This window comes from Bos mutus, chromosome 6 (assembly GCF_027580195.1).
Source record: "Bos mutus isolate GX-2022 chromosome 6, NWIPB_WYAK_1.1, whole genome shotgun sequence".
Classification (NCBI taxonomy): Eukaryota; Metazoa; Chordata; class Mammalia; order Artiodactyla; family Bovidae; genus Bos; species Bos mutus.
Window position 1 is genome coordinate 46,207,214 of NC_091622.1, and position 288,358 is coordinate 46,495,571.

At 40.0% G+C, this 288,358-nt stretch overlaps 1 protein-coding gene and 1 long non-coding RNA gene across 3 annotated transcripts; one reads left to right on the forward strand and one right to left on the reverse strand.

Annotated features, from left to right (window-relative positions):
- The first annotated feature begins 28,121 nt into the window (after nucleotides 1–28,121).
- Nucleotides 28,122–209,689, forward strand: STIM2 (stromal interaction molecule 2). Of its 2 annotated transcripts, XM_070372242.1 has the most exons (13): nucleotides 28,122–28,670; nucleotides 100,552–100,682; nucleotides 146,399–146,513; nucleotides 176,278–176,389; nucleotides 180,171–180,286; nucleotides 183,409–183,586; nucleotides 184,108–184,285; nucleotides 189,921–190,088; nucleotides 190,355–190,378; nucleotides 190,781–190,881; nucleotides 191,177–191,415; nucleotides 203,085–203,358; nucleotides 208,009–209,689. In XM_070372242.1, exons 1-13 carry the CDS (start codon nucleotides 28,259–28,261, stop codon nucleotides 208,484–208,486), a joined length of 2,526 nt encoding a protein of 841 aa, XP_070228343.1. In that variant the 5' UTR covers nucleotides 28,122–28,258; the 3' UTR covers nucleotides 208,487–209,689. The 2 variants fall into 2 exon arrangements, with proteins under 2 accessions (XP_070228343.1, XP_070228344.1); XM_070372243.1 differs by lacking the exon at nucleotides 190,355–190,378.
- Nucleotides 209,690–211,041: 1,352 nt separating this feature from the next.
- Nucleotides 211,042–222,065, reverse strand: LOC138988300 (uncharacterized). The gene is made up of 3 exons (XR_011464615.1): nucleotides 221,858–222,065; nucleotides 214,069–214,302; nucleotides 211,042–213,884 (listed from the first exon to the last, which is right to left on the reverse strand). It is a non-coding gene; the product is annotated as an uncharacterized lncRNA (long non-coding RNA).
- Nucleotides 222,066–288,358: the final 66,293 nt, after the last annotated feature.

Here is a 288,358-nt window from a genome sequence, read left to right on the forward strand (position 1 = left end):
TAAAGAAGATATACATATATACACACACAATCAGAAAAAAGAATGAAATTTTGCCATTTGCAACAATGCAGAAGGACCTGGAAATTATTTTGCTAAGTGAAAGAAGTCATACATGTTGGTGTACATGATATCACTTATGTATAGAATCTAAAACACAAAACGAATGAATATAACAGAATAGAAATGGACTTCCAAATATAGAAAACAAACTACTGGTTACCGGGGAGGAGTGGGAAGAGGGGAGGAACAAGATAGCGGTAGGGGATTAAAAGGTACAAATTACTGTGCATAAAATAAAGAAGCTACAAGGATATATTATATGGCTCAGGGAATATAGCTAATATTTTATTAAAACTTTAAATAAAGTAGAATCTATAAAAATATTGAACCATCACATTGGACACCTGAAACCAATATAACATGGTACATCAATTACACTTCAATTAAAAAATAAGATAAATAAAAGACAAAGCTTAAAAAGACCAAAAGATTTAGACATGCCTGATTTTTCCAGGGCATAAGACGAAAATAAAACTGGATTCTTTAAACCATGATTTGTCTCCATGCACCTCAAGGAAATTGTATTTTTGGCAAATGATGACAGTAAAATAACCCTTTTACCCTCAGACCTCACTCCAGGTGGGAAATCCCTCCCTGATCCTCCACAGGTAGACTTTTGTTTTTTCTAGAAACCTGATATCCTTTAGAATCACAGGCTTTTGGCATCACAAACGCAAGCAGGCAGCGCCTGCCAGGCTTCAGGCTGCTGCTTGTCCAACAGGGGAGAAAAGAAATCCTTGTGATGCTCCCAAAGTCTGCAGTTTCTTTCTTTTCTAAAGCAAGATGACAGAAACCCTGGACCTCTTTTTACTTTCTGCATTCGAAATAATGAGTCATTTTATCTTCCTGTTTAATATTTAGTTTTGTATGCTGTCTGGTTAGAACATTTCATATCTGCACAGTATCAGATTGTGAGGTTTGAACAAATGCGCTAAGAGGTTAAGGGAAAGGGCCAGAATGGGCACCAAATGAATCAGAGACAAGTCAATCCAAAGACCATCACAGAGCTCAACAAAACTGAAATCACTCTCTGGAAAACAGACTCCCTCAGAACGAGTGAGTGCTAACTGACCTACAGGAAAAACAGCCCAAATGTATGTAAGCTCTGCCCACTGTCTGCAGGAGCAAACAGCAGTTGCAAACACACAAAGAGACAAACAAGGGATGATTTTACAGTGCTGTGCTGTGCTTAGTCTCTTGGCCATGTCAGACTCTTTTCGACCCCATGGACTGTAGCCTGACAGGCTCCTCTGTCCATGGGAAGTCTCTAGGCCAGAATACTGGAGTGAGTTGCCATTCCCTTCTCCAGGGACCTTCTCAACCCAGGGACTGAACCCAGGTCTCCCGTGTTACAGGTGGATTCTTTACTGTTTGAGCCACCAGGGAAGCCCGATTTTTACAATACATTGCCCAATAACAGATTTAAACTGAAATGAGTAGCCAGATTTCACACATGCCAAAGTAGGAGGGGGTACAAGAGAGAAATTAGGGGTGCAATTCAGGTGCAAGAGTCAGTAGGAAGGAAAGATTTTTTTAAGTTAAGCTTATTAAAGCATAATTTACAAGCAGTTAAATCACCCTCTTGAGAGTACAATTCTTTGAGTTTTGACAAACGCATACAATCAGGAAACAGGATTTCCATCACCATAAAATATTCTCTTGTGCCCTTCATAGTCAACCCCTCTGGGGACTCCCAGCCCCTCCCAAACACTGACTTGATTTGTGTCCCTACATATATATGGGGTCTCTGTTTTTGCCTTTTCCACAATATCAAATAAATGGAAACATCCAGTGGGTAGCAGAAAAAGTGAGATTTTAATCTCAAGCAAAGAGGAGTGTTTTAGAGATCAAATGTCTATAAAGCATCTTAAGACAGACAGGGCAGTTGGTAAAGGTGGCCTGTGCCATAAAATCTGCCATGGATAACGGAACTTCTGCAGGCATGTTATTTCCACACAAACTTCCTAAAATGAATACCACCATAATGGTTTCCCATTGTCTTTTAAGATAAAATCCAGATTCTAGAATGTAGCTTACCAGGCCTTCCTCGAGAATGACATTTGTTGCCTCCTCCAGCCCTGTCTTTCCCCATTCTCCTCTTTCCCATTCTCCACTCTGCCCACACACTGGTTCTTTCGCTCACAGTCCACTCTCTCTCATCTCTGGACCTTTGTACGTGAGTTTCTTTCTATCAAGTGCCTTTTCCCCTGACCCCTATCTCTTTGGCTTCAGACTTTGGCTTCCTCTAGAAGGACTTCCTGACCCTCCCAGTTTGCTTTAAACCCCATTCTTGTGTGGGCTCCCACACTTGGACTTTCCCTATCTTAGTGCTCATCAAGCTACACTGTATGATAGTGAAAGTGAAAGTCGCTCAGTCGAGCCCGACTCTTTGCGACCCCATGGACTGTACAGTCCATGAAATTCTCTAGGCCAGAATACTGGACTAGGTAGCCTTTCCCTTCTCCAGGGGATCTTCCCGACCCAGGAATCAAACTGGGGTTTCCTGCATTGCATGCGGATTCTTTGCCAACTGAGTTATCAGGAAAGCCCACATTGATAAGTGCATATTTAATGGTGTGTCTCCCCAGTGAGACGTTACATTCCATGGAGCTTCAGGGGAACCGAAGTGCAGGCTGTCCTACTCATAGCTGTATCTTCAGCACCTAGCATGGTGCCTGGCACAAAGTGGTTTCTCAATAGACATACTTTAAATTGAGTCAAAGAGACAAATACAATGCAGACAAGATTCAGAAGAGGGAGTGTTTCTTTTAGCTAGGGATGGTGAAGGGGCAGGGAGGTAGGAATTAAGAACTCCTTTAGGAAATGCATGGAGTTTGCACAGGGCTCTTGTCAAGTTATTGCCTGTGGTCTCACAGCCCCATTCTGCTCTGGAGAGGTAAGTTTGAGTGCCTGAAAATTATATTTCCTAGACTCTTTTGTGAGCAGGGCCCAGAAGGGAACCAAAGACAGGAGAGAGAGGAGTCCTGCTGTAGATCTGAGAGTGAGGTGGTTGTTGGGGTCACTGCAGGGATGCGGGTCCAGACCGTGGCAGCCCAGACGAAGGCAGCGTCATTTCAGCAGTTCCAGACTGGTCCAGGCAGCACCCCTTTGGCAAACCCGGAACTGACAAGCAGCACAGGAGCAGGTGTGGACTGAGGGGTTTAGACCAAGGGTGCCTAGTTGTGGCTTCTCTTCCATTCCTTCGGCTTCTCCCGCCTCACCTTTTGCTTTTCCACCACTTTCAGCATTTTTGCCACCAATTCCCTGTATTAAAATTCCTTGTGTTTGAAATACCTAGAGTAGTTTCCATTCTCCTTCCTGGATCCAGACCAATATTGTCGAAAAATCAGAATAAAGGTGAAGACAGAAAGGTAATCTGTTGGGAGAGATTTGCATGAGCAAAAGTCCAGAGTTGAAAGAGTTTGGAGGAACTTTTGGAGAACACAAAATAGTCCAGTTTGGCTGAGGTATAGCTCAGCTGGTAAAGAATCCACCTGTAATGCAGGAGACACCGGTTTGATTCCTGGGTTGGGAAGATCCGCTAGAGAAGGGATAGGCTACCCACTCCAGTATTTTGGGGCTTCCCTGGTGGCTCAGCCGGTAAAGAATCTGCCTGCAATGCGGGAGACCTGGGTTCGATCCCTGGGTTGGAAAGATCCCCTGGAGAAGGGAACGGCTCCCCACTCCAGTATTCTGGCCTAGAGAGTTCCATGGACTGTACAGTCCATAGAGTCACAAAGAGTCAGACATGACTGAGCGACTCTCACTTCTTTTGGCTGAGGTATAGTGATTAAATGGGAGAATGGCAAGGAGAAAAGCCACAGAGGCATACAAAGCCTGTGGTGTGGAAGAACTCAGATACTGGTAGAAACGTCTGCACTGGGTTTGGTGAACAAGGAGATTCACTGAGGCTTTGAGTCAAGTGCTCTGATTGGAGATGGGCATAAGACAACTGTTCTGCTTAGTGGTGGGTGGGATGAGTTGGAAAGAAGGGAAAGATGCAAAAACTGGCATCCTCTAAATACTATTAGTATTAGTATTATTAAATAGTATTTAGAGGCTGAGAGGCTTTGTTGGATGAGGTGAACAAGAGAGGAAAAACCAAATGGTACCACAATTTCCCCCTATTTAATTAAGAGAAAAGTAGAGGTATTAGGTGAGTCAAGAAGACAGAATTAAAGTGACTGGGAAGCTGCGGAAGGCAGAAAATGACAAGTGGCATCTGTAAAGCAGTTTGAGTTTTCACCTGTGATCACATTTGGTTTCACTTCCAGTTTCCTTGCTTTTCATTATACTGCTTGTTGATCTTAGGGTACAGCTTGACAAAGAGGTTGGGTTTACATGACATGACTCGATAGTCATTTGCACAGAAGACAGAATCAAAAACCTAATGCTGGATGAGATCACTAAAGATGAGAGTGGAGAAGCCAGCCCCACAAGGATGCCTGTGGGCAGGTGGGTAGGAGAATGAAGTGCTGGATGTGAGAGAAGCGAGGTAGAGAAATAGTTAGCATGTAGGTGGCAGGAGGACCAAGGCAGTTTTGTGCCACGCAAGTTAAGAAAGAAGACGGCTTGATGAAAAATGGAACTTGCCAAGACTGTCACCTCCTGCAAAGTGTTCAAAAGCATAAAGGTTGAAGAAAAATCCTTGGGATTTGCACATATCAGTTTGAGTCATGTAGCAGGGACAGAATCTAGGTTTCTAATGGCTGTGTGTGTGCTAAGTCGATTTAGTCACGTCCCACTCTCTGCAACCCATGGACTGTAGCCCACCAGCTTCTCTATCTGTGGGATTCTCCAGGCAAGAGTACTGGAGTGGGTTGCCATGCCCTGCTCCAGCGGATTTCCCAACCCAGGGATCAAAACCGCATCTCCTGCGATTCCTGCATTTCAGGTGGATTCTTTTTCACTGAGCCACTGGGAAAGCCCACTTCTAATGGTGAGAGTGGTTGAATAATGAGGAAGTAAGACAGTAAGAATGTGTATTTACCATCCTCCTGACCCCTTCTGCATCCATTTTCTCTGTCTACCACAAAACCAGTCTCTCTCACACCTCAGCCCCTTGCCCACAACTCCCCACACCACCTTCATCCAAGTCTAGGATGGGTCCACTGTAGGAATTATGCATACAAAGCCAGCTCGCTGACTTTCAACTTTGAACTTCATGTAGATAGTACCAGCTTATTGTGGAGGCCAAAGCTATTTATTGGGCTTCCCTCATAGCCCAGTTGGTAAAGAATCTGCATTCAATGCAGGAGACTCAGGTCGGAAAGATCCCCTGGAGAAGGAAATGGCAACCAACTCCAGTATCCTTGTCTGGAGAATCCCATGGATAGAGGAGCCTAGCAGGCTCCATGGGGTCGGAAGAGTCAGACACAACTTAGCGACTAAATCACCACCACCAAAGCTATTTATTAGCATCAAAGAATGGTGCTCAAAGCTGAAGATTAATGACCCTTAAAATTATGCTTAGGGGTTTTTCCTAGAGATAACTAATAGTTTATCAAATAAAGGCTCGTTGCCTTCTACAACTTCATTAAAAACAAACAGAAGAATTATGCAGCTCTCCCCTCCCCTCCTTTGTTTTTTGAATTAAGTGTAGCTTGTCTCATATACTTGACATCCACTTAAAATCACAAAAATCTCATCAATACACACTTTTAAGTGCTGAAAGCTGCCTGTGTACAAGACCCAGCTGAACTCTGAAGAATACACTCTAAATACTTGGTGAGAGGAGGCCACAGAGGGAGTGAGCAGGCTTCCTGTATTTTGAGACTAGCGGAAGCCAAGGTTAAAATCTGATTACTTTGCAAGGATTCCAAAACTTGACGTAAATCACCTCGTACAAGTTCATTAACAAATCAGAGCATCTCCAGTAACACTGAGCCAGAGGTATTCAACTCTCATGATTCTGGTTAAGTTCCGCTTTGGGGGTAAAGTATACTTGCCCAAGTTAGACCTTTCATAAAATGTAGAACCCACTAAATACAAACCTAACTAGTTCATGGTAAAATATCAGCCTGTAAGACTCATTCTGTATAGAAAAACAAGCCTGCAAAATATCCCAACAATGGTGCAGTAGGTGGAAACAGATGTCATCATTTATTTTAAGATTAGTTTATTCAACAATTGAAAGGGAGAATGTTGCTTATTCTACATAACAGCTTAAGATTTGAGTAGTTTACTTGTTTTTTAAATTTCTAATACAGGACTATCAAATAGTTTTCTAGATTTTTTAAAACAGTGCCTAAATGTTAGACTCTGTGTTGTCCTGCCATATTAAAAAGAAAATCAGGTTTTTCCATACAATACTATGTTGCCATAGGATAAAATATTTTAAAGTAACTTAAAAAAAAAAAAACAACCTCTGCCTTCCTCTCGAATGGCCTAACTTTATTTTTTCTAACTGCCAATATGAAGCAATAAATTGGTATCTTTGAGGATGACATTTTAACATTGAGCAGTGAAATCTCAGTTAATTTCCACTTATGGTCTTGAAGTGATTTTTTTTCCCCCCAAGTGTAAAATTTCAAACAGAGATCTTGCTTCATGTCATGTTGCTTTCCTTCTTTATTTAGATATAGAGAGTGTGTGGGAAGGAGGAGGAGGGAGGGATACAGAGAGCTGGGTGGGTTCAAACTACTTTTCTATCACCCTTCTTTATGACAAAAAAAAAAAAAAAAAGTGCTTGAAAAATGAGTCCTTAGCCTTGCTGACTCAACTTCATCACCTCCCATTCACTTCACAACCCACTGCCATCTGGCTCCCATCCCGTGGCCCCATTCAGACTGCTCTGATGCAGATGTCACTAGCGGCTTCCTACTTGCCGAATCCAGTGACCCATTTTTAGGCCCCCTCCTACCTGACCTTTCTGCACATTGGACAGGCTGTGGGAGCCGAGGTTCTGATCTCAGCGCCCACGGTGATTGGTCGGGAGAAGGGGTCCTGGCAAGGCTGCACAGGTTAGAGCCCAGTGAGTCGCCGGAGGGTGGTTCAGCTCATCGTTGATTGATTTTGGCTATGGTGGAGTGTAATCACGGTGTTGTTAAAGCTCTACATTTGTTAAAGAAAAACTTGTTTGTTATGAATGCTTCCCATTTCTAAATATTGGCTCAAAATTTTAAAATGAGTGTGGGACAAGCAACCATATCAGTAGACCTCCCGGGAGAAGCCTCCGCGGAGATGGTCCTCTGCTGCTCCTGGCATCTGCGCTTGCCTCTCTCTCCTTGTTTATCTCTTCCTTGTTCCCGCTTTCGTTTCTGTGTCTGATTTTCATCTACTCTCTCATGTCAGGGCTCCCCAGTCTTCCTTCTTGGCTCTCTTCTATTTTCTCATCCTCTTGGGTGATACCACAGGCCTAGGGCTGGCTCTACAGGTTTGTAATTATTAATAGTAAAGTTCAAAGAGTTCCCCACTTGGGGTTTCATACTACTCTGAGAATCTTATAACGTTTTTGAATTTGGGTTTGGGAGTGAATCTGATGGGACAACGGGAGCTTGTGCTGAAGGCTTGGCATCTCAGTTTAGGTGCCTTCTCTCCTCCTCTGCCTCCCTAGGAAGGGCTCCTGGCCCCCGGCTCCCTACCCTTGAACCCTGGGTCCTGCCTGCTCTCCTCTTCCTCCACTTTCCCCCAAACTGCTACTGCCTTCCGCCCTGGCAGGGATCTGAGCACAGGTGTAAGAGGGTTGGGGTCACAACCAGTGGCATCTCGGAGGTACAGCCTGGCTGGTGTCTCTGCCCACCTCAGGTTGACAACCCTGCAGCTCCTTCAGTGGATAATTGGCCAGAGCCAACCTCTGGCCATCCGTAATTCAAATACCCAGCATATCCTGACACAAAGGCCGTGGTACCCTGGGGGTTGTCTCTCTGCCGTGGCTTGGTCTGTGGAAATGGGAGATGCCTGACTTGATTTCCCAGCTCCCTATTGAGGTATGGCCTTTAAGCAGGGGGATGGGAGGGTCCACTGGTGGAAGGGGGAATATGGTAGCCATGACGCAGAACTTTCCAGTACCAAGGCAGAATCCCTAGGACCTTTGAGGCACTGAACTTACCCTTCAAGTACCTCCAGATTCTTAGGGCCCACACTGTGCTGGGGGAACCTTTTCTTCTTAACTTTCCTGAATCTGGCTAGTATTTATTTTTTTCTGAGCAGCTTGAGGCACCCTCCAGGGTCCAGCCAGAAATATACATTGCATAATTTCAGTGATTCCATGTAAGCTAAACATTCTGATATCTACATTTAGAACTGGTGTTGCACAATATAAAGATGAATGGTAAAATTCATGCCAATGATTTAAAATTTTTATTTATTTAGAAGAACATTAAATAGCAAATAAAAACCACCATGACATGCTAAGAGACTGGAAAAAAGAAAATGCTTTGTGTTTTCAGTTCAGTTCAGTTCAGTTCAGTTGATCAGTCGTGTCCGACTCTTTGCGACCACATGAATCGCAGCACACCAGGCCTCTCTGTCCATCACCAACTCCCGGAGTTCACTCAAACTCATGTCCATAGAGTCGGTGATGCCATCCAGACATCTCATCCTCTGTCGTCCCCTTTTCCTCCTGCCCCAAATCCCTCCCAGCATCAGAGTCTTTTCCAATGAGTCAACTCTTCGCCTGAGGTGGCCAAAGTACTGGAGTTTCAGCTTTAGCATCATTCTTTCCAAAGAACACCCAGGACTGATCTCCTTTAGAACAGACTGGTTGGATCTCCTTGCAGTCCAAGGGACTCTCAAGAGTCTAAGTACAAGTTTATTTAATACCTTTAATGGCACCCTTTCCCTGCTTTGTGAACAAGGAGGCCCACGTTTTCATTTTCACCAGGCCCCACAAATCGTAAATCTGGTCCTGTCCAGGCCTTCATTTGCTGATGGCTCCCACCCTGTGTCTTCAGCCTGGGCATCCCTCCTCCTCTCAGACCCACATTTCTGAGGGCACAGTTGGTCACTGCACCTGGAGGGTTTGCGGGCAACTCAAATTCAACATATTCTCATCTGATCTCACTCCCTTAAACTGCTTCTCCCCTTACATTTCCTTTTTCTGTTAATGAAATATCATCCACTCATTCTCTTATAACAGAGGAGGTAATAAAATTTTTTTGAGGTATTTATTTATTTCGGCTGGGCTGGGTCTTCATTTCTATGGGCACGGACTCTAGTTGTGGCGAGCAGGGTCTACTCTTTGCTGGGGTGTGCAGGCTTCCCATTCTGGTGGCTTCTCTTGTAGCGGAGCATAGGGTCTAGGCAAAAGGGCTTGGTAGGTGTGATGCATGGGCTTAGTTGCTCTGCAGCATGTGGAATCTTCCCAGACCAGGGATTGGCAGGTGGATTCTTATCCACTGCACCACCAAGGAAGCCCTAAAATTGTTAAATGAATGAATAAAATCTTAGAAGCATTTTCAATTCTCTCATTTCTCTCAGTTTCCAATATCCCATTGGTCATCAAGTTCTATCAGTTCAACCAAACATTCCATTCCCTCTCATGTCTCTGTGCCTACATATGGTACATGCTGCCCACAATATCTGTTTAATTCTGGTTCAAAATCCAGATCATATATCACCTTCTCCAAGAAGCCTTTTCATAACCATCCAGGAAGAATCAGTCATTCCTTTTTCTGTAATCCTATAGCTTGCTTTTACTTTTATTATGCTGTATTATGATTATTTGTGCATATATATGTGTCTCCCTTACTGGAGTGGGAGCAAGCCAAAGACAGAATATATTTATTTACCCCTAAATTCCCAAGTGGTGCTAGTGATAAAGAATCTACCTGCCAATGTAGGAGATGCAAGAGACTTAGGTTCTATCCCTGGGTTGGGAAGATAACCTGGAGTAGAAAATGGCGACTGACTCCAGTAGTCTTGCCTGCAAAATTCCATGGACAAAGGAGCCTGGTGGGCTATAGTCCATGGGATCAGAAAGAGTTGGACACAACTGAGCAGACACATATACACACACACACACATACTTTTTATATCTGGCATAGTATATTGAACACTCTCAGTAAATTATTAGATGGTGCAGCAAAAATATGACAGAATTTATGGGTGCCAGAAAAAGCAGAATATTATACAGAATAAAGCTATTCTCTAGGAATACCTGGGCCTCGGTACAGAAGATGGAGGCAGACCCCATATCTGCATAGCTAAAGGTTCATTCCAATCACAGACTTGTCATGAAGAAGAAAAAGCAAAAAAGCAGGAAAAAAGTTTGTTACTTGCAAAAGCATTCAGTTCAGTTCAGTTCAGTCCAGTCACTCAGTCGTGTCCGACTCTTTGTGACCCCATGGACAGCAGCATGCCAAGCTTCCCTGGCCATCACTGACTCCCTGAGCTTGCTCAGACTCATGTTGGTCAAATTGGTAATGCCATCCAATCATCTCATCCTCTGTCGCCACCCTTCTCCTGCCTTTAATCTTTCCCAGCATCAGTCTTTTCTAGTGAGTCAGTTCTTCCCATTAGGTGGCCAAAGTATTGGAGTTTCAGCTTCAGCATTAGTCCTTCCAATGGATATTCAGGACTGATTTCCTTTAAGATTGACTGATTTGACCTCCTTGCAGTTCAAGGGACTCTCAAGAGTCTTCTCCAACACCACAGTTCAAAAGCATCAGTTATTCAGCATTCAGTTTTCTTTATGGTCCAACTCTCTCATCCATACATGACTACTGGAAAAACCATAGCTTTGACTAGATGGACCTTTGTTGGTAAAGTCATAGTTTCTGCTTTTTAATATGTTGTCTAAGTTTGTCATAGCTTTTCTTCCAAGGAGCAAGCGTCTTTTAATTTCATGGCTGTAGTCACCATCTGCAGTGATTTTGGAGCCCAAGAAAATAAAGTCTGTCACTGTTTCCATTGTTTCCCCATCTATTTGCTGTGAAGTGATGGGCATTATATAATGAAAATTAATGAGTAATGAAATAATTCCCATATTAAATTTTTTGGAAAGCATATCATGTTAATATGACATTTAAAAAATTTTAATATAGAGAACGCTGTACATAATTAATGTATACAACTTGATGGGTTTGGAGATAAGTATATATCTGTGATGGAGAAGAGTACGGCAACCCACTCCAGTATTCTTGCCTGGAGAATCCCATGGACATATGAGCCTGGCAGGCTACCATCCGTAGGTTCACAAAGAGTTGGACATGACTGAAGTGACTGAGCACGAATGCATATATCCATAAAACCATCACCATGATCTGTGCATTAACACGTCCCTTACCTTGAAAAGTATTTATTACTACTGTAATAATCTCATCACACTATTACTATGTGATGAGAACACCAGATATAAGATCTACCTTCTCAGCAAAATTTGAAGTATGCAGTATAATATAGTTAACCCTAGGTATTATGCTGTACAGGAGGTCTCTAGGACTGATTCATCTGTATAACTGAAACTTTATACCCTTTGGCTAATACCTCCCTGTTTCTCTGGCAAACTTCATTCTACTCTCTGTTTCTAAGAGTTTGACTATTTTATATTTATCTCATAATTGCTATCGTGACACTTAAAGCTTCATGCTTATTTAAAGTCCACACAAGGGAAAAATATCAATGCCATGTACATCTCATGATGTGCTCCGCATACATCTGTACCCTGTCAGAATGGCTATCCTCAAAAAAAGAAACAAAAAACAGAAATAACAATTGTTGGCATGGGTGCAGAGAAAAGGGAACCCTCGTACATTGTTGGTGGGAATGTAAATTGGTAAAGCCACTATGGAAAATTATGTATGGCAGTTTCTGAAAACACTAAAAATAAAAGCACCATTTGACCCAGCAATTCCACTCCTGGATATATATATATATATATATATATATATATGAAAAAACAAAACACTAACTTGAAAAGATACATGCTGCTCAGTGCTCACAACAGCATTATTTACAATTGTCCAGATAGGAAGCAACTTCAGCATCCATCAACTGATAAATGGCTAAAGAATATGTGGTGTGTGTATATATATATACACACACACACACAATGGAATACTACTTAACCATAAAAAGTAGGACATTTTGCCATTTGCAGAACATGCATGGACTTGGAGGGTGTTATGCTAAGTGAAATAAGTCAGAGAAAGACAAGTACTGTATGAAATCACTTATGTGTGCATGCCTGCTCAGTTGCTCATTCATGTCTGACTCTGCGATCCCATGTACTGTAGCCCACCAGGCTCCTCTGTCCATGGAACTTTCCAGGCAAGAATACTGGAGTGGGTGGCCATTTTCTTCTCCAGTGTATCTTCCTGACCCAGGGATCAAACCCACATCTCCTGTGTCTCCTGCGTAGGCAGGTGCATTCTTTACCACTGAGCCGCCTGGGAAGCCTGATGTCACTTGTATGTGGAATCAAAAAAAAAAAAAAAACACCACAAACTAGAGAATAAAGCAAAAAAGAAATAGATTCACAGATATGGAGAACAAACTTATAGTTCCCAGTAGGAAGAAGGAAGTGGGGAAAGGCAATATAGGGGTAGGGGGTTAAGAAGTACAAACTATGGTGTATAAAATAAGCTATAAAAATATTATACAACACAGGGAATAAAGCCAATATTTTATAGTAACTATAAGTGGAATATAATCTTTAAAACTGTGAATCAATATATTGTACACCTGTAACTTATATAGTATTGTACATCAACTGTACTTCAGTTAGCAGAACCCAGAATTATAAATTCTGCACTATAAACTAAAGGCAGTGCAAATGTGATCCTCAACTGCCTTAAAAAATGCAGCCAGTTATTCTGGGTAGGTTCAGTTCAGTTCAGTTCAGTCGCTCAGTTGTATCCGACTCTTTGTGACCCCACATGAATTGTAGCACGCCAGGCCTCCCTGTCCATCACCAACTCCCGGAGTCTAGCCAAACCCATGTCCATTGAGTTGGTGATGCCATCCAACCACCTCATCCTCTGTTGTCCCCTTCTCCTGCCCTCAATCTTTCCCAGCATCAGGGTCTTTTCAAATGAGTCAGCCCTCCACATCAGGTAGCCAAAGTATTGGAGTTTCAGCTTCAACATCAGTCCTTCCAATGAATACCCAGGACTGATCTCCTTTAGGATGGACTGGTTGGATCTCTTTGCAGTCCAAGGGACTCTCAAGAGTCTTCTCCAGCACCACAGTTCAAAAGCATCAATTCTTCTGCGCTCAGCTTTCTTCACAGTCCAACTCTCACATCTATATATGACCACTGGAAAAACCATAGTACTTTCCTTCAATCTAACAAGTGATGTTTTCTACCTCTTCTTGTGTAGAGCAGCAAGCATTGATATGTTCTCAGCTGGAGGTCTGATAAAGTGGAGAACTCACTAGTAATTCCTTAGCTAAGTCTTCATAGCTTGATTTCACTGCTTCAGGATGTCCAGACCACATCATCTGAAGTGTCTGTTAGAAATGCCAGTACTTAAGTTCCATCCTAGACTTGCTAAATTAGAATCTTTGGAGGAAGGACTGAGAACACTGCCTTTTTAACAAGCCCTCCCCACCATCTCAAGTGATCATTAGACACTCCAGATTTTAGGAAAACCCAATTTCCAACATAAACACAAGAATTTTAAATTGTCAAATAAAATAAATTTTCTTTTCTCTTTAACAATATTGGGGAAATGAGAAGTTCCAGCTGAGTTTCTCAAAAGAATTTAATTTCAGTTTACCCCCAAAAGTTTCACTGTTTTAAACATTTTAATGAAAATCCTTCTAAACTGTGTTATATAATGCACCATCTTCTCAAACAGAATATATTATACACATTAGGCAGCGTTATGGATGACTCAGGATCATTATTACAAATATCCATTATTATAAGAATAGCTTAAAAATTATGAAGTCTATAAAACTGTCTGATCCTGCCCTAAACTCTACAGCCAGCTGTGTTTTTATGATACTACATTTACTTTTTTGTGCTTTGTTTAGATTTTTTTTTCAGTTTTCTTCCTTGCCTGTAGGTAACTTTTATTAATGGTACCATTACTTTTTTTACTTTCCACATCACTCTTTAATAAGCTCTGGGAAAGCATGAGGAATTCTAGATGAGTAAAGTTCTTGTGTGGGTGTAAAGATCCGCTGGAATGCTTTCAGGTGTCATAAAAAGCCCCAACTCAGATTGACTTAAACAATAGGGGAATTCATTATCTCACATAACAAGAATCTTTGTTTTTGCATAGTCCAAATCAAATTGTATATACAAGTTTTACTCTGCCTTTTTTCACTTATTATATCACACCGTTTCCTTTCAGGGTCTGGTATATATGTGTTGAGCTTTCTGTGGTAAATGCATATGTTAGACATCATGTTAACTACTTCTAAATGTACAATTTAGTGGTATTAGATACATGCACAGTGTTGTAAAACCATCATCACTAACCATTTCCAGAGCCTTTCATCATCCCAAACTGAAACTACTCATGAAATGATAATCTCCTACTCTTTTCTCCCCAGACATTGGTAAGCACCATTCTGCTTTCTGTCTCTGTGAATTTGACTATTCTAGGTACTTTGTATATGTGGAATCGTATAATATTTGTCCTTTTATGTCTGGCTTGTTTCACTTAGCATAATGTTTTCAAAATTCATTCACAATATCAGTTCAGTTCAGTTGAGTCGCTCAGTCGTGTCTGACTCTTTGCGACCCCATGAATTGCAGCTCGCCAGGCCTCCCTGTCCATCACCAACTCCCGGAGTCCACCTAAACCCATGTCCATTGAGTTGGTGATGCCATCCAACCATCTCATCCTCTGTCGTCCCCTTCTCCTCCTGCCCCCAATCCCTCCCAGCATCAGAGTCTTTTCCAATGAGTCAGCTCTTCAAATCAGGTGGCCCAAGTATTGGAGTTTCAGCTTCAACATTAGTCCTTCCAATGAACACCCAGGACTGATCTCCTTTAGAATTGACTGGTTGGATCTCTTTGCAGTCCAAGGGACTCTCAAGAGTCTTCCCCAACACCACAGTTCAAAAGCATCAATTCTTCTGTGCTCAGCTTTCTTTATAGTCCAACTCTCACATCCATACATGACCACTGGAAAAACCAGAGCCTTGACTAGATGGACCTTTGTTGGCAAAGTAATTCACAATATAGCAGTATCAAATTTCCTTTTTAAAGCTAAATAATATTTCATTGTGTATATATACCATATTTTGTTTATTCCTTCATCTGTTGATGGACACTTCGATTGCTTCTACCTTTTGGCTATTGTGTATATCTCATTTTCTTTTTAAATTTCATTCTAAAATAAATTATACCTGGTTAGGTCCATTGACAGTATATAAGTAATTTTTTTCACAGCTTAGTTGCCATAATATTTTAAAACTCTGTTAATTAATCGGAGAAAAATGTCTTAGCATTGTTTTAATTGATATTTCTCCATTAGTTGGTCAAGTAGAGCATTTTCAATTGTTTATATTTCCACTTTTGTGAAATGTCTGTTCATGTTTTTCACCCATATATTTATATATATTAGAATCTTAAGATTTTTCTAACTGGAACAGTTTTTTACACTTAAAAATATTTCCCCAGTGTCAAATTTACTGTATATATTTTCTCAGTTTATTTTAGCCTTTTAATTTTGTTTAGGCTTGTTTTTGATACTGAAAATATTTTTTATTTTATTGTAGTCAAATTAATCATTTAGTACATTTGTAAATTATATAACTTATTTTAAGCTTAGAGAAGTCTTCCCCATCAAGAGCATATTTCTTCACTGATTTTTTTCATTCAACATTTTATCCATCTGGAGTTGGATATATGATGTAAGATGATCTAAGCAATTTTCTCGGACACTTTTTATGGCCACTCTTACTTATCTTTCTGCTACATTGGCTGCTAATCACTCTTTCTGAAACTATGTCTACAATTTACTGCTCACTGTTTTCCTGGTTCTTCCACATTCTTGCTGTTGGTTTTCAGGCTCTTTCCCTGCACCTTTTGCCTACCTGTTCCTAGGATTGATTTCAATCATTTGTTCTTCTCATGCTGTACATGCTATCTGAGTAATTAGCCCCTTGGACCCATATGTCAATGATACCCTCTCCCTATTTTTTAAAATCTTTGGCAGAAACTCTAGCCCAGATCTGTAAGTTCAGTCATTAGGTCATTTAATATTCACCAAATATTGCTTGAACATTTACTCTACCAGGCACTTTTTTAGGCTCAGGAGATAAAATACCTACTCTCACGGAACTTATAAGGGAGAGACTGACAATAGTCTAAGTACATACAATATACAGTATTTAAGGGCTATAGAGAACTGATGCAAGCAAGGAAGTTCAAAAGTGCCCATGGGTGAATGTGAGGGTTGCAATTTTAAACTGAGTGGTCCTGGAAGGCCTGGCTAAGAAGGGGACATATATGCAAGGAGCTGAAGGAGACAGATGAGGGAACAGCCATTGAGGACATTTGTTAGAAGAACATTCCAGGCAGAAGGAAAAGCAAATGCAAAAGTCTGAAGCATGTTGTACTTAGTTTGTTCCAGAAGGAGTGAGGGAAATTAAAGGCTTATGCAGATTGAATCAGGAGGAAGGCAAAAGAAAATGAGGGCAGAGATGCAATTGGGGCCAAATCATGCTGGGACCTGTCAGTCATTTATTGTCTTTACTCCAAGGAAAATTGTCTGTTTGAGAGTTTTAAGGAGAGAAATAACATGATCTCTGGCAGATGTGTCGAGAATAGACTTTAGGAGAGCATCGGCAAAGCAAGGAAGCCAGTTAAGAGTTGGTTGCAATAATCTAGGCGAGAGGTGATGATTGCTTGGACCAGAGTGGTAACTGTAGAGGCGATGAGAAATTGGCAGGGTCAACAGGATTTACTGAGTGCTTAGATGTGGGAGTATGAGGAAGGATCTCAGTTACTGACTAAGCTAGGGACTAGAGAGAAGCAGGACTGGGCAGAATGTCAGGAGCATGGGTTTTGAACATGTGGACTGGAGATGCTAATTAGAGATCCAAGTGGAGATGTCAGTATGAGTCTGGAGTTTACAAGACAGCTCTGAGCTGGAGAAATTTGGGATTCATTAAAATATGATGGCATTTAAAGCTATGAGACTAGATGAAATTATTAAAGAATGAATATAGCTAGAGAAGCGTTCTGTGCACTGAGCTCCAGGCACTCTGTATATGTATAAAATCACAATTTTCATAGAACAGAGGAATAAAAACTGAGAGGAAACAGCAAGCTGTTATATAGGTTTAAGTTTCTATATGATTATTGAAATTTCACAGCACATTTCGCTTTGAGCTTCCTGGCAGCCAAGGAATAACACTGCTCATCAAATTCTCATAAGTCTTATTGCCATTATTACTTCTTTTACCTTGCAATGATAAGCCACTAACTTTTCTAAAGATCTTCTCCCACTCATTTCTGCTCCAGTGGGTGTACATGACTGTGGTTTTCATTGCTTATTAGGCAGAAATAAACTTTTAGGTTTAGATCTTTCCATTTAAAATGTGGTATTCTAAGAACTTCCCAAGTTGCTCAGTATTAAAATATGCGTGTGTGTGTGTGTGTGTGTGCGTGTGCGCATCATGGATCTGAGGCATCATGATGTCAAAATCTATTATTCAGTTATTTACATGCTAATGTTGAGTGAAATGGTTCTCCAAAAAGTGCATATTTACTCTTCTATAAGGAAGTTTTTACTTAGCTGCTAGTACTTCTGTTTGGAATGTCTTCTCCTTCCTTTTCATCTTGTTACCCTTAGATGGTATGGTAACAGCTTCTTGACCTTCAAAATCATTTCAATTGTTGTCTCTTTTAGGACAATTGTCCCTCTGTTGTATTTTTTTAGTGCCCTAATTGGACTGTGGTTATACAGCATTCTCTTCTTACACCTATTACTACATTGTTATCCCTGTTATCACTTTTTACTATAAATCTTTATTCATATGTCTCCATCATTAGATAGGAAGTTTCTTTGTAGCAGGCAGTCTCTTTTTAACCTCTGATACTCAGCTAGGATCACAGTGACTGGCCTTAGTAATCAGTGAATACAAATATGGTGACAAAATTAAGGCCCTTTGCAAATGAAAGAGCTTAATGACTGCACAGAAAAATAAAGTTCTCTTGTTGTTGGGTGGGCTTCTAAATCATTATCCAAGTTTTACAGTAACCTAACACACTTATTGGAGAAGGCAATGGCACCCCACTCCAGTACTCTTGCCTGGAAAATCCCGTGGATGGAGGAGCCTGGTAGGCTGCGGTCCATGGGGTTGCTAAGAGTTGAACACGACTGAGCGACTTCACTTTCACTTTTCACTTTCATGCATTGGAGAAGGAAATGGCAACCCACTCCAGTGTTCTTGCCTGGAGAATCCCAGGGACGGGGGAGCCTGGTGGGCTGCCGTCTCAGGGGTTGCACAGAGTCGGACATGACTGAAGTGACTTAGCAGCAGCAGCAACACACTTACAGATGCAACTATTGGTTGGATCTGAAGGAGAGTGACATTTTCATTATTTTTAAAGCCAGCTCATGTCTGTTACTATGCTAATTGTTGTCTGTTGTTTAGTCGTGTCTGAATCTTTGCGACCTCGTGACTGCAGCCTGCCAGTTTCCTCTGTCCATGGGATTCTCCAGGCAAAAACACTGGAGTGGGTTGCCATTTCCTTCTCCAGGGGATCTTCCCAACCCAGGGATTGAACCTGTGTCTCCTGCATTGGCAGGAGGTTTCTTTGCCACTGAGCCACCAAGGAAACCTGGACTATGTTAATAGTACGGGTGTGTGTGTGTGTGTGTGTGTTTAAGGGATCGTACTTAAGTCAGTATTGTTTGCCAAACTGTATTTTCTGTTACCTGACAATATTTGATAGCCTACTATATGCCAGTTACTGTATCAGATACCGGACTTATTTAAACTTCAAGATAGTATCACAACCTAGATTTATTATTTTCACAGTCACTGCTCTGGGTTGAACTGTGTCCTCCTCCTAGTCCATATGGTGAAGTCCTAACGCCCGGTACCTCAGAATGTGATGTTATTTGGAGATAAGTCTTTACAGAGGTCATCAGGTTAAAGTGAGGTTACTGGATGGGCTCTAATCCAGTATAACTGGTGTCCTTATAAAAGGGGGATATTTGGAGATAGACATGCACGGACAGAAGGCAACATGAAAAGACATGTAGAGAAAATGTCCCTCCACAATCAATGAGAGAGGACTGGCCAGATCTTTCTCTCACAGTCCTCAAAATGAACCAGCCCTACTGACGCCTTGGTTTTGGACTTCTAGAACTCTGAGAATTCTTTCCCAGAACTCATATTTCTGTTTTTTAAGCCAGTGTGGTACTTTGTTATAGTAGCCCAAGTAAACAAATACAGAAATGTATTTATTTTCTCAATGACAATCAGAGTAGTTTCAAAGACTTTTTCTTTTATTGTGAAATATACTCCTTGGCATTTCAAACTTTGGGTGAGTGGTGCAAGAATATAAACCTCATTTGCTGAATTTTCTTTATAAGCTCACTTTGGACCATTTGGCCATTAATTTAACAAAGTCTTTGCAGTTATTTAGTACTTATTTCATACAGCTTCTAAGGGCAGTACAGTCTATAAATGAGTTCCTTGCTGCAATAAGTAATTTTTCCTTGATTTGTACCTGTTTAATGCACATACACAAAAAAGACAGGATGGATGTATTTTGGTCAAGTGTGTGTGGATAATCTCACAGTTTTATAGTCAACCCATGTGCTGATGACCACTAAAGGTAGGTCTCTGAACTCCAGGTCTGTATATCCAACTACTCTTTGGTGTTTCTATTGAGATACCTAGTAGCATCTCAAATTGAACCGATCCAAAACTGAGCTCCTTATCTTTTCCAACACATACCATCTGATCTTCAAATAGTCTTCGCCATCTTGGCTGATGACAACTCTACTCTTCTCATTGCTTAAGGCAGAAATGTCGGTGTCAATGTCAATGTCAAAGATAACTTTGACTTTGTTGTCACACATTTTTTTCAGTTGGTTCAATAATGCCAGCTGATTCTACTTTCAAAATGTACCAATAATTTCACCATTTTTACCACCACGTCTGCCTCTGTCTTGGCCCAAACTGCCATCACATCTTGTCTGGGCTGTTGGAGGAGACTCCAAACTATTGTTCCTGCTCTTGCCATGAAGCAACTGGCGTGATCCTATAAAAGTGTATGTTGGATCTCATCATGCTATTCAAAACCTTCCACTCATTTCTGAACTCATTCACAGGGAAAAGCTAAAATTCTTACTATGACCAGAGACCCTGCATTTTCTGGCTCCTATTACTTCTCTTACATCTTCTACTATTCTCTTCCTATGTCTACTCTACCACACTTGTGTGTGCATGCATGCATGCTCAGTCATGTCCAATTCTTTTCAATTGTATGGACTGTAGCCTGCCAGACTCATCTGTCCATGGGATTTCCCAGGCAAGAATACTGGAGTGGGTTGCCACTTTCTTCTGAGGATCTTCCCAACACGGGATTGCATTTGTGTCTCCTGTGTCTCCTGCATTAGCAGGTGGATCCTTTGCCACTGAGCCACCTGGGAAGCCCACTCTACCACAGTTATGTCCTTGTTATTCCTGGAACAAGCCACACGTATCGTTTTCCCTCAAACTGTCCTGCTTCAGGATCCTCTCTCCCCAGATATCTGTGTGGTTATTTCACCTTGTTTGAGACGTCACTCAAAAATCTTTCACTTTTTTCCCCCATCTTTATTACTTATTAGCATCTAACACTGGACATGTCCTTATTTATCTCACATATTGTCAGCTTCCCCAGCTAGAACATACTTCCCACGAGGTGTGTTTTTCTTTTCCTCTTACATTTCAAGGACTCAATAAAGTTTGGACAAACAGCACTAATTTGTCCTGTTTAGAGAGATAACACTGAACTCTCATTTTCTTCCTTCTGGATTTGCAATAATGCTATGAGAACGTGTTCCTTCATAATCTGAACCTCCACGTCTCAGGCTGTTTTCATTCTTTTCCATGTCAGGCGGCTTGTTCCCAAACTCTGCTTTTATCATTCCACTCACCTGATTGCAAACACATTCTGGAACACCTTTGTGTAAACATTAAAACATTCAGACAAATGCCTAATTTTCCAGTTCCTGGCAGTTGTATTATGTAAAGTATGAGATCATTCATAAACTCACTTGATATTAATTTTTTGGGGGAAGAACATTAAAAACAAATTGTTTTCTTGGAAGTTTTAGCCACACCAGATAATGTAGAACCAGCATTTAATGATGGCAGATATTATTAAACAGTTAACAAAGCATGAATAAATGAATGAAAAATCTATTTTTTATTGCTGCTATGTGGCTGTGAGCTCCTTCAGTCCTGGACCTAAGGATTATTTTATTCATCTTTGATTCTATCACCTAATTTATCATCTAACGCCTAAAATAAATTCAGTGTTTGATGCCTGAATCATGAAGGGCTTCTGTTAGTTCATATTGCCTTTTAAGCCTTGGTCCTCCTATGTTTCTGCCATTACTATTATGTCTAATCCAGGTTATGTGCCTCCTTGAGTTTGCTTGGCTAAAGTGTTCTGTTTGATGCTATGCTTACCATCCAGTAACATGACTCCACTATAGAGCACTCTTCTAGGTTGCAAAAGGGATGTTTCAGTCTTCCTTGGAAGGAGGCTTGTTGAAATCTGTGGCTGCCTTGGTGATAGTGGCCAAGATACTCTGATGCTCTGCTTGCTCAGGTTCCTCATGTTGCTTTTGGACATGACTTAGTAACATTTTACTTAATACCTTGAAAACCCAGCCTTTTTTCCTGGAACTTCTCTGTTGCTACAGTGGTGGTAGGCACTGCTGGAAGCTGCAGGCTGCGGGTGGACAGCTGGGGAGTGCTCTTGGCTCTCATTCACTTGCGAGCTCAGCTCATGCATGGATAATGCCACTGCTGTTCAGAGTCTCACTTCCCTAGAGCTGCCTGGAGAGGCAGGAGGCATGATTCAGAAATATGGGGTAGTCCACAGCTCCTGCAGTAACCTGTGCCCAAAGGGAGCTCCATTGTTCTCTCTTCCTCTGTTCCAAAACAGTGTAGTTTCCCAGGTCTGCCATGGAGAAATCACATGAGACTGAGCAGCCAGACCTCTTTGTGGCCATCTCAGTTCATCACCTTGGTTATCTTTCTTTTTTTTTTTTTTTAACCTCCTTGCCTGCCTCATTTCCCCTTTCCCTTTACTCTTGCTTTCCTGGGGTTGCACTCCCTAAGGAATTGTCATACAAGCCCTTACCTCAGGTTCTGTTTTCTAGACAACCAGGATTCAAATATCACCATTGAACATCTCCTCAAGCATAGGCCTTGTAAAGATTTTTGTGTGTTTACTTTTGTGGTATGTGCTCTCATATATGTTTCTTGTGTTCTTTCTTTCCATGTTCCTCTTTTGCACAATTCAAGTGAAAACAAGTTCTTATCCTTAACACCCTTAAGGGCTTAGATCACCCTTAAGGGCTTAGATCACTGACTGGTAGTGGTCTGTGGCTTGTTAGGAACCAGGCTGCACAATAGGAGGTAAGTAGCAGCAAGTGAGCAAGCTTCATCTGTATTACAGCTGCACCCCATCACTCTCATTCCTGCCTGAACTCCTCCTTTTAGATCAACAGTGGCATTGGATTCTTGGAGGAGCACAATGAATGTAATGTGCTTGAGTCATCCCCAACCATCCTCCCACCCTGGTTTGAGGAAAAACTGTCTTCCTCAAAACAGGTCTCTGGTGCCAAAAAAGTTGGGGACCACTGGCCTAGATAATAACAGCTAATTATGCACCAGGCACCTTTACGACCATTTTTATCTCTAAACAGCTCTGTCTAGGTACTAGCATTATGACTTTTTTTTTTTTAAACAAAAGAGGAAACTGAGATTAAGGTGTTTAGTGACTTGGTCAAAGCCGCACAGTTAGTAAATGGCTATGTGAACTCCAGAATTCATATTCTTAAAGACATCATAGCTCAAAGAAGCCTCCAGTAAGGACCTGGCTTTCCTGGAACCAAGATAAAGGAGCTTCTCTCTTTACAAAGAGTTTAGATTCCAAATGGCTATACTTATGGCCATGGCTTTAATTCATTCAAACTTAACACGAAGGGGTTTACATTTCCAGTCTCCAGATGAATTTCCCACAAAAGGAAAGGGAGATGGGCAACCCTTTTAAAAGATGTCTACTTTTCTCATCTTTGCTCATATATGTCCTATGGCATCTCTTTCTTTTTTTCTGGCCACTCCATGTGGCAAGCAGGATCTTAGTTCCCCAACCAGGGATTGAACCCATGCCCTCTGCAGTAAGAGCAAGGAGTCAACCACTGGACCACCAGGGAAATACAATAGTGTCTCTTTCTAAAGGAGACATGTTTTCTATACTTTGAAATTGAGGGTAGGTAATTCCCTCCTAGATAATCTCTTCAAGTGTGAAGAGGAACTGTTTAGCAGCTTTGTGCCCACATATATTTTGAATATTTGATTAGTGCTTTGAGCCTATGGAACCACATTTTGCCCCAAAACACAAATTTTACCGTCTTAAACTTTAGTTCTAGAACCAATACTTGGTCTTAACTAACTCCAGATTAGGTTAGTAAGCATCTGACTTAGAAGCTTATCTCTTGGATTATACTCCAAGGTTTTTCCATTCCATCAATCACTTTCCCAGTCTCCTACTGTCAAGAGCATAGGCATATCATGTTTTACCTGTTGCATGATTTGCTTTTCACCTTCAGAATTGTCAGTACTATCCAAGGAGTCATCTGTGTGCAAATGAAGCAATTCTCATTCTCATCAGTTTCAATCGCAAATATCTCCTCTTTTATCTCCATCACAATTCTATTCCTCTTTTTTACAGGACCTATCAGCACTCCTACTGCTTTTGTATCAATCAGATACTATGTGATCATTATTATTCATGTAGCGCCTCAAATTAAGCAGTAGCAGAGCAAACATCTTTAATAAAAAATGACTCCAGAGCCCGCTGACTCCCAGGACTTTGGTGGGGAAAGATGACTTGCTTTTGCTCTGATTCAGTTCAGTTCAGTCGCTCAGTCCTGTCCGACTCCTTGCTACCCCACAAAAACTGCAGCGGGCCAGCCCTCCCTGTCCATCACCAACTCCCAGAGTTTACTCTTAAACTCATGTCAGTGATGCCATCCAACCATCTCATCCTCTGTCGTCCCTTTGCTCTGATGGGTGGCTTTTAAAAATGTTAATAAATTAACAGTTCTTAGTTTTTGATTTTTCTACTCTGGATGCTTGACATCTTTTAGGAGGCTTCCTTCTTCCACTCAAGGAGAAAGATGTAATAAGGTTACCGCGTTCATTGAACTAGTTGAGTAATACTCCATGCCTTATTGGCTTATTGACTTTAGAAAGAAAGGATCTTGCTAACTAGTTACCTCCCTTTTTTATAGTGCTTTAATTTATTGATCAATTTGAAGCCCATGTTTATATGCGGAGGCGTCACTGATCAGATCCTGGGGCCATCACATAAGCAGTATCACTTTGGACATGTTTCCAAAGTTCTCAGGACATCGAGTCCCTTGCAAGCTAGTGTGGGGAGTCGGTGGGAAAACATAAAAAGAGTTGTTATGCAAAAGGGTTGCCACCAACGGAAACTCTTTGAATTTCTCTGAGGGGCTTAAACAGGATGAGCAAGTGAAGCAAGATCTCGTATGATGTTCAGTCAGTCCCCGATATTCCAGGGACAGGGAATAGAAGCTGAGAAATCCAGATCACAGGCGGACGGGATAAATTCCGTGCGTGGAATGAGTCGCAAGACTAAGCCCCGCTGGGTGAACCACAGGCTGGAGCGCCCCACTTCTCCACCTCCATCCCTGTTCTCGCTCCACGCCCACCCACAGCCCGCCAGCATCGGAACGTCATCGCCGGGCAGCCGGGTGCCGGGTCGCGCGGCCCAAGGCGTGGGAGCCGGAAGCCGAGCCATCAGGCGCGCGGCGTCCCGGAACCGCGGGAGCCTGAGAGCTCGAGCACCTGGGGAAAACCGGCAGGAGACAGCGGGCATGCGCGAGGCTGCCGGGCGGCGCAGGCGCGCTGGTGGCCTCGCGCGAGGGACTAGATCTGGTTCTCCGGGTTGGAGTGCTTGGGGGCGTCGTGGGTTGTCCTGGCTGCGGGGGAAGAAGGGGGAGAAAAAGGAGATGCGGTTGGAGCCGGACTCTTGAGACGGGCGGATTTGCTTCTATGATGGGGAAGGGCCGAGTGGACGGATCCTAGTGTGCGTCTGTGCTGGACGCACACTACAGAGTTAGGGATTTATCGGAAGATGAAATCAAACTGTTCTGCAAAGTGCGATGAGATTTTCCTAAGCCAGGAACACGCTCAGATTCACGCCCAGATCCTGGGGATAGTGCTCCTTCGGGGTGACTCTGTATCTGTGTGCCGGCACCGCGCGAAAGCTGTCCTGTTATTTCAGTCTCTTGTCACCAACGACTGCAGGGCTGGCTTTATTACATTACTCCTCAGTTTCCCTTCTGGAAACCTAAGACAGATAAAAGTTGTCTATAGGTCGCACAGCTGAAGTCATGGAGTTGCTCTTTCCACCAGGTTTGTCTCCAAAGCCCACCTGCTGCCTATTAGACGGTTGGAAGTCGTGAAGTGAAGTCGCTCAGTCGTGTCTTTGCGACCCCATGGACTGTAGCCTACCAGTTCATGGGATTTTCCAGGCAAGAGTCATGAATAGGTGATAATTAGACAAGAAAGACATTCTGTAAATAAGTGGTAAATCGTGAGGTTTGAACGTTAAAAGGTATAAATCAGGCTGTAGGAATAGGTAGGTGTCAGGGTAAAGGGGTCACAGTGGATTTTGAATAGAATTTGGCTGGAAGTAAGGAAAGGGAAAGCAGAAACTTGGAGGTGCAACCGGAAACCGGAAAAGAAAAGGAAAGAATTGCCTCAACTGAAACCTTGTGTTGGCTTGCAAATTATATCATCTGTAATTCTAGAGATTCTTCCAAAGCAGTGGACTATCTCTTTTCTGTACCTAGATTTATGCTAGATGCATAGTGCTAACTATTCCTCTGTTCAGCCAGAAGATGCATTACGGCCACCCATTTAACAGTCGGAAACTTTGGTACCCATCACAAAAATAATAGGAGATGGAGGGTTTCTTGCTGAACTCTGACCTGCCTTACAGAGGTCTCTTTAACGCTTGCAGGTTTTCTAACTCCGTAACTCTTTTGTGGCTCCAGTAAGAGGAATAAATAATCATAACTCCCAATCTAGTATCATCTCAGTGCCAACATCTATTTTTAAAGACAGGAAGAAGCCCATATCATCTTTGTTTAAAGAAGCTTGGAACCAGTGATTTGTTAATTTGTTCGTGGTTTCATACTGCTGTTATTGCTCTAACAGCTTGCTCTGCCCAATTTAACAACTGATTACTACCTTGTCTTAACCTCTCATTGTTTAATGGGTATAAATTTTATCTCCCAAGCGAGACTGTAAGATTCCCCAGGCAGGAACGGTGTTTTCTATCTTATATCTGAATACTGACTTTGACTTTGCCTTTCGTTCCCACTACTGAGCATACGCGAGGCACTCAGTTAATAATGAATGAAACGTTGCCTTCTGAAGAGCAGGAAACAAGCCTGTTATGTCTTTATATTTTGCTGGCCCTCTAGCAGAACTATCTCCTTTTGGAGGACATTCAGCAAGTATGTGACTTGACTGCTGTGCCTTTCAGCAGAGGAAATATAATCTCCCTGTTGCCCTATAAAGAATTGGCACCTAAACACCATGTTCCCAAGAAGTCTGTCAAGAAATCATTGTTGATAAATTGATTAGCCTCAGAGAAATTCTTAATTCCTTTCTGAAGTGTGCATCTGCTCTTCCACAGTGAAATTCATGGTCAGGCTGCCCAAGAAATTCTTTGGGAGACTGTGTAATTTGAGTATCTTCTTGATTGAGAAAATAAATAAACCAATAAAAACCCCAACCCAACAACGGAAACCCAATACCAAACAAGACCTTTGTGCTTAAGAACCTCATCTGCAAATCAAACAACTTCGTGCGGCTGGGGTGGGGGAAGGGTGCTGGGGGGGGGGGGGGAGGAGAGTGGGGCGGGGATGCGGGGGAGAGAGTTGGGGGAGCTGGGAGGGAGAGAGTAGGGGGTCGGCGCGGGGAGAGAGAGAGTGCATGTGTGTGTGTGTCTCGTGCTTCATTTGAGGTAGCAGAAGCCAAGAAAAATCTGAAACACCGTTTTTCTGTTAGCCTATTCAACTGACAGCAAAGACTCCATGGGGTGGGGGTTAGGGAGGCGATGAGTTCAGGTAATGTTTGAGCACAGGAGAGTCAGAGGCTAGACCAAATCCTTTTCAATATTTACATCCAGTGGCGCTAAATCTGGCCCTTTCTCCCATTTATTAGCTGTGGAAATTGGGAACATTTCTGAGCCGTAGTTTCCTCTTTTGTAAAATGGGCATGAAAACGATACCACCATTTAAATTTTGTCCTCACAATGTGTAAATTTGTAAAGCGCTCAGGATAGTCCCTGGCACACTAGTACTTAGCAAGAGCTTTAAGTAAGTAAAAGGCGATGACCTCGACTTCCACACTGCTAGCCTCCTGTAAACCCCACCTGTACCAAAATACTGGAGACGCCGCAGTTTCGGATTACAAGGTTTTCTGACCCACGCAATTATTTGTGTGCTGTCTGCTCGGCTAAAACTCGCTCAAACGATTTGGGATGTTGGTACTCTCCTCCTCGCCTCCATGGTTCCCGCTCCCAGTTCCTTGCCGTCTCTATCGCGGTGGGGGCGTGAACGGGGGAGGAGGACATGTGGGTCTTCCTCCCCACCCCCAATCTTCGCGGCTCTGCGAAAGCCTTGGAAACCACTCCGCGGCCCTCTTCCTCCCTGGAACGCCCCAGGGGCGGGGCTCGGGGGCCGCGCAGGCCCAGTGCAGCCGCTCCGCGCCTGCGCAGCGGAGCAGCTGAAGGAGGCGGGGGATTGGTATCCGAGCGAATGTGTGAGGGGAGGAGGCGTCCGGGCCGAGCGTGGTACTACGACGGGCGCGGGCCGGAGGGGGCGGGGGGATGCGCCGCGGCGGTGGCGGCGGCGGCGGCGGCGCGGGCGCCGGGACTGGTGTTTGGAGGCGCCAGAGCAGCGGATCCCGGTCTCGCTGCCGCAGCAGCGCGGGTGTCGCGCGCGGCCTGAAGACGCCGTACCTTTTTGCTCCTCACCTTTTTTTTTTTTTTTTAAAATAACCGGAACCAATGAACGCAGCCGGGACCCAAGCTCCAGAGGCCGCCGGTGCCGACGGGACCAGACTGGCGCCCGGCAGGAGCTCGCGTCTGGGGTGGCGGGGGCGGCCCGAGGAATCACAGGCGGCGGCGGCGCCTCTCGAAGCGGGCGAGTGGCCGGCGGCCGGGGCGCTGCCGCGCTTTCCCCCCGCTCCTCCTCCTTCTCGTCCTCATCCCGCCACGACGTCTGGTCCGGCCTCGGGCTGGCTGCGGCGGCGGCTCTGGGCTCCGCTGCTGTTGCTCGGGCTGCTGGTGGCCGGCGCGGCGGACGGATGCGAGCTGGTGCCCAGACACCTCCCCGGACGGCGGGCGGCGGGCTCTGCTGCGGCGGCCGCCTCCCCTGCCGCGGCGGCGGCGGCGGGCGACAGCTCGGTGCTCATGACAGGTGAGGGCCCGGAGGGCGGCGGGCGGGGCTCTGCCTGGCACTGTGGGACCCCCATCTTCAGGAGGGGCCCGCGCCGCTCCCCGACGCCTGCAGTTCGACGGCCCGGGTCAGTGTGTGATGCCCGGACGCCAGCGCCCTGGTCGCTGCTGGGTCGCAGTCTCCTGCACTCCGGATGCCTTCCCTCTCCCCCCTGACACCCCGCCCTCGCCAGAGCCTCCCGACGGCATTCGCTTCCCCGCCCTTAAGTCTGCTCCCCGGTGTTCCACGCTGAGCAATGCAGTGGTTTCTCTTCCGTGCTGCAGAAAGAGCCAGCAGGGTCTGCAGGGTACTGGGCTGATTCTTTTTTTTTTTTTTTTTGAAGCTGCTAGAAGTAGTCAGCCACAGCAATGCGGTATGGAGTTCGCCTCTGGTGCTGCTTTTGCAAAGGCAGCTGGCAGCGAGTCTCACCGGTTCAAAGCCCCGCTGAGCAAAATGTCCCAGGGGAGACTGCTAGAGCGGATTCTTTGAGAGCCATAATACCTAGTGGTATTAGTGGTTCCTTGTTAGTATGGCAAACCTCTAGTCTAATGTGGGTTTCTTTTCTTTTTTTTTTTCTTTTTGAGTGGGAGGAAGACCCTTTTGAAGGATGGATAGATAGTATTTGCCGGTGGGATCTTAACAGTGCAAAGAGTGCAGAAAGCTCAGCAGCTAACCAGCAAGATACCGAAAATTTACCAGTGCAGGATATTCGGTGCTTGTATTTGAGCAGCATAGTCCTTACAGACTGCAATAGCACCTTTTAGAAATATGGAACGTTCTTGAAATTTGCGAACATATATGGTGAGGTGAGGTACAAAATTAAATCCTTTAAAGCTTTCCTTTTTCGTGTGCTACTGATAGGTTGTGGTTTAAGTAATGATGTAAGGATCTTGAAATGCTTTCTTTTGGAAAAGTAATGGCGTTAAAGTGAGCTTTTTTGTGTGTGTGTGAACTTTATTTTTAAAAGTAATTTGTAGGTTTTATATATAATTGCAGGACTAAAAAGGAAACAGTCAAGTGTAACAATATGACCCATCATTAATTTAACCAAAGAGATAGTCGAGCAGGCGTATGAAAGTTACTAACAGCTGCTGTGAGTGGTGCTCAGGAGGTAGAGTTCAGAGCAAAGCAGCTATTCTCTGGGTTCTATGACAGGATGTTTACTATTCTAAAGAGGAGGGTGTTGGTAAACTTTCCAAGCTCTTTGGAAGTTTTATGAAACATAATGATCGGAATATTTAACTTGCTTTCCCTAAAGCTTATCAGGCCCTTTAAATGGAACTTGAAACATTAGATCTCCATGGTTTGATAAAAAGATTACAGAATGGTCAGTATTAGGAGTGTAATAGAGTTTGAGTGAGAGAATAGATTGGATACTTTTATGCTTGAATAGTCTTAGTAATTATTAAGAAGGTAGCAAGATAAAACTAGAATGTGGAGTGTTAATGCCTCATGCAGGAAGGGAGGGGGTGAAACTCCTTGGGTTTCTAGAAGCTATAGGAGTGTGACTCTTAGTTTCTTGAGTAGAAAAGTTTGTTTAATAAATAATTGACTACTGTTTTATCAATATGTAGTTGGTAGAAAGGCATATGATTGAGAAAATTTAGAATTAACCGCTAATGTTGTGTGTCATGTAGATTACATCAGGAAAATTACTTAAGGTGGGATTTTATTTTAATAAGCAGTTAATAATCCTTCCTTTTGAAGACTTAAGTTCCTCTGAGTTATTTATGGCATTGTGAAAAAGGCAAGGTGATTTGTACTGGATGAAAAGTATGATATATCACATAAAATGAGTTTGAGTGGTAGTGCTTTAAGTTTACTAAAATAATATTAACCCTGAAATTTGTTTTTAATATCCTTTCCCTTTGTTAGAATATTAGTTTTGAAAAGTTGGACATTTCTGTTTAAACTTTAAGATAATCAAACTACACAATGCACAAGTTAAATTGTCATTTTAATAAGTATGTAAATACAGTCAACAGAACTGGTAGCTGGGAAAAGGTAAATTGAAAGTCCACAAGAAGGTTAGAGAATATTGAAAATTTCACTGGTTTATATGGTCTGTATGGGGCTCCTTCCTATTCTTCTGATTGTATGAATAGTGCTGTCTTTTATGGTTTCCGTTTGTAAATGTTGTGCTAAACTCAGAACATAATTATTGCTATTGTACACTTCAGGAAGTAGAACCATAGACTGAACCAAAAAAATACAGCATTATCATAATCTAGTCAGTGTTAATGGATAGAAATGGAGTAGAGAGTTTCAGTAGTAAAACTTAAGTTTTATGTAACTTTTGAAAAGTGGAAAATTCTTGTAAGAATTTGGAGACAGTTGTTCTGTCTGACTCTGTATGAATGATGTCATGTAACAGTGAATTCTTAGTAGATCTGAAAATGACAATCAGAGTCACTATCTTCTTTTCCTCTTCAGATTAGTATTTTAAATACTTAGCTTTAGCAACACCATGAGTTTTTCTCTTACTAATAAAATCTAGAGAGCGTTCTATTCCACTGAAGTTTTCCTCTCAAGAGTTTTACTTTAGAGGTTTAGTGTATTTTGAGAATAAATTGCCTTTCAATCATCTATTGCATGCTGAGTTTTGAGTAAGCAGATGTTCTTTTAAAGAGACTGTGTGTGCACGTGTGCTCAGTTGCTTCAGTGGTGTCTGACTATTTGCAACCCCGTAGACTGTAGCCCACCAGGCTCTGCTGTCCATGGAATTTTCCAAGCAAAAGTACTGGAATAGGTTGCCATGTCCTCCTCCAGAGGATCTTCCCGACCCAGGGATCGAACCCCCATCTCCTGCTTTGCAGGCGGATTCTTTACTGCTGAGCCACTGGGGAAGCCCTTGAAAGAGAGAGACTATGTCAAATCATCAGGATAAACAGACCCATTGTCGTAAGAATATTGATTTTTCTTTTCTTTTTTTATATTACTGTTTTAGGATTTAGTGTGTGCAAATTTTTGATAAGATGAAACCATTAAATGTTTACAATGCTTTGTAGTAAGGGTTTAAGTTGTATATGTATATATGTATATGTGTATATGTATATACATATGTGTATATATATATGAATACATATGTATATATGTATATGTATATGTACACACATATAACTTAAACCCTTACTACAAAGCATTGTAAACATTTAATGGTTATGTATATAAGATTTTAATAATAATTTTAACTTAATAACTGGATGTATACTTAGGGTTCTTTGAAAGCAATTTTGAAATTTAAAGCAATTTAGGGATGCACTTGTTGATTATAATCTAAAGCAGTGCTTGAATAATTTAAAATATCATGTTTTTTTCTCTTTTGCCTAACAGATTCACAGTCAATGACTTGATGTCAATCAAGTCTGAGTGATGGATCTCATCCAGATATGGTCTCTGAGGAACAGTTTATGAAAGGGCATTGACAGAGGGCATATACATATATATATACACATATATGTATGTTTGTGTGTGCATAATGTACATACATAAACATATTGCATGTATATAGAACACAATTATTCTGGCAAAATATGCAGAACAATTGAAATATTAGAACATTTTCAGAGTCTTTTAAAACAAATTTTATCTTAAAAAAATTTGCATCTATCATTATTTTATGAATTAATGTAACCCTTTTTAGTGTTTATATAAAGGTTTTAACTGTAATACTTTTCACTAGTTTGGCATACTAGTAAAAATATAAAATTCATATTTTTAAACACGTCTTTTGGAAGTATTAACATTTCATTGAAAATGTAAAGTGTTCTTTTTTGAAAGTATAATACCATTTAGAAGAGCTACCACTACTTTCTAGTGTTAAACGTATCTGTATTGTAGGGCTTGCACTTAGATGAAAATACCTCACATGAGCATGATTGTCTTTGGGAAAACATTAAACTTCACTTTTTTCACCTTGCCTCCCTAACATTTACCCCAGCAAATGCTGTCACTTTTTTGAAAATTAGCAGTTGGCTTGAGTGTAGTGTGTGTATATATATATATATTACTCTGAGTAATATTTTGTGAATTTACACGTGTCAGTGGTTTCATTGTGACAGTAGTTAAATTCATAGTGTAGCTCACATAGTAATAGAAAGTGTTTTTACTCCTTTCGTGAAGTTACTCTTTTTGGATTTAGGATTTCATGAAACCACCTTTTGATGGCTAGCTCTTCTGCTGTATCCTTTTTTTCCTTTCCCATGGTTAACATTTACCAATCCCTTTCTTTACTAGTCTTTGGCCATAGCTCTAGGTTGTTTTTTTCTTTTCCCTGATTGCAGAATTAAAGAATATACTCATATCCCTTTGATCTAGTGTATTCTGACCATTTAAGAATTGGTAGTAATATCATTGATCTGGAAACACTGCATCCCTTGGTGCTCTTTGAGAATACTGTGGCAGAACTGATTGGTCTCTGTTGGGAATCCCCTGGTACAGGAAAAACTCCGAGGGCCAGCTGGAATAGTTCAGGATTTAGCTTAATTTTAACAGTAGGAGGATCCACACAAAAATTGTTTAATTTGCTAAAGGCTTGCTTTGTGACTGGATACATGCTGATATTTTTAGATTAATTAAGACTTTGGAGTAACTATATCAAGCATTTTAGATATTGCCCTGCTCATTGATAATAATGCAGCATGGAACACTTTGTGTATATGGTAGCTAAAGTATGAACTCATTAAGCTAATGTTAAAATTAACAACTAATAATATGATTAGCTGATTAGCAAGCCATTTTTGATTTTTGCCAGAATTTGGACCTTACCTGATTAAGACCTACCTAGGAGATTACTTCGGAATTGATCAGATTTCATCAACCAAGCAATTATCAAGCATATGCAGAATATCACAGGGTCGCTAAGTCGTGCCCAATTCTTTTGCAGCTCCATGGACTGTAGCCCTCCAGGCTCCTCTATTAATGGCATTTCCCAGGCAAGAATACTGGAGTGGATTGCTATTTCCTTCTCCAGGGAATCTTCCTGACCCAGGAATTGAACCTGCGTCTCCTGAATTGGCATGTGGATTCTTTACCACTGAGCCACCAGGGAAGCCCACCAGGTAGTAGGAATGGGAAAAAATAGAAAAGAGAGTAAGACGTGGGTTTGCCCATTGGGAATAATACTATTATTTGGTGGTCAGTATTTTGCTGAGTGCTTTATGTATATCACTGTTTTTGATTGTGAAATTAATTCTGTTAGGTAATTGCTTTCTTCAAATAAAAGATGAGAAAATTGAAGCAGGATGATCTTAAGTAAGTAACTTGTCCAAAATCCCAGTAAGTAGCAGAGTTAGACATTGATGTGGGTTTCTCTGACTCCAGAGCTTTGTTTCTTAACTGATATGTTGTATGCATCATTATATACTCAAGTAGACATAATAATAGACTGTGATTAACTGTAACAGAACCCACTCCAGTGTTCTTTCCTGGAGAATCCCAGGGATCGGGGAGCCTGGTGGGCTGCTGTCTATGGGGTCACACAGAGTCGGACACGACTGAAGCGACTTAGCAGCAGCAGTAGCAGCAACTGTAACAGACTTCAAAATGTTGGAGAAAGTAAGGCTACTGGAGACTGTGCCTTGGAGCAGGGTTAGATTTGAGCTTGACCTTGATGTATTATAGATAGGACTTCTTGTGGAGATGAGTGAAAAGGCTTTCAAGAGGGAGGTGTATACAAGAATAACTAATAAGTGAAATAGTTTTCTTTAATGTTTAAGCATGACTCAGACAGTAAAGAATCTGCCTGTGATGCCGGAGACCCAGTCCTGGGTGGGGAAGATCCCATGGAGGAGGAAATGGCAACCTATTCCAGTATTCTTGCCTGAAAAATCCCATGGACAGAGGAGCCTGGTGGGCTACAGTCCATGGGATCGCAGAGTCAGACGCGAATGAGTGACTAAAACTGATAGGGTGTGTGTAGAATAGTAGAAATGCTGGGAGAAAGAAGGTTTGCCAAATTACCAAGGACTTTAATATTCCCTTACGTCAGGACTTCCCTGATAACTCAGTTGGTAAAGAATCCCCCTGCAATGCAAGAGATACCAGTTTAATTCCTGGGTCGGGAAGATCCACTGGAGAAGGAAAAGGCTACCCATTCCAGTATTCTTGGGCTTCCCTTGGTAAAAAACTCACCTGCAATACAGGAGACTGGGTTTGATCCCTGGGTTGGGAAAATCCCCTGGAGAACAGAAAGGCTATCCACTCCAGTATTCTGGCCTAGAGAATTCCATGGACGGTATAGTCCGTGGGGTCACAAAGAGTTGGACACAACTGAGCAACTTTCACTTAATATTCTCTAGTTTATTCCCTGGCTACTGAAATGTCAAGACATCTAAAACTGGGGTATGCAGCCATGTACGTGGGGAGTATGGAAAGCTGCAGGGAAGTTTTGATACATTTTCTTGGTATATTCATTTTACTAATATTTTGAAAACAAACATTAAATATTTAATAGTAATTTAAAACATTTAACAATACTAAACGTGTAGGTTATGGAAAAAATAGGTTTATTATAAATTTTGAGGTTGAACAAAAGGCTTAAAAATGTATCTTGAACTTTCAGAATGTTTTGTTCATGAACTGAGTTCTAAATCTATCATCTTGTCAGGGGTTGAGAAGCTCTGTGGTTTTTAAACATGGAAGTGAGATGACCTCAGTGTTTGAAAAGCTAAATATGGGTGGATGGAAGTGGGGAGATAAGAGAGATAAAGAGGCCAATTAGTAAGCTATATAGAAGTGGAGGTCTTGAGAGTTTAAATGATGCAGTGGCTATGAAAATGTTTAAAGGAAATTTTATAAAATTTAATGTTAGATTAGAAAGGAATCTATTTATAGGAGGTCTGAGAAATAAGTTACCTTTAATCTTTTAACTCCTAGAGCTTGTAGAATGATTTAAATTGGTACAAGTCCTTGAAAGTTGGGCAAGAAGAAACACTTGGTTGTAGAGGGTCTTCTTTATTTCAAATATGCCTTTATTTTTGTATATGATTGGAGTTATGTGTTGATTTCCTAAGTATTTATATGAAACTTTTTAGTATTCTGTATTTAGAAATGAATGTCTGTTCCTTAACAAAGGATATAGATTGAACTAACATTACAATGCTTCAGAGTTGGACCTACCCCCCCCCCCCCCCCCCCCCCGCCACGCCACCCTTCTTTGAATGAATAACAGTGCCTCAGAGTGCTGACATATTGTTTCAGAATTAATTTTTGAGTTTCATTGTGTGAATTACACATTTGATCACATGCCAAATCTAAATGATTTGTTTTTTTTCTGTATTCTTCCAGATCTTTATATTAGTAGGTATTAGCTATTCAATCCTTCTTGACACTTGCTAATCCTACCTTCAGCAACTATTCTTGACTGGTTTTACTGTTGCAGATTTAAGGGTGGTTCTCTCCTAAGCCTGAGTGCCCAGTCCTGTGTTCCTCTGGTCTAGCTGAACATTTCCTCCTCAGAGAACTTCATTACTAGGAAAGTTCTAAATTGGGGGTGGGGAACCCCAAGCCAATGATTGATTTGACTTTTGACTTTATTTCATTTGGCCCTTGAGGTGATACTGCACAGTTATCATAGTTGCAGTCCTGAGAGTAATTTCCTTTTCTGCTAGGCTTCATCAACCATCTGGTTGAAATGAAACAACTTTTAGGATTAAGACTAAGATTAGTTGTAGAACAGTGCCTTTTCAGTGTTTTCTTAAGATAGTGGCAACTTCCCCACCCCAGGACCAGGGAGCTAGAGTATGACAAAGAGAGTTTACTTGGACTGATTCATTTCAAAACCAAGTGCCTGTATCTGTCCCAGTATTTCTTTCTAATGAATTTGTGTTGTTGTGTTCTTCTGGATCTTAGCTTCTGTAATTTGCAATTTACTTTTTTCCTCTAGTCATTTTCACTTTCTGTACCTCTCTTTGATTTCCCTAAATGTGACATTATATGGAACTGAAAATGTTGAAGACATTTTACAGAATTAAATAAAATTAAAATTTAAAACTATTTGAATTGACTATCTTATGTTTAATTAAAAAATACTGAGAAACCTCATCACAAACCCCCACATTAATAAAGATGATTCATAATTGTTTTTTAAGCTATTCTCAATAATTGAAAAGGTTTTTAAATCCTGATTTGATTTTTTTCCCCTGCTATTCACAATGTACATGTTATTGCACTCATGTTTTCTTTACACTGTTGTTTTTCTTTCCTTTCAAAAATATACGATGTTGTGTAATAGATAATCTTAGTTCCCCTCCTTTTTTATTCCTCTTCTCCAGCAATAAATCTTTTAACTTTTCCATTCGTGACAAATACATTATTTTCCCCATGTTTTCCTGTTCTCTGTCATCTTCAGCTGTTTCTACTTTGTCACACAACTTCAGGCTATATTAATCCTTGATGTTTCCTCCTTCTGTGTTTCTGGGTCTAAATTAAAAAAAGAAAACAAAAGACTACTCGAAATCTTTGTCCAACTGTGGTATAGGTATGCTTTGCTGTTTCTTGGCTGCTGTGAATGTAGGATCCTAGATCCCTGATGAGCGATGGTACCCTCATGCCTTGGAAGCACGAGGTCTTAACCACTGGACTGCCAGGGAACTCCCCTCCTTTGCTGTTTCTTGAATTTGCTTTTTAAAATATACCTTGTGCTATGCATCCAGTGTTTGGTTCTAGTTCTGTCAAAATGGATTCTGAAAAAACCCATAGAGGCTAAAAATGAGAAAATCAGATTTCAGTGAATGTGTGTGTTCACGTAAGTTTTGAACATTTTTAAGTGACTGTTTTGTGCCAGACATGATACAAAGAACTGGGGATATAAAATTTGACCATTTTTATTGTTGCAAAAACAATGTAAACTTGAAAATTGCCAAAGTGTTGCATAATTTTAAAAAAATGTTATAAATGTTATATCATTCTTTAAAATTGAGGTATAGATGTACAATAGTATATAAGTTTCAGGTGTACAGCACAGTGATTCACAATTTTTAAAGGTTATACTCCATTTATAGTTACTGTAAAATATTAACTATGTTCCCTTTGTATCCTTGTAGCTTATTTACTTTATGCCTAGTAGTGTGTACCTCTTAATTCCTCACCCCTTTCTTGCCCCTCCCCACTTCTGTCTCCCCATTGGTAACCATTAGTTCTCTATATCTGTGAGTCTGCTGCTTTTTTTTTTTTGTAATATTCACTAGTTTGTTTTGTTTTTTAAAATTCCACAAATAAGTGATACCATACAGTATTTGTCTTTCTCTGTCTGACTTATTTCACTTAGCATAATACCCTCCAAGTGGCAAAATTTTGTTCTTTTTTGTGGCTGAGTAGTATTCCGGTATGTATGTATGTTTGTGTGTGTGTGTATACATGCCACATCTTCTTTATTCATTCATCTGTTGGTGGACACTTAAGTTGCTTCATATCTTGACAATTGTAAATAATGCTGCTGTGAACATTGGGGTGGATATATCTATTTGAATTAGTGGTTTTTTTTTTTTTTTAAATGTATATAGGTGTGAAATTCCTAGATCATATGGTAGTTCTAGTTTTAGTTTCTGAAAAATCTCCATACTGTTTTCTACAGTACCCGCACCAGTGTGCATTCCCACCAACAGTGTAAGAGGGTTCCCTTTTCTCCACATCCTTGCCAGCATTTGTTATTTGTATTCTTTTTGATGATAGCCATTCTTAATAGATACCTCATTCATAATGAGGTGATATCTCATTATAGCTTTAATTTGCATTTCTCTGATGATTAATGATGTTGAGGATCTTGCCATATGCCCATTGGCCATCTGCCTGTCTTCTGAAAGAATGTCTATTCAGGTCTTCTGCCTGTTTTTTAATTGGGTTGTTTGCTTTCTTGATATTGAGTTTTATGAGCTGTTTATATTGGATGTTCACCCATTATTGGTCATAGCATTTGCAGATATTTTCTCTCATTTAGTAGGTTGTCTTTTTCTTTAGTTGATGGTTTCCTTTTTTGGGCAAAAGCTTTTAAGTTTAGTTTGGAACCATTTGATTATTTTTGGTTTTATTTCTTTTGCTTTAGAGGACAGAGCCAGAAATTATTGCTATAATTTATGACAAATTCTTCTAGGAATTTTATGATTCCTGGTCATACACTTTGATCTTTAATCTACTTTGAATTTATTTTGTATATGGTGTTAGGGAATGTTCCAATTTCAGTCTTTTCGCTTGTAGCTGTCTGGTTTTCCTAGCACCACTTATTGTAGAGACTGTCTTTTCTCTCTTGCGTGTTCTTGCCTCCTTTGTTGTAGATTGACCATAAGTGTGTGGATTTATTTCTGGACTCCCAGTTCTGTTTAGTTGATCTGTGTGTCTGTTTTTAATGCCAGTACCATACTGTTTTGGTTACTATAGCTCTGTAGTATAATCTGAAGTCAGATTCCTCTAGCTCTGTTCTTTCTCAAGATTGTTTTGTCTATTTGGGATCTTTTATATGTCCATACACATTTTAAAACTACTTGTTCTAATTCTGTGAAAAATGCCTTTGGTGTCTTGATAGAGATTGCAGTGAATTTGTAGATTGCCTTGGGTAGTATAGTCATTTTAATAGTATTAATTCATCTAATCTAATCCATGAACACAGTGTATCTTACCATTTATTTGTGTTGTCTTCAGTTTTCTTTCATCAGTCTCTCACAGTTTTTTGAGTACAATTCTTTTACTTCCACGGGTAGATTTCATCCTAGGTATTTTATTTTTTTGATGCTATTGTGAATGGGATTGCCTCCTTAATTTCTCTTTCTGATAGTGTTTTGTTAGTCTGTAGAAATGCAACAGATGTCTATTTGTTTTTTAAAAGGAAATGACTATATATACTAGCTTATTTAGTAGCATGCCTGTATTTATTAAAAATATCAGAATATTTGTTACAGGTGTCTGTTATACATTTGCAGTATTAAGAATAAGTCTCCCCTTTCTTTGGGAAAAGTTATATAAAAATAAATGTTCTTTTTTGTTTACTCTTTTTTGTGTTACTTTTATCCTTTATTAACAAAGAAACTAAAAAATGCAAGCAAACAAAAAGCTTCAGTGAGTTTTATGTGCTACTCACCAAGGATTAATAAACTATCAATCCTTCCTGTTTTTCCAGGAGGGGATATACCCACTGAAAAAGTGATGCTCCACTGTGATGGAGGTATTTGAACATTCGGCTATGTACTATATTTAATAGAATTACAAAGATGGAGTTCCTAACTTTGATTTGGTGAGGTGAGTTATTAATGAAGGTGTTCCTGCTTCTCCACAGTAGAGGTATACCCTTACTGAGAATATATGAGAGTTTACCAGATAGGGAAATTTACAGTGGTGTGAGAGGCATAAGCTGGTGGAGGGGGAAATGACTCTGGTCATGAACATTGGCATTTGAGAATGCTACATGGAGCTTGTGAATTACCAGATACCCAAGATGGCAGAGTCAGTTGTGAGCCAGCTTGTAGTGTATCAACATTTGTATTTGAATGTGAGATTTAAATTTATACCTGGCATTTGTGTATTTTATCTCACTTAAACTTTACAGAAGCCTTGTGAAATTATGGTCTTCTCTATGATAATTATTCCACATAATGGAGAGATTTAGGATTGCTGTCCAATAGTTTATACATTAAAAATCCTCCAGTGTGAAGGATTTTTATGATAAAGCCCAGGGTGTGATTAGAAGTGAATTAGAAAATGAGGCTGGAGAAGTAGTAGAATTAAACTTTTTGATTAATGTTAAATTCTAGATCTTTATTGTTTGAGGAATTTTATAAATTCCTTCTTCATTTATGTTTTGTTCGGTTCGGTTCAGTCACTGAGTCATGTCCAACTCTTTGCAACCCCATGAACTGCAGCACGCCAGGCTTCCTTGTCCATCACCAACTCCCAGAGCCTACTCAAACTCATGTCCATTGCGTTGGTGATGCCATCCAACCATCTCTTCCTCTGTTGCCCCCCTTCTCCCTTCTCTTCCTGCCTTCAGTCTTTCTCAGCATCAGGGTCTTTTCCAATGAGTTGGTTCTTCTCATCAGGTGGCCAAAGTATTGGAGTTTGAGCTTCAGCATCATTCCTTCCAAAGAACATTTGGGACTGATTTCTGTTAGGATAGCTTCCCTGGTGGCTCAGACGGTAAAGCGTCTGTCTACAATGCGGGAGACCCGGGTTTGATCCCTGGGTTGGGAAGATCCCCTGGAGAATGAAATGGCAATCCACTCCAGGACTATTGACTGGAAAATCCCATGGACATAGGAGCCTGGTAGGCTACAGACCATGGGGTTGCAAAGAGTCGGACACGACTGAGTGACTTCACTCACACTTTCCTTTAGGATAGACTGGTTGGATCTCCTTGTAGTCCAAGGAACTCTCAAGAGTCTTCTCCAACACCACAGTTAAAAAGCATCCATTCTTTGGCGCTCAGCTTTCTTTATAGTCCAACTCTCTTCTATACATGACTACTGGAAAAACCATAACTTTGACTAGATGGACCTTTGTTGGTAAAGTAATGTCTCTGCTTTTTAATATGCTGTCTAAGTTGGTGATAGCTTTTCTTCCAAGGAGCAAGCATCTTTTCATTTCATGGTTGCAGTCACCATCTGCAGTGATTCTGGAGCCCCCCAAAATAGTCTGTCACTGTTTCCATTGTTTCCCCATCTATTTGCCATGAAGTGATGGGACTGGATGCCATGATCTTAGTTTTCTGAATGTTGAGTTTTAAGCCAATTTTTTCATTCTCCTGTTTCACTTTCATCAAGAGGCTCTTTAGTTCTTCTTCGCTTTCTGCCATAAGGGTCGTGTCACCTGCATATCTGAGGTTATTGATATTTCTCCTGGCAATCTTGATTCCAGCTTGTGCTTCATCCAGCCCAGCATTTTGCATGATGTACTTTGCGTATAAGTTAAATAAACAGAGTGACAATATACAGCCTTGACGTACTCCTTTTCTGATTTGGAATCAGTCTGTTGTTCCATGTCCAGTTCTAACTTGCTTCTTGACCTGCATACAGATTTCTCAGGAGGCAGGTCAGGAGGTCTGGTATTCCCATCTCTTGAAAAGTTTTCCAGTTTATTGTGATCCACACAGTCAAAGGCTTTGGCGTTATCTTTGGTAAATAACCAATTTTTCCTTCCTTAAAGTTTTGCTATTAAATATTCTGAGCTCTTAAAAATGCTCATTTAAAATGTACATTTCTGGGGCTTAAGACAAACAACTTTAAAAAAAATTGGTATTCTCAATAAGTGGGTAATTCCTGTTTGTGCTTTGTTTTCATGGCTATTTAAGGATGAAATGTAATTTTTAAGAAACATAGCATTTTATATCTTGAATTTTTATTTGGGCCATAAGTCAGTTCCAGCTTTTGTGAAGAGTAATTAAGAGCATAGTCTCTAGACTACAGCATGATTTCCTGGGCTTGAGTCCCAGACTGACAGTGGTATTGTAATTTAGGGTAGATGGTTTAACCTATTAGTACCTAAATTTCCTTATCTCTAAAATGGGTTTTCAAGTACAAATGAGTTAATCTATGTAGAAGAATGCTTAGAGTATGGCAAGTGTAAGTGTTCAGTTATTGTTGATTTTTTTTTTAATCAATAGAGATGTAGGAAAGTTGTAGAAATGTGCAGTGATATATTACATATTGTTAAGATGTTTTACATACATTTAGAAAAGTAAGAAGACATAATTTGAGTCACTTCTGTAATCTCAACAACCATTAACGGCCTGTTGTTGTTCCATCGCTAAGTCATGTCCAACTCTGCAACCCCGTGAACTGCAGCATGCCGGGCTTCTTGTCCTTCATGGCCTGAGATTAGTTAAAACTTTGTCTAAATAGAAAACTAAGTATAGACAGAGATTGAGGAGTACTATGGTATTTTTAAGAAGTTGGTTGTATTGTTAACTTGAGTTGTTCTTTACCTTTATTTTATATAATTAAAAGATGCATGTAACAGCTGAAATATTAGTCTTAAAAATCTTAAATTTCCGAGTGTAAAGATTTATTACAGGAAATTCAGAGCATGTTGAAAATTATAGTTAATGTATCTACCTCAATAACTAGAAATAATAATTGTAGCATCAGTTACACCCTTTTAAAGATCTGTATGTATGTTTAATAACAGGCTCATAGAATGATTTTTTCCTTAATGTGGAATTAATAAGTATTTAAATGTTAAGTATACAACAGGCATATGATAAATATTAGGGACATAATGATGAACAAGACTGATGAGGTCCTTGTCCTGATGGAGCCTGCATTTTGTTTGGGAAGATAGGGGGAAAAAATAGTTAATTAGAAATGCCATCAAGGAATGAAAGAGACAGAAGACAGAAAATAATGTGGATGGTGTGGGGACACCTATTAATTTAGGTAAGCTGGTTAGGGAAGGCTTCTGAGAAGGTCACATTTAAGGTGACATCTGAAGGATGATGGAGAGCCAAGACTGTGAAGGATTAGGGATGAGCATTCCGCACAAGGGCAATAGAATGGACAAAGACCTTGAGGCAAGAAAGGATCTGAATTGTCTGAAGTGAGAGAGTATTATTTTGACTGAGCATCTTGAAGGGAGGAGGAGAGTAGCGTGTGATCTGGCTGTATAAGCAAGAAGCACCAGATGGTACAGAGCCTCATAGACCTTGTTTGAAGTTTATCAGTGGGTGATAGGAAGCAGCTGAAGGATTTTAAGAGTTAAGTGATAGGATTTATTTTTGTTTGGCCTGATGTGTGTGTATTTTATACTGTGAAAAGAATGCTTCACATAAAATTTGTCATCTTAACCGTTTTTAAGTGTACAGTTGAGAAGTGTTAAATACATTTACTACCATTCTACCTATTTCTGTGAATTTGACTACTTTTGATAGGCCCTGTAAGTGAAATTATGTAGTATTTGTCTTACTGTGACTAGCTTATGTCACTTAAAATAGGGTCCTCACGGTTCGTTCTTTTTGTATATAATACAGAATTTTCTTTAATCTGAAGGCTGAATAATATTCCAGCGTATGTTTATACTGCACTTTCTTTTTTTTTTATACTGCACTTTCTAAAAAGAGATTTATTTTATTTTTTGGCTGTGGGTGGGTCGTCATTGCTGCACATGGGCTTTCTCTAGATGCGGCCCGCGGGGGCTACTCTTCACTGGGGTGTGCGTGCTTCTCTTGTTGGGGAGCATGGGCTGTATGTGCCTGGCTTCAGTAGCTACAGTGTGTGGGATCAGTAGTTGGCGGCTTGTGGGCTTAGTGCTCTGTGGCATGTAGGATCTTCCTGGGTTAGGGATTGAACTGGTGTCCCTTGCATTGCAAGGTGAATTCTTATCCAGAGAAGCCCTCTACTGCGTGTTTTTTTTTTTAATGTCCTTTCATCTGTTGGTTTTACCTCTTGGCTATTATGAATAGTGCTGTTCTGAATGTTGGTATGCAAATACCTCTTTGAGACTCTGGTTTCAATTTTTTTGGATGTGTGTATATATATACATAAATATATATATATGTATATATTAGTGTTTTGAGGAAACTAAACTTTTTTTCGTTTCTATGGTGGTTTCTTTTTGTTTGTACTCTTTTCTATGGTGGTTGGACCATTTTACAATCCTAGCAGCAGAGCATGTGTTCAGTTGCTCCATGATTTATATTTTAAAGATTTCTTTGGCTGCTCTTCGGGGAATGAATTGTTGGGAGCAGGAGTGTCCACAGGGAGATTGACTAGGAGAGTAATTATTAGAGTCCATTTGAGAGTTAATAAAGGCCTGGAATAGGATGATAGGAGAAAAGGGTTCATGAGATATTTTGGAACTAGAATTGATTTGACTTGGTGATGGATTGGAAAGCAGGGATAACTGTTAGATTGGTAGCTTCAATATCCGAAATGCTAATGCAGGTAGAAAAGTTCCCCAGAGCCCTCAACGTATTTCTTCTCATGCCTCATAGGTCAGGCCTGGGTTATTGGACAATGGAAATAGGATTTCCTTTGTTTAGAACAATCAGGATTCATTGTCCCTGGGCTAGGCGAGTGGCCCACCTTCCTGAGCACATTGCTGGCCCATATTTGAACAAAATGGAGGTTGTCTTAGGAAGGAAGAAGAGAGGGAGTGACACATAAGTAATTAGCTTTGTGAGTTTTGGGGAAGCCTCTTGACCTCTTTGCTCCATTTGTAAAATGGGAGTATAACTATCTCACAGAGATGTTTTGAAGACTAAATAAATGGTGTATTTGAAATGTTTAACACGGAGTAAATTCTCAACAAACATCATTTTCTTTATGTGATTCTTCCTCCCACCCCCACCATCTTGTTTTGGACTTTGTATTTCCTTAAATTATCCTACTGTTTTTTGATCAGCCAAACTCAAATTCTTAGAATTACATTTCACCTTTCCCCCACTCCTTTCGTTCTTATTGCTACCACAGTGGTTCTGAACTAAATCGTTTGTGTTAGAGGAGGGAATAATCTTATAACTCATCTTGTATTCTCTTATATTCTAGTTTCATTCATAAAACTTATTATTATTTTTGGTTATACCAAATTAAGTTTAAACGTTTTGAAATTCATAGTGGACACAAACTCCTCCTGATCTTCTGCACGTTATAAATATACGCCACCAAAATTAGGCTAATTCTTGTTCTTTGAAACACATCGTTATTTCCTCCTTTATTCTTTTCCTTACACATTTCCCTCATGCTAGAGTGTCCTCTCAGTCTCTCAAGGTCCATTTTAAATGTTGTGTATTCAGTCAGTAAATATTACAATATTCTGTGTTCAGTGCACTGTTTTAAGAGTTGGAGATACAGTGGTAGGCAAAAATTGACGTGGTTCCTGCTCTTCTGCGTTTATTTAGTCATAAAGTATTTTCAGAGTCATCGTCAATTTGAAGACATGACTTCTACCTTCAAACTTTGTTAGCATTCTTTATACCCTTCTTATTGCAATTCTTGCAGGCAATATCTGTCTGCTTACATTGTGTTAGAGTGGTTTTTCTTTCTTTTTTACTCAGTTGAGAGGCATCTGTTCTGGTATCTTTCTCTTAAAAGTTGTATCATAGTCTTGTAAATGCTTTTTGACTTGAAGCTTTGTCTTTGTAATCTGTTATAGTTGATTCTTTACATCTGTATAGTGATTTATGGTTTATAAATATCACTTTGCTACATTGTGGTCTAACACTTTAAAATATATGCATAGTTTGGAATACTGTATGATTTAATCATTGACACCTGATCTAACATGTATTTGTTGATATTGAAAGTTTTGTGTATCAGGTATTTTTGGGCAGAATTATAGCACATCTTTATTTATGCCTGTAATTTCTAGTGGAAAAACGTTAACAGGATTAACTTTGCTTTTCACTTTAAAAAACTGAGCAGTTATAATTAATATGTTACTCAGTTGTCTTAACACTTGAACTCTTTAATTGATAATTTCACATCTTTTTGAAAGTGTTTAGGGGAATTAAAATGATGTGGTTATTAAAAGGAATGGAATTTATTCAGTTTATAATCTTACAGACTTTAAAAACTTTTAAAAAGTGCTGATTAGTATGAAATTAAGTATTCGGCAGGGACTTACAGTGTGTTACTTAATTGGGGAGCATATTCAGCAGATGTTTGAATGCCTACTTCAAACTACTAGACATGTTTTACATGCCAGAGGAGTATAGAAAATAAACAAATGAAGTCTCTGGTCTCATGATTTCACTTGTCATGAAGCTGTAGTTTCGCTGTGTACAGTATCTGATCCTTGAACAGATTGACATTTTCCTCATTTTGTGATTGCCACTGATCCCAGTGTTCACTGGTTTCCACACTCCTTTGTAATCGAAGCTGGGTGGCACATTGATTTTATTTGTGCTCATTTATAATATCAGTTATACAAGTCATAATAAATCTCTTTGAGTTTTATGCAAAGCATGTATAAATATATGTTTTCTGAAGTCTAATATAATATAATAGATCTAGAACTGGAATTAAAAATCTATTAATTCCTGGTTCTGTGTTTTTTTTTGCCATATGCCATATCATATTTCTTTATGGGACCTATTTTTTCTCATTGTCCTTGGCTCTCCCCACCCTCCATCCCTCTGCTCCCTCCTGCTACAGTGCACCCCTTGCTTGATGCTGCCTCCTCTGCCTGACTTGCCCCCAGTTGCTCTCTTCGTGCCTGCTCCTGCCCTCAGCTCATGCTTCTGCCTTGTTTAAAGGTGTGTACTAACTTCACTCTTGATGCCTCCTTGGGAGCCTTTTTCTGGGTAGTGCCAACTGTGTGTAAGCCTCAGGGCATCCACTTTTCTGAGCCTATCTTTGTCAATTTTTGTGTTTTTATTTGCAGCTCTTGGAGTTTACTTATAGATCTTTTTTTTTTTTTTAAAGCTTGCATTAAGCTTTTTTTGTATTTGTATGTTTGTCACCATTTGTAAAATCTTAAAAATAACCAAAACAAAAATTCTTAACGTGTATTTTAAAAATTTTACGTTTTAAAACTTTTAACCCCTAGAAACATGTAGATATGTTGGCCCTTTGAATTTAGTCGAAACACATATGAACATCTCTGAAGTTTTTTAAACTTGTTTATAAAATTATCAACTGGCTTTTATAGTGTATTAAAATTTAGTTTTACATTTTGAAGTCTAAAAATTTTGTTTTTAGGTAGGTGGCTGGTGATTATGATATATTCATCATAAGCCTTGAATATTGAACTGTTAGTAATTAGGACTTTTTTCTTCATATTCTAGATTAGTAAAGGGATAAAAAATTGTTATATTCTAGGACCTCTAATTTATAATGAAATGACATGGGAATAGACTCTGCTTAGGAAATAAAAGATAAGTCATTTTTTGTCTTTAGTCAGTGTTTCAAGATTTCCAGATAAATAGCAGCTGCTTTTGGTTAAATACAAATTCCAAAGCAAGACATGGTATGTTTATAGATAATTCTTTTCTAATGATGCTGAAGATGGTCCTGAGAAGTCTTAACCCTAGCACAATTTGAAATTGAAGAACTAAAATCTTATAGGAAAAGTGGGCTTTGAAGTGAGGATCAATAGACACGTCAAAGTCTATTAGTATTTATGTTTGCTGAAAGAAAATACCGTAGTGAAGAGTCATTGCATGTTCTGACTTGGTAATTGAGGAAAGTGTCTTCCTTGGAGGCTCAGATGGTAAAGCCTCTGCCTACAATGCGGGAGATGCAGGTTCGATCCCTGGGTCGGGAAGATCTCCTGGAGAAGGAAATGGCAACCCACTCTAGTACTCTTGCTTGGAAAATCGCATGGACGGAGGAGCCTGGTACGCTACAGTCCATGGGGTCGCAGAGTCAGACACGACTGAGCAATTGTCTTGAACACCTTGAATTTCCATTTATCATCTTTTCATTATGAGGAAGGGTTCAGAATTTCCTTCTGTAGCTTGTGAGGTGCTTGAAAACTCATTTTAAGTTATAGTAGACTATCTGGTAGTTTGTGTCACTAGTTGAGCTGGGTGTGGCTTTCAATGTCACCTTCAGTGCACCACAGACCTGAAATTTCCCCAGTGGAGTATTGCTGTTACTTGGTGTTCTGTGTGGCCTGAATAATGTTCCTGCTTCACTGGCAACTGTCTGCAGCACGACTGTGCTGTAGAGGGGGCCCTCTGTGTGTGCTGGGTTTGCGGTAGGAATGGAGGAATTCTTGATTCTCCTGAGGGCCCTTCAGCTTTAGGTAGGGCTTGTGAGCCTGGGCCTTGGTAGTGGGTCTTTCTAAGTCTTCTCCCCTTTCTCCTAGTGGAAGCTAAACTCTGCCTTGTGTCTGAGGGAGTACTTAGGCTAGAGAGAGCTTCCTGTCTTTTGCCCAGTGGTAGCTTACTGCTTGGTTGCAGCATGGGATCCTGGGCCAAGTGGGTTTCTTGTCTTTCTCCTAAGGTAGTGGGATTTTACTACTGCTCTGTCTTAGGAGCAGTGAATCTGCCTGGGCCCTGGGGATGGGAGGATTTCTCAACTATCCTGCTGGTAGATACCTACTTCTCCCAGTCTATGCTTATCTCTCAGACTCTGACCAATAGTGGTTTTTGGTATATGTATCTGTGCATCTGTGCTAATTCTTTGCTTCCAGGTTTTGGATTCTGTTCTCTTATCCTGGTACTCACTTGTCTTCCCTCTCTATGTCCTGACTTCCTATTGATAATTTTTTGCTGTCCAGACCCTCATGGTCTAACTAAATTCCTAGTCTTGTGCTTCCTCTGCAGTGTCTTCAGGTTGAGTCATCAACATTACTGAAGTACTTACTGAAAAGCCAGGAAATGTTTCAGTTAATTTTGTGATTCAGAAATTGCCAGTTATTCTATAGTTAATCCACTTGACTGTGTATTATACTTAGCCCTCTGGACCTTGGACTTTTGTGTAATTTGTACCAAAAAGTCTCTAATGAGGATTCCATCCATTCTCCTTAGTTGATTTCACAATCTAACAGTTGTTACAGGTTTTATTCTTCATTGCTCACCTGTGGTATAGAGTGTATGGTTTTGTAGAGTTTGAGTCAGATGACCTGGGTTTAAATTCCTGTTTCACCATTTCTTTTATCTGCCTGTCTGTCTATCTATAAAATATTTATTGACTACCTTCTTTATTCTGGGTGCAGAGTCATTACTGTGACTTCTGGCAACTTTAACTTATTGAGCATAGTCATTATGTTAAGTGCTTTTTATAGGTTCACATTTAATTTTCCAACAGCTCTATAACAGCAGTAGTTTTTTTTTTTTTTGTAGTAGTAGTAATTATTTGAGGATTTTTTTTGTAGTAGTAGTAGTAATTATTTGAGGAAATATTGAGTAATTAATTTTAGGAAACTCAAGGCTCAAATAGTTAAGAATCATGCCTACTGCCTCTGGATAGTAAGAGAAAGCAAACCTTCCACAAACATTAGTAATGTTTATCTGATGGAGTCTTTCATAATATACTTAACTCTTCCTCTATTAGAAACACGCTGTTAAGTTTTAGTTTTGTAAATAATGATTCAGCCAGACTTCTAGGAGCTGTACTTGATTGTTCTGATTTCTCATTTCCCACATCCTGACCATCTGTCAGTAATACTATGGGTTCTGACTACCCACATAAGTTTTGAGTTTCTCCACTTTTCTCTGTTCCCGTTGCCGTCACTCTAGTCCAGGCCATCATTACCCCTCGCTGGGGTTCCTGCAGTAGCTTCCTAACTTCTGGTTATTGCTCTTAACCTTCGACAGTCTCTCCTCTCTGAAGCCTGTAAAAATGCACATAAGATCATTTCCTTCCCATTTCAGTGGCTTTCCTTTGCAATTACAATAAAATAGCAACTTTTTACCCTGGCCTGTAAATCCCTGCTTGTTCTGATTTCCTTTCTGCTGCTAAATATGCCAAACTCTTTCCCTGTTTCTGAGTCTTAGTACTTGAGGTTTTCTGCCTGTTGCTCATCAGCTTTTTTTTTTTAAGTTTTATTTTAATTGGAGGCTAATTACAATATTGTAGTGGTTTTTGCCATACATTGACAGTCAGCCACGGGCGCACATGTGTTCCCCATCCAGAACCCCTCCTCCCCATCCCATCCCCCAGGGTCATCAGTGCACCAGCCCTGAGCACCCTGTCTCAGGCATCCAACCTGGATCATCAGCTTTTTGCATGGCTGACTTTAGTGTTTTGTTTTGTTTCTTTTTCGGTGACCACCTGTAGGATCAGCCTGTTTCCTTCCTCTCTTCAGTATATACACAAATCACTTAATAGTTTGATACACTTATAACTAGAAATTATATCTTAATATATTTATTAATTTGCAGTCTGTACTTGCCGATAGAAATGTAAGTTTCTAAAGAATTGGACCCTTGTCTGTCTTATTTGTATCCTAAGTAATGTCTAGTATGTTGTCGGTAATCTATAAAACTTTCTGGATGATGAATGTCATGATTCATGCCTTTTGTGCATAAGTCTTTTTCTGTATTTTGATCTTTTCCCTTTCTGACGCTAGAAAGCCAAAGTAGAATTAAGCTAAGGGAAATGTTTAATGTATTTTTGTAACTGTATATGCTAATTTAAACATTCAGTAATAATTTCCTTTCTGTTTAGATCTTATGATACTTAAAATGGGTGCTGTATTATCTCAGTTTTCATTCTTCCTTTATACAGTTTTTTTATTATGTACTTGAGACAAGTGTAGCAAAGAAAATAAATTTCACGCTCAGAACCACTTTGTTACTGTTCTTTTTAAATGTACGCAGTTACATTTATATATATATAGTTGCAATTCTTTTAGATGCAATTTTGCATCTTGCTTTTAAAAGTCTAACATATTCTGAGCTTTTCCTAACTGTTAAATGAAATAGAAGATATATTTGCTTGTTCTTATTGTCGGATAGTTTCCCATTTTTAAGTAGACTCTCTTCAGTTTTTCCATTAAATATATTGTTACAAACATTTATGTGCATAAAGCATTTTGGCATTTTGGGTATTAAGGGTGAGTTCCCAAAGGCATACTATTAGATTAAAAGGTATGAATGTTTTAAGATTTAAAAAATATATATTACTGGCAGTAATTACTGGCATATTTTTGCCTAATGCATATATTACTGCCAAATTGCATTTCGGAAGGATTGTGTTTTTGAGTGCCCATTGGTGTTTTCTGAAACTCCAATACTTTGGCTACCAGATCCGAAGAACTGACTCATTGGAAAAGACGCTGATGCTGGGAAAGATTGAAGGCAGGAGGAGAAGGGGTCGACAGAGGATGAGGTGGTTGGATGGCATCACTGACTTGATAGACATGAGTTTAAGTTCTGGGAGTTGGTGATGGACAGGGAAGCCTGGCGTGCTGCAGTCCATCAGGTCCCAAAGAGTCGGACACGACTGAGGGACTGAACTGAATTGAACTGATTGGTGTTTGCAGTGAAAAAGAATCTTTGCTATTTGGGGTGAAATATCATGTTTCGTTTCTATAATTACTAGAGTTTGAATGTTCCCCCATGATGTATTGTTTAACACTTTGTCCCTTGTGAGGGCTGGGGGGTGGATTAGAGTGGTCCTGACAGCAGATCTCTTATCTTAAACTAATGAGAGGATGAAGCTTGATTCTTTCCTGACATTCCATTATTGTGATTTTTGTAACAGTGTGATGTTAAAAAGGCTGAGCTTTCCCATAGATTATTTATGCTTCTTTTCTCCAATTTTGTTGACGTTTGAGCTGTTGGTAGTTTTTTTCCCCTCTTAATTCACATTTAATCCAGCAATTTAGTTTCTTGAATTTATTGAATTTAACAACTTAAATTTCTTACCAGTAAGATCAGATCAGTCACTCAGTTATGTCCGACTCTTTGCGACCCCATGAATCGCAGCACGCCAGGCCTCCCTGTCCATCACCAACTCCCGGAGTTCACCCAGATTCATGTCCATCGAGTCAGTGATGCCATCCAGCCATCTCATCCTCTGGCGTCCCCTTCTCCTCCTGCCCCCAATCCCTACCAGCATCAGAGTCTTTTCCAATGAGTTAACTCTTCACATGAGGTGGCCAAAGTACTGGAGTTTCAGCTTTAGCATCATTCCTTCCAAAGAAATCCCAGGGCTGATCTCCTTTAGAATGGACTGGTTGGATCTCCTTGCAGTCCAAAGGACTCTCGAGTCTTCTCCAACACCACAGTTCAAAAGCATCAGTTCTTCAGCGCTCAGCCTTCTTCACAGTCCAACTCTCACATCCATACATGACCACAGGAAAAACCATAGCCTTGAGTAGACGAACCTTTGTTGGCAGAGTAGTGTCTCTGCTTTTGAATATGCTATCTAGGTTGGTCATAACTTTCCTTCCAAGGAGTAAGCGTCTTTTAATTTCATGGCTGCAGTCACCATCTGTAGTGATTTTGGAGCCCAGAAAAATAAAGTCTGACACTGTTTCCACTGTTTCCCCATCTATTTCCCATGAAGTGGTGGGACCGGATGCCATGATCTTCGTTTTCTGAATGTTGAGCTTTAAGCCAACTTTTTCACTCTCCTCTTTCACTTTCATCAAGAGGCTTTGAGTTTCTCTTCCCTTTCTGCCATAAGGGTGGTGTCATCTGCATATCTGAGGTGATTGAGATTTCTCCCGGCAATCTTGATTCCAGCTTGTGTTTCTTCCAGTTCCAGCGTTTCTCATGATGTACTCTGCATATAAGTTAAATAAGCAGGGTGACAATATATAGCCTTGACGAACTCCTTTTCCTATTTGGAACCAGTCTGTTGTTCCACGTCCAGTTCTAACTGTTGCTTCCTGACCTGCATATAGATTTCTCAAGAGGCAGGTCAGGTGGTTTGGTATTCCCATCTCTTTCAGAATTTTCCACAGTTGATTGTGATCCACACAGTCAAAGGCTTTGGCATAGTCAAGAAAGCAGAAATAGATGTTTTTCTTGAACTCTCTTGCTTTTTCCATGATCCAGTGGATGTTGGCAATTTGATCTCTGATTCCTCTGCCTTTTCTAAAACCAGCTTGAACATCAGGAAGTTCACGGTTCACATATTGCTGAAGCCTGGCTTGGAGAATTTTGAGCATTATTTTCCTAGCGTGTGAGATGAGTGCAATTGTGGGGTAGTTTGAGCATTCTTTGGCATTGCCTTTCTTTGGGATTGGAATGAAAACTGACCTTTTCCAGTCCTGTGGCCACTGCTGAGTTTTCCAAATTTGCTGGCATATTGAGTGCAGCACTTTCATAGCATCATCTTTTAGGATTTGGAATGCACTGGTCATAACAAACACCCTCTTCCAACAACGCAAGAGAAGACTCTTACCAGTAAGTTACCATGAATATTATAAATGTTGATTGCCTTTATTTTCTGTTGGAAATTCCCCTTGATTGTTGACTTTTCTCCAGGTGGTTATGTCCATAGTACCTAACTGCATAGTCTGAAGTTTGTGTTATTCATCTCTTTTTATGGCTTGAAATATAATATGTAAGTCTGGGAACTGTGTGTCTCTTTCACCATGGGAACTGGTGATGAGAGAAAATTGCAGAGTGAGAAACAGGGAGGGTAGGAAGTGAAGACAGGCTTGGAATAAAGGAACAGCTACTGTTTACAGTAATGTAAACCTGCGTTTTAATTGTGTCCCATTTACTGATTTGAAGCTTCTGTGCCTCAGTTTCTTTCTTGGGGAGAAAAGGAGATGATGATTTCTATCTTAAGGTCACATTAAGGATTAAATTTTACACACACACAGCATGTATATTCCTGTGCTGTATAGTATGTTATGGCATTCAGTAAATAGCTGTTTTTTCCCCTTGGGAAATAGAGGGAGTGTCATGATGTCTGGGAAGAACATATTGTTCAAACACAGGTGTGAGTTGTATGAGCATATGTTAAGACATTGTCTCAGATTCCGAACATATGCAGTAAGTTACATTGTGGTGAGCAAAACTCTTGAGCAGGTTTGTTCTCTGTAACCAAGCTGTAGTGGAAATAGAATTGTATACTTAAAATAGGGTATGAAAAAAATTTTAAACTTCAATTTAAAATGAAAACTTCCTGCTACATTTGTTAATTTTTTTGGAAGAAGACTTAATGTTTTATCAAATAATGCTCTTTTTATAATTGAAGAAAGCAAGCAGCATGTGGGATACTGGAATACTGTCGCCTTATGGTGAGTCATATAAATCTGCAAGATTGTGTCTTTTGATAGGATGTTGGTAATTTGATAGTGGATGCCCATCAGATGGATCCTCAGGATTTATCTTATTCTCTGAAAAGTAGTTGTTAAAATAGGATTATCAGATTGTCACCTGAATTAGCAATTGGCAAATGGATTGCCTTCTCAGTGAGCCAAAAGCCTTACTGTATCTCCAGTGGAATTGGGATAATGGGATGAGATACCTGAGTTCTTTATATTCCTCTGGAAGAAAAGGTGCTGCTGTGGAGTTCACTTACATGCAGTTGGGCTTAAGAGTTACAGCTTCTCACCTTGTAATGAGCCAGTTCCTGGAGAGTACCCCCCAGTCCCTTCTTTGTGCTATTTTCTGTACCAGCTCTGGGAATGGGGAAAGTGAAAGTCACTCAGTCATGTCTGACTCTTTGTGACCCCATGGACTACACAGTCTATGGAATTCTGCAGGCCAGAATACTGGAGTGGGTAGCCTTTCCCTTCTCCAGGGGATCTTCCCAACCCAGGAGGATTCTTTACCAGCTGAGCTACCAGGGGAGCCCAAAAGTACAGGAGTTGGTAGGCTATCCCTTCTCCAGGGGATCATCCTGACCCAGGAATTGAATCCATGTCTCCTGCATTTCAGGTGTATTATTTACAGGTGAGCTACCAGGAGAGCCCTGGGAATGAGTTGTTGAGGTATTTATAACCTAGTGAGGAAGAGTGGATATAACTATGAGACACTGTGATTGATTAACAGAGGTATATATAAAAAGATTTTTGAGAAAAAAAAAATTGTGAGAGTAAAGTGAAGGAGATAAATGTAATAACATGGGCTCTGAAATAAAATGGACTTAGGAGAAGGCAATGGCACTCCACTCCAGTACTCTTGCCTGGAAAATCCCATGGATGGGGGAGCCTGGTGGGCTACAGTCCACGGGGTTGCTAAGAGTTGGACACGACTGAGCGACTTCACTTTCACTTTTCACTCTCATGCATTGGAGAAGGAAATGGCAACCTACTCCAGTGTTCTTGCCTTGAAAATCCCAGGGACGGGGGAGCCTGGTGGGCTGCCGTCTATGGGGTCACACAGAGTCGGACACGACTGAAGCGACTTAGCAGCAGCAGCAGGCTGTTTTAATTAGGATGAATAAAAATAAAATGGTCTTGTGCCATTTTATTTAATGGAATTGTTTTGAATAAATGAGAGCAGTATAGGAAAAATGTTTGACATAGTGTTTGCCATATAGTGACTTTTATAAAGTGTTAGCTGTTAGTATTACTTTAAATTCATTTTTTAAAAATAATATAAATTTATTTATTTTAATTGGAGGCTAATTACTTTATAATATTGTATTGGTTTTGCCATACATTGACATGAATCTGCCGTGGGTGTACATGTGTTTCCCATCCAGAACCCCCCTCTCATCTTCCTCCCCATCCCATCCCTCTGGGTCATCCCAGTGCACCAGCCCCGAGCATCCTGTATCATGCATCAAACCTGGACTGGTGATTCGTTTCACATAATGATATTATACATGTTTCAATGCCATTCTCCCAAATCATCCCACCCTTGCCCTCTCCCATAGAGTCCAAAAGACTGTTCTATACATCTTTGTCTCTTTTGCTGTCTCGCATACAGGGTTATTGTTACCATTTTTCTAAATTCCATATATATGCATTATTATACTGTATTGGTTTTTTCTTTCTGGCTTACTTCACTCTGTATAATAGGCTCCAGTTTCATCCACTTCATTAGAATTGATTCAAATGTATTCTTTTTAATGGCTGAGTAATACTCCATTGTGTATATGTACCACAGCTTTCTTTTCCATTTTTCCAGGCAGTAGTACTGGAGTGGATTGCCATTTCCTTCTCCAGGGGATCTTCCCGACCCAGGGGTTGAACCCCGGTCTCCTGCATTGTAGACAGATACTTTACCGTCTGAGCCACCAGGGAAGTCTGCTGATGGGCATCTAGGTTGCTTCCATGTCCTGGCTATTATAAACGGTGCTTCGATGAACATTGGGGTACACGTGTCTCTTTCAGTTCTGGTTTCCTCCGTGTGTAATTCCTGTTGTTTCTTTCTGTGATGATGCATCTTAAAGCTATTTGGAGTAGAGAATTAAAAAAGTACTGGAATGGGACCGGAGTGTGATTTGTTGCTACTATCCCAGCTTCTTTAGGAAATTCAAATACAAGGAAAGCTAACAGTTAATAATCCTGTGTTTTAGAAGGGCTTCACTGGTAGTTCAGCTGGTAAAGAATCTGCTTGCGATGCAGGAGACCCCGGTTCAATTCCTAGGTCAAAGATCCCCTGCAGAAGACATAGGTTACCCATTCCAGTATTCTTGGGCTTCCCTGGTGGCTCAGGTGGTAAAGAATCTGCCTGCAATGCAGGAGACCTGGGTTCAATCCCTGGGTTGGGAAGATCCCCTGGAGAAGGAAATGGTAACCCACTCCAGTATTCTTGCCTGGAGAATCTGCATGGACAAGAGGAGCCTGGTAGGCTATAGTCCATGGGGTCACAAAGAGTTGGACACGACTAATCACAGCTTTTTAGAAAGAGTACAGTGCATGCTATTTTAAGAAGGGGCTTTTTGTTGTATTCTAGCCCCCATCTGTCATTTGACTGTGGTGGAAACACCCTGTTTATTTAGCATCATTGGAAGATTAAGTATGCCACTCGAGTGAAAAGCCAGAATTTATTGAGTATGCACTGTGTGTCGGGTGTAGTTCTGAATGCTCTACATAGGGTACTTCATTTAGTCTTCACTGCAGGATTGCGAGGTAGAGCTCCATTTCACAGGTGACGTAATGGAGACCCAGAGAGGTTAGAAAAACATTCATAGGGCTTCCCTGGTGGCTCAGTGGCAAAGAATTTGCCGGCAAATGTAGAAGCCACAGGTTCGATCCCTGGTCAGGGAAAATCCCACATGCAACGGAGCAACTAAGCCCGTGGGCCACAACTGCTAGCCTGTGCTTTGGAGCCTGGGAGCCGCACCTGCCGAAGCTGCGCACTCTAGAGTGTGTGCTCCGCAGCAAGAGAAGCCTGCGCACCACAGTTAGAGAGTAGCCCCACTCACTGCAACTGGAGAAAAGCCCAAACAGCAATGAAGATCCAGCACAGACATAAATAAATAAGTGAAAAAGAAAACATTCACAGGGCTGCTAAATGGTAGAGACAGGATTCTACCAACAGCACTCCTATCCTTAATCAATCCTCTTTTGATTCTTGAATAATTAATTGTACTTTAACTCTTTTGAATTATAAACTTCCTTTATTTCAAGTGTTTTGGAAGCAGATTATTTCTCAAATTTGTTACTTCTCTGCCTTGTACTGAATGTAAATTAACAGGTACATTGTTAGTGCTCACGCAGAAGCACAGGTATTTTTCAGGACTGTTGATCTGTATAGATTTGTTCAACTTTATCTTTCATGGCTTTGAACTGCTGTAGTATTTATTTCTTCATAAGCTTTTTACTAAAGTAGAACAGTACAGAAAATGGCACAAAATCATTAGTGCAATTATTTTTCACAAAGTGAATGCTCCCATATTACCAATACCTAGAACAAGAAAACACGGTATTGCCTTCACTCATGCCCCTCATGCCCCTTATAGTCACTGTCTGCCTCTGCCCGTGGTTAACTGCTCCTGTCATTAATTCAGTACTGTAGGGTAGCTTTCCTGCTTTTGAATGTAAAATAAAGGTAGACCTGTCAAAATAGATTATAATCACGGTTTATTAATTGTACAGCTGTATTTAAATTTTTTTTTGTTTGTTTGTTAGCTGCTTAGGCTGGAATGCAAAAGGAGAAAGGAGTGGCAGAAGGTGAGATGGTTCACTGACTCAGTGGACATGAATCTGAGCAAATTCTGGGAGTTAGGACAAACCTGAATCTGAGCAAACTCTGGGAGTAGAGGACAGAGGAGTTAGAGTCCATGAGGTTGCAAAGAGTCGAAGGTGACTTACCGACTGAACAACAACAACAACGGCCGGAAGATGGGTGTCTAAAAGCTTGAGTGGTCATAACTATTGGTAGTGTAAGGGATCCTCCTTTGAGTAAAGGCTGTAGTTTTTAACGTGTGATATTTGTGATATCTTTTTCATTTCTGAGGATATATTTGTAGTTTTTCAGGTTTATCTGTGTTTTGCCTAGGTGAAGTCAGAAGGAAGCTTTCATATAATTCTGCTTATAAGACTAAGGAGTTTAGGAGCAGAGAAATGCAAAATCTGTAAGGTTCACTGTTACTTGCATTATGAGAATGTACCTAAAATTATCACCTCAGATTATAGATAAGGTGTACATATATGTAATATATATATATTACAGTGTTGACTTATCCTAAGTACTGAGAGATTTCATGATAATTTATTGAAAAATTCATTTGAACTTTGCTTCATACCTGATATTTAGATGCTAGATTTTTAGAAACTGATTACCGTGGGCCAGTTCCTCTTATTTGACAAATAAGGAAGTTGGGACACTGAAAGCCCATAATTTGTGGTTAAGTGGAAAAGAAGAGAAATATGACAGGTGGAACATTTCGCTATCTTTTTATGTTCATTGTGAAACCAAATCGGTAAGAAGAATGGAAGGAGAGCTAGGAAAGTATATCAGATTTTCCTGCTTAAAACTTTTATTATCTAACAGCATGTTCACATAATTGAGAAGATTGTTTTAAATTTTAATTTAAGGCTAATGTATTAAATCAACATATATTTATTGAGCATTTATAGACATTGTTCTAGGCTCTAGAGCAATTAATAAAAGAGAATAAAACAATGAGCTTACCTTTAAGTGGGTAAGACATAGTAAAGAAGTAGACAAACAAGTGTGTATTAAGTCAGTTCAGTTCAGTTCAGTTGCTCAGTTGTGTCCGACTCTTTGTGACCCCATGGACTGCAGCATGCCAGGCTTCCCTGTCTATTACCAATTCCCGGAGCTTACTCAAACTCAAGTCCATTGAGTCAGTGATGCCATCCAACCATCTCATCCTCTGTCGTCCACTTCTCCTTCTGCCTTCAATCTTTCCCAGCATCAGGGTCTTTTCCAGTGAGTCAGTTCTTCGCATCAGGTGGCCAAAGTATTGGAGTTTCAGCTTCAGCATCAGTCCTTCCAGTGAATATTCAGGACTGATTTCCTTTAGGATGGACTGGTTGGATATCCTTGCAGTCCAAGGGACTCTCAAGAGTCTTCTCCAACACCACAGTTCAAAAGCATCTGTTCTTTGGCACTCAGCTTTCTTTATAGTTCAACTCTCACATCCATACATGACTACTGGAAAAACCATAGCTTTGACTAGACAGACTTTTGTTGGCAAAGTAATGTCTCTGCTTATTTTAATTAGCTGTCTAGATTGGTCATAGCTTTTCTTCCAAGGAGCAAGCATCTTTTAATTTCATGGCTGCATTCACCATCTGCAGAGATTTTGGGGCCCCCCAGAATAAAATCTCTTACTGTTTCTGTTATTTCCCCATCTATTTGCCGTGAAGTGATGGGACCAGATGCCATGATTTTAGTTTTCTGAATGTTGAAAACTAAATATTAAGTCAAGCAGTATTAAATTCTTTGGAGGAAAATTAAGTACAGGGAATGAAGAATGCCAGGGCAAAGTCTAAGTGTATTTGCTGTTTTGTATACAGTGGTCAGAGAAAGCTTGGGTGACATTTGAAAAGAGGGAAGAGAGGGACAGAGTGATGTGAGTCCTACTTAGGTGGAGGGAACAAGCAGGTACCATGGGCCCTGAAGTGGATGGAGTGTGTTTGGATGTTGCAGAAACTTCCAAGGAGATCTCTGGACTGGTGGGTGGAGTAAGATATATAGAGAGGAGTAAGAGATTAAGTTGGAGAGGTAGATGAATCTAGAATGTTTAGAGTCTTATAGATTGATGTAGGGGTGTTGGTTTTTCTCTGAGATGGGGACCACCGCAGGATTTGAGGAAAGTTGTGACATGGTCTAATTTGTGTATTAAAAGCATCCCTTTAGTTACTTCATTGAGATTAGACTGTAGAAGATCCTAGTCTCAGGGAGCAGCGAGACCAGTTAGGAGGCTTTTGTCCTTGTGGGAGGGAGTGGTGTCGCTCTAGTGCTAGCTGTGGAGTTGGTGGGGGTTTGCTATGTTGCTGCTGCTGCTGCTAAGTCGCTTCAGTCATGTCCGACTCTTTGTGACCCCATAGACGGCAGCCCACCAGGCTCCACCATCCCTGGGATTCTCCAGGCAAAAACACTGGAGTGGGTTGCCATTTCCTTCTCCAATGCATGAAAGTGAAAAGTGAAAGTGAAGTCGCTGAGTCGTGTCCAACTCTTAGCGACCCCATGGACTGCAGCCTACCAGGCTCCTCCGTCCCTGGGATTTTCCAGGCAAGACTACTGGAGTGGGTTGCCATTACCTTCTCCAGGGATTGCTATAGGTGGTTCTATATGCAGATACTAAATGCAGTGAAAGCCTTTGTGTTCTCTGGCCCTCAAAATCAAGTTCATGTAACATAATATTGTGATGTAAAAACATGAAAGCTGCTGCTGCTGCTGCTGCTGCTGCTGCTAAGTCGCTTCAGTCTTGTCCAACTCTGTGCAACCACATAGATGGCAGCCCACCAGGCTTCCCCATCCCTGGGATTCTCCAGGCAAGAACACTGAAGTGGGTTGCCATTTCCTTCTCCAATGCATGAAAGTGAAAAGTGAAAGTGAAGTGAAAATACATAACTGAAGGAATTAAGAGATTGCAACAAACTTTGTAGTTTTTCAAATGTTGTATATTAGCATTAATACCAAGCCAAATAAACTTTTTTTTTTTTTACTGCTCTCTATGTCCTTGATTCCTTTAAAACATAGTCTATTGTAGTTTTTCCCGTTACTTTTTATGTTGATATTGCTTTCATTTCTGTTGTTTCTGATTTTTAGCTTTCCTCTTCTGTGGTGATGTAATTACAAATACCTCATCTCTTTTATTTATCCATACTTTAACCAGTATTCCTGTGGTAGTTTATTAGATTTTTGATTTTTCTTTCTTGATTTGGATGATCTTTTAAATTCTCTTGAACTTACATCATTGTCTCTGTTACCTAACCTGAAGTTATTTTGCTTGATCATATAATTGGAGTTTTTTGAATTCTGAAAAGGCGGTAGAGAGATAAATGTACGAAGTAAATGCTCAATATTATTTTGCTTGTTCACTCTGTTAGTTGCTTGTTATTTGGTTCATGGTCTACTTATCTGTTGCAAACTGTATTCATTATGTCATGAACACACTTAAAAATTTATACATATGCCTATTTCAGTAATTATAGTCCATGGTAAGTATCCAGGCTTTGCAGTCAGGCCAGTATGAGTTAGAATCTCGGTTCTGCTGCTTATTAGACTTGCAGGGTATGCTAGGCCCTTCTTATACTTAGCTGTGAATGGGGAACACAGTGTCTTCTTCCAAGAATATGAAATGCATAACTGTGTCTGGCAGTACTAATAATAGTCCTTCAAGTGGTTATTGCCTCTTTTTTCTTTATAAGCCATTGCTGTTGCTTAGTCTCTAAGTTGTATTTGACTCTTGTGATAGAATGGACTATTGCCTGCCAGGCTCCATGGGATTTCCCAGGCAGGAGAACTGGAGGTTGCCATTTCTTTCTCCAGGAAATCTTCCTGGATCAGGGATTGAACCAGCGTCTCCTGCATTGTCAGGCGGATTCTTTACCACTGAGCCACTGAGGAAGCCCTTATAAACCACTGGGGTAATTTTTAAAGAGTTAACAAGTGATAAATATGAAGTGTTTTTTGTTTTTGTTTTTGTTTTTTTTTAATTTTCTTTAAGCTGGAATTCCCTTTGCCTTCTTTCTTCTTTCCTTTTCTTTGTTCTTACCCCAGTGCATAGTCATCTTGCTAAAAGGCTGTGGATCCTTTTGGGAATGGCTGGGACAAAGATAAATAGAATGAAATTTTTGCTGTGTAGGAAGGTTTTTCCTCAAGGGGACCTATTCTCCCCTTCAGCCAAGAGGTTCTAAGTCTGTAAGCTGGGAGGGCCTTGACTCTATTTTGGTAATTCAAGTTAGTCTTGTGTTCACTTGACCTAGAGCTCTTTAGTGCATATGGATCAAATAAGAATTTAGTAGACAGCTGATATGTTTCTCTTTTACAGGTACCATGATCAACTGGCAAAGGCCATATACAGTTTTCTGAGTCAGACTGTTGTGATTTCTGTTTTCACCCTGCTGTGCATTGTGGTAACCAAGTCCACTTTGTCTTCGGTGATTAAATACTGTGTAGGCCCCTGCCTCCCAGGATCCACTTTTGTCCATTGCATTTGGGGAGCCCAGTTCAGTGGTAGTAGTTCCCACTGTAATTTCTGACCTACAGAGAAGAGCAACCATGGAGTTCTTCAGTGATGCTAAGGCTCACCTCACACATTTATTTCTGACAGTTGTCCAGAAAGGTATGTCTTCTGGACTATCCTGGGGTGGTTCAGTATGTTTTACATGATAAACCATTTTAAATGTTTCAGGTTCTCACAGCCTTTGAATACCACCTTCTACATTATACTGGTATTCTACCATATTATTATTATTCTACCAGTTGAGCTATTTCAAATCCTGAAAGATGATGCTGTAAAAGTGCTGCACTCAATATGCCAGCAAATTTGGAAAACTCAGCAGTGGCCACAGGACTGGAAAAGGTCAGTTTTCATTCCAATCCCAAAGAAAGGCAATGCCAAAGAATGCTCAAACTACCGCACAATTGTACTCATCTCACACACTAATAAAGTGATGCTCAAAATTCTCCAAGCTAGGCTTCAGCAACATGTGAACTGTGAGCTTCCAGATGTTCAAGCTTGTTTTAGAAAAGGCAGAGGAACCAGAGATCAAATTGCCAACATCCATTGGATCATGGAAAAAGCAAGAGTTCAAGAAAAACATCTATTTCTGCTTTATTGACTATGCCAAAGCCTTTGACTCTGTGGATCACAATAAACTGTGGAAAATTCTGAAAGAGATGGGAGTACCAGACCACCTGATCTGCCTCTTGAGAAACCTGTATGCAGGTCAGGAAGCAACAGTTAGAACTGGACATGGAACAACAGACTGGTTCCAAATAGGAAAAGGAGTACATTAAGGCTATATATTGTCACCCTGCTTGTTTAACTTATATGCAGAGTACATCATGAGAAACGCTGGACTGGATGAAGCACAAGCTGGCATCAAGATTGCCGGGAGAAATATCAATAACCTCAGATATGCAGATGATACCACCCTTATGGCAGAAAGTGAAGAACTAAAAAGCCTCTTGATGAAAGTGAAAGTGGAGAGTGAAAAAGTTGGCTTAAAGCTCAACATTCAGAAAACTAAGATCATGGCATCCAGTCCCATCACTTCATGGCAAATAGATGGGAAAACAGTGTCAGACTTTATTTTTTGGGGCTCCAAAATCACTGCAGATGGTGACTGCAGCCATGTAATTAAAAGACGCTTACTCCTTGGAAGGAAAGTTATGACCAACGTAGACAGCATATTAAAAAGCAGAGACATTACTTTGCCAGCAAAGGTCCGTCTAGTCCAGGCTGTGATTTTTCTAGTAGTCATGTATGGATGTGAGAGTTGGACTATAAAGAAAGCTGAGTACCAAAAAATTGATGCTTTTGAACTGTGGTGTTGGAGAAGACTCTTGAGAGTCCCTTGGACTGCAAGGACATCCAACCAGTCCATCCAAAAGGAGAAGAGTCCTGGGTGTTAATTGGAAGGACTGATGTTGAAGCTGAAACTCCAATACTTTGGCCATCTGATGCGAAGAACTGACTCATATGAAAAGACCCTGATGCTGGGAAAGATTGAAGGCAGGAGGAGAAGGGAACGACAGAGGATGAGATGGTTGGGTGGCATCACCGACTTAATGGACATGGGTTTGGGTGGACTCTGGGAGTTGGTGATGGACAGGGAGGCCTGGCATGCTGCAGTCCATGGGGTTGCAAAGAGTCAGACACGACTGAGTGACTGAACTGAACTGAACCGTATTATATTGAGGCAGTCCTGGCATTTCAAGTTCTGTTAGTGTATACTTCTTTTTAGTACATATTTTATCCCATTGAACCAGAGCCTTTTCTAACCAGCCCCTTGAGGTACAATATTGAATCTAGAATAGCCATTTGGTTAGTCTCATAACAACAAATTCTCCTCATACAAGTTTGTCTTGTCCATATTAGCCCACATCCATAATATTAAATCCCACATGTATTACTCAGGTTTTTATCTGTGTATATTGGAAAAATCATACTGTTCTTTTGAATTATAGTACTAGGGGCGTAGACCTAGAGGTCACTCCTTGCATCACACCTTTCAGGGCCAAGGGCCAGTTGGGACTTTTGGGTCTAGAAGGAAAGGGTCTGTGTAGATCCTGAAGAGAATTAGCTGTGTCTGGCAAGGCACCTACCTAAGGGGAAGTTATTACAGAGTGTTCATGCAAACCAGAGTTCACCTCTGTCAAGGGTCTGTGTCTTATAGCAAAGAAGACCCAGCAAAATTTAGAGGTTCAGTGTCCCCAGCTTCATTGAGATTTGTGTACATGTTGTCACTCCAGTTTGCAAGGCCCCATTTCTTCCTAGCCAGTGCCCTTTAAAAGACAGTATCTTGTGAGGTCGAGAATTCAATTTGTGTTGGAATTCAGCCACTCACCGGATGACTCTGGGTTTGGTTTACAGAAATCTCAGCTCTGAGGCTTCAGTAGATAAGGGTTTCTTTCAGGGAAGACAAGAAACTTTCAGGTCATTTATATAGCATTTGAGCTAGGCATGTGAAGTGCTGAGCTTATCCTTTTACTTCCCCACTTTACCCAGCACAGGAGTCACCGCTAATCTCATTGTAATTTTTAGTTTGACACATGTTGTAAGGTATCAATTGCATGTTCACCTAGAACCTTGATTTCTGTAAGTATTTGACTAAGAGTATCCAGTGGTTATATATCTTTTTCTGTACATCTCTTTTGCTGTGTCACTCTATGGATTGGCAGTGCCTTCTTTGCCTGTCCACTGGAAATGGAGTCAGTGCCTTTAAATTTAATCAGAGTAGAGAACCAATTTCATAAACCCCAGAACAAATTCAGAAAACTCATGTTTAAGCATCTGTTCTTATAGAACTACTTTTGATACCCAAGTCAGTATCAGGTAGGGTTCTTTAGAGAAACAGAACAAGTGTATATGTGCACACACATGTACAGATGACTTCCATGGTAATAATTTTCTTCCTTTTGTTAAGCAATATTACTTAGTTTTGTCTTGAAGTATGTATAGAATCATGTACCTTTTGTCTCTCTTGCCAGTGCTGAGAAGTATATTTTGTTCATTTATTGTATGTAACTTCATTTTATTTCGTATTGTATTCCAGGTGTGAATACTCCACAGTTTAACTTTTTAAATGAACATTTTTTCTTTCCAGTTTCTGCCCTTTTGTGAGCAGTGCTTCTGTGAATATCCTTTTATTTACATCTATGTGAATTTTTCAGGGTGATGTAATCAAGGAGTTTGCTGGGTCAGATAGTATCATCTTTACTTGTTTATACCTAATTATTTGCCAAAAGAGGAAATGTTAGTTTATTTTCCCAGCATCACCAATATTGATATTATATACACTTAAAAAAAGTTTCTGGGGTGGATGTGAAAAATGGTATCTCTTTGTGTATTTAATTTGTTCATTACTGTTGAATGTTAGTTGCTCAGTCCTATCTGACTCTTTGTGACCCCATGGATGGTTGCTCGCCAGGCTCCTCTGTCCATGGAATTCTCCAGGCAAGAATACTGGAGTGGGTTGTCATTTCCTTCTCCAGGGGAACTTCTTGACCCAGGGGTGTAACCTAGGTCTCTTGCATTACAGGTAGATTCTTTACTGTCTGAGACACCAGAAAAATTAAGCATTATTTCATATTGCCGGTTATTTCAATTTCTTCTGTTGGAGATTGTCTATTCAGGCCTTCTTTATTTTTTTCTATTGGGTTGTTGTTTTTTTTTTTTTTTAATAATGTTTTGGAATTCTTTATATTTCTATCCTTTTTTACAAACTATTTTGTAATTCTTTGTATTTCTATCCTTCGGTTACAACTGCAGTATTTCTTTTCAGTTTATGGCTTGTCTATTTACTTATGGTGGGCTTAATATTAGTTCTTATAGTTAGTATTGTCAAATTAACTGGGCTTTTCTTTTATTGTTAAATGCTTTTTGTGTCTTAGTTAAGAAATTCTTGCTCGCTCTGATATATAATCTTACATTATCTTCTCAAAGCTGTGTAATTTGTATTTCAGTTGAGGATTTTAATTTGCCAAGAATTGACTTTTGTGTATTTTGTGAGAATCCAGTCTGATTTTCTTTTCTTTTTTTTCTGTATGTAGATCCTCAGCTAATTCCAGAACCATTTATTTTACAAGTTTCAGTTTTCCTCACCAATTTGTATTGCTCATTCTGCCATTTATCAAGTGTCTATATACATGTGTGGATCTGTTTCTGAGCTCTTTATTTCTTCCACTGATTTGTTTGTCTGTTACTTTGACAATACAGTTTTTTAAGTTACTGTCATCTTAAGTATAGCAGGTTTCCTCATTTTTTTCCCCAAACTGGCTATTCATTGTCATTTTGCATATTCATATTCATTTTATAATCAGCTTGTTCAGCTCTAGCAGGGGAGAAAAAACTGTTGGGTTTTGACTGGAATTGCAAATTGATTTGGGGATAGTTGACATCTTTATAACATTGAGTCTTCCAATCTGAAATTTTGGTATATATCTCTATTTTAATGGCTCTCATAAAGCTTTATAGTTTTTTGCCTTAGAGGTCTTACATGTTGTTTTAATTATTCCTAGGTAGTTTGTTTCATTCTCCCTCTTTTAAAAAAATATTCTAGTATCTATTTTAAAAATGTAATTGTCAAAAAAAAATGTAATTGTCAGTTCTCCTGCTGTAGGATAGCAAATATTATGGATTCGTGGTTGTCTTGAGTTGGTTGTTTTTTTATTTCAAGAAGCATGAACTTGTAAATTTTCTCTTTTCCTGAAATTTTTTAGCATGGGTAGGAAAAGGCAAGAGTTAGGCCTTAAATTGGGTTTTGGAAACCCTTTGTGTATGAGAAATGTGAAAAAACAGAAATTTGACTCTAACCAAATTTCATCAGTTTAAAGTCTTCATCTTGCTCTGTTGTTCAGAGGGTCAACTGAAGTTGTAATCCCAACTAAGTAACTCCTTGGATAATTTCTTCTTATGAAACTTTCAGCTAGGACATGAGGGCCTAAGGTTCAGACAAATTTTGAATTAGTTTGAAAAAGTAAGTGAGTCTATTTTAGGCTTTATCCACTCCTCAAAGTAATAGTCTTTTTAAGCACTTTTGAGGAATAATTGTCAAACTCAGTGTATTATCTGTATTGCTGCATCATACATTACTACAAACTCATCTATTTAAAACATGTGAATTCATTATCTTAGAGTTTCTCTTGGTCAGGTATCTTGGCGTAGGTTAACTGGAGTCTCTGCTCAGTCTCCCAAGGTTGAAATCAAGGTGTTTGTTGGGCCACATTCTCACCTGGAGCTTGGAGTTCTCTTCCAGGCTCATTCAGTGTTGGCAGAATTCAGGTCCTTGTGGTTATAGTACCAAGGACCTTGATTTCCTGATGTCTTTTGGCCCTTTGTTATTCTCTCCACAGCATGATGGTTTGCTCCTTCTAGGTCAATCTTTTTTACATGTTGTGTCTTTTTGACCTTTTTTTTTTTTAATGGGCCTTTTTAATGTGATGAGGTTATTCCCACCCTGGATAAAATCTCTTTTAAAGTGAAGTAAAAGTCAACTGATTGACTTAACCTTAAAGACATCTACCAAATCTTTTCTGCCAGGTAATATAACAAATCACACTAGGGATATCTCATCATGTTCATAATTCCTCACATTTGAGAGAAATGGATTATGTAGGTTGTATACACCAGCGAGACAGCTTAGAATTATGCCTGTCACAGTCTGACTCATACAAGAAGTTTCCAGTTTCTCATATCTAATGATACCTTGATTGTTGTTCATACATGATTTATGTTCACACATAAAGCTTTTTTTAAAATGTGCTTTTATTTTGAACTAACTATAGACTCAAGTTGCAGAATTTTTACAAAGAGGTTCTCTGTATCCATTCTGATAAACTGAATCTTCCAATCTAAAAATTGAAAAAATTTCCCCAGTGGTGATACCTTACATAAATACAGTACATTATCAAACTCAGGAAACTGATACTGGCATAGTATGAATAAGTAGACTACAGACTTTACTCCAGTTTCAACAGTTTTTATGTCATGAATTTTTAAATTTTGGTATGTCTTTGTGCATAAATATATGTATAGATTCTTAATAACAATCTCATTCAGGACAGAAGTGCTCTGTCATCAGAAAGGAATTTCCTTGTGCTCTAGGCATATAGCAACACATTACTTCTGAATCCCTGGCAGCTGTTCTGTTCTCCACTTTGATACTTTTGTCATTACAAGAATGTTATATAAATGAAAATTTAGATTATGTAATTTCCTGAGATTGATGCTCTTCACTCAGCATAATACCCTTAAAGGTCATTCAAATTGCCGAATGTATCAATAGTTGATTTCTTTTTTATGGCTGAGTAGTATTCCACTGTATGGATATACCACAGCTTGTTTAGCCATTCATACCCATTAAAGGAAATACGTGTTTCCAGTTTGGCCCTGTTAACAAATAAAGTTCCTACAAATATTTCTGTTCAGGATTTTGTATAAACATGTTTCTGTTTCTCCAGAATAAGTGTCTAGGGATGCAGTTGACCGGAGAAGGCAATGGCAACCCACTCCACTACTCTTGCCTGGAAAATCCCATGGGCAGAGGAACCTGGTAGGCTGCAGTCCATGGGGTTGCGAAGAGTCAGACATGACTGAGCAACTTCATTTTCACTTTCGTGCATTGGAGAAGGAAATGGCAGCCCACTCCAATGTTCTTGCCTGGAGAATCTCAGGGATGGGGTGCTTGATGGGCTGCCGTCAAGCGACTTAGCAGCAATGCAGTTGATGGACTATATGACAAGTATGTGTTTAACTTTTTAAGAAACTGCCAGACTGATTTTCAGAGTAATTTCTGTACTGATTTCCAGAGTTCAATTTTACATTCTCAGCAGCAAAGAATAAGTGATACAGTTTCTCTGCATCCTTGCCAGTATTTAGTTCTATTGGTATTTTTTATTTTGAGTGTCCTAATAGATGTATGGTGGTATTCCATTGTGATTTTAATTTGCCTTTTTCTGATTGCTAACAGGGTTCAACACCTTTTCACGTGTTTATCTGCCATCTCTATGTTCTTGTCTTTGCTCACTTTCTAACTGGATTTTGGTTGTTTTTCACTGTGGATCTTTTCAAATAAAGTGGAGACAGTAGTATAACGAATCCCTATTATCGAGTTTCAGCAGTTATTGCATTTTGTTCTTTTGAATATGTCAAAGCAAATCAGGTATGTAAGTTTCATGTCATTTCACTTGTCTTAGTATCTAATACTAATGCCTAATTGTATTAGTGTATACCTATTATATATTGTTGCTGCTAAGTTGTTTCAGTTGTGTCTGACTCTGTGCGACCCCATAGACGGCAGCCCACCAGGCTCCGCCATCCCTGGGATTCTCCAGGCAAAAACACTGGAGTGGGTTGCCATTTCCTTCTCCAGTGCAGGAAAGTGAAAAGTGAAAGTGACGTCGCTCAGTCCTGTCCGACTCCTCGAGACCCCATGGACTTCAGCCCACAAGGCTCCTCCGTCCCTGGGATTTTCCAGGCAAGAGTACTGGAGTGGGGTGCCATTGCCTTCTCCAATTATATATTAGTAATAGTATATATTAGTAGTTAGTATATACTTAGGATATTTCAGTAATATATGTATCTAATACCTAATATTTAGTCCATGTTTACATTTTTCTGTTTCAAAGATGTATTTTTAAAAATGGTGAGTCTGAATCAGAATTCAAGTAAGATCATTTAATTATATATTCTTTTTTGATCACTCTCCTTGCTTTTTTTCCCTCAAGCATTAGATTTGTTGGAAAAGATGGGTCATTTGTCTTCTAGACCAATTTGGATTTGGCTGATTTCTTTCTCTTTGTGTTAATTAACTTGTCTTATCCCCAGTTTCCTCTAAATTGACAGTAAAATTTAGTGTATTCGTTAGATACTGGTTCAGATTTTTAGACAAGAGTACTTCACAGGGCTATGGCATACTCCCCATTGTATCACATCACAAGACACATAACGTTTGATTGTTCCGCTTTTCAGACTGCTAAGTTCGATCATTTCAGGCATTGTCAGCCTCATGCCTCCATTTAAGCACTTCTCGTTTATCTTTTACTTAACGGTTATGGCTTCCATTGAGGACTCTTGTCAGTATTTCATGTGGGGTTACAAAGTGATGATTTTCCAATTCAGTTGTTTTTGCATTTGTTTGCTGGATTGTTGAGAACTTTTATCAACTTTTTGATTTTCATGAAATACATTCATACAGGAAAGGTAGTAAAAAAAATGCTCAATTCCCCCCACTCCTCTTTAATTATCAGTTCTCAGAGTAATGACTTGTTGTCCAAGTCATCTACAGAAGACACCAATGAGGTGTTTCCCTTCCTGTCATTTTCTTTGTGTGTCATTTTGAATTTGTAGTTTTTAAAAAAAGTATTTTATACTTTTCAATGACATTTTCTTTAAAATTTTACTTTCTAACCATAGATGTTTAGAAGTGCAATTGATTTTTGTACACTGATCCTTTTAATCCAGGAACCTTGCTAAGTTCTTGTTCATTTAAATTTATTTTTAGATTTATAATTACAAGTTTTTTATTCTGCTTTTCACATCTTTATACCATTTTTTGTTCCTTACTGTGGTAGTATAATACTCTATTATTGTTTGAATAGAAATGGAAAATATAACCCTTCTGTTATTCCTTACATCAGGGGCAACATTTTAAATATTTTATTATTAAGAATGTGTTTTGCTATAGATTCTTTATCTGATTAAGGATGTTCCCTTATATACCTATTCATTTTCTCATGTACTAGTGTCTAATTTTGTGAAATGTTTTACTGTATTTGTGATTCTACGAGTTTTCTGCCTTTAATCTGTTAATGTTAATATATTAATTGATTTTCATTAATGTTCAGCCTTCTCCAGTGGACCACATTTTGTCAGAACTCTCCACCGTGACCCATCCATCTTGGGTGTCCCTACACGGCATGGCTGTTTCCTTGAGTTAGACAAGGCTGTGGTCCATGTGATTAGCTTGGTTAGTTTTCTGTGACTGTGGTTTCAGTCTGTCTGCCCTCTGATACCCTCTTTAAGTGCCTACTGTGTTCCTGGGGATTCTCTTACCTTGGATGTGGGGTATCTCTTCACAATGCTCCAGCAAAGCTCAGCCGCTGCTCCTTTCGTTGGATGTAGGTTATCTCCTTAGGGCTGCTACTGACCTTGGACCTGGAGTATCTAACAGAAGAGGAAGATATTAAGAAGAGGTGGCAAGAATACACAGAAGAACTGTACAAAAAAGATCTTCATGACCCAGATAATCACAGTGGTGTGATCACTCACCTAGAGCCTGGTATCCTGGAAGGTGAAGTCAAGTAGGCCTTAGTAAGCATCCCTGTGAACAAAGCTAGCGGAGGTGATGGAATTTCAGTTGAGCTATTTCAAATCCTAAAAGATGTTGCTATGAAAGTGCTGAACTCACTATGCCAGCAAATTTGGAAAACTCAGCAGTGGCCACAGGACTGGAAAAGGTCAGTTTTCATTCCAATCCCAAAGAAAGGCAATGCCAAAGAATGCTCAAACTACCACACAATTGCACTCATCTCACACACTAGTAAAGTAATGCTCAAAATTCTCCAAGCCAGACTTCAATAGTATGTAAACCGTGAACTTCCAGATGTTCAAGCTGGATTTAAAAAGGCAGGGGAACTGGAGATCAAATTGCCAACATCCACTGGATCATCAAAAAAGCAAGAGAGTTCCAGAAAAACATCTATTTCTGCTTTATTGACTATGCCAAAGCCTTTGACTGTGTGGATCACAATAGACTGTGAAAAATTCTTCAAGGATTGGGAATACCAGACCACCTGACCTGCCTCTTGAGAAACCTGTATGCAGGTCAGGAAGCAACAGTTAGAACTGGACATGGAACAACAGACTGGTTCCAAATAGGAAAAGGAGTATGTTAAGGCTATATATTGTCACCCTGCTTGTTTAACTTAAATGCAGAGTACATCATGAGAAACGCTGGACTGGATGAAGCACAAGCTGGAATCAAGACTGCCGGGAGAAATATCAATAACCTCAGATATGCAGATGACATCACCCTAATGGCAGAAAGTGAAGAAGAACTAAAGAGCCTCTTGATGAAAGTGGAAGAGGAGAGAGAAAAAGTTGGTTTAAAACTTAACATGTAGACGACTAAGATCATGACATCTGGTCCCATCACTTCTTGGGAAATAGATGGGGAAACAGTGGAAACAGTGGCAGGCTTTATTTTTATGGGCTCCAAAATCACTGCAGATGGTGACCGCAGCCATTAAATTAAAAGATGCTTACTCCTTGGAAGGAAAGTTATGACCAACGTAGACAGCATATTAAAAAGCAGAGACATACTTTGCCAACAAAGGTCTGTCTCATCAAACTATGGTTTTTCTAGTAGTCATGTGTGGATGTGAGAGTTAGACTATAAAGAAAGGTGAGTGCCGAAGAATTGATGCTTTTGAGCTGTGGTGTTGGAGAACACTCTTGAGAGTCCCTTGGACTGCAAGGATATCCAACCAGTCCATCCTAAAGGAGATCAGTCCTGGGTGTTCATTGGAAGGACTGATGTTGAAACTGAAACTCCAATACTTTGGCCACCTGATGCGAAGAACTGACTTATTTGAAAAGACCCTGATGCTGGGAAAGATTGAGGGCAGGAGGAGAAGGGGACAACAGAGGATGAGATGGTTGGATGGCATCACCGACTCAATGGACATGGGTTTGGGTGGACTCCAGGAGTTGGTGATGGACAGGGAGGCCTGGGGTCCATGGGGTCACAAAGAGTCAGACACTACTGAGCGACTGAACTGAACTGAATGTTCAACCAGTCTTCCATCCCTGGTATAAACTCTGGTTTGTCATGATGTATTATTATCCCTTTTCTGTAGTTTGCTTAATTTGCTAATATTTTTAGATTTTTATGTTTTAAGTGAGGCTGGATTGTAATTTTCAGTTTTAGTACTGTTTTCTTGGCTTTGGTACTGGTGTTCAGCTATCCTCATAAAATGAGTTAAGGAAGTTTCTGTTTTCTTTTTGTGTTAAAAGTAGGATTCCTTTTTCCTTGATTATTGTTAAAACTCAAAAATGAAAACAACTGGGCTTGGATTTTCTTTGTGGGAAAAGTTCCTAGGTAGTTTAGTTTTTGATTCTTGGAAGACTGTAAGGTTAAAGTAGTGTCTTTCTGTAGTGATAAGCTAGTAGTTAAAAGTGAAAAATTCCGTATTTTTATTTTAGGAGTTATTAGGCTTCCCTGATAGCTCAGTTGGCAAAGAATCTGCCTTCATTGCTGGAGACCCTGGTTCAATTTTCGAGTCGGGAAGACCTGCTGGAGAAGGGATAGACTACCCACTCCTGTATCCTTGGCTTCCCTTGTGGCTCAGCTGGCAAAGAATCTGCCTGCAGTGCGGGAAACCGGGGTTTGATCCCTGGGTTGGGAAGATCCCCTGGAGAAGGGAAAGGCTACCCACTCCAGTATTCTGGCCTGGAGAATTCCACGGACTGTATAGTCCATGGGGTCACAAAGAGTCGGATTCAACTGAGCGTTTTTCACTTTCCCTTTTTTATGTATATATGTATTTATTTAGCCTCCGTAGAGTCTGCCTGCAGTGCAGGAGATGTGGGTTTGATCCCTGGATTGGAAATATCCCCTGGAGAAGGAAATGGCAACCCGCTCCAGTATTCTTGCCTGGGATATCTCGTGGACAGAGAAGCCTGGTGATTTACACTCCAGTTATATATTTATTTAAATTGTGGCATAGATGATCTACAGTGTATTAGTTTCAGATGTTTGAAAGTGAAAGTGTTAGTTGCTCAGTTGTGTCCATCTCTTTGCCACCCCATGGACAGACCCCATCTAAGCCCGCCAGATGTATAGCAAAGTGATTCAGTTAAACACACACACACACACACACACAGAGTAGGTCTTTAATGGTTATCTATTTTATATGTAGTAGAGTGTATGTGTTAATGCCAAACCCCTGCTTTATCTGTTCCCTCCTTCACCTTTGATAAACATGTTTGTTTACTTTGTCTCTGGGTCTAGTTCTGATAAGTTTTTTTCATTTTTAAAGATTCTTTTTTTAGATTCAACATTCTTTAATTAATGGTTTGAGATGAGCTATTTTGTCTCCATTTTTTGAGGTATTGCTTGCATGCTTTTTGTCTGTAAGTAACAGTTATTTTAAATAAAATTACATTAAAATTGATTATCTAGTATATTGTGCTTTAATATAGTTTCAGTTCAGTTCAGTAGCTCACTCGTGTCCGACTCTTTGAGACCCCATGAATCGCAGCACGCCAGGCCTCCCTGTCCATCACCAACTCCCGGAGTTCACTCAGACTCATGTCCATCGAGTCAGTGATGCCATCCAGCCATCTCGTCCTCTGTCGTCCCCTTCTCCTCCTGCCCCCAATCCCTCCCAGCATCAGTGTTTTCCAATGAGTCAGCTCTTTGCATGAGGTGGCCAAAGTACTGGAGTTTCAGCTTTAGCATCATTTCTTCCAAAGAAATCCCAGGGCTGATCTCCTTTAGAATGGACCAGCTGGATCTCCTTGCAGTCCAAGGGACTCTCAAGAGTCTTCTCCAACACCACAGTTCAAAAGCATCAACTCTTCGACACTCACCTTTCTTTATAGTCCAGCTCTCACATCCATACATGACCACAGGAAAAACCATAGCCTTGACTAGACAGACCTTTGTTGGCAAAGTAATGTCTCTGCTTTTGAATATGCTATCTAGGTTGGTCATAACTTTCCTTCCAAGGAGTAAGCATCTTTTAATTTCATGGCTGCATTCATCATCTGCAGTGATTTTGGAGCCCCCCAAAATAAAGTCTGACACTGTTTCCACTGTTTCCCCATCTATTTCCCATGAAGTGATGGGACCAGATGCCATGATCTTCGTTTTCTGAATGTTGAGCTTTAAGCCAACTTTTTCACTCTCCTCTTTCACTTTCATCAAGAGGCTTTGAGTTTCTCTTCCCTTTCTGCCATAAGGGTGGTGTCATCTGCATATCTGAGGTGATTGAGATTTCTCCCGGCAATCTTGATGCCAGCTTGTGCTTCTTCCAGCCCAGCGTTTCTCATGATGTACTCTGCATATAAGTTAAATAAACAGGGTGACAATATACAGCCTTGACGTACTCCTTTTCCTATTTGGAACCAGTCTGTTGTTCCATGTCCAGTTTTAACTGTTGCTTCCTGACCTGCATACAAATTTCTCAAGAGGCAGATCAGATGGTCTGGTATTCCCATCTCTTTCAGAATTTTCCACAGTTTATTGTCATCCACACAGTCAAAGGCTTTGGCATAGTCAATAAAGCAGAAATTGATGTTTTTCTGGAACTCTCTTGCTTTTTCCATGATTCAGCAGATGTTTGCAATTTGATCTCTGGTTCCTCTGCCTTTTTTAAAACCAGCTTGAACATCAGGAAGTTCACGGTTCATGTATTGCTGAAGCCTGGCTTCGAGAGTTTTGAGCATTACTTTCCTAGCATGTGAGATGAGTGCAATTGTGGGGTAGTTTGAGCATTTTTTGGCATTGCCTTTCTTTGGGATTGGAATGACAACTGACCTTTTCCAGTCCTGTGGCCACTGCTGAGTTTTCCAAATTTGCTGGCATATTGAGTGCAGCACTTTCACAGCATCATGTTTCAGGATTTGGAATAGCTCAACTGGAATTCCATCACTTCCACTAGTTTTGTTCGTAGTGATGCTTCCTAAGGCCCACTTGACTTCACATTTCAGGATGTCTGGCTCTAGGTCAGTGATCACACCATCGTGATTATCTGGGTCATGAAGATCTTTTTTGTACAGTTCTGTGTGTTCTTGCCGTCTCTTCTTAATATCTTCTGCTTCTGTTAGGTCCATACCATTTCTGTCCTTTATTGAACCCATCTTTGCATGAAATGTTTCCTTGGTATCTCTAATTTTCTTGAAGAGATCTCTAGTCTTTCCCATTCTGTTGTTTTCCTCTATTTCTTTGCACTGATCGCTGAAGAAAGCTTTCTTATCTCTTCTTGCTATTCTTTGAAACTCTGCATTCAGATGCTTTTATCTTTCCTTTTCTCCTTTGCTTTTTGCTTCTCTTCTTTTCACAGCTATTTGTAAGGCCTCCCCAGACAACCATTTTGCTTTTTTGCATTTCTTTTCCATGGGGATGGTCTTGATCCCTGTCTTGTGTACAGTGTCACGAATCTCATTCCATAGTTCATCAGGCACTCTATAAGATCTAGGCCCTTAAATCTATTTCTCACTTCCATTGTATAATCATAAGGGATTAGATTTAGGTCATACCTGAATGGTCTAGTGGTTTTCCCTACTTTCTTCAATTTAAGTCTGAATTTGGCAATAAGGAGTTCATGATCTGAGCCACAGTCAGCTCCTGGTCTTGTTTTTGCTGGCTGTATAGAGCTTCTCCATCTTTGGCTGCAAAGAATATAATCAATCTGATTTTGGTATTGACTGTCTGGCAATGTCCATGTGTAGAGTCTTCTCTTGTGTTGTTGGAAGAGGGTGTTTGTTATGACCAGTGCATTTTCTTGGCAAAACTCTTATTAGTCTTTGCCCTGCTTCATTCCGTATTCCAAGGCCAAATTTGCCTGTTACCCCAGGTGTTTCTTGACTTCCTACTTTTGCATTCCAGTCCCCTATAATGAAAAGGACATCTTTTTTGGGTGTTAGTTCTAAAAGGTCTTGTAGGTCTTCATAGAATTGTTCAGCTTCTTCAGTGTTACTTGTTGGGGCATAGACTTGGATTACTGTGATATTGAACAGTTTAGATTTGTGTTTTAAGCTTCTTAAATTTGTAAGCTTTCCAAATAATGAATCTTCAAGGAATCTTTAGAGGACTTTGAGCTAGGTATCTAACTTCAGCTTCTTGCTCTGCTACTTAAAATCATTGAGTATATCTTTTACTTTTGGGGTTTCAGATTTCTCATTTGTAAAAATATCTACTTATGAGGAAAAACTGAGAAGTGCTTTATAACCGTGCACTATTTTTATATATATATATATATGTATATATGAAAAGTTTAAAAGATCATGGATATAGATAATATGTTTGAAGAGAGACATGAGAAGGAAACTTTTTACTGAGGTATAGTTGATTTACAGTATTGTATGTTACAGGTGTGCCACGTAATTCACAGTTCTTAAAGGTTACACTCCACTTGCAGTTATTATGAAATCCTGGCTCTTTCCCCTGTGTTGTGCAATATATCCTTGTAGCTTATTTATTTAATGCATAATAGTTTGTACGGCTTAATCCCCTACCCCTGTCTTGGCCTTACCACCTACTTCTTCCCACTGGTAACTACTGTTTGTTCTTCATAACTGTGAGTGTGTTTCTTTTTGCTATATTCACTAGTTTTTTGTGTTTTAAAATTCCACACAGAAGTGGTATCATATAGTATTTGTCTTTCTCTGTATGACTTATTTAACTCAGCATAATACCCTCCAAGTCCATCCATTTCACTCTTTTTTATAGCTGAGTATTATTCCATTTTGTATGTATATATATGGGTGTGTGTATACACACATACCATATCTTCATTGTCCTTTCATATGTTGATGAATGCTTAAGTTACTTACATATCTTGAAAATTGTATAAATGCTGCTGTGAAGATTGGGGTGCATGTATTTGTTTGAATTAGTGTTCTGATTTTTTGTTTGTTTGTTTGTTTTTTGCATATATATACACAGTAATGAAATTGCTGGGTCAAATGGTAGTTCTTTATTTAGTTTTTAGAGAAACTTCCATACTGTTTTCCACAGTGGCTACTTCAATTTACGTTTCCACCAACAGTGTGGGAGGGTTTCTTTTTCTCCACATCTTCACCAACATTTGTTATTTGTGTTCTTTTTGATGACAGGTATTCTGACAGGTGTGTGGTGATACCTCATTTTGATTTTAATTTGCATTCTCTGAGTTTTACTGTTGGTGATCATCTTTTCATGTGCCTTTTGGCCATTTGCATTTCCTCTTTAGAAAAATGTCTATTAGATTCTGCTCATTTTTCATTTGGGTTGTTTTATTTTTTTGTATTGAGTTGTGTGAGCTGTTTATACATTTTTAATATTAACTCCCTTATTGGTAATATCACTCGCAAATATTTTCTCTCTTTCAGCTGGTTATCTTTTTGTTTTGTCAATGGTTTCCCTTGCTGGGCAAAAGCTTTTAAGTTTAATTAGGTCTCGTTTGATTATTTTGGTTTTATTTCTTTCCTTTAGGAGACAGAACCAGAAATTATTGCTGTGATTTATGTCATAGAGTATTCCATCTATGTTTTCGTCTAGCATTTTTATGGTTTTGTCTTATAAGTCGGTCTTTAATCCATTTTGAGTTTATTTTTGTGTGTAGTGTTAGAAAATGTTCTAATTTCATTCTTTTACATGTAGCTGTCCAGTTTTCCCCGGAGAAGGCTATGGCAACCCACTCCAGTACTCTTGCCTGGAAAATCCCATGGATGGATGAGCCTGGTAGGCTGCAGTCCATGGGGTCCCTAAGAGTTGGAAACGACTGAGCAACTTCACTTTCACTTTTCACTTTCATGCATTGGAGAAGGAAATGGCAACCCACTCCAGTGTTCTTGCCTGGAGAATCCCAGGGGCAGGAGAGCCTGGTGGGCTGACGTCTATGGGGTCACACAGAGTCGTACACGACTGAAGAGACTTAGCAGCAGCAGTCCAGTTTTCCCAGCACTGTTTGTTGGAGAGACTGTCTTGTATATGTTGTGTATTCTTGTCTCTGTGAGTTTGTTTCTGGGCTCTCTCTTTTGTTTCAGTAATCTTCTGTGTGTCTGTTTTTGTATTGGTACCATACTGTTTTGATTACTGTAGCTTTGTAGTATAATCTGAAGTCAGGGAGCATGGTTCTTCCAGCTCTGTTCTTCTTTCTCAGGATTGTTTTGGCTATTTGACGTCTTTTGTCTGTCCGTATAGATTTTAAAAGTATTTGTTCTAGTTCTGTGAAAAATGCCCTTGATGTTTTAGTAGAGATGGCATTGAATCTGTAGATTGCTTTGGATAATATCATCATTTTAACATTATTTCTTTCAGTCCATGAACATGGTATATTTTTCCTCCTGTTTGTGTTGTCTTCATTTTCTTTCATCAGCGTCTTACAGTTCTCTGACTATAAGTCTTTTACCTCCTTGAAAGTGAAAGTGAAGTTGCTCAGCCATGTCTGACCCTTTGTGACCCCATGGACTGTAGCCGACCAGGCTCCTCCATCCATGGGATTTTCCAGGCAAGAATACTGGAGTGGGTTGCCAATTCTTTCTCCAGGAGATCTTCCCCACCCAGGGATTGAACCTGGGTCTCCTGCATTGGTCTGAGCCACCTGGGAAGTCCTTTACCTCCTTAGGTAGCTTTATTCCTAGATAGTTTATTCTTTTTGATGTGTTTGTTTCCTTAATTTCTCTTCTGATGGTATTTTGTTAGGGTTAAGAAATGTAAGATTTCTGTATATTAATTTTGTACCTTGCAACTTTACTAAATTCATTGATGAGCTCTAGTAGTTTTTTCGTGGTGTTTTTAGGATTTTCTACTTACAGTATCATGTCATCTGCAAACAGTGATAGTTTTACTTCTTTCCTTCCAATTTGGATTCCTTTTATTTCTTTTTCTTTTCTGACCACTGTGGTCCAGTATTATGTTGAATAAAAGTCCAATATTATGTTGAATAAAAGTGGTGAAAGTGGGCATCCCTGTCTTATTCTAGATCTTAGAGGAAATGCTTTCAGCTTTTCACCATGAGTATGTGTTTAGCTGCGTGTTTGTCATATATAGTCTTGATTATATATTGAGACATGTTCCTTCCATGCCTGCTCTTTGAAAAGTTTTTTTTTTTTTTAAATCATAAATGGATGTTGAACTTTGTCAGAAACTTTCTGTCTATTGAGATGATCGTGTGGTTTTTATTCTTAAGTTTGTTAATGTGTATCACATTGATAATCTTCAGTTATTGAAAAATCCTTGCATCTCTGGGATAAATCCCACTTGACAATGGTATGATCCTTTTAATGTATTGTTGGTTTCAGTTTGCTAGTATTTTGTTGAGGATTTTTGTATCTTTGTTCATTAGAGATATTGATGTGTACTTTTCATTTTTGTGTGCACTGTCTTTGTGTGATTTTGGTTAAAAAAGTAACCTTTGAGATCTGGTTGAATCCCTCCATTTTTTAGATAATAGAAGCTACTGGAGGATATATAGAGCTCTCTGCACGGTCTGGGCTTCTTGTTTCCCAAATTATTGGCTTTTCCTATTTTGTCTTCCTTCAAATTAAATACTGGGTACTTGAGAGAGACTGACTTCTTTAGGCACATAGATGACTGTATCATTCCTAAGAGGTCAGGTAGAAAAGTACACTTGATATTAGGGAGAAAAAGGAATGTTAAGACTTTAGTTTCTTAAGTTACAAGTAATTAAAACTGCTTCAGAGAAGTTATTGATCTTTTTTTTTTTCCACCACAGTTTAGACAAAGAGAACCTTGTTATACTTTTCAGGGATTAAAATTGATGTAATTCAGTAAGAAGTAAAGCTCTTTGTGGTTGCTGCATAACTTTGTACTTGAAATTCAGTTGAAATTTTACTTAAAAAACCATTAGTTCAGAATAATTTTAGTAAAATTTTACCTTATGTTTAACATGACTTTCAAATCAACTGTGTCTATGAGATAGTTTCTTGAAATCTAATTTGTCTACTTGATTCTTTATTCTCACTAAACGTGCTTGTGCTAAGTTGCTTTAGTCACGTCCAACTCTTTGCAACCCCACGGACTGTAGCCCACCAAGCTCTCCTGTCCATGGGATTCTCTAGGTAAAAATACTGGAGTGGGTTGCCGTGCCCTCCTCCAGGGGATCTTCCCAACCCAGGGATCGAACCTGTGTCTCTTACATCTCCTGCATTGGGAGGTGGGTTCTTTACCAGTAGCTCCACCTGGAAAGCCCCTCACTAAATATAGTCTTGAAGAAAATTGTTTCCTTCAAATTTAAGTTGAAACTGATAGTGGGAAGGGTTTGAGCTTTGAAGATGCCGTATATTGTATCCTGTTTGTGGGCTTCCCTTGTGGCTTAATGGTAAAGAATCCGTCTGCCAATGCAGGAGACATGGATTCCATCTCTGGGTCAGGAAGATCCCCTGGAGGATGTAATGGTAACCCATTCCAGTATTCTTGGTGGGGAAATTCCACGGACAGAGGAGCCTGATGGGCTATAGTCCACAGGGTCACAAAAGAGTTAGACACGACTTACCAACTAAACAACAACAAGAGCATCCTGTTTGTGGGGGCTTTTTCCTCCCTGTCACTGCTGCAGTAACTGAAGACCCCAGACCACTCTCTTCTCCATTCCTCCAGCTTAACCTCCTCTTGCCCCATTGTGCGTGCATGCTAAGTTGCTTCAGTCGTGTCGGACTATTTGCAACCCTATGAACTGTAGCCCTGTAGCCAGGCTCCTCTGTCCATGGGGGTTCTCCAGGCAAGAATACTGGAGTGGGTTGCCATGCTCTCCTCCAGGGCATCTTCCCGACCCAGGGATCGAACTCACGTCTCTTATGTCTCCTGCATTCTCAGGCAAGGTCTTTACACTAGCGCCACTTGGGAAACCCCTCTCCATCATTAGTACAGCACGTATTTCAGTTGCTAATTATTATCTCCAGTTCCTGCTATCTGTTCTTGTTTGAGAATTTCCTCTTTCCTTCCTTTTTCACCCCTCCTTTCCCAGGAAGTTTATTACTTGTGAAATGATGAGGCACACGGGGACTTGTTAATGGGAGGAGCCCAGGTTTGCTAAGGCAACTTTAAAATCCCAAATGTCTTGTAGAAAGTATGTGACCCATATTTTAAATCAATTACATGCTAGAGTTGTTAATAGTTATTTTGAGTAAAAATTTTCTAGAAACTGAGGCTGTGTTGATTTTGTATGAATAGAAATTTCTCTGAGGAGTTAGATATAGTTGCTTAGTTGTGTCCGACTCTTTGCAACCCTGTGGATAGTAGCCTGCCAGTCTCCTGTGACCGTGGAATTCACCAGGTGAGAATAGTGGAGTGGTTTGCCATTTTCTTCTCCAGGGGATCTTTCTGACCCAGGGATTGAACCCAAGTCTCCCACATTGCAGGCAGGTTCTTTACTGTCTGAACCACCAGGAAAGCCCCTGAGGAGTTAATAAGGATTTATATAAAATTAATGGTAATTTTGTTTAAAGTAACTTTGATTTAAAGTTGATGGTGACATTTAACACGGCTTATGACTTCTTTGTTCTGAAAAACAAGACATTTTATTCAAATAAAACTCATTACATACATCCTGTCACAAAGGTTGTGCTTATACCTCCATAGAGAATGTTTAGTTCCTTTATGTAATAAATGTGAGTTTCTTTTTAGGTTGTATGAGTGTTATTAGCTGCACTGTGGTTCTTCAAGTTTACTAAAGTGAAGTATTGCTTTTTACTTGTATTTTTCAATGCTACTCATAAGAAGTCATGAGGATGAGTATTTTATGCTAATTTTGTAGCTAGGGAAACTAAGAACCAGAGATGTTGAGGTTTGCTGAAGGTTACATGGTTATTGTGATAAAATTGAAATTATGATTTACGTCTCATGCCGAAGTTGAAGGTATTGTGATTATTTAGGAAATTTTGGCGTTGATAGGTAGACTACTTGTAATTATAATAGTTATGTATAAAAATGCTAAAAGAGTGAAGAATAGGAAGTACCTGTTACGAAATCAGGGAGTCTTTATAGAGGAAGGTAATCACTAGTGAAGAGATCCTTCAGGGGTCAGAATGTGTCTTGTATTTCGTATTGTGGAGATTGGGGAGTCTGGGGAGTCTCTATGGGAGACTAGGAAGTACTGAAGGATTTCAACAGGAGGGGAAGATGTGACCATCATCGTATCCTAAAGATGTGGTGACCATAAAGGAAGATACGTTTGTAGCACGGTGGTCCTGGAGATAGGGACCATTACAGGAAGGCTGTGGGCGAAGCATTGAGGTTCTCTCTGATTGAGAACCTCAATGCTTCGCCCACAGCCTTCCTGTAATGGTAGAGGTAGAGAGGCTGGAACTGGATTTGTGCTTTTTTTTTAAAAAATTATTTTTTATTAAAAGATAATTGCTTTACAGATGGATTTGAGCTTTTGATAGACTGACGACATACAATTGTTGTTCACACTTATTCTACTCCCCTCCTCACCACCAGTGTCAAAAATAGAGATAAAAGTTTGTGTTTAGAAAACTGACCCAGTTCTGCAATCTTCAGATTGCTAATTTGCAAAGAGCCTTGCTGTAAATTGTTAAGAGTATAGCTACATTTAGGATAGAAATCATCTTAGTGACAAAGCTGTTTCTTTGGATGAAAGCTAAATTTATGCCTGGATTATGGTAATAGTGTAAATAAGACTTTTCAATATAGGATATACGCAGTCATTTCAGGAAGCAAAGCTCATATTACTTAAAGTGATCAGTATTATTTTATGAATGGCTTCTTTATTCCCTTCTAGATCATTTCTTAGAAATATCTGATTGAGTTCTGTAGGCAGGAAGAATGCAGTAATTGTCCATCTTTTTGACATCATATCCTTCTAAGCCAGATTCTACTTAATTGATGCCACCCTGCATCTTGTCCTTTCTTCATATCCTGAAGTGCAAGGGACCTGTTGCAGTGTTCCAGCCTGTCATGTGGTGGAGTTTTCTTAGGTTTTCTGTCTGAACAGTCTTCCTGTTGTTAACCGTGCCAAAAAAAAAAAAAAAAAAAAAGGTTTATATGAGCTTAGTTTTTAGTCTCTAATCATTCAGAAATTTAGGTTATTCCTCTAGAATGTCTTTCTGTAAAATTATGAAGTACAGAGGAAAACGATTCATCGTTGTCTTTATGCTTGATAATCAAGAAAGTCTTTTATTTAATGGAGTCTTTTATTTAACTGCATACCATAGTGGAATTAAATGAAAGTTCTAGGAATTAATACAATTTATCTTTTAAACACTTTTGTAATCTGCCTCATTCTGTCTCACCTTATAAGCATAACCTTAGTTTAGACCTTGTCGCTTGGGATAATAAAATAACTTGTCTCTCTGCCTCTAACTGGTTGTCCTTACATCCACATACTGGAGCTACCTGAATATTCTATTCCAAACAAATCTGACACCATCCCACCGGTGTCTCCATGAGTTTCTCATTGCTGTTGAGTTCTCTAAACTTTTGAAGTTGTGGTGTAACTAGAGTGGTTTCTTGAATATTTAATTTCCATGAAGTCTTGCTGTCTCTGACGGTTTTACATGTCCCTCCCCACATATTTGAATTTTTGTTAAATATTTTAATGTATATGTTTCTTTTCATGTTTTAAGTACTATTTACTTACTTACTTAATCACTTATTGGTAGTATTTATTAAAATACTTGATACAGGTTAATGTTAGTTGAGACAGGAGTATAAAATTATGAAAAGATAGAAAATAGGACACATAGCTGATAGTAAATAAGAAAGTGGCACAGATCTCTGGCAACCATTTTCATAGTTCTTAAAGGCCAAATTTAGCTGAGGATTGCCGACCCTGCTAAGAATAATAAGAGACATTTTGAATGTTTGGAGAAAAATCCCACTCCAGTGTTCTTGCCTGGAGAATCTAAGGGATGAGGGAGCCTGGTGGGCTGCCGTGTATGGGGTCACACAGAGTCAGACATGACTGAAGCGACTTAGCAGCAGCAGCAGCGGCAGCAGCAGATTATTTCTGACCTTGTAATCATAATGGATGACAATAGAGAGTCAAACTCTTCACCACCCGTTTGACTCTCTCTTTTGTTAGTAAAGTAATTTGATTGAAAACGGTAGATCCAAGTTATTTTGAGAGAATAGGATGAGAAAGGAACTAACTGTTCTCAGTGGCCGGGATATTTTCATTCTAGGGTTTAAAAACAACTTTAATAATCCTGTTGTCATGATCTCTGAGCAGTCTGAGAGACCAGGAATAGTATGTGAAGGCTGACGGGTTTTTTTTGAGGTATAATTGACGTATAATAAATGGTTTCTATTAAAAGTGTACAGTTGGCAAAGTGTTAGTATATGTATATATATTTTGCCACAGTTAGAATATGTATATAAATCTTTGCCACAGTCAAGATAATGTACGTAGCCATCAGCCCCCCACATTTCCTTTGCCCTATGGAAGAGAAGACAGAAAAAGCAGTCCATGAGGAGGAGAATGACAATACCATGTTGTCCTGAAATCTGGAAAAAGAAGAGACTGATCAGCTGTGGCAGATACTTACTGATAGGCCAAGTAATATGAGAACTGAGAATTGACTACTGAATTTAATAATGTGGAGATCACTGGTGATTTTGACCAGGACTGTTTAGCTGAAGTGGTAAGAGCACAAACCTGACTGGAATGTATTTTAAAACATTTTATAAATTCAATTTTTTAAAGGTTACTTTCCATTTTCAGTTATTGCAAAATGTTAGCTATGTTCCCTCTGTTGCACAGTATTGGGTTGGCTAAAAAGTTTGGGGTTTTCATTACATCTTACGGAAAAACCTGAATGAACTTATTGGCCAACTCAATACATGCTTGATCCTGTCTTATACCCAGTAGTTTGAACCTCCCATTTCTCCACCCATATATTGCCTCTTTCCCCCAAGCACAGTTTGCTTTCTATATCTGTGAGTCTCTTCCTTTTTATTTTTCATTATATTCACTAGTTGTATTTTTTAGATTCCCCACATAAGTAGTATCTTACAGTGTTTGTCTTTTTCTTTCTGACTTATTTCACTCACTATAATACCCTTCAAGTGTATCCAAATTGCTGCAAAACTTCATTCTTTTTTGTAGCTAAGTAGTATTCCATTGTATTTATATACCATATCTTTTGTTGGTGGACCCTCGGGTTGCTTCCATATATTGGCAATTATAAGTAATGCTGCTTTGAACATTGAGGTGCGTATATCTTTTTGAATTAGTATTCTGATTTTTTTTTTTTTTTTCTTTTTGAGGGAGATATATACCCAGGAGAAAAATTGCTGGGTCAGATGATAGTTCTGTTTTTTAATTTTTTTAGAAACCTCCCTACTGTTTTCCATACTGGCTACACCGGTTTACATTCCCGCCAACAGTGTATGAGGGTTCTTTTTTCTCCACATATTCTCCAATGTTTGTTATTTGTGTTCTTATTGATGATAGCCATTCTGATAGGTATGAGGTGATAATCTCATTGTGTATTTGATTTGCATTTCTCTGGTGATTACCGATGGTGACCATTTTTTCATGTGCCTACCTGTTGGCTGTCTACATTTCCTCTTTGGAAAAGATGTTTGTTTTCTTTTGTACATTTTTAAATTGTTTGTTTTTGATGTTAGGTGATATGAGCTTTTGATATATGTTGGGTATTAATCCCTTATTGGTCATATCATTCGCAAATACTTTGTCCCATTTGGTAGATTGTCTTTTTGTTGAGGGTTTCCTTTGCTATGCAAAGGCTTTTAAGTTTAATTAGGTCTCATTTGTTTATTTTTGCATTTATTTCCTTTGCTTTATGGAGACAGATCCAAAAAAATGTTGCTGTGAAATATGTCAAAGAGTGTTCCACCTATGTTTTCCTCTAAGAGTTTTATAGTATCTGTATCTGGTCTTATGTTTCGGTCTTTAATCCATTTGAGTGTACTTTTGTATATGGATTGGTGAATGTTCTGATTCCTTTCTTTTAGATATAGCTGTCCAATTTTGCTAGTATCACTTGTTTGAGAGACTGTCTTCTCCATTGTATATTCTTGCTTCCTTTGTTGGAGATCAATTGACCCTAAGTGTGTGGGTTTATTTCTGGACTCTGTTTTGTTTCGTTGATCTGTATGTGTTTTTGTGCTAGTACCATATACTGTTTTGATTACTGTAGCTTTGTAGTATAGTCTGAAGTCAGGAAACTTGACTCTTCCAGTTTTGCTCTTTCTCAAGATTGTTTTGGTTGGAGTGTATTTTAACAGAAAGGGAGGAGAGAAATTAGAGATGGTAAATTAACAGTGTTTTCAAGGAGATTTTCTGAAAGAGGAGTAGTGAAGTGAAATTAAAAAGTATTTTGCCTTTTTTTTTTTTTAAGAATGAGAGAAAAGGATGTTTATATTCTGATGCTAGTGATCTGCTGAGAACAAAATGTTAAAATGTTAAGGATGAATACTTGGAGTAGTGCTGTTGAGGAGTTCATTGAGGTGAGATTTAGTTCACAAGGAGATTAACATTATATAGGAAGTTGGATAATTCATCTGTGTCAGTAGGTCAGAGGCACAGTATGAGGTGCAGACACTGGGAGGTTGATTGGTCATGAGAGTTTATGGAAAATCTCTTTTAATTGCTTCATTAAAAATTTTTTTTTCAGTGAAGCATGAGAAGCAGAGTCATTGCCATGAATAAGGATGAGGATAAGACATTAAGGGTTGAGGATCAGGAAGGTGTGAAATAGACTGGGAGAGTGAATAGACCAGATAGTTACAGTATGATTACCTGGCAACATTAGGGTGCCATTGAAGTCTGTGGTCATGAATTTCAGGCATCATGATCAGCCTTGTTTAGATGCATGGGTATAGAGGTACAGTAGGTGGAGAATTAGATTTTTATCAAGGTTGTGGCCTGGCTAACCAAGTGAGATAATAGAGAAGGAGGTGAGGGTGTTTACAGAGGGGTGGTTATTGTGGGTGGCCATGGATTTAGCTATAACAGGAGGAGACAGAAGACATTAAAGATGAAGGACAGTAATCCATGCAACAGATGGTGACCCTGAATAGGGCAGAGTCTACATAATGTTTCAGAGGGAGAACCAGCAGGTTTCTTGAGGTCAGATGTGATGTGTATGAGTGTCATCAAGAATGACTTTAGAGTTTTTGACCCTTAGCACTTGTTAAGAGTGAAGTTGCTGTCAGCTCAAGTGCTCAGTTTGTTATCATAGTTGGTGGTTTGGTCATACTTTGTTGATATGATTGTTCCATATAAAAGAGAAAGTTTTCTAGTGTAATTAAAAGTTAGGCAAATATAATATAAGCCAGCCTACCCCATGACCACTCATTAACTTTCTGTATTGATGCACTCATTCAGTATATACTTACTTAATGAGTGCTTGTTATGTTTCAGGTGATAAGAATATTGCACAAAATATTCTTTTTGGGTATTTTTAAAACTGAGAAGTCTTTTTCTTTTGACAGATTGTGGGATATAGGGAAAAATTAAGTTCTTTGGATTTGGACAGATCTAGGTTGAATTTCAGCAAAATGATTAAAACTTTTGACCTGGGAGTAAATTATTTTACATATGAGAGTCTTGGCTAATTCATCGTGAGAAGCTCTACTGTGTTTCCAACTTGGTAGGGCTGTTGAGAGAAGTAGAATTAGCCAAGCAAAGCAACTGGCATGTAAGTTATCCAACAAACTCTCTATTCCTTCTTTAACTTCTCTTTTTATATTTTAGGGTGTATTTGGTTTTGAGATCAGGCAAAAGATATTCAGAGTTAAGTCTAATTAAAAACTAATGTTTTTGCTGTCTGTTAAGGTAATAGCAGTATAATAGGAAGAGTACACTTAGATTGCAAGAGACTTGGCATTGAATTCCTGCTGTGCTGTTTACTTTCAACGGGCACTTTACCTTTCTGGATAATAATAAAAGGTATCTCTTGAGTGTTGTTTGTGGAGTTCTAAGTATGTGCCAACACTGTGCTAGATGTTTTATACATAGATATCTCATTTAATCCTAATAACAACCTTGTAAATATACTGTTACTCCCATTTTATAGATGAAGTAGTTAAGGCAAAGAAGTTAAATAACTTTCCTGAGGTTGTATAATAAGTGGCAGAATGAGAATGAATTGAAAGTTCTTTTTTCCCCTATAGAGTGCTCAACCTTTCTCATCAGCAAAATTGGGATACCGTTTTTATTTTCTTATTGTTGTTGGTTTCTTGTGCTGAGAAAGAAGTGAAACAGTGTCATGCTCTTAGATCAGTGCCTGGCAGTACCAGTAATGTTCTTTATTTCCCAAAGTGTTGATATAAGTAGAATGGTTTTAATAGTCTTTTTTTTCCACTTGTTTTGCTCATAGCTTTTTAAAAAATTATAAAATATATGTAACATCAAATTTATAATTTTAACCACTTTAAGAATATGAATTAGTGGCATAAAGTACATGCACAATGTTCTGGTTGTAATTTTGAATTACCATTTTCTTCCCTTCAAAACAAACGAAAATAAGCAAAGCTATTCCATTGCTCTGTGCACATAATATTGCTAATCGTCATTAGTGTTCATAGCATCCTGGGAAACCAGGAGTCAGTAAATAAGTGTATACATGCACCTGTTTACTTCTGTTTTTTCCACCTAGTCAGCAGTATTTTCCTGCATATGACAGATACAACAATGTCATGTACAGATATAGTATTGCTTTCTAGGAGGTTATAGTATAAAATAAAATTGGAAAAATTAGGCATCTGTCAGTGAATCTAGAGATGAATACAGCTGCATAAATACTCCTGCTCATTTATTAATATTTATTAATATTAATAAGTTGATTATTAAAATCAAAGGAACATATTGGTTAACCATGAATAGAAGTGTAGATATTTTTGGATTGAGGAATGTTTGGTAAATGAATTGCATATTAAGAGTTTTGAGGCAGAGGGGATTACCTTCTGTCTCCTACCTTTGAGAAGATTAGCAGGAACTTCTTGAGGTGACAAGGACAACATGTTTTGTGTGGGCTGGGGAATAAGTGGGAGTAAAATAATCAGAGATGGTAAGTTGAAAGATGTCCCTGGAAAGGGAAAAGGGACCTAAGTTAACTGAGTTTGTATCCAATAGTCTGTTTAAAACATTTGGAAGGTATTTTTGGACTTAGCAGTTTTTAAGGGAAATTTTTAGCTAACAGATTGGGGAAAGTTTTTTTCTCTTTACAAGAGTCAGACTACTTCTTTGTCAACAAAGTCAGTCATTCAGAGCTCCAGTCATCAGTCAGAAGAGATTTCAAAGAACAGGCCCTTTATTTTCTGTTGAGTATAACAATTAAGCCATAATTTGATAATATCAATGGATGTTTCTCAAAAAAATAAATTAATCCTCCTATATGGCAGATTTTGGTGATATGCTTGACACTGGGAAAATAAGGGACAATAGACTCTGCCTTAAAGAGGATATCAAAAAAGAAAGAAGGCATTATTCACTTTCTTTTTGAATTTGAATCAGATTGTTGGTTTATTGGAAAATGACACCGAATGGTAATCTCTGAAGATTTTAGAGAAAATATCTCAAAATACTCTGATTGAAGTATTTAATTTGATAAGTGGCTTGGGAGCCATTAATGAAAGTACTAAGTATGAACAATAGTTGTTTAAAATTTTTCTCTCAGTGGTAGTAATTAAGAAAAGCCTAATCATGAGACTCATAAACAGTCGCCAGTGCGGTAAGTCAAGTTCTTGGCAATATATGATGTTACACATTGTTAACGGGCTTCAGTCATTGGTTTGTGATTAAAAGTCAGCTGGCTCTCCTTCTTAGTTGTTACGAAACTGCTGACCTTCAAGGTTTTGTAGGAGGGAAACTAGCTTTAAAGACTGGATTTGCTTTTTCAGGTTCATTTGTTTCTTAAGTTCTTATTTTTCTTACATTTCTGAACTGTACCCCTACCTGTATCAATTGACTGGGACAAAAAAATGAAGAATATGGCATAAATATTGGTCTCTAGTAAAAGCTTAATGCAATCACTTTTGATGCATTTGTAACGATGTTGTTTGGTTACACTCAGCCAAATAGAAGTGTACCTTTGTACACTTGTAGTTCAGACTTGTAGTTCAGAAATGTCAGTCATGGTTGCCTCCTTTCTCTGACTACATTTCAGTTGTCACTTCAGTCTGACCTTTTCCATCTGACCAACTGCTGTGATTGTGGTTTATGTTCTGTTACTTCCTGCCTGCAGTTGGAATAGGCATTCAGTGGTGACAAGCATGTTAACTGAGACTGTAGTTTTCCTCTGTAGATTAAAATGAAACTGAGTATATAGGAAAGCATTTTTTTAAACTTGAAAGCACTATACAAAATATAAATTGTGACTTATCTCTGTTATAGTTACCAACAAGTCACAGTTCAGTTCAGTTGCTCAGTCGTGTGACTCTTTGTGACCCCGTGGACTGCAGTACGCCAGGCCTCCCTGTGCATCACCCGAGTTTACTCAAACTCATGTCCATTGAGTTGGTGATGTCATCCAACTACCTCATCCTCTGTCGTCCCCTTCTCCTCCCACCTTCATCTTTCCCAACCACTTAAAACTTTATCAGTAGTTCCTTGAATATTCTATTTTTTTAAAAATTGATTTTAATTCTTGGTTCCTTGTCATTCACTGATTAATAGCCCCAGGCCACCAGATTCACATCCTACTGCTTCTCCACTTGCTAGTGTTTTCCTTCCTCCTTCTAGGGAGGAGTGTTGTCTAGCAGAGGACAGTTCCTTGTACTGTGGGACTGACCTCCCCGCCCCACTCTTGTGAAGGCCAGAGGCAGCATCTGGGAGAGGTGAACAGGGAGGAGCACTGAGTAGCACTCTCTGCTGAGAGCCAGTCTGCCAGCAGACTGCTCTTTGTGGGTCCCAGATCTTATCTTACTTCCTCTTTGGGTTTGTTGTTTTCTCTTTTTTCAAAACCCTGCTTATTAAAATCCAATTTCTTTTTCATAATACCACCAAAAATGCAATTGCTTGCATGTAAAAATCAGTCAGGCATAATTATTTATTAGGAGTGCTGATCCCCTGGAGGAAGGCATGGCAACCTACTCCAGTATTCTTGCTTGAAGAATTCCGTGGACAGAGGAGTCTGGTGGGCTACAGTCCATAGGATCGCAAAGAGTCAGACACGACTGAAGCATCTGATCATGTACACACTGTATAATAATAATATACATATATCATAACATATATAATAATAGTGATGTATAGTAATCAATAAAATGGGGCTTCTCTGGTGGCTCAGTGCTAAGGAGTCTGCCTGCCAGTGCAAGGGGGCGTGGGTTTGATCCCTAAGTTGGGAATATCCCCTGGAGAAGGAAATGGCAACCCTATCCAGTATTCTTGCCTGGGAGATCCCATGGACAGAGGAGCCTGGTGGGCTACAATCCATGGGGTTGCAAAGAGTTGGACATGACTGAATGACTAAAACAACAATCAGTAAAAACAAGCTTAGGCCTTGCCTTCATGAAATTTTATCTTTACTGCTCAAGTTTTAGAGCCTTGAATCTTAAATATTTTAAAGTTCTCCTTCCATTTTTTTATAATGTGTTATATATTTTGTTCATTAAGTATTTATACAGCTGTCTTTGACAGTGGATAGATAAGATTTCATACTTCAGGCTCTTGAAGACTACTGAATAGTTTTCATGAAAGGAGGAGTAATATTAATAGATTTCAACTAACTGCTTAGACTAACGTCAGTGTCGTAAAGAGGTAAGGGATTTTTATTGTCATTTTCTACATCTTAGTTTTCTAATCAGCCAAGTAATTTCGTGAAAAGTTTTTCTCTTCCAAAAATTTATATTGGAAACCAGTTATGTAAGTAATTCAGTGAACGCATTTTTTGAGTGCAGACTATGTGCCAGGCCCTGTTCTAGGCACTCAAGGAAGAGCAGTGCCTATAATCTCATGACTGCATTATAGTGGAGGAGTGGAAAGTCAGGAAATAAATACATAATATATGCGCTGTGATTAAGTGCTGTGAAGAAAAACATAGCAAATAGAAAAGGCGGGGAATATTTTAGGTGAGGAAAGAAGATGACCTCTGAGGAGAAACATTTGTGCTGGAATGAAAAGAGTTACCAACAATGGGTGTACTTGGGAAAAAGAGCTTTGCAGGTTGGGGAAACTGCAAATAGGGGGTTTCAGTGAGTAATCTATTAATATTTTTTCCCCTTTTTGGCACTTTATAGTAATCTGTAGATCCCTCCATAATCTGGCCTTCATTGATACTGTCAGTCTTATCTCTTAATTACCTTGTCAAATGGTAATAATAGTGCCTATTTTATAGGCAAAGTGAAATGTATAATATGTAACATAGATTTATGTGATGTGTAATAGACACTCCATAATTGATAGCTGTTGTCATCATTAGTTTGTTAGTATAATAACTATTAGCAGCTTATGTTCTTGCCTATTGATGTCTTCCTAGAGAACACTTGCTCATCTTTCAAGATTCAGTGTGAATGTATCTTTCTTCTCAAATCTTTTTCTTGCTGTGCAGGACTACGTTCTAAGTTTTGCTGCCATTATATATTTATTACATGTCTGTCATTGCATTTGCCATGTTTAACTTTGTTTTTACCCTTTATATACCTGGCTTCTAAACTGAAGCCTGGCATTCTACATTTTTCCAGGTAAAAACTTATATTCAGCAGTTTACTTGGCTTCTGATATTTATATATGTTTAAGCTTTCAGTTCTTCCCTGGTGGCTCAAACGGTAAAGAATCTGCCTGCAATATGGGAGACCCGGGTTCGATCCCTGGGTCAAACAGATGCTCTGGAGAATGGAATGGCAACCAACTCCAGTGTTCTTGCCTGGAGAGTTCTATGGACAGAGGAGCCTGGTGGGCCACAGTCCATGGGATAGCAGAGTCAGACATGACTGAGCAACTAACACTTTCATTTTCAAACTTTCAATATATGTCTATCACTGTGGTAATATAGTAAAGGTTTGTTCAAGGGGAGTGTGAGTTAAAGGTACGTTATTATCAAAAGGAGAAGAAAGCTAAGAAGTGTAGGTCTGAATTTTAGATTGTGTCTGTCTTTCATGAGGTGTCTAATGATCCTCTTCCATGGGATACAATTGTGTTTCTTGGTTTTCTCTGCTTCTCAGCCAGGTTTGGGCATGATCTATGATAGCGATTCCTTATTCTTCTCTGACACGGGAAACACTGATGTATTTATATTCATTGTACTGACACTCAAACATGAATTTGAAGACTGGTGTGAATCCCAAGTCTGTCATTTCTAGGGGTGTAATCTTTAGCAGGTTACTCATAAGTCTCATTTCCTCATCTGAAAAACGAATATGTTCTTCACACAACGTTGTAGGGATTATATTATGTACATAAAATAGCTTTGGCTTCTAGAATACATTAGATGCTTCTTACTAGGTAAAATCATTTTAATTCATTAGTTATTTCTGCAGAATCAGACTGAGCATTTGTTTGGGTAAAGGAAAGCAGGATAGAACTTAACAATGGTGTTGATTGCTGACTTTGGTTGGTTAAGTCTTTCTCTGTTTCAGCTGATTTCTTTTTTATTTTTTTCTCACTGGAATGTGCTGCTCTTGATTCAGAGAAGAGAAAGGAATGCTCAGCATAATGCTGAAAAGATACATTGCTTCATGTTGCGTTTAACACAAGATGAGGGCACTGAAAGCTTCCCAGGTGGCACTGGTGTTAAAGAAACTGCCTGCCAATGCTGGAGACAGACACAGGTTTATTTTCTGGGTTGAGAAGATCCCATGGACAAGGAAATGGCAACCCACTCCAGTATCCTTGCCTGGAGAATCCCATGGACAGAGAATCCTGGCAGCCTACAGTCCATAGGGTTGCAAAGAGTCGGACACGACTGAAGCGACTTAGCGCACACACACACACATGAGGGCACTAAGGGGAGGAAATTTATTTTTGGTGGGTGTCTGCACCAAGCACAAGGCCTTCCAGGGACAGGCACTCCTTATCATGTGTAAAAATGAACAGGTGATTTTTGTTTAAGTGAGAAACTGGTTATAGAGTACATGGTGCATTTTGGGTAGCTAAGGTAGATGTCTGTATGATGGCAAAGGAGACAGATTTTGGTATTTAAGCAGTTGTCTTTGAAATTTGTCTATTAATCCCTATTCGTTAACTGCATAGTTCTTTTATATCAGTTTGTATATTCTAAAAGAAATTTAGATCACCTACTTTGAGTTAAAATGGTCAGTTGTGCTGAATTAACCTAGAAGGAAAAACAACTGAGAAAAAAATGAAAAAGACGTTGGAACAGGTTCAGTTTAGTTCAGTCACTCAGTCCTGTCCGACTCTTTGTGACCCTATGAACCGCAGCATGGCAGGCCTCCCTGTCCATCACCAACTCCCAGAGTTCACCCAAACCCATGTCCATTGAGTCAGTGATGCCATCCAACCATCTCATCCTCTGTCGTCCCCTTCTCCTGCTGCCCTCAATCTTTCCCAGCATCAGGGTCTTTTCAAAATTAGTCAGCTCTTCGCATCAGGTGGCCCAAGTATTGGAGTTTCAGCTTCAACATCAGTCCTTCCGATGAACACCCAGGACTGATCTCCTTTAGGATGGACTGGTTGGATCTCCTTGCAGTCCAAGGGACTCTCAAGAGTCTTCTCCAACACCACGGTTCAAAAGCATCAATTCTTCAGCGCTCAGCTTTCTTTATAGTCCAACTCTCACATCCGTACATGACTACTGGAAAAACCATAGCCTTGACTAGATGGACCTTTGTTGACAAAGGAATGTCTCTGCTTTTTAATATGCTGTCTAGGTTGGTCATGACTTTCCTTCCAAGGAGTAAGTGTCTTTTAATTTTGGCTGCAATCACCATATGCAGTGACTTTGGAGCCCAAAAAAATAAAGTCAGCTAAGAGGCTCTTTAGTTCTTCTTTCTGCCGTAAGGGTGGTGTCATCTGCATTTCTGAGGTTATTGATATTTCTCCCGGCAATCTTGATTCCAGCTTGTGCTTCTTCCAGCCCAGCATTTCTCATGATGTGCTCTGCGTATAAGTTAAATAAGCAGGGTGACAATATACAGCCTTGACGTACTCCTTTTCCTATTTGGAACCAGTCTGTTGTTCCATGTCCAGTTCTAACTGCTGCTTCCTGACCTGCATACATATTTCTCAAGAGGCAGGTCAGGTGGTCTGGTATTCCCATCTCTTTCAGAATTTTCCACAGTTTATTGTGATCCACATAGTCAAAGGCTTTGGCATAGTTAATTAAGCAGAAATAGATGTTTTTTTAGAACAAGTAATGGGATTCAGAATTCACAACTCATCTAAGTTAGAATTCAAAGGCCGTAAGACACTGTACCAAATGGAAACAGAATTTCATGTGGAAAATGGATCATTGTTGCCGTATCCTCAGCTCCTGTCTTTCCTTTCCTTCTGCTGTTCCATCATGGCAAAACACCAAACTTAGCGCAGTCTTCGTCCTTTACCTTCCCATTCCTTGGGAGCATGGGCTCTTGAGTGCTGCCAGGATTCCTGCAGCACTTCCTGATGATTGTGCCTCCCAGTCTTGTCTCCATTTGTCTTCCGCTGTCACCAGATTGATCTCTCTATATGAATCTGATTTTGTTGGTCTTCTCCTTGAAATCCCTAGTGGGCTTCTTATAGTTTTCAGAGTAAAAAATCCAAATTCTTTAGTATGGAAAAACGACTTTTAGAGTTTTTATCCCTTCTTACCAATCTCCTATTTGGTCTCTTGTTTATTGATTTTTTTTCCCCTCTGATTGTAATTTGTGCCAGCCATATCAACCAGTTGCATTTCTGTGAGTGTTTTGTGTTCTTTTCATGACACTGAATGTATGATGCATGCATTTCTCTCCTTCCCAAGGTCATCAATACAGTTCTTTAAAACTCCCTGTGTTTACCTCTAGAAAAGTTCTGCCTCTTCTTTCCCAGTCTGGATTAGGTGCCGTCCCTCCATGCTCTCACAGCACTCTACAATTAATGTTCTTAGTGCCAACAGCATGCCTTTCCCTAGCCTGTGAGCTTTTTTAGGTACAGGATACTCTTATTATCTCTTTAATGCTGGCCAGTGGTTTGCACAGTATAGAAGACTAGAACTTTGTGATTTAGTTAATGTATGAAATAGCAGAATTTACAGAGGTCCAGAATGTGTCCAGCTAAGTTGTGGGTATTATGAGCATGTGAGACATGGAAGAACATGGCCCCTGCCCTTTTCATAAGCTTAGTCATATGGACAAAATCACATTAAGCAATTAGAGGTTAAAGTGAAAGTCGCTCAGTCGTGTCTGACTATTTGCGACCCCATGGACTGTACAGTCCATGGAATTCTCCAGGCCAGAATACTGGAGTGCGTAGCCTTTCCCTTCTCCAGGGGATCTTCCCAACTCAGAGATCAAACCCAGGTCTCCCGCATTGCAGGCGGATTCTTTACCAGCTGAGCCACAAGGGGAGCCCAAGAATACTGGAGTAGGTAACCTATCCCTTCTCCAGCAGATCTTCCTGACCCAGGAATCGAACCAGGGTCTCCTGTATTGCAGGCGGATTTCTTTACCAATTGAGCTATCAGGGAAGCCAAAAGCAGGACCTGTTGTACCAGAAGTGGGTTCGAACTCATGAGGATATAAATCCATTGGAACTTAAGTCTAATGCCTTAACCACTCGGCCATTCTGGTACAACATTAAAGACTGATTTGAGAATAAAGATTATAGTTGAGAATTTCAAATTCCTTGACATTTCATTATCTGCTCTTTGTTCTGTTGTTCCTTAATACTTACCACTCCTGACATGCTATTCCAGAGAAAGCACTGGCGACCCACTCCAGTACTCTTGCCTGGAAAATCTCAGGGACGGGGGAGCCTGGTGGGCTGCTGTCTATGGGGTCAGACAGAGTCGAACACGACTAAAGCGACTTAGCAGCAGCAGTTAGCAGCTACTAGTAAAAGTTGAGGTTGTTTCTAATATTTTGTTACTAAAAACAACATGCTATTCATTTTGCTTATTTACCTTGTTGTGCTCATCTCCTGCATTAGAATGTAAGTTTTGTGAGAAATTTTTCTCTCTGTTGTTCACTGCTATTTCCAATGCCTGACACATGGTAGTGCTCAGTAGATATTTGTTGAATGGATTGAATGACATTCAGAGAAAGAAGTACTCAGAGTTGGTTTTTATGAAATACGTCATGAAGAAGTTAAATTCAGAGGTAGATTCTGATAGTGTTTTATTAATTTAAGTTAAAAAAATACAATTTTGTTTACATATGAGTTTTTTCCAGATTATAGGACTTCCTCCTTTTCTCTACTTTTTAACATTTCTACCGTCCTCACTGTTGACTTTGCTTAGAGAGTTTAACAACAAGGCCTATTTAATCAGAGTGAGTGATGCTGAACCTTTCCTTATGTGCTAGTTATAATAAACTTTCACTTCACATGCTTATTTGCAAAATAAAATATGTATAAAAATATGTCTGAGAGGCAATAACACATTTTACACATAATCTTCTTTATGCCATATGTGGTGGTGATACCCGAGAGCTTATATTTTATTTTGCATCCATTCAGGAAAAGTTGGGGCATCTCAGGGTTCTGGATTGTTTTGTGAATTAGGGATTATAATTGACCATTATTTTTATAAGTTCTTAGATTTTTAGCAAATGGTTATCAGAGTTTTAAATATTTACACATTTATGTCACATAACTTATAATTTCATTTTCTTATTTTTATAGGCTTTTCTGTTTCCTTCCTTTTCAAGACTAAAGGAATGAAAATTAGGTTTTGATTTAAAACTGTTAAAAATGTTAAATTGCCAAAATGGTCTGTAAGTAGAACATGTAGGTAATAGAGGTGTAAATTGTTTTGTTTTGTTTTTAAAGGAAGTTACTAGTTGATCTCCACAACTGACTTCTTGTTTTTTTTCCTCAGTGCAGAATTAGATACTCTTAGGCCATTATAGTGAAAGTGAAGTGAAAGTGAAGTCGCTCAGTTTCACTTTTCACTTTCATGCATTGGAGAAGGAAATGGCAACCCACTCCAGTGTTCTTGCCTGGAGAATCCCAGGGATGGTGGAGCCTGTTGGGCTGCCATCTATGGGGTCACACAGAGTCAGACACGACTGAAGTGACTTAGCATCAGCGAGCCATTATAACTGCAATCAATTCAGGTGAGCAAGAGTCCTTCCAGTGAATATTCAGGGTTGATTTCTTTTAGGATTGACGGGTTTGATCTCCTTGCAGTCCAAGAGATTCTCAGGAATCTTCTCCAGCACCACAATTCAAAAGCATCAGTTCTTTGGCTCTCAGCCTTCTTTATGGTCCAACTCTCACATCCATACATGACTACTGGAAAAACCAAAGCTTTGACTTTAAAAACTTTAAGACCACACTATTTGTGGAAATACATGTGGATTTGATGACATTTTAAAAGGATATTATTTTACTATTTTAGTGACTTGGTATAAATCAGTTCTTGGAATTTGTCAATCTGCCAGTCAGCCAGATTGGGTATGAGTGAAGCTTTGACAGTACTTTTCCATTTTGGTGTATAGGCTGTTTACTATTTGAGGTCAGCAAGAGGTAATTTTTATTAATCTCATTTTAAGTCATGAAAAATTACATATTCTCTATAAATTGTTATTTTTTGACAATCTACATGTGAGGATTCACTCATTTCCGTACAAAATTATTTAGGCAATAAATTTATGTTAAGAAAAATATGAAGAACAAGGTTTTTAAAATTCAGTTTTTCCTCGTTGAATCTAAGAAGTTACACATTTAGAGAGTCATATGATGGACTCTTAGAATCTGTTAGAAAAATGATAAAGACATTTCTAAGGATCATGTCAATGTTCTACATTTCTTTTTCTTGTATTCTTTGTGATGTTGCCCTAAGGACTTACATTTTAGACTGGCCTATACAAGAAAACCCCTTGTGCTCTGTGATTTTCTTTTTTTTTTTTTTTAGTTTTTAAGGAGGGAGTTTATCTGTTTTTTGGGGGATTAATTTACAAATATCATGAGTTGAATAAGATGATTGTTGAAGATGTATAAGAATGTGGACAACTTGAATTTAGTATTGGTTGTAGTTTGATATCAATTAAGTTGGATTATTTATTTTTAGTCAGTATGTTCATATACTATACTTTTGATGTGAAGAATATCCTACTAGATAGAATTCTTAAAGCATCTTAGTTTGACTTAGTCTGAAATTTAATTTGTTGGTTTTGTTTGAAATTCAACTGTCTTGATTATAGCCTGTGTTTTGGGGTGGCAGGTTAGTAATTGCCCTTTGTTTTATTTCAGATCCATGCATGTCACTGAGTCCACCATGCTTCACAGAAGAAGATAGATTTAGTCTGGAAGCTCTTCAAACAATACATAAACAAATGGATGATGACAAAGATGGTGGAATCGAAGTAGATGAAAGTGATGAAGTAGGTGGAGACCCTTTTTCACTGATACTCTCTTGTAACAGCGTGACCAAGTTTATAGTCTTGAATTTTCCCATTATTCCTTGTATGACTCAACTCCATTTTCCTCATCTTTAGTTTTTTTCTTTATGCTTTAATTTTGCCCTTTGTATTTAGCATGATTTTTTCTTTTTTTCACACATATATGTCTTCCTAGTTTTATAAGAATCCTTGGCCTCATGTACTTACGTTTCTCAAACATATATTCTGTTCTATGTCACCTATTTCTGTTTTATAAACCACCACCACATTTTGTCGTCTAAAACAACAACAATTTGTTATTTGTCCTGGTTCTCTGGGTTGACCGGGCTTTGCTGGGTACATTTTCTGTTCCCGTAGTTATGGCCCAGGGTCATGGTGGCAGTTGTATTCAGTTGTGATCTCTTTTGGGCTGAAATATCTCAAATGACTTTTTTACCTTCAGTCTCTCCATTTGGCAGTTACTAACGTGTCATCATTCAGGGGTCTAGCTCAGACTTCCTCATGACATGACAGCTGGCCTTCCAGGTGGCAGTGTTCTAAGAAAACAAGTTCCCGTGTGAAAGTGCTTATTATACCCCTGCATGCCAATACCTGTTAATATCAAATTGGTTTAAAACAAAGTTAATTGGCTGAATTCAGAGTTTGTGTGGGAGAGGATTATATGAAAATATGAATGCCAGCATATGTGGTTTATTGGGGGTCACCGGCGTCATAGTCTACTGTAACCACTGTACAAATAAATAATGCTTTTTTTTTTTTTTTTAAGGATTCTCACCTTACCCCTGCTCTGGTGTCCCTTTTAGTTTTCTTTGTAGAAATTGTTTTCTTTATTTGATTATGATCTCATTCTTACCAAATCTTTTAGGTCTGTTCAACCTTTTTGTTGTATTTGTCACTGTTGACACTGCTTCTCTTTTAGTTTATATAATACTAAATTACATTTTTTTCTACATTATTATCTAATGTTGTATAACAGTGACATCTTCTTATCACACTGTTGTCTAATCACATTGTTATGTAACAGTAGCATTCTCTAAAGATCAATTTTTGACCTGCTGTATCCCTGGGTGCTTAAATGGTAAAGAATATGCCACCAGTGCAGGAGACCTGGTTTCGATCCCTGGGTCAGGAAGATCCCCTGAAGAAGGAAATAGCAACCCACGCCAGTGTTCTTGCTAGGATAATTCAATTCACAGAGGAGCCCGGAGGGCTACAGTCCATGGGGTTGCAAAGAGTTGGATACAACTGAGTGACTAACACTTTCAATACTTACATAAAACATTTACCTTGAAACTCCTCATCTGTTTTTAGGTTACTCTTATTTCTTCCATCTCTAAGTCAGTGCAGATTCTGACCTACATGTATGGCTTTCTGCCTGATGTCTTTTGAGGACTCTTGTTTTCAGCTTAGTTTATCTAAAACAAAATCCCAGATCTTTGCTTTGAAATCCTCAGTGGCACGTGTGGACCTATTTCTTCTTTTTTTTAAGTCTTCTAAGTCAGGAGTTGGCAGACTTTAATGTAAAGGACCAGGTTAAGGGTTGAAATGTATCCCACTCCCTAAATATTTTGGAGTCCTAACCCCCAGAACCTCATAGTGTGACCTTATCTGGAAATGAGTTTGTTTCAGATGTAGTTATTTAAGAGGAGCATATGGAGTAGCATGGGTCCTTAGTCCAGTATGACTGGTGTCTTTGTAAGAGAGGAGAAAACCATGTGGAAAGGCAGGTGTGGGGGAAGATTATCATGTGACAGTGGAGGCAGAGATTGGAGTTATGAAGTTAGAAGTCAAGGAATGACAAGGATTGCTGATGATCCCAGAAACCAAGACAAAGGCATCAAACAGATTGTCCCCTAGAGCCTTTCAGAGAGCATGGCCCTCCTAACACTTGATTTCAGATTTATAGCCTCCAGACCTGAGAAAGAATAAATTTCTGTTATTTTAAGCCATTTAGTTTATGGTACTTTATTACAGCAGCCCTAGGAAACTAACATAGGTTAGCTAATCAATATTTTAGATGTTTGTGGGCCATATAATCTCTGTTGTATCTACTCATCACTCCCATTGTAGTGCCAAGCAGCCACAGACAGTATGTGGAGTAATGGTCATGGCTGTGTTTCAATAAAACTTTGTTTGCACAAAAACAAGTATCGGGCTGTAGTGTGTTAACCCCTGCTATAAATGAAATTTTGTGTTTTTAGAATTAATTCCTCCCCCCCTTCCACTTATCTGTTCTAGTTATTGTTCCATTTTAATCTAGGTATTTATTATTTTATGGGTAGATTATCACTTTTACATTTTTCTGCTCTAATTCATCATGCATATCACTTTGAGAATGTTTTTCTCTAGCTTAGAAGTTTAACAGTGATTTCTTAGTACTTATTAGATCAGATAATAACTCTTTAGTCTTTTTTTTTTTGACTGTCTCTGCATCAACTGATTTCTGCTTACTGAGATAATAATCTCTTCTCATTCGGTTTAAATCATTTTGAATTGAGTTCAGTTCCAGTAATACCAAAATCATGGCTTCAGTTCAAAACAGTCAAATTTATTTGTTCACTTTTAGAACTACAGATGACAGGGTATTCCTATTTTACATTGTTCTCAACTTAAAAAGTATTTAGTAGAGTAAATGAAATGAAGTTGATGGATTGTTAGTTTTACTTATTAGAATGTAACAAAGTAGTTGTCATTTATTAAGGGTCACTTTATTATACTGAGTAATTCATTCTCTCAGCATCACCATTTTTTCTCTCTTCCACTACAAAGACACACAATATACACAACAAAATTAAGCTATAAAACTACTTTTAGTTTTTTAGTAAAGCATTGAAAAGTAATGCTCTAGATTATTAGTGATAAATTGTTCATTTTAATCCTCTCAAGATTGTCTAAATGATTTAGTTGCCAGTATATTTACTTAGGATCTTGAAGATCAGTATTCTAACATAAGTTTTATTTACTCCATAACTTATTACTTGCACATGAATTATGGAATAAATAGCATTTTATGTTCATATATTTGATACTCTTTGTAAAGGAAATTATATTCTCTAGACTGAATAGATTTCCTAAAAATATTGTTGTACATTTTCTTAATCATTTACAGTATTAGTTTGATCAGACTCCGTGTCAGCTCAGAGTGTCTAGTGTTATGTAGATGAGTGCCCTGTTCAGTTTCATAATTCAGTCCATCAATTAAATTGGAAATAACTTGTAACGCTAAACCCTGTACTGTGTTGAAAGGTTATAATTTTAAGTTATTATACTAACGGTGCTGTTTTCCTCTGATTTTTAGTATTACTGAGGAACTAATAATTGTTTAACAGTGTTTTAGGTTAAGAAATATATTAATTCAGAGGGATTATTTCAGGGAGAGTTAGAGGTGGGACTGGAAGAGCATATGTGGTTAATTTGGAAAGTTTTGGTATTATAAAATGTTTAAAAAAAGATTAGTGTGCACTTTCACTTTTTGAAACTAGAAACACATGTATATCTGTGGTGGATTCATTTCGATATTTGGCAAAACCAATACAATATTGTAAAGTTTAAAAATAAAATTTAAAAAAAAAAGGAAAAAAAATATGAAATGATTCAAAAAAAAAACTAGAATAGTTTTAGATAGCTACCTTTCAGAACTTATAAATTAAGATTGGTTCATTTTTAGCTTAAAAAAGGTTAGATTTTTTAATATTAAAAATCTACATAACAAAATTAGTCTTGTTATTAATTGATATATCACATTATAAATATTATTACTCTGGGGTGTTTTCTGACACCAAGCAGTTTTTCAGTTTTCTAGCACCCAACTGCATTTCCAGGAGTTCAATTCTGACACTCTCTACCTGGAGATGGTATCAAATCCATGAGTTAAAGGACTCAGTCCCATTATACCGCCCTTGCTTCAGATGCCAGCCACAAATCTCTGGTTATGTTTATGAACTTTAACTGACGGGCCTTGAATCTGAGATTCCCATGGCTCTTTCCTCAGATTTGAAAATTTGCTGGGTATGTATCTGAATAAAACGAAAACATGAATTCAAACCATACACGCACCACAGGTTCATAGCAGCAGCATTTAAAGTTGCCAAGATATGGAAGCGACCTAAGCATCCACCAATAGATGAATGGGTAAAGAAGATGTGGTATACAGTAGAATATGACTTAGCCATAAAAAGAGTAAAATCTTGCCATTTGCAGCAACATGGATGCACTTTGAGGGTATTATGCTGCTAAGTGAAATAAGTCAGACAGAGAAAGACAAATACTGTATGATACTGCTGACGTGTGAAATCTAAACATACAACAAATTAGTGAATAATACAAAAAGGAAGCAGAGTCACAATATTGAGAGCAAACTGTGATTACCAGTGGGGAGAGGGAAGTGCTGGGAGGGGCAAGATAGTGGGCATAGGGTACTAAGAGGTAGAAACTGTTAAGCTACAAGGATATATTGTACAACACAGGGAATATAGCCAATATTTTGTAATAACTATAAGTAGACCAGGGCCTTTAAAAATTGTTAGCCACTATTGTACACCTGTAAGTTAGATAATATTGTTTATCATCTGTACTTCAATAAAAAAAGAAAATTTGCTTCAATGGCTCTCTGGAACAGCCAAATGGAAGAGATGTACAGGACAGGGTTTGATAGAAGGGGCATGAAGCTTTCATGCCCTCTCTGGGCATGCCACCCTCCCAGCACCTCCCACACCGTGATGTGTTCACTGGCTCTCTGAATCTCTTAAGTTGAGGAGTTTTTACAGAGCTCAGTTTTCCCAGAGGTCAGGTGAGAGGTACTAAAGTTTCCAATTCTCTAATCACTTGGTCCTTTTGGTGACCAGCTCCATCTTGAGGCTGCCTGGAGGCCCCACCCTTACTCATCTCATTAGTGTGAACTCAGGTGTGATCAAAGGAGAAAAGAACACTGTCACTGAGGAAGTTCCGAGAGTTTTAAGAGCTCTATGCCAGGAACCAGGGATGAAGAACAAATATATTTTTTATTCTGTCACAATTATAAAAATATTTAAATATGAAAAAACAGCAAAAACTCATTTAATTATTAAAAGTGCATTCAATGGGAAAGATCTGTTCCAGTAGTGTGTTATATATAGGCAGGTATTAAGTAAGCTTATGCAGATAATTGACAGCCTGTTTGAATGTATTTGATTGCATAATAGTTTCTAGAATTACAAGTTATTTTAATCTTTTTACCTCATCATAAGATATTAAGTGCTCTAGTGTGTGAGGTGTTATCATTATCACTGTGCCAAACAAAGTAAGCATGCATGGCTGTATAATTTATACTTCAGTGGAATTTTTATTCAGTCTTTTAAATTTTAATAGAATTCCAAATATTTTGTAATGAAAATAAAAACTATAAAACAAAGCTTATGTTTAAAGAACCTAGAATTCTATTAGTGTGATAGTTAACCTTTAATGTTTAAAAACAGAAGATGATATCTTTCTCTTTGTATTTCTTTTAATATTAATATTTAAAAGCAAATATAGCATGCTTCTGTGTTTTAATAGTACCCAAAAGAATCTAGAAGTCCATTGTACAGTATGGTAGCTACTAGTATGTTTGTGTATTGAGCACTTAAAATTGAAGTGTGTTATATGTGTAAAATGTACTTCAGATTTGGAAGATTTATATAAATATAAAACATTTAAACTTTGAAATCTTGATTACCTGTTGGAAATGGTTATGGACATACACACTGAGTTACATGAAATACAAAATTTGTTTTACTTGTTTCTGTGTTATATGTGTAAAATGTACTTCAGATTTGGAAGATTTATATAAATATAAAACATTTAAACTTTGAAATCTTGATTATCTGTTGGAAATGGTTATATTATGGACATACACACTGAGTTACATGAAATACAAAATTTGTTTTACTTGTTTCTTTTTACTTTTTAATGTGACTCCTAGGAAATTTTAACTCACAATTTATTTCTATTGGACAGGACTGATCTTAGAGACTATAATGTATTGCAAGTGTTAAGGAATAGGTTTTTAATTCTGAGTTTTTGGACCAGTTTGCTGTCTTCAGTTCATTACAGCTGTGTCTTGATTTGTATTTCTTCAGTGTCTGTTTTTTAAAGTGAATATTAATACTATTATACATCTCCAGTGGGCATCATTAGGAAACTTCCTGAGTTTCTTAGGGAACCTTACTCAGAAATGTTAAAATACTTAATTTCTTGTGATTTTTTGAATCAAAGTATTGCTTTTAAAAGTATTTTGAATTAAAAACTTTTTATCACAGTATAGTCTTTACAATGTTGTGTTAGTTCTGCTGTACAGCAGAGTGAATCAGTTATGTGTGTACATATAGCCACTCTTTTTTTGATTTCCTTCCCATTTAGGTCACCACAGATAATTGAATAGAGTTCTTTGTGCTATACAGTAGGTCTTCATCAGTTATTATTTTACGTGTGTGTTAGTTGCTCAGTCGTGTCTGACTCTGCAACCCATGGATTATAGCCTGCCAGGCTCCTCTGTCCATGGAATTCTCTAGGCAAGAATACTGGAGTGGGTTGCCTTTCCCTTCTCCAGGGGATCTTCCCAACGCAGGGATTCAACCTCGGTCTTCTGCACTGTGGGCAAATTCTTTACCCTCTGCGCTACCTGGGAAGCCTATTTTATACATAGTAGTGTATATATGTCAGTCCCTATCTCCCAGTTTGTCCCATCTCCCCCTTCCCTTCTGGATAACTGTAAGTTTGTTCTCTACATCTGTGACTCTATTTCTGCTTTTTTTCATCTGTACCGTTTTTCTATATTCCACATATAAGCAATATTATACAGTATTTGTTTTTCTGACTTCACTCTGTATGACAATCTCTAGATCCATCCATGTCTCTGCAAATGGCAATATTTTCATCCCTTTTTATGGCTAAGTAATATTCCATTGTTATGTACCACATCTTCTTTATCCATTTCTCTGTTGATGGGCATTTAAGTTGCTTCCATATGCTGGCTATTGTAAATAGTGCTGCAGTGAACATCGGGGTGCATGTATCCTTTCAAATTATGGTTTTCTCCAGATATATGTCTACGAGTGTGATTGCAGGGTCATATGGTAGCTCTATGCAGCTTAGTATAAAAAAAAAACCTAATCAAAAATGGGCAGAAGACCTAAACAGACATTTCATCAAAGAAGACATACAGATGACCAGCAAACACATGAAAAAATGCTCAACATCACTAATTATTCCTGGAGAAGGTAATTCTTTAATTTTTAGAGAAATGCATATCAAAACTACAATGAGGTATCACTTCACACTGATCATAGTGCCAGTTATTAAAAAATCTACAATAAATGCTGGAGGTGAGGAGAAAAAGAAACTCTCCTACACTGTTAGTGGGAATATAAATTGGTGCAGCCACTATGGAGAACAGTATGCAGGTTCCTTAAAAAACTAGCAATATTGCTTTTTTTTTTTTAAAAAAAAGTTTAGGATAATATTTAGCATTTGAAAATGCTGATTGGAAGCTTAATTTTTTTCTCACATGCCCTTTGTTTTTGGTCATATGAGAAAGCATTTTCTTTTCTAGTTTATTCATTCATTTGATATTGAGCTAGTATTGGGTATCTGCTGTATGCCAGATACTCAAGTAGACCTTGGAATACATCAGGAACAAAACAGACAAAATTATATAAATCTTCAAGCACTTGCTAACATTCTAATGGGCCTTGTGGGAAGGCAGACTAAACAAACTAAGCAGGGAAAGGGGGATCAGACAGGTAGATAATGGATAGCCACAGCTGTAGCTTTAAATAGGATGTCATGGCAGAACTCATTAAGAAGGTAGCACTTAAAGTGTATACTGTATGCAGTGCTTGGACAAGAGAATAAATATCTGGAAAATTTCCAGAGCTGTTCTAAAACTGAAATTGGAGGACTGGGGATGTTTTAGATTAGGAACAGGATGTATGGCTTTTGCTCTCTAGGTCATTGTCTTTTGACTCAAGATCAAGGAGACTAAGTGTCAGTATATGCCGAATTTGTGACCTGCTTAGACTGACGTGTTGATTACAGTTAAGTTTACATGTTCTGTTAATACTGAAGATATTTTGGACAGTGAAGGTACTTGATTAACAGGTAATTTAAATGAAATTATTGAATGATTTTGTGGCCCTGAACCCAGCAGTAGCAGGCAGTGAGAATTGACATTATTATTGCCTACTAAGTGGCTGGAAATTTTATTAAATTTCTAGTGTATATGAACTTTGTTTTCTGTTTTTACTTTTCCTGCTTTTTCTTTTATATTTTAAAAAGTTTTACCTTTTTTTACTTTCTCTTCCTTTTTATCTATTCTTCTTTTCATTCATGTGATTTTGAATAGTTTCAGTTTTTGTTCTTAATCAGTTTGTTTTATATGTATATAAATATAAATAATTTATATATAAATTTATATATACATAATAATTTCTTTGAAAAATCTGATTGTACCTTGTATTTCAGTTTTTCTTAGCTATTCTACCTGAAAAACACCTTTGTCATCATTTATCTGTACCCCTTTCAGAAGACTTAGTTTTAACCACACAGATATATCTGTCTGAAACAAGGAGAGTCACCTAAGAAAATAGGCAAAAGTAGGGTCAGAAAAAAATAGTAGATAATACATTTTAAAAAAGGATCACTGAGTTTTGAATTTCATGGAGTACTGTTTGTAAAGGAATGTTGTTGTTGGTGTTGTTTAGTTGCTAAGTTATTTCTGACACTTGCGACCCCATGGACTATAGCCCGCCAGAGCCTCTGTCCATGGGATTTCCCTGACAGGAATACTGGAGTGGTTGCCATTTCCTTCTCTAGGGAGTCTTCCTGACCCAGGGATCGAACCCACATCTCCTTCACTGGCAGGCGAATTCTTTACCACTGAGCCACCAGGGAAGGTCTTCTGAAGGAATAACTAACTGCATGCATTCTTCTTAAGTTTTCTAAGTTAAAATTTCAACTTATGTATTATTATCTATTATATAATAAATTCTCCCCAACTTAATGGTTTACTAAGTCACTCATGGTTTTACCATCTCACAGTTTCCGTGCATCAGAAATCCAGGTGCAGTTTAGCTGGGTTTCCTGGCTCTGAGCCTTTTACAAGCTGCAGTTAAGATGTCAGCTGGTGTACTTCCTGGAGGTCCAGTGGTTAAGACTTCATGCTCCCAATCCTGGGGTCACAAGTTTGATCCCTGGTCAGGGAATTAAGATCCTGCACGCTGAGTGGTGTGGCAGGAATAAAACAGAAATAAAACAAAAAGATGTCAGGTGATACTGCAGTCATCTCAAGGCTAATTTGGGGAGGATCCACTTCAAGGCTGACGTATGTGGCTCTTGGCCCCCCAGGTCCTCACTGGTCATTGGTTGGAGATGTTGGTTCTCTGTCACATGGCTGTCTCCATGGGGCAGTGCGTTTCACTCATTGAGTGAGAGGGGAGCTAAAGGGGCAGGGAGAGTGTAGCGTGGGGAGAGAGAGGAAGCGGGAAGAGCAGACAACATGGAAATCAAAGTCTTTTTGTAACCACATCTTGAAAGTGACGTTTCATCCCTTTTTTGCTTTGTTCTGTTTGTCTAAAATGAGTCCTTAAGTCTAGCTGATTCTCAGGGGAGGCGGTTACATTGGAGCAGGAATAAGAGGATGTGGGGACTATTATGAGCCACGTTAGAGGCTGCTTACCATGGTTTGTTTTTATTTTCTGCTAACTAGAGATATTTGACAGGAACTTCTCAAGCCACAGGATTATAAAAACAATAAAATTATATAACTTCCTTCAAAAGGCTTCGTTTTATAAGCGACCCACAGTAAGACTTTTCATGTTTATCTTTGTAATGCGTGTGCTAAGCTCACAGTTGTGTCTGACTGTCTGCAGCCCCATGGACTGTAACTCGACAGGCTCCTCTGTCCATGGGATTCTCCAGGCGAGAATACTGTAGTGGGTTGCCATTCCCTTCTCCAGGGGATCTTTCTAACCCAGGGATTGAACCCTGGTGGCCTGCATTGCAGGCAGATTATTCACCGTCTGAACCACCAAGGGAAGCCCATCTTTATAATAGGATACATCTAACATTTTAGAGCACGTTAAATTTGATTAAAATGATCTATTGAGTAGCGCTTTACATGGACAAATGTACAAGTACAACATAATTTGACTGAAGGATCACTTGGCATTCACCCAAAAGGACAGGTGGGACAAAGTAAACTGAAGAGAGTAGGTGCAAAAGAGTTCTTGCTGTTAAATTATAATTATTGAGGTATTTTCCTGTATGTTGAGATTTTTCATAGTTTCATAGTTCAGTTATTTAAAGACTTGATGCTGTAAAAACAAGCTTTAGTTCTTTCTGGAAAATAGTAGCAATAAGCATACAACTGGAGTAGCAGAGAACATTAATAGTTATTCCATAGAAAAAAGTTTTTCTATGGAAAAACTGGGAAATAGCTAATTTGCTTTTGTTACTGTAGGACTTCTCAAGCTTCTATTTGTGGATTTATATACTAAAATAATAGAAAACATTTATTTAGCATTTACTTTTTCTTCCACAATTGTAAGCACTTTGCACACACTCTGGTATGGACTCCTCATAGCAACCCTAGGAGCTAAGAATATACAATAATTATCTATTTGCAGACAAGGAAGTCCATTTAGGGAGATTGGGGAAATGCCCCGGGCCACTGGCTTAAAAGTGATAAAGCAGACTGAACCCATATTCTTGATTTCTAGTCTGTGTTGCCTTTCTGTGTAAATGTATATCATTAATCTCTATCATCAAGCCCTCCCTGATACAATTTATAAATAAATGGCTGTATATAAATAGTGTGTGTATAAAAATATTTTTACTATACAATATATACATACATGGGCTTTCCTGGTGACTCAGTGGTAAAGAATTCGTGTGCCAGTGCAGGGGATGCAGAATCGATCCCTGGGTCAGGAAGATCCCCTGGAGAAGGAAATGACAACACACTCTAGTATTCTTGCCAATAAAATTCCATAGACAGAGGAGTCTGGTGGCCTGTATATAGTCCATGAGATCACAACAGTTGGACATGACTTAGTGACTGAGAAACATATACATACATGCTACAATATCAGTGTTATTGTTTTTAAAAGGTTTACAAAAATATAAGTTAAAAATGATATAAGATTAAATACAAGTGGAAGCTCTAATATTTTCTCCCTTTAAAGTGGATTAGATTTTACATCCCTTTGGCGTCTGGGCAACCAAATTTGGAGACCACTGCAGTAATGAATTGTAAAGCATTGTCTGTTATCTGTCACATAGGCTTCACTCCACTTTTGTAAGTACCAGCAACTGTGAGAATGTTTCACAAAAGCAAGTTCCTGAACACTAATAATGCTAATATTCTTCTCTAATTTCCCACTGTTCATTGTATACAGGTCTCCTTATTATATAGCATATAAGTTACTGATATTCTTATGGTGACTGCCCTGTTTCTTATGATTGAAATTAGCTCTGATACTATGATACCTTTCAGAAATTATATTGTGACTGGGCTTCCCTTGTGGCTCAGCTGGTAAAGACTCTGCCTGCAATGTGGGAGACCTGGGTTTGATCCCTGGGTCGGGAAGATCCCCTGGAGAAGGGATAGGCTACCCACTCCAGTATTCTGGCCTGGAGAATTCCATGGACTGTATAGTCCATGGGGTTGCAAAGAGTCGGACACGACTGAGTGACTTTCACTTCACTTCATTGTAAGAATGAAGGAGAGGTCACACTCTTTATACTAATTTAGAAAAAGGCAGGAGATGACTGAGACAGAAAATTTAGATACCATTTTGATGAGTGAATCAGTGACTAAAATCTATACTTTATTTCCTTTGAACAGTATGCTTTTTGTAAATTTATGATTTTTCATTTTAGATGCAAATTCTTTTAATTTTTAAATTGAATTTTTACTTGGCATGTGTCTAATTATTGATCTGTAGAGATCACAAAAGAAGTAATGATTTTGAACACCTTTGAAGAGGAGTCTGTGCAAGAAATACCCTTCTCTTATCAGGAAGAAGTCATCTGTTTGGGTTTTTTTGCACAGTACTGTTTGGGTTTTTATGCACAGTATTGTTTTTAAATTTTATTTTAAATTGGAAGATAATTACAATATTGTGATGATTTCTGCCATACACCAACATGAATCAGCCATAGGTTTACATATGTCTCCTCCCTCTTAAACCTTCCTTCCACCTCCCTCCCCATCCCACCCCTCTAGCTGGTCACAGAGCATGGGCTTTGGGTTCCAAGTCATACAGCAAATTCCCACTATCTGCTTTACATATGGTGATATACATGTTTCAGTGCTACTCTCTCAAATCATCCCACCATCTCTCTGCTTCACTGTGTCCAAAAGTCTGTTCTTTATGTCTGCATCTCTGTTGCTGCACTATAGATAGGTTCATCAGTATCATCTTTCTATATTCCATATATATATACATTAATACAGGATATTTGTCTTTCTCTTTCTGACTGACTTCTCTTTGAATGATAGGCTCTAGGTTCATCCACTTCATTAGAACCTACTCAAAGCATTCCTTTTTATAGTTGAGTACTATTTCATTGTGTATATGTAAGATGTTGAAGCTGGTTTTAAAAAAAGGCAGAGGAACCAGAGATCAAATTGCCAACATCTGCTGGATCATCGAAAAAGCGAGAGAGTTTCAGAGAAACATGTATTTGTGCTTTATTGACTATGCCAAAGCTTTTGACTGTGTGGATCACAATAAACTGTGGAAAATTCTTCAAAAGATGGGAATACCAGACCACCTGACCTGCCTCTTGAGAAATCTGTATGGAGGTCAGGAAGCAACAGTTAGAACTGGACATGGAACAACAGACTGGTTCCGAATAGGAAAAGGAGTATGTCAAGGCTGTATATTGTCACCCTGCTTATTTAACTTCTATGCAGAGTACATCATGAGAAATGCTGGGCTGGATGAAGCACAAGCTGGAATCAAGATTGCTGGGAGAGATATCAAGAACCTCATGCAGATGACACCACCCTTACCGCAGAAAGTGAAGAAGAACTAAAGAGCCTCTTGATGAAAGTGAAAGAGGAGAGTGAAAAAGTTGGCTTAAAGCTCAACATTCAGAAAACTAAGATCATGGCATCTGGTCCCATCACTTCATGGCAAATAGATGGGGAAGCAGTGGCTGACTATTCTTCTGGGCTCCAAAATCACTGCAAATGGTGACTGCAGCCATGAAATTAAAGGCCCTTACTCCTTGGAAGGAAAGTTATGACCAATCTAGACAGCATATTAAAAAGCAGAGACATTACTTTGCCAACAAAGGTCCATCTAGTCAAGGCTATGGTTTTTCCAGTAGTCATGTATGGATGTGAGAGTTGTACTATATAGAAAGTTGAGCACCGAAGAATTGATGCTTTTGAACTGTGGTGTTGGAGAAGACTCTGGAGAGTCCCTTGGACTGCAGGGAGATCCAACCAGTCCATCCTAAAGGAGATCACTCCTGGGTATTCATTGGAAGGACTGATGTTGAAGCTGAAACTCCAATACTTTGGCGAAGAGTATTGACTCATTTGAAAAGACCCTGATACTGGGAAAGATTGAGGGCAGAAGGAGAAGGGGATGACAGAGGATGAGATGGTTGGATGTCATCACCGACTCAATGGACGTGAGTTTGGGTAGGCTCCAGGAGTTGGTGATGGGCAGGGAGGCCTGGCATGCTGGGGTTCATGGGGTTGCAAAGAGTCGGACACGAGTGAGTGACTGAACTGAACTGAACCACAACTTCTTTATCCATTCATCTGGCAACATCTAGGTTTCTTCCATGTCCTAGCTATTGCAGATAGTGCTGCAGTGAACATTGGGGTGCATGTGTCTTTTTGAGTTATGGTTTCCTTAGGGTATATGCACAGTAGTGGGATTGCTGGATCATATGGTAGTTTCATTCCTAATTTTTTTAAGAAATCTCTATACTGTTCTCCATAGTGGCTGTATCAATTTATGCATGATTTTTCATACCTTGTGACACATCAAAATCTGTTAAGTACCAAATATGTTTGTTACTTTGCCTCATCTCTTCTCTGTTCTCATGTTCCTATAGCTTGTGTACTGTGCTGAGTTGCTTCAGTTGTGTCCGATTCTTTGCGACCCAGTGGACTGTAGCTTGCCGGACACCCCATCCATGGGATTCTCCAGGGGATCTTTCCAACTCAGGGATCAAACCCATGTCTCTTCCATCCCCTGCATTGGCAGGCGGGTTCTTTATCACTAGTGCCACCTGGAAAGCCCCAACTATAGCTTGCTATTCAAAATAATTTGGAGGCTATAGACATGTTTTGGAAACAAGGCAGAAATGAGGTTGGGGCACTCTTCTACTTTGCATTTAGCCTACAGAGTGAGAAAATAAAGGCAGTGAACCCTTAGGACAAAGGGATCACTGCAGCCAAATCTGCAGGCCTCAAGGGAGAGAAGTGGATTGAAAACATTTTTTATCTTTTGAAAGGTTGCTGTAAGGAATAAATAGAAGGGTGTCCCAGGATAAGCAGGAGCTTGTTAGAAATGCAAAATTACAGGCCCCATCCCAGCCCTACTGGATCAGAAACTTGGGGATAGAGCCCAGAAATCTGTTTTAACATGTTCTTCCATGATTCTGATGCCTACTCTGTACTTAGTAAATCTTGATAGTTTTTGCACTATGCTTTTTTAGCAGTTTTTATAGTATCAGGCATTATATTTGGCTGCTGTGATAGTCTTGGTCCCTGAACTTTGTGATTTCACTTTGGCCACGTTCCACCTTAAAGAAGTTACAGACCTGCGGTTACTATGAAACAGGGCTGTGTGTGTTTTTTGGGGGAGATTCTTTGCTTTTGTTAAGGTAAGGTGGTTCTATAGACTAGAATAGTTATGAATCATTGTATAAATTATTTGGGCAGATCTTAAGAAAACGTCTCATTTTATAGTTATATAAATATAATTAGAATGTTTCTTAGGTTCTAAATTTTCTATCCTGCTGCAGCATGTGTTTACTTGAGTACCTGGGCTCTTATATCTTTTCTTGACCATTATATTAATATTACCTATTTACTAGACTTCCTCTTCTGTCTCTTACTTTTGCAATTCATTTACCAGCTGCTGTTGTTATCTTTTTATGATAGTTGGTAAGAACTAACTCTCCTGCTGCTGCTGCTAAGTCGCTTCAGTCTTGTCCAACTCTGTGCGAGCCCATAGATGGCAGCCCACCAGGCTCCCCTGTCCCTGGGATTCTCCAGGCATGAACACTGGAGTGGGTTGCCATTTCCTTCTCCAATGCATGAAAGTGAAAAGTGAAAGTGAAGTCGCTTAGTCGTGTCAGACTGTTAGCGACCCCATGGACTGCAGCCCACCAGGCTCCTCCGTCCATGGGATTTTCCAGGCAAGAGTACTGGAGTGGGGTGCCATTGCCTTCTCCGACTAACTCCCCTAGAATGTTTCAGTTCACAAACCTCCTTCTCTTTCAAAGCAAGTGCCATAGAAACCAGAAGACTTCTCTTTTATAATCATCCAGACTGTCTCACCTCTACGCCTTCCATCCCTGATTTATTATAGTAGGTTCCCTCTTGATGATTCCTTAGTCACAGGTCATTTGAGAATACCATTGGTCCTATGTAGTTCAGTTATATATAGATTGAATATTAGGCTTTTGTTGTAGGACCTTAAATAAAACAACAATTTCTGTGGAAAGGTGGGTTTCAAACAGCAAATAAATGCTCTTACGGCAAATAAATGCAACTGGGAATTAATAATTTGTGGCATGAGATCTGTATATAAAGAACACAAAACTTCTGAATTATTTTATGGTGTTGAAACTTTTGAAATTTTTGTCTCTTTCTTGGAGTTCCCACAACCCCTGCTTCAACTGGTGAATATTTTAGCCTTTTCCTCCAAATAATATCTGCTTTAGTATCCTATCATACCAAATGATAATTATGTATTTTAATTTAATTGACTTCTCATTCCTGTTGATTAATTGTTAAAGTGCCTTGCAGAGGGTTTCGTGTTGAGTACTGTTACAGACTGGAAGGGGGCAGCAGCGTGGGAGTGTGCATCAGGACCTGCATCTGTGCTCCTTCAGTTCCAGCCCGACTGTACTGCCAGTCCTGCTCTCTTGTCCCCCTCCTTTCCTGGGCACTCGCTGGATCACAGCATGGCACTGCATTTATGTAAATTTTTTTTTTTTTTTTGAGAGTTTAGCACCCTTCACATTATTGTAAAAGATCTCTTGAGTCCCAGTGGGTACAGAACCTATTTATTCCCATTTCACCAATGAATTAGATAAAATTGTACCTTTGCTGGAACATTAACTCTGTCTGCTGTTTATATGACCATATGATTCATCATCCACACTAGAATCCTTTTCAGAATGAAAGGAGGTCATATGAGTAACTACATGAGGACGGCAGTTGTGAGCGAGGGGTGCCCCTGGCAAGTGGGGCAACGTAGTCACCTCACTGTGTGTCTTATCACAGGTTCCCGTTGTGCTGCTTATCTTTATCTTCGTTTTGCTCCTTTACTAAGTTGTTGTTAAGTTGATCTAAGTTTGTGCCAAGGTTTGTTCTGTTAGCAAAGCTTGATTGGATCTATTTCAGTTTAGTTTATCATCTTAAGTCCTTTTACATGGTATAATTTGTTTTCTAGTAACATGGCAGAGACTTGGGTGGTTTTCTATTTTTCTTAGAATTGAGTGATTTCTCTCTCTCTCTATTCTTTAGAAATAATGTAGTGTAACAATATTTTCTGTATTAACTTAGTACTTGCTGACCCTTTCATTGCTTTTTAGTTATTTTTTTTAGTAGTTTTCTTGGCTTTCCCTCATTTTTATATGTGAAGAATTCAGTCTAAATTCTCCTATGGACTTATCCAGTTTTCAGCCTGCTAGGCAGAAAGGAGCAGAACAAAAATGCGGATTGGTTGTGTCAAGGTCACTTTCCTTTAAAAGGGGACAGTAGGTGTCCATCAGACAGCTTACCCCGGTAGTGCTGACTAGGTGATTCCTGACTGAATTAAGATTCCATTCCTGGGAGAGGGTGAAACTGTAATTAAGTTAAATATTGTCTTGGTTTAGTGATGTGGGGCTTAGCGTAAGTGACTCCATTATGGGCCTGTTGTCTTTGTTTTTAACAGTTCTCCCCTTTTGATCAGACCTTCGGCCTGAGAGGTGTAATCAAAATTTAAGGTGTTAGTGACCCTGCCAGCTACTGCTCTGAAATTCTTGCTGTTTTTGCTGACCCTCTGTGTGGTGTTGACGGGTCATGACTTCAGGTTCACATTTTTTAAGTTGGTCATTCTCTTCATTCCTTTTCTGATACATTCCTTGTTTAGTGGTTAGTAGCTATGAACATTCACTTAAAGCTTTTGAGAGAATGCAGCATACCAGGAAGACACTATGGTTATTATAAGGATAATTCTTAATATCTGGAGTTCATTTTGAAGCCGTGGTCCGCAAGACCCAAACCACTCAGATTCAAATAAGTCAAAGACAGACTTGGTTGAAAGAGTCACTTTGTTAAGCCAAGTGGCTTGTTCAGTGATCTTATATTGTTGAGTTTCAGCTCCCCCAGGAGTGTTAACCCAGGTTCAGCAGGTGGTGTTAGCCACAGCACAGACACCTTCTTGCTCAGCTAAAAGATAACCAAGGGCTATCCCATTACCATGAACAACTTTGGCCAGAGAGTTAAGGATTATTGTTGGACACCTGCGTTCTGCTTTTGCAGCAGATTCTGTAGTATCTTCAAGAGTAAAGGAGAGGTTCCTGATCAGAGCGTCAGATTTGTATTCACTTCTAACCAAGGTGGCTCAGATGGTAAAGGGTCAAATGAGGGAGACCCGTGTTCGATCCCTGGGTTGGGAAGGTCCCCTGGGGAAGGAAATGGCAACCCAGTCCAGTACTATTGCCTGGAAAATCCCATGGACGGAGGAACCTGGTAGACTACAGTCCATGGGGTCGCAAAGAGTTAGACACGACTGAGCGACTTCACTTTCACTTTCTAACCAAGGAAGGAAGTAGGGACCTGCCAAAGGAAGCAAATCCTGGATCATGAATGCCTCCTGTTAGATTCCTTCTAACTTGATGTAAATTCAGGGGAGTTGACCAATGAGGTATTTCACTTTGACTGTGGACGGTTAGGGCTGCAGTTAGATCACCTAAGGGGCATTGCTAAGTTATGTGCCAGCCATCTAGGCATTCATAAGTCTAAGGAGAATGATAACCACCACAAAGATAAATCCTATCAAGGCACAGACTACTCCTGTGTAAGTGGTACTGTTAATGGATTCATTTGTCTGTTGCAAGCCATGGGTCAGTTAGGTTTCCAGTGAATTTGAGACATAAATCTCCTAGCCTGAAATTTAAAAAAAAAAGTTCTAAATTCCTTGCAAAGGTGGGTGCTGCTGGTAAGATTTTTTCTGTGATTGAGAGTAGGTCCAGTTTAAATGATCCTAAGAACATGCAGGTGCAAATGTGCTGTGATTTGTATAGGTATTTATGTCTAATTGAGAAAGTACAGTTTTAATTGGAGAAAGGTTAGAACAAGGCCGTGGATGTTCTGGCTATAAAATTTGGACTCTAACTTCCAGGGGGTTTGATTGTAGTTTGTTCGTTCCCTCTCTTCTTCCCTCCTTCCTTCTTTCCATCCTTCTTTCCTTGTTTGTAGTTTATGTTGACTTTGGGAATAGACAGAAAGTTGGGAGGACGAGGGGGGTCTCTAGCATCATGGACAAATTGGAATTTTTTGATATGAAATTCAGCAGTCTGAAAGGTTACCTCTCTTAGCAGTGGCTTGGGAGATATGGATGATGGCTTTATCTTTCCAGGCCAGTACCAGAGTAAAGGAAAGAAAGAGAGGAAGAAAGGGTTTCATGTTTAGTAAAGTATGAAGTCTTGACCCAGCAGCTTGGATGGAAGTAGTCTACCTTGATGTTGGCAACTTCTCTAACTGGTCAGTTTGATTTGTAGATCTCCAGTGCTTGTACAGGACCTGATGTCAGGTGGAGCCTTCAGCCGTGAAACGTGTACCCAAGTTTTAATGCTTTCTAGTTTCACTGTAGTGTCAGTGCTCAGAAGCACTTGGTAAGGTCCCTTCTAGTGGGGCTCAGAGGTTGTTTTCCTCTGATGCTATTTCCAAAATACCCCATCATCAGGCTCCAGACTATGACCTACAGGGTCCTTTAAATTGGGATCTGGGAAAGCTTTTTTAACCTGTTGATAATAGGCTTTAGCATAAGATATTATAATAGGTAATCATATTTGCATGTGATAAAGGGATCAAAAAGTTGTATACCAATAGTTTATATGGAGTAGTTTGTTGCCTAAAAGGAGTACAGAAGCAGACCCTGACCAAGAAGCAGTACCTTAGGCCAAAGGAGGCCAGTAGTTTCAGTGAGTTTTGCAGTGTTTTTTTGTTCAGGGTTGTATAATTTGCCTAGTGAAGTGAGTTCCTTGATCACTGGAGGTTGTGGGAGGTAGACTCAAGTGGGACATTAGCTTTGTGGCTAAGGAAGGCTTCAAGTCATCTGAAAAACATACATACACTAACATAAACATACTGGTAAGTCATTCAGGGCGGCAGTTGAGTAGTTTTCCCAGGAGTGGACCTGACAGGTCCGACACTGGTGGTAAACTGTTTCCACAGTTTTGTAGAAGTGTCCTCGTGCATGTTTGTTCATAATTTGAGTCACCATAATTGTACCATTGTTGGTAAAGGGATGTAAAAACCAAAAGATGGGGTTTGCCAGGGGGTCAGGAAGAACCAAGCAGCTTTGGTTCTTGGTTGGGTTTCCACAGCCCCAACTAGTCATTCAATTTGTAACCATTATTTGCCCATTGTGGTTTCTCCTATTTAGGAACAGATTGTTTCCATGTTGCAAGGACATCAGGGTGACAGAAATACGGCAGCACGTGGTCAGTTTTTGCATAAACAGAATGGACTTGATCCACATGTACCGTGACCTTTATAGACCTTGCTGCTGCCTGTACATGAAAATCAGCCAGGACATTTCCCCAATAGCCAGGTTTAGTCCTTTTAGTGTGAGCCTCAATTTTGATACAATTTAGAAGGTAAGAGAACAGTAGCAAGAAAGTCATCTACTTGTTGTCCATTTTTGATTGAAGTCTCAGTGGATGTAAGAAAACCCCTTTGTTTCTATAATGTCCCCAAATCATAGATGATCCTAAAGGCACACCAGCTGTCAGTATAAATATTAATAACTTGTCCTCCTGATAATTTGTGTTTTTCTGGTAAGGGCGTGGACCTCTGCTTGTTGGACTGATTTAGCTTGTGGGAGGTTTCCCCTCTCAAGTAGTTCGTATCAAGTAGTAATAGCATAGCCAGCTGGGAAATTCCACTTTCATTTTTACAGTATGATCTATCAACAAACAAAATTAGATCAAGATTAGTCAAAGGAGCATCTCATAAATTGCTGTCACAAAATGGGATGTTATTATCTCATCGTCATGGGGTTCACTCTTGTCAGGCAAGGGTAGTAATGAAGCAGAATTAATAACACTGTAGCATTTAAGATGCAGATTAGGTGATGAAAGCAGAAGGCGCTTGTAAAGGGTTAGACTGCTTGCAGAGAAATGCTGAGTCAGTTCAGAATTAAGAAGACTTTGGACAGCATGTGGAGTTTGTAAGTAAATGTCATTTCCTAGGATTAAATCTGAGGCTTCTACTGACTTTACTGCTGCAGCTGTAGCCTCAAGGCAGTTGGGAGAGACACAAACAACTGAATTGAGTTCTATGCTCTAATAGGCAATAGGCCTGTGTTTATCGCCTTGGTCTTGCACGAGCATTTCCAGGGCTTGGTTGTCTTGTTCATGTACAAATAAGGTGAAAGACTTTGAATTGTTAGGTAGCCCTAGGGCAGGTGGTTCTTACAGGCTTCCTTTAAGTCTTATGATGGCCTACTCATGTTTACCTTCCCAAAAGAGGAATTTACGGTTGAAATTTTAGTTAGTTCATAGAGTGGGAAAGCTGATAGAGAAAAATTAAGAACCTGTAGTCTACGCATAGCCAGGCAGGCCTAGGAATCCACAAATCTTTCCCTTAGTTGTGGGCCTACGAAATAATTTGCGTGATTTAGTTCTTTTTGGAGATAGCTGGAATCCCTTAGCACTTAAGATTATGACCTAGATGATGAATAACGTTCAGGATCTTTTGCAGTCTGTTCATAGTCTACATGCAGCTTCTTTACACACTCTTTACTCTCGCCAAAGTGAACTATTGACAGACAGCTGTCTTGTACACATCCTGTATTCTTATGCTTACAAGGCACTTCACTCATGACTTCTCATAGTCTTTTCTTGTTCTATTTTTTTGGTTTGTTTTAATCTTTTGGCTGCACCACGTGGCACGTGTTATCTTATTTCTCTGACCAGGGATCGAATCCATGCCTCCTGCATCAACAGCACAAGAATCTTAACCACTGGACTGCCAGGGACGTCCTCTTGTTCCATTTTGTATGTCAAACTATATCCAGTTTCTTAAGATTAATTTTATAATTTAGCTGAAATAGGACTTAGTCCACATAAAGTCTCTCCTGTTTCTTTTTTTGTGTGTGTGTGTATTTTTTCCTGTCCGTTTTCTAAGCCAGAATAATCCCTTTCATTGCACTGTGTTTTTCCCTTGGGGTATTTGTTGGCTTATAGTTTAGCTTGACCTTTATTTTCATTTTATTCCCTTCTTTCAGTCAACTCTTTGTGTTTTGCCTGTCCCATATTAGTTACTTAGCATATGTCATTGAGGGAAATTGAACTCTTTCTGTAGGCGATTAAAGGATGCCAAAAAAACCAATATTTTCTGAGTACTAGTATAGGATTGTCTTCATCAAAAGAAATGGATTACAGTTACGACCCTGAGTCTCACTGAGGGAAATATTTTTACCTCTTCCTCTACTCTCTTTTCTACAGTTGAAAACCACAAATGATAGAAAAAGATGTTTAAAAATTATAATATATTGCAAATTAATGAAATTTCTTAAAGGTTGGTTTTCTTAATGATCCTGAGATATCAGAAGTACATTTAATTCTTTTAAGTGAGTAAAATTGTGCATATAAATATAAGACAAAGAGTTTCCTAACATTCTTGATGGTTTAAATATTTGAGGTATGTTTTACATTCAGTTCAATGCAGAGATTTTAAATATACACTTTGATGATTTTTGACAACTGTGTGATAACCCAGATAACTGTGATGGTGTGGTCACTCATCTAGAGCCAGACATCCTGGAGTATGAATTCAAGTGGGCCTTAGGAAGCATAACTACTACCAATAAAACTAGTGGAGATGATGGAATTCCAGCTGAGCTATTTACAATACTAAAGGACGATAGTGTTAAAGTGCTGCAATCAATATGTCAGCAGATTTGGAAAACCCAGCAGTGGCCACAGGAGTGGATAAAGGTCAGTTTTCATCCTAATTTCAAAGAAGGGCAATGCCAAAGAATGTTCAAACTATCATACAATTGCACTCATTTCACATGCTAGCAAGATAATGCTCAGAATCCTTCAAGTTGATAAAGTCCTTCAGACTTTATCAGTCTGTGAACCAAGAACTTCCAGATGTACAAGCTGGATTTAGAAAAGGCAGAGGAACTAGAAATCAAATTGTCAACATTTGTTAGATCATAGAGAAAGCAAGGGAATTCCAGAAAAACATCTACTTCTGTTTCATTGACTACAGTAAAGCCTTTGACTATGTGGGTCACAACAAACTGTAGAAAATTCTTAGAGATGAAAATACCGGACCATCTTGCCTGTCTCCTGAAGCCTATATGTGGGTCAAGAAGCAACAGTTAGAACCTTACATGAAATTACTGACTGGCTCAAAATTGGGAAAGGAGTAAGACAAGACTGTATATAGTCACTGTTTGTTTAACTTATATGTAGAGTATATGATGTGAAATGCCTGGCTGGGTGAGTTAACAAGCTAGAATCAAGATTGCTGGGAGAAATATCAGCAGCCTCAGGTATACAGATGATACCGCTCTAACAGCAGAGAGTGAAGAGGAAATAAAGAGCGTTTTGATGAGGGTGAAGGAGGAGAGTGAAAAAGCTAGCTTAGAACTCAGCATTCTAAAAACTAAGATCATGGCATTTGGTCCCATCACTTCATGGCAAACAGAAGGGGAAAAAGTGGAAACAGTGACAGATTTTCTCTTCTTGGGCTCCAAAATCACTGCAAATGTTGACTGCAGCCGTGAAATTAGAAGATGCTTGCTACTTGGAAGGAAGGCTATGACAAACCTAGTGTGTGGGTGCTTAGTCGCTCAGTTGTGTCAGACTCTCTGCAGCCCCATGGATGGTAATCCACTAGACTCCTCTGTCCATGGAGATTCTCCGGACAAGAATACTGGGGTGGGTTGCCATGCCCTCCTCCAGGGAATCTTCCCAACTCAGGGATTGAACCCAGGCCTCCTGAATTACAGGTAAATTCTTTACTCTCTGAGCCACCAGGGAAGCTTAAGAATACTGGAATGGGTAGCCTATCCCTTCTTCAGGGGATCTTCTTGACCCAGGATTTGAATTGGGGTCTCCTTCATTGCAGGCAGATTCTTTACCAGCTGAGCTACCAGGGAAGCCCATGACAAACCTTGACAGTGTATTAAAAAGCAAAGACATCACTTTTCCCACAAAGGTCTGTATAATCAAAGCTATGGTCTTTCCACTAGTCATGTACAGATGTGAGTTGGATCATAAAGAAGGCTGAGTGCCAAAGAATTGATGCTTTCAAATTGTGGTGCTGGATAAGACTCTTGCAAGTCCCTTGGACAGCAAGGAGCTCAAACCAGTCAAGGAAAATCAACCCTGAATACTCATTGGAAGGACTGATGCTGAAGCTGAAACTCCAGTACCTTGGCTACCTGATGCAAACAGCTGATTCATTGGAAAAGATCCTGGTGCTGGAAAGATTGAAGGCAAAAAGAGAAGAGGGTGGCAGATGATGAGATGGTTGGATGGCATCACTGATGCAATGGACATGCACTTGGGTGAACTCTGGGAGATGTTGAGGGACATAGAGGCCTGGCATGCTGCAGTTCATGGGGTCCCAAAGAGTGGACACAACTTAGCGACTGAATAGTAACAGCAAAAATACACCCATGTATTTACCACCCCAGTTGAGATACAGAACATTTTGATTCTCAAATTTTGAAACTCATTTTCTTTTGTAGAAGACGAGAAATCTTTGTGCTGCTTTAAATCTATTAAGTGTAATTGGCCAGTAATTTTCCTTTAACTCCCCATTGCTAGTTTATTTCCCACACTTTGCAGTATATTTGAAATCTCATTCTAGCAATTCAGTGATTAACCAAAGATATTAGAAATCAGGTAGGGAAGATTTTTCCTCTCTCGTTGTCAACGACCACATAACATAGGGGGAGCGTTCATCCACCGGCATTCATATCTACAAACTCTCTCTCTCTCCTATTACTGTGGATTCACTGTTTGTGCTCTTGGAAAAAATTGAATTTGTGTACTTAGGCATTCAATCTCATCAACTCTTTGTCACTCTTCAGCATTTTTCTCTCTCCTTCAAGAACCGTATTTTCCATATTCTACTGGATTTTTCTCATCTGACTCAAACCTGCCGTTATTTTCCCACCTTATAACCACAGGAAAATAAAAACTTCTCTTGACTCTACTTTTCCCTTTGGTTACTGCTCAATTACTTTCTCCTTCGTTTACAACAAGATCCCATGAAAGGACTTGTGTAGTACTTCTCTCATCTTGTTGTTTCTTGAACTCATGTAAACTTTCGCCTCTTGCTCACCAGAGATGTCTGTATTGCTATGCAGTGGTCAGTTGTCAATCGTTACATCACTTTTTGGTATCATGCTTTCCTTTTTAAACATGAAATTTTCACTTGCTTCCATGAAGCCACACTTTCCTTGTTTCCTTCTGTATTAGTTGCTTTTTTTCACTTTCTTTGCTGATTTTCTCTTCATCTCCCCGACTGCCTAATGTTGGAGTACTCTGAACTTAGGGTTTATACCTCTTTGCCTGTTCATACTTACCTCCTTGGTGGTAAAGTATACTTACTTCCTCATTTCAAGGCTTTCAAATACCTTCTACTGATTGGTATCCTAAGTTCTGGTTTTATATATCCGACTGCATCAATACCTTTATTTGGATGTCTAATAGTACATTCAGACTTACGTTGTTGTTCAGTTGCTAAGTCGTGTCTGACTCTTGTGACCTCATGAACTGCAGCATGCCAGAATTCCCTGTCCTTCACCATCTCCCTGAGTTTGCTCAAACTCACGTCCATTGAGTCAGTGATGCCATGCAACCATCTCATCCTCTGTTGTCCCCTTCTCCTCTTGCCCTCAGTCTTTCCCAGCATCAGGATCTTTTCTGATAAATCAGTTGTTGGCACCAAGTGGCCCAAGGATTGGAGCTTCAGCTTCAGCCACAGTGCTTCCCATTAATATTCAGGGTTGATTTCCTTTAGGATTGACTGGTTTGATCTCCTTGCTGTCCAAGGAGACTCTCAAGGGTCTTCTCTACCACCACAGCTGAAAGCATCAATTCTTCAGCACTCAGCCTTCTTTATGGTCCAACCCTCACATCCATATGTGACTACTGAAAAAATCATAGCTTTGACTATACAGACCTTTGTCAGCAAAGTGATGTCTCTGCTTTTTAATATACTGTCTAGGTTTGTCATAGCTATTCTTACAAGGAGCAAGTTTATTTTAATTTCGTGGCTGCAGACACTGTCCCCATTGATTTTGGAGCCAAAGAAAATGAAATGTGACACTGTTTCTACTTTCTCCCCATCAATTTGCCATGAGATGATAGGGCCAGATGCCGTGATCTTAGTTTTTTGAATGTTGAGTTTTAAGCCAACTTTTTCACGCTCCTCTTTAATCTTCATCAAGAGGCTCTTTAGTTCCTCTCACTTTCTGCCAATAAAGTAGTATCATCTGCATATCTGAGGTTGTTGATGTTTCTCCCGGCAGTCTTGATTCTAGCTTGTGAGTCATCTGGCCCAGCATTTCTTAGACTTCAGTTGTTCAAAATTTATTACTGATTTTCTGCTTGACTCAGATCTTTTCTCAGTTGTCTTCATTTCTAACAATTAAATTATTGTTTAAGCAGTGTATATAAGAAGCATGGACTGGCCTCCCAAAATTTGCATCATCTTTAATGTTTTGTGATTTTTTTCACTATCACTGTTCATATCTGAGATCCTTTAACCTATTAGAGGCTGCAGAATGCTGATTATTTTAATGCCATTCTCCTTTCTTGCTAGCGGGAATACTTCTTTAGAGAAAAATTTCAGTATATCAGTTATTGGAATTCCTGTTTATATGGGAAAGGCTGGATAAATCCTTGATTCCTTCCTCTTACTTATAGATTTAAAAAATAACTAGGTATTTTCCAGGAGTTCTCCAAAGGAGATAAAAGAGAAGTATGTGTGTGTAGTATCATGAATTCATAGATGTAAATGAATTTCAGGCTGTTATTATTGTTATCATTTGTTTTATTGTTTAAACTGTGCCAGTGTTTGACCTTATAAATATTTGAAGCTTATTTAAGCTTGCATTGGGTCTTTTTGCCCCAGCCTGAGTAGGCTTCCCAGGTAGCACTGGTGGTAAAGAACCTGTCTGCCAATGCAGGTTATACGTAACAGGCATAGGTTCTGCCCCTGGATCGGGAAGATCTCCTGGAGGAGGGCACAACAACCTATTTCAGTATTCTTGCCTGGAGAATCCCATGGACAGAGGGGACTACAGTCCGTAGGGTCGCACAGAATTGGGTTGACTGAAGGGACTTAGCACACGTGCACGAGTAGACTTTGATAGACTTCTTGTTTTCTGCTGTAATTTGTTCCAGGCTGTGCTTGTACATAGCTGGTTCCAGAGTTCCACTTTCTTTAGCCATTTCTTTAGGGGACTTGATTGTTTTTATTGGAAAACAATTTCTGACAGACCATAGTTAAGGTGCTAGCAGTGCTGTTAGTCATTGTTCCTAAATGTTCTTTCAGTGGACAGAGTAAGAAACATTTTATTATTTTTTTTCTTTTTTTTTTTTGCTAAAGGTGATACTATGAATTCAGCCTGAGACTTAAGATTCAAATTTAGTACTACAGGGTTTTTATTTTACTTTATTGATTTTACCCCTGTAATCCCATTGAAACTTTTTGTGCTTAATACCAGCATAATTACTCACTAGAATTATTCCACAGTAGGTACCCACCAGTCTCAGGATAATAGTACTAATATTAACTCCAAGATGTGATTACTGAAAGCAGTTTAAACCCTTTCTCTCTTAATTCTTGTTTTTGTCCATAAAGTATATCCCACTGGAGATACATGATTAAAATCATTGGAAGATATTTCCTATGTTGTTATGCTACTAACTAGATATAACAGATTCATTTGTTTTATTTTACTTGTGATTTTAGGGTTTACATTTTAAAATTCATTTTTTAACAATTATAAAAGACATTTATTTGATTCTACAGTAATATCTGTAAAACAAAGTTTATACAAAAAGTATAGCTTCTATCTCTGTGTGAAATATCATTTTCCTTCCATTTCTTTTAGAGGTAACCCCCCTGACTTTATGGTTTACTTGCCCTTTAATTTTTTAAAAACAAGTAAATATTTACATATTTTTATTCTCTTCTTAAAAAGTCAACCTTGTTTCAAGTAACAGTATACTTTTAATTTTATCTATTTATTTCTGGGTTCCATATGCTAGGAAGTATATTCTTTGAGGGTAGGGATTTTTGGTGGTTTCAAACCTCTATGTTCTCACCACTCAGAACAAAGTCCAGTTCATAATAGATACTCAATAAGTATTTATATGAATAATTGTTTGCATTGTGCTTTCCTGGTGTTTTGTCTTAATACAAATTAAAATTTCTGTGTTCATTAAAATACATTACTTTATACTCTATTTAAGAGTGATAATATACTTAAGAGCTCAAATTAGTATTCTGAAAGTTTATTTTTGCTTTTGTGTAGTAATTTTCCCAGTAACTAGTGAAAACAGTTTCTTAATAAAAGTAACAGGACATTGTTTGTAAGTAACAATCACTGAATATGTTTTTCTCATTGATTACCCAAATAGTATTTCCCCTTGTAAAGAATCTGCCTGCAGTGTGGCAAACCTGGGTTTGATCCTATCCACTCCAGTATTCTGGCCTGGAGAATTCCATGGACTGTATAGTTTGTGGGGTTGCAAAGAGTTGGACACGACTGAGTGACTTCCACTTTCAGACTCTGTTAACTCTATGCGTGTGTGGTGCATATGTACTGATTTGTAATATGGCTCAGTATAGATTTTTAAATCTTAACAATGTATGGAGAATGTTTAAATGAAGAAAAGCACATACTGGGACTCCCCTGGTGATCCAGTGGCTAAGAGACTGTGATCCCAGTGCAGGGGGCCCAGGTTTGACCCTGTTCAGGGAACTAGATCCCACATGCTGGAACAAAGAGTTTACATGTAGCAATTAATAATCCCAAATGCTGCAATGAAGATCGAAAAGCCCATGTACTACAACTAAGACCCAGGGCAGCCAAAGAAATAATTGAAAATAAATATATATATATATATGTTTTAAAAGTATGTACTACAGGGGCAGAGGTTATTTGGAAACTCTATACTTTTCTGTTAAATTTTCTGTGAACCTTAAACTGTTCCAAAAAATAAAGTCTTAAAAAAAATCATGTACTATTGTAGTACTACTACTACTATTTTAATTAGAATCCATGGCAGATTTTAAAAGCCACAGTGACATCAATTTTGTGCCAGGAGCCATGTATAAAATAGTTGCATTTGTCTATGATATTATTATAAGTTGCACATGCAAAAATCATCATTTTTCTACTATTAGTATTAGAATTAAACAAGTAATGCATTAATAGACTAAGTGTCTTAGACATAGAACCATCTATGTGTATGATTAGTTGAACACTGTGAAAATACTGATATTTAACTGTTTGCATTATATAAAGGTAGCATTGTAGATCATTGGGAATATTAAAGTTATTACAGTAAGTTGTACTTGGATAACTAAGATTTAGAGAAAAATAAAACTAGATTCTAACTTTTCACCTTACATCAAAAATAAATCAAATTAAAGAACTTAATAAAAGTGAAACCACTTTGAAATTAAAAGAAAATATAGATGAATACTTACCAGAAGTCACTAGAACTTATGACTAAGAACCTGTCAGTTCCCTTAATTAGTCTGATTAAAACTTGGTTTTTAAGTTTGACAAGGGAGAAAGAATATTAGATGGAAGGAACTATTCAGTTTACAGCACTGACTTTTATCTCTAGATTTTTTTTTTTTTCCCTTATAAAGGTCTCTCACTGTTTGCTGCTGTGATAGCCTGGCATGCTTGTATGTGTGTATGTGTGCACACTTCTGTGCATTTGCACTTCTCTGCACTCCTCTTTTTTCCTTTTATCTAACTCTAATATTGGAGAAGGCAATGGCAACCCACTCCAGTACTCTTACCTGGAAAATCCCATGGACGGAGGAGCCTAGTAGGCTGCAGTACATGGGGTCGCTAAGAGTCGGGCATGACTGAGCAACTTCACTTTTCACTTTCATGAATTGGAGAAGGAAATGGCAACCCACTCCAGTATTCTTGGCCTGGAGAATCCCAGGGACGGGGAGCCTGATGGGCTGCTGTCTATGGGATCGCACAGAATTGGACACGACTGAAGTGACTTAGCAGCAGCAGCAGCAGCAGCAGCAACTCTAATATGGAAATATGCCTTTCCCAGGTGGCACTAATGGTAAAGAACCCGCCTGCCAGTGCAGGAGACCAAGAGACGCCAGGTTCGATCCCTGGGTCGGGAAGGTCCCCTGGGGGAGGACATGGTAACCCACCCCGGTATTCTTGCCTGGAGAATCCCATTAACAGGAACCTGGCAGGCTACATTCCATAGGGTCACAAAGAGTTGGACACAACTGAAGTGAATTAGCATCCATGAGTTCCCCCAAAGCTGAAACAAATATGGCTTTATGTCTCTTAATTAAGAGAATATTGAGATATAGTAAAATGCAGTTGGATAATCAGTTTATGAAGTCAGTTTTCAGTTTAAATTTGTGGTTCTTTAGAGCCAGACATCCTGGAATGTAAAGTCAAGTGGGCCTTAGGAGGCATCACTATGAACAAAGCTAGTGGAGGTGATGGAATTCCAGTTGAGCTATTTCAAATCCTAAAAAGATGATGCTGTGAAAGTGCTGCACTCAATATATCAGCAAATTTGGAGAACTCAGCAGTGGCCACAGGACTGGAAAAGGTCAATTTTCATTCCAACCCCAAAGAAAGGCAATGCCAAAGAATGCTCAAATACCGCACAATTGCACTCATCTCACACACTAGTAAACTAATGCTCAAAATTCTCCAAGCCACGCTTCAGTAATACGTGAACTGTGAACCTCCAGATGTTCAAGCTGGTTTTAGAAAAGGCAGAGGAACCAGAGATCAAATTGCCAACATCTGCTGGATCATGGAAAAAGGAAGAGAGTTCCAGAAAAAACACCTATTTATGCTTTATTGACTATGCCAAAGCCTTTGACTGTGTGGATCACAATAAATGTGGAAAATTCTGTAAGAGATGGGAATACCAGCCCACCTGACCTGCCTGTTAAGAAACCTGTATGCAAGTCAGGAAGCAACAGTTAGAACTGGACATGAAACAACAGACTGGTTCCAAATACGTCAAGGCTGTATATTGTCACCCTGCTTGTTTAACTTATATGCAGAGTACATCATGAGAGACGCTCGGCTGGATGAAGCACAAGCTGGAATCAAGATTGCCGGGAAAAATATCAATAACCTCAAATATGCAGATGACACCACCCTTATGGCAGAAAGTGAAGAAGAACTAAAGAGCTTCTTGATGAAAGTGAAAGAGGAGAGTGAAAAGTTGGCTTAAAGCTCAACATTCAGAAAACTAAAATCATGGCATCCGGTCCCATCACTTCATGGCAAATAGATGGGGAAACAGTGGAAACAGTGGCTGACTTTATTTTTTGGGGGCTCCAAAATCACTGCAGATGGTGATTGCAGCCATGAAATTAAAAGATGCTTACTCCTTGGAAGCAAAGTTATGACCAACCTAGACAGTGTATTAAAAAGCAGAGACATTACTTTGAAATTAAAAGATGCTTACTCCTTGGAAGCAAAGTTATAACCAACCTAGACAACATATTAAAAAGCAGAGACATTACTGTCTAGTCAAGGCTATCATTTTTCCAGTGGTCATGTATGGATGTGAGAGTTGGACTGTGAAGAAAGCTGAGCGCCGAAGAATTGATGCTTTTGAAGTGTGGTGTTAGAGAAGACTCTTGAGAGTCCCTTGGACTGCAAGGAGATCCAACCAGTCCATCCTAAAGGAGATCAGTCCTGGGTGTTCATTGGAGGGACTGATGTTGATGCTGAAACGCCAGTACTTGGGCCACCTGATGTGAAGAGCTGACTCACTGGAAAAGACCCTGATGCTGGGAAAGATTGCGGGCAGGAGAAGAAGGGGATGACAGAGGATGAGATGGTTGGATGGCATCACTGAGTCAATGGACATGAGTTTGGATAAACTCCAGGAGTTGGTGATGGACAAGGAGGCCTGGCGTGCTGTGGTTCGTGGGGTCCCAGAGTCAGACACAATTGAGCGACTGAACTGAACTGATACAGCAGATTCCTTGTATGTCTCTTGCTTTATTTACTGTGTCAGAAGCCACCTTTGCTTATTATTGGTCATTAAATGAGTCTACACTTTGGGTAATAGGGACCTTCAAGCTACAGAAGTTTTGTTATTTGAGGACTGTATATTTTAGGGTGATGTAGCCTCAAGTTATTCAATACCTGAATTAAAGTAGCTGTAAAAACAGGTGTTTAGTATTCAAATTTTCCATAAGTCTCAGACCAGATGGTATCATGGTTAGTTCACAAGCTCAGTGATGTGTAGCTCCGAGCTTTGTGTATCCTCCCATGGTAATATCAAGAGTGAGAAGGTTTGTCCCAGTCTCTCTTTGTTTTATGAGAGAGGAGTCTAGTACCTATTCCCTTGTAAATTATACTTGTAAATTAAGTATATAATATTTCATAAGATAAATACAGTGGTTAATAAACATATGAGAATTTTAACCTCAATAAGATTTTGGGAATGCCTAATTTAATTGTGTTGTTCTTGGGAATTATCAAACACTGCCTTGGTGAATCTAGGTTAACACCTTTCTGCATCAGGATAGGAGTTAAGAGACACTATGAAAATGTCATCAGAAGCTCTGATTGATTTGTTATAATTTTATTTCTTAATATATTCAATATATAGCTTCTAGTCAGTATAAAAAATATACAAGGAAATCATACTCAGTGGACATAATTTTATTAAATATCAGATTTATTAAATGTAAGCTGCTTTTTTTTATTAAGGATAAATATCCCTCATTTTAAGTTATGCCATGGTAGTGCCATAATTTGTGTAATAATTCTAATTGTTGACAGTTTGGGTATCTTCAAATTTTTATTATTGGTAACAATATTACAATGAAAGTTCTTACCTTTCCTGAAAAGTGGAAATTTTGGTATAAAAGCAATTACCATTTAACATTTTAATTGTTTTGCTAAAATTATCCTCTAAAAAGGTTGTACTAGTTTTTACTCTTTTTTAACAGATGTGTGAATGTGCCATTTCCTTTGTGTCCTGTAGACTGTGTTTTTTTCCAGCCAGTAGCTTTATTGAGGTAAAGTTGACCTATCATAAATTGTGTGTATTTTCCCATGTAGTTTCATTTCCAGCAATCTTTATTCCTTTATAAAGATTTTGATTTTCAGCTGGTTACATTTTTCTTCTGCTTATAGGGCTTTAAAAACATTTCTGATGGTACAGGAACAAGCTCTTTTGGTATTTGTATATATGAAAATGTTTTTATTTTGCCTTCATTTTTGAAAGATGCTTTTGCTAGGTGAGAATTTTAGGTTAAGAGTTTTTTTTTTCCCCTCCTTATTTCAAATATGCTGCTGAAGTGGTCTCTGGATTCTTTGTGTCTGATGAAAAATCTGCTGTCCTCCTTTTCTCTGTCCCCCAGTTGTACTTAATGTGCCCTTTTTTCCCTCCTCTGGTTGCTTTTAAGATACTCTGTTTATCCCTGATTTTAAGCTAGTTGACCATGATATGGATTGGTGTAGTTTGTGTCTCTTGTCTTGAGGTTCACTGATCTTATGGAATGTGTAGGTTCATAGTATTAGTAAGAATTGGAACAATTATGACCATCATTTCTTCAAATAAACTTTTTTGTTCTTCCTTCTTGGCTCCTTGGAGACTCCAGTTATACCTGAGTTATAGCTGCTTGAGGTGGGCCCACAGCTCATTATCCAGTTTGGGTAGTTTCTGATACTTATTGTTAAAAGTTTGCTGATATTAGTCTGTCATGTTTAATCTATCATTAATTTCATTTAGTGTGAGATTTTTTCATTTCCTTCATTATAGTTTTAATGTTTAGAATTTTGATTTGGGCCTTTAAAAAAGAACTTTAATTTTTCATGTCTCCATTAATGTGTTTAATATTTACCCTAACTTTGAATATCTAGAATACATCTGAAATGACTATTTTAATATCTTTGTTTACTAATTCTCCCTGCCATGTTTGGATTGATTTTGATTGACTTTTATCCTAATTTGGGTTTTAATTTTCTGTATCTTTGCATGCCTGGTAGTTATTATTAGATGCTAGACATTGTAGATTTTACCTTTTTGGATCTGAGTATTCCTATTTATGGGCTTCTCTGGTGGCTCAGACAGTAAAGAATCTGCCTGCAGTGAGGGAGACCTGGGTTCATTCCCTGGGTGGGGAAGATCCCTTGGAGAAGGGAACGGCAATCCACTCCAGTATTCTTGCCTGAAGGATTCCATGGGCAGAGGAGCCTGGCGAGCTACAGTCCATGGGTTACAAAGAGTCAGACCTGACTGAGCTACTAACACTTAACGCTGCTCCTGTTTATTCCTGTAAATGTTCTTAAGCTTTGTTCTAGGTCAGGTTGAAATTACTTGGAAACAGTTTAATCTCTTTGGCTGGCACTTTTAAGCTTCTTTCCAATGAATATTCAGTACTGATTTCCTTTAGGATTAACTGGTTTGGTCTCCTTGCAGTCCAAGGGACTCCCTAGAGTCTTCTCCAGTACCACAGTTCCTACTGTTCATGGGGTTCTTGAGACAAGAATACTGAAGTGGTTTGACATTCTCTTCTCCAGTGGACAATGTTCTGTCAGAACTCTCCACCATGACCCCATCTGTCTTGGGTGGCCCTACACGGTATGGCTCACAGTTTCATTGAGTTAGACAAGGCTGTGGTCCATGTGATCAGTTTGATTAGTTTTCTTTCATTGTGGTTTTCATTCTGTCTGCCTTCTCACTGATAAGAGGCTTATGGAAGCTTCCTGATGGGAGAGACTGATGTGAGGGAAACTGGGTCTTGTTCTGATGGGCGGGGCCACGCTCAGTAAATCTTTAATCCAATTAAAGATTGAGATGGTTGGATGGCATCACCACTCATGGACATGAGTTTGAGCAAGCTCCGGGAGTTGGTGATGGACAGGGAAGCCTGGCGTGCTGCAGTCCATGGGGTTGCAAAGAGTTGGACACAGCTGAGTGACTAAACTATAAGCTTTAGACAGGACCAATGTGGTGTTTAGTCTAGGGTTAATATTTCCCAGTACTGAGGCACTCTTAGTATTCTATGTGGTGACTCACATACTATGGTTTTCTACTCTGTCTTGTTGGAACAAGCACCATTCCTTGCCCTGCATAATCTTTAGGGATTGTTTTCTCTGGTTCTTTTGCATGTCTTTTTTCCTTGCATGCCTGAGCTGATTAGTAGTCAGCTAGAGACTCAAGGCACTCCTTTGAGATGTCCAGGCTTCTCTCCTCTGTGCAGCTCACTCTTCTCTGGTACTTAGAGCCCATATTCTCTAGCTTCCCTTAGTCTCCCCAACTTTCTACTTCCATCTCTTTAACTCAGAACTGCTAGTCTCTGCCTGGGTTCTCTCTTCCTGTACCTTTTCCTGGAAGTTCTCTCCAGGAACTAATTTAGGGCAACCATAAGGTGTACTTTGTTTCTTGTCTCTCAGAGATCACTGTACTTTGTTGCCTAATGTTCAGTGTCCTGAAAGCTGTTGTTCCTTATGTTTTGTCTTATTTTTTAGTTGTTTGGGGAAAGGATGGTAAATCTGATCTGTATAATTTCATCTTGGCTGGAAATACAAATTCTGACTTACTAAGTTTTAGCCAATAAAAACAGAATCAGATTTTTTGTTTGTTACATCTTGAATGCTTATCACTACTTAAAGTGAAATTCACATATTTATGTTAAATTTGAATGACTGGCCTTACGTATTATTGCTTTTATGCTGATTGTATAGAAGTTTAATTTTTGTGGTCTTATGACCACACAGATTCATGGATGACAGAAAGATGTGTAAGTAGCTTTTTGGGTGTTCAGAGTTCTGGAATCTGAGACCATATCCTAATGGTAGATATTGACAGAAGAAATGAAGGCCAAGACTTGGCTTTGGTGATCTAGTTGCCACGAAACCTATCTGTTTTAACTCCAGTAAAAGCAATAAGTTTTCACCATATATTTGTAAAGCTGTCCTCTTTTCTTTTTTAAGTCATTATAATTTGTGAAATAATTTTTACCTTTTATTTCCTAAATGAGGATCCAAAAGGTAAGTCATTTGGACCCTATCTTAGTGTTCTTTTAAATGATAGTACAATGCCTTTTCTTTTTTTTAAACTAGTGGACAGACTGATAGAATCATGCATAAATAATTTCGTTAGAGATTTTTGGATTATAATCAATAATAATACTGAAGAGTAACCAAGATACAGGTCATGCATTGGTTTTTGTAAAACAAATGGCAGGCCAACTTCACTCACAAAAACATTGAGTTTCACAAGTTTCTTTGTAAATTACTTGTTTGGCTCTGCCCGCCTGTCATTTCTCTATTAACTGATCAGTCAGTTGTACCTGTATCACAAATAATGGTTAAGTTCTACAATTACTTAAAAAAGGCTGTGATCTAGGTTAAATGGTGTTGACAGTAATTGTGCAGCTCAATTGAACCCTGGAGTTGTTCAGAGAACAAAATCCTAAGGAGGTCACTGTTGGATTTACTGTAGGTAAACTGGGGATTGATGGGTAGATTTTTGATGTTGGAAACTCGGAATGGGATTAAGGGCTGAAGTGGTTCTATAGCAATACTGCAGGGAGTTACTGTGGTGGGAGGTGGAGCCAAAGTGTGAAGTTACGCTTGTGTAAAATGGAGACTCTTTTCTAGGTCAGCTTGCAGTTTTCATTAGCATAGAATTTAAATTTTTGAATTTAGGATCTGAAGAAATTTTTTCAGATGTTACATAATTTACCTTTAAAAAAAATTCTTAGTTGCATGACGACATGTTCCACTTTGCCTGTATTCTCTTGTGTACTTTATGTCAGTGTCATCAACCATCTTAGATAATAAGATCAGTTTTTAAAACAGGTTCTGTCTTCAGTACTATAAATGGCTGACATTGTTGAGTGTTTACTATATGCCAGGTACTGTTCTTTGCACTTCATATGAAATAAATTAATTTCACAACCCTTTGATACATGACTTTTATTACCATTTGCTGATGAGAAAGCAAGAGCACAGAGGATAAAGTAACTTACTGAGGTCAAATGACAAATGGTAGATTTGGGATACCTGCGTGCTCTGGGGACCCAGGGTGTGCTGTCATCCACTGTGCTGATTGCTTTAACAGTTTTGGGAAGAAGAGAGAAACATAGGCAGCTCATGCTTAATTAGCATGAAGGGAAAGGCTACCCACTCCAGTATTCTGGCCTGGAGAATTCCATGGACTGTGTAGTCCATGGGGTCGCAAAGAGTTGGACATGATTGAGCAACCTTCACTTTCTGAGACATTATTCTAAGCTATTTTAATATTATTTTCAAGACAGGAAGACCCTGGAATTTTTTTTTCAAGGAATGAATCTGCTTTGACTGACACATATCAGACCTTGGACACTGTTGTTTTCTTGACAGGTGTCATTTGGGGAAGTCTCTGCTTACATTGTTATGAAAAAACTGTGGTTTTCCTCTTCACCTCTAGGTTGTATGTTTTGTTTCAGTATGTCTGAGATGGCACTTTAAAAGTACTGGGCTTGGATAGAAGGTGGGAGGGAGGTTCAAAAGGGAGGGGGTGTATGTATACCTATGGCTAGTTCATGTTGATGTATGGCAGAAACCAACACAACATTGTAAAGCAATTATCCTTCAATTAAAAATAAACAAATAGCATTGGGCAGTCTTTTCCTCATAAATGTCTGAATTCCTCAAAATCCTAACATATAGTCAGGATGAAACTCATTTATTTAAGCTTTAAACAACAGTAATAACATTGACATATAAAAACCAGTCATTTTGGGTCAGAAATATTTTTATTGTCTAATACTTCTGTGTACTATGAATGCCTTTTTAATTTATTCATTTTCATGGCTGTATATAATGGGCAGTTTTGTTTTCCTCACTGTATAGAGGAGAAATTTGAGATCAAAGAGAATATAAGTAGTAGAGCCAGATTTTGAATATAGTCTGCCAACTTTGAGAGTCTTGAGTGCTTAACTGTGATGGTAAATCACCTCTCCTGGGGTTTGAGGCCTTTAAGTGGTGCATTTAAAAATAAAAGAGAAAACACAGATCTGTCATTGTATGTCATAGAAATCAGGGCCAGAGCTGTGTAGCCCAGGCCTCCTGAGACACTAAGGCAGTCCTGGCACTATTTCTTTCTGTCTCTGTGTTCAGTCCTGTCTCTTTCATCATTTTCTTTCTCTCTCTGCATTTTGGCTTCCTCCTTTCTCCTTACCACCTGGCTCACCTTGACTGTTCCTAAAATGATACCTTCAACACAAGTGTCTTTACCACCTTGAATATGCAGACCCTTGGCCAAGTGACTCAGCTTTTCATGATCAGATTTATAGTTTCTCGTGAGATAGAATTCTGTCATTCTGGTCAGGCTCTGGATTATTTTCTTCAGGGCCAAGCGTCCATCCTTCGATCATCTATCTGTGGTGGGGCTGATAGGCTGAAGGACGAGTGAGTGGACAGGACAGTCAAGGATCTGTCTACACGACCACTGGTAGGTAGTTCTCAGGGAAAGATTAGTACCCCGGAATATGTCTATACTAGTACATATTGGATTTTATTAAAGCAGTATCATAAAACTAACTACACATATATAAATATCAATACAGATGCAATAAACACATCATAAAAATTAAATGAAGCGATAAAAAGTAAAACAACTTCACAAATACAAATATAAAATGCAAAATAATATATATGTTATAGGTACAAGTTTTTTAAAAGATGACTTCTTTTAGGTTGTGAAAATCAAGGAAAGATTGATGAATTGTTCTAAATTAAAGAAGATGAAAGGACATCTGGGGCTTCCCAGGTGGCTCAGTGGTAAAGAATCCACCTGCCAATGCAGGTGACGCAGGATTGGGAAGATCCCCTGAAGGAGGAAAGGGCAACCTAATCCAGAATTCTTGCTTGGAGTTCCCATGGACAGAGGAGCCTGGTGGGCTCCTGTCCATGGAGTTACAGAGAATCTGACTAGACTTAGTGACTAGGTATGATGCAAAGGGACATGTGGACTAAATGTAATACATGGTCCTGGATTGAATCCTTTAGCTGCAAAGATTTTCATTGGGACAACAGCACATTTGGAATGTGTTCTGTGAATTAGATAGTGCAAAATAGAGAGTGTCAGGATTAATTTCCTAATTTATATCGTCATACCAGTACTATATAGGATGAAATCATGTTTATAGGAAAACATGCTGAATTATTCAATGATAATGGGACAACATGCCTACAACTTATTACTAAGTAATTCAGTTGGGGGTAGGGGAAAGCTTTTTGTTCTGCAATTTTTGAAAATATTTCAAAATAAAAAGTAAGAAAAGATAACTTCCTGCAACTGCATATATAATTTCTTTAATGGTACATTCTAGAAGAATTTATATAATAGAATCATCTGATAAATGTTTTCGAAAAGAATATTTGAGTCATTTATTTGCTGAGCACTCCTTTATTTGTATTGTCAATGCGGACTTTCCTGAAGTATGTTTACATAATTGGATAGGTTTACCATGAAACTCTACGTTATTTGCTATATGTTATTTGAGGATTTACTTCATAAGATTTCAAATTCCGTTTTCAGATTTCATAATTTACTGGTCTTACTGAATAAGAAGTACCTCTCTGGTGGCTCAATGGTAAAGAATCCGCCTGCTAATGCAGGAGACTTGGGTTCAATCCTTGGGTCTAGAAGATCCCTGGAGTAGGCAATGGCACCCATTCCAGTATTCTTGCCTGTGATATCCCACAGACAGAGGAGCCCGGCAGGCTACAGTCCATGGGATCACAAAAGAGTCAGACACGACTTAGCAACTAAACAACAACATATATTTTCACTTATTGGTGACTCTTTAAATTTTTTCTTATAGTGTCCCCCATTTCGAAAATATGCAGTTGTCTGTGAAGTTTTAGAAAAGTGTGAATAGTCAGAATTGTCTTCTCCTCTCTAGGATATTGAGGAGTTTATTGAAGCTGTTGGTTTATAGTATATTTGTTTTATTTTCCAATTTAGTGTCAACATAAAGTAATTCTAAATATAGTACTTTCTCATCATCTTTCGTGATCAAAATGTTGAAGATATATGAAATGTAGAATATACTTTTGTTATATGCGTATACTTTTGTGTTATCCTGAAGGTCATATTTTAAAGCAGAAATATATATATATTAATTTTTGAATTATAATTCTACAGAAAACATAATTCAGTGTTATTTATTCAGTTTTTGCACAACTTAGGAGCCAGATAGTTTTTTTACTCCAGATAGTTACTTTAACTTTATAAGCTTTTTTAAAAATTGCATTTTGATACCTTTATTTTGTTAAGCACACATTTTGGTAGATATCTATACACTCATTTTAGGCTTTCTAAAATAGTATTTGGAATGTCACATGTAGTTTATATGTGGTAAATAGCTTTATTTTCTGAAGTGTATTGATCCTAAAGCCACTGAACTCTTTTTTTCTGGTTTTTTTCTGGGTTCTCTGTGTTCATTGTGGTAAGAAGAATTTCCTAGGACATTGTTTTTTTAATGTATCACATAAATGAAACACTTGCTATTTGTTCCAACTGACTGGACCATTTCCAAGGTAGGCTTCCTCTCTGCCATGTCAATCATCGTATTTTTCAGTCTAGAATTTCTCTCTAGCTCTTGGATCTCTTCCAAGATAGGGAGGGTTTCTGAGCATCTCAGCAGCAGTGATTTTTACAGGTATATGCACAGGATTCTGAAAATGTCAGTCAGAATGAAGTGGGATGGACAGAAATAGGGAAATAGAAATAGACAAGAGAAGTAGAGGCAATGAGGCAGGTCGCTTTAAAAACAACTTTTTTTTTTAAAGGAGCATTTAGAAAAAAAAAGAGTAAGGCACTGTTTAGAACAATAGAATATACAAGCGCTAGAGTGGACCTTCTAGAATAGTGCTTTCCAGATTATCTAGATTAGTGTTAACCTGTGGTGAGGGACCAGATTTTTTGTTTCCAATTCATTGTGGATAGGGCCTATCCAGTAAGTCCATTTGCCACACGATTGGTTAGGATTCTTTGAACACATTGTCTCATTGCTATAATGGATTCTAAATTCTGAAATTTCTCCATTTCTGTGTGTATTGTATGCAGCTATCAATTTGCTGACTGATGCTAGTCTGCTGACCACATGTTGAGTAGTGATTTTTATTTTCCTAAAACTTTATTTCCTCATTTTACACCCAAGGTTATTTAGCTCAGAAAAGTGAAATGATTTTCTTTATATTGTATAGCTGTTAAATTTTCTTTTGTAGTTTCAGTAGAGAACAGTTCTACTCAAAAGCAAACGTTGGCCTTTGGTCGGAAGGCGATATTCACAGTCAGTACATTGTTGTTGTTCATTCTGTCAGTCCTGTCTGACTTTGTGACACCATGGACTGCAGCATGCCAGGCTTCCTTGTCCTTCATTATCTCCTGGAGTGTGCTCAAATTCATGTCCATTGAGTGATGCAGTCCAACCATCTCATCCTCTGTTGCACCCTTCTCTTCTTGCCCTCAGTCATTCCCAGCATCAGGGTCTTTTCCAATGACCCAGGGTCTTTTCCTGCTCCTCACATCAGGTTTCCAAAGTATTGGAGCTTCAGTTTTAGCGCCAGTTCTTCCAGTGAATATTCAGGGTTGATTTCCTTTTAGGATTGACTGGTTTGATCTCCTTGCTGTTCAAGGATCTCTCAAGAGTCTTCTCCAGCACCAGAATTCAGAAGGATCAATTCTTTGGCACTCGGCCTTCTTTATGGTCCAACTCTCAAAATCATACATAACTACTGGAAAAACTATAGCTGTGATTATATGGACCTTTGTCAGCAAAGTGGTGTTGCTGCTTTTTAATAGGCTGTCCAGGTTTGTCATAGCTTTTCTTCCAAGGAGCAAGCTTTTTTTAATTTGATGGCTGCAGTCACTGTCTGCCGTTATTTTGGAGCCCAGGAAAATAAAATTTGTCCCTGTTTTCACTTTTTCCCCATCTATTTGCCATGAAGTGATGGGACCAGATGACTTGATCTTAGTATTTTGAATGTTGAGTTTTAAGCTAGCCTTTTCACTCTCCTCTTTCACCAAAGTCATAAATATATGCCTCTGTGGTTTGGGGCTGTAACAGATTTATACTTTCTGCATTATGGATTTCTTAAATAATCTTTTGTATGCCATTATAATTTTAGAATCAGGAAAAAAATCAATAAAGATGCCAAGTAAACAATACCAAACAAGAAAAATCAGAAATATTGAGATAGAAAAAGCATCAGTTCATTTCAGTTGCTCAGTCGTGTCTGGCTTTTTGTGACACCATGAATCGCAGCACGCCAGGGCTCCCTGTCTATCACCAACTCCTGGAGTTCATTCAAACTCATGTCCATTGAGTCGGTGATGCCATCCAGCCATCTCATCCTCTGTTGTCCCCTTCTCCTCCTGCCCCCAATCCCTCCCAGCATCAGAGTCTTTTCCAATGTTTGCATGAGGTGGCCGAAGTATTGGAGTTTCAGCTTTAGCAGCAGTCCTTCCAGTGAACACCCAGGACTGATCTCCTTTAGGATGGACTGGTGGATCTCCTTGCAGTCCAAGGGACTCTCAAGAGTCTTCTCCAACACCACAGTTCAAAAGCATCAGTTCTTCAGTGCTAAGCTTTCTTCACAGTCCAACTCTCACATCCATACATGACTACTGGAAAAACCATAGCCTTGACTAGACGGACCTTTGTTGGCAGAGTAATGTCTCTGCTTTTGAATATGCTATCTAGGTTGATCATAACTTTCCTTCCAAGGAGTAAGCGTCTTTTAATTTCATGGCTGCATTCACCATCTGTAGTGATTTTGGAGCCCAAATAAATAAAGTCTGACACTGTTTCCACTGTTCCCCCATCTATTTGCCATGAAGTGATGGGACCAGATGCTATGATCTTAGTTTTCTGAATGTTGAGCTTTAAGCCAACTTTTCACTCTCCTCTTTCACTTTCATCAAGAGGCTTTTTAGTTCCTCTTCCCTTTCTGCCATAAGGGTGGTGTCATCTGCATATCTGAGGTTATTGATATTTCTCCCGGCAACCTTGATTCCAGCTTGTGCTTCTTCCAGCCCAGCATTTCTCATGATGTACTCTGCATAGAGTTAAATAAGCAGGGTGACAATACACAGCCTTGATGTACTCCTTTTCCTATTTGGAACCAGTCTGTTGTTCCATGTCCAGTTCTGTTGCTTCCTGACCTGCATATAGGTTTGTCAAGAGGCAGGTCAGGTGGTCTGGTATTCCCATATCTTTCAGAATTTTCCACAGTTTATTGTGATCCATATAGTCAAAGGCTTTGGCATAGTCAATAAAGCAGAAATAGATGTTTTTCTGGAATGCTCTTCCTTTTTTCGTGATCCAGCAGATGTTGGCAATTTGATCTCTGGTTCCTCTGCCTTTTCTAAAACCAGCTTGAACATCTGGAAGTTCACGGTTCACGTATTGCTGAAGCCTGGCTTGGAGAATTTTGAGCGTTACTTTACTAGCGTGTGAGATGAGTGCAATTGTGCGGTAGTTTGAGCATTCTTTGGCATTGCCTTTCTTTGGGATTGGAATGAAAACTGACCTTTTCCAGTCTGTGGCCACTGCTGAGTTTTTTCTGGCATACTGAGTGCACTACTTTCACAGCATTATCTTTCAGGATTTGAGATAGCTCCACTGAAATTCCATCACCTCCACTCGCTTTGTTCATAGTGATGCTTTCTAAGGCCCACTTGACTTCACATTCCAGGATGTCTGGCTCTAGGTCAGTGATCACACCATTGTGATTATCTGGGTCGTGAAGCTCTTTTTTGAACAGTTCTTCTGTGTATTCTTGCCACCTCTTCTTAATATCTTCTGCTTCTGTTAGGTCCATACCATTTCTGTCCTTTATTGAGCCCATCTTTGCATGAAATGTTCCCTTGGTATCTCTGATTTTCTTGAAGAGATCCCTAGTCTTTCCCATTCTGTTGTTTTCCTCTATTGCTTTGCATTGATCGCTGAAGAAGGCTGTCTTATCTCTCCTTGCTATGCTTTGGAACTCTGCATTCAGATGCTTATATCTTTCCTTTTCTCCTTTGCTTTTTGCTTCTCTTCTTTTCACAGCTATTTGTAAGGCCTCCCCAGACAACCATTTTGCTTTTTTGCATTTCTTTTCCATGGGGATGGTTTTGATCCCTGTCTCCTGTACAATGTCACAAACCTCCGTCCATAGTTACATAATAATCTATAAAAACTTTTCTTTTTGCATAGAGTAATGGGTTTATATGTAAAAATTGTCAAGGGATGAGGCCTAAAAGATGGTCAGAAACAAGATTAGGAAGCAGTACATAATTCATAAAAATTTGCTTTTTCTTTGGTAGACAGTGGAGGGCAATTGAAGAATTTTATATAATGAGGCAATACAGACTAGTTTGGTTTTTAGCAAAGAAAATTTTAGTGTTTTCATACTATATATTTTAAATTCAGATTAAGTTATATCCAACCTAGATAGCATATTGAAAAGCAGAGACGTTACTTTGCCAACAAAGGTCCGTCTAGTCAAGGCTGTGGTTTTTCTTGTGGTCGTGTATGGATGTGAGAGTTGGACTGTGAAGAAGGCTGAGCGCCGAAGAATTGATGCTTTTGAACTGTGGTGTTGGAGAAGACTCTTGAGAGTCCCTTGGACTGCAAGGAGATCCAACCAGTCCATTGTAAAGGAGATCAGCCCTGGGATTTCTTTGGAAGGAATGATGCTGAAGCTGAAACTCCAGTACTTTGGCCACCTCATGCGAGAAGTTGACTCATTGGAAAAGACTCTGATGCTGGGAGGGATTGGGGGCACGAGGAGAAGGGGACGCCAGAGGATGAGATGGCTGGATGGCATCACTGACTTGATGGACGTGAGTCTGAGTGAACTCCGGGAGTTTGTGATGGACAGGGAGGCCTGGCGTGCTATGATTCATGGGGTCCCAAAGAGTCAGACACGACTGAGCGACTGGACTGAACTGAACTGAACTTCAGTTTTGTAAAAAACTTTAGTTCTAAATGCTGTAATTGAATGTCTTTCAACTAGAAAAAATGAATTAAAATGTAGAAGAACAAAAATACGATCTAGTGATTGAGGCTGTTTACTGTCTTATGAAATATCCCTGTCACTAAGTATTTGGTCAGATTGTGGCAGCATATTATACTGTTGAGCATAACCAAACTGCTTGGGCTGGACTCTCAACTCTGGTGTTCTTTTTTTCAACATTGGAAAATTACTTAACCTCTTTGGGTCTTGGTTTCTTCACCTATAAAATAGCGATACTTGATACTTTGCTTATAGAACCATCATAAAGTTGTATGTGTGTTTTGATATGACATCTTTATTCTATAACAGATGGCAGTATCTGATAAATGTGTGTGCTTAGTCGCTCAGTTGTGTCCAATTCTTTGTGACCCCATGGGCTGTAGCCCTCCAGGCTCTTCTGTCCATGGAATTCTCCAGGCAAGAATACTGGAGTGGGTTGCCATGTCCTCCTTCACAGGGGAGCTTCCCAACCCAGAGATCAAACCCAGGTCTTCCACCTTGCAGGTGGATTGTTTACCGTTTGAGCGACCAGGCAAGCCTAAGAATATTGGAGTGGGTAGCCTGTACCTTCTCCAGGGAATCTTCTGGACCTAGGAATCAAACCGGGGTTTCCTGCATTGCAGGCAGGTTCTTTACCAGCTGAGCTACCAGGGAAGCCCACCTGATAAATAATGAGCATTAAATACATACTTTTAACTGCTGCTGTTGTTGTTACAATTAGAAGATATCTTATTAAATAAATTTGATAAGCATTTGAGAATAATATGAGTGTAAAATACCAGAAATATGCCAGTTGTTATGAGAAAATTACCAACCGCTGGACTTCAAATTTTACTTTTTTCTGTTTATAGAGAAATGCGGAAAACTATTCTATCAATGCTCAGGAGTTTTATTAATGTGTGAGATGATTTGCTTATATTTTTTGTTTTCATTTAAGTATACTTAATATTTTCTCTTTTACAGTTTATCAGAGAAGATATGAAATATAAAGATGCCACTAATAAACACAGCCATCTGCACAGAGAGGATAAGCACATAACTGTTGAGGATTTATGGAAACAGTGGAAAACATCAGAAGGTAAGGCTGTTTTAGTGATCTGGAGCTCTGAGCTGCTTTTCTGCACTGCTCACCCATTTTTAACATACGATTTACAAAAAAAATCCAAATAGTATTTCTGTAAGGATGTTTATAATTTTAATAAATAATTGTTCCAGTTTTGGTTTTGAAATATGATTTTCATTTTTCTTAGGATTTAAGGGTCAGCCTGTTTTCAGATAATTTGATACCTTATACTAGAATAAAAAGATAATATATGTCTGAGAGCTTAAAATTTTAGTGTGTTGTTTCATCTATTAAATGGCATTATTATAAAAGGTTTGTCAAATAAACATATGGATCACAAAGTTTTCCTTTTACTTACGGAGGACAGTTTGTAAAGTTTTTAGAAGGCACAGAACTTTTAACCTTTTTCTTAAGGAAACTGTTCATGAAGCCATCTAATAGTTGCTTGGTAAAGTGTAATTTATATTTTATTCCTTTCTCTACACTTAAGTCCTCAAACTGTCTTATGGATAGTAATTGTTTAGGGCAGAAAAGATGTGTGACATAAAATTTCAACTAGATCTCGAGTATTGGAAAGCTACTTAAAAAAAAAGTCTTCCAAGTTTTTGGGTTTTTTTTTGGTAACAGAGTTCAATAAAATGTCTTTTTCCTAATGTTTCTATTCACTTATCAAATCACAATTATATTGTAGTTTATATTTTTCTCTTCAAGTTTGAATAGTGAAATGAAATTAAAAAGAAGCTAGGACAGAGTGCCAAGTAGGAATATGAAGAAATTATGAAGCTTACTAGACTGACAGTGGTAGCATTTGGAAATCAGAAAATACAAGAAACTATTTCCATCAGTGCTTCATATTTTTATTCATGCTTAAGATTTGCTAACATTTTTGTTTTCATTTTTTAAAAATAATTCTGAGGAAAATACTCTGGGAAGAAGAAAATGAAAGAAGGGAAAAAATACTGTTGACCTCAATGAAAGATACATAGATAAAAAAAAAACCAGTTTGTCTCCATTCCCCTTCCCCATACCATTTTAAAGTAATACAAACTTGAGTAGGAATAGGAATGAAAGTGAAAGTGTTAGTTGCTGAGTTGTGTCTTACTCTCTGCAACCCCATGGACTGTAGCCCACCAGGCTCCTCTGTCCATGGAATTCTCCAGGCAAGAATATTGGAGTGGGTTGCCATTCCCTTCTCCAGGGGATCTTCTTGACCCAAGGTTGAACCCAGGTCTTCTGCATTGCAGGAGGATTTTTTTTTTTTTTTTTACTATCTGAGCCACCAGGAAGGAATAAATGAGTATAAATTTCATGGGCAAAAGTGCTAGAATGGTCAAACTTAGTAAGATTTAATCAATTTATATGAGATACCTCAGTAGTACATAGATATTAGTAAATATTAGTAAATGGACTTGGTGATCCATTATGGAGTTGATTTCTACTAATATCTTTTAGATTTGGAGTTTGTGGTAAGTTGACTGGAGCCCACTTAACTATGTTTGAAGGAAGGAAAAAAAAGACTTCACCACTTCTCACCACCTGTTGTGCTCTCACCATGGTTCAGCCCCCATCTCTTTCCTACATATCACGGTAATTTTCTGATAATGGTGGAGGGTCCTTAAGCATCTCCCTGTGGATGCTTGTGTTCTGTGGTAGTCTGTGCTTCACTTGTAGAGTAATCTATTTACCATATAAATCAGATTTGCTCAATATCCTGTAATGACTCAGTCAGTTCATTTCAGTTGGTCAGTCGCGCGACCCCACGGACCGCAGCACAACAGGCTTCCCTGTCCATCACCAACTCCTGGAGCCTACTCAAACTCATGTCCATCACATTGGTGAAGCCATCCAACCATTTCATCCTCTGTCATCCCCTTCTCCTCCCGCCTTCAGTCTTTCCCTGCATCAGGTTCTTTTCCAGTGAGTCAGTTCTTTGCATCAGGTGGCCAAAGTATCGGAGTTTCAGCTTCCACATCAGTCCTTCGAATGAATATTCAGAACTCATTTCCTTTAGGATGGACTGGTTGGATCTCCTTGCACTCCAAGGGACTCTCAGGAGTCTTCTCCAACACCACAGTTCAAAAGCATCAGTTCTTTGGCACTCAGCTTTCTTTATAGTTCAACTCTCATACATGACTACTGGAAAAACCATAGCCTTGACTAGACGGATCTTTGTTGGTAAAGTAATGTCTCTGCTTTTTAATATGCTGTCTAGGTTGGTTATACCTTTTCTTGCAAGGAACAAGCATCTTTTAATTTTATGGCTGCAGTCACCATCTCCAGTGATTTTGGAGCCCCCAAAAATAACATCTCTCACTGTTTCCACTGTTTCCCCATCTATTTGCCAGAAAGTGATGGGACCAGATGCCATGATCTTCGTTTTCTGAATGTTGAGCTTTAAGCCAACTTTTTCACTCTCCTCTTTCACTTTCATCAAGAGGCTCTTTAGCTCCTCTTCACTTTCTGCCATAAGGGTGGTGTCATCTGCATATTTGAGGTTATTGATATTTCTCCCGGCAATCTTGATTCCAGCTTGTGTTTCATCCAGCCTGGCATTTCACGTGATGTACTCTTCAGATAAGTTAAATAAGCAGGGTGACAATACACAGCCTTGACGTACTCCTTTTCCTATTTGGAACCAGTCTGTTGTTCCATGTCCAGTTCTAACTGTTGCTTCTTGACCTGCATACAGATTTCTCAGGAGGCAGGTCAGATGGTCTGGTATTCCCATCTCTTTCAGAATTTTCCACAGTTTGTTGTGATCCACACAGTCAGACTTTGGCATAGTCAATAAAGCAGAAGTAGATGTTTTTCTGGAACTCTCTTGCTTTTTTGATGATCTAACAGATGTTGGCAATTTGATCTCTGGTTCCTCTGCCTTTTCTAAATCCACCTTGAACATCTGGATGTTCATGGTTTACATACTGTTGAAGTCTGACTTGGAGAGTTTTGAGCATTACTTTGCTAGTGTATGAGATGAGTGCAAATGTGTGGTAGTTTGAACATTCTTTGGCATTGCCTTTCTTTGGGATTGGTATGACAACTGACCTTTTCCAGTCCTGTGGCCACTGCTGAGTTTTCCAGATTTGCTGGCATATTGAGTGCAGCACTTTCACAGCATCATCTTTCAGGATTTGGAATAGCTCAACTGGAATTCCATCACTTCCACTCGCTTTGTTTGTAGTGATGCTTCCTAAGGCCCACTTGACCTCACATTCCAGGATGTCTGGCTCTAGGTGAGTGATCACACCATTGTGGTTATCTGGGTCATGAAGATCTTTTTTGTATAGTTTTTCTGTGTATTCTTGTCAACTTTTCTTAATATCTTCTGCTTCTGTTAGGTCCATACCATTTCTGTCCTTTATTGTGCTCATGTTTGCATGAAATGTTCCCTTGGTATCTCTAGTTTTCTTGAAGAGATCTCTAATCTTTCCCATTCTATTGTTTTCCTCTATTACTTTGCATTGATCACTGAGGAAGCCTTTCTTATCTCTCCTTGCTATTCTTTGAAACTCTGAATTCAGTTGGGTATATTTTTCCTTTTCTCCTTTGCCTTTAGCTTCTCTTATTTTCATAGCTATTTGTAAGGCCTCGTCAGACAACTGTTTTGCCTTTTTGCATTTTTTTTTCTTGGGGATGGTCTTGATAACTGCTCCCTGTACAGTGTCATGAGCCTCCATCCATAGTTCTTCAGGCATTCTGTCATATCTAATCCCTTGAATCTGTTTCTCACTTCCACTGTATAAGGGATTTGATTTAGGTCATACCTGAATGGTTTTGGTTTTCCCTACTTTCTTCAATTTAAGTCTGAATTTGGCAATAAGGAGTTCATGGTCTGAGCCAGAGTCCACTCTTGGTCTTGTTTTTCCTGACTGTATAGAGCTTCTCCATCTTTGGCTATAAAAGCTAAAGTCTTTAGGAAGACCTCTAAAGGTCAGTGATCTGCCCTATCCTAGACCCTCTTTTCCATTTTCTGTCCTGTCCATCTCACTCTCACTGGGCTCTGTCCTAGATGGACTTCTTGCTGCAGGACTGCAGATGTCCTCCTGATAACCTCTTTTATTGGGCTATTCTCTCCCTAAGGTCTGTCCTGACCACTCTATTTAAAACAGCAAATTGCAAACCACAACCCCCATTGTCTCTTGTACCCTTGTTGATCCCTCTTCTGTAGCTTCAGACTTTCTCCACCACCCCATCATGTATCAGCTTCCAAAGTATAATTGATTAATTTGTTTTGCTTGTCCTTTTCCTTCTCTCCCCTGCCCCCAAAAAAGTTAGCCGCAGAGAAAAGGGGTATCTTGGTCTATTTTTGTTTATTATTGTGTCCCAGATTTGATGGGTTCTGTCCCTAAACCCTATTTTGATTTCTCACTGTAGTGAGGGATCTTTTGTGAGAAATGAGAAATGTCTGTTTGGTTTTAGTTGGAAGATCTTTTTAAGTTTTGAATAGCCTCTTAAATCTCTTTTTCCCTAGGCTTTCAACTTGATTTCCATGCCCTGAGATTTTATCATCATGGTGGTGCGAAGATTTTCCCCTTAACTCTTCAAAGAGTTGGCCTAAATTATCTACTCCATGCTTCTTTTTCTCTGAACTCCAGTCTCTCACATAACAACAGGGGTTAGGGTTTGGGAGGAAGAGTCTTAGGTTCCTACTGCAAGAACTGCATGGGAGGGAAGAGAGAGGAGCTAAATGAAAGAAACGTTTATTAGAAGTTCTGTAGTGACCGAATTGATTTTCTCAGTGTCATTTCTCTCAGTTGATTTGACCATGTGTGACTCTTTCCAGTTATTAAAGTGCTCATGTGAAAAGGCAGGGCATTGTTCTTAAGTCAGTGATTTTAATCATAACCTGACAAGCCCCTGGTTTCCTGGAGGCATCTCGGGGGACAGGGCATGCTAAATGTGTAGGGTTCTGCTTTTATCTGGTATATTTTGTTCCTCTTAAAGATTTCTTTTCGGAAACAAAAAGTAATTCTTCTGAAAAGATTTGAAAACTGCTGATAAAGTGACTAGAATGCAATAATATGTAACTTAAGTTTGTTTACTTGAATATGAATACAGATACATACACACACACATGGACATACACACAAATATCCAGTCATACCTGTGCCCATCCTTGTGTCTCCAGTTCTTAGAACAGTGCCTTATTTACCTTAATATTCAGTAAAGATCTGATGAATGAATGAGTGTATAATGTCTGATGAGCGCTGGGTACTCAGTAATTCAGTTCATACTTTGAGTACAGGCATTTCTGTTGTAATGAAATATATGCATTCCTGGAAAACTTATGCTATTCAATTATTATGCTTAATAATTGGAATTTATGGAAGAAAACTGGGGTTGGAGCCAACTACTCAAAACCTATGCAGCTTTGTAATCAGAGCACTAACAGTACTAATAAAAATACTAGCACAGGTAAAAAAAAAGTGTTGAATTTCAAACCAGTAAATACTGTGCTTACTGTAGAACTTTACCTTTAATAATACATAAAGATAACTTAATAAAAGAAGTGTTAGATAGGGCTGAACTTGCTAAATAATGACGATAAGGGCAATGTATGCAAAGATGAAAACTAAACAGCAGGCATATCTCAGAGGCTGTGGCCAGGCTGAGCTAAGAGGAAGAAGGAATGGCAAGCAGACATCATTTTCATAGCTTTGTTGTTCTGTCTTTATACTTTGTATCCAGTTCCTGTTACTTGGTGGTGTAAAATGATAACATGTGAGGAAAAGTCACCTGTGAGATGATATGACTTTTATGTTAACACGATTTCTTTTTATCAGTTGCAGGTAAGCTAATTCATGCTACAGAAGCAGTGTAGCCTAATAGGTTATATCTATTTTGTGTTAAGCAGCCAGTGGATCCTGGGTATTAAAGATAAGTTAAATGCATTCTGTGCTATTAATATGAGAAGTAAGTAGCTGAGTGGAAGAACCAAAGTAAAGAAATAATTACAACATATGGTGATAGTGTATAATAATGGAAGTAAGTGTAAGATATGAGGTAGCTCATTGGAAGGACTAATGAACTCTCTGATAGAATTATACCCAGAAGGGGGTGTTTGTAATCAGCTGTGAGGATTGACCGGGAGTTCTGGAGGGGAATAAGGAAAGTAAAAGTTGCTCACTCGTGTCTGACTCTTCGTGACCCCATGGACTCTACAGTCCACGGAGTTCTCCAGGCCAGAACACTGGAGTGGGTAGCCTTTCCCTTCTCCAGGGGATTTTCCCAACCCAGGGATCGAATCCAGTTCTCCTGCATTGCAGGTGGATTCTTTACCAGCTGAGCCATAAGGGAAGCCCAAGAACTGGAGTGAGTAGCCTGTCCCTTCTCTAGCAGATCTTCCTGACCCAGGAATTGAACTGGGGTCTCCTGCATTGCAGGTGGATTCTTTACCAGCTGAGCTATCAGGGAAGCCCTAGGCAATAAGGAGGTAGACCATATATTGGAGCTCCCTTATAGCTCCTCTTTCAATTACCTGAAAATTTGCTGAAAGTGGAGGTAGCCTGCTTTAGGTGGTGTGTGGGTTTTCAAGCTGTATAAATATACATCACAGCCCTTCTGTTTATAAACATTAAGACATCTGGCACATTTTAAAATGCACTTGAAAATGGATCTCTTGTGTCATATAAATGAGTAATGTAGTAAAAGTGCCTGGCATACTTCCTGGCAACACCTGATAGGCACTTAATAAGTGTTGACTTACTTACATTTGTAATAATGCTGAATGAACAAAAATGTTCAGCCCTATTTAAAGTTTTGTAAGGTTTTTTGCTTCAGTCTCATAATATTCATCAGTAAAATGAACAGATATATTAGGCTAAAGACTCACCATTTTAGTGTACAAATCTCTGGGTGGTGAAATGTAACTAAGATCTTTATGGAATGTTGTCAAATGGGGGAAAAGGTAGAATTGTGTTCCTCAGAAATTGATACTGATCTCATATAGAAAAATTTCAGTGTGACCTGAATGTACTGGTGTGTGTGTATGTGTAGAGAATCCTTGGTTAGCTTGCAAATGGCAAAAGTCCATATAAATAAAAGTCACTTAAAAAACTAATATTAGATTTCAGACAGATTTTGATAAACTGGATCAGTTGTTAAAACTAATGAATGCAGCAGTTAGATAGCAGCCAGATACCTAATGAAGGAAAATATATATAGAAAATTATTGATTATGTATGAGATCTAGGGACTCATGTTAGATATAAAACTGATTAAGTAATATACTGTTTTTAAAAATAACTCATTGGGTTAAATAGTTATTTTAACATGTGACAACCATGAGGTAATCTTTCCATCCTGTTCATGTTCAGTATGGGTCTTATCTTACATAAGGTCATTGTATAATTTTGGTCTTTACACATTGAATAGACATTTGGAAATTTTGCTGAAGGTTTATTGTTGTTTTTTTGACTAGGAATTTAAAGAATCTGAAATTGCTGGAGAGAATGAAAGATGTCAGCCTTTAATAATGTATGTTTTAAAGTGTGTCCAAAATCTAGCTAGAGAGAAATGAGCAAGAGCATTTTCCTTCTGTTTAGGAAAGCAAAAATGTCAGTGTTACATGAAGAAAATATAAAGGAAAAGAATTCCTGATGATGGGTGTTAAATTTCTAAAAGTAAGGAGGATTTTAAATCTTTCTTTATGTAGATCCTTGATATTCCTAAGGATATTTTTCTGGGTGTAAAAGTACAAATGGATCTCTAAATGTCAATAAAATTACTTTTTCATGTGTATGCTGTTGGTTGCAGTGAGACTGGAATGAAATAAAATGTAAAACAATCAATGCATATTGTTTGACATTATCAGTGGAGTAACTCAAAATGTAGACCTTGTGGATAATAAGGTAGCCAGTTATCTTTGTGGCATCCATCAACACAATATTGTATATTTACAGTATGCAAAGCAGTCACTATGGCAGGATACAAGTATAAGATAAGGCCTTTTTCTTCCAGAAGTTTACAATATTGTTACATGTGCACAGATGAAATGTTAAACAACAATACATGAAGATTTGATTAAATAGTAGGTAAGTGGTTCTATTGTGGGACTTTAAAAGAATGGATAGATTTATTATGAGGAAGTCTTCATTAGAGGATGACTCTTCAGCAAGATTTTGAAAGATAAAATTTTCCTAGAATTGAGAAAAAGAGGGATATACGTACAGGTTAGCATATTAAAATGAGTACTTGTAATTCCCATTAGTCCTAAATCCCTCAAATAAGCATAGTTTTCAAGTCAGAAATGTAATTTTTTAGTGTATGAGATAGAGTAACACAAGACTCTTAATATGCTTCAAATGCTTATCTGTTTTATTAATCCAGCTGTTTAACACTTCAAGTTTTATATCATACTTTTAGTTCTAGGAGAAGTTGTTAACTATCTATAGAGGTACTGGGTTTTCATAGCCCACAGAAAGTGGTTTATACAAAGGAAGCCCTGTTCTTGAGGTAGAGTCTAGTTTCAGAATGACAAATGTCATTATTTGCACCACTAACAAAAGTCTTTTATAGTCAAAGTTTCTTTTATGTAGAGGGTAGGTAAGACAAGCATATTGTTCATTTATTCTGTCAACCAGCATTCAAGTGTGTTAACATGGGCTTTTTCTATAAGAATAGAATAAATATTACTTGATCAGTATGTAAATTACTTGATCATTTTGCAAAAACAGTTTTGTATTCATCAGAATTGATTTTTATACTTTATATAAAGTGTGGTTTTATTCTTTTACAATCAGATAGCTTTCTTTGTATTGGGTCCTTCTCCAAATGAGTTCACAGCACTCACAATAAATTGCTAATGTTTCTTAATCTTATCATGTGTAAGTATTTTGGTCTCTGTTCTCTGAATTTCAGATCTCTTTCAGGGATAACTATTTTAATTATTTTAGTTGTCTTCTATTTCTCTTTTTCTTTTCTTGTTGGGACTCTCTCTTTTACTTCAGGATACTTGACTTCTGGAGATTTAGTCATTGCATATGCTGATTTGCTAGGATGAATTATGACTTTTTAATGTATAGCAGATACTTGACTTTGAGACAGCTCTGTGTTCCTTTATAGTTCTTTCTTGGTTTTGTTCTGAAATAGAGACCACCTGTCAATATGAGATGCAGAGACCCACTGCTTATTACATTTCTCTCAACACTGGGCTCTAGAAAACTTGATCGTTTCTATTCTGTGTGAATAGATGTATTGTGAGCTTCATTTTTTCCTCAAATAATGGACTTTTATATAGTCATCATGCAGCGAAGCTTTTCTTATCATTTAAGGAGGTACTATTCTAAAATTGTTTGTGAATTTGCCTTATTATGGTTTTTTATATACCTGAATTATTCTACATTTCTCCTCTGCTGTGTTCACAGACTCAAGGGATACCTCACGTTTGGAGTACAGTAACAGAACCTTCTGCAGAAGGTAAACATAAGGGCTGTCCACTTTTCACTGTGATGGACTATCTAGAAAACAGGCTTTCTTGAACATCTTACTGTTCTTTCTTTCCTTACCCCACCAATTGGGAACCAGTTCCGTATGGATGTGTATTAAATTTTGCTTTACTAATCTTTTGGGAAGGGGGTGGGTAGGAGGGACTCTGGTTCAAGTTCTGGTTGTTAAAATTACATGATTATGGAAGACTCACTATGTCAAATTCTGCTTTAGGTGGAACAGATGTTTTGTTCCTGCTCTTTTGGATACAGAACTTGTTCGTTGGTAATAGTATTTTCTTCTTCAAAGGTGGCTAGTTTTACAAACTCTTTTTTCAAGCAAGTCTTATGTTTACTTGGGTCTCTTTTTCAATTCTAGTGAAAATTAGCAACTTAGAAGCAACTGTAATAGAAATAATGCAAATTATAAATACAAAGAAAATAAAGATTTCAAAGATACTAGATAACAATTTCAATTTGAATATGAACATGACTTATTTCTAAAAATTCTAAACATTTCTGTAATTCTGGAACATATGTATATACATATATTACATATATAAATATGTTTCAGAGGGAATGTATGATAAAACACAGGATAAATCACATAGCACTTATGTCTTATGCTTAAAAATCTTTACACTATGAATGGCTATACTACTGAAATGGAGTACTAAGTACAAATAATGTTAATTGTCTAACTTTCTCATCTGGTTAGGGTGCTCTTCAATAAGAGGGCGTTAATACACATTCTTCTAACATTTGGCTAGTCTGTTTCTCTTTCTCTTTGTATCGGTATTAATTCTTCCAGGAAGTTGAAAATGATGGATCATTTAGAAACTTTTGATTAAAATTGCTTAAAATCAACTGCATGCTTAAGTTATTAAACTAGAAGGTCATTACATTTCTTTGTATCTTCACAGAAGATAATGTACAAAAAGGATTGAAGATTCACATTTGAAATTAAAATATTTCATGGTTGAGAAAAAGTCTAGATCAGTCTGACAAAATGAAACAGCAAATGTCAGTTGCATTGAAGGAAATTTAATTTTTATTTCCATTATCAATTTTCTTACCATGTAATCAGCTAAAAAAAAACTACCAAACAGGTATATATCACTAGTAACTTATGGCTGCTTAAGGGCTATGTTTCAGAACAGAATTAATGATGTAGAGTTGTGATTCACTCATATAAAGGTCTCATCGTTAGAGTCATATGAATTAAGAGTTCACCGAGAGAAGGAAAAGGAAAGAGAATAGCTCCTTGGGAATACTGCTAATAAGACAAATGCGTAGCTAATGAGATAAATATGGCCATCAAGACATGGGGGATGAATCAGGAAGGTACAGTTTCTTGAAAGTCTGTAGAGGAGAGTTTTCAGAAAGTGACAGATGGTTGTATAGTTGAGGGCATGGTCCACCTGCGCCCCCAAAGGACATGCTGAGAGCCCTCATGAAGAATCCTTTTTTAGTTCTGAGGAGATGATTTGTGCTTATTTTGTGAACCCTTTCAGTGATTTCATTTCCTTCTTTGTCTACTTTTTGTAACTGTTAAGGGTCCTCATGTATATTTTGTGTATCCTTTTAGTTTCATTTTATTTTTCTAGTTCACTGATGTCCTTCATGTTTTATGTCTTTGCATTATATGAATCTTTGTAAGTAATTTCTTCTCTCTCTCTGGGGGATAGAGAGAGGAAATGAAAAGTGGCCAGTAGTACTAAATAGAGAAATGTGATGTATTGGAAAAAAGCCATTAAATGTGGCGAGAAGACAATCATTAATCTACAGATAGCAATTTAAACATTGGTATGGGGAATTGACTCACATTTGCACACAAAATAAATCTTAAAGAAGGTGTGAGTAGAGCAGCCCGAATGGTTATCAACAGATAAATAGATAAACAAAATGTGGTATACGGTGAAATACTATTCAGCCTTAAAAAGTATGGAAATTCTGACAAATGCTGCAACATGGGTGAACCTTGAAGACATTATACTAAGTGAAATAACTCAGTCACAGAAAAGCAAATACAGTATGATTCTGCTTACATGAGGTACCTAGAGTAGTCAAAATCAAAGAGTAGTATAGTAGTTGCTGGGGGCTAGCGGGAGGCGGAGAAGGCAATGGCACCCCACTCCAGTACTCTTGCCTGGAAAATCCCATGGACGGAGGAGCCTGGTCGGCTGCAGTCCATGGGGTCGCACAGAGTCGGACATGACTGAGCGACTTCACTTTCACTTTTCACTTTCATGCATTGGAGAAGGAAATGGCAACCCACTCCAGTGTTCTTGCCTGGAGAATCCCAGGGACGGGGGAGCCTGGTGGGCTGCCGTCTATGGGATTGCACAGAGTTGGACACAACTGAAGCGACTTAGCAGCAGCAGCAGCAGTGGGAGGAGAATGGGGAATTATTGGTTAATGGGTACAGAGTTTAAATTTTGCAAGATGAGAGTTCTGGAGTGGATGGTGCTGATGGTTGTACAACAATATGAATACTTAATACCATTGATCTATACACTTAAAATGGATAAAACGGTAAATTTTATGTTACGCATGTTTTGCCACAATAAAAACTGATTTATGAGAATAAATAGATATGACATAGGTAAATGAGTGACTTCTTATTTAAGGCGTAGGTAAGAAAATGGAGGAAACTGAATGGCAGTTACAAATGGGTAGTTTGATGAGGTAAAGGGCTTTCTTAAGAAACTGGTAGAGCTGATTATGCTTGAAAAAAGGAAGTACTTTACTGACATGTTAAAAAGTTGAACATTTAAAAATTTTTAATTCAACAAGGATTTTGTTCAAAAAGTAGTACCACCATGTTTTAGCATAAGAGTTGGAAGTTGGTATTACCCCTTATTACATCTATTTTATCCACAAAAGTTTATTAGAAATATTATAATCTTGACAATTATATAAGCAAGCAACAGTCTATACCTTATTACATCTTAATGTAATCTGTATTTCTTTCTTTATAATTATGTTGGTTTACGGTTTGAAAACATAGGTTAATAAAAAATGCATTTAGTGTGGGCAAGAAACTGGTTGACAGAATAATATTCCATTGCTGGATGGCACTATCACTAGCCATTTTCAAGTCCTTTATAGAATTACTTCCCATGAAGAATTTGAATGACAGTTCTCTTAAAACAGTGCGCTGAACTTTTTGGAAGGCGATGGAGGTGGGCTGGGCTGGGCTGGGGAAAGGGAAGATGAGAGGATGAGTAATGAGAGAGGGGAGATGCAAGAAATTCTTACCTTTAAAATATGCTTATTCGTTTGTTTGGTTTCTGAAGTATATATCATAAGAATGTAGAATTCTAACATCCTTATTTTCCATGTTTTGACCAGTACCAAATATTTTGTGGCAGGATTTTAATGGTAGTGCTGTAGCTCTACTACAGTGACTAATAATAGGTTTCTGTGTGCTAGCTGCATACCCACTGATCCAGAGCCTGTGACCCTAGCAAAGGTAAGCAAGCATATCCCAGATTGCAGTGTGAGATAGTTGAAGACTGATCTGCTTTGGTAGCTGTTAAATTTCTCTCATCTGTTTTTAATGAGCATGCCCAATTGCATGAATCTGACCATGACTTTAGACTGCATTTTCTTTTAGATGTGTAATTTTGAAAAAGAGAAGATTAAGTTTTAAGTTAGTGGATATATGTTTTTAGGCCTGTGTCTAGATTCTTTGAGTGGTTTTAAAGAATGTCCCCTCAAAGTAATCACTCTAGTTTCTAATGGAACCCGCACTATATTAAATATTGGAGGCTGAATTTATCACAAGACTAAACGCTTAATAAATTACTGTGCATAACTGACTGTTCAACATGCTTTGTTGATTGGCTTGAAATTACGGTATACTGTGTCTTCTTCTATACTCTAGAGCTTTCTTTTAAAGTTTGAGCAGTTGATGTGTTTTAGTTAAGTCTTTTTTTTAGTGGCAGAAGGTAAAGAGACTCAAAGTACTTCAAGTAACGGGAAATTTGTTGTAAGAATGCTTATCATCAAAGGTGTTATTTATTGCAAGTGACAAAAGCATGCCCATTTGCTCCATTCATTAAGTCATTAAACATTGATTCAGTTCCTCCTGAAGACTGGCATTATTCCGGGTTTTGGAAATAGAGCACTGATCAAAATAGATATCCTACCTTCATGAAGTTAGCAGTCTTAGGAAGACAGGTAATGAACAGGTTTGCATGATCTCAGAAGACCTTGGAGGGCCTAATAGAGTTCAGGATTTAAGTTTAAAGTCATTATACTTACTGCAATTCTAGCTCCATTTAGGAGTTTTGAGCTAAGCAGTGAGGTGTGATCTGTCTTTTGAGAAGATTATGTAGTTACTGTGTGGCTGTTAGACTCTGGAGAAGAGAGGAGTAGAAGTAAAAGGTCTGCTCTTGCAGTGACCTGGGAGAGGGAGGTAGCAGAGGGGTCTGATTCCTGATATAGTTTGAAGGACTAGCTGACAGGATTTGCTGTTGGATTGGATTTAAGAATTTGATGGGGGGAGGGGGGTTGGAGACAGGAATTATGGATCATACAGTGCCAGTTTTATGTACCTGTGGTGTTAAAATTTCTTAGAGGCAGTTAGGGGAAAAAAGGTTGAAAAAGGCTCAGTTGAGGGATCAATAATGGTCACATTTCAAAGAGGTGAAGAACTGAGTGCTGAGAGGTCAAGATGCAGTGAGGGATCCTGGAAAGAAGAAAGAGAAGTGAGCAATGAGCTTATGAGGGGAACTGGGAGAGTCTAGGGTGCTGAAGTATATGAAGGAAATATTTTTTTTAAAAAGGGCATAGACAGTGTCAGATGCTCCAGAAGTTTGAGTAAGATCACAACAGAGAACCACCCTTGGGTCAGCAAAGTAGAGGTTGAGGTTGCGCTGTAATGGTGGAAGTGAAAGTCACATTAGAGTGGATGAAAGAGGAAGTGAAGACAGTAAATACTGACTTTCAAAAGAAGGGGAAGAGAAATGGGACTATGATAACCTGAAGATAGATATGATGTCAGGGGCAGTTTTATTTTTTTTTAAAAGGTGAAAGATTTTAAATGTGTTTACATATTAATGGAATGACCCAGTTGAGATATAATTGATGTAGGAGAAAATCAATTAATTAAAGCCATCTTTATTTAAGGAGAGTATAGGTATGTAGTAGGGGCTTAATCCACTCTGGTCATCTGTATTTCTGTCTGTTTCTTTCTGGATTTTGCTTTTATTTTCTCCTACTGTATTTCCTAAAGGCTAACTCTGTGGCTGCGGGCAGTTGTAGACTTACCTTTTCCCAGGGTCATGACAAAAGAGAAAATAATTTTTCCTGCCTCCTCTAGTTAGAGAAATTTCAGGAAGTAACTGGCTTTAGGTCATGTGGCCATAACCTAGACCTGTCAGTGTGACCTCCAGAATGATGCCCTCTGATTACTTCCTTCTCTGACCCCCTCTCCCTGGTGATTATGAGTCTTGTCTCAGAAGACAGCAGAGAGAAAAGGGGTACCTACTTGACAAACAGCTGTAACAGATTGATGAGCAAGAGAAGGTAGATGTTGACAAGAGTAGACTGAAGAAAAGCTTAAAAGGTTATTCTGGATCCAGAAGTAGGTGAGTGGAGTCTGGCAGCATGGGTCACAAGTTACAAAATATAGTTACTCCTTCAGAAAATCTGATACGTTCTTGACATTTTCAGTCGAAAACTTTTGGATTACAAATGGATTTTTCTCGTAGACCTCTTTTCTTCCCACTCTGGATTTTATGGTAAGAGCATGTTATTTCCCAAATGTAAATGCTTTATTAAATCCCATTTTGGTATTTTAATTAAATGAGCTAATATAACTCTCAACACTGGGCACTATCATTACAGTTTGCATCACCTCTACCCTTTCCAAAATTTTTCTGGCTGTTACAGATTTTCACTACTGCACAGCAGTTTTTTCATTGATGAGGTGAAACCCTGACTGTGTTCACCTAGGATTGCCAGAAATGCCTATACTGTGCAGGAGGATACAGGTGTTTTTAAAAGCATCATTGGAGGATCAAAGAAGTGAATTTGAGGTGTCAAAAAGTAGGTGCTGTCCATTCCACGTTAGTTTGGAAACGTTGAGAAAGTGATGCCCTCCAGATACTTGTCAGTGTAAGGAATAATATGAGTCTTGGAGCATGACACACTCCCTAAAGGCAAATAGTATTCATCACACTTCAGTAATATCTAAAAATACCGCCTGCTGTTTGCAACTACTGTAAAGAGCTTAAGAATATGGAATACTTTTCCCATGCTGAGTCTTCATCATGTCCTGGAGTTCTTGTCAGTTGTGCTACTCATCAGTTTTTGCCAAGTGAGGTCTTCTCAGCAGGGAGAAGAACAGACATAACATTAGAGAATCAATGAATATAAAGTTTATAAAGTCATCCTTAGTGAGTTGTCTGGAAAGATATGCTTTTGTGAAACTACAAAGAGTTACTAAATTAATAGTAGTTATGGGTAATTTCCTGCTGTTATCAGTTCTAGGAAAAGCAATACTTGTATGAGTTTAGGCTACTAGAAAAAATGGAAGTTTTATTTAGTTTACAATGCTGTTTTAATTTTCTGTATTTTCTAATGGAAAATTTGGACAGTATTTTTTTCAAAAAATTGTCATTTTGGTTGTCTTTCACTTCTCTTTATATTAATAGGAAGCAAGGAGCAGAATTCTCTGAAATAGCAAATTGGTGTAATATTTTTACTAGTAACATTTGTGTAGACTGAAGACGTGTATAAGCTACAAAATAGATAATGTATTGTCTTCAGGAATGTAAGAATCCATTTGTTTTCCAAGTAAATGGACTAGGCAGGATTTAGAGGTCACTTCTAGGGTTTTGGTTTGTCAACAATTCCATTGAAATAAATTATCATTACTTACTAGATAATAAAGTATTCTGTTTATGTGGAATAAGAGGGCAATTTATAATTTAAGAAGAATTCTGAATTTAATAATTTGGTAATAACTGTTCATTTGTCTTCAACACTGTTTCACCAAAGTGAGCAAAATTACTTTTTTCCCCAGTGACACAGCTGGGGCCTGAAAAAAAAATTAAAACAGGAAAGCACTTTTGGATCTTGGAAATAAGTCAATTGCAAGAGAACAAGGAAATACAAATGTGAATTATTGAGTAGACAATTAGAAAAGTAAAAAAAAGAGAGGTTATTTCAATTCCAGCTGTGCTTTTATAGTAGAGCAATATGTATGGATGTGAAAGTTGGACTGTGAAGAAAGCTGAGTGCTGAAGAATTGATGCTTTTGAACTGTGGTGTTGGAGAAGACTCTTGAGAGTCCCTTGGACTGCAAGGAGATCCAACCAGTCTATTCTAAAGATCAGTCCTGGGTGTTCACTGGAAGGACTGATGCTAAAGCTGAAACTCCAATACTTTGACCACCTCATGCAAAGAGTTGACTCATTAGAAAAGACTGATGCTGGGAGGGATTGGGGGCAGGAGGAGAAGGGGACGCCAGAGGATGAGATGGCTGGATGGCATCACTGACTCGATGGACAAGAGTTTGGGTGAACTCCAGGAGTTGGTGATGGACAGGGAGGCCTGGCATGCTGCGATTCATGGGGTCTCAAAGAGTCGGACACAATTGTCCCAGATATGTAAACCTGTTGTAAACCTTTCAAGCTGGCTTTTCTATTCTTTTATATGTGTGTCTCCATAGTTTTTTAAGCCTTCCTTATATTCTGGCACAAAAAGGTGTTCTAGGCTTATTTTGTTATTTCTTAGCTCTACCCCTGGAAACAACCATTACTCCGAGGAGTTCTGGTTACTTGTAGTTGAGGTAGTATTTAGAAACCAAGATTTGCACACTAGGTCTTCTCATTGCTATTGAGGTATTATTCCCATGCCCTCTCAGTAGCGAGACTTAAGAAACACACTCCTATATTTACTTCTCTCTGTATATTAAAAGTCATGAACTGAATTGAATAGTAAATCTCGTTTTAAAAGTGTCAAAGATATTTTTGCAGTAGTTTATTATTGGTTTTTTTTTTCCTAAATAAACAGCATAAATCTGTATGGCAAGCTTTCCAATATTATGAAGATAGGATCTTAGATCTTTGCAACCTGGTACTAAGTGAATGTTGAACAATTAGCTTTTTTAAAGATTCTGAGTCTTTATAATCACTGAGTCTCTCACCTTTTGGATACTGATATCTTGAGAAACTCCAAGGTACAGCTATCCTTTCCTAGACAGACAGTATTCTAAAGAAGGTGTGGCACTTGACTGCCTGGATTCAAGTCTTTGTATAGATTTTTTCCCCTTGGGCAAGTGTATTAATCTTTTCTGTCTTTAACTTTCCCCATCTGTGAAATGTAGATGGTAATAGTACCCTCTATAGAAGTCTCTGTTAAGGATTAATCAATCAGTATATATAGCTTAGAACAACACTAGACAGCTAATAAGGACCTGGTATTTGCTATAACCATTGTTAGTGTTAAAAGATTGCCATACTTTCTCGAAGAAAACCACAAACTACAAAGTAATGAAGGAGTTAGCAATTATTAGAAGTCTATGCCTATATAATGGAAAAAGAAAGATTAGTAATACAGTTTTTAATTTCTTAATTGAAAGCAACTTCAAATTTAGTGAAAATCTTCAGGACCAAAACACTGCCCAGAGGCCCTCATTCCAGCTTTGCTTTTGGTCCTGATAATGAGTATGCAAGTATACCCAGGTGTCCTCACTTTGCAGTCTTCTTTAATCTGGAACAATTCCAAAGTATTTCCTGGCCTTGCATGTCTGTGGCCAGTAATTGTTAACAGTGTCATTTTGTAGGTTGTATCTAAATTAGGATTTGTTGGGTATTTTCTCTGATTAGATCCATGTTAGGCATTTGGGGCTGGACTGTCACAGAAATGATTCTTTTCATTAGAGCCTTTGAGTGCCACCTGGTGTTAGTCTGTTATGCAGTATTACCTTTGATCACTTGATTAAGATAATGTCTGTTCTGCTTCTGTAACTGTAAAGCTGCGTTTTCCCCCTTTGTAGTTAGTATTTTTTTATGAAGAGAAACTTGCAGACTTTGTAACATCACATCCCTCATCACTTTTCACCCACTGATTTTAGCATCCATTTTGCCTGAATTAATTGTTACTCTGATGGTTGTCAAATTATAGTTTTTAAAAATCCCGTCATTCCTTCTATTTATCAGTTGCATTCTACTATAAGGAAAAATTAAACAGAGTATATTAACATCTTGTCCTGTGAAGATGGTGAGAGATAAAAGGCATATCTTGAAAATAGAAGTGGGAGAAATAATGAATATCAAAATCTTATGACTGATCTGAAAATTGATCTTCTGTATTTATTCATTTATATCAGCATGGTGCCTGGATTTCAACTTTATTCAGTGAGTTTGTTGCTCTTGTTATTTTGATGCTTTAATTGTCCCAGATATGACTGTTGTAAACCTTTCAAGCTGACTTTTCTATTCTTTTATATGTGTGTCTTCAGAGTTTTTTAAGCCTTCCTTATATTCTGGCACAAAAAGGTGTTCTAGGCTTATTTTGTTATTTCTTAGCTCTACCCCTGGAAACAACCATTACTCCAAGGAGTTCTGGTTACTTGTAGTTGAGGTAGTATTTAGAAACCAAGATTTGCACACTAGGTCTTCTCATTGCTATTGAGGTATTATTCCCAGGCCCTCTCAGTAGCAAGAGTTAAGAAACACACTCCTGTATTTACTTCTCTCTGTATATTAAAAGTCATGAGTTCTCACTGATACCTGATACTAGTTCACATTGATAGCAGTCTAACACTACTGGATTAATTCTAGCTGGTTTATTTAGTTGACTTCTTGTCCTATTTATCTCTCGGTTATGTCTGACTCGTTGTGACCCCATGGACTATACAGTCCATGGAATTCTCCAGGCCAGAATACTGGAGTGGGTAGCCTTTCCGTTCTCCAGGGGATCTGCCCAACCCAGGGATGGAACCCACGTCTCCCACATTGCAGGCAGATTCTTTACCAGCTGAGCCACAGGAGAAGCCCAAGAATACTGGAGTGGGTAGCCTATCCCTTCTCCAGCAGATCTTCCCAACCCAGGAATTGAACCGGGGTCTCCTGCATTGCAGGCAGATTCTTTACCAACTGAGCTATCTCTTTTCACCAATCATGAAAAAACTAGTTCTGTTATCATCAATATATTTTCTAGTTAGCTCAGTCCCCCTGTACATTTTCAGTCTCTTGACACCATTGGGCTGTTACCTCACTGAGGAGCTTGCCTTGTATGGACCTAGTATTCCCATGTCCTCATATGCAGACTCTGACCACCAGTAGTCTACCTTCCCCTCCCCATATGGAACTCAGCTACTGTTGGGCAATTTGAGACTTAAAAAATAGACCTTGGAGAGAAGTTGAGTGAGCACTGTACAGTGACATGGTGTTCAGGAGTCCATCTTTATGAATTTATTTTTATTATTGAAGCACATTATTTTCTTTATGAATTTATTTTTATTACTAAAGCACATTATTCACATTTTTCCTTTATCACATAACTCTAGCTATTGAAAAAGTCCCCTGTAAATGGGGGTGCCATTTAGTATTTTAATGTTTTAATCATTGTGTTAGTAGTACTCAAAAAACAAGTAAACTTTTCCTAAAAGTTGTTTTGGTGTTAGTAATGTATATTAGTAGATGAAGCCTAAGTTAGAAAATGCTATATACCAAATGCAGCTAATATAATTTGTGAACTGTTTCAGATGCTAGATGTCCTAGAAAGAGTCATATCAAACAAATTTCCTGAGTAACATTATCTTGAAAATGCTTTTACCATAGAAATTGGTGAATTTTTCTATTCTGGAAGAAATAAGGATTAACACGTTTCTCATGTAATGTCTCTTCTTGCCCAGAGATGTGTGACATGAAACTGTGAAAGCTCAACTTTTATCTGGCCTTTGATTTAATACTCTTTGGAAATAAAGCATGTATTAACTGGACGTTGTGTTCATCATTTGTTGAACTCCTTGAAGTCAATACATTTTCTTACATTAAGCTTTACATTAGTCTTAGTAATAATTTCTTGTCTCTGATGTTTTATCTAGTGCCCGCTAGTAATTACTGTGCACTCAGTAAATATTTGTTGAATAAAAAAATCCCAAGTCACCTGTGCAGGTAGTCTTTTGAAGAGACTTTCAAATTCCAAGAGAAAAAAAATTTGAGCATTTTTGAACTCTTAGCAGAAAATAAAGCAAACATTTGTAAAGCTGTAATTTAGAATTGTTTTTGTTATTTTGTTATTAACATATTCTTTGAAAAGTATCATCCTCTCTTTTTTATGAAGTTTAACCATACTTTTGAAAAGTTTGTTGCTTTATCTAGAAATGCCACTCTTAAGAGTGAATGCAAAGGTGACATTTTCCTGGCAGCTTTGGTTAATAAATCATTTTATTATTCACTCACTTATCCAGCAAGTATTAATTGAGTTCCTAAGAAACATCTGCCATTCCACATTTGTTTAGTGCATGTTATATTTTTGGCATTGTATAGCGTGTTGTGAGTATAGGAATGAACGAGAGATATTGTTTGCCCTTAAATAACTTGTTTTCATTTGATGTGAATTATTCTTTATAGTCTCAGTTTGGGGTTTAAAAAAAAAGGTCAAGGGCTGAGTGTAAAATGGAAGATACGTAACTAGAAATTCATCCACTCAGTCCCTAAGGTGATGTCTTCAATGATGCCATAATGAGATATTTAGGAAAACTTGACATTTAGTTCCTTTATAGCCATTGAGTCCACTATTTTATTGACTGATACATAAAGTAAGTAGACTCCTTGAACTTACTTATTTGTTATAAGTAATAATACTTATTATACTATGATAATAATTTACATTTGTGGAGCACTTTTACCATTCCTAAGAGTTATTTCCTCATATGTTTTGTTAATCTTCAGAACAGTCATACAATTTTGAGATTCAGTGTTTCTCCAGTTTCTGTTTTTAGATATGTCTTTGTTATCTTCCATAATCTTCATGAAAATAGGTGTTGATGGCATATTCTTGTTTAAATGATAAGAATGCACTTGACAATAGGAAAAGTATTAAAATCTTCTCTTAGTGTCCATTGTATCACTGTTGGGAAGAGAACAATAATACCCTTGTAATTTTTGAACTCTGAGCATTGAGACATTTACCAATATTTATCTAGGATGCCTAAAAATTACATGTAGTTCTTGAATGATGAAAGGTAAGGAGCTCCTGAGAGAAAGTGTGTAGTTATTTCTCTTTGATACAACTACTGATATTTAGGTTTCCCAAGTTCAGGGTGTGGCTCTTAGGTGTCCAAATATAGCATAGTGCAGGAATTTAGTCCATGTTACAGAGACATGCCCTGCTGACCACCATGCATCTGAGGCGCTCACATGCTTGCTTGTTCTAAAGATAAGCCTCTGTTGATGGTCCTGAGCAGCTGATCAGCTAAAATCTCACTCTGAGCTGTGGACACCACAAAGTCTGTAAACCGCCTGAGTTAAGATGGAGTGTGGAAGGCTTTAAATTTTTTCATTTTTTATATTTGAAAGTTATTTTTTATGTTTATATTATATTTCGTTAAAGTTGCTTTTCACCAAAGTCTTGCTATGTTGAACCTTCAGTCAGTTGCATTTTCCCATAATAAGTTATCACTGTCACTGTAAGAACTTCTGAGTCTTTTGTAACTTGAAATTCTTAGTTGAAACAGACTTTGGAAAAGTTATGAATACAGGTTGCACCTATATTTTAGAAATTAGCACTTCACATAAACATGGCAATAATTGAGATATTTTTCAAATGACAAATAGTTTTTAGGTTGTGTATCTGGGTAGCTTCAAAATATAGAACTTCTTTCACTAACCATTTCATATAGCCAGCTTTAAGGATAGTTACTTTCATTAACAATATTTTTACTTTCTCCTTCCTGACCCTCCTACCATACCTTTTGATACTTACAAAGAAGTTTTCATACTTTATTAGAAAGTAGTAAGTGTGTAGTAACTGTAACGTGTTTAGCTGTACAGTACTGTATTAAGATATTAGGAATTGATTTTTCTAAAATACGTAGTTTGCCAAAAGAAACTATTATGCCAGTTGCTTTCTTAATATTAAGAACGTTAGATACGGTATCATAAATTTAGAATGTAGCACTTTTTAAAAAGTAGTAAGAAAGAAAGATATTAAGAAATGAAGTGCAGAGTAAATGTAAATGATGTATTATATCCATGGTGTAGATATAAATATATCCAAGGTGTGACACAGCTAATTGTGAATTTGGAAATATTTTTGAAATATTCTCAATACAGAAAAGAGGAGAACAAGGAGTGTAATGGTGAAGAGCTGGGGCTTTGAAGTCAACAGATACTGTTTTGAATCCTATCTCCACTGCTTACTTTGTGTGTGAATTTAGACAAGTTACTCATACTGTCTGAGCCTCAGCTTCCTGATCTGTAAACCAAGATTATATTACTCCTACCTACTTCATAGGATTTCATGAGATAGTTCACATAAAGCATTTAGCCCAGTTGCTGGAACTTGCTAAGTGCTTATAAAATGTTAGGTGCTGCTGTATTAACATGTCTCTACATGCACACTAATGCTTTGTCATTAGTACCACCCCCCCCCCCCCCCACACACACACACAGAATTTAGGTGATTTCACAAATCATATTTGAAGGCTTTTAGGACAGCTTGTACTTATATTAAATATAACAGATGAAAACTTAGGTGGTGGTACTTCACAAAGCTGTTTCGTATTTTTAGGCCTATAACTTCATGAACTGAACTGAACTTAACACAAGTATATGGCTAACTGCACTGGGTGCATTCAGTTCAGTTCAGTTGCTCAGTTGTGTCCGACTCTTTGCGACCCCATGAATCGCAGCACGCCAGGCCTCCCTGTCCATCACCAACTCCTGGAGTCCACCCAAACCCATGTTTATTGAGTCGGTGATGCCATCCAACCATCTCATCCTCCATCGTCCCCTTCTCCTCCTGCCCTCAATCTTTCCTAGCATCAGGGTCTTTTCAGATGACTCAACTCTTCGCATGAGGTGGCCAAAGTATTGGAGTTTCAGCTTCAACATCAGTCCTGACTGATCTCCTTTAGGATGGGCTGGTTGGATCTCCTTGAGTCCAAGGGACTCTCAAGAGTCTTCTCCAACACCACAGTTCAGTAGCATCAATTCTTCTGCGTTTGCTTTCTTTATAGTCCAACTCTTACATTCATACGTGACCACTGGAGAAAGTTTTATAAGATTCCATTTTATAGATGAAATGAGCAAGTAAATACATGTATTTTAATCTTCTGAAGTTTCTCTTTCACAGTTTTTGTTTCTGTCACATTTGCTTGAGGCAGGAATGGACAGGAAGCACACAAATTCTTACCTCATCCTAATGTCACATACATGGCTATACACTGGCACCTTCTAACTTCCAACATGTTATAAGTTCCTGTGATCTTCTTTTGGAGTCAGGGATTCTCCATTGTTACTTTGAAATGTGATATTGTGAAAACAGTATCATATGTCTTTCATACAACTATGGGATAGCAAGTGGACACAATTAAAAACAAAACAGGTTCTTTAAGAAAGAAAAAAGTCAGTTATATATTCAGCTAATACTTAAATGGCAACTTTATGCTGAGCTGCTGGAAACTTACAATATGGTAGGAACATAAGATGTAATTAAGCAAATAGTTACAAAATAAGGCAGCACATATGATATGCCATTTGGTAGGAATAGTAAGTACTATAGAAATTCAGGGGAGGGAGACATCACTTTCAGTTGGTGTTTCTTCTCCTTATAAGTTCATTTGTTCAATTGAGGATGTACCTATGCATGACTCATGCATCTTTTTTGGAAGCCTGCTTTTGTTAAATGGCCACAGGAATGTTCCTTTCTTTACTCTGTTGCTGGGTGTTTCCAGCCTTTCCTATCTCTTCATTCTTCTCATTACTACAGCTCCTGCTGCTATCTAAAAGCTTTCTCCTAAGCACAGTTATAATTTTTCTCTTTAAAGTGCTGGTCCAAAATAATTATGTGGAGGTAGGATTGATAACAACAGTTAGGATAAGGGGAAGAAAGGGAAGCTGTTTTGGTACAGAACCAGGAATCTCATCCCTTATTACAGTAATAGCTCTTTAGCTAGCAGCAAAGGGAGATAATGGAAAGGAGAATCCTCATCTTGCCTGTGTTCCTGTGAAAAATCCATAAATGTGCACCCCCCACACCCTCTTATCTCCTGGAGATTTGCTTCTAGTCACCATCCTGTCCCCATTCTCCCCTGTCCCACACTACTTCCTTTGGTCCAGAGCCCTGCTGCAGCTCTGAATCTCCTGAAATCTCTTTGAAATCTTACCCTTCAGGCTGGTAGAGCCCCCTTTTCAAGTCATAGAAGCCAGTGCCATGATGAAGAACTGGCATAGCTCCACTGGGCTATAGTGTTACTATTGCCGGGCCTTCAGTAGGCCATGGTGCTTACTTGATGTCTCTAGTGGAATCCTGACTCCATTAACACAATTACTCTTGGCAGATTGCTCATATGTAATGTTTAACTCTTGAATTACTATTAATGCTATATGTCCAGAAGCTTTGATTCTAAGAGAAAATGTGTTTTGAGTTTTAAAGTTAAATAATGAGCACTTCTTTTAAATCAGGAGCCACCTATATTGTCAGTGAACTTGGGGTCAGAAGATTAGAGTCAAATTCTAGCTGTGTGCTACATTACAGTTATATGGCCTCTCTTGGCCAAGGTTCTCTGTATAGACTGTAGAGAAACAGCTGTCTCACAGATGTGGCTTGGAGATGTTAAATATAGTGTATATTAATATATAAAATCCTAATCAAAGGGATGTGGCATTATGGTGTTAATAATCACTGTGTTAGGCAGAACAAGTTCCTGCCCTTGAGGAACTCATCAGCCAGAGGGTAACACAAGCACGGACAATTTCATTAGAGCACATGGATAAATCCTATGACAGATATATGTACATATGATCAGGGGCGTGAGGAAGAGCAACGGTAATCTAGAAATGGATAGACAGGGAAAACTTCATGGAGGAATGAGTTCCTGATCTGGGTCTCAAAGGCTAAGGAAGAGCAGCCTGACAAGGAAGAAGACGGGCATGCCATTCCAGGTTAAAGGAATGACATGTGGGAATATGGCAGATTTAGAAAGCTACATACATGGTTGCAAGTGTGGAGCATAAACTGTTTACTTGAAGTGCCTAATTTGATTATGAGGGCCATTTACCTGACTCTAAAGAGGTAACGGTATTGTACAGTGGTAAACGATTCTAGACATGGACTTGTTTGAAACCTGGTTTGACCATTTAGTAATCCATTTTAGCTAATTAAGAACTTCACCTTCATAAACTAACAGGTTCAGTATGATGCTGAAAGTACCTACTTCAAAGAGTTGTCGCAGTGGTTTTGGAAATAAGCTTTGCAAATCTCCCAGTGTTTAATAGGAACAGTTTTGTTGCTGTCCTGAAAGTTCTTAGAGTTACTTTTCCCCCTCTCATTATTCTATAATCTACTGTTCTAGGTTAACAGTCTGGCAGTATTTTAAACATCATCTTTTGTTCATTATAACGAAATCAAAAACAAAGAATTTGAATGAATTTTAAAGATGGTCTAGCTCAGTTTCATTATTTTTTATGGTGAGAAATTGAGTTCCTGGGATTGGAATCAGGTCTGTTTTAATTCCAGAGTTCTTTCTGTTGATATTGGGATAAATTGTCCTAGATCACTCAAAGACAACAACCTGTAGCGCTGGTCGCAGTTTCTAGCAGAAACAATAGAATTTAAGTAGAAACTGACATTTCCATAGCTTTCCAGATAGACTAAAAGAAGAAAATCTATATTTTTAAAGAAATACATTATCCTCCTCTGTCTGCCCTCTGGTGGAAATGCTGTATAGCAACAGTGCATGTGAAAGAGGCAGTGAGACTTGGATAATAAAGAACTGGATAATTTTTTTAAGTTTACTTTTTAAAAATTGAAGTATAGTTGATTTCTAGATAATTCTTAATAACTCTTTTGCCAACAAAAATTTCTTACACAGAAAAGTTCCTCTTTCTGTTTGAATCTCCTTTCTGAAATGTAAAAATAGATTTTCATCAGATCAGTCGCTCAGTCGTGTCCGACTCTTTGCGACCCCATGAATCGCAGCACGCCAGTTGTCAATTACACACACAGTCTGCTTCATTTATTTGAGAGGATCTTGTTGAGCACCTTTTGTGTACCAAGTGCTAGGGACAGAAGAGTGAGCAAGAAACTTATGCTTGAGAGGTATGAACAGATGTTAAGACAATAATCATAGAAACAAATAATCATAAATGCTATGTTAAATGCTGTGCCTAAAAGTACAGTGTGATGTATGATCATATAGCAGTGTTTGACAAGGTTCCCCAAGGAATTAAAGTTTTAACTGCAATATGAAGGCTCAATAAAGTAAATAGGTAAAGGTGAGTCAGAGGGGTGGAGAAAATGAAAGAGGAAATGCCATGTGTGCAAAGACCCCGAGGAAGGGCATAGTATTATCTGTCCTAAGAATCAAAAGACAATTACTGAATTTGGAGCGGAGAAAGCTAATATACATACAGTACAGGTCCTGGTCCTGAGAAGATACTTAGCGGACATTACCAAAGAAACCAAAAAGCATGAGAAAAAGATGATGAAATGAACCCCAGACCCCCGCACCCCAAAGCAAACTGTGTGCTCTGTGTTAGAATTTTGTAGTTTTACAGATTCATTGTAAAGAAAATTACTTTAGCACCAGTGTAATTCTCTGCTTATCAGATGGAATAATACTAGAATTTGGGTACTTTAAACATGTCTTCTTCATTTGATTTTTCTTCTTTTCTGTCTTATTTCATTGATAATTGAGAGAATATTTTGATGCACTGGAGTGTTTAGGCTTTTGCTGTTGATCAGATGAACAGCCATGGGCATGACAGCATCTTATCCTGTTATCTTGGCTGAAGTTTTCGTGTGGGTGTGTGAGGTGCAGCTGTGCTGTCGGTTTCTTGGCAGAGTCTCAGACCAGGCAGTTCTCAGTGCAGTTCGTCTTGAATAGGAAGAAACTTAAAAAAAAAAAAAAAAGCTACTTTGCATGTATTAAATTCAGTGGAAAGCACCCAGGTCCTGAACCTTTGGCTGATATTTATTCTACGTTATTTGGCTAAATGGGTACAGCAGCCTCAGGCACATGGCCAGTCTTAAGGGCAGGAACACAAGAAGAAGAGCTCATTTAAAAAATTGTCAAAGCTGTCTTAGTACAAAATTATCAAATGTTGTATGTTATTTAAAAGTTAAGTTTTGTTAATGTTTTGTTTCTGATTTATTTAAACTTTTCTTCTAAAGAACACTTAATAAAAAAGGCAGATTGTGAACATCAACTTTGCTTGCAAAAGTAAGTTCATACTCAGGAAGATCTCATCTCAGGTTTATCACAGATGGATTTCCAGATCTGCTTTTATTGCTCACTTTTTTCCTTTCCTCTCCTTTGGCCTTTTCTGTGATCTGTGAGCATTTTGTTTTTCCACATCTTCAAAGTATGTATGAAGACGAATATGGAGCTCTTCTTTTTTCCAGCACATTCAAATCTTTTCCTTTGGATAAACTTGTCTTTGTTCTTCTTGAAGTAGAATGTGTTTAGCTGCTTCCAGTATTTAACTGCTTGTTTATATCTCTACTGTTATTTAATATTATTCCTCTCACAGTAGCATAGAATCAGGTCCTGAGGTCAGTTGGTCTGAGTTGAGATCCAGTTCTGCTACTGACTGTCTTGATCCCATTAACTTCTCAGTTTCTTATCTCCAGAATGGAGATAATCATGTTAGTATCTCATAAGTTTTTGTTTGTTTCTTTATTTTTAAGGCTTAAAGGGAAAAATGCATATAAAGGGCTTAATTCAAAGTAAGTGTCTAGAAGAGATGTTAGTTGTCCTTTTCTTCATGATTTGGAGCCAGTCTCCTAGAATCCAGTAATAGCTATCTTTAGCTCTTTTGGGTGATCTCATTCAGTCTAAAGACCATCTGTATGCTCATGACTCCTAATTTATGTCTCTATTCCTAACCTTACTTTTCTCTAAGCTCAAGATTTGTATATCTGACTGCTCTTGTCTATCTGCACTTAAATATCTGATACATACTTCAAATGTTTAGACATGTTATAATGTCTAAAAATAGAACTTTTGGTCTCTATCACCTGCCCCTACTTGCTGCCCAAGTCTAGTCCTCCTCACTCTTTCCTATCTTAATTAGTGGAAGCACTCTCTGTGCTTCTTTAGACTTTCTTCTGCCTACCAGCTTCCATCCATTTCATCAGAACATCTAAAAGCATTTTCCCCGGAATACGTCCTGAATCTGGCCACTTGTCACTATATCCTCTACTAGAACCTTGGTCCAAGACAATAACTCCTTTTTCTTGGATAAGGACTGGTCTTATTTCTCTTTGTTTTCAGTCTTGTCTCCCACAGTTCATTCTCCACAGTGGAGAGTGCTATTTTAAAAGCATTGATTATTTACTTTTCCCTCTTCTTATTGAAAGATATCCAGAATTCTTGAAAATCTTTTTTGGACTGGTCCTTCTAGTCCTACACTCTATCCCTCATACACAGCTGGTTCTTCCGTAAGGTTTTTACACCAGCTTTTAAGTCTGTTTGGATTGTTTTTTCTCCAAGATCATCACAGTGTTGGCTCCTTGTAATTTTTGAGTCTTAAATCAGGTAACAGCTTCTCAGAGAAACTTACCCTGACATCTTTCCTTTCTTTTGTAATAGCTGATCATTATCTGAAATTCTTCCTCTTTTCTTCCTCCTCTTATTAATTGCCCCTGCCTACTCCCAAAAGAGTTTGTTTTATGAAGGCAAGGAGTTTATCCATCTTCTTTACTGCTGTATTCCCAGTGCTTAGAATGGAATCTGATACTGAGCAGGTTTATAATGTTATGTGGATGGATGGTTAAATGAAAGGAAGAATGAATATATATCTGGTAAGTTTTTTTACAGCCAGGGAAATAGTAGATTATTTCATCCTGTTCAAATTTGCATAGGTTCTTATTTTAGAATTAAACATGCTAATGTTTTGTTCTCTTTTCCTTTATGTGTCCTCTCTGTTCTAGATTGTAAGCCCTTAAGGGTAGGAGGTATGTCTCCATTGTTTTGAGCTTCTCATATAATGCCAAACATTATTTTAGTACTTATTAGTGATTGAATTGAAAATTCAGTCTAACATCGTTATTTCCTCTGAAGTTACAGTAGTGTTATATATGTATGTATATACATATATATAATTTTTATAAATTCTGAATGCACATGTGTTTAAAATATTCTTTGTTTTTATCTTTTGTAGTTCATAATTGGACCCTTGAGGACACACTTCAGTGGTTGATAGAATTTGTTGAACTACCCCAATATGAGAAGAATTTTAGAGACAACAATGTCAAAGGAACAACGCTTCCCAGGTGGGTCTTTATTATCCAAGTGTTTTTTTTTTTCCTACTCCTAGAGAATAAGGTCACTTTTCAATTAAGTTACTTCTGTGGCTAAGGACTCAAAGAAAATATTATAAATATATCCATTCCCTGACACTTGTATGAATTTGTAAGTTTTAATCAGTTTTTCTTGCTTGAATAATCAGGTCTTTGAAAAAAATTATTTCTAGAGAAAGTAATTTGAGAATTAGAAGATGGGTCAACTATATCTTTTTTGCTGCTGTTGCTACTGCTAAGTCGCTTCAATAGGGTCCGACTCTGCGACCCCGTAGACGGCAGCCCACCAGGCTCCCCCATCCCTGGGATTCTCCAGGCAAGAACACTGGAGTGGGTTGCCATTTCCTTTTCCAATGCATGAAAGTGAAAAGTCAAAGTGAAGTTGCTCAGTCGTGTCCGACTCCAGTGACCCCATGGACTGCAACCTATCAGGCTCCTCCGTCCATGGGATTTTCTAGGCAAAAGTACTGGAGTGGGGTGCCATTGCCTTCTTCTTAGGTAAATCAAAGGACCAACCTCTGAACCTATGGTAAAAGTAACAGAACTTATTCATTTGATATGAGAAAACCTATTTGAATGGATTAATGTACAGATATCTCTTAATTGTTGTTCTTTTAATAACAGCAATAACCACTTAATATTAGAGACAGTAAGTTAAATCTCAAAAAAAAGTTTAATAAATAAAAGGTAAATGATAGTAATTATTTTTGAATGTATATTACACAGAGATGCTTTGTGTTATCTCATTTAAGCTTCAGGTTAAAATTAAGTATGTACTATTATTCCCATTTTATAGATTGAAGAAACCAAGTCAGAAAGAATTTAGATATTTTGCCCAGGTAGTATTTGAACCTGGATAGATCTGATACCAAAGTATAAGATGCTAGTTTATCCCTTAGATGTCTGGAATTAATTGTCACTACTTTTCTAAATTATATTTTAAAATTCCATTAGTTAACCTAATAATCACTAAAGATTTAAATGTTAAAATTTGCAGAAATTTCACTGAAATTTGACCCTTACAAGATTGCTCATGTTCCATTCAAACTTAGATTGTTTCTGTATCAAAAAAGACTTTAATAATGTTGTCTATTATTATATGCATATTTCTAATCAATTTGCCTGCATGTATCTTATTTAAGTACACAGCTTTTTTTTGCTTAGAAGTTGGTATTTTGGATCGAGTTGAAAGTTTCCATATCTCCTTAAATGTATTCTGAGCATCAGTATTTCTGATTTTACTGTGCACATGACTATAATGATGAAATTAATGGGGTTAAGAGTCAAATCAGTAAGTGCATATTAAGTATTTTTTTATATTCATGGTGCAACTAGATGCTGGAAAGAAGAAAAAAAATTGAGTTCTTGCTTTTTAAATAAGACACATTTCTAAGTTAAAACAGAATAGTAGAGCATTAAGGTGGGATTAGGGTTTTTTAAGTTGTTTATGTTAACCCTGTGACTTATACAACTTTTCTTATGTGGTCCTTTGGAAAGTTTCTTTACATAATAACAACATGAAATAAACAGGCTGCTCAATATTTTGACTGTACATGTTATGGCCACTTTTTTTGTTTTAGTAAAGTAAACATTTTCAGTTTTTTAGTCACTAAGTTATGTCAAACTCTTTTGTGACTCCATGGCCTGTAGCCTACCAGGCTCCTCTGTCCATGGGCTTTCCCAGGTAAGAATACTGGAGTGGGTTGCTATTTTCTCCTCCAGGGGACCTTCCAGACCCAGGTATCAAACCTGCATCTCCTGGATTGCAGGCAGATTCTTTACCACTTAGCCATCTGGGAAGCCTGAAAGTTATCAGAGATAACCTCAAATTCTGGTAGAATTGTTGAGATAACATCACACTTAATCAAGATAAGTTTTTCAAAATAGTGAACATGTTACTACAGAAGAAAACTTTTAGGTCAGCCTACTGGTGCCTTTTTGAATGGAGGGGAAAGAAAAACTGGCATAGTCTTCATCAAGCCCCTTTTATGTGGTGATAGAGATTAGAGGAGTCCATTCAAAGGGGCAGTAGCAATTAATTACCTACGTCACAAAGCTTTTTGCAGTGTAACTGTAGATATAAGAGCTATTTGTAAGAATGTATAAGAAATGTATTACACATTCCAAATGTACACATACCTACAGTAATTCATTATTTTGTTTCCTTTCTGTGACTTTAAAATACTATTACATCTGTAGTAGGTAGGTAAAACTATGTTCGTTTTCATGTCATGGTTATCTTAAACCTTTTACTGTATTTTCTATATTCTGTAATTCTGTTACCAGAGCTTATACTAAGGCTCTCTTCACCTGACACATGCCTCCTCATTCCTTTCAGACCTGTGTGAACTTCCCTGACATCCTCACCCACTCAGGTAGAATCCCTTCCACCTCTGGACTCATATTGAACTTTGCATAAAATTCTGTTTTATAGTTTCGTTTTTACTACATCTCATTGTCCCTCTTAAATTTTGTGTACTGATAGTATTGCTATTCATTCTTGCCCCCATCCATGCATTCATTCATCTATTACATAAACATTTATCAAGCATCTACTTTTGCCAAGCACCATGCTAGGTTTGGGGATAAAGAGATAAGACACAGTTTGCCTTCAGGCACTTTAATAAGTGTCATATTAAAGATGTGACAAGAGCTTACACACAAAAGTTTACCCACAGAGATGATGAATGTAGGCATTTTCTATAGGGAAAGTTAGAGTTCTTTACTCTCTAAAGTTTTGTGGAAACCTCATAGGAGTTCTGTAACCTGAAATTTTTCTAAATAAAAGGTTCAGAGTTCAGTCATTGAAATCATAGATAATTGGGATTGTCTTACTTACTAATTGTCTTCTTACTAATTATGTCATCTTGGGCAAGTTACAACTGCCATAGTTTCCTCATTTATAAAATGGCAATTTTACATATATTATAGAATTTTTTGAGTTTGAAAAGTTCTTGGCACAGTACTCAGCACATAATACATGCTTATTTTTTTAATTGTCATTGTTATTAACAGTTTTATTATTATTATTACACTTTGTGTCATAAGATTCGTCTTTGTATCCCACTTGGTTGATAAGACATCTTAACTACTGGCCTGCTTGGATTGGAAGTCCAAAACAAAGCAGTTTTATTTCCTTATTTCACCTGAGCCTTTTGGCACCCTGCAGACTTTCTTCATTGCTAGTGAAATGGTTCTATACTTCTTATTACAAATATTCTTCAATTTATTCCCCCAACCAGTGATGACTCTTTACTTTTCATTTATGACTTCAGTGAACTTTTAAATAGTTTAAATATTAGAATGTAAAGATACAGGTTTTTAAAATGCTATTTATAAAGAAAATGAATATGATCTAAACTGAGAATGATTAAGTCTGCTGTGTTAATAAGTAAATTGCTTACAACTTTCTTGTTGTTTATGAAATGATGGTAAAATGCCAGAGGTAATTTAATAATCATAAAATATTTTGAATTTGATAAATTTCTGAATCACATTAATTTATAGCATAAAGAAACCTTAGAAAACAAAAACATCAATATAGCAATGAAATTATTGACATACAGAAGTCTTTGCACTGCTAAGCTTGCACTGAAAAGGTTTTTGTTGCATATAATAAAGTATTAAATTGCACTTGGGTGAACTCTTAAAGTAATCATCACTAATATATATAAGTATTAAGTATGTTGCTGAAATATTTAAGTGTACATCCTAGTAATGTTTTTAATATATATGTATTTTTTTAAATGAACAGGATAGCAGTGCATGAATTTTCATTTATGATCTCTCAGTTGAAAATCAGCGACCGGAGTCATAGACAAAAACTTCAGCTCAAGGCGCTGGATGTGGTTTTGTTCGGACCTCTAACGCGTTAGTATTCTCTCGCACAAAATATGATGAAAAAGAGTAATCAGATCATCTGTTGTTATTTAAAGAAGGAAAAAGTAAGAAAGGTAGTAGACCAGAAGAATCCTCTGTTGGGTATAAGAGTATAATACTATCTTAAAAGATTTATAGGATGAGATTTTCTGTCATTGAAATATCCCGTGTGGTATTTTCAAAGCTGGTTACTGATGTAGAAAGTTGTAAAACTATATGTAAGTTGATTAAATTTCTAGATTTAAAACTCTATAGCAGTTTTAATGTTTGTTATTATAGTTTGATATTCACTAGAGTCCTTTTTTTAAAAGGTGCATTCCCACTATCTTGATGACATGAAATAATAAATCCTAACTGGACTGTATTAATTACCAGGAAAAGGATTTTTAAGATACAGATCAAAAACAGTGGCCCTAGAGGCCTGCTTGAAACTGTATAAAGGAACAGACTATTCTGGCAGAAGCACAAGGTGGAGAATATTATTTGATTGTTCTGAGGAAGAACATTTAAGAAATTGCTTTGTCATATTTGTAAGGAAAATAAGCCTTCTTCTTTACCTTTACAGGAATACTTTCTTCCCAGAAGGGAAGTTTAATTTGTTTACGTCATTTAATTTCAGATTTCAGAAAGCTTTGGGGGGAAATTGTTTGAAGAGTACACATTTTAGAGGAATTTTATTTTTCAAAACGGAAAGACTAATTCTAGAAAAATGGTTTTCACAAATTATAAATGAGGAAACTAATGTTTATTTTACCTCAGTTTTTGCAGTTAAGAGGCTTATAGATTTCTGTGATACTGCGTTGGGGGTGCCCCTGCTTAAAAAAGGGTTACTGGAGAGGTTTGATGCATTCCATGAGTTTACTGGTGGTTCTTTTTTGGCTCAGGCTAAAAGAGCAGCTGGTGAAACAGCTGGAACCCCCCTTTGTGAGAGTTGGTGGAAATGCACTGTTGGTGGGAATTACAAACCCTAGGAAATAGAACACTATTGAAATGCCAAGCATTCCATGGAGATGATACCCTTTCTAACCTTTTCCTTGTCCTGAATTTTCAACTGAATCTATTGGGGATTGTCTTCTGTGAGAGTCACTCTAGTTTTTTCATGTGAATTATTGGTTAAAATAGGAATTAAACTATAGCATTTGTCTCTATATAGAGGTTGATTGGGGATATTTTTATTTTATTGATCAAGAACAAACTATTCTGTAAGCCAGACAGTGTTATCATTTGTAAAGAAACCAAACTAGTCTCAAAGAATGTTGAAAACAAATGTATTAATAAATAAACTAGTTTAGAAGTTAATGATGCATTACCTTTTTAATGTGTTTGTCTTAGAATTATGACTTGAGTGAATGAAACTTATGGTTGGAACACCCACATTAAGATTATTAAAAAAAAAAAAAAACAAAAACTAGCAGTATCCAGTGAATAGAGATACATTTTAAAGGAGTTTTCACTGAAATCCTTACCAGTTCATGGTATTTGTTGTATAGTTAGAGACTTGTCCCTCTTTTTATTATTATTTCTGGTGATTATAGTTCAGCCTGAATAAGTCTCATGTTTGAACTAGAGCCTGAGCTGAACCTCTCAGCCTGAGGCAGAATAAAAACAAATCCTTTTGAGACTTTAGCCTTCTGCCAAAGAGTGAGGAGAGAATCTCTTTCACTGTAGGTGAGGGTATCTGCTCTGAAAATATGTAGCGCTGAGGATCTCTGGCATGGAACATGCTGTTTATCACACCATGTAAACATACATGAACCCTAGGCTTATAAGCATGAGAACTTTTCATTTCTGTGGAGCTCTTCATCTTGTCGAACATGGAAAATATCTCCTTCCTGCCAGAGGTATGGGCAGCTAGGCAGTTTTTCACTGAACACCTGTAATCTCTTTGCAATACATCAAATAATACATCATGTTTTATTAGTTACCCTGCATCCCTTAATTGAGCCCCTGCATTCAGAGATAAACTAGGAAATTATTTGACTAGCGGTTTCTGTGTTTTGTATTACTGAAGACAATAGGCCCTGGCTCCTGACTCCTTACTTTAGAAACAAGTAAGTGTGGGGGTTACATGTGTCCCTGGCATCTGTTTCCCTCGAGTCACCCAGATCTCTCTGGCAAATAACCACCTAAAACATGGGTTGTCGTGATCATTTGACCCGTGGTTTCTCAACCTTGCCACTATTTGCATTCTAGGCTGTATAATTCCCAGATAATTCTTTGTTATCACCAGAGTGGGAGCGGGAAAGAGATTATTTTGTACATTAGTGGGTGTTTAGCAACATCCCTGGCCTCTACCTACTGGATACCAGTAGCAAATAGCCCTACTTCCACTTCCCGAATTGTGACAAGCAAAAATTGTCAAATGTCTGCTGGAGGGAAGTGTCCCTCTCAGTTGAGAATCACTAATTAATCCTAACTAGTTATGTGGCTACATGCTTCGGAAGAAAGCTTTCTGGTGAATGATTAGGGTTTCAGTTTTTGTATTATAGCATGGCCACTACCTAACTGTCTGAAGGAAGGAGTTGGGCTGGTGATGGTGATACTCGTTATGACTCTTCACCCCATAGAGGACCATTCCCTGTGTATGTGATTGGAGATACTGTGCTTTTTCAGAATGCTCCAGGATTTTTGTCACTAACTCCTGTACCAGCAGGGGTGTAGTGCATCCATGTGGGGTTATCTCTGCCCCCTGTTGTTGTGGTTTAGTTGCTCAGTCATTTCCAGCTCTTTTGTGACCCCATGGACTATAGCCCGCCAGGCTTCTCTGTCCATGGCATTTCCCAGGCAAGAATACTGGAGTGGGTTGCCATTTCCTCCTCCAGGGGACCTTCCTGACCCAGGGAACGAAACTGCATTTCCTGCATTGCAACCAGATTCTTTACCACTGAGCCACTGGGGAAGCCCCTGCCTCCTATAGGTGTAGTATATCAGGTAGTTATCATAAACTCATTGATTATTTGAAGAAAAAATTTGTAAAAGGCTGGGGCTTATATATGGGAGGAACATCTTCATATTTTGTTTTTAGATATCTACTACTTTTTAAATTAAGTGGCCATGTGTATTGAGATTTTGTGATACTTAGATTAATTTGCCATTTGTAATTCTCTTTATAGGCCCTCCTCATAACTGGATGAAGGATTTTATACTTACAGTTTCTATAGTAATTGGTGTTGGAGGGTGTTGGTTTGCTTATACGCAGAATAAGACATCAAAAGAGCATGTTGCAAAAATGATGAAAGACTTAGAGAGTCTGCAAACTGCAGAGCAAAGTCTAATGGACTTACAAGAGAGGTGAGTAGATAAAAAGGCTATAAATCTTGTTTATGTGGGACCATACAGTTTGTGAATATGTAATGTGGGCATGTGCTTATGCGTTTGTATTTAGATTGATATATATGTCAGGAATTGTGTGTACACTTCATTTCACATTTTTAGAAAGGTCCTAATTACAAATTTATTAAAAAGATATGCATTAGGGAATAAATGGGTAGAAGACAAGTGGAAATCAAATGTAGGTAGAATTACATGTGTAGTTAAATTTTATTTTAAACATGACTTAAATAATTATCAATTTTTGAAAAGTCTTTTTCCTGAAGAGTATTTCCATGCTATTTCTGTATCTTTAGGCCAAGATAAACCAAATAGCTATCTAGTATGTTACCTGATTTTTTTTGTCCAAATTTAAGATTAATAGAAATGGCTGCGAATTTTGATCAAAACATGTATATTATTGCTTGATACATATTTATTCTTCACTAAAATAATGAAGTTTTGGAAACTTTTGTGAGGAATTTTCATGTTTATTCTGTAAGGCTTGAAAAGGCACAGGAAGAGAACAGAAATGTTGCTGTAGAAAAGCAAAATCTGGAGCGCAAAATGATGGATGAAATCAATTACGCAAAGGAAGAAGCTTTTCGACTGAGAGAGCTGAGGGAGGGAGCTGAATGTGAACTGAGTAGACGTCAGTATGCAGAGCAGGAATTGGAACAGGTATTTACATTTTTAAGAAGAGTTTGTGAGGAAATTTGTATTGTTACTCTGAGGATTTTTTTTTTAATTTTGTTCAGTCTCCTAGATTTGTTCCATCGTATATTCTTCCTTGGTCAGTAATAGGGTCACCTGTCCATATTGTTAGCATTGGGCAGAGTTCATACAGCAAAAAACAAAGAACCAACTAAAAGATAAAGTTAGCATTATGTTCACTCATTCATGAAGTCCTAGCCCATGCCATGTTGTCTTGAGTAAACCTAAGATGTTTATTTAACATCTGTAGTATGTCTCAGTTTCTGACTATAACCTAGTAGTAAAGTATTAGTATGTGTAATGTTAAACTTCTCTGCTCATGTTAAGAATCTCTATTAAAAATCCATTTGAATCCTGTTAGATGGTTTTAGAACATTCTGTGCTACAGATTTTGAAGTTGTCCAAAAGGTGTCCTTTCCAGTGTCTGCTTCTACTGTGCATTTACTCAGGATGGAATTCAGGCATTGCACTATCCTTCAGAGAAGGTGGGGAGGTCGCAGGAGAATATCTTCATAGGTAGATGTATTAGTTTTCTAATTCTGCTATAAAAAATTACCACAAACTTAGTAGCTTAAAACAACACATCGTGATTATCTTAGGGTTCTTGCAGTCAGAGTCTAAAATAGGTCTACAAGGCTGCATTCCTTCTGGAGGCTCTGGGGAGGATCTGTTTCCTTGCCTTGTCCAACTTCTAGAGGCTGCCTGCATTTCTTGGCTCATGGCCCCTTCCTTCCTCTTCAAAGCCTGTTGCTCCAACCTCTGCTTCCATAATGTCATCTCCTTCTTCTGACTTTGACCCTTTGTTTACTGATAAAGAATCTGAGGAACAAAATGAAGACAAGAAAGTGTGTTCAAGTTTAGAGAGTGACTCATCAGACAGGGCCAAGACCTTAGGTATTCTGCCTCCCACTTTGCTTTATGCACTGCTGCCTTCTCAGTCAGGTGCTAAATATGAAATAAAAATTAAGTTATGAATGAGTTTCAGTTTAAACTTAAACTCATCAGAAAATGTTCAGTGTATGGTACTAGTTCTTCAGGATTGTCATTTTTGGTAGGACTTGTCTGACTGAATGCAGCTATCTCTTTTGTTAACTGTTAACTTTTCTTTCTCTCATACCCTAGACATTGTCTTTTGAGTCTTCTCCCTGTAAGGAGTTTGTTCTCTAAAATGACTCTTAGACTTATTTTTCAGTCTGGTCCTGTTTACCTGACAGAACCTTCTTTCTACAGAATGTAGTAAAGAAACAAGGAGTTCACAAAAAAGGCCTAGCTAAAATTAGCCTGTGTTTGAGAATTAATTTTATGTTTTTTACTTCTGTGACAACTCCATACCTCTTCTCAATGAGAATTCAAGTCTTGGTTTGTTCCCAGTGCTAAACTAAAACGTTTGTTAACTGTTTTTCTGATCTTTGCAGATAAGAAAGAACAAATCAGAAAGCAGTAGAGGGAAATATTCTATAGAGACATAAACTGATAGCATGTTATAATGGAGACTGCCTCTCAGCGAGAGGAAAAGACACCATGTAAGGAAGGACCTCTTAATCACAAGTATTCTAGTCTGAGGTTTGGAGCCTCGAGGCCTTGCACTGCATGGTAGACCCTAAGATTACCAGGATATTACAACCCAGCACAAACTTAATGATCCTAATGAGATCCTCAGTCACTAAGTGTAAAGGAGAGAATTGGGTATTTAAAAAGAACTCTATCCTATATGATTATGGTAACAAGAAACACAATTTTATGAGTGCTTACTGTGTGCCAAAACTTTATGCTGTGTACATCATTGCAAATGGTTTGCTCATAAATTTTAATCCTCACTGTACATAGATACATTCTCATTTACAGATGAGATGTGTACGCAGAGAAGTTAAATAACTTGCCATAGGTAACACAGCTATTATGTGGCTAAGGGAAGATGATTACATGCGTCTTATTCCAAAGTCCATGTTTTCCCATACTGCTATTAAAAGCTTTGTTTATAGAAGTAAGTTTAACTGGGAAATTAATTTACATATTATGTCACATAATCCACAATTCCACATAGTTTAAAGCTTTATTGTATTTTATGTGATGGGTAATTAACTCAAAATTAAAAGGCAGAAAAACTGGTATAAATTTTGTTAATATCCGTTAAACAAGAGCTTTTGGATGAATAATAGTACCACTATATTTTGTGTGGTTTAAATACATAAATTATTTTGTTCTTAAAGTCTTAAGAAACTTAAAATCAGGACAAGTCATAGTACCCCTGTTATACATGAAACAATAAGCCTCAGAAAAGAAAGAAAGAAGCTCATTTCAGTTCAGTTCAGTTGCTTAGGTGTGTCCGACTCTTTGCGACCCCATGAATCGCAGCACGCCAGGCCTCCCTGTCCATCACCAACTCCCGGAGTTCACTCAGACTCATGTCCATCGAGTCAGTGATGCCATCCAGCCATCTCGTCCTCTGTCGTCCCCTTCTCCTCCTGCCCCCAATCCCTCCCAGCATCAGAGTCTTTTCCAATGAGTCAACTCTTCACATGAGGTGGCCAAAGTATTGGAGTTTCAGCTTCAGCATCATTCCTTCCAAAGAAATCCCAGGGCTGATCTCCTTCAGAATGGACTGGTTGGATCTCCTTGCAGTCCAAGGGACTCTCAAGAGTCTTCTCCAATACCACAGTTCAAAAGCATCAATTCTTTGGCTCTCAGCTTTCTTCACAGTCCAACTCTCACATCCATACATGACCACAGGAAAAACCATAGCCTTTAGAAGATGGACCTTTGTTGGCAAAGTAATATCTCTGCTTTTGAATATGCTATCTAGGTTGGACATAACTTTCCTTCCAAGGAGTAAGCGTCTTTTAATTTCATGGCTGCAGTCACTATCTGCAGTGATTTTGGAGCCCAGAAAAATAAAGTCTGACACTGTTTCCACTGTTTCCCCATCTATTTCCCATGGAGTGATGGGACCGGATGCCATGATCTTCGTTTTCTGAATGTTGAGCTTTAAGCCAACTTTTTCACTCTCCACTTTCACTTTCATCAAGAGGCTTTTTAATTCCTCTTCACTTTCTGCCATAAGGGTGGTGTCATCTGCATATCTGAGGTGATTGAGATTTCTCCCGGCAATCTTGATTCCAGCCTGTGTTTCTTCCAGTCCAGCGTTTCTCATGATGTACTCTGCGTAGAAGTTAAATAAACAGGGTGACAATATACAGCCTTGATGAACTCCTTTTCTTATTTGGAACCAGTCTGTTGTTCCATGTCCAGTTCTAACTGTTGCTTCCTTACCTGCATACAGATTTCTCAAGAGGCGGGTCAGGTGGTCTGGTATTACCATCTCTTTCAGAATTTTCTACAGTTTATTGTCAACCACACAGTCAAAGGCTTTTGCATAGTCAATAAAGCAGAAATAGATGTTTTTCTGGAACTCTCTTGCTTTTTCCATGATCCAGCAGATGTTGGCAATTTGATCTCTGGTTCCTCTGCCTTTTCTAAAACCAGCTTGAACATCAGGAAGTTCACGGTTAACGTATTGCTGAAGCCTGGCTGGGAGAATTTTGAGCATTACTTTCCTAGTGTGTGAGATGAGTGCAATTGTGCGGTAGTTTGAGCATTCTTTGGCATTGCCTTTCTGAAAGAAGCTCACAGAGGTATAAATCATAAAGTCAGGTCCAGAAGCCATGTTTTCAGATACTTAGGTTGTTTTTATGTGTGATACCATGTTTTTAGTAGTTTTAGTCCTAAGACACAAAAATTATATAATTATTGTATTTTGAAACAACTTAATTCATCATTGTAAAAACTATTCATTATTCAATTTTCACTGCATCTATTTCCCTCTTTATTGAGCTCTTTGGGGGAAATACATTTATGGACACAACATTAAGGAAAATCTTAATGAGAAAAACATGAGTGAATTTGTTCAGATTATCTGTATACTTACATGACAATGAAAATGTACAGAAATTTTAGCTTTATAAGAAGACGGGCGTGTGACCTTCACTTTGTAGTGTTACATAGAACTCCGTGTCACAGGACCTGAGCTCAGCTTCTTTCTTGAGAGATTAGCAAGGACGCCGCAGGGCCCTGCCAGCTGTCTTATTAAGCACTGTATTGTCCCAAGCATATTGCATAGCTAATCGCGTCAGGCAAGTGTTGCTTATGATTTGTCTTAAGTAAGTGTTGTTTTACTTTCCCTGTTAATGTCTACATTTTGAATTATTTACTTCCTGTCTGATGGTTTTAGAGTTTCAGAAAGTTTTTAGGAAACTTGAAAAAGTTTTAAAAAATATTTTTCTACATTTTTTTTCTTGTAGTATCTGACAGCTGTTCTCTTTATCAGAAATTTGTGTCTAGTATTCTAGTTTACTCTGGCATGTAAGATTTATTTAAATAAATTAGATTTTATCAGATCAGACATTCCTTTGCACATTAGTTTAGGAATGAAGTTTCAGTTTACTTAACTTTGGAAAAATTAATTTGCAGTTTTGGTGCTCCCGAAGGATGTCTGAAGGTCTTGAATATGTGTGCATAATTTCATAAATTCCACCATGTATCTTTACACATCCTTAGCTTGAGCTCTTGCTAGTTTTTAAATGAATCATTCCTAGAATAGGTTATCTCTTCCTCTGTGTCATTTTCTTAGACTGTCCCTAAGAGGTTTTTTGTTAGCACTTAATGCCACCTCACAAACTCACACACTAAGCATTTTAATTTTCTGTTTGTTGTCTGCCTTCCCTAAAAGTTGACTAGAAGAAAAACTTACACATTCTGACACTGAAGCTATTCATAGTTTCCCTTGGAAAAATCAAGATGAATCTCACTCACAATCTGTTTTCTTGAAATTTACATTTGGTCTGCAGGTGTTAATTTATCTACTTTTTGATCTGTCAGAAGCAGGAAAAAATTAAATAGAGGTGATATAAAACAGACTATAAGAGGCAGATGTGCTCATAACAATGAGGAATAACTGGCATAAAGAAGATTTCTGAAAACCTTTTTTAAAATGGTATAATTACTTAAAAAATGAGTGTATAATTATAGTTTATAGTTCCCAGCAGAGTCTCTATAGTGTATAGTTCCCAGCAGAGTCTTCTGGGAACATTAGAAGGGGTAATAGGACAAGTATTCACCCTGTTTTGGATACTTCTTCATATCCTGTCCATAAACAAACAAAAAAAACACGTTATGAGAAAAATACTATCCATTTCAGTTGGTACATGCCCTGGGTTTTTGTCTCTCAGTTGAGTCTGGCTGTTGTAAAATGTGAAAATGCAGTATTGCAACCTAAGAGAGATGTAAGCTCCCTCTCACCCTCTGGCTTTTTACAACCTTGCTTAGTGAGTTTAAGATGTACTTAAATCTTTAACTTTTGTTTTAATGTTAGAAATATCATTTTAGACTGATTTTACAAAGAGTATAATTCAAATTGCTTTTTTCTTTTAATTCTGGTACTTAAAAAAATCTTAATTTCTTTTTTTTTTAAACTTAATTTAAATAGTTTTAAAAAAGAGAAATTTCTGTCTCCAACTTCTGCCACTTTCCTTTGCATCTCTTTGTACCTCCCTCTCCTCCGCTCCTCCTCCTCCTTCTCTTTTTTTTTTCCCTCCCTCCCTCTCAGGTTCGAATGGCTCTAAAAAAGGCGGAAAAAGAATTTGAACTCAGAAGCAGCTGGTCTGTTCCAGATGCACTTCAAAAATGGCTTCAGCTAACACATGAAGTAGAAGTCCAGTACTACAATATAAAAAGACAGAATGCTGAAATGCAGCTAGCTATTGCTAAGGATGAGGTACTCGACTATATCGACTAAACTTACTAACATTTCTAAAGGGATTAACCAGTTGGTGTGTAAAGGCCTGAATAAAATTTTTAGTATCACAGATTCTTTCATGAATTGGAACTTAGTGGGTAGATTGACTCTTGTAATCATAGGCTGAAGAGTAAAGTTACTTTTTTAAGAGAAGGGTACACCTTTCAGAATGACCTTAGTATCATTTAAAAATCATCCCTACTATCATGATCATAAATGTTTTATACAGAGCTTTTCTCCTCTAGGTTGCTGCTTCATATCTGATTCAGGTTAGTAGTCACTAGAAATTAATGTCTGACTATTAATAATTGTGTGAAATTATTGAGTCTTATTCTGATTTCTAGTGAAAAAGAACAATAAAAAACTCAGTGCATTCACTAACACCGCCATTGCAGTAGGATATAGTTTATGTTCTTCTAGTTTTAAATAGAAGATTCAGGTCTTTCTGATCCATGGAAATAAAGAGAAAAAATTCTCCAGAACAGGGTTTGGCTTAGGAAAGCATGCTTTCTCCCTCATCTGTTTTCCTTTTTTAGAAAATAGGGCTATGTCTTGGCTAATAATTCTCCATTGATTTTATAATTATTAATATATTCAAGACAAAATAAACCTTATTAGTGTGTGTTTTTTCCCCCAAACTGAGCCTTATTTTTCTCTCCTTTGGCTTGTAGGCAGAGAAAATTAAAAAGAAGAGGAGCACAGTCTTTGGAACTCTACATGTTGCACATAGCTCCTCCTTAGATGAGGTAGACCACAAAATTCTGGAAGCAAAGTAAGAATCTTATTGCAGTTATCTGTCTATTTTTATTGTGTAGAAATTTATAGACAATTTGTTTTAATTTGTAATTATAGATAATTTTTAATTTTAATTTGTTATTTATAGACAATTTATGGTTTCATTTGTCATTTAATCATGTTCTCTTATATCCTTTGTGCTCATTCTAAGAGGGGATAATTTCTTTTGGAAATTGGTTAACTGCCTTGGTCTGCTGATATAGTTGCCTGTTTTCAGTGCTGTATTAAAGACTTTTTGATGCAAGAAGTAATTCCTATATTGGCTTTTCCAGGAAAGCTCTTTCTGAGTTGACAACTTGTTTACGAGAACGACTTTTTCGCTGGCAACAGATAGAGAAGATCTGTGGCTTTCAGATAGCCCATAACTCGGGACTCCCCAGCCTCACCTCTTCCCTTTATTGTGATCACAGCTGGGTGGTGATGCCCAGAGTCTCCATTCCACCCTATCCCATAGCTGGAGGAGTAGATGATTTAGATGAAGATACACCCCCAATAGTGTCACAGTTTCCAGGTAAGTGGTTAGTTCAAAAAAGAGCTGATACAATTTAACAATTAACTTTGTACCATACCTTTTATGAATCATTTGCTTTGAAATCTATAATAAAAATTTAGTTAATTCTTCATTTTTTTTTCTTTTTGTTCATTGTGTTTCCTGTTTGAGAATACTATATAAGGTATGTGTGGTATATATATGTATGTACGCATATATAATAGCACATCATACATGCTGAGTCATTGTATGAATGAAATGCTGAACTTTGAGGCAAAACATCCTTTCATATGATAGCATTATCTATAGTAGAAACTAAAAATTAGCGGAAGGCCTTAGAAACCTAAGCTCCAATCCTAGCTCTGCCACTCACTAACCAGCTCTGTGACTTTGAGCCAGTCAGTGTATTTTAAATTGAGTTGCTGTCCCAATAGGCATGTTTCATAGTATTTTGTTTTGCTTTTCCAATTCTGTCTTTTTATTTGAGAATATTATCCTACTGTATTTAACTCATAAAGCACTAAATCCATTCAACTTTAAACAAAGTTAAATGTGTTTATGTTTATAAAATATATCTTTTTGTTGCTAGAAGGTGGTGCTTCTCCCAGAGGTGGTTTTAACATGTACAATTTTCATTATAATTGCTTTGTTATGCTCTATTCTTTGAAGATGTTTACAATGTTTCTACATTTTGGTAGAAAGGTAAAGTTTTAATATTTTATAATTTATTAATATTTGGAATTTTTGCAAAGTTACAGAGATTAAATTTAAAATATATATTTCTTACATTAGAAATTATTTGAAGAACTATTTATCCTTATTATTGCTTATCTGATACATTTTCCCAATCTTTGTAACCCTTTTGAAACAGTATATATAGAACAAGATTCCAAAGAATGGAGCACAAAATTTAATCATTGATCAGTTGAAAACTTAACAGAGATTTGAGACAAATCATGATATATGACGATTTTCCAGTTTGAATTTTTCTGTCAGTTGATAGAGCTTTCCTAAAAGTTAAGATTTAGAAAGTGTTCTAATTTTAAAGCAATTTTATGAAATAAAGCCCTAAATTTGCAAATAATTAGTGACTTATTTGCTTGTGTTCATATCTGTGATTTTAATTATCTAGTTTAATGGTAGACAGGTAATACAAGCAGATTGGGGAGACATTAACCTCTTACAAGAGGAACAGGGGAGAGGGCAGATTGTATGCAGTCTTCACTGCACTTACATACTGCACATGTGTGACCTCAGTCACTTCACCTCCACATGCTGCAGAATAGTGAGGACTGCAGAGTTTTATCTAGATGTGGGCCCCTCTGCTGTCAACTTGTGTTTATCAGAATTATGTGCCCTTAGGCTGCCTTTAAGCTTGCCATATGCATACTGATTTGTAAGTATATGGTTTTGTTTGAAAATGATAGCTTTTCAGTTACAGTTTCTCCTTAGAAACATTATTCAATAACAGAAGTATGTATATATGTATTCCCTAAAATTAACACGTTTTTTTCTTTCCCTTTTTTTTAAAGTACTTTTTGATTAGGACAAGATATCTACATGTGCATTTAAAACAAAACTTACAACCAAATGTGAATAATTTCTTTATGATTGTGATATACAGGGAAATCTGAACTTTTAAAAATAAGAAAGTACAAGAACTGATTTTAAATTCAGTATGATGTTTTAGAAATGCTGAATTTTATTATCTGTGGAAAATAAGTTATACCAGAGATTACACTTTGAGAGCTCTGTCTCCACCCAGTGGCACAAAAGTAATACTTTGTTTAGGGACAGAAAGCATAATTTCTAGACCTGATAGATAAACTCTTGGCAGCAGTACTAGGGTCTAGGGTAGAATGAAGGGTCTTCATTATATATTCTTTAAAGCAGTTTGAAATCTGCACCATGGATGTGCGGTAAATTGTCTGAGTGTGAAGTAATGACAAGGAGACCTTCCTGTGGTATGCTAACTGCCAAACAAAAGATTATAGAACCGTATACAGAATAATGTTGTATATGTTTAAGTATGTACAAATAAAAAAAGAAAATATTATCAAAGGTTAGCTCTGTGTGGATAGGAGAACAGGTAATAGTTGTTTTCCTATGACCTTTATAGTGTCTACTAAATATTTATAGTAGGATTGTAGTAGCAATTTATTTAAAATTTCTTACTATAAAGCTCTTCAGATATGCTTAAAAATGCTGAAAATAAATTACTTATTTACTATGAAGATAACATTTTGCTTTATTCATCTTTCTTTTTCTCTGAAAAAAGAAAATAAGTCATCTCCCCTTCCTACTGAAGTTGTTGTGTGTCTTCTAAAGCCTTTTGTACTTTTATTACATGCAGCTATAGCTGTAAGCAGTAGATACAATTGGTTATTTAAAAATGTACATAAATATGATCACGCTGTAGGTATCATTTCACAACTTTTTGCTCACCAATATGTTTCAGAGAATTTCCATGTTTATATACAGATTAATTAAATTCACTAAAACGGTTTAATATGAGTTAACCACAGTATATTTATTTATGTATTGTAATAATAAACTAAGATTGTGGCATCCAGTCCCATCACTTCATGGCAAATAGAAGGGGGAAAAGTGGAAGCAGTGACAGATTTTATTTTCTTAGGCTCCAAAATCACTGTGGATGGTGACTACAGTCACAGAATTAAAAGATGCTTTTTACTTGGAAGGAGAGCTATGACAAACCTAGACAGCATATTAAAAAGCAGAGACATCACTTTGCCAACAAGGCCCGTGTAGTCAAAGCTATGGTTTTTCCAGTACTCATGTATGGATGTGAGAGTTGGACCATAAAGAAGGCTGAGCGCTAAAGAGTCGATGCTTTCAAATTATGGTACTGGAGAAAATTCTTGAGTCCCTTGGACTCCAAGGAGATCAAACCAGTCAATCCTAAAGCAAATTAACCCTGAATATGCACTGGAAGGGCTGATGGTGAAACTGAAGCCCCAGTACTCTGGCCAGCTGATGTGAAGAGCTGACCCATTGGAAAAGACCCTGATGCTGGGAAAGACTGAAGGCCAAAAAAGAAGAGGGTGGCAGAGGAAGAGATGGTTAGATAGCATTGCCAACTCAATGGACATGAGTTTGAGCAAACTCCAGGAAACAGTGAAGGACAGGGCAGCCTGGCATGCTGCAGTCCATGGGTTTGGAAAGAGTCGGACACACCTTAATGAGGGAACACGCACAAGGCAGTAAACTACAGTTTATCCATTTTTCTGCCAAGATAGGTGCTTTCTGCTCTTGCTGCTAAGTCGCTTCAGTCGTGTCCGACTCTGTGAGACCCCATAGACGGCAGCCCACAAGGCTCTCCTGTCCCTGGATTCTCCAGGCAAGAAAACTGGAGTGGGTTGCCATTTCTTTCTGCTCTTACGCTCTTGCAAACAAACTGCAGTGAGTATCCTTATCTCTGTCTCCTTCTTCCTGACTTGGAGAGTTTCTCTGGGTGGACACCTAGAAATCTCTAAGTTGTTGGGAAAGCATTTCTTAAGAGTTGTTGCCAAGTTGTTTTCAAAATGGTTTATGAATTTTCAGGCTTCCCATTTTGCTAATATATGATTTTATGGCTATAGATTTCCCTCCGAGAACCACTTTAACTGAACCTACGAGTTTTGATACGTGTAGTTTTATCGTCATCTAGTTTTAAAAATGTTTCCAACTTTTAAAATGTCTCTTCCTTGAGATATTAATTACCTGGGAGTATATGTTTTCGTTTCCAAATGTAGTGTGCTTGTTTAGTTGTTTATTTGGTCCTTAATTTTTTAAAAATATCTTCACTTATCAATTTCTAATTGTATCCTGGTTAGAGACTTGTACCTGTATAACATTTATTCTTTGGTATCTCCTGAGACTTGGTTCATAACCTAGCATTTATTTGATTGAATATTTAAAATTTTGCACACATGTATGAAAACTATTTTCCTAGCTAGCGGAGGTGATGGAATTCCAGTGGAGCTATTTCAAATCCTGAAAGATGATGCTGTGAAAGTGCTGCATTCAATATGCCAGCAAATTTGGAAGACTCAACAGTGGCCACAGGACTGGAAAAGGTCAGTTTTCATTCCAATCCCAAAGAAAGGCAATGCCAAAGAATGCTCAAACTACCGCACAATTGCACTCATCTCACACACTAGGAAAGTAATGCTCAAAATTCTCCAGGCCAGGCTTTGGCAATATGTGAACCGTGAACTTCCAGATGTTCAAGCTGGTTTTAGAAAAGGCAGAGGAACCATATATCAAATTGCCAACATCTGCTGGATCATGGAAAAAGCAAGAGAGTTCCAGAAAAACATCTATTTCTGCTTTATTGACTATGCCAAAGCCTTTGACTGTGTGGATGACAATAAACTGTGGAAAATTCGGAAAGAGATGGGAATACCAGACCACCTGACCTGCCTCTTGAGAAACCTATATGCAGGTCAGGAAGCAGCAGTTAGAACTGGACATGGAACAACAGACTGGTTCCAAATAGGAAAAGGCGTACGTCAAGGCTGTATATTGTCACCCTGCTTATTTAACTTCTATGTAGAGTACATCATGAGAAACACTGGGCTGGAAGAAGCACAAGCTGGAATCAAGATTGCCGGGAGAAATCTCAATCACCTCAGATATGCAGATGACACCACCCTTATGGCAGAAAGTGAAGAGGAACTAAAAAGCCTCTTGATGAAAGTGAAAGTGGAGAGTGAAAAAGTTGGCTTAAAGCTCAACATTCAGAAAACGAAGATCCTGGCATCTGGTCCCATCACTTCATGGGAAATAGATGGGGAAAAAGTGGAAACAGTGTCAGACTTTATTTTTTGGGGCTCCCAAATCACTGCAGATGGTGACTGCAGCCATGAAATTAAAAGACGCTTACTCCTTGGAGGGAAAGTTATGACCTGAATAGCATATTCAATTATGTTGAATAGCATATTCAGTTATGACCTAGATAGCATATTCAAAAGCAGAGACATTACTTTGCCAACAAAGGTCTGTCTAGTCAAGGCTATGGTTTTTCCAGTAGTCGTGTATGGATGTGAAAGTTGGACTATGAAGAAAGCTGAGCGCTGAAGAATTGATGCTTTTGAACTGTGGTATTGGAGAAGACTCTTGAGAGTCCCTTGGACTGCAAGGAGATCCAACCAGTCCATTCTAAAGGAGATCAGTCCTGGGTGTTCTTTGGATGGACTGATGCTAAAACTGAAACTCCAGTACTTTGGCCACCTCACGCGAAGAGTTGACTCATTGGAAAAGACTGTGATGCTGGGAGGGATTGGGGGCAGGAGGAGAAGGGAATAGAGGATGAGATGGCTGGATGGCATCACCGACTCAATGGACGTGAGTTTGAGTGAACTCTGGGAGTTGGTGATGGACAGGGAGGCCTGGCATGCTGCAATTCATGGGGTCACAAAGAGTCGGACACAACTGAGTAACTGAACTGAATTTAACTGAGACTTGGTTCATAACCTAGCATTTATTTGATTGAATATTTAAAATTTTGCACACATATCTGAAAACTGTTTTCCTAGTTGTTAGTTATAGGGCACTACATTGTTAGTTAAATCATGTATTAGTTATGAAAAATCTTCTATATACCTATATTTTTGTCTACTTTTCTATCAGTTACAGAAAGATGTGTTAAGAACACTCATATTTATCAGTTTATTCTTGTGATTCTGCTCATTTCTGTTTTATATAGTTTGAACCAAGTTATGTGGTAAATACAAGTTCACTATATCTTTCTAGAAGATCAACTGTTCTTTTATGATTATGCAGAGACTGCTGTACAGCTAGCTAACAGTACTTTTTGCCTTCAAGTTTGTATTATTTGATATTAAAATAGCTAAAGCAGCTTTCTTTTCATTAATATTTACCAACATAATCTTTTCTCTTTCTTAAAGTTTTTTCCATCATCAGACTCTAGAATATGTCTGTATAAGAAATAGCAGTAACTGTTACTTCATTGCATTCTCTTTGAGGATTTCTGTTGCCAGCTGTGGTCAACTTAATCTAATTACCTTTAATCTGCTTGTTGATCCATTTGGATTTATCTCTGGCATATTATTTTGTCTATTTTCTACACCTCTTCTCAGCTTGTCTATCATTCTCCTAAGGTTCTTCAGATCCTTTAATTTTAGACACTCCCCTCCCCATCTTATATATTAATGTTGTCTAGTATTTTCTTTTGAATACCCTTCAAAAATCATTTTTTATTGTTTTATTCCATCATTGTTGAGAAATATTTATGTGTTTCTCTGTTCATTGTATTTTCTTCATTCTTTCCTTTTTTCTTCTTCCTTAAAAATATATTTGTTGATAAAAGTTCTTTCAGGGAGTGACTGGGATGGTAAATTTTTTCTTAGCCTGAAAATGTCTTTTTTTTTTCACTCTCACTTTAGAATAGTTATTTAATAGGATATCAAATTCTAAATTAATAATTGTTTCTCCCATAATATTTTGAGAGCATTTTCTGACCCCTTATTGTTGCTGTTGAGAAGTTCTAGTAAGGTAGATTGTTCTCATTTCTTTTTAGTTAATCTCTTATTTTCTCTCATTGCCTAGAGAATGTTTTCATTTTCTTTTATAATATAGTTCTATTGTAATATAATTAGGTATAGAATTTTCCCCAGATACTTGGTATGCTTTTGAATCTGAAGATGTGTATCTCTCTTTAATTATGGAAAATTATTAGTAATTTTCTCTTTGAATATTATTTTTCTTCTGTTTACTCCTACTGTAATATTAGCTATATAGAAATATAAGACTAATATTAGCCTCTAGTTACATGTTGGATTTTATTTTATATTCCATATCTCTTAACCTTTCTTCTTATCTAATTGTGCTGCATTCAGAGAAATTTCCTTAGATTTGTCTTCTAGATTACTTATTCTTTTTGCAGCTCTAATTTTGTTTAACCTGTTGCTTGAATTTTCAATTTCAGTGACTTTTCATTTCTGTTCTCCTTGATTCTTCATAAAATCGACTTGTTTTTTAATGCTTTTCCTTTTCTCATATTTTCAGTTTTTATTTTATAATTTAATGATCTTAAACATCTTATTTTTTAGTTTTATTTGATAATTGTATTACTTGGTGATCTTGATGAATTATTGCACCTGTTTCTTGAGTTTGCATAGCAGATGGCTTCTCCTGAAGTGTTGTACTGAACTATCTTAAAGGGATTTGCTTTTTTTTTTTCTTCCTCCTGGGAAACATTTGTGAGGAGTAGGAGTAAGAACTGTCTTAAAGGGATTTGCTTTTTTTCCTTCCTCCTGGGAAACACTTTGTGAAGAGCTCCTCAATATGATTTGTTTTGCTCTGGCACTAGTTTCAAGGGCTTCACCTACTCAGAACCATCCTTTTTTTTTTGTTAACTTCTTGAATTTGAGTTTCACAGACTTTTGTGCTAGTAAAAACTTGATCTCCAAGGTAGTATGAGTTAGCTTGTACTGAGTTTGAGTATTGAACACCCAGAGTACTGATGTTTCCACAAGAACCTTTTTAGATTCCTCTATCGACACAACTTGCATTGAAGGAAGTTCCTTTGTTCGTTGGTCAGATTTTTTTTGCAATACACCCTCCCACTGAGGAGGGTGGTGGCCCTTCCAGGACTAAGCTTTTATGCAGAACACTCACTCTTGATTCCTTTTCCTCCCCTTATGTGGGCTCTAGCTGTCATTTATAGCCCCAAATTAAAACCCAAAGCCTTAAATTACTGAAACTGAGCCCCTCCCACAGCAGTTCCCGCATCACTCACAGGCCTGTTAGCTCTGGCTTTAGTCTTTGTTTGGCATCTGAGAATTTTCTCTTCTTCCTTTCACAGTCAGGTATGCACTTAAAACTATTGTTTTATTTTATTCCACATAATGAAGTATTTGAGGATATTTAAAATGTGTGGTTAGGGGCTGAGGGGTTGGGAATGGTGGTCAGGTTATCTTTGACTGCCATACTGCTAGAACCAGAAGTCCATATATTACTTATTATTTTTGGTTGTTGGTGGTAGGGGGACCCCCTTATTCAAAACAGAATTTTCCCTTCTTTGTCATAAGGAAGTACAGTGTGCAAAATAGCGTCATATTAAACCGCTTTGCTTCTGTATGTAATTACTGATACTAGAATGAAAAATTATCTCAGAAATAAATTTCTGTATAGTAAACTTCAGTGTTTCACTACTCTGATAAATCACAGGATGAGATAACTGTAGACTTTCATTGAGAATTAATAATTGCCTGGAGATATTAAACATATTCACCTATGTATAGAAGAGTTTGTTATCCAAGGTCAAAACGAACTGCTTTTTAATTCTACTTGAGTTTTATGGTGTTATAACTGAGTGCAGCCTTCTGTAGACCTCATTAAGCCACAAGGAAGAAGGACCCTCAACTCTATAAGTGTATATACCTCTAATGGAAGGATTTGTACATTTCTTTAAGTGAAAGAGATGGCAACATATGTGACAAGAAAATTTTTCAAGAGAATTGTAGAGTTGTAAACAATTCCATATGTGACCCATGTACTGGTTCTTATCTTTGTGTTATATTTTTTATTGGATTACTTAGAATTTTCCTCATGTAATATATTTAATTTTTTTCTTAAACCTTCTTAGAGACACATCTTTCCATATTTGTAATACTCATTTTTTGCAAGCAGGGAACCCTAATTCTTCCTAGTCTTTCTCATCACTTCTAGTCATGGCTGAATGTGGCTACATTTTACTGTATATACCAAATAAGCAGTGGCTGATGAGAATGGCTGCATCATATGCTAAGAGTTGTAGAACTTAATTATCTGTGTCAGCCTGGATACATTCTTTTAGTATTTGTAGGATGTTATTTCTTCTTTGGTGAAGTGATATTGGACTTTGGAAGATTCCGATATTGGAAAGCTTCTAGTTCTGTAATATATGAATCATAAGTAAGTACAATTCTAACTGTTGGCCTACTAAATTAGTATTTTCATATTGTATAATTTGTGCTTCAAAAAAGCTTTCTATGGAGGTAGTCCATTATGGAGGTAGTCAAATATTATGAAAATATTCCTTTCAATTTCATCTTTTTTTTACTCCATCAAGATATTTCATTGGCTGTTTCTATTTGAGTTGTTCATTGATTCACTCACTGAATTCAGCTTACTGATTCACTCAGTAAATACTTATTGTACATCTGCTTTTTTGCCTGGCTCTGTGCTAGTTGTTGTGATGCAGTGCTGAACATTTTACACAGTTAATTCCTTCATGAAACATGCAGTCTAGTGGAAGACCAACAAGAGCCATTCAATGTGAAAAGTTTTATGATGTGAAAATACTCTGTGGTATTGCCATGTGAGAACAAGGGGGGAAATGCTGACCTTAAATTTGGAGGGGCTAGGAAAGTTCCTGGAGGAGCTGCTTTTTAAGCAAAAACCTGAAATCAGAGGTCAAGGGAGAGATGAGTTGAGGAATGGAAGTGTGAGATGAATATCTTTTCCTAGTATTCCTATAACAGAAAAGAGGGACACCAGTTCCAAGTTAGGGGCTAGATAAATAGGGCATTCTAAGCCATGTTAAGGTGTTTGGCTTTATCCTAATCCTAGAATTAATGGGAATCAAGTGTTCTAGGCAATAAAATGTCATATTCCTTTTCCATCATAAAGAGATTGTGCAGGCCGCTGCATGGAGAGTAAGTTGGAGGAGAAAGATCAGTTATTAGTCTGGTACAGTAGTTCAGCATAATGCAGTGGTGGTGGAGGGGGGAGTGGACAGATGTGAGAGATATTGAGGAGGTAGAATTAGAAACCCTTTATGATTAACTAGATGTAGATTATGATGAAGGAAGAGGAGTATCAAGAATATCTGGTTTGTCCAATTCATGTAACTAGGTGAGGTGTGATAGCTTTTTTTTTTTTTTTTTTTTTTAAACCAAGGTAAAGAACAGAGAAGGAGGAGTGTGTTTGGGATGAAAATGTTGAATTCAGTATGGACATCTGTGGAATACTTAAATGTCCAGTAAGCAGGTGAATGTGAAGTTCCGAAGTTTAGAAAAAAGATGAAAGCTGGAGTCACAGATTTGGACTTCTGTTGACTGCAAAGGATAGTTTGAAGTAATGGGAGTGGATGAAATTTGTTGAGAAGAAAAAGTGGAACAAGAATAGAACGAGGCCTAGAATAGAACTTTGAAGCAGTGAGTAAAGGAAGAGGTGAGAAGTTGGTTGGAGAAGTCGAGGAAAGGACAAACTAATAAGATCACGTGCTGATTCGGTGGTAAGAAAGGGTGGAGATACTCACTGAACTTAGCAGTGAGGACGTTTATCACAACTTTGTTAACAGTAGTTGTAGCGAAATCATATGGGAGCACTTTACCATTTTTTCCCTGAGTGAGTGAAGATAAAGTAGAGGAGAAAGCAACACTGATCCTTTACATGAGAAGGAATAGCGTGTCCGCTGAAACCAGGACACGTAGAGGAGGCTTTGTTGTCGCTGTTGTGGTTTATCTGTTTCTTGGGTTTGTTTTTTCAACTTTTTTAAGTGCTGATGGGAAATGGAAGGGAGAGGATGAAAATAAAGGCAGCAGAAGGGACAATCAGTAGAATAGGGTCATGGAGCTGAGGGTCAAGAATGGGACAGGTAGTGGAAGGAACAGGACGTGTGAGCTTGAAAGGTAGAAATGTGGTCAGAGTCTAGATTATTTGGTATCTTAGACTTACTATTTCAAAAAATGGGAGTTTTGAATAATGGTAAGACCAAGGCATGAGAGTGGGTGGTGGAGTAGAATAGAGGTGAATGTCTGGTGAGAAGAGATGAGAAGCATGATTGGTTGAGGTGATGGTCTTACGGATGAGATGGCTCAAGTTGATGAGAGGTTGGATGAACTGGAAAGAGAATGACTGAACAGCAAGTGCCTAGTGAGGTGGAAGTGAGAAATTCATGTGTGAGCTGAATAGTGTGAGCAGAAAAGAAACACGTCTTTATACAAGGAGTGAGAGTTTACAGACAGTATTGGGGAATGAGAAGGCCATCAGTGTGATGTGCTGATGCCACAGATAGGAGTTGTGTAAGAAGGAATAGCTTCAGCTTGAGCAGTGTTCTTAGGAGAACTCTGTTTCCATTAAGGCAAAGAAATGAGGTGCCCATTCAGTGAAGATTTAAGCATGTAGGGGAAGTTTGTCTACAATCAGCATAGGTCTAGACTGAGACTAGGAGCAGGTAGAAGGTAATCTAAGACTTCTGGTTAGTTCCACAGTAGTCAGTGTTTAAGAAACAAGTTTTTATCTAACCTTTGTCTAAAAAGTAGTGAGACTGTATATACAGTATTTAATGATTCTTGATTTAAAATGTCTCAGTATTCAAACAAGTTGTGCTGTCTTTATGCTATGTAGATTTTTAAATATAAGGATTTGTTATCATAGGTAAATATTTAAGCTTTTAGGTTAGTAATGCCAATTATTATATTAAAACCTCAAGTGTTTATGTTCACGTCTGTTTATTTTTCAGACCTGTTTTTATTTTTGTTACATGTTTTCACTTCTTAGCTTTCCTGAGAATCATAGGTGAGAGAGGATGGTAACACGGGTACAGTCACTTCCTGCAGTAATGGTAGATTTGCTGGTGGCAGTGCCACCAGCTCTCGTCAGTGTGTCTGTGTAGCATGCGGGCAAGGAGCAGTGGGCTTTATGAGCATTGCCATTTATTTCTGCTTGGTTTTCAGGGACCATGGCTAAACCTGCTGCATCACTGGCCAGAAGCAGCAGCTTGTGTCGCTCCCGCCGCAGCATCATGCAGTCCTCCCCCCAGTCTCAGCGAGCTCAGCTTCCTGCACACACTCCGCATCCGTCACACCCACGGCACCCCCACCATCTGCCGCACACGCAGCACTCGTTGCCTTCCCCTGATCCAGATATCCTCTCAGTGTCAAGTTGCCCTGCTCTGTATCGGAATGAAGAGGAGGAGGAGGCCATCTACTTCTCTGCAGAAAAGCAATGGTACTGGCAATGAATGAAGTACAGTCTGTGTCTGGCTGGGTGGGTGGGAGGAGGTGGGTGGGAAGGAGTGGTGTGTGGTATTGATTTTCTGTTGCTGCATAACACGTTACCACAGGGCTTCTAACAACACCCCATTTATTAGCTGTCAGTTCTGCATGCAAAAGTCCAAGCTTGGTGTGGCTAGGTTTTCTGCTGAGGGTCTCACGAGGTGAAAATCAAAGTGTTGGCTGGGCTTTGTTCTCACCTGGAGCTTGCGGGGCCTCATCGAAGTTCACTTGGTTGTGGCAGAGTTCAGTTCCTTGTGGAGCTAGGACTCAGGTGCCGGTTTCTGTGTCTGCTTTCAGCTGGGGCTCCTCTCAGTTTCCAGAGGCTACCCGCTATTCCTTGCCATCCACGTGTGGCCTCTGTGCCTCCTTTGCTTGGAATCTCTGCCTTCCTTTATCTCTGATCTCTAGACCCAAATTTAAAAGGCTTACCTGAATAATAATCTCTGTAAAGATGAACAGATTTGGTCCTTAATTGTACCTGCAAGATCCCTTCATAGCAGCACCTATGGTAGTGTTGATTAATAACTAACTGGGAGAAGATGTGTGTGTACCAGGGCTGGGAATTGGGGAACCATCTTAGAAATCTGCCCACTGCAGACCTAGGATATTTTGGGATATAACTATTAGAGGCCATTGAACACAATTGACTCAAGTCTCAGAATATCAACTTGTCTAATGAAGAGTTGACTCATTGAAAAAGACTCTGATGCTGGGAGGGATTGGGGGCAGGAGGAGAAAGGGGCGACAGAGGATGAGATGGCTGGATGGCATCACCGACTCGATGGACGTGAGTTTGAGTGAACTCCGGGAGTCGGTGATGGACAGGGAGGCCTGGCGTGCTGCAATTCATGGGGTCGCAAAGAGTTGGACACGACTGAGCGACTAAACTGAACTGAACTGAATGAACAGTTTTATATGTAAACTGTAAAGGCATGAACCTCAGTATGCTTGAGCACAAAGAAACATTAAATATGAATGCCTCAGGTTTTAAAATATTTGTTGTCACTTAATGATTTGTTCTGTTGCATGCTAGTACTTGCTAGTAAGCATGCAGTATCAGATGCTAAAGGTGTAGGAACTTAAAGGAGGAACTTATATTCACAACAGTTTCTTTTTCTATAAAATGGATATAGTAGCAGTATGTTCTAGTCCAATGAGACCTCATGTTGTTGGGGATCTCTCTTTTTAAACCGTATTCCTTTTTTGGAGGAGGAATAAGTGACAGGAAAACTGTTAATAGTTTCTGATCCTGCTACTTAATAGCTATGTGGCCTGACTTCTTACTGCCCTCCTAAGAGAAACAAAGCCAGAGAGAATGGTCTGGACATTTTCCATGAGCCCCGGAGGCTCTCTCATGATTTTTTTTTTTTCTGTAACATATCATTATTTTACTTACTAGCAGAAGTAAAATGTATGATTAGCAGGTGATCAGTATGGCATATTCCTAAGGAGATAGAACAAGTTTTGTATCCTCATTGCTACTGAGCATTTGATGCAGCTTTGCTTGGTTAACACTTTATAGTTAGCTTTTTTTGTCTAGCCTTTGCAGTGTAATGGTAGTCACCAGTAAGATGGCTTTACTGACAAAACTAATTCTGTGTGGCTTACAGAAATTGGTAGGAAAACTCTAGAATTAAAATTCTTGTCTAGAATTTTTGCAGGGATGAAAATGTTCAGTCCTTGTTTCAAAGAGCACTGTCAGAAATTCAGAGCTCACTGATAAATACGAGAAGAATTTAGATTCAGAAAACGTCCTCTTCTCTTAGTCTTTAAAGTGTTGAACCACCAGAATCCTTACAAAATGGTAATAAATAAAGCATTTACTATTTACTGATCTTTTTATGTTCTACACATTATTACATGTACACACTCATTTAAACCTTACTTTAAGTCTTGTTATACATGCATTAAACTTACATAAATTCAACTACATGTCAATATGGGGGGAAAAAGGTAGAAAAATGACATAAATGGTATATACAATTAAGTTCAACATTCCAAAGAATATATGTTGTAGAAAAAAATGGGAGATTTTAAGATGCACTGGACCTAAATTCCAAATCTGACTAAGTTATACAGAATAAGCAACACTTCAGATTATTGTTTTGAAATTAGGATGTGAGAACTAGAAGAAATATTAGAAGTTAATCAAATTCTCTTACTTTGTCAGGAAAATTGAGATCTGATTAAGTGATTTGCCCTAGGTTGTACAGCTGATTAATGGCCGGACCAGGACAGGAATCTAGGTTTCCTAACTTAGACCGATATTCTGCTTACACATTGTTTAGATTTTAGAAACTAGATTTTGGAGTATTTTTAACCTAGTTTAGAATTTCATAAACAAACCAGCCAAAGAACATAACAGAATAAAGAGTAAATTCATAAAATTTTAACTAAATCAGCTTCTGATTCTGGAAGCTGAACAGCTTCTAGGAACGGTGACATGTATATATACATATATACATATACATATATATATATACACACACACACACTATTTGATTAATGGACATCTACTCCAGAAAGAAGCCTTGCAGAAAAGTCCTTACCGGTGATTGATTTCTGAGTCATTTCTTGCTGTCTGAACTGCCTCTTGCCCCCTGTTAGCACTATCCATTATCAAGTTGTAAAAGCATTTGAAAAAGTATGTAGTACATGTAACTATATAAAATGAAAGCATCATTTAAATCTCTTATTTTCCCAGGAGATTTTCTGCCTTCTGAGAGCTTGTGGTGTAATAGACAATCTGCACATACATGTATGTGTAAAGTTCATGGAAAGACTAAATACATTTAGCAGTCTAATATATATCTAAAGTATGATATTAAAATGCATGTCAGAAGCCATAAACATGCATCCATACGTGAGTCATGATAGTAATTATAGGTCATCCACGGTGAGAGATGATTCACTTCATTCACTCTGCAAATACGAATTTAGTCCTTGCTGTGTGTCGTGTACTTGCTAAAAACTTGAGCTGCCAAGACAGGTGAGACAAGATCCTGGCCTAGTTTCAGCTGGTGGATGATGATCATACGTGTTCCTGCCTTTCTGTCTTCAGTTCTTTTCCTTCTCTTACCTTATTTCTTTTGCCAGTTACTTTTTTACTCTAATCCCTACCTTGACTGTACTTTTCATTTCGTAGTCATTCCTTTCATAGAGTGAGTGCTGTTCATCTCACCTGGATGGTACATACGAAAATGAATATAACATGATCCCTATTCTTCCCTCCCTTCCTCCCTTATTTATTAAATATCCCCATTAGCTTGTCCCTATTCCAGGAAAAAACAAGTTAGTAAGACTCCCTGTCTTCATTCAGTCTCTTTTCTTCTGAGGAAACTGACTGTAAACAAGTTACTATGAAATATTTTAGGTAGTGATAAGTTCTGGGAAGCTAAACAAAGACAGGTAAAAGGAGAGAGAAAGCTGCTCTGAATAGGGTGATTGGGGAGACATCTCTGGGAGAGAACATTTGAGCAGTGATGTGAATGACAGGGAGATGTAAACCATGCAGAGAAGAGGGGAGAAAGATGAGGCAGAGGGAACAGTAAGAGCAGCAGCCTTGAGGGGGTCACAGGGTCGGCATGTGGCAGGAACAGGGCAGAGGCTGAAAATGGTACGGCGTGCAGCCGGAGGGACAGCCGAAGGCCTGACCGTCCTGGTCTTAGTGGACTTTGGCAAGGACTTTGGATTCTAGCCTAAGCAAGTGAGGAAGCATTGGAAAGTTTCTTGAGTAAAGGAATGATGTGTTCTGGTTGAGTTTTTAAAAACCACTTTAAGGGCTGATCAGAGAAGTGACTGAAAGGGAAAAGCGAGAATGGAAGCCAGGAAGCTACTGCAGTCCTGAGGTAGGGCAGGAAGAGGGATAGTGGCAGTAGGGCAGGCAGAAAGAGGTAGGTTTGAGGCATATTTGGAAGGAATAGCTGATAGCATTTACTGTATGTTGGCTTTGGGGTTGTAAACTTTATTTTCCTACTCTTCTTTATTTCTCTTTCAACTATGGAGAAGGTGAGGGAAATCACAGAGGAATAAAGTGAGAATTTATTAAATAGCACTGTATCATTACCTTTCACCTGCCATCCACTCCCTACCCCGATCTCCCCTTCTTTTTTAAACTTGGGAGAGGTTATATTTTAGCTTAGTATATTTTTTTCTTTCTTCCTTAGGAAGCTATATTCAGTCAATTTAATGACTAAAAAATAAAGGGAGAGGCAGTGACTGTAATTTGTCTTTTCAACTATATGTCAAATATATGATTTTGTAAGAAAAGTTTTCAGTATGGAAACAAAACACAGAAGTAGCTAAATGATAAAAGTCTGTAAAAATTAAACATTTTCATTTCTCTAACAATTGAAGGAGTTGTAACTTCAGTTATGATGTTTTTTTAGATTGTTCATAGAAACAATCATAGTTTATGTTAAAAATTAAACATTCAGTTTTGATTAGTATATTATTTAGAGTAGCAGTTTTCTAATTTTGTTGCAATGTGTACAGAACGATAGCTTAAACTATGGAAGCTGTTCTGGTTAGGATTCCTTGGAACATCTGCTGGTACCTTAAGAACATACTGACAGAATTTTACCTTTGCCTCTCTCTCATCCAGGGAAGTGCCAGACACAGCTTCAGAATGTGACTCCTTAAATTCTTCCATTGGAAGGAAACAGTCTCCTCCTTCAAGCCTTGAGATATACCAAACGTTGTCTCCTCGAAAAATATCAAGAGATGAGCTCTCTCTAGAGGATTCATCGCGAGGAGATTCACCGATAACTGCAGACATCTCGCGGGGTTCTCCTGATTGCGTGGGTCTGACAGAAACGAAGAGCATGATCTTTAGTCCTGCCAGCAAAGTATACAATGGCATCCTGGAAAAATCGTGTAGCATGAACCAGCTCTCCAGTGGCATCCCCGTGCCTAAACCTCGCCATACGTCGTGTTCCTCCACGGGCAACGACAGCAAGCCAGTGCAGGAAGCCCCGAGTGTTGCCAGGATAAGCAGCATCCCACATGACCTTTGCCATAATGGAGAGAAAAGCAAAAAGCCATCAAAAATTAAAAGCCTTTTTAAGAAGAAATCTAAGTGAACTGGCTTGGCTGACTTGGTGTAATTCCATTCAAGTGACATCTTTAAACTTTTATCTCCCATCCTTCACTCCCCCTTTTTTTGTTTTAATTTTAGGAATGTAACTCCGTTGAGGCTTTCCAGACTGGATGCCATAGTGGAATGTCCTTAAGGGCAACTGTCTACTGTCTGCTTATTTAAATGACTATATAATCAATTTTTCAAGCCAGTTATTACTGAAAAATCATTAAGAGATGAGACAGTTTACAGTCGTTTTTGCCTATTTATTTCTGCTTTGTTATTAGTGATGTATATACAACATTTTGTTGAAAGCCACTATGGACTTACAAGCTTTAATGGACTAGTAAGCCAGCATGGGCTTGCAAAAATTTTCTTGTTTACCAGAGCATCTTCTTATCTTTCCACAGAGCTATTTACATCCTGGACTGAAATAACTTTAAAGGAGTAAAACTAATTGCACTACTGTTTTCCAGACTGGAAAAAAATCCCTGCAAGTGAAACTGTATAGAGTTTATAAAATGACTACGGATAGGGGACTGTTTTCACTTTTAGATCAAAATGGGTTTTTAAGTAGAACCTAGAATTTCTAATTGACTTGATTTCTGGAAATGAAAACCCGTGCTTTTATTATGGGACGCTTCTTTAAATGCATTTAACATTGTAAGTGTCAAGTCCTGCTGTAAAGATCATGTTGTTTTGTTTATCCCAGGGCTTTCACTGTGATTTTCTGCATTGCAGGCTGTATGATAAAATATAAATAATTTAAAGAGAGAAGGCTTTTAATTCCTTACACAAGTAGAAGAGTTAAAAAACTTGATTGACGGACTTAAAACATTCACAAGCATATCCTGAGGTGGGGGAATGTGGGAATTCAGGCATTTGTTTACAGACTTAATAACTGCAAAGGATTTATGGTTTGTGAAAAACTTGTACTGTGGAAAAGATAATAAATCTCAGACATTATTGTGTGGGACTGTGCTGATTTTTGTTGATAACACTCCACTAAGAACACTATATGTTTTCTGGAGAGCTGTGTAAACTGTCTTCTTGCTTAATTGCAATATAAGAAATAGTGATGTTTTGAAAGCAAGTTGTCAACAAATTTCTTTCTATTTTATATTGTTTGTCATATTTTTATGTAGTTTGAAATGTTTAAATGTTCTAATATCAAGATTAACAAATATAAATTTATGGTGCATTTAGATTGTGTTGTATTAATTTGTAAAGTTTGTTTAAATGATAGCATATGATAAAGGTAACTTTTACTGTGAAGATTGTCACGTGGAGCAACAAAGTAATATCTGAGGAGTTTCTGCTTAAACAAATTCTTTTAAAAATTCAGTCAAAATGATCTGGTGAATGCAGTGTGAGTGGATGTTTGGTGGCATATTAACTAGAATGGTTTTTCAGCTTTATGGCTGTAACTGGTAATGTCCAACTCAGTCCTGTTTAGATGAAAATGCTGATTAAACAATCAGCATTTGAGACTTACTCCAAAGAAATACTTTAGTGAGAATATTAACAGTTTCCCAACAACTCCTATAAATTTTGCATACTTTAATGCAGTTGTTAAAACTGTTAAGGTCTTGAATGATTTTTATATATACAGATATTCATATATTTAGTAGACAGTGGTATAAGTTAAATACTTTGATTGAAATTAACATAGCGTTTTGGACTAATTATCAGGTAAGTTAACCTGAAAGGTCAAGAATTGAGGAACATAGGCCCGAAACTGTTGAGGAAGGGGAAAAACTGCATAAAGAATTGAAAAGCGTTTTGGAAACTTTCTTCAGAATGAAGGGAACATCTTCTTTCTTCTTACAACCAGGCAGAAGTTCTTCCCTTTTAAAACTGCACAAGGAATGAGAACTTTTCAGTTTAATGAATAGAAAAGGTAAAAGCTGCAGAGTGTGGAGTGGGGCTGGGAGGAGGAAGGGCTCTAGGAACGCCCAGCAAGGCCCTTGCTCAGGGTTACAAGGGATCCTGGATCAGAAACACCTGTCTGCTAGAACTTGTGGTTGGGAGTGGGAGAGGCCAACCTAAGTAGAATGTGGGCTGTCGTAAGTCAGAGAATGCATTGTTTGTGCTAGATTTCATACACTTTTTATAAACAGATTCAACCAAGGAATACTTGGTGCTGCTCCATGTTGCTTGTAATATTTACTTTGCATTAGTACAATGCTCCATATTCGTAAATTTGAAAGATAATTTGAGTTTTGGAAAGCCACAATAATTCCATATCACACTATTTACACATGAAGAGTTGGATGTTAGTATATATTTTTGAACTTAACCTATTTGTAACCTTATTTTAAGCTTATAAAAACCATGGTATTTTCCTGATTTTAAAAGTTATTACTTACCAAAAATATTTCATGATAGAAAAGTATGAAGAAGAAAAACAACCAAGCAGGTCAGATTCTACTGCCAAAGTAATCCTTTTAATATTTTGGCATGTTTTCTACTAGATCACTTTCTATATATTGATAAATACTTTACATAATTGAAATCATACTATATATCTTTATATTATACTTTTCCACTTAATATAAGCATTTCTCCATCATTAGTAAAACTCTTTAAGAGCAACATTTTAGTGATTGTATGATTTCAGGAGCAACATTTTAATGATTATATGATATACTATTGTATTGATTTATCTATCTTTTTAAACATTCTTTTATTATTAAACATTAGGCTGTTTCCAGATTTCTAATATATGGAATCCTAGCATTTAAGATTTGTTGAGCGCCCTGTATGCCAGGCACTGTTCTAAACTCTATATTCTCATTTAATTTTTACACCAACCTTCTAAGGTCTGATCATTTTTTTCTTTTTTTAAAATCATTTTACTGATAAGGAAACTAAGTCCAAAAAATTAATTATTTGCTGAAGATCATTAGCAAGTGATAGAATTATGCTAACTTCTCTTTTTTTTTAATTTTTTTAAATTTTATTTTATTTTTAAACTTTACATATTGTATTGGTTCTGCAATATATCGAAATGAAGCCGCCACAGGCATACACGTGTTCCCCATCCTGAACCCTCCTCCCTCCTCCCTCCCCATACCATCCCTCTGGGTCGTCCCAGTGCACCAGCCCCAAGCATCCAGTATCGTGCATTGAACCTGGACTGGCGACTCATTTCATATATGATATTATACATACTTCAATGCCATTCTCCCAAATCATCTCACCCTCTCCCTCTCCCACAGAGTCCAAAAGACTGTTCTATACATCAGTGTCTCTTTTGCTGTCTCATATACAGGGTTATTGTTACCATCTTTCTAAATTCCATATATATGCATTAGTATACTGTATTGGTGTTTTTCTTTCTGGCTTACTTCACTCAGGCTCCAGTTTCATCCACCTCATTAGAACTGATTCAAATGTATTCTTTTTAATGGCTGAGTAATACTCCATTGTGTATATGTAACACAGCTTTCTTATCCATTCATCTGCTGACGGACATCTAGATTGCTTCCATGTCCTGGCTATTATAAACAGTGCTGCGATGAACATTGGGGTACACGTGTCTCTTTCCCTTCTGGTTTCCTCAGTTTATATGCCCAGCAGTGGGATTGCTGGATCATAAGGCAGTTCTATTTCCAGTTTTTTAAGGAATCCCACTACTCTTCTCCATAGTGGCTATACTAGTTTGCATTCCCACCAACAGTGTAAAAGGGTTCCCTTTTCTCCACATCCTCTCCAGCATTTATTACTTGTAGACTTTCTAAGTCATACTGCATAAATTCTAAGGAACATTCTCATTCCTTGGAATACATATTTTTAGAAAAGCATAAAGATTTAGTTTATGTACATGCATATATGTTTGTATGTATACACATGGAGTCTTACATGTATACCTTGACGGTGACTGGAAATTCTTTCTCCATGTAGCTGTGTTTATATCCCCCTAATATCTGAGTGTACAAGTGCCTTTTTACTTCACATCATCATTTCTGAATTACCATTTGTTAAAACTTCACTGTTTTAATACGTATTTTTTTTACTAGGTAAATAATGTCTAGTGTGGATGGAAAGGTTATTTTATGCCGTGTGTTTTTAATTTCAGTGAATTATTTCTTCATGTCCTTTGCCCATTAAATGCTTGGGGTCCTAGTGTTTTTCTCAATCTTTTACACAGTCTTCAAATGCTGTTGTATTCTTTACTTACTAGAACAGTGAATTTTTTTTTTTTATCAAATAGCATTTTACAAGTTTATTTTTAAAAGCAAGCTGAAGAAAACCTACCTTTAAGTTTTAGCCTTACTGCTCTCCTGTTTTTAGGTGTTGAATGAGAAACTACATTCCTCCCTCCTCCTCCAATAGCAGGTAAGAAGCATTCAGAATCTGCTTAATTCATTCAGCAAGTATCTAATTGCTTACCATGCACCAAACATTATGACAAGCTCTGGAGGTATCGAGGCTAATGTGACAGGTACCTCCCCTAAAGGAACTTGATATTTAATAGGGGAGACAGGTCATAAACCCTAACATAAGGGCAGTAATAGAAATACAAACCAAATGTTGGGAAGAGGGATTATGGAATTCAAAAGTATTTATTAGATCAAGGTAATTTGATGGTGTTAATTTGCTAAGGATGTGGAGAGGTTTGCTATGGCTGAAATACGCCAAGTCCAAAGGCAAGTTAGTTTTAGGGCTTCTACTAAGTAGGAGTCTAGTTCCAACAAGTGAACTTGCAATTATCGAGTTCCAGCAAAACACTTTGTGCTAGCTGTGAGGGTGCTCATTGTGGGGTAAGTTGTTCACCAGAGAGAAACACGGAGCTACTGCACCAGAGGCCTGACAGTACCGTAAAAGACTTTCCCTCCCCACCCTCTCAACCCGAAAACAAAGCAGTCTGTTGAAAGACACTCCAGATTTCCCAAGGAGGCCTGATCTGATCTTTCGGTAACTCATTTTTTTGAGGAAACTCCATACTGTTTTCCATAGTGGCTGTACCAGTTTACATTCCCACCAACAGTGTGGGAAGGCTCTGTTTCCTCCACACCCTCTTCAGCAGTTTTTATTTGTTGACTTTGATGATGGCCATTTTGACAGGTGGAAGGTGATAACCTCATTGCAGTTCTGATCTACATTTCTCAATTGGTATCAGAAGGCCAGTTTTCAGAGGCTGCCTCAATCCCATCATTGGGCTTTCCTGAGGTTATGTATGGGTCTCTGACCCCCAGGGTCCTATCCATGACAATGTGTGTTGTGGGCCCAGGTAGGACATTGTAGGGAGGACTCAGTCCAGATCTTGATTTCTTATCTGCGAGAAAGGATTGAGGCAATGCCCAGGATTCCTTCATGAGCTAGTTTTGACTGCCAGGGTCTCCATTATCCCGATGTTTGATCTTTTACTGCTTATGTTGCAGTATCTTCATTTGCCTCTAAAAATGAGAGAGCAAGCAGGTAAGGAGAGCAGTTGTGCAGTTGGCGGGAGTCACAGTGACTTGGCCCCTCCAAATCCCCAGTCTTTAAAGTAGCAGGAGAGTCGCCCTCCCCTTCCCACATCCTGCCTGGTTGGCCTGGCAGGTTCTAGTCCCCTGTAAGTAGGGCTCTAAGAAATCTTACCTGAGTCAAACTTGTTCTTGTCTTGCTTCCAACTGCCACATTTTAGTTTCAAATAGTTGTGTGACATGGCAGCCATTCCAGTGTTGTGGTTCTGTTGAGAATACCTGGTGTCTATTTCTGGTAGAGGTCCATCACCTTTTAAATTGGAGCATCTTGGTTCTAAAGTATCCACATGGGCTAATTTCTCATGTGTGAGAACATTAACTTCTGGAATCTCTCACATACCTCCAGTCCCTGGGATTTGATAGATCAGAGGAAGATTGAAGGGCAATACCACTTAGGAACTGGAAAAGGTTTCTAGAATAAGTATGTGGCATTTTTGTTTTGTTTTTGAAATACCAGCTATTCAACTTTGGTGCTTCTCCTTGAAAAAGCTTTCAATTAACACTCAAGATGTGCATCTGTAGTCAAAAAGTTGTGTGACAGGAAGTTAAAACAAAGAGGGGCTGGTTTAGGGTGTGTAGGGGATGAAGCCTGGGTGCAGCAGTGACCCAGACGTTTCCTTTGACCTATAACGTAAAGGTAAGATGGTGAACCCAGGAATACGACCAGGGCATGGAACGTTGGGAAAGGAGAGGACAAGTAGGGAGAGAAAAGGTGCATTTATTGTCAAGTCACCAAATCTTGTTCATTTTAATTCCTGAACATCTCAGCTAATGCCTCTGCTGCCCTGGGGCCTTGCTTTCTTCATTTCTTATCTTATTAACTTTAAAGGGCCTTAGCATCTTTCATCCACTTGGCGAGCTTTCCAAGCCGCAGGATGGATTTGTCTCTGATTAAAATCTCTCTATGCCTCTCTGTTGCCTGTACGATAAAGTACAAACTTAAACTAGCAAAAGACCTTGGTGTTCTGGGCCTGTTTGCTTCTCTAGCCTCATGGCTTCACGAGGACACAGCCATGTGTAACCTCCAGTTACACAGAACCATATGGAGGTTTCTGAAAAGCCAGGCTACTGCTTTTGCCTGGAATGTCCTCTCCTGTCTTGGGCCATAAACTAAAGTTTTAACTCGGCTCAGGTATCTCCAGGAAGCCTTCCATACATACCCCGATCTGAGCATGATAGACCACTTGTGTGAATGTCCAGAAATTGGGTGTTTATTCTAGCGTTTGTCACATCAGATTGTTAATATATGGAACTATTGATTTGTTTTCCCAATAAACTGAACTGCTTAAGAGCAGGGACTCTGCCTTATCTTGCTTTGAAGTCCCGAGGACTGGAACTTCAGTCACTGAATACATTATATGCCTGACGAATGAATAAATGAGTAACAGACATTACTGCTGCCTTCGAGTTTCAGACTGTTAGGGCATTCACAAGTTTAATGATTAAAAGGCAATTCAAGACTATTTCCTCATACAAATGAGCATGGTATGGCTGTATTTCCATTGTCTTATAATACAGATTCCAAAGAAGGAAGAGAACAAAATGGCATGGGGGTAATGAGTCTGTTTTCTTTATGAGATGTATTTTTAGAGCTGGGTTCTATCCCTGGGTCAGAAAGATCCCCTGGAGAAGGAAATGGCAACCCACTCCAGTATTCTTGCCTGGAGAATTCCATGGACAGAGGAGTCTGGTGGGCTATAGTCATGGGGTCATAAAGTTGGACACGACTAAGTGACTAACTTTCACTGAATGAGGAGTGCTGTCTGAATAGGTCTAAAAGAAATGGTGTCAGAATGGCTTCTTTCCTTTCAGGCTCTGTTCAGGTGTTTCCTCTGTGCAATTGCTTAGCTTATCAGTCCTGCTCTTCACTTGAGCTTTTAATGACTGTTCTACATATCTGGTAATTAGTAGGATTCTTGTATCATTAGATCTTATTCTTTTAGTAAGTTATATGGTGAGAGCCTATACTGTGCTGAGTGCTGAGCACAGGACAATAAGATAAACATAGTCTTCACTTCACTTGTTGAACAAATCCATAAATAGCTGTTTAAATCACACTGTTTGTTATTAGGGTGCTCCCCAGGTGGCACAATTGATAAAGAACCTGCTTGCCTATGCAAGAGATGTAAGAAACGTGGGCTTCGTGGTCTGGGTCAGGAAGATCCCCTGGAGAAGGGCACGGGAAGCCACTCCAGTATTCTTGCCTGGAGAATCCCATGGACAGAGGAGCCTGGAGGGCTGCAGTCCACAAGGTTGCAAAACAGCCGGACATGACTGAAGTGACTTAGCACGTTTAGTTTGTTATTGGTGCTATGAAGAAAATGGTCACAGAGCCAGGCAAGTATTTAAATAAGCTTTAACTCCATTAAAGAGCAGGAAGGGCTTTGCCAAGGAAGTGATTTTGTGTTTAACCCTGCAGAGTTAGTAGGAAACAGACAAAGAGGAGATCCAAGTTTTTGAATGGCCCAGGCAGTGGTAATATAGAAGGACTTGGGAGGAAAAGCATCAGGTGTGTGTAAGAAACTGAAGGAAGGCTGGATGGTAATGAGGAAGCGAGAGACCCAGAGAGAGCAATGCCTTGCAGGTCATATTGAAGATGGTAGACATGCTCCTGAGACCGTGGGAAATCATTGAAAGGGTTAAGTGTGGGGAAAATGATTCTTCTTAAATTTATTTTACATTTCTATTGCTTCCAGATAGCTTGAGGGGTAAACACTGTTGATTTATGTATCCTTATATTCTCTCTTAGCACCTGTCACTAAATCAAATAGTAAATATTTAGCAACTTGGTTTCCAAGTGGAGGGAGACAAGTGCAAGGGTGAGACTGAGCAGGGTAATTCTGGAGACTGATAGAGACTGTAGAAAGAGCCATGGGAGAGTCACGGGGAGCCTTGGGAGTAGGGTGGTTCTACTTCCCTTTGGTTAGAAGTTTGTTTTATAATAGCTGGGATTGCTGTGGCAAAACACCATGGACTGGGGGCTTCAACAACAGAAACTGATTTTCTCACAGTTCTGGATGCTGAAACAGATCAAGCTACCAGCACGACTGGGTTCTGGTGAGGCCTCTTCCTGGCTTGCAGACAACCAGCTGCATTCTTGCTGTGTCCTCACAGGGCAGAGAGGGGAGCAAGAGATGGGGAATGCTCAAGTTCTATCAGGTTAGGATCCCATTGTGTGGTTTCACTGAACCTTAATTAGCTCCTTGAACTTTCCTGGTGGCTCAGTGGTAAAGAACTCGCCTACCAATGCAGGAGACACAGGAGATGCAGGTTCAATCCTTGGGTCAGGAAGATCCCCTGGAGAAGGAAATGGCAACCCACTCCAGTATTCTTGCCTAGAGAATCCCCATGGACAGAGGAGCCTGGCAGGCTATAGTCCATGGGGTCACAAAGTGTCAGACATGACTTAGTGTCTGAACAAGACTCTGTCTCCAAGTATAGTCACAATTGGGGTTAGACTTTCAACAAATGAATTTAGGGAGGACACAACTCAATCCTTCTTAAAGGATTGAAACCACTGAAGCAGTGGTTCTCAACCTGCATGCAAGTCAACAGCACTAGGGGAGCTCTCTCAAAGTTAATGCCGAGGGGACCTATCTTGGGAGTTCCTGTTTCTTTTAATTCTCACTAGGGATTCAATTGACATTTTAAAACTATATCCCGGGGATGATCCTAATTGTATCAGGGAACAATGACTGTATCTATGTATTGTATTCCTAGCCTGTAAACTGAAGGACTTCACATTTAATTCTGTCTGTTCCTCTCTCTGAATTTTTTTCCTGATTAGAAAAATTTGAGAGAAACCAACCTTTGCTAGGTCTGTACAGGAAAAGCAGCCAGCTCTTCACTGTCTTGTGCTTGGTGTTATTTGTCTTGCCACGACTGACTGCATTGTTAAACAGCAATTGTAATCTCCATATTGTTGGCTGAGGGGGTGCCAAGCACACCTAACTTTCCCGCAAATGGATCACGGCAAAGTTAGATTTGAAGGAGGGGAAAGCAGGAAGCACAATTCTGACCTTAGTGGTTTTTAACCGGAATGCTTCAGCTTCAAGTCACAGAAAACATGACTAAGCAATGGCTCAGAAATTTGAGGCTCTATTCTCCCTCCTAGGATTAGATATCCAGAGGAAGGGGGTCCAGGTGGTCCCCGTAGTGGCTCCTTCCCTCTTTCCACTGTATCCATCCTAGCTGCCTAATGGCCCAGGACAGCTGCACTGCCTCTCACATCACGTGTCCATGCCAGGCAGGAAGAAGGCAAAAGCTAAGCAGTGTATGCCTGTTGATGCCTCTACCTTGTAAAGAGCTTTGCAGGAAGCTTTGCCGAGTAACACCCCTCTTCACTTCATCAGCCAGGACTGTGGCTCACAGCATCATCCACAAGAGAAGGTGGGAAATAGAATGGTTTTACTTTTATTTATTTATGTTTGGTATGCTGCTGCTGCTCTCAGACACAACTCTATTGATGATAGAGAAGGGGGCTGGATTTTAAGAAAAGAATTAGAAACATCTGCCACAGGTCACTGGGCACTTGCTTGACCTTGAGATAAATTTTAAAATGTTAAGAGTTTTCCACAACTAGAGCCTAGCCCCTGCTCCCGGCAACTAGACAAAGCCCTCGGGCAGCAATGGAGACCCAGGGCACCACAAATAGCTTAATAAATAAAATTATTACAAAATAAAATGTTTGCATTTCTATCATGTGCCAGGAACCGTTCTAGATACTGGGAGTACAACAGTGAAAACAAAAATGAAAAAACAAAACAGAAAACCAGACAAAGCCAAGTCTTCAGTCTCATGGGGTTACATTCAAGTGGGGGATACAATATACAAATGAACTATGTAATATGTTAGATGAATGGAGTGAGGACTGAGATGGTTGTTTGCAGTTTTCATTTGGATGCTCAGGAAGACCAGTGTTTGGAACCTGGTGTATGAGTAATAACATGAAGGAAGTGAGGTATGTAAATTCCTTGGAATATAAATACCTTGAAAGGAGCCTCTAAGGCAAGGCAATAGGGAACAACAGATACAAAGGCCCTGCGTTCCTCTTTGTACTTCTGGACTATGTTTGTTTTATGGGTTCTCATTATTTTTATCTTTCGGACATTTTTATCTTCATATGGACATTGGTATATACAGTTGAGGTATAAAGGGCAATTCTAGGGTTTGTCTTGATACTTCTTCCCCCTTTGGAAAAAATAAGGTGCTTGAATGTACATCTTGAGAGATTGTTAAGTGTCTTCTCCCACTTTTCTCCCCCTCCTGAATCCTGTTCCCTTATTTCCTTATCCTTCCAGAGATGATGCTGTAGAAATTGTGAGAATGGATTTGGAGTCTTGATAGCTTTGAGTATGAGCCCTTACATTTCATAGCTGAGATACTGGGCAAATAGCATATCCTCCTAGAGCCTATCAGCTCATCTGAGAAGCTGGGATGGATGCTAATGTCCCCCTCACTTTTGCTATACTGAGTGAGGTGAGGTGGTGAAGGGCCCCATCAGAGAGCTGGGTACCTACTGGTTATCTCTACTCTTCTCTTCCTTATGGTCTTCAGCTTCTGGGTCACATAGAATATCTGAGGTAGGTCAAGCACTGTTCTATGAAAAAGGACTTCATACTCTTCACCAGTGTGCGAGAATCTAGTGTCATATATATATTCCTCATTGAAGTTATATTTACCAGCCTGTCCCTACACCCAACCCCAAAGTCTTCTGAGAGGTTGACTGCAGGCCTTTACTTACTGAATGTCAGACACCGGTGCTGCTGACACTGTGAAACCTCATCATCATCCGGAACCATCCACCTGCCCTGTGTGTCTTTGCTGCCGATTCCTTTGCTGCATTTTGCCTCACCTACTTTGACAATGTTGTAAAGAGTGGTTCATTTCAGTTTGCAAAAGCATAGTCTAAAATGGGATCAGCAAATTTTTTCTATAAAGAACTGGACAGTAAATGTTTTCAGTTTTGCAGGCCATGGGTCTACCACAAATTTTGTGCTCAAATCTGCCATTGCAGCCTGAAAGAAGCCACAGATAGCATGTAAGCAATGGCACATAGATTAGATTTGACCTGTGGTGAGCTGGATTTAGTCCATGGACCAGAGTTTTCTAATCCCCAATTTAAAATAAAGGTTAGGCATTGATCAAGAGGAAGAGCTTCATCATGCTGCTGCTGCTAAGCCGCTTCAGTCGTGTCCGACTCTGTGCAACCCCATAGACGACAGCCCACCAGGCTTCCCCATCCCTGGGATTCTCCAGGCAATAGGCCCATAAAAATAGAACATTAAAAATAATTCACAATAAGAAATAATTGCTAAGTCATGTCCGACTCTTGCAACCCCATGGACTGTAGCCTGCCAGGCTTCTCTGTCCATGGGATTCTCTAGGCAAGAATACTGCAGTGGGTTGCCATTTCCTTCTCCAGGGGATTTTCCCAACCCAAGAATCGAACTGGGGTCTCCTATGTTGCAGGCAGATTCTTTAGCGACTGAGTTACAAGGGAAGCCCTAAGAAATAATATCCCAGTACAAATAATCACAATTCATCCGATCAGTTCATTCACTCCCATGTAACTAATTCTTGCTGCACAGGATGTTAGGTCTGCAATCTGCTTTTACAAAGTGGGTGCTTCTGGACTGAAATAAAAGTCCTGGAGATCCTGACTCAGTCCCTTGCTGCCATCTGCAGTTGCCTGAGTGGTGTCAGCTTGGAAGTTAGTGATGTGTCAGTGTGTCTATGAGAAGGTGAGGTGGACCGTAAAGGTGTCTTCTGGATCCTTAGCTGAGAGCTTGGTGGAAATCCACAAGGTGAGGCTTCATGAGGCTTAGGGGAGAGTGACAGTGATGAGCCAGCAGGTGTCCGGTGCTGTGAGACACTGAAGTCTGACCAATCCCAAAGGGAATGTCTTCAATAAGCACTGCAGGGGTTCAGGTAAGGACTAATAAAGGCCACATGCTAGGATTGGGGGACCATGCCCAAAAATAGGGGTCCAGAAACTATGGCCAAATCTGGCTTGTGGCATGTTTTAGTGTGGCCCTTGAGCTAAGAATGATTGTTATTTTTTAAAAGTGTTGTTCAAAAGCAGCAGGAGCTGGAAGAAGAGGAAAGGGGAAAAGAAGGAAAAGGAAACTGAGACCATACATTGCTCACAAGAATTAAATTAATTACTACCTGGCTTTTATAGATAACATTTGCCAAACCCTGCAATAGAGTAAAAGCCATATCCTGGGACTAAGAATAAATATGAGACAGAACCACCCTAACAAAAATAAAACCAAGCCAGGGTAAGAAAAAATTTCACAATAATTAGCTGCTTTGCAGAACAAAACCAACCTTCTTTAAAGACAATAACATAATTCAGACTTCTTAAATATCATCCACAATGTCCAACATACAATAAAAATCATCAGACATGTGAACAACATGTGTTACCTCTGATCAAGGGGGCAAACAGCAATCAATGAAATACACTTTGATATGATTCAAATATTGTACTTAGAAGATCAGGACTTTAAAAGTACCATTATAAAAATGTTCAGAGACTTATTAAAAAAAAAGATGGATGCAGTAAGTCAGCAGGTGTGAGATCTCAGTGGAGAAATAGATACAATAAAACAGAACCAAATGGAAATTCTGTAACTGAAAGGCATATCAGAAATGAAAGGTTCAGTGAATGAATTTAACAGCAGATTGGAGACTTCAAAAGGAAAGGACAGTGAAATTGAAGGAAAATTAGTAGAATTATCCAATCTGAAGATGAAACATGTAAAAAGAAAAAAGTCTGAATATGAAACTAATGTAGAGAGTCTCAGGGATCCTTGATGATCTGTGAGCGATATTTAGTCCATTAAGAGTCTGAGAAAGAGAGGGAATGGTTCAGAAAAAAATATTTGAGGAAACAATACCTGAAAATTTCCAAAATTTGGTGTGTGTGAGTCGCTCAGTTGTGTCTGACTCTTTGTGACTCCATGGATTGTAGCCCTCCAGGCTCTTTCATTCATGGGATTTTCCAGGCAAGAATACTGGAATGGGTTGCCATTTCCTTCTCCAGGAGATCTTCCAAACCCAGAGATTGAACCTGTGTCTCCCACATTGCAGGCAGACTCTTTATCATCTGAGCCACCAGGGAAGTTCCAAAATTTGATAGAAAAGTAATTAATATATCTAAGAAGCTCAGCAAATTCCTAACAAGTACAAAGAAAACCACACTTAGCCACATCACAGTCATTCTTTTGAAAACCAAAGATAAAAGAGGAAATCTAAAGATAGCCAGGGAAAAAATACTTAAAAGGGAATAATCATGCATATGACAACTCATTCTCATAAGAAACAATGAAGTCCAGAGGAAAATGGGGCAACATTTTAAAAATGTTGGAAGAAAGCAAAAACTCTGCAAACCAAGAATTCTGTATCCAGCATGAAAACTCTTCAAAAATTAGGATGAAATGAGTTTTTAAAATAAAAGAAAAACTGAGAAAATTGCTTGCCAGAAGACCTGCACTATAAGAAATGCTAAAGCAAGTTCTTTAGTCTAAAGGGAAATGATACTGATGAAAACTCAAATACACTGAAAGTAATAAAAAGCACTGGGAATGATAAATGTGGATAAATATAAAAGATGCAATTTTTAAACTTTATTAAAAAACATGGCACTTTAAAGCAAAGGTAATGTAGCATTTTGGAATTTATAACACATGTGAAATAAAATATATGACACTAATAGCTTAGGGGAGAAGAATGGAATTATTCTCTTGCAAGTATCTTACGTTTCACAGGAAGTGGTTTAATATGAATGCTCTGCAGTATGTAATTAGCAAGGATGAGTAGTGTCATCCCAAGATATAGCTAAAACTTCCGTGAAAGTAACACACAGAATGCTTGAAATATGATTAATTCAAAGAGAATGAGCCAAGTGAGATGGAGAAACCATAAGAACAAACAAGAAGGATTCAAAAAATAGAAAACAAATAGCGGGAGAGTAGAATTAAACCCAATCATTTTAATTACTTAAAATGAGTTGACTAAACTCTTCATTTAAGAGATAGAGACTGCCTGCACAAAAATGGGAGACTCTACAATATACTACCTACAAATGAAGCAATTTAAATATATGTATGCATGTAGTTTGAAAGTGAAAAAAGGATGCAAAATAATGTACCCTGGATAGTGAGCATAAGAAAGCGGCTGTGCCTATATCAGTTTCACACAGAGAGACTTTCGGACAAAGATTATTGTTACATATAAATAGAGACATTTCATAATGATGAATTAATTCATCAGGAAGGCACAGAACTCCTAAATATACAGAGACACACACAATGCAGCTTTAAAATACATGAAGCAAAATCACAGAATTGAAGCAAGAACTAGACAAAGGCACAGTTACAAATGGAGGTTTTAACACCTTGTTTTCATAAATCAATGGAACAAGGAGATTAAAAAAATCAGAATAGAAAGAGGAAGGAAAATTGGAAAGGAGATGAACCCCCTTCACCCTCACTGATGATGCATGCCCCTGCTTCCTCCTAGGGTCTTGTGAACACAGTTCTGAAATGTCCTTCTCTCACCCCTCTGTTTAGCAGAAGCGTGTGGAATCAGCTGAATAAATTACGAAACATATGTCATGATTCTCTTTGTGACAGTGTAAACCTGCTGATATTTATTGGGAGGAAAAACAGAACACACAGAGCACCTCAGTACAAGATAACCGAACAGTGCAAATCAATTGCAACATTCCACCTTGCCTGGTGTTTGCTGGCTACCCGCAAACACGTATTTGCTCAACGGAGACAGCGCAGAGCTTCGCCTCACTCTGTATACCATTTTTTGTTTTACTCTCTCTGAGTTATTTGATACTGAGCCTGTAGTTAGTTATGACTTTTGCTCATTGCAATGATTTGAAAACAGTATCATAACAGAAGCCTCATGTTTCCTTCTTTGGCAGTTTCTCTCTGTCTTGGGCATTTTCCCCTAAGCTTTCTCTCCTTCCTTTCTTTCCCATGCATCTCCCATCTCCTGGGTCACAATTCTTGGGGGAGCTTTCTCAGCTGTAACCAGGGTTAAGACTGGCCTAACACAGGAATGATTCAGCGTTATGAACACTTTTCCCTGTGTGATGAGGTGGGGGAAGAGCTCATTGCATTAGCGTGTGTGAGACTGCATATTTCCTCAAGTCTTATTCACTGGACTGCCAGGAAATTCCCTACTTTCTTTATCTTGTTCAGACTTCCAGCAGCATTTATCATACTCCTTCCTCCTCAAAACACTTCTCTCCATTTCTGTACCCCACACTCTTCTGAATAGTCAGGCTTCCCTTATGGCTCAGACTGTAAAGAATCTGCCTGCAATGTAGGAGACCCAGATTTGGTCCCAGGGTTGTGAAGATCCTCTGGAGAAGGGAATGGTTACCCACTCCAGTATTCTTGCCTGGAGAATTCCATGGACAGAGGAGCCTGGCAGGCTACAGTCCATGGGGTCTCAAAGAGTTGGACACAACTGAGCGAATAACACTTCCACTTCATGCCACAGAAGTCCTTGAACTACAGAGTTGGAGAGGGAATGCCACTGTTACCTTAGACTCTTGTCTTCCTAATGATGAATCTCAGGGTGTGGCCGCCAAATCCTTTTTAATACATTTCCAAGCTGGTAACAACGTCCTCAGTTCTCTCTTCCTTTCTCCTTAGGTCACAATTCACCAGTAATATTTTTTCTTTCTTTCCAAATGTCACAAACCCGCTACCCTTTGAGCCAAAGTTGCACCCCAGACATGTATTCATACTGAACAGTTAATTTTTTTTTTTTAGTTGCCAAATTAAAACATCTGGAAATTTCACATACAAATACAAATTTTCAGATTTCCTTAAACAAACACAAAAACAGAGAAGGAGGAGGAGTCATTGCTAAGCTCCCTCCCGCTCACGTCTTCAGGTTCCTGACCGGCCAGGCGGCAGCCTCCTTGTCAGGTCAGCAATCATGCCCTCTCTTCAACCTCCCAAATACCCCAGAGTCCAAAGAAGTGAAAAAAGTTTGGAGAGCTCTGCTCTAAGTCATGTAGGAAAATAGGAATCTCATTATTTAGAATCCCGTCTCCTTTTTCTATCCTTATCGGCTGTTTTATTTCTCTGGAATAAACCAACCTGAAAAAAAAAACTTTTTTTGAACTGTAGTTTCCTCTAGATGGCAGTATTGTACTGACATTCTCTCAGCTATCCCCATTCCCGCGGCCTTCAAAATGTTAATTATCTAATTTTTCAGTGCGAATAATTTTTGTTTCTAAATTTATTTCAGTATTTTTCCAATGATGTCAATTTACCAGTAAGCAGGTATAGTCCACAAGCTACAATATTTAAAAGAACAAAACGACAATCTTCTTTTTTTTCCCCCCTCTTGGAGCTTCCTGGGTTGATTAGTAGAAACAACATATTGCAACGTGTAATTGTCATGATTACGCAGGCTGTTCATTTAGAGTTTGTGTGTGCACATGAATTCAGCTGCCGCATCTGCAATGCATGCTGGAAAAATAGCCCCTTTCTCTGTGCACTTGGAAACATCAAATGTTTCTCATTTGGAGCAATTTCTTTATATTATTTTGTGGATACTGAATGTTACCCACAAATACGGGAGGCGAGGGAGCATAAAATAGTGTGTACTACAAGGAGGAGGCTCTTAGAGATATACATGTACATAAGTGGACACATGTGAGCTGTGTGCTGGCCTCATATATAAACGAGGCAAGTGCCGCAGGAGGAAAGTTGCGTATGTTAATTAGATTAATGGTTTGGGAGCAAATCCATTTCAGAGCAACTAATTAAATGTTTCATTGGAGTTGTTTTATATAATTTGCTTTGGTATGCCACAGACAGATATTAAGTATTTAATTTTATCTTCAAGTACAACCAACTAATATTTCACTGATTTAATTCTTTGGTTTTGGTTTCAGGTTTTCAAAGTGCTATCTTTTTGGTCCTGGTTAATCCACTTGACAGCTAAGTGTGACACAGGGACCCTGAAGTTTCCTTTTGTAAAAGCTTGGTCAATTGCACCTTGGACCAACCCAAGTAGGATTTAAACCCTCCGGTTGTCATCACTTTGATTACTCCCTAAAAGGTTAGAGTTGGAAGAACTTCATGAGGGCTTCTCTCATTCAGTGTTTGAAGGTTACAGTTTCCTTGATGGACGAGCCCTCCAGTCCCTGCATGAGCCCTCTCAGGGATGGGACTATCTTGGGCAGCACTGTGCCAATATTGGCCCCACTGAGGGACAGAGGTGACTCTGGGGACCTTTTTTCTTCATTCTGAGCTGGGGGAGGGCAGCAGCAGGAAGGAAATGCAAGCAGACAGGTGAGCAGGGCTGTGCCCGGGGAGTTCTGCAGGCTACATGTGGAGTATGGGTCCCAGGCAACACAGCCTCCAGGAAGTTGTCATGATTTCTTTGGAAACGGCACAGAGAGGGAACCCATCTGACTGGGCAGGCTTATTCTATATGCAGCGTGCAGAGTCCACTGTGACCTCTCTCTGTTATGTGTAGACTATCTTACTTCTATGGTTCCTGACTCCTCCCCACCCCTGAACTGAATGCCTTGACTCTTAGATCCAAATGATGGATTTTACCTTTGTTCTACTACGTGGCATACTGTTTCCACATCCTACTTGGAGTCTGGCTTTTGGATCAAACTTGGCAGCACCCATGGAAGATCTTTAGAGAAAAGGTCATCAGTAGCTTTAGCTTTCAGGCAAAAGCACCCATGCGGGTGAGCGGATTCCTCCCTGTAAAGTCAGAACAGTGGCCTGACCTCCTCAGGTATAGCTTCTACTCTGCCGGACAACCAGCTCCTCCCAAACACCCTTCCTGACTCCTCTCCTCTCTCTTCCTTTTCTGTCTTCCGGACCATAATTAAGACTGAATGTCTTTCACTAAGCCTTCCTGGACACATCTGTTTCCACAACAGAATTTTCCCTTTCTCTAAATACTTCCAGATCCTGAGTCCACCCATTTGGAAGGAGTTAAGAGAGAGATGTGGTCTATCTTTTCGTCCAGATTTTCAGCGGCTCTAACCCTGGGTAAATGGAATCAGTATTACCGCACATAAAATCCAACCTTCTCTGGAGCATTTAAAATTCTGACAACCTTTCTAGTTTCAAGAAAAATTTCAAGACAAGTCACTTTTTATAAGCAGCATGCATTTTCAACCCCATAGCCTTTGGCTAATGGGATCTTGTTGTAGTAAGTGTGAGGTCTGCATTTCCACTTTTGGGACAGTCTCATCTTGCCCCAGGTCTGGAAGCCCTGTGCTCCACCTGGCACTCTGTCAAAATGCTCACCGTGTAACTGACAGAGTTTGCAAAGACTGAATGACTTGAGGGAGCAGAAAGGAAAGAGCTGAGCTGAGAGGTGGGGCTGGTGGGGTATGCTCCAGCTCTAGATTTTGAAATCCTTCAAGAAAAAATAGGTGTTTTCTAAGATGAGATGAAGAGTGGGTTCCAGGCAGAGGGAATAGAAGATGCAGAGATATGGAAATAGGAAACAGCTAACTACATACATCCCTGTGCTTCAGGGCTTAACTAAATTCCTATCTTCTTCAGAACTCTTTGACTGATAATCTCAGACCACAGAGATGTTCACTGTGGTTGCCTGTCGTCCCTACAGAGCAAGACTGGAAGCCTTTGGAGACCGGAAGCTCCAAGAGACCAGTTCCATCCTTTCTGACATCTGATCCAGTCCTCAGGACTATATTCCCTAACTGCTCAGACACTGATGTCCTGTAGGGGGAGCCCAGGATGAATACAGTTGAAATAACTGGGTTTGCGGCTTCTTACTGATTCTGCAACAAAGGAAAAGATCTTTCATCGAATGTATAAGGTGAAAAAAAATGCTTGAGTTTCTCTTGGTGGAAAACAAAGGGAAGTTTGCATAACTCAGACTCTGTCTTTTCAGCATGTAAAGTGCTGTTTTTCTGCAGAATAGGGTTTTTAATATTTGATAAGTCTTTGAGAACACTGCACGATATCAACACTGAATGGTGGGGCTCAGTGCAAAGGCTTGTACAAGTACATCTAAAGAAGAGCCATATTAAAGAGTCCAGTTTCCCTGATCTGTGCTTTAAGTTTATTGACACATAAATCTTCAGAAGAGTTCTTGACCTCAGGTTCCTCCAGACTCTAATGCTGGCCTTTTTATGGACCAGAGATCTGGCCACGTTGTATTTCTCCAACAGCGACGACAGTAAAGCCACCTTCGTTAGGGAATAAAATTGAAAACTGCCTCCCAGTTGAGCGGTGGATTTGAATGAAATCTGTTGTTTGTCTTAGGAGGTTGTCATCAGTGATAGATGTTGAGGGGCGTTTGGGGGCTTCTGTGGATTCTGACACAAGGCCTAGTAACTGGAGCTGCACCCATGCTGGCATCCATCATTCTGAGCAGCGTGAAGGGCTTCTCACCAAAAGCTGGCGCCCACCGCTGGCCGGGATGGGGTTTGGGCTTGCTCTGATTTGTCACACGATGCCTCCAAGGCAGAAGGTCAGAGAGATTCGAATTTTGTTCAAGAAAAATCATAGTTCTTCATTTGTGAACATCTCTTTAAAGGAAATACTTTCTGTGAGTGAGTGAGTGAGTGAGTGAGTGTGTGTACGTATGTGTATGTCCCAACCATCGCACCAACAAGGACACCACATTTTGGTTCTCACTGCCCACCGAGTGTATTGCTTGTGTGGCTTCATTTGTAATCTGTCTAGCCCTCTCTCCCTGGTCAAATACCAACACAGCTCTCTGAACCCACAGCTGCTGCTTCATGCTTTCCCTGCCTCTTCGTAAAATCAGAGAGGAGTCACTTTCCCCTGGTGTGGTGACCTTCAGCTGGGCTTGCTTGCTCTCAGTTTTTCCTGATTCCTGCCTGGTGAGGGAACGTGCTAAGCTGGGACTGGCTTAGAATTCAAACATGTTGTCTGTCCCCAGAGTCGTTACTGTCTTAATTAAGCCGTAAGACGTTGTTGAGGGATGGGGGGGAGCAGTGAATAATCATCTCTTTTTGATTTTCCCGAAGTGTATTTGGCTCAAAATAAAATGCAGGTAAAGGTACGTTTCTTTCCCTAAGAGCTTGGAATAATAGAAATATTATTGTGCTGAGCAGGGCTCGAAGCAGGAAGATATTTGAAGAATTTGCTTCTGGTTTTGCTCCAGCTGGTCCCAGGAAGGGGGTGGTGGACAGTTTAGGGGCTGGCCAGTCCTTCTCTGTGCCTTGTGTAGCTTCCATGCTTGGTGATGGTATAGACCAGGTCATAGACATAGTTCTAGTGAACAGCTAGATTTTTTTCTTCACTTCTTATAGAATCTTCTTTTGTATCCTTCATTTACAAATAGGTCAGAAAAAATAGGGTTTTCTCCAGAGGATGTGTTAACTCATTATCTACTAGCTGTTATTTCACAGATGTCTGCCAAACTTTGCACTTTATGTGGTACATATTTTATTAGTTTGCACATAGATGGATGTTGGCAGTTACTCAAGGATCTACTCAAAGCAAGCAAATCCTTTACCAACATCACATGTTTATTCTCTTGTGTTCTTTTGTATCATATTTATATCCCCTCTTGATAGCAACTTATTTTATCATCATCTATCATTTCCTTTTGTCTCCTTAAATATAGAGTGAATTCCTGCATGGTAAATTTCTGGAAGATTATTGTTTGAAATATGATTGTGTTGATTTGATAAATGTTTTGTAAATATTTTTGGAAAGCATGAGTTTTATAAATTATAGAGTTTGATAGTAAATAATGAATGTTTCTGACTTACTGGTGACTGTGCATATGAAAGTCAGTTATGATTTCTGTCTTATCCCCACTTCCTGAGCCCCTCAAGCCTATGCCTCTTCTTTCTTTGTTACCTTTGTTAGTCAGTATTGATTCTATTTCCCTTTTCTTTTTATTATTCATCATCAATTTAAAGGACTAGTTGTCACTAACTTTTACATAAGCAGCCCATCACCTAAGGCAAATGTTTGAGCAAAGTGCCTTGGAACACAGGGAAGGAGGTTTGAAAAGGGAGTAAAAAGAGAATGAACTTACTGTAGACTCTGTGCCAAGCACTTTACATAAGTTATTTTATTTCTTGTTCACAGTGACCCTGTAAAACAGATATCAGATGCAAGGGATGAGACTCAGAAGTTAAATCTTTCACCCAGGGCCATGCAGTGATGGAGATGAGATTGGTACCAGCCAAATATGGCTTTGGAACATAATCAAGAGAATTCAGTAGGTGAGGGCAGATGGGAGGGAAAAGGATGGTTTGAAGATAATAAATTTCACCCACTAATGAGCAATTAGTTAAAACACATGTAAGGACATATGTTCACCTGTCACACACAGATACACAAAATTAATCTCGGGACTCAGGGACAAAAAAGGAGAGAGAAATGAGAGAAAGTATGAAGGTGTGCTGGGATGGTCCAGCAGGAACTTTCGGATAGGAAACCACAGCTGCAAGTGCCGGCCAGTCCCCAGACAGGATAACAACCCTCCCCTTGCGTCTCTGCATTGGTGGGTGAATTCTCTACCACTGTGCCACCTGGGGAGCCCATGTGCACACTGCTATATATAAAACAGATAACTAATAAGGATCTGCTGTACAGCACAGGGAACTCTTCTCAGTACTCTGTAACGATATATATGGGCCAGGAATCTAAAAGAGTGGATGTAAGTGTATGTATAAGTGATTCACTTTGCTGTACACTTGACGCTAACACAGTGTTTAAATCAATTATACTCCAGTAAAAATGAAAAAAAACAAAGGAAATGCTCAAACACCTTTGATGAAGGAAGGAAAGAAAAAAAGGAAGGAAGGAAGGGAGGAGTTCCATCAGATGGCATAACTTTGACTGTATCCTAGCCTCAATGTTCCTGATATTACAATGCTCTCTTCCATGAAACTGATCCTGGAAAGCACCATGCTTAATGACTCCTTCATGGCCCTGGGTTTTCCTGTCATCCAAGGTGATTAATCTCATGTGCCAGCAGTGACTGCAGCTGGTCTTGAAGAGCTCAGAAGGCTGGCTATGGCTCTTGGTGCCTCATCCTTGGAGTGTTTGCCTCACAGTTTTTGAGTTTTCCGGATACTGTGTAGCTCTTTTTTCGATGCGACGGGTTCTCACTTCCTTGTACCAAAACAATCCCACTCTGGCTGGTTGCATTTATATGTGTGGAAAAACATATACTTAGGTAAGAGATCCTTTAGAAAACAAATTGGAAAGGATGCCTGAAATTAATCTCAAAGCCTTTTCTGTAGCTGGCAGCTTTTTCTGCAGATGTGTTCATCTGCTCAGGGATGTGGACTCCGGTTTTCTGAGTGTTAGTGTAAGTGCAGTCTGTTTAGAAAAGCAAATCTGCGTTTATCTCCTAATTAGACATTGCTGTGAAACTACGAGGCCCTGCCAGAGGTGACGCATGCTCCCCGCTCCTCTGCCAGGCCCCCTCTCACACTCTGTGAGCTGTTACATGTCCCTTTCAGCTGGGAGAACCCACATTCTCTTGCATAAGTAACATGTCCGAACAAAGTGTGGAAGCAATGCGCTTAGAACCAACTCTTCTTGGACACCTAAGTGGTGGACCTAAAACTGCACATCAACACCAAAACCAAATACATAAGAGGAAAACATGAACCCCCTCCATCCCCCACTCCCAGCCCGTAACACACAAAATGGAGTAGCAAAATCCTCACATCTGATCTTAAAATCTCAGACTGCTCTGAAATGGCTGGCACCAGCCCCGAGGAATTCCAGCGCTCCTGTGGCAGAGGCTTGTAGCATGGATAGCGAGGCTGCTGGAGCTGGGACAGGATCTGTGAGTCTGGCAACACAGTGACCTTGGGCAGAAGCTTAATGTCACTTGGGCTCCCTCTGGCCACTTCACACATCTGTCAAAGGCGCATAATAACCCATCGTCATCTCATGTGGGGGCTGAGGATTAATTAATAAGTGATTGTAAATTACTTGGCGCTCCTCAGAGTCCAGGCATTCCATAAATGCAAAGAATCGTTATTATCCTGCAATTCAGCTGGCTCTGAAGCACTAATGACCTCAGGGAAGCTGCTGGAACACACGATGTGGTCTTTCCAATTGGAAACCAAAGGTGGAGGGACTAAATGGGGCTTTATTTCCCTGTCAACCCTCCTATGAAACAAGACATTCTTCCCCACAAAAAGTCTGCCCTATGGCATTTTATCCCCTAAATTATGAAAACAGGTACCATCCTTGTTTCTGGCTTTGAATTCACAGTGGGAGTGCGGCAGTTCCCAAGGCCAATTCTCAGAGCACCAGGCTCGCAGACACACAAACCAACAGGGCTTTGTCGGGACACCACTCATAATGCACTCTAGTGTGTTAACGACCTGCAAGGGCTTTATAAGAACATGTTGAATTTTTTGTTTGTTTTGTTTAAATTTATTTATTTTTAATGGAAGGATAATTGCTTGACAATATTGTGTTGGTTTCTCCATACATCAACATGAATCAGCCATAGGTATACATATGTTTCCCTGCTTCCAGGTTGTTACAGAGCCCTGGTTTGAGTTCCCTGAGTCATTCAGCAAATTCCCATTGGTTATCTATTTTCCATATGGTAATATGTTTCCATGCTACTCTCTCTACTCTCTCCTTTCCTCCCAACCTCACCTCCTCCCCTCTGCCCACGTCCATAAGTCTAGAACAGGTTGAACTTTATCCTGCTCCTCAAATTGTTGGATAAAGTCTAACAGATGTTTGTAAAAATTGCACACTCCAGTCTGTGTGCCTCCCTGATTGGAACGTGACTTTGAGGCTTTTCTCATCGGTGGGTGGGGCTGTTTCCGGGCCTTTGAGTCTGGGCAGGCCTGGTAACATACTGTGGCCAATAGGATGTGTCCAAAATGACATTGTAACAGTTCTGAGCCTGGGCATCAGGAGGTTTTGCAGCTTCTATTTCCACAGTTAGAACCCTGCCAGTCTCCACAAGATCCAGCCCAGGCCCTTCTGCTGGATGATGAGAGAGATGTGGGCCTGGCCAACTACTGGCCAACAGCCAGAGCCATCCAACTTAGCGGAAAGAAGCCGATCACAGACACGTGAGAGCGACCAGCGGTACACAGCCCAGATTGCTGGGCTTGTGAGTCCAGATAATCCACTAGTGTTGCTTTAATCCACTAAGTTTGGGTGGTTTGTATGCAGCAATAGATTCATAATACAGTAGTGGCATCCATTTAAAAATCCTTATACTATTCCCAGGGACACAGATTGGAGTTACAAGTTGGCAATGCTTAGACTAGCATTTGGCCGGGTTGGCTGTGATCAGCTCAGGATCTTTGCTGCCTCTCTGTCTGTTTTTTTTCTATGTTTGGAGGAAGAAGTAGGGACTTATATGTCCCACAGTTCCTGTCCTCATATGGTTCTGGGATATATTTAGCCAATCAGAACCACTTGAATGAGATTTGGAAAGTGAATGAAAAGAAAAAGCTATTGTCCTTGGGTAATTGTGAGCAGGAGTGTGGGCAGATGCTGGTGAGAACTTTGTAACAGCTTCTGGGTGAGTGCCTAGGAATCATCCCCAGGGTCCTTCTACTTCTGGGTTTATGAACTCAGGCAGTTTCTTCCCCAGACCTTTCAAAGGTGTGTAAACCTCTGATGGGGAGATTTCCAGTTACATTTGGAATTAGAATGTGATGACAGCTATAAGGGCATTTCTAGGGTATAGCACATGCCTGTGGCTGATGGCCCAGGGGAACCACACTCCAGCTAAAAGCTCCACTTCGCTATCTTTTAAAAATAAACGTTTACTAATGTATTATAAGGGGCTTCCCTGTGGCAGAGGTATAAAGAATTCTACAAGGCAGGAGATACGGGTTCAATCCCTGGGTCTGGAAGATCCCCTGGAGAAGGAAATGGCAACCACTCCAGTGTCCTTGCCTGGAAAATTTCATGGACAGAGGCTGGTGGGCTGCCATCTGTGGGCATCACAGAAGACTCGACAAAATTTAGCAACTAAACAACAACAACAATTATAAGAGATTCAATTCGGTAACAGCCAAATGTTAGTTGGTGATGGACAGGGAAGCCTGGAGTGCTGCAGTCCTTGGGGTTGCAAAGAGTCGGACATGACTGAGCAACTGAACAGAACTGAACTGAACTGAACAACCAAATGGGAGAGACGTTTATAGGAAGAGGGAGCTTCTATGCCCTCCTGGGGCACACCACCCTTCCCAGCACCAACCTGGAAGCTCTTACACCTTTTTAGTTCAGTGACGTAGGAGCCTTTCTGGACATTTTGCCTCATTTTACTTATGTAAAATGGGAATGACAATTTTTATCCTAAAGAGTTGTGAAGAAAAGACATGGTCCAAATGTGCAAATATGTGGGATATGGTTGCTCTCTAAATGGCACTTGTCTGTTAGTTCAGGCCAAGTCCAAACGTTCAATTAATGGAGGCTACATTACTGAATTGTACTCTTCAAGTGGCTCCATGTTTCTCCCTTCACTTTTCTATTAAACATGACACATTAGTACAGCTCAAGGAATCCTCAGTAACTTCCCCAGTATCTCTATTGGCCTCTCTGCTTCCCAATCTCTACATCTTTTGCACGACTTGCTCCTGTTGCAAAGATTGTTTTCTAATAAGCAAAAGCATCGACTCAGGTGAATTAGAACGCAATTGCTGTGATATTTCCCAGGGATTTGCATTTGAAATCAACAAACAAATCAAAATATCTCATTCCTCTGAAAGGATCTCAATAGGATTGTATTAAAACTCCAAGGCAAGGTGGGCGGTGCAGGAATGAGAAAAGCAGCCATCCATTCTCACTGTAGAGTAGCTGCTGTGTTGTGAGAGGCCCACAAGGAATCAAGACTGAGTTAGAAACAAAAAAAATAAGAAAAACTTTGGTGTCTTGCTGTTTTAGCTTGTTGCTTGCTTACTTGTAGGGAGGCAGGGGTGGGTGTGGGTGTTGGGCTTCTTGAACTTTTTTATGGAGGAAACTTCAAGTGCAACCAAGAGGAAACTTCTCCCCAGAGATCTGCCTGTGTGTTCCAGCCCACAACCCATGGCATTTACTTGATCTTAACAATGCACATTAATTTTCCCTAGCTGTAATAATCTATTTTAATATGAAAATCATATTTCCCCCTAACTCTTTGTAGATAACTGATACTTCAGGAGGATGTGTGTACCAGGTTTGCTCCTTGAGTGGTAATACTGTGAAGAGAATGGACTCCGACTCAGATATGGGTTTGAATTCTGCACTCCCCATTGTAGCTGCATGAGCTGTGGAAAACGAATTAATTAATCTGAGCTGATTATCTCATCCGGGAAAAAAAAGATAATATATCTTTTGCAAGGTTGTTGCGAGGATAAGAATTAAATAAAACAATGCATGTAAAGTGTCTAACAAAGTAAGTGATAATATGTGCATAGCAAACAGTAGCTGTTATTTTTATTGTTATTTATTATTTTGGGGGGGCTTTCCTGGTGGCTCAGTGATAAAGAATCCTCATGGGTTCGATCACTGGAAGATCCTCTGGAGAAGGAAATGGCAACCCACTTCACTATTCTTGCCAGGGAAATTCCATGGACAAAGGAGCCAAGAGGGCTACAGTCCATGGGGTCGCAGAAGAGTTGGACATGACTTAGTAAACATATACACATATACACACATTCTTTTTTTGAATACTTAAAAAAAAATTGAAGTAGAGTTGAATTATAATATTGTGTTAGTTTCAGGTATATAGCAAAGTGATTGGGTTATGCATATGTATGTGTATATCTATATTCTTTTTTCAATTCTTTTCCATTGTAGATTATTATAAGATTTGAATATAGTTCTCTGTGCAATACAGTAAATCCTTGCTGTTTATTTTATATATGGTACTGTGCATGTGTTAATCTAATACTCCCAATTTATCCCTATACCTCCTTCTACTTTGGTAACCATAAGTTTGTTTTCTATGTCTCTGTGAGTCTGTTTATGTTTTGTAAAGAAGTTCACTTATCTGATTTTTTTTTAGATTCCATGTGTAAGTGATATCATATGATATTTGTTTTTCTTCACCTGACTTAACTTCACTTAGTATGATAATCTCTAAGTCCGTCTGTGTTGATGAAAATGACATTATTTCGTTCATTTTATGGCTAAGTAATATTCCATTGTATATATATGCCACATCTTCTTTTTGCATTTATCTATTGATGGACACTTAGGTTGCTTTTATGTCTTGGCTTATTGTAACTAGTGCTGTCGTGAACATCGGGGTACACGTATCTTTCCAAATGAGAGCTTTGTCTTTTTCATATATATGTCCAAGAGTGGGACTGCTACATCATATGGTAACTCTATTGTTAGATTTTTAAGAAACCTTCAAACCATTGTTACTTACTCTTAGAAGGAAGAAAGTGAACTTTTCCTCATCTACTTGATACTGGAAGACACTTAAATTTCATGTTATGGCTGAGATCTCACAGTGGACGTTGTGAAACTTTTGCTGATGTGGAGTTGAATAAGGGGCCTGGACTAGCCAGAGAGAAGGAAACACACGTGTGTAAAGATGGACTGCATGTGAACAGCGACTTTGATATCCTTCAGCTGATGGTAGCCAAGGGTCTCTTCCTGAGAGACTTGCCTGTGTTTATGCAGATCTAAACTTTACTCAAATAGTCATGTCCTTGGGACCCTGGAGTTTTTATGGCATGTTGAGCTGCTTGTACCCGTTCATTTGGTTCATTTTATCTGCTTGATTTCTTTGCCCAAACATAAATTTCAGACATTCAAATGCCTTGTCAAGTAAGTATGATAGGATAAAATGAGAGGATAATAGCCAAGGTTTGCCTCTTGGTTCTTTTTTGGTTTTTGCTATTTTCTTTTCTCTCTCTCTCTTTTTTTTTTTTTTGGTCACAAAGTATTTATTGCCTCCAGGGGATGAAGGGAGCACTAAGATATCTCTGAATAATGGTTTCAAACAAGTTTCTGAATGGAATTTAAGACATAGGATGAGATGAGGGGAGTGCTAAGGTATTTCTGAATAATGGTTTTCAGACAAGTTTCTGAATGGATTTTAAGAGACAGTGGTACACAATTGTCTTGATAGTGTGGGCTATTAAGAACTTTGTTTTTTGGTTTTATTTTTGACAAAAGGTATTTTGCAGCCAGAGTTTGTCATAAGTCTTAGAGTGATGTTATGGTTATAGCGCCACACTTTAAACGGAATACAGCATGTTAGATCATAGAGTAGAATATGGCAGCAGTGATGAGATGTCACTTGGAGAAAGTGGCTTTCATCTCGGGAGCTGTCCCTCGCTCTCTCTCAGCTCTGGGGGAAGCCAGCTGCTACATCGTGAGGTAGTCCTGTGGAAAGGTCCTTGTAAGTGAGCTGGAAGGCAGACTTCAGAGGCCCGCCATATCACATGAGGGAGCCTGGAAGTGAATCCTCTCTCAATCTAGCCTTGAGAGAACTGCAGTCCAGCCGATGAAAGATTGACCCTATTCTCAGGAGACACCTTGAGGCAGAGACACCCAGCTTAGTCATGCCCAGGTTCCTGACCCATAGAAACTGTGAGATCATCAATGTTTGTTTTGCTGAGCTGTTAAGTTTTGGAATCATTCGTTATACAGCAATAGATAACTAATACACGTGGCCAGTTCATGGTGTTATAAAATCAGTTTTTCTTCCAAAGAGGTGATAAAGATTGATGGCTTGTTGGTGGTAACGAATGAGCAGAGTGAACGTCACCAGGGTTAAGGGCATGCTGGATTTCCATCTGGGAGCATCGACAAATGCCTGTCTTAGTAGAAACTCTGGGTAAGTTTGAGGGGTTCTGCAAAGTAGAGAGGACTTAAGACTTGCTTCCTGAGGAGGCAGCAGATGTCCTACAGGAGAAAAGAATGTCTGCTGTGCTGAAATAGAAAGTAGAAGTAATGTCCGGTGTGTCTCGGCCAGGGGATGGCAAGCCTATTCTGTAATGAGTCAGATAAGTATTTTTGCTTGTGGGCTGTTCATTCTCTGTCACAACGACTTAACTCTGCCCTTGAGAGGGAAAGCAGGCAGCCTCCTGGACCTGGAAGTGCTTCTCTGTGATCATGAAGAGATGCAGAAGGGGGTGTGTGGACCAGAGGGCAGAGAAGGCCCTCACGTTTCAGCAACATCTGTAGACAGATGAGTACTGAAGGGTACAGACAAAAGAGAATGGTACATCTCAGTCAGCGTGGATGACTCTTCATGATGGAGCCAGGAATTTCTTCCCAGATTTTAATCCCTCCCTGGGGAGGTGTGGAGTGTGTTGTGTGTGTGTGTCTGAGAGAGAGAGAGAGAAAGAAAGAGAGAGAAAGTTTACAAGGGACAGTATCCCGAATTGAGTTCAAACCCCAAAATCACTGCGCTTCTTTGAATTGGAAAATTTTTTCCTCCATCAGTGGTAAATGGCATTTCAAGAACTAAGCTTACATCAGTCATGGGGAAATTAAAAAGGTGACATTTTTGCTCACTGAGCACTGTGATTATGTAAAATCTGTGTATGCTGTGTGCATATGAATCGTTATAAGAAATAATATCAAGAAGATCCAGATTTTGGAGTTGGGGAAAAGCCAAAAGTTCAGAGCACCTAAGTAGAAATATCATTTCCTGCAATTCCTGGCTTATTCTAGAATTGAGTCAGCTATGTTATTTGCAGGGTCCAGCACAAAATGAAAATGCAGGTCCTTTTCTTCAAAATGTGGAAAACAAGTACTGTTTAAAAGTAGTACAATATAAAACTTTTTCCTTTCTTCCATGGTCTGTCTGTTTTTCAATTTGTGATGGCATTTTGTATTTGCTCTTTAAGGTTGTTTTAAGTAAAGACAAATTAAAAATTTAATTATTAATAGGACTTTTACTATTCATCTGTATATTTTGCAATGCCTCTTTTAAATGCAAACATAAGAGCATTTAACTCATATAATCACCTAAATTACATAATTCATATTTTGCAGCTTGTACCCACATATAAATATATATATGTGTGTGTGTATATATATATATACATATACATGCATATAAAATGTATATGTGTGTATATATATATACATACATATAAAATATATATACTTTTTTTTCTTACCAGAAGAGTCAAAATGCTGCACCAAATGTGCATGCACTAAGAAGTGAAATTTAAAACAGTTTTAAAACAGCTGGGTTCATGCACATTCCACCGTGACTCTATATTTGGCTGACGATGAGTCAGGAAGGACGACAGACAGGAAAAGGGATTATGAGTTAACCATCTTTCCTTTTCCTTCTGTGTCATCATTTTCAGCATCTGTGGTTGACTAACAAAGGTGAGTAACATGAGGAAGAGAAGATATGGTAGGGTTCAGGTTTCCTTCGCTAGAAATGCTTTAACGAGGAACCACAGACTGAGGAACTTAGCGTTAGTTGCTCAGTCACGTCCAACTCTTTGCGACCCCATGGACTGTAGCCCATCAGGCCATGGAATTCTCCAGGCAAGAATACTGGACTGGGTTGCCATGCCATGGCATGTATCAGAAATGTATCATCTCACAGCTCTAGGGGGAGAGGTCTAAGATCAAGGTGCTGGCAGGGCCATCTCCTCTGAAGGCTCTAGGGAAGGCTCTTCCAGATCTCTCCCCAGCTTCTGGAGCATGCCTGGGCTTGTGGCAGCATGACTCCAATCTCCACATGCCATTTTCCATGTACATGTCAGGGTCCAAATTTCCCCATTGTATCAAGATACCAGTCATATTGGCGGAGAAGGCAATGGCACCCCACTCCAGTAGTCTTGCCTGGAAAATCCCATGGACCGAGGAGCCTGGTAGACTGCAGTCCATGGGGTCGCTAGGAGTCGGACATGACTGTATAACTTTCAAGTAGACAACCTGAGCGACTTCACTTTCACTTTCATGCATTGGAGAAGGAAATGGCAAGCCACTCCAGTGTTCTTGCCTGGAGAATCCCAGGGATGGGGGAGCCTGGTGGGCTGCCATCTCTGGGGTCACACAGAGTCAGACACGACTGAAGCGACTTAGCAGCATATTGGAGTAGGGCCTGTCCTACTCCAATATGACCTCATTTAAGCTAATTACAGCTGCAATGACCCTATTTCTGAATGAAGGCGCATTCTGAGGTGCTGGGGATTAGGACTCCAAACTATGAATCTGTGGGCAGGGACACAGTTCAACCCACAGCAATTTCCCTGGTTGTTCATGTTTCTTAGAGCTCACAGCTGCATTTAGAGCAAGTTCTGGTTTGACCTCTCGGGGCTGGCAATATACCCCTTACCCAGTTATATACGTGAATCGTGCTGAATTCCCCCTTGTTGGCCACTTGCTTTCTGTGCTCCTCGGGAGCCTAAACACCATCTGGGAATGTAATGGCAGGGGAGAGAGAGGGACACACTTAGTGTCTATCTCCTCTTCTCATGTACGTGTTTCATCGTCCCATCAGACTTCACTTACAAAACCCAAGTTCAGAGAGAAAATCATTAAGGAGCCAAAGATGGTGACACTTGAGCATTAAACCAAGCAGGGGGCTCTCTAAATCTTGGGTCCTGTGGACTGTATGGGTTGCACTGGCCCAAAGCGAGCTGTCTCAGAAATGTGGCCCAGATCTCTTACCTGAGCGTCATTCTCTGTTCTATAGAACCTTAGAAACTTGTGGGTGACCAAACGCAGCCACTGACTTCCTGGGGTCCACAGAGGTTAAGCGCCTGTCCCAAGTTTCCCAGTGAGAACAGGCAGAGCTGGAGCCCCTCTGACAGGTTCTCAGGCCATCACTAAGTGTTCTCCATCCATCACCTGGCCACCTGCTTCTCAGCTACCTTGCTTATTAAGAATTAGCGCACTGTGGATACCCAGAGCACAGAGCGTTCTCCAGGTTCACTGTCCCCAGGATGTGCCAAGATGCTCCGCAGATGGGTGTGAACAGGGGCCTGACCCGCTTTGCCTTCTTAGATGGCAGTGGAGGCAAGTGGCAGCTGTTACCGTTGTTCGGGGCAATGGGACAGTGAGCAAAGCTGAGATGTTGGAAGGGTCTGAATTTTCCTGTTCACTGCTCAGTGAAAAGCTCTGAATTTTAAGTGGGGTGCTGGAGAGTGAGGAAGCCAGAAAGTGGCCTTATCACACAGCAGGGGCTCAGTATTTAGATCTGGCCTAGGGCAAAATGCTCCAATGATGGAATTGAGTTTTAGGGTTCCCTGGACACCCCCTGGCCTCTTTCTTGTCTCAGTTAACTTTTGCTACGTAACAAGCTACCCAAAACTTAGTGCCTTGAGAGAATAGCCATCCACTTGGCTCAGTATTCTGCAAGAAATTTGGGTTGGACTCCGCAGGGCAGTCCTTGTCTGGCCTATCTTGCTCAGGTATTTGTTTCTATGGCTGGGGTTTGCTGGCTTGTAAAGGATTAGAGTAGCTTTTGAGCATGTCATGCCACATTCTAGAAACATTCTAGAATAAGCCTGCCATGTTCTGTTGATCAAAGTAGGTCACAGGCCAGCTCAGATTCAAGAAGTGGAGAAGAAATAGATTCCACTTTTTTTTGTGGGAGGAGCTGTCAAGTATTGTGGCCGTTTTGTAATTTACTTCATAGACCCCAGGGCGCCTCTCAACATCTCGTGCCTTCCATCCAAGCCTACTACACTTCACCTATCCTTGGTCTCACTGCTTTTTACAAATTGCCACCCTCCTTGTTCTTCCGGGCTATTTATTTGAAATCTTTTATGGGAAAGAACCAGTTTATTTTAGAATGACTTGTGATAGATAATAGGTAACAGAAGTGGGAACACTAGTAGGTTTTTCTGGGATTCGTCTTATGATAGAACTTTCGGGCATTTTGGAAATGAGGCCTTAACTCTATCTTAAACTTTCATGATCATAAGAATTATCTGGGGAGCTTGTTGGAAAATGCAAATTCATAATTCCAAATTTTCTGGGAGGAACTTAGGAGTCCATGTATTTCAAGCTTCCTGGGTGTTTCTTTTTAAATAACTGGTTTTGGAAACACAAACTTATTTCAAAAGCATAAGAAGCATCTTGGCAGGAGGCAGGGAAGGTGTCTGCATCCTGGAGGGATAGACTGGGTCTTATTTATTTCTCTGTCCCCACAGCGCCTGACACCTGTGTAGTTGTCGTTCCATGTTTAACTGAATTGAGTGGGGCCATGGTTCCCATGGGTGGTTTGTGTTCCAGAAGTACCACTTTCTTGTGAACATGTTAGTGCAAATTCCCTGAGCCCACTCCAAGCCCACTGAACCAGAGACTCTGAGCTGGGGCCACAGTCCGCTTTAAGAGCCTTCCGGGTGGTTGTGATGCTGCTCTCTTGAGTGTGAGAGTTGCCAGGTCAGAGCTGTGTACCCATGAGTAGGGCCTCCTGGGCATATGCACGGGGGAGCGAGAAGGGCCCACCCAGGCTTGGAGGGAGTGACTGTGGCCCTCTCCCTCCCTGCTCACCTCCCACCAGGCCGGACCCACTCGCTCTTCAGTGGAATATTCCCGCGGCTCCCAAGCTTGAGTGAGCTGGCCCTTGGGCCTGTCCTCACCTGTGCTAACACACTCACAACTTGCTGAATTCTTTCTTCTGCCTTCTGGACAGGGCCTCTGGCTTGTTAGTTCAGGTTTCTGGGTTAAGAGAAAAATGATGGTTCCTGCTGGTCAAATAGAGCTTTTACGTTGGTGTCAAGATTTCTCCCCCTTTCTTGAGCAGTTAATAAAACTCTATGCCTTAGGGGGAGAGCTGAGGGATTAGGAATTAAAAAGGAATTGGCACAAGGAAGCCACTATCTCTGCAGAGTTTCAGATGCACACTTAATTTTAAAAGTGGATATACCAGCATACACATACACACAAACATACACACACACAATCTAGGAGTCAAGTTCCTTAAAGCCAAGTTCTGCTTCATTGCAGTTTCTTGGATAGCCCTCAGCAAAAAGGAACCTGAAAGTCCTCGTCAGCCTCATTGGCCACTGGACATTTTGTTCTCGGTACCAGAAGGCCCCCCTCTCCCCCCAAGAGAAGGAGGAGACTGAAGAAGTGAGAAGGACATTGGTGTGGACGTTAGGATTTGACTTCTAACCCAGATAGCAGCACACATTCTTGAACTCATTGCTGCATCTCCTCAAGGAGTAGCCCCTTCGCTGTAAAACAGAACATACAATTAGATTTCACCTTTCCAGAAAATATTTTTGAAGGCACTTACAAATATAAATGCATGTGAAACGGCATTTAGAGATACATAAACAAAACTGGGAATTCGGTAGGATATTTGAACAAGACAAGTGGAAGGAAACGGGAAAGAGAAAGTCTGAACATTAAATTTGATTCTGAAAGTTTGGACAGGCTGGGAGGCCTGGGAGAGGTACAATCAAAAGTTATTTCTCACCCTATCAGGTAAAGAAGGAGGTGGGTGAGCATGGGTAGGGAGTACAGTTGAGTTTGGGGTGGTCCGTGGGGTGTCTGTTTTCAGATGGGACTTCAAACGGGAAGCGAGTCTTTCAACTCAAAGAAGTACAAAGTGTCCCATCCTTTGTTGGATTTGCAAACTGAAAGGGGAGAGAGGCTACTAGTGGTTTAGAAAGTCAGGCAGCAGCCGGTGTTATGTAGACTGGCTGGAGGGAACCAGATGGGAATGGGGTGTCCCCATACGTCATGCTGTGCTAACAGACACCTCTGAAAATGAATAACAAGATGGGGGATTCTCCCTGCCAGCTCCCAAGACAGATCATGAAGCTGTAGTGAGGACAGGGTGGCACTGGCACAGGCAAATAGATCACTGGCAAAGGATAGAGAGCCCAGAACACTCCAGGCATGTCTGGCTGGCACAGCAGCTCAATGAAAAGAATGACACTATTCAGTCAACTTACTTACTTATTGGCAATTGGTTATTACTATGGAGAAAAATACAGTGACATCCCCAGCATCATATGGGCTGAAATTTTAATTGTAGAAAGACTAAAATATAAAAGTCTAAACGCTTTTATAAGAAAATAGACAGTCTTTATGAACTTGATGGAAAAAAGAATTTCATAATGTTCCAAACTCACAAACCATCACAAAACCCAAAAAGTTCAATTTGTGTTAAAACAAAAATTTTGTCCATCAAAAGATACCTTTAAAAAAAGTTAGGAAGATATAAAGAATTAATATCTAGATTACATAAAGAACTTCTCTAAATTGAAGAGAAAAAGACAGGTTAGTAACAGCAGGCAGAAAAGATATAATTTACTGAAGTGAAAACATCAATTGCTAACAAACACATGGAAAGATATGAGAAGATACTTAACTTCATTATTAATAAGGGAAATGCAAATTAAAACTAAAATTAGATGCTGTTTCACACCATCAGATTAGCAAAAATGCAAAGTCTGACAGGATCAAGTTTTGTTAGGGTATGGAGTGGTGGGACCTCTTACACATGCTGTTGGAAACTGGCGACGATAAGCTGAAGATACATGTACACTACTATTCAGAAGGATACCACAAGATGGCTTCCCAAGCAGCTCAGTGTAGAGAATCTGCCTGCAATATAGGAGATGAAGTTTCAACGCCTGGATCAGGAAAATCCCCTGGAGAAGGAAACGGCAACCCACTCTAGTATTCTTGCTTGGGAAATTCCACAGACAGTGGAGCCTGCAGGGCAACAGTCCATGGGGTTTCAAAGGAATCAGACACTACTTAGCAACTAAACAACAAAAACACTACTAGATATATATCCTAGATGAATTAATATATACACATACATACACATATATGCAGGCATGTACCTACACATGTATGTTAGAAGACATGAAAAATAACAATCATAGAAGTATTATTTATAATAGCAAAATATTGGCAACTTTCCAGTGTCCATGCAGAGGAGAAATAAACTGTGTTATCTCTATAATGGAATTCACACAGCAGTGAAAAGGAATGAACTAGAGCTACATGAATCAATATGGATTAATTCCACAAACATAATATTGATCAAAAGAAAGCAATTTGCAAATGAATATTTGCAGTATGATATCTACAAGAAAGTTCAATGCACACCATAATTCTATTAATTGAACAGGGAGAAATATATATGCAAAGGAAAAAAAGAAACATAAATAAATGAAAAATCTCCAAAATCTGGGCCAAGGGTTCCTCCTGGGCAGGAAGAAGGGAGCAAAGGAATCTTGGTGGGCTCTGTAAAGGGGATTTAACTATGTTGGCAGTTAGTTTCTTTTTTAAGCTGGATTATGAGTTGTTATTCTTGACGCTGTTTTTTTGTGTGTGTGTCAAGCATTAAGGCAATGGCAATCCACTCCAGTACTCTTGTCTGGAAAATCCCATGGATGGAGGAGTCTGGTGGGCTGCAGTCCATGGGGTTTCGAAGAGTTGGACACAACTGAGCGACTTCACTTTCACTTTTTACTTTCCTGCATTGGAGAAGGAAATGGCAACCCACTCCAGTGTTCTTGCCTGGAGAATCCCAGGGACAGGGGAGCCTGGTGGGCTGCCGTCTATGGGGTCGCACAGAGTCAGACGTGACTGAAGCAACTTAGCAGCAGCAGCAGCAGCAGCAGCAAGCATTAATAATAAAAGGTGTGGCCCTGTTGGTTATTGACCATGCACCCATCCTCAGAGATAAATCAGCACTGTGCTAATCCAGGCAAGGCCATTCCATTTCCCTTTGCCAGAGACTCACTTACCTAAACCCTCAGATTCTCCCTTACATGTGGGATTGGGCACACAACCTATTTTCAGATCTAAGACGAGGTCGGCTGGGGGACTTGGTTCTGAAAACTTTTATTTTCCTCCTTTCCTTCTTGGGGCATCAGATGAGGATGTGACATCAGCTACTTGTGGCAGCCACCATGGTGGGGTGACAAGCCCCAGGGCGGAAGGCCAGTGCTCTGAGGATGGGAGAAGAGAAGAATGGTCAGAGCAGGGCTTATATCTGATGACATAACCAAGTCACAGAATGACCCTTGGGCCATTCAGAACCCACAGAGTTTCATGAAGTAAACAATAATTACCGTCATGGCTCAAACTACTGGTGGTCTGGCTTTCTGTTACTTGTGGAAAAAGCTTCCTTTGTATTTATTGATACAGAACCCAACAAGACATTCTCCTTTTACCCTTAGCATTGGGCTTGCCATTCTATGAAAACACTGGGCACTTTGCTTCAAATCTCTACTCTTTTTTCCCACATACAAGGCCCCTTATGTCCTGGCGAACTCCTCAACCTTAAAAGCCCTCCTGAAACGTGTTGTCTGTAATGCTCTCCCAGCAAGCCCAGTCAGCAGTATTCTTCCTTTTTCTGGCCCCACATTCCCCTTCTCTGTGTTACAGTCCTTCCCTCGTGCGCCTGTGCACTGCACCATGAGTCCTTTTAAGGCAGGACCATGGTGCCGTCATTGCTGTGTCTCCAGTGGCTGACATAGTTGTGGGTACAGCATAGAGACCTGGTAAAAGTTGGATAGAATGAATGATTCTGCTTGTATCTATATCTTAGAGGGAAAACAGATTAAGTACTGAAATGGATAATTTCACTACCAGGAGGAGGAGAGGCATGGGGAAGGAGGAATTTGAATGGCTTTCCCAGAAATGAACATGCCAAGGGAAACTTTTTCTTAACAGCTCTTGATGCAATATTCCATCAGTCACATTCACATCTACTAATGATTTGGTGTGCTCGATAGAGTCACATTTAAGCTCACCAGCCTAGTAAAATCCTAGTTTCCTTTCATTTCCCTATCCTAATCAGGTTTAAGCAACAATTGTAAGGACTTATTTTCTAGGAGAAAAATGAATGCGCAGGTGATGCTGGGCACTTGCAAAGCAATTGCCATCTCAGGACTTGAACTACAAAAATGTGGGTGACCTTTATTATTAAACAGAGACAGTGACACTCTTTATTATTAAAGAGATACAGTAACCCAGGCAATGCATTATTTAATTTTAATGAGTTTAAACATTTCCTCCAGTATACTTCTCTGTGTGAGTAATCATGAGAATAGAACAGGGATTACATTAAATGTTGCTTACTGCCTTCTGAAAGCCTTTTTCTTTTTAAAGTAGCTGGTGTGTGTGTGTGAATGTGGAGGGGACTCAGAGAGAAATGAAAGACAAGGAGCAACAATATGCAGAATAACCTTGAGAACAACGTCAATGCATGGAAAGGTCGGCATTAGCTTTTGATGCAGCCAGGGCGCTGGGACCATTAATTGGTGCACGTGTAGGTGAGAGCAGCCCTGGTTCAGAGAAGATTCCAGCTGCAACAGGAGTGGACTGAGACAGACTGTTTAAGCAGATGTTCATTCTGCAGAGGGTCATTTGAAACACCTTATTTTTGGAAATGTAGGTGAATTATGATAGCAACATTTTACATAATATTTATTATATATCTGCATGTGCATGCTCAACGCGTTACATGCATTCTGTCATTTAAATTTATAAAAATCACATGAGGTTGATACTATTAAGATTTTCATTTTGCATAAAACAGAAAACTCAACCAGGAGTCATAGAACCAGTAAAGCAAAGAGCTTCCCATTTTCCTGGGAAGAGGGTATAGCTCTTATTTGTGGGTTTACAAATGTTGTCTCTCCCATCAGGTCCTAGGAGAACCAGTATGAAGAGGGCCCCAGGAGCAGTCAGGACATGAGATGACCCACGTCTCAGCCACTAAGGCACAGAAGTTAACATTAGAACAGGGTGATCCTAACCAAGGCTGGGGCAGCGAAGGCCAACAGAGTCCTTGGCGGGTTTACCATCAGACTGGAGATCTGGGACTTTTCTCTTGTCAAACAGGATGTTGACCACCCGGAATCAGTGAGATTGCAAACTATAAAGCTCTCCTGATACTATTTTCAGTCTCTAAAGTGGGGATAACAGGAGCCCTGCTTACTGGATTGCAGGGAAAAGAGAATGAGAGGCCTTATGGAAGTCACCAAACAGAGTCACCTCCTGCCATGGTTCCCTGTCACAGAGGCCGTGGAGGCTCAGAGGTTTCTAGTAATTCTCATATTCTATACATTTCTTCCGTGCGGGGGGTGGTCCTTCCAGGGCTGCCAGATGTGATGACCTCCATTCAACACAGCACAGAGGAAGTTTCCTGACACCCAGACCCTTCGGTCTGCCTTGGGGTAGACTCATAACATCATCCCACCCCTATTGCTGGCTGCTCCCATGGCTGCTGGCCTCTTTTCTCTGGTCCTTCTTTTCTTTGCCCATCAAGATATATCTATTTTGTTTCTCTTTCCCTCAGGGTTCTCTCTCTTTCAGTGTTAAGCACCTCCGTAATATGCTTTGGTGATTTAATTTAAAAAGCTGTCAATGGATGGGGCCCAGGAATCTAGGAGCAAAATATCAGAGTGAGGGGGGCTCTTTCCAGGACGCCTGACAAAACACTGATGGCAACGTCCTGTTTTGTGCACTTCAAGTCCAACTCTAATGAGCATCTGTGCAAAATGAGGCAGGACGGGACCTGACCGTGCGATTCTCCTTGTGGTCTCCACACTCGCAGCCTTGGCCCCTAGGGGCACAAGATGGGGCAAAGAGCTTAGCTTTTGTCTAAACAGGTTTTGGGAAGGAACTGATTTTCTGATGTTCAACCCACAAGTTCCTCCCAGTGGAAAACTGGAAGAGAAGTGAAGGCAGCTTGGTTAGAGAACGGTGACATTGGTGTGCACCAACAGGATTTGGTGACTGGAGGTGACAGTTCTAACTTTTCATTGGCAAGAAAGGGTATATGGTCATCTCTTAGCATCCAGGGAGGGACTGGTGACAGGGCCCCTCTTTCCTCCCACTGATAACAAAATCTTTGGACACTCAAGACCCTTCAATAAAAAGGCCTAGTACAGTTGCCACCTGCCTTACCCGTAGGTTCTCCGTCGCTGATCAGAACATGCAGAGGCAGAGGGTGACTGTGAATGTCCATGGGCATATTTTCCAGTTCATGTCTATGTCTGGCCAGTGCTGCTCGTCAATTTGCTCAACTCGACTGAACAGCCCATGACTCCAGTGGCACCAGCCAGCTGGAACAGGCTTGGGGGATTTGTCTCTATTTTAATTCCGCTAAAGTGGAGCAACTGTTCCTCTGCTCTGAAGACTCCACCTGAACTTCCTAGAGGAAGGTCAATACAAGTTTTATTCCCAAGTCCAATGTGTGATTTCTTTTTTTTTTTTTACACCAAGCAATTCTCAGATACCAGCTGGGTGTCCTACAATTCAACTAAATTCCAACACTGAAGAGATGGCATCAGATTCCACAGGTTAAAGACTCAGACCCACAAGACTTGCATTCCTTCCCCCTTCAGACGCCAATGTCACCTGTGCTTCTGAAGTGCCCATATAGATAGAGGTTCTCCTGACCCCCTCCTTGGGCTCAATTAACTTGCTAGAGTGGCTCAAGGAGCTCAGAGAAACATTATACTTGCTAGATCAGCATTTTATTAAAAAAGGATAGAATTCAGGAACTGCTAGCTAGAATAGATGCCCAGGGCAAGGCATGAAGAGGGGTTACTGAGCTTTAATGCTTTCTCCCAAGATCTCCACATGCTCACCCATCCAGAAACTCTCCGAACCCCACCCTATTGGGCTTTTATGGAAGCTTCATTATGTAGCCATGGCTCTTTAAATTATTGGCCATTGGTGACTAAATTCATCCTCTGAATTCATCCTCCCCAGAGGTCTGGCTGGGTCTGAAAGTTCCAATTCTCTAATCAGTGGTTGGTTCCTCTAGGTGGTTGGTCAATCACCTAGCCCCTCAGTTCAGTTCAGTTCAGTTCAGTTCACTTCAGTCTCTCAGTCGTGTCTGACTCTTTGCGACCCCATGAATCGCAGCACGCCAGGCCTCCCTGTCCATCACCAACTCCTGGAGTCTACCCAAACCCATGTCCATCGAGTCGGTGATGCCATCCAGCCATCTCATCCTCTGTCGTCCCCTTCTCCTCCTGCCCCCAATCCCTCCCATCAGTCCTTCCAAAGAACACCCGGGACTGATCTCCTTCAGAATGGACTGGTTGGATCTCCTTGCAGTCCAAGGGACTCTCAAGAGTCTTCTCCAACACCACAGTTCAAAAGCATCAATTCTTCAGCATTCAGCTTTCTTCACAGTCCAACTCTCACATCCATACATGACTACTGGAAAAACCATAGCCTTGACTAGATGGACCTTTGTTGGCAAAGTGTGTCTCTGCTTTTGAATGTGCTATCTAGGTTGGTCATAACTTTCCTTCCAAGGAGTAAGCATCTTTTAATTTCATGGCTGCAATCACCATCTGCAGTGATTTTGGAGCCCCCTCAAAATAAAGTCTGACACTGTTTCCACTGTTTCCCCATCTATTTCCCATGAAGTGATGGGACCAGATGCCATGATCTTCGTTTTCTGAATGTTGAGCTTTAAGCCAACTTTTTCACTCTCCTCTTTCATCAAGAGGCTTTTTAGTTCCTCTTCACTTTCTGCCATAAGGGTGGTGTCATCTGAATATCTGAGGTTATTGATATTTCTCCCGGAAATCTTGATTTCAGCTTGTGCTTCTTCCAGCCCAGCGTTTCTCATGATGTACTCTGCATAGAAGTTAAATAAGCAGGGTGACAATATACAGCCTTGATGTACTCCTTTTCCTATCTGGAACCAGTCTGTTGTTCCATGTCCAGTTCTAACTGTTGCTTCCTGACCTGGTCTAGGTGATTTCCAAAGTAACCTCATCCAAATAAAAAGTTACGTTTATTACTCTCATCACAGGAAATTCCAAGGGTTTTATAGGAAAGACAGTGAAAGTGTTAGTCACTCAGTTGTGTCTGAGTCTTTTGCAACCCCATGTACTGTAGCACACCAGGCTCCTTTGTCCATGGAATTCTCCAGGCAAGAATACTGAAGTGGGTTGCCACTCCCTTCTCCAAGGGATCTTTCTAACCCAGGGATGGAACCTGGATCTTCTGCATTGCAGATTCTTTACTGTCTGAGCCACCAGAGAAGCCTCAAATACATATATCTCATTAAAAGTTACACTATCACAGTCACAAAAATTTAAGTTTCAAGAGGGGAGGACTTGGGAACTCCTCTCCCTAGGCCTGTTGGGGCCTGCATGTTGAAGACTGGAGATCTTGGCAAAGGGATGGTAAACTTCCCATAAGTGCTTTTCCTAAATCACTATGAATTCCAGCACTGAATGGGGGTTAGGAATAAAAATCTCACCTCTCTGCCCATCAAGAGTTGGTTAATCTTCATCTTCACACACAAATGAGCAAAATCGTTTTATGAAAGAAGCAATGAGAAAATAATCTTATGGGCTGTTCTTATAGCTGGCTGTTGTCCTTTTGAGAGAGACTTTTCTGTTTGTGAATGAGGAGCTTGGCTATGAACCAGCAATTCATTAACTGTGATTCACTGAGCACTTACTATATCCCAGGCTAGTTTCAGAGAGAAAAGTGAAAGTGTTAATTGCTTAGTCGTGTCCAACTCTTTTGAGACCCCATGGACTATAGCCCACCAGGGCCCTCTGTCAATGGAATTCTCCAGGCAAGAGAGAATTCCCACTGGAGTGGGTAGCCATTCCCTTCTCCAGGGGATCTTTTTGACCTAGGGATGGAACTCGGCTCTTAGGCATTGCAGGCAGGTTCCTTAGCATCTGAGCCACTAGGGAAGCCCAGTCTCAGAGAGAAGAGGGATATTATTCTTTCACTGCCACACTCTGCTTTGTTTGGTTGAGTCTGTTCGCCTTTCCTTTTGTGTCTGTGTTTTCTTTTCCTTGACCTGCTTTATTTACTCCTTCTCTTGACTTTACTTACTGTTGCAGGAGGGGAGAGGAAACAACAGTAGCACTACTCAGGGGCTGGGATGGGCAAATCCTAACCAGGGCTTTCTCGCGGCTAATGGTGAGATGGGGGCACATCCCTTTTCCTCTTGAGGCTGATTAAGCATCAGTCAAGTGAGCCCACTGAATTAGACAACTATTTCTTCTTCCAGTGCTGACACTCCTGGCCTTCCTCTGCCAGTTGGAGCTTTTTATCTGCAGAAATTCTTTCAAGAGGATATTTATTTGTTGTAATTTAATGTAGCTTCATTATGATAAGTGCCTCTAAGTAGTTTTGTTCTTACTGTGGGATTTTTTTTTTAATGTGGCTTTCCCCTGTAGTATAATCATTTCAGCAAGAGCCTGAGTCTCTGGCATATACTCATGGGACTGACTTCAATCTTAGTACTTTTCAAGGGGAACACATATAAGTCTGGGAGCATTAGGACTGAGCAGGGTCCGACCTTCAAAATCCACTCTTGTGCACTGACTGGTTGTCCATTTACAAGACTGGCAGCCAGTGAGGACGTGGCAGCTCCAGAGATGCTGGGTCATTCAGATGCTTTAGACAGTATAGGACACTCAGAGTGGCTGCAGCAGGTACCTCCTGGGTTATCTGCTCAGCCCTCTGCTCTAAGAACCGCGAACGTACGTGACTCCTTATAGCCATGTTTGCCCCTTGCCTCTGCTTGATAAAGGTGGGCATTTGATTCAATGTGGGCTCACCATAGAATTTCCCTGAGAAAACAGTTAGGGTGGAGAAAGAGATCACTCTTTAAGGTAGCTGGACCGCCCTGAAGGAGATGTGGGCGGATTTCCCCAGGCAGAAACAGAGACTGTTGTGCTACAGAGAGAAGGATAAAGTAGCTTTGTGGGTGGGGCTGTGATGGGAGATGGTGATGACCATTTCCCAGTTTTTTCTTTTGAGTCCTCTGAGGCTTGGCTACATTTCTATACTTCAGACATGGCCACATAGCTTTGATTAGTCTCATCATTAACAAAGGACCCTTTCCAATAAGGTATTTAGATAGATATAAGCTGGAGGCTCATATTGAAGAAAAATATTTCTTCCTATACTATTGTGCCCTTCATCATTTGTCCATCGATTAATTCATTCATTCACTCATATAGCATATATTGAGCTATACTACATACTGGGTATGTGCTCTGTAGGGACTGATGAGTGATACGGACACAGGGCCTGACCTCAGGGAGCTTATGGTCTGCTCCTGTGGCTGCCCTAGCAAGTTACTATTAATACAAACATGGTCATTTGAAACAACAGAAATTTATTCTCTTGCAGTTCTGGAAGCCAGAAGTCCAAAAAAAGGCATCAGAGTCTTCACTCCCTCTAAAGACTCTAGGGGAGAATCCTTCTTTGCCTCTTCTAGCTTCTGGTGCCTCCAAAAATCCCTTGGATTATAGCCACATCCCTGTCTCTGATTGCACCTGGTCTCTCCTCTTCTCTCAGTGTGTCTCTCCTCTGAGTGTCTCTTGTAAGGACACTTGTCATCGGATGTAAGGCCTGTCTGGATAATCCAGGCTGATCTCATCTCCATTTCCTTAACTTAATTATACCTGCAAAGACCCTTCTTCTAAATAAGGTCACATATATAGGAACCAGAGATTAAGACATGAACACAACTTTTGGGGGGCTACCATTCAAGCTACTACAGATTGGTGAACCAATTTTAGGAGCATGAAGCATGTTACAAAGGGAACATGTAAAGTCCTCAGGAAAATGGTGCCACAACTTTTTGCAGGTACCAGGGAAAGCTTGTCAGAGGAAGGGACATCATCTGAAACATGAAGGAAGAACATTACAGAGGGTGGAGCCTTACAAAGGAAGGAAGGGGGAGAGTTAGGAGAGGATGAACCTCCCAGGGAAGAAAGGGGAGGCACGGTGGCTGGGGTGGGGCATGCAGATAGAGTGGAGAGGCCATGTGTTCCCACTGCACAGCCTCAGCGCTGTCTTGTGGTTTTATCCGGAGGAAAGTGATCTGATTTGCATTTGTAAAGAGATATCTTGGTTCCTTCCCTTTTTCTCAGCAGCCTCCAACTCCCTAATTTTCTGCTGATGGCCAACGACATCATTGGTGGGAAATCCATGACAATCCAGAAAGGTGCAGGAGATGGAAGCCGCCTAGGTTGAAAAGTATCAAAAGCCCCCAATTAGCATCTAATGTGCCACTCTCCCCACCTCTCATCCCTTCCTGCCTTAATTTTGATTTTGCAAATAGTAAGTCAGTAAACTGTTATTTACCTCAAGGCCTAAGATACCAATGGCAATTTAATATTGTGAAAAATAAGAGGTGTCTTTGCTATTCTGACATTTATTCTTTCAGAGCTCATTATTTTTTTTTTTTTTCCTAATGAACGTTTCTTTCTGTCCTTCCTCTTATCGGTTTTAACACATGCCATTTACTACCTCCGACCTGCTGATTACAGGGCTGGGCACAGGCTTACATCACTGTCAGAGGAAGGAGAGGAAAAATGGCAAAGTAAATGGCAAGATGTTGGGGCGATAGCGAGCAGCAAAATTTGCAGCACTTAGGAGAACGCGGCACCCAAATGAAATTCCGGGCTCCGGGCCGGCGAGGTGCGGCTGAGCCCCAGGCAGGTGCCTGGGCCACGTGACTGATTATTCAAATAGGCCGATGATTAACTCGGTTTATATTGATGCAAATAATCTTGCCGGAGCCGGCAACAGCTAATGCATTTTGGAACTGTGGTTTTCCATTGATAGCACAAAATAGTGTAGAGGAAAGCTATTTTCATAATATTAATAATGGAATTACAGAATCAGGTCACTTAAAGGAACGGCGCTGACTCAGCGAAAGCAGCGTGGACTTGACTGTGGAGATTAATACTGAGCAAAATGAAGCACAAACCTTGTGCAGCTATCTCATGGCTTGAAACACACGTCCCTTACCGTTTTCTTTTTGAAAGAGAATGAGCTTGAAAAATGGTTCAAGCTAAGTACAGTTCTCAGACGAATTTATTGCTTAGGAAAGAACTGTCCAGCGTGCTGAGGGAGCCTCTTCTGAGGTGTTTTCTTTCTTGTTTCTTTGATCAAATATTGGGTTTACCTTCCTCGCCCATCCCCTGGTTTAATGCCCACGTCTTAGAACAACTGAATGAGTGCTTAAAATTGCAAATGAAGATCCACAAATGCCCTCTAAAGAAATGAATACATTTGCCAGTGAAGATCTTGTCGGGTTGATGAGAAATACTGGGATGATCTCCCAGGATCTTCTGCTGGGTAGAGTGAGCCAAGATGAGCTCCTGGGAGTGTTGGAGGGCAGTGTGGGGATACAGTGGCGGGGACAAAGGAGGTGGCTCTATCTGTGAATTCTAAACAAAACAAAACAAAAGACTTTGAAAATATTTGGAGGAGGGCACAAATGTGTACATAGAGTGAGGTTCACTGCAGTGCTCTTATGAAGATGAAGCAACCAGAGATGGAATACTATGCAGATGTTGAAGATCACAGTGAAGGGACAGGAAAAATGTTCATGGTATATTAACAGAAGAAGCAGGTTGCAAACATTTTAAAAAGAAAGTCAAGGGGTTCCTGTCATGATTATTTATCTAGCCCAGTTCATCTTTCTAGCAGCTTGATGACTGAGAATAGGGTAAGAGGCACCTGGGTAAGAAGCCAACTGCTTCTCCTTCAGAAATACCTCTTCTCAGGCAAAAGAAGGGACTGGAGAAGAATTATGGGACAAAATGTAACTTGGAAGGGAGTCAAATGCTGTTAGAAGTTAATGCATGTCATGTTTTTTTTAAACAAGGAAAAATTGTGGCAAAATATGCAGAACAGAAAATTTAGCATTTTAACTGAAGTGTACAATTAGTGGCATTTTTCCATTCAAAGTATATAAGCATCAACATTCTTTCTCAGTTCTGAGGTTTCTTGCAAACTGAGAAACTTTCATTTCATATATGTATGCAAGGAATTGGAACAGGGCTGAAGACCCATTAAGCACAGGCTAGAGGTTGCCTGCTAATCTAGGCTGATCTCCATGCATCAGCCAATAGCTGGGTTATCACACCATGAAGCCCCTGCCAGCAGTCGCAGAGCCGTGCTGTGGCAGGATCATAGGGTGGAGAGTCAGATCAGTCTTCTTGGTTCTATCTGTCTCTCTGGTACTTTCCCGGGTTGTTACCACAGCTGGATCACTTACAGTGTTGGAGGAAGTCATGAAGAGAACATAATTGCAGGTTGGACCTCACCAGTTGGACCTGTCCTCGGAATGTACTTCCTGCCCACTGTTCTCACAGTGGAAGCCCTTTGCAAAGATGCAGCCTTGAGAGAGCAAAGCGGTGCTGAGGCCATCTTTATGGTACACATGACTGAATCCCATTAAGGCCTCTAGATAAACTTAAAATTCTGACTGGGGGGTACTGAGATCTATTCAACTTGTGGCATCCAGTCAAGTCTCCTATGTAAGTTCCCTGGCTTATTAAAACTCTCACCTACCAGTCTGGAGTGGGTTGCCTCTTTCTCTGGTCTCTCCTCGCCCTCTGTGAATGGGGGTTAGTAATGCCTGTCTTTCTTTTCTCTGTCAACAAATCTCAGGCCAGGATATGAGCTGGGTGCTATGCTCTTCCAGGAGAGAGATGGGGAGAGGGAGTGGTAATCAGTGGAGTTTTCTTGTCAAGATACACATTGATCAGGGGAATCGGGGAACGCTATACCCACCAGGATTATGTGAGGGGAATAGGGCAAAGAGTGGGTGAGAGGATAATCCAAAGGTTAAAAGAGGAGGTTCAACTTCTAGGAAATATTCCTTTTGGTGTCCCAAACACAGGGAAACTTTTACATTAAGGATGCTTTTATTATTATTTTTTAAACCACAGTATCTTCTTCCTTCCTTCCTTATTGTGATCTATGGTCGTTGTTTTGTTTTTGTCAAGGTGCTGTTGGGTACACTATATAAGCCTTTCACCTGGCTGTGCCCCTGGTACACTCTTGGGTGCAACTTAGTCCCCTGGCAGCTTTGCTAGCACAAGTTTAACCACCTTCAGGATAACAAGAACATTGGGCTCCTTATTTTTAGCAAACAGAGGGGAATGCAGTCAGCAAAGGGTGATAAATACCCCTTTATACTAAATATTTCACAGTAATGAAAAAAAACAACCTCTGCCTTAAAATTGGACCTTTTTTTTCAATGTAATTTTTTTTTTTTTTAAGGGCAGACAAATTGGCTAAGTCGGGGTGGGCAGATGTAGCTCTCATCAGCCCTGGATAGATTTCCTGGTGACTGGCCCAATGGGGCGTGCAGAATTTCCGCCTGTGGTCTTTTGCACACATTCATCAGGGAGCAGGCAAGGGGAATGTTGCTGGCAGAAGCAGCCCAGGAGAAAGGATTCACCTTTGTGAGCAAATAATTTTCAGCCCTGGGAGCAGCTGGGATGTAAAAATCAAAGCCCCCACCTGGGATCTCCACTGGGCTGGTTCATTTACACTTGAATATGAGCCTAGAGGGAAGGTAGCAAGCTCTTTGTGATTAAGGAGGGGCCACAGGTGCTCTGATGGCAGGGGCGGAGTGCTGGCAGCTCCACCTTGGGAACTTGGTACTTGGGACTGGTGGCCTGGTTGAGGAGTCACCACACTGGGGCCTGGGAGGCACAGAGATGATTAGATTTTCCAGGCTGATGTTTAGTTCTCACTGCGGTGGTTTAGGCTTTATTTCTTTCATTCCAAGTGTCAACTAAAAAAAAAAAAAGCACAGTGTGAGAGTTGTGAGTTAAGTTTATCTGGGGCAATATGAGAGGAGCCTGGTGCATGCATGGGCCATGGTCTGATGCTGTTGCTGCTGCTAAGTCACTTCAGTTGTGTCCACCTCTGTGCGATCCCATAGACGGCAGCCCATCTGGCTCCCCTGTTCCTGGGATTCTCCAGGCAAGAACACTGGAGTGGGTTGCCATTTCCTTCTCCAATGCATGAAAGTGAAAAGTGAAAGTGAAGTTGCTCAGGTGTGTCCGACTCTTAGCTACCCCATGGACTGCAGCCTTCCAGGTGCCTCCATCCATGGGATTTTCCAGGCAAGAGTACTGGAGTGGGGTGCCATTGCCTTTTCTGATGGTCTGGTCCATAGGGTCACAAAGATTTGGACACGACTGAAACAACTTCGCACTCATGCACGTGAGGACTGTAGCCTGGGAGCCAGCACCTCAGATAGCTCTGAGAAACTGCTCCAAAGAGGTAGTGGGGAAAGGACAGTATATATGTGATTTTGGCAAAGGGGGAGTACATGCAATCAAGCACATATTTTTTTGTAGAAAGTTTCTGCTGGTTTCATAAAGCTTTTGCTAGTCACGAGAAACAATTGTCACCATGAAGGATTTTAGTGCTTTTTTAGAGATGAGGAGATATAAGAATTGGGCTCATAAAATCAGCTCCTGAGAATATCTGACTATCTAAAGACCTGTCCTGCTAATTTTCCAGGAGCACAGAGTACCTCAGTTCTGCTCTCCACCCTGAAATCCTTCAGTGGGTGTTGGAGGTCCGCAGCTGCAGCAGCACATGATTTAATCCCTATAGAGTAGATGGCAAGCCCACGGCAAGTGCTGATTTGTGGTTGACACAAGGGAGATTCACAGGGTAACTTTTTTTTTTTTATTAATAGACTTTATTTCTTAGAGCACTTTTAGGATTATAGAAAAACTACACAGAAAGTACAGCAACTTCTCACAGACTCCATTCCCTGTCCCATACCCACCAGTTTCTCCTATGATTAACGTCCTGCATTAATGTGCTACATTTGTTACAACTGTTGAACAATTAACTAAAGTCCATATTTTACATTAAGGTCACTGTGTTGCTGGGCTCCCTAGTGGGCTCAGTGGTAAAGAATCTTCCCACTAATGCAGGAGATTTGGGTTGGATTCCTTGGTCAAGAAGATCCCCTGGAGAAGGAAATGACAAGCCACTCCAGTATTCTTGCCTGGAAAATTCCACGGACAGAGAAGCCTGGCAGGCTACAGTCCGTGGGGTTGCAGAGTCGACAACTTAGCAATTAAACAACAAACAACACTCTGTTGTACAGTCCTATAGGTTTTTACAGTGTCCCATGGGAGCCAGTGATTTTCTCAGAGCATTTACTCCTACAAGCAGTGCCCAGGCTCTAGTGGAGCCCTTGTGGGCTAAGCAAAGGGGTCACGAGTGTCAAGCTGTCTGAGAACAGTGTTGCTCGTCTCTGTCCAATGGGAAAAGAAGAGCTGCTCTCGGGCATAAGGATGAGTGTCACTGACCCTAAGAGAGGTCACTTGGAGAAGTGTTAGGTTTGCTCTGCAACAGGTGAGGAGTCTGCCTTGATCCCCCTCTCCCAGCTGGATGTCCCTTCCCATCAACCTTTGGGTTCACATTTTCTTGGGCTATTGGGATGGGTGGTGTATTCACAGGGGCCATTGGATGATGTCAGGAGGTCCTGTGGTCCCCCCTCCCCCCACCCAGGACCACTGGCTTCCAAAGGCTCAGGTTATCCCACTGCATTTGATGATTTCTTGTGGCTCCCTGGGAGCAGAGGAGGTGGGATGTTCATTAGGCCTTAAAAATGGGGTTAATGGAATGAACAAAAAGATACAGAAGCTGGACATACTAAGATCCAGCTTATTATGTGCTCAGTCAATGCTGAGCACTGACTATATCCTAGGAGAGTTCCAAGAGTTTTGCTCTCCATGAATTAACTCATTTAATCCTCAAAAGAACTATGTTGTTTATTATTACTACCCCTATTTTATGAGAAAACAACTTAAGAAAAGTTAAGTAACTTTGCTCAGGTGAGTGGGTCTAGAGTCTTATTCTGAGTTACTGGAAGCTTAGTCAATGCACTGCTGCTGTTGACTGAGCCCCACTGCACGTGGGGCCAGATACCTACACACACTCCTAAATTTAAGTCTTACTCCAACTCTATGAGGGAAGGCATTTGTCTTTGACAGAGAGACTGAGTCTCAGAGTGGTCAAACAACTTAAGCTCAGCCACACAGCTCTTAAGTGGCAAAACTGGGGCTTGAACTCAGAATTCCCTGAATTGAAACTCAGACTCACTTTCTCATATATTAGTAGCTGTTGTACCTGGAAACACATCTGAATAACCCAGGGAGCGTTAGTAAATCCAAACTCCTCAGTCCTCTCTCTGGAGACTGATTCAGAAGCTTGGGGGCAGGCCTGGGAATCTGTATTTTATAGAAGCCTTTCTTGGTGGTATTGCCAGCTTATCAGGTGCCCAAGTCCATGCCTAGAGGGGACACTCTGCCCCCCACAGCAGCACCACGGTCTGGTTGGGGTGCAGGCTGCACAGCAGCGTTGCTTTGTGGCACATTTCAGTTAATGAAATCACTCTAATAATTTGAGTGGACGTGGGGATCTGAATCACCCCGTGAACCACTCATCTGGGAAGCCAATCCAGGAGCAGATGCTACTTTACTGACTTGCTACAAGGGTCCAGGGGGCAAGGAACCTGCAGGCCCATTCCTTCTGCATGGTGAGGCTCTCCTATCCCCCTGCCTATAGTGGATGGACCCCAAGAGAACCCAGATCACTAGCCAGAAAGTGCCTCGGTGAGATCTAGAGTCTGAGCAATGGCCATCATCTCAGTCAGTCTTGGCTGCACATAGCCTTGCTTTGGGGAGACTTTTGAAAGAAGACTGATGCCTGCTACTGCTGCTAAGTCACTTCAGTCGTGTCCGACTCTGTGCGATCCCATAGATGGCAGCCCACCAGGCTACCCCTGTCCCTGGGATTCTCCAGGCAAGAACACTGGAGTGGGTTGCCATTTCCTTCTCCAATGCATGAAAGTGAAAAGTGAAAGTGAAGTTGCTCAGTCGTGTCTGACCCTCAGCGACCCCGTGGACTGTAGCCCACCAGGCTCCTCCATCCATAGGATTTTCCAGGCGAGAGTACTGGAGTGGGGTGCCATTGCCTTCTCCGAGACTGATGCCTACTCCACCCTAAACCAATCAGATTCGAACTTCTGAGGGTGGCGATAGGGGATGAGTATTTTAAAAAACCCTCTAGCTGACTCTGATGCAGGGGCCAGGTTGTAAACTGTTGATTGGATGAAGCTGATGTTTAGTTGCCTCTCTGATGTTTAGTTCTTTGAGTGATTTCTTTCCTTTACCAAGTGCTGCGGGTTAAATTTTTTTTTTTAATTTAACTAATACACTTAATTTTTTATTACAGAGTCCCCGTAGATCCTCACCTCCACATATGCATGACCCCCATCAAATGCTATTTTTGGTACAAATTTGCAAGACTTTAAATAACCAAAGGACAACTCTTAGATTTCCTATCCTGAAAAGATGCTTCCTGAAATCGCTCAGGCACAAAATTGACAGAAGTTTCATGGCAACAGCTTGAGTGACTGGCTGAATCTCCAGCTCCTCTGTGGTCACAGCGTTGAACTGGGCGGCTGTTCCTTCTGCCTAGGTGCAAGCAGGCTTGCAAGATTTCTCTGGTGGAATCTCTGTGGGTGAAATCTGCCTGTCTCAGGGACCAGTCTGGCAGGCACTCCACGTGAGTGAGCGTATATCAACAGAAATGGGCTGCCAACTAGATTTTAAAACAATCATGTTCAAATCCCCTTGAAACAAGGGAACAATTCCCCTCACCTCCACTCTTGCCCCTATTTCTTTCTAAAATTCTCTTCAGCTCTATGAAAATCTTTGCAGCAGTTTCTTAGCTTATTAAATACAAAAACGTTTCACTAGGGGGCACTTCAAGACTGAGTAAGGAAAAAACTCATCAACTTGGTGACAATGGATTTCACTTCATCATTAACTAGGTAAATAGTCCTGCGCAAAGCAAAATATAAAAAATACATAAGGAATTAAATATGTATTTAGCTGAAACTGTGATTCAATTTCTGTGGGTTGTTTCCTTGAAACTGGACATGGGAGGAAAGTGGCATTCTTGGGCTTACTGATAATTTTGACTTGAATATTAAAATGATAATAACAATAGTCCCTTTACCTGGTTTAAGATGGACACTTTGCCTACTGCAGTGCTTTAGTGTAATAGAGTGTTTAAAGCTTTTATTCAAATTTATGTTTAAGAAACGTCTTTTTTTTGTTGACATTCATGAAGAGCATTAACGTGGTTCCTAGCAAGTCCCTGCTGTAGGGTTGACAGAGGATTGTGTGTGGAGGAGAGAAGGTCTACCGGTGCATCAGGACCTGAGTTCTGGACCTGGACTCGTTTTATCCAGCAGTATGACTTTGGGCCAATCACTGCCCCACTTGGGACCTCAGTATCCTCATTTAGAAAATATATCTCTTTCTGATGGAACATGCTATAAGAATCTCCCAAGCTATCTCTTTGTGGTTTGCTTTTCTCCTGAACAGGTTGTGCCCTGACTACATCCTGCCTAGCTGGGATTCTGTAGGCAGCTTCAGTGCATTCCTATCCAGAAGCCCCTTTGGGACCAGGTGTGGACACCCGCATTCTTACCACAGGGTTCCTGCCAGCACTGGCACCAAGATTTTTGTTGCTTATCCCTCTGCTACAACCATGTGTCTTGGGGTGTATTCATTTCCTAGGGCTGGCTGCTGCATAAATTACCACGAACTGGGAGGGTTAAAACAGCAGACATGTATTTTCTCACTGTCCTGGAGGCCAGACGTCTGAAATCAAGGTGTGAGTTTGCCATGTTTTCTTGAAGGCCCTGGGGGAATATCTTTCCACATCTCCTCCACCTTCTGGTGACTTTCACAGCCCTATGTGTTCTCTGGCTCTAGTAGCACAATGGCAACTCTGCCGCTCTCTTCACATGGTCTTTTCCATGTTTCTGAGTGCCACCAAATCTATCTGTCTGTATTAGGCCACCAGTCATTGGAGTAAGGCCCACTCAAATCCAGGATGACATCATCTTAGCTCGATTACGCCTGCAATGATTCTGTTTCCCAAGGAAAGTCAGAGCATGGAGATCAAACTAGTCAATCCTAAAGGAAATCAACTTTGACTATTCATTGGTAGGACTGATGCTGAAACTCCAATACTTTGGCCACCTCATTCGAAGAGCTGACTCACTGGAAAAGACCCTGATACTGGGAAAGATTAAGGGCAGGGGAAGAAGGGAGCGACAGAGGATGAGATGATTGGATGGCATCACTGACTCAATGGACATGAGTTTGAGCAAACTCCGGGAGATAGTTAGTGAAGGACAGGGAAGCCTGGCGGGCTGCAGTCCATGGGGTCACAGAGTCAGACACGACTGAGCGACTGAACAACAGCAACGAGGTCACAGTCACAGCACTGCCTTTATTCACAGGTATTGGGGGTGAAGATTTCAACATCTTTTAGGAGACACTCAGGCTCTGATGCACGTGCAGACCTTCCCCTCTCCTGTGCAGAAAATCCCCCGTTAATTCCACAGCAGAGACTCGCCCGCTCCACATTAATGCTGTGTTACGTTCCTAGTGTCTTCTTGAGAAAAGACATTTCCTGAACATAAATTTCTGAGTTTAAGCTTCAAAAAACACTGAAGTAAGCTAAGGATCCTTGTTAAATCAGATGAAGAGAATATTATTAACCAGCATTAACATCATTATTCTAATCCTCAAGTCGAAGTCACCAGTAAGACCAAGAACCAGGGGTTAGAGCTTCCGTGTGTCTTTTTGGGGGACACAACTCAACCCACAATACAGGCTGTGACAAGCAGAGCTTCCTTGGGAGGGTCGTAAGCCAGGCTCCCTCACTAAGGATAAGAAGCAGAGCTCCCAGTGTCTCCCAGCATTTCTCAAGCAGTTAGGGCCCCCATGTTCTCTCTGCAGGCTTGGTCCCTGACTTCAGAGATGGGTCTGCTGGGTCAGCTGACTGCCAGGATATGGAGGTGAAGGACAATGACAACCTTGTTCTGCTTTCCACATTCCTCTTTTGCAGATGCTGGCTGAGTTGGCTGGACAGTGAGCGGCAAGGTGGGGGTGCCTGATGCATTTGAGTATATCATACATTCCCGTTCTTGGGTTATCGGCTTTGTTCTCTGCACCAGCCCTTTCTCATTTCACTGTTTGGTTCCAAGTGGTGCCTCTGGATGAAAAGTAACCCAGAGGCACGTGGGGAGGCTGAGATTTAGCCGGCAGGGCTAGGAGCTGTTTTCTGACTGCAGATCAGTATTAGGAGAAGCAGAGATTTCTCTGTGCTGACTTGAGATCCCAAGCAAAACAAAACAGCTACCAAGCCCTGCTGCTCTGATGTGCAGCCTGCTGCCCCGTGGCCTAAGAAAGCAATGGGTCAGACTGATCGCTGTGCTCTTTCTAGAAATTTCTAGGAAACACCTCGGATGGTACAAGTGGCCTGAAGCCAGAAAGTATTTTTGCTTCTCCGAGTTGAGTGTTTATCAGATGTTTTTTCCCCCATAAAACAAACTCTGTTGATTTGAATGCCGTGATCTTTCCTTAAAGAGTGTCTGGTTGTTATGGATTCAGTTCTGTGAACATCCACTTCTCAGTCTTTCTCCTGAGCAGGGTGAGCTGTGGGTGAAAGTTTGAATCTAACTCGCCTTAGCAGCGAGCAAGCACGTTTCCTCTTAGTAAAGCAACTTTTTAATGTGTCTCTTCCAGACACTGCTCAGAACACCTCCACCCGGGCACTTAGGCGCCACGCTGAGATGTTAAGTACGGAGGATGGCGGGATGTTTTTGTTGCTGTGCTCGGCAAAGCCGACTGCTTTTTACAAACACATTAAACATTAATATCTACAGAATGGGCAGTTTTAGAGTGCACAAGCACGAGTTTCCTGGACATGGATTTATTTATTTTTTATTAATGTAACCTTAGCATGCTACATATTTCTCGCGGAGCTCCAGATCTGAAAAGGCCTTGGCAAGGCCCAATGAATACTTCATGATTCCATTTAAGACCAAGGGAGCCAATAAACTCACCTCAATTTACATTTCAGCAGAGTCTTATAAGTAATGCATGTCGACCGCCTCCCAGCTGTCTCCTGGGCCGCCTAACATCTCAGCACATTCGTGGCATTTTTGGGAGATGGAACAGAGAAGTACTCTTTTCAATCTGTTTTCTGTTTCTTTTTTCAGCTCCTCGAATCCCTGCTCTGGTGGTCGTGACTAGATGATTGGAAGGAGCTGGTCACGGAGAGCGCTGTGGTCTCTCTCCTCTCTTCCTGGGTCAGCCAACACCCCTCCCCTTCCCCCTACCCACACGGTTTCAGCATCACCTGCTGAGCCAAGCCTTTCAGATGACAGCGCAGCCCTGGGCCCATGGGTCAAGCCTGTCCTGACTCTCTAGCTATTCTGATTCAAGCTGGTTGAGCAGCTTCCATCTCAGACCTGACTTTCTTAGATCAAGAGCCCCATTTTGCTGTCTTCATGTCAGTCTCACAGCTGACGCTGCTTGTTCAGCTGGCCTGGCAAGCATGGGCTGCCCTGCCTATGCCCCTTCGTCCACTCCCTCCAGACTCCTGATCCAGGAGCTGATGACTCGGGGCCGCCCTCCTCCAACCTGCACCCTCTCTACACAGGGTGAGTCAGAATGGCACTACCCTGCAGAATCTTCCAGTGGTTTCCAACTATTCAAGGCCCGCCTGAGTATCCAGCTAACAGCTGCCCTATGGGCTTCAGACTTGCCACTTCGCACAGTGGGCAGAATTGGCATAATTGCATGTGCCAATCCTTGAAATAGGCTTCCCTGGTAGCTCAGACGGTAAAGAGTCTGCCTGCAGTGTGGGAGACCCGGGTTAGATCCCTGGGTGGGGAAAATCCCTGGGGGGGGGCGGTGGGGAAGATCCCCTGGGGAAGGAAATGGCAACCCACTCCAGTATTCTTGCCTGGAAAATCCCATCACCTGAGGAGACTGGCAGGCTACAGTCCATGGGGTCGCAATGAGTTGGATATAACTGAGTGAATTCACTTTATTTCACTTTCAATCCTTGAAATAAATATTTCTTCGTATGTATGTGTGTATGCATGTGTAATATAAATATATATAATAAATATAACTATATGATAAATACAAATATGTATATATTTATATGTTATGTGTATAAATATATATATATGTGTGTGTGTGGACAGTCACCGGTCGTGTACAACTCTTTGTGACCCTATGGACTGTAGCCCACCGGGCTCCTCTCTCCTTGGGATTCTCCAGGTAAGAATACTGGAGTGGGTTGCCATGCCCTCCTTCAAGGGATCTCCCTGACCCAGGGATCGAACCCACATCTCTCCTGCATTGGCAGGTAGGTTTTTTATCACTAGTGCCACCTGGGAAGGCCATATGTATATGTTTATGTCAATTTATATGTATAGGTATATGTATATCTCTTCCCTCTGTCTCTCTGGAGAACCTTGACTAATGATTCTGGAGCACCCCTTTTACTAACCATCTGGTATAAGAGGCTATCCTCCCACATGGCTCTCTGTGATGTCCACACATCCTTTGATGTTCTTCTCATAGAAATGTAGAGACTAATTCCTCTCCCCTCCAGTACCAGCCAACCTTAGTGACTCACTTCTGTGAATAGAACTCATGAGCTCTGAGGCTGCATTAGGAAAGGCGATATACTGTCAGCCTCACGCTCTCTTTCTCTCCCTGTCACTCTCTGTCCCTTGCTCGTGGAACCTTCCCACCACTTTGTGAGAAAGCTCAGGACATGAAGAGAAGCCATGAGAAGGTGTTTCAGCCCATGGGCCCGTCAAAGTGGCAGCTGCAACCAGCATCATCTCCAGACGTGGGAGAACAGCCTTGGGTGACCCAGCCGCCCACCTGGGAGCTGCCCCGGTGACAGTGAGTGGAGCAGAGACACTGTCCCCACAGAGCCCAGCCCAATGTGGAGAGTCAAGAGCAAAACCTAACGATTATTACTCTTTAAAAAATATATATATATATATATATATATATTTAAATTTACTTTCTTTTGCTGCTTCAGGTTTTAGTTGCAGCACACGGGATCTTTCGCTGTGGCACCTGGGCTTTGCTGCCCCCCAGCATGCCCCTGAGTGAGGATTCAACCAACCCCTGCCTTGCAAGGAGGATTCTTAACCACTGGACCACCAGGGAGGTCCCTGGCGGTTGGTTTTTATACTGCAAAAGATAACTGGTGAACATTCTCTCTCTGTTTATGCTGATGGCTTCTTATTTTTCTTACTGCTCACTATTTGGAATAAAGTTATTTATTTCTTAACTTGTTTATTTTCTATCTCCTTTATTAAACAGAAGGTCCATGAAGGAGGGAACCTTTTCTATCTTATCCATTTTTCCAACCTAGTGCCTGTAAGAGCTTTTGGCACAAAATAGGTGCCCAGTTAATATTTCTAGAGTGAATCGACTCTAGAATACTCTTGAATCTACTAAATTATATTCTTTTTGATTTTCCTTCTTTCTTCTCTTCCTCTCTTTCTTCTCTGCCTCAGTCTTTCTCTTTTTTCTTTCTTTACTTTCTTACTTCTGCCTTTTGCCCTTCCTTTCTGATAATTTTATTACCTCTTACCACTCAAGTACTACAGAGATAATTTTCCTTGTAAAAAAGTACAAATATTTCAGATAAAGCTGAATTCTCCTTCTCCCCATGCCTGGCCTCTTTCTTCCTCCCCCAACATCCTCACCTGTGTACTGCTTTGGCTCTCAGAAGAGAGGAGAAGCCTCCCCGACCCCTCACCCAACACCCAGTGCTACAGGGGCCTGGTCACTCCTCTGCCTCCTAGCCTTACTCTCCTAACACCACCTTAATTTCACTGGATCACTGTCTCCAAGCTCTGCCCTGAGGGGCACTTGTGCCTGAAGCATTCAAAGGGTCCGGCCTCTTCTCGATGGCCCCTTTCTCCCCGCCTCTCTGAGGCTGGGATCTTAGACTCTATGGGCAGGTGCGCCAGAAGAGTCACTGTTGATAGCAGAGCCACAGCTGCATGACTTTGATGGGGAGCAGTGGGAGGGCCTGGGACTGAGGAAGGGAGAGGACGCATCTGGACTGAACTGGCTGTGAGTGGTTTTCCCAGAGCCTTATGCCTTTGATTATAGATCCAACACATTCAACAGGTATTTATTGAGCAGCTGCTGTGGGACCCACGCTGTGCTTCATGCGAGGGCTGCAGTGGTAAATACAGCAGGTGAGTTTGTGGTCTAGTGGGAGAGACAGGCAGAGAAGTGGCAAGTAAACAATTCTAATTTGACATGATCAGGGTGCTTCTGGAGATAAGTCAGGAAATCATGGTCATATCAAAGGGGCATAGGTCTAGTGTCGGAGGCTAGAGGAAACCTCCTTAGAAAAAGGAACGTGGAAGGTGAGATCTTAAGGCCAACGAGCAGCTCACCAGATGCAGGCGGGAGGTGGGGGAGAGGAAGCACAGCACAGTGTCTGGAGGAGAGAATAAAACAGAGAGGATATGACCTCAGGCCAGAAGACCAGCACAGTGACAGGAACCTGGGACCTGTTTACCAGGGCTACACTTACCAGATGGAATTGTTATTAGAACTTCAGCTTGTCGCCTTAAAGAGCAGGGAGGGAAGGCCAGCAGTCCTCAGCTTGGGACACCAGCACTGGGGCCCTGCTGGGCTCCCCACAGGTGTGACCTAAGGCCTGGAGTGGGGGTCATTTCACATGTGGGTGCTGGAAACCCAGGCCAGATGTTGCCGCCTTGTCTAGGTGGTCAGGCGCTTCACATTCCCCACTCTGACCTGGACACAAAATCTCTTCCCTTTCCAGGCTTCTCCAGGAAGGCCACCTCTGTGGGTGCAGGGGAATTGAATTGCTATTTGTGAAGGATTTGTGGGGTTGGGGGTGGGTTTGTGCTCACATAGCAGAGCCCAGGGCACCACACACCCTCAGACATGGGTCTCTTTTCTTCCCAGGCTTCTTTGAATGTGCCGTTGACATGGAGTCTCCTCTCTCTGCTCCTCGTTCTCCCCCTTCTTCCCCTCCTCCACCTCCCTCTTACCCTCCTTCTCTAAAACAGAGCAGTCACTTTTCTTATCTTATGCGGAGCAGCCCCACCTGTGTCTCTAATCCCAGCCCTGGCTGACCTGAGCCCAAGTGGTTTATCAAAGCATTTGCCTGATGAAAGTGGGTCACTCCCTGGAGGAGAGATTCTCATGGCAGCTGCTAAAAGGGAAAAAAAAAAAAAATATATATATATATATTATTGCAGGGGAAGATAAAATAAGCCTGGAAACACTGGTAGCTTAAGCATGTAATCAGTGTGGTCAGAGCTCCCCACCAGCTGAGAGTCAGCTGAGGGTAAAGGCACCCGTGCTTCTAAACACACATGAGTGACTTTCCCCTGGGCTCTCAATATGCTTTTGTAGGTGGTGAGCTCACCTGCAGGGAAGCTATGTCACTTTAACTGGAATCATGGCCAGACTGGCTTTTTGTCTATTCTCCTTACTTCCTGTCTTTTAATTCCTCCCCCCCAACCCTTTTTCACTCTTGACATTCATAACTATTTACTGAAGGCCTCTATGTGCTAGGATTTAAACTAGGCGTTTGCTAAGGAGAGAAATACTTTCTAGATGAATGTAGGGAGCCTTAAGGGAACTGCTGCTCACTGTCCCCTTCTCCCAGGAAGTGCTCGCCTCCAGTCACCATGACTACCATGGGCACCTTGTGTCTATCACAAATGGTCTTCTTATTGAGATTTTTGGTCTTGAGGTTAAGAGGCATTAGTCAGCTCTCCTGATCTAGAAGCTACACAATGTCAAGCTCAGGTGCTTTAGGGAGGGCCACGTTTCCCCTCAAGTGTGGAGAAAAGCAGGGGTACACTGAAGAAGAATGAACCAATACCTAGAGAGAAAGGGGAAACTTGTAGAAGATAATCCTGGTTATAATCGTTCTCCAAGCTCCCGCCGTCATAAAGCTGGGCTGCATCTCTGCCCATCTCACAGTCTGGCTTCTTAGTTTTTCTTTGCAGTTGAGCTAATAAATCTCTGATTTTGCCAAGACCGGTTTGAATTGTGATTCTGTCACTGGCATCCAAACTAATAAAGGAGTCATTAAAATTGGACACATAAGGTACTTTGCAGTAAAAGGGCTTCTCTGAAAACTAAGAGAACAAGGCCAGAGGATTGATGACTTCACGTCATTATGACCCAGCTTAAGCGAGAAGTTCTGTGAAGTGTCTGGGCGTAGCGTCTGACAACATAGCAGGTCCCCTACCAATGTTAATTTCCTCCCTCCCTCCCATCACCTTATCTTTTCTTCCTGGAAGCTTATTTCAAGTTAGACGCCAGAAAGCAAAAGACATTTTAAAGCAGGTTTTGTGTGCCCTTTTAGATTGCTAATCTCCTAAGAGGTATGAAGTAGCCTGGGTGATCCAGTGCTTCTCTGATGTCCTACTTTTCCACGGGCTCAAGCTGAGTCTGTACTTAATATACAACCAGAATGATATAAAAAAATATGAATCACAGAGGCATATGGATGGGGAGCTCTGTTACAGGGAAAACACAGCTTTAAGAGAATAGCTTTTATAGAGACTCCCAATCCTGGGGTTCATAGCATTTTAGTTCGAGTACTCACTTTAATTATAAACTGTTGGATTTAACATTCATCAACTTCCCAGGTATTTATCTTTATCCACAGTGACTCACTGACCAGTTTCTAGATTACCCTAGCCCCTTACCTTTAGAAATGCTTTCTTTGTTCTTATGAGGTTTGCTATTTGTTAATTTCTGACTTCTATCAAGACTGTGTGTTTTGAATACTTTTTCACACAAGACCATGGTTTGTCTTTGAACTAAATCTCCATCTTGCTGGAGAGTTGCTAAGTTACAGACTTCACAATATAACTGTTTACTTTCACAATAGAAACATTTATAACAGAAGGGTTAATTGATAAAGAACCAAGAACACTGTGTATGATAAGAAATAGCTTAGAATATATACACATGTAAAGTTGAGGCCCATGCTGCCAATTCTGAGTGACAACTGTCACTAGAAATCCAAGGATTCTGATGCCTGCATTGAAACCCCCACAAATGTCCCAGTTTAAGCTGTGGTGGTGGTTTAGTTGCTAAGTCTTGGTGGACTCTTTGTGACCCATGGACTGTAGTCCACCAGGCTCCTCTGATTTTCCAGGCAAGAATACTGGAGTGGGTAGCCATTCCCTTCTCCAGGGGTCTTCCCCACCCAAGGACTGAACCTGGGTATCCTGCATTGCAGGTGGATTCTTTACCAACGGAGCCACTAGGGAAGCCCATTTTAACAGTGTAGCAGTTCTAATTGGTATGCATGGCTTGCACATGTCATAAATAGTTGTAACCTTTCTGCAAAGCGCCAAGTCAGGAGATGTTAATCCACAGGGAAAGCATGGTGAGGCTGCAGCTCCAACCTGATCGGTAATTCCTGTTCTCTGATTTGAAAAAAGAGATTCCTCTCCCTACAGTAGTCCAGCCTCTATTATGCTGTGTGTACATTAGTAAAATTGATCTCCATAAGAGTTCTTCAAACTGAATTACTTAACAGCCTTGTTGAGGGCTGTTGCAGAGGGAGAGAAGTCAGCGGAACCAGGCCTTGAGGAAGCCGCTGACGTTAAGGCTGATTAAGGCTTCCGCACTTGGCTAAACGGGCCATGCTGTCGATTAGGGAAGCCGGCTGCACTTTACACCTGGAAAACAGGCCCTCTGAGCGAGGCTCCTCTTGCATTAAGACTACTCATTTGGAGGTGGTGTGAATTTTCCATATTCATTTCAATTCACTCCTCTGGTTCCTCAGGGTAATGACACAATTCGGGCTGATTTTCAGGTGGAGAGCTCTCAACCGTTCCAATTCTAAAGTTTTCTTTTTCTTTTTTAAAATTATATAAAATTCATAATAGGGTGGGCAAAAAAAAAGGAAAAAAAAAAAAAAAAAGAAGAGAAATCAAGTGAACTCAGGTATTACCAAGCCAGGAGTTGTTTTGTTTAGAGTCTTAGGGTCTGGCACAGGCTAGGGGGTCCTGCAGAAAAAGACCTTAAGGTGAAAGTTGGAACCCACAAGGGATGCTTACTAGGGGCTTTGCATGAAATACCTGAGGAGGTGCTGGCGGAGGGGAATGAGCAGTTAATTTGCTTTGGGCACAAATTTTAAGGAGATGCTAAAAAGTTTGAGAATCAAGATACATAATATATTAACACTTTCTTTTTTTTTTTTTTAATAAAAATTAGGGCAGAAAGAGCTATGATGAACAAAATACCAACATTTTAAATGGAGATAGGATCCAGCTCTGCACTTTCTGACTTCACTCTCCTTACTGGTGTCCCAGCCCAGGTCCCTTGTACACACAGCCATGTTTTCTGCCAGCAGCTGCCACCCCCATCATGGCCACATGGCCCAGGTGGTAAGAGCAGGTCAGAGTTACCCCAGCGGAGTTTTCACTTTTTGTGATAATTATGACATCCTTGTCCAAGGTTATATATTGTGGACTCATCTTCCACTCCACACACTGTGTTGAGTGCTCTACACCAGTAATTCATTTACTTCTAGCAGGTAGGGTAGGTGTTTTTCCAGTAGTCATGTATGGATGTGAGAGTTGGACTATAAAGAAAGCTGAGCGCCGAAGAATTGATGCTTTTGAACTGTGGTGTTGGAGAAAACTCTTGAGAGTCCCTTGGAGTGCAAGGAGTTCAACCAGTCCATCTGAAAGGAAATCAGTCCTGAATATTCATTGGAAGGACTGATGCTGAAGCTGAAACTTCAATACTTTGGGCTCCTGATGCAAAGAACTGACTTATTGGAAAAGACCCTGATGCTGGGGAAGATTGAAGGTGGGAGGAGAAGGGGACGACAGAGGATGAGATGGTTGGATGGCATTACCGATTCAATGGACATGAGCTTGAGTGAATTCCAGGAGTTGGTGATGGACAGGGAAGCCTGGTGTGCTGCAGTCCATGGGGTTGCAAAGAGTTGGACACGACTGAGTAACTGAAATGAACTGAACTGAACTGAAGGTAGGTGTTAAGAGTCCACAGGTGTGGAGACCAAGGCTCAGAGAGACTCTGTCAATCAAGACCCAGGGTTCTCACTAGACTGGTGTGATTTCGAGGCCACGCCCCTACCCTTGCACACACTCCAATTCCACTGTGAGCCGAGCTTGAGAGGGAACACCTTAAGGGCCGCTAAGGAGTCTAGGCAGAATTTAACCTGATTGTTCTCTTATTGATGCAGTGCTGTGTATGCTCTCCTCAGACCTCTCCAGTAGTGGAGGATCCTTGCTTTCTGCAGCAGTGCTCTATTTTGGGGATGTTTATGTTTTTATTGTGGAGAAGGCAATGGCACCCCACTCCAGTACTCTTGCCTGGAAAATCCCATGAACGGAGGAGGCTAGTAGGCTGCAGTCCATGGGGTCGATAAGAGTTGGGCATTACTGAGCGATTTCACTTTCACTTTTCACTTTCATGCATTGGAGAAGGAAATGGCAACCCACTCCAGTGTTCTTGCCTGGAGAATCCCAGGGATGGGGGAGCCTGGTGGTCTGCTGTCTATGGGGTCGCACAGAGTCGGACACGACTGAGGCAAAACTGCCCCCTCATCACCTCCACACATTGTTCCCATATTTGTCTTTTGGAATAACTGTTTCTTTGCCTGTAATACCTTTTCTTGCTATTATCTGCTCTCTGAACTTCTAGTCATTCCCAAAAACCCACGTTAAATATCCCCTTATTTATGTATATTTGTCAGATTCTCTAGATCAGTTGTTCATCCCCCATCTCTGATCGTATGGCATTTTATACTTGTTTAGGTTCTCACATTTACTACATTTTTGGGTATAGTTATTTGTTTTCACATTTACCCCCCACTAGACTGTGGGCCTTCAGTCTTGTTTATCATCAGTTCCCAAACACTCAGCCCATTGTTCGGTACACACTAAGGCCTCCAAGAAACACCTGGAGTAACAGGCAAATTTGGCCTTGGAATACAGAATGAAGCAGGGCAAAGACTAATAGAGTTTTGCCAAGAAAATGCACTGGTCATAACAAATACCCTCTTCCAACAACACAAGAGAAGACTCTATACATGGACATCACCAGATGGTCAACACCGAAATCAGATTGATTATATTCTTTGCAGCCAAAGATGGAGAAGCTCTATACAGTCAGCAAAAACAAGACCAGGAGCTGACTGTGGCTCAGATCATGAACTCCTTATTGCCAAATTCAGACTGAAATTGAAGAAAGTAGGGAAAACCACTAGACCATTCAGGTATGACCTAAATCAAATCCCTTATGATTATACAGTGGAAGTGAGAAATAGATTTAAGGGCCTAGATCTGATAGATAGAGTGCCTGATGAACTATGGAATGAGGTTCGTGACATTGTACAGGAGACAGGGATCAAGACATTCCCCATGGAAAAGAAATGCAAAAAAGCAAAATGGCTGTCTGGGGAGGCCTTACAAATAGCTGTGAAAAGAAGAGAAGCAAAACGCAAAGGAGAAAAGGAAAGATATAAACATCTGAATGCAGAGTTCCAAAGAATAGCAAGAAGAGATAAGAAAGCCTTCTTCAGCGATCAATGCAAAGAAATAGAGGAAAACAACAGAATGGGAAAGACTAGAGATCTCTTCAAGAAAATCAGAGATACCAAAGGAACATTTCATGCAAAGATGGGCTCGATAAAGGACAGAAATGGTATGGACCTAACAGAAGCAGAAGATATTAAGAAGAGATGGCAAGAATACACAGAAGAACTGTACAAAAAAGATCTTCATGACCCAGATAATCACGATGGTGTGATCACTGACCTAGAGCCAGACATCCTGGACTGTGAAGTCAAGTGGGCCTTAGAAAGCATCACTATGAACAAAGCTAGTGGAGGTGATGGAATTCCAGTTGAGCTATTCTAAATCCTGAAAGGTGATGCTGTGAAAGTGCTACAGTCAATATGCCAGCAAATTTGGAAAACTCAGCAGTGGCCACAGGACTGGAAAAGGTCAGTTTTCATTCTAATCCCAAAGAAAGGCAATGCCAAAGAATGCTCAAACTACCGCACAATTGCACTCATCTCACACGCTAGTAAAGTAATGCTCAAAATTCTCCAAGTCAGGCTTCAGCAATATGTGAACCGTGAACTTCCTGATGTTCAAGCTGGTTTTAGAAAAGGCAGAGGAACCAGAGATCAAATTGCCAACATCTGCTGGATCATGGAAAAAGCAAGAGAGTTCCAGAAAAACATCAATTTCTGCTTTATTGACTATGCCAAAGCCTTTGACTGTGTGGATGACAATAAAGTGTGGAAAATTCTGAAAGAGATGGGAATACTAGACCACCTGATCTGCCTCTTGAGAAATTTGTATGCAGGTCAGGAAGCAACAGTTATAATTGGACATGGAACAACAGACTGGTTCCAAATAGGAAAAGGAGTACGTCAAGGCTGTATATTGTCACCCTGTTTATTTAACTTATATGTAGAGTACATCGTGAGAAACGCTGGACTAGAAGAAACACAAGCTGGAATCAAGACTGCCGGAAGAAATATCAATAACCTCAGATATGCAGATGATACCACCCTTATGGCAGAAAGTGAAGAAGAACTAAAAAGCCTCTTGATGAAAGTGAAAGTGGAGAGTGAAAAAGTTGGCTTAAAGCTCAACATTCAGAAAACGAAGATCATGGCATCCGGTCCCATCACTTCATGGCAAATAGATGGGGAAACAGTGGAAGCAGTGTCAGACTTTATTTTTCTGGGCTCCAAAATCACTGCAGATGGTGACTGCAGCCATGAAATTAAAAGACGTTTACTCCTTGGAAGAAAAGTCATGACCAACCTAGATAGCATATTCAAAAGCAGAGACATTACTTCACCAACGAAGGTTCGTCTAGTCAAGGCTATGGTTTTTCCTGTGGTCATGTATGGATGTGAGAGTTGGATTGTGAAGAAGGCTGAGCACCGAAGAATTGATGCTTTTGAACTGTGGTGTTGGAGAAGACTCTTGAGAGTCCCTTGGACTGCAAGGAGATCCAACCAGTCCATTCTGAAGGAGATCAGCCCTGGGATTTCTTTGGAAGGAATGATGCTGAAGCTGAAACTCCAGTACTTTGGCCACCTCATGCGAAGAGTTGACTCATTGGAAAAAGCTCTGATGCTGGGAGGGATTGGGGACAGGAGGAGAAGGGGACAACAGAGGATGAGATGGCTGGATGGCATCACTGACTCGATGGACGTGAGTCTGGGTGAACTCCGGGAGTTTGTGATGGACAGGGAGACCTGGCGTGCTGCAATTCATGGGGTCGCAGAGTCGGACACGACTGAGCAACTGATCTGATCTCTGATCTGAAGGCCTATTAAAAAATGCTTTTGTGAAAATCACTAGAGTTAAACAGATTAGCCGGGAACACTCAAAGTTTGTTACAAAGAAAGGAAGTCTGAGTCTGAAAGTGAGTCACTCAGTCGTGACCAACTCTGCGACCCAATGGACTATACAGTCCATGGAATTCTCCAGGCCAGAATACTGGAGGGGGTAGCCTTTCCCTTCTCCAGGGCATCTTCCCAATCCAGGAATCAAACCAGGGTCTCCTGCATTGCAGGCAGATTCTTTACCAACTGAGCTATCAGGGAAGCCCATAAAGAAAGGAATTTGGAGTCAAATAGAACCATGCTTGAATCTAAGTTCTGCCTCTTCTGTTTCCTAGATGAGTGCCCGTGAACCAATCATTTAAATCCTTGTTTTCTTCCCTGCCCTATTCTCCTTCCTTATCTCTCTTTCCATCTTTGCTCCTTACCTGTCCACAGGTAGCTTCTTGCAGTGCCATAACAGAGCCCAGGACCTGGCTAGTTCCTACAGACAGTTCTTGGAGATCCCATGTTGAGGGCTATTCCTGAAGTTTGAGGATAGACTCTGCAAAGAGAAAGCTATGAGATTCTATGCTGCTACCCTGTACTTTCTCAGGGGGCATCAAATTGACCCTATAAAACCCCTCCCCAAACCCAGCACTGATCTTTGATTTTAATAATGCAAACTGTGGCAGAGAGAAATCCTTCTTCTAATGTGGAGAAGTCTCCAGTGATGTGGGGAAAACCAGCAGCAAACGACAACCCCTGGACGCCTGGAACTTTGGGGCCAAGTTTTCTTATCGCTGCCACTGGCTGGAGCAGTGAAGGTTGAAGATGAATCTTTTCCTCTTCTCCCTGCAGGTGGCGCTAGTGGTGAAGAACTCGCCTGCCAATGCAGGAGACTAAGAGACACGGGTTCCATCCCTGGGCGGGGAAGATCCCCTGGAGGACAGCATGGCAACCCATTCCAGTATTCTTGCCAGGAAAATCCCACGGACAGAGAGGAAGCTGGAGGGCTACAGTCCATTGCGTTGCAAAGAGTTGGACAAGACAGAACCGACTTAGCACACACGCATGTGCCCCCACCCCAAGTTTCCATTATGTTAAGAAAAGGGCTTTAAGCACTGACTCTATTTACAGTTTTATTAGATATACTTGATTGTGCCTGTGATATGAAGCCTGGGGCAAAGCACTGAATTAAATGTCAAAGAAACAAGTACACAGAAAACTTCAGTGAATTGCTGAGATATGTGCACCCACATATCTCAGTGGGCTCTGTGCTAAGAAACAGACACCCAAATCTGTGGGGGAAGCACAGAGCAGTCCTTATCCTTTAGAAAATTCTGAGCCTGAGTCCTGTCATTGCCAAGGTCAGCATTATAGGAATTCTGCATTTTCAAAACTTGCAGCCCAGGTGATGGAGGGCATGAAATTCACATCTCTTGTTCTACCACCTCCTGCTGCTTTTGAGCTCAGTAAGAATTTCAGAATGCCATTCTTTTTTATGCCTCCAGTTAACTCTGCACCACAACCCGAGGCAGTACCAACATGTAAAGGATGATTCCACAGATTGTAGCCACCACGCTGCTTCCCATGTCTGACAAGCCCTGGGCAGTGAGAGACTGTGGGAGGCGGGGAGGGGGACAGCGGGAAGAAGAGGAAGGTGAGCCTCCAGAGGGGCCAGGGGGAGGTTATGGGAAAGGAGACTGTTTTTTGTAAATCTGTATGCATGGTGGAAATATGTTGTTTTTGTTCGTCTTGTATGTATCACTTTGGTGAATAACTCCTCTGCTACTGTATGGCTTTGAAAGTTTGGGGTGGGGGGAATAACAAGCGAGATAACATTGTTTCTGCAGATCTGCACTCCACCCTTCTCTGCCTCTCTGCCTAAGAGGCTGAGCTGCAAGACCTTCATCTCCAGGGTTCTGGTTAGTTCATCCATTGAGAAGCACTGAGAGGGGATAGGAGCTGGGAGAGTGAGCCCCCTCCCTCCTGGGTTCATTTCTCGATAAAGCTCTGGTCTCTGCTTCTTCAGGTGCCTTTGACTTACTCTGGTAACACAGCCTGGTCGTGACTCCCTTGATGTCCTTTCTGTCTGGGGAAGCGAAACTCCTGGCTGTGCCCAGGGTAGGACGCCATCCCTTGTCAATTTCCCCACCCCTGCCCACATCTTTATAAACTGCCCCTTTGTTTAACTGTCCTCGAGCTTCCCAGGTGGCGCTACTGGTAAAGAACTCACCTGCCAGTGCAGGAGACAATGGAGTTTCGATCCCTGGGTCAGAAAGATCCCCTGGAGGAAGATATGGCAACCCACTCCAGTATTCTGGCCTGGAGAATGCCATGGACAGAGGAGACTGACGGGCTACAGTCCATGGGGTATCAAAGAGTCAGACACGACTGAAGTGACTAAGCGTGCGTGTACCATTGTCCCACTGAGTGTGCTGTTTCTTATTGTCACCCTGACAGATGCACAGCATGTCTCATTTCCCCTCAGTATCCCTCTAAAATGAAAACCAAACACACGGACAGGCAGATCATCCAGACTAGTTCCTTCATTTCTTTAGAAATCGCTGTCGATGATTTCTTATAAGCCAGGTTGTTCTGGGGGTTAGGAACACCAGGATGAAGGACAGACCCTCCCTCTATCCTCATGGCTTTTATATCCTAATGGGAGAGACTAAACAGAGACAGACCTGAGGTCATCTCATACTCTAAAGAAAAGGAAAGAATGACATTACAGCCTAGCTGGGAGGGTGTCGGTGGGTGAGTAACATCAGATAGGGTGGCCAGGGAAAGTTGAGAGGCACCGTGAATGAAAGAAAAATGGTGAAAAGTGCAAATTACATGGAAAGGACAGCAAAGTGCCAGTGTATAGGAGCAGATATGAGCCTGGTCTGGTTCAAGATGAGAAAGAGGTCAGTGCAACTGAAGTTCAGAAAGCTAGGATGTGCGGATAGGTGATGAGGCCGTAGAGGTGCTGGCCCTGAATATGTGACCTAGAAAATCAGGGGTTAGATCTTATTCCGAGTGGGACAGGGGCCATTTTAAGATTTAAAGATAGAAGTGATGTAATCTTTTTTTACATTTGTAAAAAATCCCCCTGGTTGACATCCCAGGAGGGATGCTTGGCTATACAACCTCCAGCCCCATCTATGTGTGTCTTTGACTGTCATCCTTCACAGCTGGCTGCCCTGGCTTGGGGAATGGTGTCCTGTGTACCACGTGATTAGGTAGGAAGCTGACCATCCTCCTTGACTGCTCTGTCTCATTTATCTTCATCCATTCAGTTGCCACATCCATCCTTTCTGCCTCTTTTGAAATTCCCCTCCTGGCTTTCATCTCCTCTGTCCTTACTTAGATTGGGAGCCTCAGCTTTCTCGCCCTGGATTTCTGTACATCAGTATCTCTGCTTTCAGCTCCTGCCTCCCCCGTCCATCTCCCACTTCTCTAACAGGGTTATTTTTATCAAACACACTCCCCAGATTCTTGGTTTTCCTTGACACCTCACTGCGTCCCTGGCCAGCCAACACTTAGCCTTTGTCCGTGATGCTAACAAGTGCTCTGTGATCTTGTGTTTCCTCAGAGGATATGCTCCTTCCTTCACTCTACACCATGCCGCTGATGTTCCCTCTCCCTGGGATGCTGTTTCTCTGCTTGTCCCAGGCATACCTGGTTTTCGCAACACTTCTTGGATAAAGCCAGTTGTGAACCCCCAGCCACAAGGTGGAGTTGGCCCTGTCCTCCTTACTTCTGTGAGCAGCACTATTTTGGCTCTTGTCACACTGTTTGGCAACTCACTGTTTGCTTGTTCACCTTCTCTATCTCCCTGGTGGCTCAGATGGTAAAGAATCTGCCTGCAATGCAGGAGACCCGGATTCGATCCTTGGGGGGTGGAAGAAGATCCCCTGGAATGGCAACCCACTTCAGTAATCTTCTTGGAGAATCCCATGGACAGAGGAGCCTGGCAGGCTACAGTCCATGGGGTTGCAAAGAGTTGGACACAACTGAGAGACTAACACTTTCACCTTCTTCTCCATTAGCCTGTGGAGGGGGAGCATGTTTCAGACACTAGCAACCAGGAGTGCAGGGGTACCAGCCCTTTGAAATGGAGGCCTTGGAAGGGGTCCTGGGGACCGAGGATTCTGCAGAAGCCCCAGAGCAGGAGTGGCAGGAATACTTGTCTTGGGCCTTGCATAGCAGTTATTTTCCAAGTTTTCACTAGCTGCTGTTATGATATTGACTTTCCAGCACTTTAGACGCTGTTCAATAAATCTTTGTTGCATGATCAAAGGATGAATAACACCCTACCTTCCCATGAAGCATCCTCCAGTCCTTGCCCAACAGCTCTTTCCCTGTTAGAATGGAAGGCTTCCTGAGAGGCTTCGCTAGTACTCTCATACCACCTTGCCTGGGGGCGAGGAGCTACTCTTTATTGAGCATTTGCTATATACACAGGGCACAGTGCTAAACACATGTCTCCTTTAAACATCGTAGACTTCAGTGAGAAAATAATGACAATATCGAGCACTTCCATGTGTTAGACCCAGTTCCAAACATATTTTAACTCATCTATTCCTTATATTAACTCTAAGAAGTGTGTATGTGTGTGTGTGTGTGCACTCAGTCACTTCAGTCATATTCAGCTCTTTGCAACCCTACGGACTGTTACCTGCCAGGCTCCTCTGTCCATGGGGATTCTCCAGACAAGAACACTGGAGTGGGTTACTATGCCCCCTTCCAGGGGATCTTCCTGACCCAGGAACCAAACCAGCATCTCTTAGGTCTCCAGAATTGGCAGGTGGGTTGTTTACCACGAGTGCCACCTATGAAACCCTAACTCTAAGATGTGAATATTATTGTCTCCATTGACAGATATTGAGATGGGGGCCCAGAGAGGTTAAGCAGCTTGTTTAAGGTCACACAGCTGGCTGGTGGGAACTCTTGTCAGATTCTCAAGCTCATGCCTTAATGACTGAGCTAGTCTCCCTCTACCTGACCTTGGTGATTGATGGATGGGGTAAAAGGTGGAGGTTCCCCTGGGGTTCAAGATTCCTGGACTTCCTTACAAGGTTAAAACCTCAGTTACACACTTCACATTTGCCTGAGAGGGGCTGGCACAGTGAAGGTTTTCACAGGTGTGTGCTGGGTGATGGAATGAATGAAGGGAGGGGCAGAGGTGGCATTTGCCTGAGAGGGGCTGGCACAGTGAAGGTTTTCACAGGTGTGTGCTGGGTGATGGAATGAATGAAGGGAGGGGCAGAGGTGGCAGATGCTTGGTTTTCTATCAGGTGTGGGGCTTCTGCTCCATCTGTACTCTTTCCTGAGAATTCTTGTTCTTCACTTTGGATTTTTGCTCAACGGGAACATTTGAAGGTGTTGAAGTCTCATGGGCCATGCATGTCAGGCAAACTTCCGAGCTATTATACAGCTCTAAATATATACCCGAGATGGTCCCCTGTGTTTTATGTACAATGACTCATCTAATCCTCAAGACCGCTCTGTGATAGAGGGGCTCAACTCATTCCCACTTTACAGATGATGAAATGGAAGCACAGAGAGGGGAGTTCCTGTCCCAGACCTCTCCTCGTGTGGGGGCCGGAGTTGGGATTGGAGCCCAGGCAGGCTGGCCCCAGAGTCCACTCTCAACAGACACTGCAGGGCAAAGGGGAGCCTCTGACCACAGCCCATGCTGCTGCCTGGGCAGCCCTCATGGGCCTGGCTGCTGCCTCTCCTGTGGGACAGAGTGATTTGGAGCTTGGACAGACTGAAAACTCAAAACGGTATTTGCTTTAGTCTTCCACCTCCTTTTTAAAGTTACTTGAAATCTTTTAAAGACAGTGCCAGTGACATTAAAAACATGAGCAATACCCGGGAGAGTGACCTTGGGCCCAGCTACTTGACATCTCTGTGCCCCAGTCTTCCTGTTGATCAAATGGGGGTAATAACAATACATGTTTCGCAGAGTTGTAGGGATGAAGTGAGTTAATACGTGCTAAAGGCTTACAACGGTGCTGCGTACACAGTAAATACTCAGTAACTCTCTTTTTGTTATCTCCTCTCCTTCCTCCATTTTCCTTCTTCATTTCCTCAGGGAGATGTTTCTTAAACCCTAGATAAGGTCAGGTATCCCTGAGAAGCTTTTTAATAGTGTTGTCCTTCCTACTTTGTAACGCTTTTTGCAATTGTGTTTGTGTATATATATATATATATGTATACATATATATTTATACATTTAAATATGTATATGTATTTAAGGCATTATTCTAGATCATCAGCTCTGCAAGTGCAAAATCTGGTCTCCTATTCATCACTGTACCTTACTACTTGGGCTTCCCTGGTGGCTCAGTTGTAAAGAATCCACCTCCAATGAAGGAGCCATAGGAGATGCAGGTTTGGTCCCTGGGTCAGGCAGATCCCCTGGAGGAGGGCATGGCACCCATTCCAGGATCCTTGCCTGGAGAATCCCATGGCCAGAGGAGTCTGGAGGACTGCAGTCCGTAGGGTCCCAAAGAGTCAGACACAGCTGAAGCGACTTAGCATGCATGCATGAACCCTAATGCACATCATTGTCCTCAGCACAGAGCAGACACTCAGTAAGCATTTCCAGAATGGGTACTGTGAGAGAAGTTCCCCCACCACCCAGGACTGGATGCTGGCCTCCAGTCACCACTTAGTCTTCTTTTCACTACAGCCCAGCACTATTGCTCCCATAGCCCCTGCCAGCCTCTCTGGAAGGAATCTGGAGAAGTTGTGTGTACCATGAGCTGGACTCAGGGCACCTCCCCAAACATCTCTCTCCTGAACCTTCTGCCCACTTCCATCAGGTCCATTCTCTCCCAGCCTTCTGTTTTTTCTTTTTCTACTTGGCTGCTTGGGGTCTTAGTCCCCAGCCAGGGATTGAACTCATTGCCCTTGCATTGGAAGTATAGAGTCTTAACCATTGGACCACCAGGGAAGTCCTTTCCATGGGACTTCTTGATCTCATCTTGTTCCACGTGACTTCTCTGTTCTTTTTCCTAGTTTCATCTGTTACTTCCTCGCTTTTAACTTATTCTTTCAACATAGCATTTTGGGGTACCTCTTCAGGTGAGTTCCTGAATGTTTTATTGTCAGAAGGGCTGAACAGAAAATGCCTTTCTGCATTCACTGGCAATATGAGAATGGATCTTTTGCTTTGGTTCTTATCAGACTTACCCTGCAGACCCCTCTGTGTATCCTCAAGGTTCTTCAGGCTGGAGTTGAGCAGGAAGTGCATTTAACAAAACCTTCATTTGAGGCCCCAGACACCCAAGCAGCAATGAGCAAGGCTTGGTCACTCTGTGAAGATGACTTCAGAACAAATGGATTGAAAACTTGGCAAGCCCCTGGTTCCTGAATCTCTCCTTTCCCAACATGTCTTAGATTCAGAGCCATTCTATACTCATGAGGGTGGTAAGAAATACTGTTTGAAAACATCTCATTTCACTTTTCAGTACATTTGCTTGGAACCCCCCTTAACTTTCCGACATTTTCTTATCTATATTGTACCAAAGTTTAATTTCTTCCCTCCTTCACAGAGATGGATGGGCACGAGCTCTCTGCTGACAGGATGGTAGATGGATTTATGCCCGTAATAAGAGGTAAGAGCAGAAGGGACTTTCTTTGGCTTGTGAAGAAATCAATGCCTCCTGAGAACCAGCCGAGACCTCTGGTATCCCAGCACAGAGTCTGTGGCCAGTGGCACCTTGGATGAGGCTGGAGGAGAAAACAGGTGCATCTTCCTGTCTGGACTCGGCTGCCTGGCCACAGTCAGGATGGAGTCGGGGAACCTGTGAGCTCCTTCCTGGGTCTCCATCCCAGGCTGACTCCTGTGAGGACGCCAGAATTTGGGAAAAGAAAGAAAACAAAATAAAAAAAGGAAATATAGGCTTCACAGGACATTCAGGTTTAATCCTGAACCTCAAGGTGTCCCAGCTTTGGGCTCTGTGTGCCCCGTTCAGCACACATGACCCATCCCAAAGCATCTCTCTGTACTGTTTATCTCTGTTGATTCAAATACTGTTTCAGTGCAGCTTTAAAAAAGCAGGAGGGTGGATGGAAGACACCAGGGTGTTTTCTTCAGTCTCAGACAGGCTTCCAAAAGCAAATGACAAGCCCAATCCAGCTCTTCCATTTCCTCTTCTCTTAGTCTTTTTTTTTCTCCTGTCCACATTTTTTTCTTCCTGTCCAAAAAAAAAAAAACAACCCAAAAAGAAAAACCACATTCTTGTGACTGAGTATTGGAGTGGCTGGTACAGGTTAAGTTTTAGAGAAGTGTGGGCATGCTTGGTATCGTAGTCAATCTGAAACAATTTTCAGAATGCCAGGCCCTTTCTGCACTTTTACTTTCTTTCAAATGAAAAAGCTTTATTGTTTTGACTGATTGGAGAGGTAAGCAATCTGTGTGGTTTACTGGCTTAGAATTCAGACTGAGGTCAAGTTTCTTTTTATTTTTAGGTGAAATGGCTTGGCACCAGCTTGCTACTGCAGAAATGCATCGACTTTCCTGGGGTCTATTTATTTTTCTCCTGTGTCAAGTCCAAGAATCCAGGAACTGACTTGATTCAAGCTGTCAGTCCTGGTTACAGCTGCCTGGCGTGGGGAGGTATCGGTAGCCTCTAGTCGGGTCTGTGGATTGTGGCCCCCAGACCAAGGCGGGAACCAGAGTCCTCTCCTTAGTCACTGCGGTGATGTCAGCTGGTAGGTCTCCTAAGGGTGTCTCTTTCTTCAGGGAGTTCTTGAGATTCTATGAAAGTAACCTGCCCACTATTAGAATGACCACTAAAACTACAGCTTCTTTATTTCTTACTTGTCTGATTCTTAGCACTGACCCCTTCTGTCAAAATATGAGCCTGCCTATGTGCATACCACACACATATAGGCATACATACAGACACACACAGACACGTATACACAGATACACACGGATACAAACAAGACATCTGCATCTCCCGTTACCCCTACAGAACTCCACTTCCTAACCCTGGCTCCACCTCCTGGTATTTAAAGTGTGGTCCAGGGCCCAGTAGACCCTAAGCTTGTTAGAAATGCAGAGTCCTAGGCCACACCCCAGGCCAATTGACTTGAAATCTATCTGTATGTGATCTCTACTGATTCATATGTGCTGCTCTCCTCCTGCTGGGAAACCTTGCCTTTTCCAGCCATCAAAGGCTCTTTGGATGCTGCTTGCCTTGCATCTGGGCCAATACCCAGGGTCTGTCATGTACTTGTCTGCCCGATAGCCTCCATCCTGCTGTGGTTCCCCCTCGGAAGGTCTTCTGGACCCTGGAGGGTGAGTCTTGTGTCTGTGTTTCAGACTCTCTTTGGTCTCTGATGCAGCGCAGGTGAGGAAAGTGGTTTGTCTTTAGAAGACTGCTCTGGAGCTTGAACTCGCTCAGAGCCGTCTCTAGATGCTTCCAGGATGCACTGAATTTAAGGGAGGGAATCCAGGCATCCAGATTGAACCCGTCTGGTGTCCTGCATCCTTGGGCTTTGGCCCAATGATCTTGCCTAGCATGTCTGTCTGTATGTGCCATAGTGTAGCAGTTACCCTCCAGAAGTCGAGAGACGGCAGCCCTGAAACCTCTCACGAGATAGTGACTTACCGGTCCCCCAGAGCCTGATTCTCCCTTTGTTTTCAGGCGATACACTTGGAACTAAAGCCTGCTGTTGCTGCAGGTGAATGAACTCCCCTCCTTGCTTTGGTGAGGACGTGTTCTGCTGCTTTCAACAGAAATCCAGCGACACTGGTGTAACCAGATAGAGGTTTATATTCCTTTGCTAACAGTGTGTTCAAAGCGGGGCTGTCCAGGGATGATCTGGGGGCTCAGCGATGCCAGACCAGGCCCCTTCCAGCTCCATGTGCCACCATCCTTAACATGTGGGTCCACCCCCAGGCACCCCTGGGCATGGGATGTGTACCACAGGCAAAACGAGGTGAAGATCTGGTGCCAGCTGATCTGTTACTGTTTGTATCAGAAAAGCAATGGCTTTCTGGGAAGCCATACCCTGTGCATCTCATTAACCCAAATTGGGTCATGGGGATGTGTGAATAAGGGAGAAGCGAGCCTGGGGTTGGATAGATATTGAGCAGAGTCTTCACAGCTGTAATTCAGGATGTATTGCCAGGTGGTGCTCTGAGTTGATCCGATGCGGGAGTGATTGGGGAGTACAAAGGCAGAATTCAGAGGCTGCTCTGATAGTCTGGGCAAAAGTGAGGAAGATGTCCTTGTGGATGGGTGAAGCCCACATGGGCCAGCTATAGGAAGGACCCCCATCTTCATGGTGACACCCCCAAGCCCCCCGCTGCCCTCACGTGGACCCTGTGGTTGCCTCCGGGTTCATCTCTGCTTTTGTTTGCCTTCTACACAGCAGCCATAATGATCTTTAAAAAATACATACATCCAAACTAGCACAAGTGACTCTCTGTGGAGAAATTAACCGACAATACGGATTCAGTCAGGCTCTCCTGTCCCACTCTCTCACGACCTCATGTCTTATGTTCCGTAAACAACGACGTTGCTGAGCTTGGTAGCACTGGGCCTGTGCACCCACTTGGCCACGGGCCACTTTTGTCTGTCTTAGTCTATCAGTAGTCTTTGAAGACTCGCCGCTGCTGCTGCCCAGAAAGAATAAACAGGTCTGCAGTCCCCACACCTCCTTGAGTCTTTTCTATCTTCCCTGGTTGTACCTTATCTACCCTGGGATCAGGGAACAATTTGAGTGGCAAGACAACTGGCTCAGTCAGCAGGATATCCAGCAGGTAGGGGAGCCTGCGGCTCCAATGGAAGGAAGAAGCCAGTGGCCACCACAGTGCATTTGGTACCCGGTGGCCACTGTCCTCTTGGCGTGGGTCCCAAGGGAAGACTGGGAGGTGGTGAATGGGTCATTGGATGATATTGAAAAGACATTATAGGCAGTGAGCTCTCGCTTGCTGGACAAAGCAGCATGTAGGTACTGCTGCTAACACCGTGAGGTGGGTTTTATTGACTGACTTGAAGGCGAACATGGAGAATGCTCTCCCTGATGCTGCGTGAGTGTACAAAAAGTATTGAAAAAGCCTTATAAGCGGCGAGGTCTCACTTGCCAGATAAAGCAGCATGCGCTGCCACCAACACTATGGGGTGGACTTTGTTGAACATGGAGAATGCTCTCCGTGATGCTATGTGAGTGTGCAAACTGCAGAGATGGGCAGAGGAACTAGAGCAACAGGTGCAGTTTCTAGAACAAGAGCTGCATGGCCTTGGGGACTATGGTGTCTTAGACTGAGATTACAGAATGCCAGGCAACTCATGCAGGGTGCACCTAATCAAACACACAGCCTGATGAAATGATTGATGCGGCCATCTGCACCATGTGGACGAAAGCAGGAGAGTTCCTGGATTCCGTGAGTAAATGGCACACTTATGCTGAGTTAACCCAAGTGGTGAGAGAATTGGGCATGAGATAGGGCATGTTTAACCTAAATGCCCGGAGCCCATATGATGAACGTTTTACTGGCTGTATTCGAGATGCCATTTTAACCAATGCTCAGCCCACCTATTTTGGATCCTTGCCTGCTGTACTTACACCCTATTTGGGGCACCCCATCTGGCTAGCTTGAGAAAAACAAAGGGGCCGTGTCAGGCTGTCAGGCTAAAGGGGTTAGGGCTGTGAAAACCCTGAAGGTCAGCCGAGCTGACAAATGCCCTGTCTCGGTGACACAGGCGCAAATGTGGGCTGATGCACTAGCAGCAGGACTTGACAGAAATAAAATTGACAAGCAACTAATGCTGTACTCCTAGAGCTGTGGAAGCAATTGAGACCAGAGCAGCAGTTTACTAAGTGTGGAAAGCGCCCACAGCATGAGGAACAGGCAGTTCAGATAGAGGACTTTATGCCAACTGGAGATGTCTCTGCTGATGCCCTGTTCCATTTTGAATAGGGCTCAAACCAAGGTGCCTGCCTAGAGAGCCCAAGTGGGGACTGGAGGCTCCATGTGAAACTTGCAATTCCCTGGTCACTGACCAATGTACAAAGAGTAATGGCCCTGGTTGACACCAGTGCTGAATGCAGCCTGGTACATGACAAACCAGAACAGTTTCCTGGCTGCAGTGCACATATTGATGGCTATGGTGGCCAAAACATTGAAGTAAAGGTTGTGTCCTTGACATTGGAAACCCGGTGACTTTTTGTGCAAGTGTACACCGTGTACGTGTCCCCAGTTCTGGAATATATTTTGGAGATAGAAATCTTCAAGGTCTTGTGCTGTGGACCTCTGTGGGGAATTCCGTCTCCAGTGCATGTTGCGAAGGCAGTCATGAGGGGATATGCCAAGCATCCCCCACAGGTGTTGCCGACACCCCGGAGGGCAGTGACTGTGAGACCATGTCGTCTACCAGGTGGCCATAAAGAAATAGATGCCACCATTGCCGAGCTAACAAAAGT

Excerpts from the sequence above, each read along its gene's own strand:
- STIM2 (XM_070372242.1), top strand. The coding sequence starts at position 28,259 with ATGAACGCAGCCGGGACCCAAGCTCCAGAGGCCGCCGGTGCCGACGGG. Across the intron at positions 183,587-184,107 it reads CTAATGGACTTACAAGAGAG|GCTTGAAAAGGCACAGGAAG; the intron begins GTGAGTAGATAA and ends TTATTCTGTAAG. Across the intron at positions 184,286-189,920 it reads CAGAGCAGGAATTGGAACAG|GTTCGAATGGCTCTAAAAAA; the intron begins GTATTTACATTT and ends CCTCCCTCTCAG.